This window comes from Archocentrus centrarchus, chromosome 24 (assembly GCF_007364275.1).
Source record: "Archocentrus centrarchus isolate MPI-CPG fArcCen1 chromosome 24, fArcCen1, whole genome shotgun sequence".
NCBI classification, from domain to species: domain Eukaryota; kingdom Metazoa; phylum Chordata; class Actinopteri; order Cichliformes; family Cichlidae; genus Archocentrus; species Archocentrus centrarchus.
In genome coordinates this window covers 25,541,526-25,810,424 of record NC_044369.1, presented here as the reverse complement: position 1 = coordinate 25,810,424, position 268,899 = coordinate 25,541,526, and the positions used below count along the sequence as shown (strand labels likewise).

The following is a 268,899-nucleotide window of genomic DNA, read 5'->3' as shown; positions in this document are numbered from 1 at the left end:
TAAAATCTATGATTCAGGTCATGTATGTTCATTTTGGTCTCGAGTAAGAATGGCAAAAACCATTTTCTTTAAAAAGTGTTTATCTTTATTATTTCTCTCAGGGACACAAATATTACCATAGCTGAACAATCACTCTCGTGGGCTCTTTAAAAGAAAATGTACAAACATAAGCTGCAAATTTACATTAGCTGCCCAGATCATTTTCATATTTAAGTGATTAACCAATTATTAAATGATTAGCAAACATGTTTTGTTGTTGTTGCTGTTATTTTGTCCTTTCATTAGAAAAAAAAGCAGATCCACAGATACTGAAGCTCCTTGTGTAACATCGGGTGCTTGCTGCTTTAAATGAGTAAAACAAACGAGCTGGCAAATGACCAGCGTGCTTTCCAGAAGAGCTCCGTGTTATGTACTGTTTATGGGTGCATGAAAACTCTCAACATCAATTTTAAAAATTCTGCAATTATCAGGTATGACAGGAATTTTAAAACGGTAATCAGCTATTATCATGATGCACGATAAGGCTAATGTGTATTCAGGAAGATATGTGTGGGCGCAGTTAGATAATCTCACATTTGCGCATGTCCTTGTATTTTATAAATTGTATTTTATTTGTTAAAATCGGCGCGGAGATGTATGTGTTTATACTGCATTATACTCTTTGTGGAAACTATCTTTTCCTGCACTATTTGTCCCACTTTTCCACAACAATGCTTTCTGAGAGGATGTTCCATTCTTACTGCAGTGACAGCTGAGGGGGATAATCAGACTGCGCATCTCTCTGGGCAGTTACGGTAGAAGCGGACTCCTCCCCCTGTCACACCGCAGGCTCAGCGCAGCTCTGCCGGCAAAGGATTGGTTGGACAGCGGGTGCCGTTTGGCGCAGTTTTGAGCTACATCCGTTAACAAAGGGCGTCAATTTATTTATTTCTCGTGGTATTTCATCACGTTTTCGTTCAAACGTTCACAATGAGCACAATTAACGTCAAAAAGCTTAAAGTTAACGAGCTCAAGGACGAGCTGAAAAAGCGAAATCTTTCGGACAAGGGGCTGAAGGCCGACCTGATGGACCGCCTGCAGGCCGCGCTGGATGAGGAGGCCCTCGCCTCTCCGCAGGAGCAGACAGCCGAGGCGGGTGACGGTTTCGAGCAGGCCGCCGACCAAGAGGGTATGGCAGAAGAGGAAGAGGGAGACGGTCCCGTAGAAGAAAGCATGGAGGCCAATGAGGAGGAAGAGCCGGAGAGTGGGGGCGACGGCAATGGCGTCGCCGTGGACGAAGAGATGGGTGAGGGAGAAGAGGAAGGAGACGAGGACGATGAGATGGACCCCATGCTCAAGGGAGACGTGGACGACATGGAGAAAATAGACACGGAAGACGGTGAGCCGGGAGACCAGGCTGCCGAGGGTGAGTCGACAGAACTGCTTATGTAAATGCGGCTGGTTGGATGTGTCGGTTTGTGCCCAGACGCTAGCGGTGAGAAAATGGCTAAATTTGAATGCGCTGCCACAGCAGAGCGTCCATGTTATAGATAGCGTGACCTCACTATTAGGCTAGCCAACGTTAGCACCGGTCTCCACCTTGGTTAGCAATCGTGTCGATACCTTAAAATAGTCACAGTCCAGTCCACTAAAGAGAACTTTAGCGTCATATTAAACGCAGTTAGCTAAACTTACTAAAGTGAATGTAGAGAGAAATTGGCTATTGAGTTTAGCTTAGCCTGGCTTTAGGTTTCGGTTTGATTAGCGTGTTAGCTTGCCAGCTAGCATCATTTTCTTTGTGTCTGTGGTGCAGTGCTAACTAGCTGTTCAGGCGGTTAGCTAATTCAGAGGTTCCCGTCGTATATTTGGTCACAAACGGGGTACTCCGGTGGAGAACATTTGCTTTCACGACCCATTTTTAAAATGGACTGACGTGAAAACAAAATGTTTGGAAACGGCCGCTACCAGAAGAGTAGTCTTTCCTCCCTTAGCGCCTCGTTAATCGCAGTGAAATGGTGTATAGGGCCGTGGGTGTTCAAAGGTGGCCGGGAACGTCTGAAATAGCTAATCCGGAGCGGTGCTGAGGAAGGGAAGGGCGAGGAACTGCTTGTTTAGGTAGGAGGTGGATAGTTTTCCCGTGGTTTATATAGAAAGAGTTGGGTGCTCATAGACATTATGAATAGGCAATTCAGTGCAACATTGCGGGGATGGGGGTGGGGAACCCAGGTCTAAGTAGGCTTCCCTGTTTCCCTGCATGATGCATTTGTCCCTGACAGCCGTAGATATGCCCTCCTTTAATTAAATCTATTTTGTATCAGAACCTCACAGAAAGCAGTATCTTTTAATAAGCCCTTTACTGCAGGGTATTGACACTTATTAGAGACTTGTTTATCCAGCCCCATTCACAATGTTCATATGGGCCAGCTTATATTGTAATTACCATCTGGTCTTTTAAAGCTGTTACAGTTTCTGGAATATGATTGTATTGTTTTAAGTGTAATTATGAGGTGTTGCCTCTAAGTAACCTTAATATTGATGATAATGGTCGACACACAATGTAACTAATGAACGGGCTTTGTGGGCCAGAACCCCACTGCCAGTCCGACCTCTCTCTCCAAGAAAAAGGAGCACCTCATTCTATATCTTTGTTCTATTTTCAAAGGGGATGCGGACAAAGACACGAATGCTGATCAGAAGAATAAGAAGGGTGTTAAGAGACGCCGGGAGGAACATGGAAGGGGCTACTTTGAATTTATTGAAGAGAACAAATACAGCTGGTAAGGATGGGACAGAGCGAAAATGGCCTTCAGCATCCCTGAAGCGCCATCTATAGCTTTGTTGAATTGTATTGGCTTTAAGTGCCAATGCACATAAGAGGAAAACCCTCATTTTCAAATATTATACTACTTATAACATTATTTTCACACACATGCTTTGAGGGTCATCCCTGACTACTTAAAAAGCCTTACCATTTACCTTTTTACAGTGCCCACTCACACTGTGTCTTTAATGGACTGCATTCTGTAGCAGAAGTGCATCTATCAAGTCTCTATGAATTCTCACACCTGTTCCTTATGCCACTTATTGTTTTTGGAAAGCCCATTGTGTCCCCAAGGTGAAACAAGGCTGCTCAAAGGGGAACCCAGAGGAAAGTAGCAGATGTGCAATTTTGATTGGAGGGTGGGCGGGGAGGAATTAGCTCGGAGGTGTGGAAGAAGGGGGGTCCACTGCCGCACGGTAGCACACAAGGATGTAGCACAAATTCCAGAGTGTGTTTGGAACGTCCACGAAGGAGCTCGCTATTGACCGTCCATCGTTATGCCTCGCAATGGTCTATTTTTATTTTTTATTTTTCGTTATGTTTTTTTTTTTTTAATTTCACTGGTCGTATGATGTCAAAATGCTATTTCTGTCTCGTGTATCATGTCGTGTGTGTCTGTGTTTTCATGGTGTGGGTGTGTGTGCATTTCCAAGGCTCTTTTTCTACCCCCCCAGTAGGTGACATCATGCATGACGTGCATGGGGGTCAGTGTGTGTGTGTCTGTGTGTGCGCGCGCGTGTGTATACATGTATCTACCTCTTGGTCAGTGTTTTGTTTTCATCGCGATGTCGACACACTCTAAGGATCAACGCGCAGACGATGGAATCACTTTTCTAAAGATTTATTATTATTTTGGGAGAAGTCTGGAACCCTCCTAACAAATGTTTAGGCCAGGGCGGCAGAGTTATTGGAAGACTGAAGTATTGCTGCTCCACCATTTTTCCCTTTTAACAGCCAAGTATTTTTGTGCAAGGATCCATTTATTTCCAAATACATGTCCAGTATTTAACTTGTCTCACTGCTAATTAAGTCGCCCCAAATAAACCTTCAGAGTTTAGGTCTACTCTATATAGAGCGGCAGCCATATGACTACAAGCTCCAGCTCAGGCGGTGTGTTGTCTGTCACGCTGTAAAGCTTCCCACAGCAGCTATTTGTACAGCATTCGGGGCTCTTTGGGGACACACATTGCAGATGTCTTTGGACTTGATGACCTGTTAAGATAAGAAAGGAATGATGAGCCCCACGTTGGTTTCCTTCTCCTAAATGATTACTCAGCTGGAGTTGGATGATTTTTTCAGGTGAAGCGATGCTTAAGCATCGTCTAAATGTTTACTATTAGAGATTCCTGAGCTACAGAGTTGGTAAGTTGCTGTAGTTTTGACTACACTGATTCCTCTTTTAACATGCTTACAACTTACACTGCATAGTAACACAGACCCAAAAGTTAGTGAATACCTTTTCATCCACACACGGGAGGTTAAATATAACCTTATCCACTATAAGTGACCCCCATATCAATCCTGGAGACACAAAACACACAATCTGAAAGCGGAGAAGTCTGTTTTTAGTTTCATTTTTACCTTCATATGCCCTTGCACACTAGGGCGAGTGGACGTGCTTCTCTCTGTGTATCTTTCACATTTTAGATTTCGCTGGATTCTGCAAGGTAAGTCTCTGCTGAGGCCTACAATACAGCCAACTATCCAGAAAGTCTGGAGGCTCGCTCAGTTGTGCTCACTTATTTGTTTCCCCCCCCTCTGTCTGTTTCTCCTCTTCTGTCTCCCCCAAAATATTTTTCAGCAAGTGGTACCCAAGGCATCTATATGTTCCATTCAGTTAAAGTGGCGTGAACCCTCTTATATTGACTTGTTGGTATCTGTTTTCAGTGCCTCATCCAAGTCTCCTGTTCCACCCTTGGAGGAAGATGATGAAGACTTTGATGATACAAAAGTCTGCCTGGATAACTGTACGTTTTCTAATCTTAAGAGTCCAGATTGGGTGTGTTCTTATTCTTAGACTTGTCAGTTAGCTTTTTCATTCCTTCTGTAAACTACTAATCAGAAATTGCCTTCAGAATTGAGCACATTCTAATGGACAAATGTAAATATGTCTTTTCAAAGTATTGCATTTTATTTGATAAGCTTCAATATCCTATTTAAGTGTAGCTGAACTGTGTGTCAATTTCTGTGGCTTTGTGCACAGTCCACTGTGCAAAGATGGCTACACAACAGCTCTAGTTGAGTGGTTACATGCCAGTTAACTGTGGCACGACCTGTATGCAAACATTCATTTCCTAAGGTATTGGAGAACTGCACTGGTTAATGGGGAACCTGTCTAATGGGCCCATTATACTCGCCACGTTGGTCGCATTGCACGTAAACAGTGATGTCGCTGCAGTTCCATACCGTTAATACCAGCGCTGAGGGCGAGAGTACTGGCCTCGGTGTTCTCCTGAATGATGGGTGTCGCCACTCAGACAAAACCTCCACATCAGTGCTGTTACAGGAGGTGACGCCGTCAAAACTGGAAGCAAAGAAATCACTGAATTATTTTTGTTTTTCAGATGTTCAGTTAACAAACGGTTAATTGGCTCTGTACATTAATAACACGAGTATTCAGTTTGCCTGACTAGTATTTCTGGTACCAAGTACCGACGGCAGCAAAGATTAAAGATTATGTGACTAGTCCCATACAGCCTAAGTATGTACAGATAAATTCACTCTGTCCAAGAGTGGTGTCTCAGTTTGTACTAATTTTCCCCCACCCCTCTTTAGACAACTCTGACCTGCACTTTAAGGTGTCCCGTGACCGTTACAGCGCCTCATCTCTCACAATGGAGAGCTTTGCTTATCTGTGGTCCGGAGGAAAGGCCACATATGGTGTGAACAAAGGCAAAGCCTGCTTTGAGATGAAGGTACTCATGTTATTAAATATACACAAATACACATTCCCTGCTTGCACAGTTTTTTTTTGTTTTTTTTTTTTCTTCATATTAAGTCATACAACTCTTAAGTAAGACCAGTGGAAATTAATAACTTTTTGTGTCTTGTGTGTTTGCAGCTTACTGAGAAGATTCCAGTAAAGCACATTTCCAGCAAGAACCTGGAGATTCATGACGTCCAGGTTGGATGGTCCCTGGCAGCGGGCACGCTGCTCCTTGGTCAGTGCAGCACTTGGCACAGCTCTGTAAATACTACACTGACTCAGTATCAGTGGAACAGTGTGTTACAGCCAGCAGTAATTTTCCATTTACTCCGGGCAACATTCATTGCCAGAATTATTTGTAACTGGTCACATGACACATGGTGTACAAAAGTGTTAAATGTTGTGACCTCTGTATGTTTACAAGGACTTGTATTGCCTCTTCCCACCACCTCAGGAGTGCAGCTGTTTTCTGTGACTCATACATGCTGAATACTGCTGGGTTAAAAATTTACTTCATTTCAGTCCATAAGATGGTGAACCTTGTATTAAATCAGAAACAAACCTAACTGTACTGTATGCATTTGCATGAAGGTCAGCTAAATAAGGCTGCAGAGATCCTCTGAAGGACAGTCTATCTCCAGAGGTCCCTCTAGTGGCTTATAAACGTCATGACATGTTTATATAAAATGGCCTCGGCTCTGGCTGCGTCAGAGCAGAGCTGCTTGGCCTAGTGCCAGCGCAAATGATTCACACACCAGTTACAGTCTCTGTGTCTTAATTCAGAAGTGTTATGTCATGTGTTTAGGTGAGGAGGAGCATTCCTACGCCTACTCTGGAAAAGGCAAGAAGACCGCCAACTTTGTGACGGAGGACTTCGGAGAGACTTATGAGGAGAGTGACGTCGTCTGCTGTCTTATTGTAAGATACAAGACTGATTGCTGCTTGTGTTTTTCTTCTTACATGTAGATAGACTGGAAGAATAATTACACTATGTAACACGATGTTTATCTTTGACGAGAGAGCCTTGTTTTCTTTTTTATTGTAAAACAATAGAAAATGTCCAGTTATTCCTGTCAAACTCAAAAATGTATATTTTTAGTTTGTTTACATGTACAGAACTAGAAAAACATGGTTCAAACCCAAAGACAAGACAAAAGTGGAAATTTGTTATCTGGTATCTATAGAAGAGGCAAAAATCACATGATCTCAGTTTCAGACGTGTCGTGGCAAAAGGGGAGTTTTTACATGCAAAGGAATGGCATCAGTATTGCTTTCTTTTTGTAGGACTTTGAAGGGGATGAAGTGGTGCTTTCGTTCTCGAAGAATGGAGGCGAGCCAGCTGTCGCTTTCCAAGTCAGCAAGGATTCCCTGAACGGCCAGGCCCTTTTCCCCCACGTCATCTGCCGCAACTGTGCTGTGGAGTTCAACTTTGGCCAGCTGGAGAAGCCATATTTCCCCCAGCCCCAAGGCTACACCTTCCTGCAGCAGATCCCTGTCAGCGATCGAGTCCGTGCGCTCAAGGGGCCGCAGACCAAGGCTGACTGTGAGGTGAGTGTAGGAATTTTTAAGTTTTCATCATTCACATATGCAAAACTGTTGTGCTGCAGTATTGACGTAAATGTCAGTGTTTCTGGATACAGTGATCTCAATTTTCTCTTGTTCTCTAGATCATTGTCATGATTGGTCTGCCGGGCTCGGGGAAGACAACATGGGTGAATAAGCATGTCCAGGAGAACCCTGGGAAGTACTACATTCTGGGCAGTGACACGATTGTGGAAAAGATGATGGTCAGTACTCAGACCAGGCCTTTAGCATCCTAAGAATATGTTTGTGTGTCTGCATGGGACAAAATGTATTTATTTATTTATTTCTTCATGCAGATCAGCAGCCTGAAACGCCAGTCAAAGGACATTACAAAGCTGACTGCCATTTCCCAGCGTGCACCACTTTTCTTGGGAAAATTCATTGAGATCGCTGCACGCAAGAAGAGAAACTACATCCTGGATCATGTAAGTGGCTCGTGGTGAATCTGATCACAACTAGTAATGAATGAATTTACACTGGATAACTGAGATCTTCCTGCTCTTTGCAGACTAACCTGTCTGCCCCAGGCCAGAAGAGGAAGATGTGTTTGTTCGCAGGCTTCCAACGTAAGGCTGTAGTTATCTGCCCGTCTGATGAAGACTACAAGGACAGAGTCCAGAAGAAAGTTGAGACTGATGGCAAGGAAGTGCCTGAGCATGCTTTACTCAAAATGAAAGGTAAAAAGCGTTAATGTCATCTTTACAGTATTAAGAGTCCATCACAAGCTCGGGCAAATGCTATTCCTGGCTCCTATTTGTTTCCCGTTGAATCCCCTATCATGTTCTGGTTCATTTCCGTTCCATTACAGGCTTCTTCTCTCTGCCTGAGGAGGGTGAGAGCTTCAATGAGGTCATCTATGCTGAGCTGCAGAAGGAGGAGGCTGCCAAGCTCCTGGAACAGTACAAAGAGGAAAGCAAGACGGCCCTGCCTGCTGAGAAGAAGCCAAACCAGGGAACCACAACGCCCAAACGAGGCGGAGGACAGCGCAGTGGTGGGCGTGGAGGCAAGAACCAGTTTGGTCGTAGCAGTGGACCTGGACAGAGAAGCGGTGGACGTGGAGGCTTCCAGAACAGAGGAGGCAACTTCAGAGGAGGTGGGACTGATTCTTGGGAAATGAATGCAGCCACAAAAAGCTTTGAGTGTTGTGAAGCTGTTGGAATACACAGTTGAGGCTCAAAATGATGGAATTCTGTTAAAGAACACTGCAAAGACTTCTTGATGCTAACTTGTGTTTTCCCTGGTCTGTCTGCAGCTCCTGGACCTCGCGGTGGCTTCAACCGTCCTCCTCGTGGCTTTCTGCCTCCCCCAGCCTTCAGAGGAGGATTCCCCAACCGTGGAAACTTTAGCCGGGGTGGTGGCCCCATTCCTAGTCTGGGTGGATCCCCCAGGGGTGGCCACATGAGGGGCAACATGGGACCCAGAGGAGGACACATGAACAGAGGTGGTCCAGTGAACAGAGGGAACATGAACAGAGGAGGAGGCGGAGCCAGCATGGGTCGTGGTGGAAACAGGGGACATCCCCACCAGGTGGGTGTCATAATGACTCCTAGTGATCCGGTAGAGCATTGCCTGTGATCAGTGCTCCACAAAAGCTCAGAATTGAATGTCTGAAAATCTGTTAATCAGCTGAGAGGGCTGGTTCATGGGTTTTTATTTTTTCCTGCCTCTTTCCCTCTACAGTTTCAGCAGAGAGGAGGTGGCCGTGGTAACTTTGGCAACAAGAACAGCAACTATGGTGGCAACAGGAATGGCATGGATAAAGCCCAGGCCTTCAACCAGAGCTGGCAGCAAGGGGTCAGTATTTCTAAATCTGGCCTTTTGTCATTGTTACTCATACATTGTAGAAATAATAAAATATTTTTGTGCTTAACACAAATGTTACTGTAACTGAAAGTGTTATTTAGCTGCTTAGGTTATTAAAGCATAGCTGGATGGATGACGATTTGATGGTGTTAATATGAAGTTGTGTTCTGTGCAGTTCTGGAACCAGAAGCCTTGGAGCCAGCAGTACCAGCCTGGATATTACTAAGACATTTGTTCTAATGGACTGGTGGCTGACAATGAGATCCACCGCTAGCCACGGAACATCCATCCACTCCAACGTTTGATTTCTCTTTCCTTTTGAACCCACTTTTAATCATCTGAAAACTCACCGACTGACAACCGAGACTAAAGCTTAAACGGAGCGACGACATTCCATCAGAGAGGCGGGCAGGCACCACGAGTGTGACTGAAGCTTTATATGTCATCATACAAATGTACAGTGTGGGTTCATCCTCATCCAGTCATCAGTTTTTCTTCTTTTTGTTGTATATTTTATCCTTTTCCTCCACCTTTTTAAATGCTTTTAAAAACAGTGTTTGTAATATCAGGAACCAGAAAAGATGAGTCAGTCGGGCAGTTTTGAAGAGAGGGGGATTTTTCTGTTGTTGTTTTTTGGTTGGTTTGTTTTGTTTTTGTTTTTTTTTTTGGTTTATTCTTTCAGGGTTGTGCATTTTATCTGTGCTGTGATTTTTTTTTTTTTTTTTAATTACAAATTGTAAATATATTTTTTTTTAATGCGTAGTTTGCATAAAAGTTTAAGAAACGGTAATTATTTGAATGGAACCTTGGCTTCATTGCAGGAAGCATGATAGCTGGTTATATTGTTAGACTGTACATGTCTTTAGAGTCCACTGTCAAACAGCTAGACTGACGCAGCAGTGACATTACAGCCAGTTTCTTTTCTTTTTTTTCTTCTTTTTTTGTTTCTTTTGTTCCCACTATATCAATCCTGTAACAAACTCCACAGAGCTACAATAAACCACTCGTTGGCTTTTTTTACATTCTTCTCGGCTTGTGACTTTTGATTTAGTTCAAAGGTGTGTAAATGACCTTTGAATGGGCCGTAGCCTCAGTTTGCTACGTGAAAACAATAAGGATGTCGGCCCCGCTCAGCACCTCATTAGTTAACAAATAACCTCAAGTGTCTTGTCTTTGATATGTCATTTCCAGTCCTTCAGCTATTCAGTACTTTAATTTGAAAATGTGTTTTTGGCCAAGCCATTTTTAAGGACAGAAGAAAGCCATTTTTAGTAATACATTGTCTTTTTAATTTATATAAAAAAATTAGGGCACTGACTACGCTTGATTCTCAGGAGATCGTTTTTCTGGATTGTCTCGATCGGCGGTTCCTTTTAGTGCAGCAGACTTCTGAGAAAGGGCACGCACTGACCAGTCTAGTTGTAAACCGCATCGCAGTAATGGTTTTATTTCCTTGTATTGCTGATTTCTGTAAACCCCGCTTTTTCAGTTTTGACGGCACTAGCTCAGCGCAGTGGGTTTAAAGTTTAAAAAAAACAGGCCGGATTGCTCATTTTCACCAGCAAACCTAGAAAGGGCTACACAGCATCATAACCAACAGCTCATGATGACCTTTCAAACTCCAACTTTTTTGTTTTTCTTCTTCAAACTGAAGGCGTGGTGGCTTGATTTGAAATTGTTCTGGCTCTTGTGTTGGTGACTGTGTGGCCCGGCAATAACGGCAGCTCCCCATATCGGCGTTTCTCCACGTTATTCTGGCACCCAGCTGATGTTTTGACACTAGACTGACATTTTAAAAGTTACACGAGGTCAGATCAATCCAACAATTTGTCCTTTTTTTAAAAATTTTTTTTCCCGTACTTGCCCATGTTGATATTTAATAAACATGTAAATACTAAATGCACCACTAATTCAGCCATGCACGAATGTTCATGAATTAATAAATGTGATAAAGTATTCGTTTGCGGCGTACTGCTGTGTGATGAACTATTTAAATGTCTGGAGAGTTTGTGACTTCCTTTTTTTAATTCTAGTGGAAACATAAAATCTAGCAGAATGCAAGCTTTGGTTTTACAGTATAATCTATAATACGACAGACACTATATTTTTATCGCTTTGTGTTGCAGGTTGTATATCAGGTCTTTTATTAAATCAACAGTGCAAAAGCTTTGAGGCTTTTTCAGATTTGTTGTCTTTTCTATCTGACAGTTTTTAATATTTGTGTTTGAAAAATTGGGATTGTATTTTTTTTTTTTTTGTTAATTTGTCTCTATTAAAGTTAAAGAAGCTGGTATGCAGTGATCTTGTGATTTGTTGCAGTTTCTGTAAAATGATTTTATGCTTTATTGTTCAGTAATATTTAATTATGTGGGTTTTTTCTTTTTTTAATAAATTTGAATGTCAAACTAATTTAGTTTTAAACTATAAGTAATAAACTTTGGCTTCAGGTTTGGGCTCATTCCCCTGCTAGAAATTACATCCTTGGTTGCATGTTTTATGTAAAAGTCTCCACGTCAGTCCTGATACCTGAGCCCTTTCAGAAGAATGTTTTAAGCCATTTAACATTCACCTATGAATTACTGAAACATAAAATGCATCTATCTCAAGGGATGAGCCAGTGTTATACAGGCAACATAGCAAAGAACCTATTTAGGGCCCGAGCACGAACTGTGCGAAGGCCCTATTGTAATTGCTTCGTTTATTAGGGCCCGAGCACGAACTGTGCGAAGGCCCTATTGTAATTGCTTCGTTTATTATTATTATTTTTTTTTTTTATTATTATTATTCAGGCAAATGAATTGGCTTTTTGGGGGCTTTATCATATTCAAAAACTCATGAAACTTTGCACATGCGTCACACCTGGTGAAAATTTAAGTATTTTAATGGGCTCGGGCAAGGGCGCGCCCAAATGGCTCGCTAGCGCCCCCTAAACTGGAGCCCCACCGCTGTGTTTCACGTACATGAATGAAACTTCATACACATGTATATCATGTCCAGGCGCACAAAAAATCCTCTTGGAGCCATGCCCTAAACCCAACAGGAAGTCCGCCATTTTGAATTAATTATGCAAATTTGGCGATTTGCAGCCCTCACACTTTTTCTAATAACTCAGAGGTTTTAGACGTTATCATCTTCATATTTGGTTTGTCTAACCTGCACCCCCAGGGGAATCTAAATCTCGAAAATGGTGAGTTTTTGCCAAGGGGGAGGGGTCCTTATGCCCCTTTGAACTTTGATCATTCGCCATGAAATTTTGATTGCCTCTCATTCATACCTACATGATCCAATGTGCATCAAACTTCTCCAGTAGGATGAGGGTGCCCCCCTGAACACATACATATGACAATATTTAATATCAGTCGCAGCGCCACCTAGTGGGAACAGGAAATGTCATATTTTACACTTGGAGGTCCAGCTCCAAGGTGGTTTAGCAGAACCATCTCAAATTTCACCTGGAAAGCCTTAAGAAGTTGGACTTACTGTGTTTTCAAAACTGTGAGTTTTTGACAAAAGGGCGTGACCCTTATGGGACGGCAAAGTTCGATGATTCGCCATGAACACAAAAATGGCTGTAACTCAAAGCCAACTTGCCCAATCTGGCTCAAACTTCAGTGGTGTGATAAGCATGCTGCCCTGAACACACTCATATGCATAAAGTCCATAAACGTTAGAGCGCCGCCTAGTGGCAGCTCGGAATATCTTAAAATAGCAAGTTTTTTGAGTAGCCCCGGAGCTACGTTTTATCTACATGTATGAAAATGTACATGCTCGTGTACCATACTAAGACGTACAAAAAAGTCTCTTGGACCCATACCCCAAACCCTACAGGAAGTCGGCCATCTTCAATTGAAGGTGTCAATTTTTGCGATTTCCACGCCTGCTATTTGAACGAACTTGTCCTAGGGCATTTCACCCAGTGACACCAAATTGGCTCCAGATCATCTACACAAGTAGCCCATCAAAAGTTATTCAGGGTTTTGTAGAATATTGAACGGTGTTGCCATGGCAACCCTCTGAATTTGGACTTTTTTCAATTTCAAATTCACAGAGATTCTAAACATCAGCCCCTGGGCTGTGCTTTCTCTATGTACCTGAAAATGTGCCTGCTGATGTAAAATGCTAACATCTACAAAAAAGTCTCTTGGACCGATAGCCGAAACACAACAGGAAGTCAGCCACGTTCACTTTAAAGTGTCATTTTTGCAGCATTTTTCGCCTTTTCCAGGCCTTTTTGCCTCAACTCCTCCTAGAGCATTTGACCCAGTGAGACCAAAATGGCTCCAGATCATCCACACAAGTAGCCCATCAAAAGATATTCATGATTTTGTAGAATATTGAACGGTGTTGCCGTAGCAACCCTCTGAATTTGGACTTTTTTTCCATTTCAGGCCCAGATAGGTTCTAAACATCAGCCCCAGGGCAGTGCTTGGTCTGTGTACCTGAAATCGTGCATGCTGAAGTAACATCCTAAGACGTACAAAAAAGTCTCTTGGACCGATAGCCGAAATCCAACAGGAAGCCTGACATGTTCTAATTAAGGTTTCATTTTTGCAGCATTTTTCACATTTTTCAGGCCTGCTATTTGAATCATCTTCTACTACAGCTTTTCATCCAGTCACACCAAAATGGCTCCAGATCATCTACACAAGTAGCCCATCAAAAGATATTCATGGTTTTGTAGAATATTGAACGGTGTTGCCGTAGCAACCCTCTAAATGTGGGATTTTACTCATATACCACAGTGCACCACATTGTTACATCTCTGACATACATTGTCCGATGTGCCTCAAACTTCACAGGCTTAATGGGAGGGTAAGGGAGACCGGACACACCCCTCTATCAGCTTTGTTTCACACTCATAACGCCACCTAGTGGCAACAGGAAATCAGTAGGACACTGATACTCATCATCCTATGGTCATTACAGTTTCATTGATGGCTGCAGGCATTACATAGAGCATTGTGACATATTACTTAGTGGGCACTCACCGACGCCACCTAGTGGAAGCGGGAGACGATCGACGCGAAGTACGGCTAGCCTGCTGAGCTGTCAGCAGCCGGGTGAGCCAGCTACTCTCTCGTCTGCGAGAACCTCCGAGCGCGGTTCGGCTGGAGCGTGCCACGGGTCGACGCGCGGCTTGGCTGGAGCGCGCCAGGGGTCGATGCGCGCCGGGTGCGAGGGCCCGCTCATCGCCGCTTGCGGCTTTAATTATTATTTTTTTTTTTTTTTTTTTTTTTTTTATTATTATTCAGGCAAATGAATTGGCTTTTTGGGGGCTTTATCATATTCAAAAACTCATGAAACTTTGCACATGCGTCACACCTGGTGAAAATTTAAGTATTTTAATGGGCTCGGGCAAGGGCGCGCCCAAATGGCTCGCTAGCGCCCCCTAAACTGGAGCCCCACCGCTGTGTTTCACGTACATGAATGAAACTTCATACACATGTATATCATGTCCAGGCGCACAAAAAATCCTCTTGGAGCCATGCCCTAAACCCAACAGGAAGTCCGCCATTTTGAATTAATTATGCAAATTTGGCGATTTGCAGCCCTCACACTTTTTCTAATAACTCAGAGGTTTTAGACGTTATCATCTTCATATTTGGTTTGTCTAACCTACACCCCCAGGGGAATCTAAATCTCGAAAATGGTGAGTTTTTGCCAAGGGGGAGGGGTCCTTATGCCCCTTTGAACTTTGATCATTCGCCATGAAATTTTGATTGCCTCTCATTCATACCTACATGATCCAATGTGCATCAAACTTCTCCAGTAGGATGAGGGTGCCCCCCTGAACACATACATATGACAATATTTAATATCACTCGCAGCGCCACCTAGTGGGAACAGGAAATGTCATATTTTACACTTGGAGGTCCAGCTCCAAGGTGGTTTAGCAGAACCATCTCAAATTTCACCTGGAAAGCCTTAAGAAGTTGGACTTACTGTGTTTTCAAAACTGTGAGTTTTTGACAAAAGGGCGTGACCCTTATGGGACGGCAAAGTTCGATGATTCGCCATGAACACAAAAATGGCTGTAACTCCAAGCCAACTTGCCCAATCTGGCTCAAACTTCAGTGGTGTGATAAGCATGCTGCCCTGAACACACTCATATGCATAAAGTCCATAAACGTTAGAGCGCCGCCTAGTGGCAGCTCGGAATATCTTAAAATAGCAAGTTTTTTGAGTAGCCCCGGAGCTACGTTTTATCTACATGTATGAAAATGTACATGCTCATGTAACATACTAAGACGTACAAAAAAGTCTCTTGGACCCATACCCTAAACCCTACAGGAAGTCGGCCATCTTCAATTGAAGGTGTCAATTTTTGCGATTTCCACGCCTGCTATTTGAACGAACTTGTCCTAGGGCATTTCACCCAGTGACACCAAATTGGCTCCAGATCATCTACACAAGTAGCCCATCAAAAGTTATTCAGGGTTTTGTAGAATATTGAACGGTGTTGCCATGGCAACCCTCTGAATTTGGACTTTTTTCAATTTCAAATTCACAGAGATTCTAAACATCAGCCCCTGGGCTGTGCTTTCTCTATGTACCTGAAAATGTGCCTGCTGATGTAAGATGCTAACATCTACAAAAAACTCTCTTGGACCGATAGCCCAAACCCAACAGGAAGTCAGCCACGTTTACTTTAAAGTGTCATTTTTGCAGCATTTTTCGCCTTTTTCAGGCCTTTTTGCCTCAACTCCTCCTAGGGCATTTGACCCAGTGAGAACAAAATGGCTCCAGATCATCCACACAAGTAGCCCATCAAAAGATATTCATGGTTTTGTAGAATATTGAACGGTGTTGCCGTAGCAACCCTCTGAATTTGGACTTTTTTTCCATTTCAGGCCCAGATAGGTTCTAAACATCAGCCCCAGGGCAGTGCTTGGTCTGTGTACCTGAAATCGTGCATGCTGAAGTAACATCCTAACACGTACAAAAAAGTCTCTTGGACCGATAGCCGAAATCCAACAGGAAGCCTGACATGTTCTAATTAAGGTGTCATTTTTGCAGCATTTTTCACATTTTTCAGGCCTGCTATTTGAATCATCTTCTACTACAGCTTTTCATCCAGTCACACCAAAATGGCTCCAGATCATCTACACAAGTAGCCCATCAAAAGATATTCATGGTTTTGTAGAATATTGAACGGTGTTGCCGTAGCAACCCTCTAAATGTGGGATTTTACTCATATACCACAGTGCACCAAATTGTTACATCTCTGACATACATTGTCCGATCTGCCTCAAACTTCACAGGCTTAATGGGAGGGTAAGGGAGACCGGACACACCCCTCTATCAGCTTTGTTTCACACTCATAACGCCACCTAGTGGCAACAGGAAATCAGTAGGACACTGATACTCATCATCCTATGGTCATTACAGTTTCATTGATGGCTGCAGGCATTACATAGAGCATTGTGACATATTAATTAGTGGGCACTCACCGACGCCACCTAGTGGAAGCGGGAGACGATCGACGCGAAGTACGGCTAGCCTGCTGAGCCGTCAGCAGCCGGGTGAGCCAGCTACTCTCTCGTCTGCGAGAACCTCCGAGCGCGGTTCGGCTGGAGCGTGCCACGGGTCGACGCGCGGCTTGGCTGGAGCGCGCCACGGGTCGACGCGCGCCGGGTGCGAGGGCCCGCTCATCGCCGCTTGCGGCTTTAATTTAAATTGTATCTTCAGGCACTTTGTTACCACCAGACTGTCACAAAAACACATCATTTGTTCCCATTTCTTTAGTTGAATCTGTGAAAAATGCTGAAGATGATATTTATGCAAAAACAAGGTGATTCCCAAAGAGCTTCTAGCTGAAAACTTGGCATATCTCAGCAGGGTGTGCAGCATGCCCTTGAAAAAAACTGAAGAAACCGGACAAGTGGAGGACAAAGGAAGAAAGTTACAGGCCTCAAAAACTATCTGCAGCAGATGAAGAGCATCTGAAAGTCATGTAAATAAGAAATAGGAAAAAGATGACGGAGGAGCTGAGAGATGCAACTGGATCTTCAGCTGATTCATCTACTGTTCACTGAAGCCTCATCAGAAATGGTCTCAGTCAAAGGGTGACTGTCAAGAAGCCATTCTTAAGGAAAAGAAACAGGAAGAAAAGGCTTTTGGGGGGGGGGGGGGGGGGGGCTGCATTTCAGTCAGTGGTGTCAAAACAGATGAAATTATGAAAAGTACTATCAGATTCTGATCCACCTCTGGAAAACATCTGATTGGCACTTAACGCTTCTAATGCAGTAAAATCATACCTGGATAGAAAAACACAATGGAATGCCATCAGTCATGGATCGGCCTCCCCAGAGCTCAACATTACTGAAGCAGTGTGGGATCATCTTGACAGAGAACAGAACAAAAGGCAGAAACATCCAAAGAGCTTTGAATGTCCTTCAAGAAGCCTGGAGAACTCTTCCTGAGAAAATACTGTACAAGAAAGCCTCAGAGACTGATTTTCAAGCTCGTTAGAATTGTACAAACTCTGTTTTTGCCCTATTTACTGTATTTCTATGTACACTGTATTGCCAAAAGTATTCACTCACCAACCAAATCATTGAATTCCAGTGTTTCAGTCACTTCAATGGCCACAGGTGTATAAACCAAGCACCTAGGCATGCAGACTGCTTCTACAAACATCTGTGAAAGAATGGGTCGCTCTCAGGAGCTCAGTGCACTCCAGCGTGGTACCATGATAGGACGTCACCTGTGCAACAAGTCCAGTAGTGAAATTGCCTCACTACTAAATATTCCACAGTCAGCTGTTAGTGGGATTACAGCAAAGTGGAAGCGATTGGGAATGACAAGGCAGTCACAAAGTGGTCGGCAACAAAAAATGACAGAGCAGGGTCAGTGGATGCTGAGGCCCGTAGTGCACAGAGGTCACCAAGTTTCTGCAGAGTCAATCACTACAGACCTCCAGACTTCATGTGATCTTCACATTAGCTCAAGAACAGTGTGTAGAGAGCTTCATGGAATGGGTTTCCTTGGCTGAGAAGCTGCATTCAATCCTTACATCACCAAGCACAATGCAAAGTGCTGGATGCAGTGATGTAACACACCACCACCACTGGACTCTAGAGCAGTGGAGACGTGTTCTCTGGAGTGAGGAATCACGCTTCTCCATCTGGCAATCTGATGGATGAGTCTGGGTTTGGTGGTTCCATGAGAACGGTACTTGTCTGACTTCATCGTGCCAACCGTAAAGTTTGGTGGAGGGGGGGAGTGGGGGGGGGGGGGGGGTTATGGTGTGGGGTTGTCTTTCAGGAGTTGGACTCGGCCCCTTAGTTCCAGTGAAAGGAACTCTTAATGCTTCAGCATACCAGGACATTTTGGACAATTTCATGCTCCCAACTTTGTGGGAACAGTTTGGAGACGGCCCCTTCCTGTTCCAACTCTGGGCAGAGTTGACACTTCCCATGATGAGTCTTGGCAGAAAGGGCTTATATTTCCACTTCCAAGCCTTCACCTTTGCACCAGCACACCAACCATGAAAACATCTCTTTGTCTCAGCTGGAACAGGGTGGTATCTTCCCTGTTTGCTCCGTTTTAATGAAAAAAGCTCTTTTGTCCAGTAAACTCTTCTCCCCACAGATGCATCAGCACTAAAATCAATAAAAATACAACAAAAATAAAGTTTGGGTAAAGAGCAGAGCTATCAGACTAACAGAAACTATCAATTATAAGTTCATAGGGGTCCATGCCCTGCAGTGTCTATTGGTGTTTTTTTTTCTTGTAAATAGGAAATGGAGAACAGTCCTTATTACATTTTTATATGTAATATAGGAGGACAGTTAAAAAGTGTAACTATGTATCTATGAGGCATGTGTATGTAAATGTAAAAGTGGTAAGGTTAAGCCACCAGTATTTCATACATGAATGAAATGAGTTGAAATTTCTTCATACAGTATAATTAATTAATTTTGTTCCTGTTAAATTGTTACACACACGTGTGCGCAAACACACACACGCACATAGATTCTGCCACTGTATCTACTGGTTAGTGTTTGTACTTAAATATAATTACATCGTAATTTAAAATAAAATACACTGTAATTTCATTTAATTCTAGTGGAATTACACTCTTGGCCATATTATAAAGTACCACCAAATTTGCCTGCAACTGTTTGGGTAATCCCACTGACAAAAAGATCAAGTGAATAACACAAACTTCAGCATTCAGCTGCGTTTTGTGTTAAGCACTCTAACAAACTGCACTAGCTTTGTGATTATGTTAAACACTACTTTGTAATTGTGTGACTGTGGTTGCATGCTGATATTGACCAGATATTGGGTCAAACACTTGCATGCCTAAGCACTGTAAAACCTTAAAATCTACAGGGAGGGCTAAAACATTCGTGTTTCCTTTTCTTCCTGCTGGAGGCGCATGATGGAAATTCACTTCCTTTGCAGACAGCCAGCTGCTTGTCTTTGCAGCATGTTTACCTACATCAGCAGCACATCAGCAAATGACAAGACCTCCCAGTCAGACAGCAAACAGTGCATTAGCTATTGGCTCTGATTAGTAATGTTTGGCCCGATCTAACCCTGATGTAAACACATGAGGAGCCCACTCTAGCTTAATGTGAATTGACTTCATGTTTCTCTGTAAGCACCCATGTAGCTCCTTCCCACTGCAAATAAAGCAGGTTTGACCTACATGACAGTGTGCCCTCACTGTGACAGGTGTTATAAGTCATTAGGCAAATTATTTGCTCTGCATCACAATTTCCTATAAGTGCAAACAACAAGGCAAAAGACCCAGGCAGCTGTATGTAACTGCATTTGAATGTGATCATGAATGTGAATGGAGCCAGAGATACATGCTCGACAGCAGGGAGGAGGAGGAGGAGGAGCGGCCAGGAGCTTCCAGTGAGACAAAATATTTTAATTTTCCAAACATAAACTCATTCATATTATTTACAGGTGGAAAAACACATCAAATAGAATTTGAATGACTTAACACAACTCATACAAATTCAAATATATAATAAAAAAGATATCAAAATGTACAAAATATATCAAAGTGCTTGCAGATTGGAGTTTAATGGCAGCAGGACTGCCCGGTGTGTGTGAAACTCCCAGTAAATGTCCATTTAAATAGAAAGTATTAGGTGTGCTTCTTTTTAAAACCATTAAATATATGAACACCTCAATAAAAACAACACTTCAAATGTACTTATAATACATCCCAGCAGTCTGGATTCTTAGAGCCCTTTCCCAATGACTTCACACTATGGAGATATTGTCCAAAGTGCACGCGCACCTTTCTACGATCATATTTGGAAATTCAGCCACCTCTATCTCAGTGTAGTCCCCTTTCTTCACCAGGTACATGATCGGTAAAGGGGCACTCTCGGACACCGTGCACCGACGCTCTCCGTAGCCAAAGTTGCGTTTGGGCTGCTTGCAGCCACCGGTGCACCTGAAGGCCTGGTATCCGGCCGGCTCGATGATCCAGTACTGTGTCCATGTGAGGGCACGAAAGTTGATGAAGTACTCCTCCCTGCAGCAGGTGTCTTTGTTTCGGCTGTCACAGTCACCACGAGAGCTGAGGAGGAAAAACAAGGGAAGTTAGATGACAGCTGTTAATATCAGTAATGCTATTTTATTTATTAATGTATTCCTATTTGCTTCTTTTGGGTTTTTTTTTTTTTTTTTTTTTTTTGGTGGGGTGGGATCAAGTGCTCCAAAAACTGCCCCGGCCCCAAATCTCTAAGCTACGCTCCTGCTTGTCATACAATGGTCAAGTTTTTTCCCCCTGCTAGTTAAATCTGCATAAATAGACCTTAAAAATGGCCTTTGATCGTGACTCTGAAACATTTATACCATATGGTGTTTGGGCAGGTAGTTCTGAAATGCCAGCCTGTAATTTGCTGCTAATTTTCTCTAAACCATGAGAATTAGTAAACTAACGCCCCTTTGCCACCGTTCTATTAACGAATGCAAATGGTGACAGGTAAAAAACAGGACATGGGTTAATTGTCACACTGATACAATATCCTGTATTTCGCGCCCTTACCCGTACTCTTCGAGGTTGAGTGTGTAGAGGACGAGCTCGGGTTTTCCCAAGGTGTTGTCCGTCTGCTCCTGGGTGGTAAAGCGGACACTCTTGGCCATCTCTGCCGCATAACTGCCAGGTCTCTCGCCCTCGATCCACACCTCCAGGTGCATAGGTGTCTTCTGCTGTGTCTTGGACCAATAATGCACCGCCTGGGTGACATCAAAGCTCTTCCAGCCTGTCTCGTGAATGGGGATCAACCTGTAAACAGGATGGGGGCAATTAATTAAAGTGAAAGAAGAATGCCTTGTAATTACGATAACCAATTGACGGTGGGGGGGGGGGGGGGGGGGGGGGGGGGGGGGGGGGGGCACCTTTTATTGATAATTTAATGGATAGCTTACCGTGAATCTACCAGCGACGTACGGTTGGATCCATTGGGCAGCACCTCCACCCAATACACGCTGACCCTGGCGTTGTTGACGGGCCGGTGGCTCTTCCTCTCCGCCGTGAAGCGTTTGTTGTGGGAAGCCCGCTGGTAGAGCTTCAGCTCCGCCATGGTCACCTCGCTATTTTCAGGGATCCTCGCCTCCATGTCGAACATCATGCGTTGCCGAGTGGTGTCAGAGTACACATACTCTCCGGAAATATCTAAAGCGCAAAGCATTTCAGTCAGTTTCTCCTCTTAAGAAGCTCAAAATAAGCCTTTAATAAATATAAGCTGGCGCGTAAAAGAGTGTTGGCGCACCAGGTGTTAGTACAGTTACGCACGCAAATTACTCCTGAGTTTAGGTTGTTTCAACATTAAAATAATTTCTAAATGAATTTTTTTTATAGTTTGCGTGTTCCACATTTTTCAAATATTTGAAAAGTGCCTACCTGCATTGCCGGGGATTCCTTTCAGGATGCCCGCAAGACTGGGCAAAGATCTGCGTCTCCGGCTGTGGTGCATCTTCAGCATGCTCATGTACTTATTTCTTATAGGCGCCGGAATCACCAGATTCTCCACATCCCTTTTATGGATATTAGGAACTTCACCCAACCCAAGTTTCTGTAGCAGTGCATCCTTCATATCCTGATGGGTAAACGCTTTTGTGAGACCGAAGAGAGCGGCGAAAAGGACACAAGCCCGAAGGAAATCCATGAGGGGAAAAGAAAAACTTGAGTGTGACAGACAGCAGCACGGTAGCGCAAAAGATACAGAGTGTGTCCCTTTGACACTCCTCTGGTCCCTTATATTGTTGCGGGTCCTCCCAGTCTTTCGCACTTTGTCGATGGGGGCAGGGACCCTTATCAGAACAAAGGTGCGACAATACAGCCCCATCCTAAACAGGATATCTAAGTGGCCATACTTCAAACAGCAACAATTAGACTTGAGGGCCATCCGTATCGTGGAGGTGTAATTTCACTTTAGTTCTGTATGTTGTATGGATGTGACTTGCGTTCCATCTGAAACCAGATTGAGGATTAAAAAACAAAACAAAAAAAAAACAGCTGTTTCTGATTGTGTATTTAAGTGACAAGATAATCACGTGACCTTTACTTCATGTATTTTATGTGCTTACATATATTTTTTAGGCCTAACTTTAAATAGGTGCAGTTTCCCTTGAAAGAAGAACGTTATGGAGGAGACACTAACAGGAGTTTTCTTGGCAGGCAGCTTTGTGATATTTGAGGTGTTTCTTTGAGTTAGTTGAATAAATGATCAGTTCTCTTTATCTAGACACCAATTTCTCTAAAATTAGAATACTCTTTTCCCCATGCCGCTACACATGTGCCTCAGACAGACATTACTTGACCCTGTGAACCTGAGGTGCCCTCTCCTCAGTAGCACCCTTGTCTGTACACACACACACACCCTGCACTCTGATGTGTACATTCCACTGGACGATGTCAGCCTGGGTCAGTCTGGCAACAGTTTGTCACACGGTGGTCTCACATGTGTCTGGGTGGCTGCAAAACTTATTTTTGTCCAGCAAAAAGGGTGAAAGATTGAGTTGAAAACCAAGTAGCGTGTTCACGTTGAGTCTAGAAAAAAGGGGATGCAGGGCCTCGAGGGAGGAGGGGGACACACTAGAGGATTAGATGTTTATTGGGAGCCCAGTAACCCATTCTTGGCCCACTCCAGCAGATTAAAATTATTAGCCAAACAGACAGTTAATCCAGGGGCCGGTATGAGGAAGGGGAGGGGCGGTGGATGTGGATTGGGGCAGGCTCTTCACAAGTTGGTGATTATCTGATTCCATTGCAAGGATTTGCCTTGCCTTTTTTGTCACACAAACATTAGAAGAGGGGTGCTCTCACTGGCTGCCCAGAAGGTCCTGGCTCTGGTTGTGTATTGGCCGTGTTTGCTTAGAGATGTCAGACAGACTGAAGGGGCACACAGGAAGAGCAAATGACAGATGACTGCCAGACCTGCTTGCTGCAGCTATAGAGGTTGCATCTGCCCAAGATAAATTATTAATTTGTGCCAGAGTCCTGATGGCACACGAGTCTGTGCATGTGTGGTATAATCTTAGAGTTAAATTTGCTCTGACAAACGCTGGAGAAGGACTCTGTGTGTGTGCAAAGGTAAAGTATGTGTAAGGTCTACACAAAGTTGCAATAAATAGGAAATGACCAGATGTGATTTCATCGTATTCAATGTAATTATATTGAAAATGCATGTGAATATTAGTATTTTTGTATGTAACCATTGCAGCTTCTTGTAAATTTGCACTAAAGCCCGCCTTTGCATATATGGCTTAGCAGAGTTATTATACTTTTTTGTTATTTTAAATGTCATTTATGTTTTCAGTTCAGTTTCTGATTTGCTAGTTTTAGTTTTTATTGTTCAAGTTTAGCTATTTTATTATATTGAGTGTTGCTTTTAGTTATTATATGTGTGGTATGGTTACACTGTAAGAGCTAATAACTTCAGAATGGTACAGTAATATAATACAGCACACACACATGACACACAGTCATGCAGACATGGAAGCAGATGCACCAAAGCCTCCTCCGGTTGGTTGTGTTGACAAATTTAACCAAAGTGAATAATAAAATAAAAATATTCAGAACTGCCTTCATTTTTTTTAAAGTTTTGTAAGCACACTGTATCATTTGATCTAGTTTTTGTTTTTTTCTTTGGGACATTTGATGTCTGTTATGGTCTTACAACCCAATTACTGGAAACAACGTTAGTCCCGAGACACTTTGTTCATTTTATTAATTTAAACAATGAGACAGTGCTCTTAATTAAGCACGAATCAGCAGTCTAAAGGGCCCATGTTCAGCCATCATCCCTAACTAGATGCTGTTAACCCTTTGAGGTCTCAGTGATTGTAACCCAAACTCGATGGTACTTTTGAAAAATGTTCTCCAGCAACATCCTAGCAAACAGGGGGCTAAAAATAAACTCACTGATCTCTTTTGCACACTTTAATTATTTGCACTTATTTATTTCCACTAATGAAATCCTTCTTCTCTCCAAAGCACACGGTCGGCTGAGGGCTGCTACTCATCACAGTGTAAAAATAAAATCAAATGTCCCATAAATGTCCATATTTTTTTACAATACCAACAATTGAAGACAGGATAAACTTGTTTAAAAGTTTATGCTAATGAGAATCATCAGTGCATCCTCCATAACAAAGAGCCATCTCCCTCAAAGCCCACAGGTGAGGTCCAAACCTGTAGACTGTCTGTTGGCAGCAGACATGTAAATTCAAAGCAGATCTTGTCCAGTCCAGCCAGATGCCAGTCTAAATACCTGCTCTCCACAGCCTAAAATGCGCAGCCCTCCGCTCTCCTCCCCGCCTCACATTACAACCCCTAATTTGGGAAATTAAGATGGCCTTTGTGTGATATTTCTCAGTCTTTCTTCTTTCCCATGCCAATCAAAGACGCGCTGCCTAGTTCAAAGCCTCATCTGATACACCCATAGGTGCCATTTCTTTTCAATCAAAGCCCAACGAGCTCCTGCAATCCACAACGCAGGTGTTAATTAACATCCATCCATTTGCATTCAAAAGCAGTCCAATTTATAGCTCAATCCATTCCATTTGCGAAGCATGAGATCCCCCGTTTCTGCTTTGAATGCGTATACAGTGGGGTCTTCGGGAGGAAGAGGAGGCTGCAGTTTGGTTTGCGCATTATGTTGTAGCATGTCAGTATACACGTCTCCCTGGGAACGAGGCGGAGCTGCTGCATGCTCCAGAAAGTCAATATTGAACTTGTGTTGGTGGTCACGGAAAAGTCCTCATTATGCTGCGCTCGGGCATTGTCACCCACTTCCTGACCTGCTTACTGCCCGCCTTATCTTTACATCAAATATTTGGAGAAATGGACCGCACTAGTTTGCACCTTAATGGTCCATAGAAGCCCTCCTCTTTCACTGCGCTGCAGACGCGTCTGGATCTAAATCCATGGAGCTGGCTGCCAATAATCATCGATCGGTCTGTGACAAAGAGAAAGCGCCAGACCCGTGCAAGGACAAGACTATCACTGCCCTCTACATGTAGACAAACTGCAGGACGGTTTAATTGCATTTCACACACATAATGACGGATCAATGAGCGCAGACATCTGATTTAACCTCGACTGCAGACAAATAGGATCAGACGCGATTAATTAGGACTGTCCACAAATATTTTCATTCACTTTTAATCAATCGACAGGCCAGACTTACTGAAGCAACGAATGTATGTGGCTGCAAAAAAAGATAAATGATGAAATAAAAATCTGCAGCCTGACCAAGAGAAGAAGAAGAAATTCAAGGCAGCTGCAGTTTAACTTAGAGAAAGGCTCTTGGCTTTCAGCAGCTGTGCTGATGCGTTTTGTACGCCAGAGGGCGCACTGTGCAAGCAGGTAGAGGCTCTAAAGGGAACTTCCACCCCGAAATCACCATTTGCGCCGTGTCCTGCTCCAAATATCAGACAATATTGATCACATTTTTCTGCTTTTCTGTAAAACAATGAATTTGAAAATTCATGGATAACAATAATAATTATATTTAAGCATTAAAAATATCATTTTGATTTGAGGACTTGCGCATATTGCTGGATTAACATTGCAGAAACATCAAAAATTATTTTGGTATTTACCAATACTGAGCAGCTGTGACAAAAAGCTCACACTGGGCGGTGGTCTTTTAAAGTTGTAAAGCACTGCACATGGCTGTGTTTAGCGCAATCAACACTCTTGTGACGCGTTGTTTTACCTAATGTGAATTCATCATGGCAAAAGGCTGATTAATGTGAGAACATAGCTAAAAGAATCAGAGTGATGGTCACAAAACAGGCTAATGAAGGGGCGACCAGGTCTTTGCTCCAGGAAAGATGCTGTATTTACACTTTGTACCTTTACAAGGCTTGAAAACATTCCAGATAAACTTGGATATTATCAAGTCTTCTGAAGAAGTGAGGCATACACTTAATCTGAACACACACACACACACACACACACACACACACACACACACACACACACACACACACACACACACACACACACACACACATATTTTATATATATATATATATCAACATAATTTACCTGCTGAACACATTTTGGGATATTAATGACAAATGACTGTTTCAGAAAGGACTTCATATCCGAATATTATCATCTGTTTAAGCTAAACATATGGAAGGATTTGTAAACTGAGATCATATAATCCTGCCAAGTTAAGTTGTTATAATAATCTATCTGCTCTAAGTGAACAGCGGCCAAAGGAGCTCTGCTTCACATCCTGCAGAGAGGTCAGAGTGACATGTGACAGGATGACCTCGAAATAAATTCCAGTAGACCCCAGATTATTTCAGCTTCGTTCGTAGCCATCATTTTGATTTTATGTTCTACTCTTGAAAGGTGCTAAAGAAATAAAATTTGACTTACTTTTACTTACTTACAATCGAACTGAATAAACTCTAATGAAATGCCAAAAAGATTTGTTAAATATGTTGCCAAATATGGAATTCATAGATCAGAGATTGTGTAAACGACAGCAGAATTAAAACTATAATCACAAGTTATTCACATTTGAATTTATTATCCACTCAGGCATCTGAAGCTCATTTTCAGCAGCTACCACTTGTGTCGAATGTGAAGGTTATTACATGCTTAATAACCTTCACATTCAAAGCTTAATGTTTCATGCAATGGTGTGTACTACTACCTACACAGAACAATTACAGAACAATTCAATTCAGTTTTATTTATATAGCACCAAATCACAACAATCAGTCGCCTCAAGGAGCTTGATATTGTAAAGACCCTGCAATAATACAGAGAAAACTCAACAGTCAACACAACCCCCTGTGAGCAGCACTTGGCAACAGTGGGAAGGAAAAACTCCCTTTTAACAGGAAGAAACCTCCAGCAGAACTCAGGGAGGGGCAGCCATCTGTTGTGACTGGTTGGTGCTGAGTGGAGGGAGGCAGGACAAAAGACATGCTGTGGAAGAGAGCCAGAGATTAATGATAGCTAATGGCTAAATGCAGAATGGTGTATTAACACATTGTGAAAAGAAGAAGAAACACTCAGTGCATCATGTGAAGCCTCCCAGCAGCCCAGGCCTATTGCAGCATAACTAAGGGAGGGTTCAGGGCCACCTGATCCAGCCCTAACTAAAAACTTCATCAGAAAGGAAAGCTTTCAGCCTAAACAGAGAGGGTGTCTGTCTCCTGAATCCAGACTGGGAGCTGGTTCCACAGAAGAGGGGCCTGAAAGCTGAAGGCTCTGCCTCCCATTCTACTTTTAAATACCCAGAGAACCACGAGTAAGCCAGCAGTCTGATCAGTGCAAACAGTCCAGCCAGAATAGAAAAAGCACATTTTTCTGGTGAACAGACTAACAGACTGATGATAGGCTCTCTGATGAGCCTGGTTAACTACTCAGTCTAACAAGGATGATAAACATCTCCAAACAATCAACAGTTCAAGAGGCGAACAATGAAAACTCAATCACAGCAGTCCCAGCGAGGCGTGGTAAAGAGAGTGAATCAAACACGACAAGTGTGTTGAAATATATCAAAAATACTTGTGTGTTAAATTAAAATGAAATAAAAAATATGCTTAATAGCAAAAGCATTCATACATGTACTAAAACTGCACTGCCAGTATTACACATGAGAGCATGATGTTAAGGTTGGTTTTCCTGTGTCTCATATGATCTGTTGTTGTGCGCCTGCTTCATCGCACTTTTCTTGTGTCTTTCTTCTACAGCAGGGATCTCTGATTATTTATTTTCTGAAGTATGGAAGTTTGACGTAGCTCTTTATTGGTGTTGTAGCAACAAACGTGTTCTCCCCTCTCTCTGTACCCCCCACCCCCACCCCCCCCCCCCCCCCCCCCCCCCCCCCCCCCCCCCCCCGACCGATGATCCAGCTGCCTCACATTATGATTAATAGGTACTGTTGAGCAGTGATAAGCACTTCAAAAGGGTCATTTCCAAACAAGAATGATCAGTTCAGGCTCTGCCTAAATAGAACCCCACACACTGTTTATATGCAGATAGAGAGAGAGAGAGAGAGCATGCCACACACCTTTATGTCATAACATTTAAGGTTCGTTGCAGAAATAATGCAAAGCACATTTATGGAAAGTCTGCATGTCAGAATTGATGCATGATTTTTTTTTTTTTTTTTGGTGATGTGGCTCATGTCACAGCTGTTGCAGGTTGCACGAGCAGGACGGCTGATCTCTAACTTAGAGCGTTTACGGCCAGTTAAAGGGACAGCAGGGCATTGTTATTCCTGAGCGAGGAAAAAGACGTCCTTCCCGCACCACGCCACCAGCAGACGGGCCTCCATTCACAATATTGACAGCGCCCCCCTCCCTCCAACACCACGCACCCCCCCCCCCCCCGCCTCCCCTTCGCACAGCAGATGCTGTGACGGGCGCCATGATGATGATCTGGGATTTTGCCTGCAGCAGCAACTAGAGACGTTACAACAGTGAGAGACGGGCTGCGAGCAGTAAAGGACTCGTGTCGGAACAAGGCAAGGATGGCGGATTAGTAGGCATGCGTGGAAGTTGGAAACTATAGACGCTTTTCTTAAAATCGACGGACTCGAAAAAATGTTTAGAGACATTGTATGAGAGGAAATAACTGGTAAGACAAGAATGTTTTATTGAAAATTATTGGAGATATTAACAACAGCACCGACGGTCGATTATAAACGTTTTAAAATCAGGTTTCGCGGATGATTCTGTACATGCATTCGTGTGTCCCGGTGCTCCTTAAAATAAATCTAATTTTGATAAATACTTCAAAATAACTCCTCAAATAACAGCCCAGAGCCATTACTCCGGATGATTGGCTGATGAGTGAAGAGACTTACTTCTAGAAGGATCTTCAGCGATTAAAAAAGAAGGTACGTGTGTAGTAATACCTTATAATTACGTTTCTAATGGGTACACGCAAAGTCGAGAGCTATTGGTAACCCATTCATAATTTCCAGCCGAGCCACACTTCCCATAATGCAGCGCGGCGTTGCGGAGCACAGGAGTAGAGACTAGTGGGTTATCTTTTCAGTTATAGGCTCTGGCAGCGAGCCGCTGGTAGCCTGACTGGGGAAAGACGGCAAAGAAGCACCGACCGGCGGGGGAGACTGGCAGCGCAAAGGGAAGGACGGGGGGGAATTTAGGCTGTGTCCCATATTTGGAATAAGCGAGACTAGAGAATACAGCTTTCCTCCTGACGGTGAAACGATCTCCTGTGTAACCTTCAAACAGGAGCCGCATTTTCCCCCTTTGACGGCCAAGTTACGGGGCTGTTGGAACTCCTGACTAACCACCGCCTTTGAACTGTGAAGGAACTAAAGAGACGTATGGCTCGTTGACGAAAATGGGATTTAAAGAACAGATCTGCAGTAGTGAGTTGTGAAAACAAGGGGATATTTACAGTTGGATGAGAAATTAAAAAAAAAAAAAGCAAAAAACGCACTGTCAAGACAGACGGGATTTAGTTAAGCTGTGCGCTGTATGTTACATGTCAACTCCGGGAAAAGGGGGGGGAAGTTATGGCACTGAGGATCGGGGAGAAGTAGCGCTAACGTTAGCTCTCCGGCTAGCTGAGCAGCTAGCCTAGCAGGCTGCTAAGCTGCTGTCGCCCTTCCATTCCTGGAGCAGAGGAGGGGCGCTGGGGCTTTGTAGCATTGCAGATCTTTTTTTTTTTTTTTTTTTTTTTTTTTTTTGTGGATTGCTGCAAGAATGGAGAATCCCAAATATTTGTCTGAACTCAGGGAGGTGTTTTTGAACGGCTTCGACTACATTATTTTTCTCTTTTCCCATTTTAACGCAGAGGACAGGAGAAAACTGCCAGCTAACGCTGCGATTCCAACCAAATCAGCCGGCCCGGGGCAGCCAGGGTCCGTACTAGCTTACTACTTTTCTTATGTACCCTGCGGGGGGATAGGTATTAAAGAATGGGGAAGTGCGGCACGTCTCACCCAGCTTCTAGATACTGGCTCTCGAGAGGGAGGTCATGAATAGGTGGGTTTTAACGCTGATTTAGCTGCGGCTTGCCCTCAAAGCGCAAAAGTTTTGATTATTTTCGAGACGAGGTGAGAGAACTTCTCTTCCAGGCCCCCTCTGCGCTCACTTACAGGCCGAGGAGGTGTTTGCTCATCCACCCCGCTCCATCACCATCGCTTCAAAAAGCAACAATAAGGAATAAAACATGTCGGGAGAGGTGCGTTTGAAGAAGCTGGAGAAGCTGATCCTGGACGGGCCAGCTCAGTCTATTGGCCAGTGTCTGAGTGTGGAGACGCTGCTGGATATCCTGGTGTGCCTCTATGATGAGTGCAACAACTCTCCACTCAGAAGGGAGAAAAACATCCTGGAGTTTTTGGACTGGGGTATGTAGTATTTTTCTTATTTACGCTTTTGTGTGTGTGTGTTGTGTGTGTGTGTGTGTGTGTGTGTAAGACGATAAGCTAATAATAATGTTGGTGCAGTGACCCTCCCTTTCTCCATCACATATTCCTTTTATAGAAGCAGCACTTGGCCTCCTCTCCTCTCTCAACACCCTAGCTCTCCCTAAAAAACTTAAGCAAGGCCACTTTACTCTCCTGTAGTTAAATGTTTTATATGCTTTTGGAAAAGCAGCATGCTGGAAGAACAGGCTATAAAACAGAAGACACCCGTTCATTACCAAAAACAGATATGCTGTAAAACACCAAGCTGACAATGACAAACGGAGATCAGCTATAGTGAGGAGGATGGTAAGCAGGCCCCGCTCAGATTTGAAATGCATCCAGGGACGGTCCAATAAAGATGTTCTGTCCTGCAGAGCTGCCATTTATTCCAGTGAGAATGCACTCTTATATGAAATAGATGGCTTTCTATCATCGCAGCTGCTTTGCATGTCAGTTCGCTTGGTTTGGTTTTGTATGCACGTGTAGGGCTTGATTAGTTTCTACAGAGGAGAGGAGTTTTGGTTTTTTTTCTCTTTTTTTTTTTTTTTATGCCGTTTTGTAACATTCACACTCCTCAAGGTTAGGGAAAAGGAGAACAGCAGGAGGACCACACACACACCAATCATTTGTGGAGAAGGGCTGTGTGTGTGACATCGGGTTTGGTTTGTGCATGAAGCAGGAATGTGAACAACTCACCTTTTTTTTACATTTTTTTTTTTTTTTAAATGTAGGGCAGAGGCCCAGCTAGCTGCTGGAGCATGCCTGCCTGCCTGCCTGCCTGGCTGGTTGGCCTGCGTTGTCTTTTAAAGCCCTGAGAGAAGTGCGGCTGGGCTAAAGCAGTGCAGGAGCAAATCGTTGACCTCACAGGCAGAAATGTGGATAGAGACAAATGAATAAAACATACGGCAAAGACACAGAGACATAATGGAAGGATAGCGCTTGTTTGTCATATCTGCTGGCATCTTTTTTGTGTGTGTGTGTGTGTGTGTGTGACTCTGTTTCTAAAATTACAAAAAAACAAAACAAAACACGACAGCATTTTGGCCCGTCAGTGAGCGACAGTGTCAAAGACAGACAGGGTGTCAGTTAAATGAGTGGTAAATCTTTTTTGGCTGTGCCTGCTAAGTTTGTCTACCCCACTAGCCACCATCTGGTTAACCTATCCTGTGCTATAAATGGAGTTGTGCTGGTTTGAAGTGGCTGGATTGGTGATTTTTCAGGCCTGCATGAGTATAAGGGGTACTTTTGTGCCCATTTAAAAGCTCTGCCTAAACATGTGTTTTTGCCTTTTTAGAACAGTCAGTTTTTGCCCCTTTTGCTTGTTCTCAGCTGATGTGCTGCACCAACAATGCCAGTGAGCCCTAGCCTTTAAGGAGAGGCGCTTGGGTGCCAAGTGTGACTTCATCGTGACATTTCCCTGTGTTGACACTAGAAACTGAGCTCGACCAGACGCCAGACACAACACGCAGATGTAGCGCTGCTTGTTGTTCTTTACCACTCCAAAGGGATTAGTGTTAGTTCCTCCAGACTAATATCTCTGAATATTAATGTGTGTAATCAAGTTGAAAAGGCTGCTCAAACAAAATGATCCTTTTTTTTTTTTTTTTTTTTTTTTTTTAACAGATTTCTGAGATGTTTTTATCAGTTAGTGTCCTTTCCAGAATAGTGCTGTGCTCTACTTTTAAGGTAGCAACAAGAAAAAAGCTTCCAACAAAATGCATGTAAAGATAGCTCTTATACACTTCTCCTCATTTTCTGCCGTACATGTACAGTTAGCATGGTACATGCTCATATAAAACATGGTAAAAGTTTCAGATAAGGAGGGCAGCACATGTGAAAGTAATCCCTATGGGCAGAAATCCAGAGACATTATGAGAGAAGCATGGTTGAGTTTTTGTCAGGTCGATGAGTGATTTTTTTTTTTTTTTTTGGTACACTAATCCTGATGCCAACTGAAACTAAAGATCATTTAGATGCTTCAAAGCCACTTAGCAAATAAAGGCCTGGAGGCATTTCAGGATGGCTGCCAAGTTAACAGACCTGCTTCTAGGAGGACTTTGTTAAAGCTCGGCCATTGGACTGCTCGAAATGCTCTTTAAGGCAGTTTTTTTTTTCCTCTAATCTTGGCTCTGTAAGATGTCACTGAGAGAGGATATCCCTTATGTGGTCATCTCACGCAGCTCTGGGTATGAGCACAGAATTTCCCACACTAAGACTTACGTGGTCCGGCCGCACAGGCGGTTAGGCCTTGTTTCTGGTCACTGCATTGGTTGCTGTGTGCTCCAACTATGATTTCCTTATAGCCCATAACCATTCATACTGGCACTTGAGGCGCGCCAGACTAGCTGAACAAAAGGTTGCTGTTGGTGTAGGAATAGAAGTCATCTAAAGATCGTGGAGGGTTTTTAAAGGTTTGTGTGGAACATCTCAACTTTTCCCACCATTGCTGCATCTCCATCGTTGTCATTTGGGAATCTGTATCATTGAAATATATCACGAGTGAGCGGCGCCTTGCTCTTTGTCTCTTCTTAATCTGTAACTATATTTATATATTTTAAAGAATTACTCAGCGAAGACTGAAGCAGACTGTCAGATGGTCTTTTGTTATGGATGGGGTGAACCTGTGAATTAGACTATGGTGGAGTTGCAGTTCAGCATTATCAGTAGTTAAAAACAAAGGTTTAACAATAAGTCACAAAATCTGGAGAACAGTTTTTCCCTTCTTGGATTGAATGTGTGGGCACGGTCATGATAGGTGTCCACAGCAGCAGACTACACCTTTTGTGGCATAGCTGTACACAAAGTATGGCAGAATGGAGGTCAAGTCTCATCTTGTCCTCAAAAGTTTTGCGAGTGACACCACTCCCATGTTTTTTTTTTTTTTTTTTTTTCTTGGCAGAACACCCAGCCACAGGGTCAAAGGAAAAAGCACACCTGCTACACATGCAGTGCAGTTCTCAGGATTTTGACATTTATTAGCTAAATGTTAACCAAAGTGGTAACACAGTACTGTTACAGCACCATATTTATACTTTAGCAAAGGAGCCAAAGTGCACATGGCCAAAAGGAGCCTATAAGAAACAGATTGGACCAGAAAGATGGTGTTAACACATACTCAAAACATGGTTTAATCCTACATGCAGAAAAATGGTTCAAGATGGACCCCCGTGAAACCTAAGACCTCATCAACCTGTGAGTGATCCGCCTTTGTAAGCCACACAGAGGCTGCACCTTCCCAGCTGCCCTTTGTAGCTCAGCTGCGGCGCCTGCGTACCTTTTTGCTAATGCAGCAGAGCCGTGACAAAGGTGCAGCAGTGTTCCCCTTTCTTCCCGAGACTGTTTATGAGGCAGAGAAGAGGAGAAACACGTGTAATGGGTTTGCTTTTCCTCTTGTTTGGTGACCTTATTTCTGCTGAAATGGAGACCCCGACATGACCTGCAGCCACAGGGGAACCGAACACGGGAAAGTACGCTGCGTCTTGGCTCAGACCGCAGCATTTACTGTGTCCAGCAGAAGCTGAAATTCAGTCCGAGCCAGCGAGTCATCCTCCCTGTTTATTCCAGCGCAGTTTAAATTGATTACATAGAAATATTTCTGATTAGCAGTTACAGCAGATTAAGAACAAACTAGATTACACAAAGTACATGTAGAAAACATGAAGGTAGGACATTATTTCTTAAACATTTTTTTTTAATTTTTCCCTCAGGAGCTACACCTACTCCTTTCCATAGAACAAGCAAGTTTCAGTGAGGAGCTGAATAATGGATCAGTTTGAATGTAATTCTTTCAGTTTCACATTGATCCGTGGCTCGTGTGGGCTGGTGTGTAAACCCACCCCTGAATGCTGATCTTTGTGCTCACATCAAACTATGTACAATCTCACCGTGTGCTCGATCCTTTCTTTTTTTTTTTTTTTTTTGTAAAGTTTCTCTCATCATCACCTTCTTTGTGTTTAATCCTGGTCTCACTCCCTGTTTGGGGAAATGAATCAGCTGGCAGCTGAATGAGAACGGGCGGCATTGCCAGGCCACAGTTGGCAAACATGGGGGGGGGCTTCCTGACCTTTTCTCTATCCAGACTCAAAGTTAGCCCACAGTGGCCAGCTGTTCAGCTGCAGCTGATGTGCGCTCCACCCTGGGAGGCTTTCGTTGGCAGCATGCCTCACACACTACTCTCAGCGGAGAGACACACACACACACGCACACACACACACACACACACACACACACACACACACACACACACACACACACACACACACACACACACTCTCTCATTATTGTGGTTTTGCCTAACTAGGCTCATAGTGCACAGACCAGAGTTCTTCCCTGTTATTCCCATTAATAAAGAAGGAACTGCCACTTAAATCATGCTGGTTCCAAAGAAGAATTTTTGGATCACATCATTTTGAATTCTGTTCTGAGGTCAGTTCACCACACCAAAAACAACCAGCCATGTTCACAACACTTTTTAAGCCTCTGGGCTTATATACACACTCCCTATCACCTCTGCAGGCCAGGAATAAATGTGTTTAGACTGTAAGCTGTATATAAAAGATGGATCTTGTCTTATCTTAGCATAATAGCGATCTTATCTTTTTTTTTTTTTTTTTTTCTTCAGTCAGTAGTGACCATATTTAGATGAGAGGAGGGAGTACGGCATTAGTGCTAACATATAAACAAGATTAGGATTTTTCTGCCCTACATTTTAATTGGGGCTTCATTTACTCAAGTGTAATACACATTCTGTTTATTAAAAGGTGAGAAACAAGAAAATCCTTCTTACTGTTATGTTACCCTCTCAAAGACCCATTCTGGGCTGTGTAATCACTACAAACCGGGTCAGTCTCTTGGCACCATTAATGTGAGAATGGTCGACGGGCCTCGGTCGGTGACTCGGATTAGCTGCAGTGGTGCCAAGCAGCAGTTTGTACTCAAAATGGACAAAGCATAGTGATGCAATTAAAACAAATGAGTTATTTAAAAAAAAAAAAATAACAGTAAAGTTGTCATGAAGGAGGAAATTGGCTTTTGAGATAAAATCCAGTTTGTGTACCAGGCTGTAAACATGTTTATTTTGACTTTAAAAATTGGTATTTTAACATGGGAGGCTATGAGGACTTGCTTTTAGGGACAGCCTCAAGTGGCCATTTGAGGGATTGCAGTTTTCAGCACTTTGACAGCTTTGTGAATTTTTAGGCCTGGAGGTTGCTGCTGCGGTTTAGAGCGACGTAAACTGGACTATTGCAAGCTGCTTTTCCAGCTTTGTTGTATTAGTGTACCTTCTGCCAGTACAGGAAATGTACTTAAGCGTTTTTATCTTTGCCAGCCTATATGGTGGATAATAAATACAAAGTGGAGTGCTGACTGTGAAGCAGTATTTTATTGTATGTGGACCAATTGTTATTAAATAATAATATTTGACTGTCACGTTGGTTGAAACTCAAACAGGAGTGATGTGGGGAAAACGCATTTCACATCCCTGCTTATCTGTGTCAAGTCTGCACAAGAATCCGTAATCTGTATGTCAAATGTCAATATTTGTGTCAGACATTAAAATCGTGTTTGGGCTGGACTCTATCAGGACATCCTTGTAACCACTACGGCTGTTCTGCTGTTTCCTGCCCGGCTGTCCGGTGGCTGTGGCGGGCACAGCGAACAGGAAGGAACCACAACGGCTCGGTGAGGTAGCCCGGACCCAACGGGTAGATGATGTCATACGAGGAAGCGGGACATCTGTATCTCATTGTGTCATTGTGTACTCTGTGGCTCACCCAATTCCAGCATTTTGGTGTTGTTTGGACACAGCAAGGTCATACTGTTTATTTCCTTTCTGGTGAATTCCCTTTTCACAGACATCATATGGCTGTTTGCGCACTTGAACTCTTCGGAGCTCTTAGTGTTTCTGCTGCTTTTTCACATGCATGCACACACCTTTCTCACTGTGTGTGACAGTCAGAGAGGACAGAGGGGCCTGTGTATCGTGTCCTCCCCTGGTGTCTGCAACTTTAATGCAAGTTTGGGAGCTGCTTACGCTTTCTTACACCCCTTATCTTTTCTCCCCACATTTAAGTTACTCTTTGTTTGAATTAAACCTGGAGGAATCCAAACAAACCTGCCAGTGGAAAATAATTATTCCTTACCCGAGTGCCTGAAACATGGCAGCTTTTTACACATACTCTAAATTTGCTCTATTGCTAAAAGTTGAATGTTCAGATCAGTGCACCTCTTGGGTAAATCTGAAGCTACCACAGCCAACCAATTAGCTTAACCTCAAACTGGTTTTCAGGGCTTCTGCTGTATCCAGCAGATGTTCTGTCTACCCACTATTGTTGCTGAATTCAGGGATATTAAGAAAAGCTAATAAAATGTTAAATCATCATCATACCATAGTGGTTGATTTAGAGATATCATTTTCTTTAATGCTTATCAATTTCTGGCTGTAGCTCTGTATTTGCTGTAGAGGCATGAGGATGAGTGTGAGGTGTTTTAATTAATGGGGGGATTCACCTTATCTGTGATAGCAAAGCTGGCACTTTTGGAGGCCACTCTGGGGATTAACTGAAGCTTTACTGGAGTAACACATGCAAAGTCATACATGGCGTTTTCAGCATTAGGATATTCACAGTTGGCCTTTTAAAAACCCCCTTGGTGCATCTGTCTGGGAGCTTCGCAGGCAGAGAAAAGCCTGCTCTTAATTGTGATGTGTCATCAGAAAGCGTCAGGGGAAGGGTCGGCTTCCTTTCTCCGTCTCCCAGAGGACGCGCTGAAGCGCAGGTTATTAGCCAGCCTCTCGGGACCCTCGGGATCTGGCTGCAAATGGCCTCTCCTACCCCCCCACCCCCCACTTTTCCCCACCGTCACTTCTCCCCATTTTCACATATCTTCCCTTTCTTGTTTCCCACCTAATTCTCCCCCCACGGTGCCTGTTAGTTGGCTTTGGCTGACCTCCCCGTTCTGCTGTCTGTCCATCACTTCAGCCAGTGTTTGCAGACTAAATGAAAATGAAGCTGCTCAGTTGGCTGTTTTTGGCTCATCATAATGTTTCTTTTCCTACTGCAGTCACAGTGCAGATTCTCCTGCATCAGCGCAAAATATGTCATAATTTCCAGCTTTTTAGGAATCATTATGGCTTTTATATGTTGTGCACAGTACCCCTAGAACCTCATTCAGGTCTTTTACTCAAGTAATTGCTATCAGTATCAAGCTAAGATGCGAGATGAGTTTGATATCTGATTTTTTTTTTTTTTTTTTTTTTCCACGAGGCTTCGGTGTGCCTTAAACTTTTTTGCTGTTCTGTGCACGCAGAAGGAAAAATGTTGGTCTCGCCCTGTAATGACTCCTAAGCTCAGAGGAGCAATTAGCAAGTCTTCCTTTTGCTGGCTAAGTCGACAACAGTCTCACACTCATCAGTGCCACAGAACGACGTTGTTTTCTCATTTATTATTTTTTTTCCTTTAATGTTGTCAAAGGGTGAATTTGGGGAAAACCGCTCGCCCCTTTCAACCCATTCAGCTGAAACGGTCTCACGGCCAGCTGGCGAAGGCGCTTGCTTGCATAGTTTTGTCTTTTCCCATACTCACTGAACTGGAATTGTGTGTCACTGGCCTTACTGACGAAGATGTAAGCAAAAACCGTTTTGCAGTGACATCGGAAAAAATGTCTTAGGGAGGCATTTTGTCAAAGAGATTTCTCCATTCTTAAAACCTCACCGAGGGTTTATATTAAGGGTTAGAAGAGCACATTAAAGGGATAGTCCTCTGAAACCCTCTGAAGTTCTTTCGGGTAACGTCTTATATTATCTGCTAATGTTCAGCATACTTTAAACAACTGTGCTCTGGTAGTGTGTTTTTTTTCCCTTCTTTCTGCACTGTGATAGACTTTTGATGTGGAAAGAAGCTTAGTAAAATGTGGAGCATTCCAAGTCTGGAGAAAACGTCATGTTTAACCGTCGAAAAACTGAGGGATTATGGAATCTAAGACTTTTGGACAGTAGCCACAGACACAGTTTGGCTTTTATACAGTTTCTACTCAGTCCAAGTCAAACTGTGTACACACTCTGTTACATGGCTCTTGTAGTATTGAAGAAGGTATTGGTGATCTTTGTGCAGCAAAGCAGAGGGTCGAGGTCAGTTTTTTCAAAGAGGCGAACAGTTTAACTCTGAGGTAGAAGTACCCTAAACTTTTAATTCTGCCAGCTTGGTGAACTGCCCGACCCTCCGCTGCTTCTGACCTCAGGTCAAAACCTCTTAGTTGCTCTTTTAACCTCAGGATCCTCGTCAGAGCTCACAGGCTTGCAAACATGGGAGAAAATTGCAGCATACGATCTTCCCTGGCCCTTTGGTTTCTCCTCCTCCCCACTTTTTTTTTTTTTTTTTTTCTTTCTTGTACAGGATGTTTCTCTGACATCCAGAGAGACAATTTGGCATAAAATCTCATCTGTCGTGGTACAGGGAAATGTTAAGAAATTCTGTTCACCTCTGCTTGTCCAGGCTTGTACTTGCTGTACTTTTAACATAATATCAGTGCTAGCTGCATCCCAGTATTGCCAGTATTTAGGCAGCATTTATTCCAACCAGACTGGGATCCAAATTCAGGCATTCAGTCAGTGATATGTTTTAGTTATTGGGATGTTATTATCTGCTTACTGCACCAGCTGTGGCAGCAGCAGGAGGAACAATTGGGCAGTCCGTGCCATGGCGGGACTAACGTCATTGCCAAATTGTTGTAAAGTGTTGGTAAGGGATGTGTTACTACGCTGACTAGTTTTCAGTTATCCCTGAACTATTGCTGGTGTACAGCAAATGCAGAAACATCTTGAACTGTTTTTATTTCACTCTGCTGCACTATTCTAACCCAGCAGGCCTCCTGATGCGGCCAACATTCAGTGCCACGAGATGACGTCAGATTGTTTTGGGGAAAATCAAATCTGGAAATCAGATAAAGTGGATGCAGTGCCTGACTTATGATGTAAACACAGTGTAATGAGGTATAGGTATCAGATGAGTTTGGCCTATTTTACAGATCTCTTTATTTATTTTTGCGCTGGCTGAATGCTCAAAGATAATGTGAAGAAAGGCTTTAGGCCAGAATTTCTACTGCTATGTCTACATTTCACTTTGATGCATCATTTGCAGCATTTTCTAATGTCATATAATAGATCTGCACCATTTGTAGCTAAACTTTATTGTGATACAATTATTACACCTCAAAATAACTTATGAAAAGCTTTTTAACAAAAAAGAAAATTAAAACATAGTTAATGGTTCAGGTACAGAAGCTTTATCTGAAGTGATGCTGTAAACATCTCTTAAAAACAGTTCAGTTGTGACAGCTGTCACCAACAAGAGCTTCAGGTTTGCCTCCTCAGTGTGTTGCCTTTCTGTTGTTGTGATTTTTATTTATTTATTTTAACTCTCATAGCCCAAGAACAGCTCCAAACCTCTTGCTGCGGCTCCTGTAGGTTCCTCTGCACGTGCTGTACGGCCAGCGCACCCCCCACCCCACCCCACCCTACCCCCCGTCCTGTGCTTTGAGCACAGGGCTCAGCTCTGTGTGTACAAAGCGCTGACTCAGGCCCCAGCCTCTCATAGCCGGGCTGCCTGTGGAATTTCGAGCTGAGGTGCAACGTTAGGGAGAACAGCAGCTGTTTAGATGAGGCCAGGTCTGGCTCTTTGTCCACCAGCACCACCCGCTCATTCGCTCTGCTTCTCTCTGTCTGTCTGTCAGCTCTTCGTGTATCACTTTCTTTCGCTGCTTAGCTCAGTGTCAGGCTGTTCATTTGTCTATATCACCCAGTCTTTATTGCTTTGATTCACTCCAATGCTACACACCTTTTATAGCATAATCTTCTTTTTGCCTCAGTATCCTCTCCTCTTTTTCTCTCCCCTCTTCTGTTTCTTGCCCTCCTTTTTATTTCCTCTGTTTGCTCTTTCCTTCCCCTCCCCTTCCTGCCTCTCACAGCTCTGCTGCCCCCCCCCCCTCCCTCGCTCCCTCCCAGACTGCTGCATCCCAGCTTTGCCTAGTGACAGAGAGTGCTGGGTTTGCTGTGTCTCTGTGCAGGGCAATAGGATCGCGCATTGCGCATATTTGTTCATACTTCTCTCTTTTTTCAGGGCCTGTTTGCACACTCTGCGTTAGCATGTTCTAAAGCATCACATGTGCAGAAGCTGACAATGTAGTCGGTCCAACCAGCAGCGCCTTGACAGCACAGAGCTGAGCTGCATCCCTAATAAAGCTCTGTTCTGCGTCTACACACCACACACACACACACACACTTACACTTTGATTCTCCACTGAATGCTGTCATATTTGTAAAAGGACTCTTCAGGCCAAATAGCAAGGATAGGCATTTGCCCTCTGAATTGGTTTCAGACTAAATAAGGACTGCACACACCAGGGGCCAAATTAGCAAGAGTGTCAGAACAGTGCTGCAGCAGGTTACACAACCAGGCTCTTTGAAATCCCAGAGTGCCTGAGAAATGTGGGGAAAGATTTGTACCCACTTCTTACCAGTAGTGTTGCATTGATGTGGCTGTTTTTAAAATAATGAGACATTCCTCCTTTTAAGGTTAAGTAATGAGTACTGTTACAGTGGTGGATGCTCATACTAAACAAAATAAATGACGTTGGCGTGTATACATGTAATCACTGCACGCCTAAAACTCAGTTTCAGACAGGTTTTTTTTTTCTACTCTTCGTTCTGTATGATGTCATAGAGAGCAGATATCCCTAATATGGTCATCTCGGGCACCCTGGCTGTGAGTAGAGAAGCCCCACCCACAGTCAGAAGAAAGTTGGACTAAAGGGAGGGGAAAGGGAGCTAAAACAACTTGGATGAACTGAGGGGCTGCACCAAGGCCAGTATAAGAGAAATGAGGGTTATTTTGAAATGTCAGGGGTGTAGAACTACTCTAGTAGAGTCCAGGAATAAAAATATGGAGTTGGAAATAAGAGTGACAAGAAAATGATACTGATTTTTTTTTTTTCTTTTTCTTAAGTATAACAAGAAGGCAACCAAATGGAATTTAATAAGCATTCATTTCCACATATATGCATCATATCACACATCAGCATCTTCCTTGCCTCAGCAAAGCCAGGCAGCTGTTTGGTAACTGGTCAAAAACAGCAAAAGAACTACTTACAGTTTAGTTTGAAAAATAACACAAACACACTGCACTCAGTGAACTAAGAGTAAACAGATTTTTTTCCTCTAATTCACCCTGCTCCTTTCCCTATACATTAATACTCCCACCCACACGTCACCGAACATCTTAGTGTAGCTGCTTCGTGCATGCTGGTATGTGTTAAAGTTCCTCGAGCAGTTTTTCCCTGTTGCTTTAGTATGCCAGGGAGAACAACAGCTCATTTTGGTGTGCCTTCAGCTGCTATTACTGCAAAGGATGGACACAGTCAGTTGTGTGTGCTTAGTCAGACCACTCTGGGACACATTAGCAGTCGATCTTGCAATTTGCGGCATTTCTGCCACAATCTCCTTAACTGGATAATGAGTGGGGGGAATGTGACAAATTAGGCGAAGAGGATGAGAGAGCGAGAGATGAGGACAAATTGAAATAGTTGAAATAGATTAGGGGAGCCCACAGAGTTGGCTTGCAGAAGAAGATATCATTTGAAGTCGTGTCGTTCTCTTTGTGCCTCTGCGCTGCTTGCTGACGCTGATGGAGCGTTGACCTTGGCTTGTGGTGTGGTGGCGAATTCGACAACGACCTGTCTATTTTTAGGCCCGTCTTTATACACCGCGTTTATGTCTTTCGCACTCGCTGTTCTGACCTGCCTTTATAGCAGAGATGCATGACTCGAGTAACGTCTGCAGCTTGTCAGCACAATTCATCCGTATTCCACCTGAGTGGTGGTCATTCAGGCCGGCGGATCTCACGTGCAGGTGATCCGGTCGCTCTTGGTTCTTTGGCTGAGCTTTGAATCCCTGGGTTTTCTGGGTAGAATCCTCGGTGATAAAGAAGTGTCAGTGCAGTGCTTGGCAGTCTGGTTACACATTCTCTCATGAGCCCGTTTCCTCCTCAGACGGTGATTTAGTGGTTTTGCGGTATTTGTTTTGAAAGGAGTGTGAGAGAGCGACTTTGCGACCTGTAATGTGCACAACTGTGAAAGACTGACTGAAGATAGATGCTTTAAAACTCCTACAAACATCACAGTGAAGTCTGTGTGGTTTTGACGAACCGACACCCCACTCCACTGTCCTGCCGCTGTCCCTCTCCTGAGAAGCCTCTGGTGGAAATCCTGTGGTCGTTCTGATTCTCATCTCAATTGTTTTCCACTGAGTCGTTTCTGTTGTTCACCTCTATATATAGAGAGCTGCCTCACACTATTTCCTCCCTCTGCTGAAGGTCACCATTCAGACAAAACAATCTGACGTGCTCCCGATGAGTAGATCTCGGCACCCCCAAATCCATTTTTTTCTGTCCCCTTAGGCAATTAAAACAAGACCAATGAGGTGCTTAATTCATTTTTTTTTTCCTGTTTATTGATTGGTCATATTTTAGAGTAGACACATGGGAGTGGTTTTGATTGTGAGTCCATTTTTTTTTAAGAAAATGTGTCATGTTTACTTTCCCAAAAAAGGAAATGTCATTTATATCAAATATTTACACAAATGCACACACACACACACACACACACACACGCGCACACACACACACACACACACACACACACCACACACACACACACACACACACACACACACACACACACTATAATTATGCTCACATGCTGTTTTCAGTCCAAAATTCTTCATTTGCAGAGATTAAGCAATTATATCTTTCCATATGCCCTAAATACTTTAGCCCTGTAGCTAGGCACTTGGTCTTAATTACTTTGTTGGTTTCATATCTGTTTTCAGAATATCTTATTTGTGTAAATCTGCTGGCTCCAGACTCAGTCCTCCTCTGATTAGAAAATACTATAAATGAGGCTTTTTTTTTTTTTTAATTTATCATTATAAAGATATTCCCAAGGTCAGTAAAAGGCTTAGCTGGGGCTCTTATTAGACTGAGCGCGTGGAGCCTACCAGTAAGCAGTTATTAATGCAATGAGGTTTTTCCCTGCTGATTTTGTTGCACAGTTAAACATTCTCGTTTCCAATTCCATATTTTGATTCCTAGACTTCTTGCATCTTTCTTAGTTCACAATAATTCTTATGTATCTTATACTGGGCTTTGGTTTAGCCCCTCAGATCATCCATTGTCTGAAACAAGCTGGTCTTCTTTCCCTCCCCATTTAACTTCTCCCTTTAAGCCAGCAATCTTCTGCTTGGCTGCCCCTTGATGCTGGTAAATGCAGCATCTCTGTGTGCTGGAAGCAGATGCACTTTTTGCAACTGAACAGTTGCTTTTTTGGTTGAGGTGTTTAGCAGACAGTCAGCTGGCCTTAAGCACAGATCCATGATGGAGGTGCTGCTTTCATTGTTTTTAAATCTCAAATATTGAATAGATTGCAATTCACTCTGATGTGACAAGGCATATTAGTTTTCAATAGAATAGAATCTATTTCTCAGCCAGTATTATATTTTAGCTTAATTGTGTTTTCCTGTCTGCTTTGTCTGTATGTTCGCTGCCAATAAAGTCAAATTATTCATGGTCAGTGACCTTTCTCTTCATTAGAAATGCACACCTTTTGTCTTCACAGTTTTACCTGTGATGAAAATCATGAATCCACCCAGCAGCAAAAGGATCCTCAAGCTGAGCACATTCACTGCGTGTGTGCGGTGGAGGTAGAACAGCAGTGGGTGTCTGATGCTGCTCTACATTATATCCAGCACACTGCATTGGAAGCAGTCAGTCCAGCCTGCGGTTTATCAGCCTGTTGAGAGATTTGGTGTCTGCGATCACCTGGGGTTGTCTCACGTCCTCGTCAAAACAAGAGGCCGTCCCCCTGTATGTAGCCTCCCACGCTGACTCAATCTACTTATCAGTGAGGTCATTAGCCCCGTAACTGTTATCTAAGGGTCTGACGGCTATTGCACGCCCGCTGTTTGTTCTCACAGCTTACAGCGCTGGGCTTGAGCTCATGGAGAAATCCTAAATGGATCAGACCCGAGCTTCCTTGTCTGGTTAACTGTTGGATAGATCCAGTAACTGGTTTTCAGGTTAATTGAATGAATTTACAGTATAGTGATTTTTTTGTGCAATGAAAATTTATGAATGGATACCAGCAGTCTTATTTGTTCTAGAAGTAATTTAAAGGATTATCTGACTTGTCTATTTGTGATAGGAACATGGATCGTCTCTATGATAATGGCTTGGAAAACACCCAGCCCTTTCCTGATCAGATCAGATCCATGCCTCTCAGCTTCATAACCATCCTCACCACTGTACCCTTTTGTAGTGGCCACGTGCCTACCTTCCTTCTGCTCTGAACAGGCAACGCGTCCTAACACGCCCAGCTGTTGCCAGATGAATATTTTCAGCATGCTTTTGGTTACAAGTCCCAGCACCAACACCTTTCTTCTGGAGGTTATAATTAGTAGCCGAGCTAGTATTTTTCGCAATGATCGGGACTGGTTGTGGCCTAGAAAGTGTCTGTTGTGCAGAGCTGCAGTAGAGTGGGAAGTGTATATATAGCGTAGCACTCATGGCCCCTCCATTTATTTTGGGAGCAGAAAGCCGTAATTTAGTGGTTTTCTCCATATTTCAGTTTTTGTTAACTTTACAGCCTTCCCAATATTCGCTTGAACCTAGAGGGGCCTCCACCTGCACTGGAAAACATTGATCCAGTGTTGTGGCATTATTAGGGACTTAGGTTTTTTACTTTTCAGTTTACATAACTTGACAAAGACCCTTTTTCTGTCTCAAACAGTATTTTTGGATTTTGCTTTGCTCTAAACTCGTGTCCATGCTCGTCTAGACAGGCTTTAGTTATGCAATGATTCTTTAGAGCAAATTTACCAATGTTGTCAGTATGTAATGCTTTCTCAGACAGTCCAGTAGGTGCACAGACAAGACAGGGCACATTTGAAACCCAAAGTCTTCTTGGTGGTGTTTAATTTAGAATCAGTTCAAAAATAAGTTTTGAAGTAGACACTATTTTGGCTCTCACTCAAGTTCAGTATGAAATAAAATATTGTCGTCTTTTCTTTGTCTACTGGACTGCAAATAAAACAGAGCTTTGGTTTTGATGAGCTATATCAAGAAGATTAGATACAAAAAAAGATGACAGAAAAGTGCTGGTGTGCTATAGACAATAACCTTTTAATATAAAAATAGAAGTTTGTGTCTATGCTTTAGGCCCCAGTCATACCGGTTAGAGAGTGGTTTGCAACCACCTTGGCACCAACCATCCTTAGGGAAAAATGAGTGTTCCCAAAAAGCTGCAAGGAATTGCTTGAGTTTGCTTGATGTCACTGTGAAATCGATTGCTAAAGCAAAGATTTAGCAATTGATTTCAGGAGCAATCAAGTCACCTGGGCCTAGAGACTGTCAGTAATCACCAGTTGCTTGCTGTTGCTAGGTGGAGTTGGTCGCAAAACCGTATACAGTGCTGCCTGGAAAACCTCCTTGCGATTGCTTTAGTTGCCCATAGTTTGCACGGAAGAGGCTGACCTGTCTGAAAACACTCGCCAACTACTCTCTAGGCCAGGGCTCTTCAACTCCAGGCCTCGAGAGCCCCTGTCCTGCAGCTTTTAGATGTGTCCCTGATCCAACACACCTGAATCAAATGGCTGAATTACCTCCTCAGTCTGCAGTCAAGTTCTCCAGAGTCCTGCAAATGCCTTCTATATTTGACTCAGGTGTGTTGAAGCAGAGACACATGTAAAACCTGCAGGACAGGGGCTCTCGAGGCCTGGAGTTGAAGAGCCCTGCTTCAGGCAGTCATGAAACTGTCAAGATTGTGATGCAGAGTGGAAATGGAGGATGTTTGCCTTCAAAATAAAAGTCGTGCCCTTTGAAACATGCTGGTTGCCGCAATAAGGGACTTACTTTGAAAGCAAACATTCTTCATTTATAAATCTGTGTGTTTCATGCAAACTATGTGCAGCTGTGGCAATCACAGTGGCTAGCGACCAAAACAATTACAATAAGGGTTTTTTTTTTTTTTTTAATTGGTTAAGCACCCTTTTTGCAACTGATTTCACTCGGCCGGCAACCGTCTCTCAGCTGTTCGTGGAATACACATTTTTCCTTGGTAACCAAAGGTTGCCAGGTGGTTGACAACCAGTCTCTAGACCTGTATCTGTTGGACAGGTGCTCTGAGACCTTTCTGAGAGTTGAGCATCACAGCACCTGAGCCAAATGAAGGAAAATAGTTTGCCATGTGGGCTGCAGCCTCTGTTCTTAGCAGGCAGTGAAGAGAGATGTTTTTTTTTTTTTTTTTTTCTCAAGTTGACGGCGATTGTCATTCTGAGTGCAATCACTTTTGTGAGTTGAAACCTAAAGTGGCCTTTACTAAAGAGCTTGTTAAACAAGCTTAAGACATGTTTAAAACAAGTATTTTCACTGCAGCGGTCTTTTTAACTTTTGCTACATTTTACACAACTGCAGCATATTTCTTAGGCTCATGTTGTTATGAGCATTGTTACTCTACATAAAGACTGCTTTCATTTTAGCTTGTCTGTAGCTGCCACATTTCTTCAAATTTGGCAGAATCTCGTAGATTCTTGTGAATATCTATTGTAGCGATGCCTGCAGGCAGTGAATCTGCAGCAGCAGCAGCAGAGGGAGGAGGACAGAGAATGGCTTGTGTAAATTATTTGTTTATTTATTGGAAGTCATTGCCTTTTAGGCAGTGTTTTTGAGAGTTGGCTCTTCTACAGATCAGTGATGAAAATAGAGACTGGTTGGGGGAAAATGTAGAAAAGATCAGTCTAGTGCAGCTTAGCTCGTTTCTGTTCGCTGCTTTGGCAGCTGATTTGTTTAGCGTCGGTGTTAAATTTCAACAAGGTTTGACTGATTTGTACCCTCCGGTTTTTCTAAATACTGATTCAGAGGATGCCTAGAGAGATGTCCCAGAGCATGTAGGGACAGCCTTTCCACCATGACAGCAGGTTTAATTTTTACCTGCTTTTTCTCGATGGCATTGTCACTTATTCTTTTCTTTTCTTTCCTCGGCCGTAGCTTCAGGTTCTTCCTGTCACCTTCAGCTTGAAAACACCTACCTGGGAAGGTTTCCAGTGAATGAAAGGGATCTTAGGTTACCTCTATCATGACATATAGCACCACAGAGCCTGAACACATCTTAATGTTGAGTAGAAAAGGTCTGCGTCATCTGTAGAGTAAATGGCTCTCAGGTTGATGGCAGTGGAAGAAGTGGGGTGGAGTATATGTGCATCTTAGTCTGTGAAGTGTTTCCTTTAGCATGTGTGTATACAGACTGTAGTTTTACTCTCACCAACGTCCCCTCCTTCCACTGTTCACCCCTGTTTATCTTTCTTACTGAGCGTCCCTTTTCTTTTAATGGTCCAGTTCTCTTTACCTGGCACTTGAAACTCCCTCTCAGTCTGTACCAGAGCCATCTAAATGCTGTCATCATCGTCAGCCACTTGGCTTTTAATTTGGAGCTCGTCAGAAATGGACAAATAAGTGGGTGCGTTAATCCATTTGGATGGATCCATTTATAGTATGGGTGGTCCCATTGGGAATCAAAGCCTTAAATGGTGCAGTGTCAGTGCTGGGCTGTACCAGTCGAGCTGCAGATGACTGTAGCACAGAAACAACCCCCCTCATTTTCCACAAGCTGCCGACTTCTCAAGGGGGGAAAAAAAAAAAAAAGCTCGGAGAGAAGATGAGCCCAGAAAAGGCAATAGGAAATGTGTGCTGTAATATCTGTCAGGGTGTTGTGACATGTTGGTGCTGGAACACCACTGGCAATAAATTCTTGCTTTTGTTTAAATGTCTGGTGACTTTAATTTAACTGATGTGGAAATTTATGAAGTGCTGCTGGAAGTTGGATGCCGTACCCAAGTACAGTTGCTTTCTTGTGCTGTGCCGACTGGAATTTTTACGCGCTCGATATTGGTGGGGGTGGGTGGGGGTTGCCCGTGTCGCAGAACATTCCCACAGTCCACGCCCGGTATTCCTATCGCTGGCTCTTGTAACCACCTTGTAGTGTTTTTCCTTTCAGGCTGATGTGGCCTGCGAAGGCACTGTGAGGCTGCCATAAAGTAATTTGTTCCTTGGACTGAGCAGCAATGGCAGTAAAAGCAGAAGATTCATACAACTGTCACTGTCACTGTTTCTCTGGTAACATCCACCTCTTTCCAACATGGAGAAGATGCAGCAAAAACATCACTTATATTTCTTAAGTCAGTCAGACCCGTTTGCCTTGGAAAAAATCTGTTTTTTTTTGTTTTTTTTAATCTTTTTAAAAGGCATTCCTGGGATGGACCTTTTTTTTTAAATATAAAAATTTACAAATTCAGTGTCGTTTTTAACTACCTGTTTTAACCAAAGTCCTGTGAGCGAGTCTCGCTATCCTCCTCTCTCCTCCCTTTTCCCTTTTTTGCTAACGTCTTTTTGGGGCTAACAAGGCCAAGCCCTTTCTCTAAATGAATAAATTAATTTCAGTAGTAACTACTTTAAAAAAAAAATCTGTGTATAAATTCAATTTAATTACATTAACAAACAAAAGCAGGTGCAACAGATTTATATAACAAAACAAATGTCAGGTAATTCCATCATTTTCCAGTATATTTATAAATTCAGTAGATAACAGGACAATGACACTTTATCTTTTTGCCATCTCCATAATTTTCTTCATAACTGATTTGATGCTTCACTCATACCGAGGCTGCTGGCTTGTGGCTGGCTCTGGATCTCTTTAGCTTTAGCCGCTTTCCTTTTTAAGTGTCTGATTAGGTTTGTTGTTATGACTGTTTTTGTGGTGGTCTCTGCGCTATTTGTACTTTGGCGAACCTTGTGTCTTCACTCACAGTGAAAAGCTTCCACGCTAACAGGTTAGTGTGTGTGTATTTGCCTTCGCCACTGCGTGCATGTTGCTCATGGATGAAACGGAGCAGCTCACAATCGGACATATGGGAAGTTGACGAGGCAGTCTGGACCAAGAATGCTGGAAATCAGCCAGTTCCAGTCCCTGACTGGTCAGTCTGCATCTCTATCAATAAAACAGGTGGCCTTGATTTCCAGTCTATTGTCAGTTAAGATTTAGTTATTATATCTTGTAATATGATCAGGATTGTCTGTATGACTTGAATTGCACAGCACTGTGCTTATCATGAAATCCTGCTGCCTTATCAATGTGTACGATCAATGCCAAGCAGAGGAACAATGCAGCACCTGGTGCTTCCACCACCAACAGAGTGGCAGACAGCAAGGAGAGCCAGCCAAGCTGGGTAACATGGCCTGGCAGGCTCCTCTTATATTGGCTCTTTATCTGCAGATGGTATCGGGACGCTGTGTTGACACAGAATTGTGTAAATCGACTTGTTTGCAGTGTGGGTTGAACAGGTCAATGTGCTGGCTTGGAGACTTCTTTGAAGTACTGTGAAAACTTCCTGTGTAGCCAGCAGAAAGTGATGCAGCCCAGCCCCTCCAAGGCAGCTTTTCTCACATCGCCTGGCTTGGGTGTATGCTCACTGCAGCAGTCTCTGAGCTGTAACACACACTAGATCTGATCTATTGTTTTGTCAAGCCCTGCCCTCTCCTTTTCTGTGGTGTTTGAGCTTTTTTTTTTTTTTTTTTAATATTTTGGGAACATCCTGTTTGTGTGTTTAATGCTGTGGGGCACAGATTGTTTAGTTTGAGGCTTTTGACCATTCCTGCCCTCTTATTAGTGTGATGGAGCAGGAAACATGGACTAAAGCAGATGGAAAAGACCAAGAATGAGAAACACAGAGAGAGAGAGAGGGAGAGAAGGGGCTTATATGCTGGAAGAGATGAAGGCATGGAAAGGAAAAGAAAGTGGTAGGGATGGCAGGGAAAGGAAAATGACATTGAGTGGAATTTGAGGTTGGTTGTGGTGGAATGGAGGGAGTGGGGAGGGTTACTGCGCACAGACACCACTGGGAATTTTGGTGTCGCTGGTGTGCAGACTAGTATTAAATACAATTTAATGCTCCAGGGCTCATCTGTGTGCTATGTTAGAGATCCCCAGTTTGCCTTTCACGGATTTCCGGTTCTTCTGATTGATTTAACGGCGTGTTCCCACCTCTCTGGCTGCTGGCATGCATCATACATTGCAAAATATGTGTTCTGGGCTTTTTTTCAGTGCCCCAGGACATCACCTGTAGGTACCCAACAGCTGTGCACGAGTCAAGAGGGAGTGAGACGTGCAAAAAACCTTTTATCGGGGCTGGCTGTGCCTCACAGTGCACATCTGTTGGGGGAGCCTCTGGTTGTGACATGAAGGGGCCTGGTTCTGTTTCCATCTGTAATTTGTGTAATTTACTGGATGTTTTTAAGCTACTTGCTGCTGAATTGCTAAGAGTTTTTTTTTTTTTTTTTTTTCTCTACCTGTTGCTTAGTCACTTTACCTTTTCTTTAAGGAGTAGGTTATTAGAATCACACAGCTTTCATTTTTTCCTTTGATGGCCTTGCTGTACTATTTATTCAGCCCTCACTTAATAGTATTTATTCGGCCTTCATTTAGCTGGGAAGCACTTTTGTAATCAGGCAGCTGTTATTTGTAGGAGACCAAAGCCTTGAATAAAATGGGGCATGATGGGTGTGGAACAGTTTACAATGGTGCCGTTTTTCTAAAAATAGAGGGTGAATATCTCATTCTTCATGCTGTTTTCTGGAAACTTTTAAACCAAGAAGCTGATTACACTTTTGTTTGGGAATGACGGCTTTATGACCTCATTCCTAGGACACAAGGAGTAGAAGCAGGAAAATGATACAGGAGCAAGTTTCTGCTGACGCAGTGGAGCTAAAATGTTGCATATATAAATATCCTCTGTAATAATTTCGCAAGTGACCATTTGAAACCGCAAGCTGATACTTTTATTTATTTATTTTTAACTATATGAAAAATAACCAAGGCCGTATTTTGTGATCCGCGTCCTTGGAGGCAGTCGTCCCTTTCACACAGAGCTTGAGCTGTATTCAGACTAAGATGACCCCCTCATTATGCCATCTTTGCATGTTTTTGCACTCATACAGTGCTGAACCAAACACAGTAATTTAGCCTGAGTACGCACTTTCAGTTAGCATGCAAGCATCCTTTAATCTGAGGTGTGTATTGTGATTATGTGACTGCCACAGCTGTCATCTTAAACACATGACTGTGCATTCCAAATTGCTAAGCTTTAGGAGGCCGGGCAACTTTGATCAAAAATCCCCTCAGTATTTGTAGGCTGTAGTAGGTTATAAACCAGCTAGGAGTGTTGACCGGCACAGAAACACAAGTGTGAATTTTAGGTTAAATTCTGTTTTGACTGCTTTTCTGTCAGGCAGCTCTTTTCTGCACAGCTGTGACATTAATTTCCTCATATCTTTTACAAAAAGTCATTTTATTCTATGAAATATGAGTTTGTCCAGTACTGCTTGGGTTAGAAGCAAAACGTTTGTGTGAGTTAAAAATCAGTGTTGAGCAAGAGAGTCTGGTAGCTTTGAAAAGCTCGATTACCGGAGCTGCACCGATTGCAATTTTCTGGACTGATTCCACTATGACTTTGTTTTGTTTCGTTTTTCTCCCTATGTGTGACCTGCACATACCGATTCTGGTAATTTGATTTTCTGAAAACTATAACCTGACTGTTTGCCTGCACCGCAGTGCACGTGTTGCACATGCATGAAATGGACCAGCTTGTAATCGGACATCAAACAAAAACTTATTATTTATTGTTGGACTGATATGATCTCATTCTGGGCTGCAGGAGAACTTATGAAGCCTGGCAAGAGAGCTGTACTGAAGACGCTCTTTATTTAACGTGATGTCAGAGAGTATATTGATATAAACATTATTTTCTAATCCTGTATCTTTTCTGAAATGTTGATGTGTGTATAAATCCATAATGGAGCAACAGTGACACCTTGAACAAGCTGTATTAAAGAGGCTGATGATCCCAAACCTCTTTTAGTTATTCAGGTCTGTTTTTTAAATATATCACAGAGTCTATCCTCTGCAAAGGTCTCCACAGTCCATGAAGGCTCCTGGCCTGCTAGTGAGGTATGGTCTGTACATCCAATCCAGCAAGCTCACTTTGGTCAGATGGAAGGAAAGGCCATCTGCAGGGCTCTTCCCTTTCTCCATGCCATCCTCCTTCTTCACGTCAGATCCTGGAAAGCCTCTCTTCCCCTCTCTCCATTTGTCTCCCCTGTCTCTCTTGCGAGCAGCATTTTTGTGTCATTACATCACCCATTATGGCTTCCAGATGTCCCTCCGTCCCACTCTGGAGTTGGGGATGGGGTTGGAGCACATCGCGGGTGCAAGTTTGGACACTTACTGTAACTGGCTCAGCCACTGCTTCTGGCTGGGATGTCTTTCTGGCTCTGCCCCCCCCCCCCCCCCCCCCCCCCTCTTTTTTTTTTTTTTTTCCTCCTCAGTCCTGCCAGCCTCACTTACTCCCACAAGCTGCCCCCCCCCCCCCCCCAAAAAAAAAAAAAAAAAACTTCTCTGTTCAGCCTTTATTCATTCTTATCCTCTTATCCTACATTTTGCTTCTGTGCTCTTTAGTTTTTATCCTTCCTGTGAATTTGTCCTTCCAGAATTGAATTTAAAATCCTCCTCCTCACAGACTGTTGAATAATCAGGGCACATCATATCTTAAAGACCTCATGGCACCATATTGACCTCACAGAGCACTTTGCTCTCAGACTGCAGGCTTACTTGTGGTTCCTAGAGTTTCTAAAAGTAGAACGTGAGGCAGAGCCTTCAGCTATCGGGCCCCTCTGCTGTGGAACCAGCTCCCACTTTGGATTTGGGAGACAGATGTTTTTAAGATGCGACTCAAAATGTTCTTTTTTGATAAAGCTTTTAGTTGGGGTCAGATGAGGTGATCCTGAACCATCGCATAGTTATGCTGTTGTAGGCTCAGGCTGCTGTGAGACTACTTGTGATGTCCTGAGCGCTTCTTCTCCACTCATCTCGTTTCACTTCCCACGTTTAGATGCCACTGCAGGGTGTCATTACGGTTTTGTCTTCTCCCTCCCTCAGTCTCTGTTTTGTCCTGTCTTCCTCTGCTCTTTCTTCTTTTCTCTTTAACCTCACCCCCCAATACTTCGCAGTAGATGGCTGCCCCACCCTGAGCGTGGTTCGACTGAGGGCTTCTTCCTCTTAAAAGGGAGTTTTTCCTTCCCGCCGTTGCAAAGTGGTGGTCCTCACAGGGGGTTGCTTGATTATTGGGCTTTTCTCCAGATTACTGTGGGGTCTTTACCTTTACAGTATAAAGTACCTTGAGGCATCTGTTTTTGTTGTGGTGCTATATAACTGATATCTGTGTCTAATCCTTACATGCCTTTACAATAGAAGTCTTGAAAAACTTCCAGACTAAAAGTTTGTGTGGGTTGAAGCATTTGTAGAAAAGCTGTCTGTGTAATGGATGAGCGACAGGCGCCTAAAACTCCCTGTATACTTGGAAAAACTGTGGGTGTGGATTGCCCTTTTGGCTTCTTTGTCTCCATGTTTGTGTCCACCTGGATCATCACTGAGTCACTGGCTGGTGAAATGCAAAGAATAAACCAGAAGTATGTAGACAGTTTGAGATGTATAAACTCTAAAGCACACAGGCCGTTTGTTCTTAACAAAAACCCCAATATTCACACTAATATGTGGGAATGGTTTTAAGTAATGCCCTGTGATTTATTTTGATGAATCTTTTTTTTTTTTTTTTTTTGGAAAGGCATTACAATCAGATACATCAGGTGACACATTTGTTTTTTTTCCCCTCAAATATTGACTGTAGGGGTGGGTGGGCCACTTTAAAGAACACTGAGCATGTAGCACGCTCATAGCACTCCTCTTACTGTCAGCGTTCTGGTCATGCAGTGGAATACGTTTATAAAAAAAAAAAAAAAAAAAATGGTTTCTTCGCTGTTGATAATTGTACAAGATAAGGTAACCAAACTGACTTTAGTGGAAATATTTGCATTATTGTGCTCATTACAAAACTCTAGGTACACCCAGCACTGAGTCCCAGTTACACACAAATTTCTCTTGAACACACCCTCAAGATGTGGCATGGAGGAGACCCATGCTCTGGCCTGTTGTGTCTGCTGAGCACATCATTTTTGTGTGCTAAGTGAACACACTTGCCTTTTAAATACTGAAACTTCTCTTGTGGTTACGGAGCAAGATAGGACTGATAAGCACTCAGTATTTTGGGCTAAACTAGTCTGGCTGCGTGGATTAGATGGCGTCACTCATGTTTTTCCAGTTTCACCGCATCCTAAGGCCTCCTGCTAAAGTGTGTGTCTGTCAGCGTTTGCACTGTACAGGATGCATATATATATATTTATCGTCCAGCGTGTGTAGTCATCGGTTTGTCTGCACCTCAGTGTCTTCCTGACATGTTGTCTTTTTTTCTTCCTGATCTTGGCTCGCTTGCCCTACACATTGCAAAACGGAGAAAACAAAGAGCTGCAGTCATGCTAAGGCTTGGAGGCTTGGATAGTCACCTTTGCAGTGTTGCAGTGGATTCCTACCACGCCTTGTCATAGCAACTGTTGCTATGTTTCAATGTGTGATCAAACTTTATGGTATGTTTTCTCTGTTAAAAGGGGATGTGGCATGTCTTTTATGAATCTGTAGATTTAGAGCTATGGGAAAAAGACACTGTCAGGGTAAATGAGGAACTGAACTGAGATCTGTGGCTAAAATGGCCTTTTTTGTCTCTTATTTAAAAAAAACAAAAAACCTCAAACTTATGAAGAAACAGAACCTATTCATAAATAACAGGCCAGAATAAAAGGTTAATATCTGGCACATTCTTCAATAAACCACCTACTGTTTAAGTGGTGGCCAATGATTTTCTTTCCTTTTTAATTCCTGTCCAGTAAAGCGATTTCTGTAATCTGTTTGGCTGTAAAATTTCTGCCAAGGCCAAAGTAAGACAAAGTCAGCAATTACGTGTCAGATGTAGATGTAAGGAATTAGACCTACCTCTGTGTGTGTGCACATATTTGTGTCTGTGTTTGCATGTGTGCTTTGTTGTGGACGATGCCTGTGGGCTCCTGGCTCGGAGATGAAAGACGTATCTCATGTGGCTGCTTTAGAGGAGCTCCTGAGTCAGCGTGCAGCTACTAATCAGTATTTTCTCCCTCTCAGCTGGCGTGACTTTCTTCCCCCCCTACTCTACGGCCTGCCACCCTGCTAGCTTTTACTTGTAGAGTGCAGCTAGAATTTATTTTAGCCTTTTGCTGTGTTATTCAGAGTCAACAGTCACCAACTCTGACTTGTCTGGTCAACTGTAGGAAGCGTTGTGGGGGACAGACGGGCCGAGAGAGACGGCCTAGTCGTCTTTTTAAAAGCACTGAACTTTGAGTTGGTATAACCACTTTATAATGAGTGTGACAAAGTAATGTAAGGTATAAGTGGTGTCCAAGGTGGTGTCTGTAAAAATTCCATCAGTTTGCATTAGACAACACCCACTGTGTTCATAGGGAGGGGACCCGTAGTTTGTGTCTACAATGCTTTACTAATGGGGCCCTCCTTTTGGGATAAGTGGAATTATTGAGACTTCATTGAAGAATTTCAATATACATATATCATGATTAGTCTTAGAGATTATGGGTTTGGTTTGGTTGGTCTGTCTTTGTTTAGCAGGATTACTCAAGAAGCTGTCAACAGATTTACATGAAAACTTTGATAGAGAAATGGTTTGGTTCAAAATATGATTAAGTTTTGGAGTTGATCTGTATTTGGATATAGAGTTTTTGGAAGGTTGTCAGATTACCACTGGGAAATGGGACGTTTACTATCAGGTCTTCACAAATGCATATCATGTTGATTTAAGGAAAAAGAAGAAAATCCACCTGATATCAAGAATATAGCACAAACCTTTTTGGATCCAGGGACTCATTTCATGCATATTATGGAGGCGATTTTCAGCAGAGTTGTTTTTGGCAGGCATGTCGACATCAGGAAAATATTGAGGTAGATTCAACCATCAAAAACATCTGACATTTATGTAAGAATCTAGTTACCGTTTGTGGATGACAAACTCTGTTGAATGTGGAGTTTCTTTACAGTGTAAAAGCAAATCTGGACAGAATCCTTCCACCGTGTTTATACCAGTGTAAAAAAAAAAAAAAAAAAAAAAAGACCATATCAAATGGATTTAATCTGTCTAATTATTTGTTGCTCAGGCATGATTGTTTACATTTGATACAGGATTTAAAATGAATCCAGTGGGATTTCATTGCAAGATATTATCTTTACCCTGACAAACATGCCACATCAGGCTAGAGATGCTGGATAAAATCATGTTCTGGCAGCTGAAAATCACTGATTTGCTGTAGGACGGCAGATCACCATCAGCTCAGAGCTAAATGGGGGTGACTGTCTGTGTGTGGTAGTAATCCTGAAACATGCCTGCCATTTAAAATAAATAAATAAAATTCACTGATTATTATGTCACAAATTGACACTTGACACCTATAGAGGGTAAGATTTTCAACTTTGAAGTGTCACATATGCCTGGAGATCATATCTTACTAATAAGTTGTGAAATCTGCCTGTCGGCCTCTCTGTTCTTCACCCGTTTCAATCACTGTTCATCTGATCTGCCTCCAGCTTGGTGGTGTGCACTGAAGTCATATGGATGAGCCTTTTTCATATTTTTGCTACAAGTTATTCCCCGTTACCAGTTTTTCCCCGGCCTGCTCCACTGTGTGTGTAGGAGTATCAGCATGTGTAGACATGCAGTGATGATTGCTGATAAAGACAGCAAATCAAAGCTATAGTTTTGTATTTACTAATTTATTTTTCTTTCTATTTCATTTTGAGTTTTTCTATTGAAATCAGTTTAGTGCGGCTGCTTGTTTCAGTTTAGATTGTTTCTAAATGTTATGGTTCAGTTTTTTTTTTTTCTATTAGTTTTAGTCTTTTTAATATCATAATATGAGAGGTATGTACACATGTGAGAGTGTCTTTCTAGCTTTTCTCTTTGCCTTGTCTGAAGGCGTGGGTACATTTGTAGCTACATAAATGTGGATACACTCTGCTGTAGACTTTGTTGATACTTGAATGTGATATGTTGGTTCCAGCATGCCATGTATTGCTTTGAGTTCTTGCTGTTTTATTTGTGTTGGAGCCTGCACTGTCAGGAGGTCAGATAACGCATGAAAAAGAGAAGCAATGAGACACAAGAACGCTTTGTGAGAAAGAACCATTCAGTTGTGTCACAGCCTTGTTTGTCATCGTTTCTGCAGACTTGTCGCGTTTCCCTGGCCACCCTCCGAAAGCTGGATCCCGACCCCAAATATATCACGGTTGATCAACTGCTTCTGTGTTTCTGGTCTGCTTGCTCTGCAGGAAAATTAATGATATGACTAAGCAATCTTTTTCCCTTCTCATGTCATGTATTTCCCAGCCTCCTGCAGTGTCATGGCTGAGTTGCTCATGTGTTTTAGGTCTGTGGAAATGTGTGCCAAGACTTCGGCACACTGCTCTGGCCCTCGCTTTCCCTCTGCCCTGCGGTCACAGCAGGCCAGCTGTCGGTGGAGTCAAGAGGGAGTGTGAAGAAAACTGAGAGCGAGAGATTGTTGAGCTATGAGCGACCTGTTTGTTTTATATCGGCAGGCATTTCCCTGTTTCTCAGTGGGAGAATGCCCCCCCCCCCCCTTCAACACTGGAGCTTCTGTAAAGTTAGAGCAACCAGACAAATGTAGCTTGATGTTTAGCCACTCTCAGATCACTCTTTCTCTGTTCGACACAAGCCCGTTTTACAGTAGATGGAGTTTTTGTCTTTTGTCCACCAAAAGAGCTTCTGTATGTAAGCATCAAACACTGGTGTGTTTGTGTGTGGTTGTTTGTTGTCATGCTAAATGTGGCTTTTAAAACCACTTAAGCATAGTTGAAACATAGGCAGGCAGCTTATTCTGATATCTCTGAACTTTATCAGAGTCACTGTATCATTGTAACTAATATCCTGACCTTGGTGAACTTGCAGCCAATCCAGGTTATCCTTGGCATGCTGGGATCATGTAAACCAGGAAGTGGTTGAATAGCGTTCCACAAATGAGGGAAATGCTGACTTTGTGAGCCTTAGATGAAATCTGTGTAGCTTTGTGAGGGAACGTCGGCGACCCTTACAGATCCCTCCCAGCTCCTTTTTTCCACCAGGAACCGTAGCTGCAGGCCTAACAATAGCCAGCTTTATCATTCAGCCTCTCTGCATCCGGTGTCATTCGCTATAAAGAGGACCAGGTGGTCACAAACACTTTAATAAAGTCCATTTAGAATAGCACGCGGCCTCGTACATGGGAATGCAGTGGTTGTGTTTCTTGTGGGTTGTGAGATAACCAAGACAAATGTGTTTCCACACACGTTGGTCATTTAGGGCAAAGACAGGAATATTTAGACCTTCCAGCTTTATTGAGCATCAAAGATTTCATTTATAAATGGAAAATAAATGAAAGTCACTCCAGGCGATTGTCTCTTTGAGACTGATCATTGACTCCCAGCTTTTTTTTTTTTTTTTTTTTTTAGTTTTTTTAAGAACTTTAACAACTTGGGGAAAATTGTGTTCATCCAGTGTTGATTAGGGAAAGCATGTAACAGTACCTTCCCCTCTCCTTTTTATTCTTTCTTTTGATAAATTTAAATTAACTCGACCTCTGTCTCATTTCTCTCTGCAGCCAAATCCTTCACATCCAAAGTGAAGCAGATGCGCCTGCACAAGGAAGACTTTGAGATACTCAAGGTGATTGGACGAGGAGCCTTCGGCGAGGTAATACACTTTGGGTTTTTTTTCTTTACACTCAACCACACAACAGTCCATTACCACAAACCTGCAGTCATATTTTCTTCTTTTTTTTTTTTTTGTTCGTAAGCAGATGGTGTAATTATTGTGTTTTGACAGAATGTGAAACGTCTTCCCCGAGGTGGAGCTTAAACAATGTGATTAATGGACATGATCTAGCAGCAAATGGCTGCTCTCTCTTGTACCCTTATACCTTAATACCTGTCTTATGAAAGCCAAGTGTGTTGTTGCGTTTCATCCTTGAATTCTTTCTGCTGCATTCCTGCGGCAGTACGTAGCACTGGTCTGCCACATGAGCATGACTCTACTTGCAGCATGAACAGAACTATTAAGGCTTCTTTGACACTGAGCCTGTAAACAGAAAATGAAGTGGAATTCCTGACGAGCCTTCCACTGAGGGTTTATTTTTGTTTATTTTTTATTTGTTTAGTTTTCTCTTTCTCTGCGTGCCTGTAGGGAAGTTGAAATGCATTTGTCACTGGGTTTCAGGTAATGATGTCAAAGCTGAGGAATGTTGGAGGGACAGGTACCGTGTTGCATAATATAACTCGCATATAAATGTAAGCTGACAGTTGATGATGCTTAAACAGATTTTTATTTATTTATTTTTTGAAAGAGAGCCTTGATTCGATCATCTCGAACCCTGATGCACAGCTCCAAACATTTCATATCTGGCATTGTTATCCAGCATCTGTATAAACAAGCTGGTGAATTCCTTTGAAAGCGCTCTGATAGGTGGAGCGAGACGGAGAGAAATCCGAAAAGTCAATCAAGATAAAACGGGGCACACCTGGCAGCATGTAGCAGCACCAACACAAAACACAAACACGCTAGCTCGAGCTGCCGTGGGGAGTGCTGGTATGTGCACATGTGGGTCATGTGACTGTGTGTGTGTGTGTGTCAGGCTTGTGTTCAGTGATGTAGCATGACCCATGAATGGCGCTACCTTGTGCTAACTTTCCAGTGTCCTTTCACTAAAGCATTTGTTTTGCATGGCAGAAAAATTGAATTAGCTCGGGAGACATCGTGATTGTCCCGTGGCTCTACTATTTAATCAGCTCATAAAAATATACCTCATTTCATCAAACTGTGAGCAGGACCTTTGTTTACGCCAACTGGGGAAGGAAACCGAAGCCGACTTGAAATAAAAGGCATAATTCTGTCTCGACAGAGATCAGAAAGGCAGTTTGAAATACAATACAGTATTAGTCTTTAAACAAGCCCAGTGTCTCTCTTACAAGGTAGGAATGTTCTTGGTGACTAATTTCCTAAAAAATCTCACTCAACAAGCAGTCCTGGATTTAAATATTTTGCAGTTGTGTGGAAATTCACGCTCCTTCCCCGCCTCTTTTACGCCTTGACAGCCGATTGTGTTGGCCACTTTCCAGGTCAAAAACATGTCAGTATTGTATTTCGCCCGCTTATCCACTTGATCCATTTAAATTGCCATTTAAATGTAACTGTTATTGTGATTGCCGAATTGTCCAGTGGTGAAGCCTTTCTGATAGGCTGCTGCTGATTGGCTCAAGCAGAAAAACTGTCACATTACGCCCAATTGCACGTCACCTTACAAAGCAATATGGCCAAATCCTTCAATGCAAACCCTCCCCAAGGTTCAGCGTGATCGGCTGATTGCAGGTGGGAATTTTTTCAGTCTTGTCAGTTTTGGTGCACTATGTAGCACGAGCGTGAGCCTCAAACACCCAGGACTGAATGCAAAAAAAACTGAGCAAACTAAATTTATACTGTTTAATCTTCAGTAATAAAATGTTTATTTGAAATGCTGCTATATGCTACCTTATAAAACATTGCAAGTACACAATATGAGATTAATTTGGTAAGTCTAATGTTAACAGTACTAGCAGCAGCTGCCTTCTGTCCTGGCAGATTAATCTCCATAACCCTGTGCAGAATGTGTTACACGTTGCTTCAGAATACTGCAGAATCGTGCCGGTTCTTACTTTCCACCATGTTTGTTTACAGCTTCCCGTCAACAGGGAGAGGGAAAAGAGGGGTGAACTGTCATGGTGCATTGATAAAATATGACTGATTGGTTCAACTGACTAGTATTTCCAGTTAGGGCTGCATTGTTTAAACGTCTAGTTGGCTAACGGTTAACATACCTTATATGAATCAACACATTTCACGTAACTGTTTCAGTTTAAAGGCCCTGGCATTTCAGTGGACAGAAACCCCTTCATTAACAAGGCTTCGCTGCAGGGAAATGCAACAACAGCTGGACATGCCACCAGCCTTTTTCTGAAATATGAAACTGGACGAGTGGGGGGGGGAAAAAGAAGCGGTGCCGTAGTTTACACATTCGCCTAACAACCGAAAGATCCGCAGTTCAATTCTGGGAGGAGGCACAACTCCCTGCCAAATCAAACCTGTGGCACTTACACACTAATTGGTTACGTGTAACCAATTAGTAGTAGTTTATTTCCTCTGTTTCTTTCTTGTTCTTTTGCTAATTTCAAATATGAATTAGACTGACACAGGACTTGCCTTGTTATGTATATGAACATCCTGGAGGGGGCTGTAACAATAGTGCCTCATCATTTTTCTGTCCTTTTATCCAAACATCTGTGAGAGGCTCCGTCTGGCCTCATCAGATAAAAAGAAATTTAAAGGCTGTTGAATTCAGATACCTCAAGCACTGGACCTGTAATTATGTATACACTGCTACCTTTAGACTGCTAAGGAAGGGTCTTATCATTTTGATCAGTTTGATATAACTCTTAATGATGTGTATTGTAGAATTTTTGAACATGTTGTTTTTTTTTTGTTGTTTTTTTTTTAAGAAAGTTGAGCACAGAGTGGAAAGAAGATGATGGTAGCAGACAGACAGAGCATACACAGGAAAGCAGAATAAAAATACCCGAGAGTCAGAGAAGCAGTGAGGAGAACTTGAGTGCAGGATGTTTTGATTTCATCCTCCCATTGTCAGCAGCAGGCAGAGGAATGGTGCAGATGCGTGATGCCGTGGAGTTCGCCTGATGAATGGACCAGTTTGTACTGGCCTGCTGCCTGTGCGTATGCTCCCATTAGGACTCAGTTGCCTCTTCATCAGCACAAAGGGCCAAGTGCTGCTGCTCAGTCTGGTGTAGTTAGTGGTTAGTGCTTGAGATGAAGTTGGAAGAGTTTTTCTAAACATCATGTTTTCCGTGGACTCACTGGCTGCCAGTCAGTGCTATACATGTCTGAACTGTTTGTCCCACTAAGTCACCAGTCAGCAGCCGCATGCTTGTAAATATGACCTCAGTTGTTATGTAGCCAATGTTTCACTCGTAATTACTCGGTCTGTGGAATAATTAAGTTACCTGCTCTGGATAGTTTCATGCCTGTTCCTTACTGATAAACAAATTTTGAAGACACTGTTAACAGCGATAGTGAAGTTATAAACACCAGGCCAGGGAGGAAGGACAGGATGAAGAAAAGAATGAGACAGGAAGGAGGGATGGAGGAAAGGACAGAAACAGCCAGACGTTGCCAGGAACAGTGCACTCCCCCTGTCCTCCCGTCTTCCCTTTTCAGTCCCCTCCTCTCCTCTGGTGAGGGATCACTTGGGGAAATCCAAACACTGCAGGAATGTTATCATTGTATTGCATTAGCAGCATTCCCTTGGTTAATTTAATAGGCTACAGACCCCTCTGTTGCATAAAGTGACTGTTTGTTTCACTGCTTTTCTGCTCTTTGTGTGTATCTTTTGTGCTTTTTATAATTTTTTTTTTCCATTTAGGCATATTTCAGTGTTGAATTGATAATTTAACTTTTCAATTTAGTCAAGGAGGCCAAAGTAAAGGGGATTTTTTTTTTCTTTTCTTTGTGGGTCAGCAAAGTAGAGGAAATGAGAGAAATTTGCAAGGACATAAATTTGCATGAACATGCGCATTGGCAGTCAGCTCGCAGTGCTTTTCACAGCTGCCTGTGCAGCTCCTTTTTTGGCAAAATATAAAGGTTGGGGCAAGTTTGTCAGAGCAGTGTTTAGCAATTATCACTCAAGGGAAAGTTGGCCATTGTTTTGCTGTTAAGATGGTCCAAGGAGTGTGAGAAGCAGTTTGAACTGAAAAGCTGAGCAGTGTGCAGTGGTAAAGGTGAAAAATTGCAACTATAGGGGGGTCTAATAGACACATTGATGGTTTGGTTGAAGTAACTATTGAAGTTAACTCAAACATTAATTGGAGAGTCTAAATATCTGTAGTACTGAAAGTAGCTGTGCATAAAGATATGTCTTTGAGGTGTTATGAGTAATTTTTTCCTCTACCATTAAAAATTTTCTTTGTGATGAAATTCATGAAGTCATTTACTAGTTAAGGTGAAGGAATACTTTGGTCAGCAGAGCTCTGACACTTTTCAGCACTGTAACTAAGCTGACAAAGAAACCTGGGGTTCTTAATTTGTCAATTAGTGATGAATAGTAAGATGTCCCAGCTTTATGGAGGGCTTTTTTTTTTTATAGAGTGGCAAAATTTCTCCGTGGGTCACAGTAACCAAAGTCGTACACAGTGAGGATGTAATGCTATTAATGAGATAAGCGACCTCTGTGGGAGTAGAGTTTATGTAGTTGCTCTGTATTGGGGTGGCACATGGCATTGAAGATAACAGTGGAGGAATTATATCCTTAGCTTACCGCACTTTCTGAAAAGTATCTGCTGTAATGAAATTTATTCCCCACTTCTGTGTAATCCATTATTGTAAATTTAAATTAAGAAATCATAAGACAGGAGAGTTATCAGGGAATACTGCTCAATGTTCAGTTTCTGTGGTATATGTCAGAAAAAGACCCAGAGTGTGAATTAAGTGGTGGGTGGGCTCATTTACATTTTGAGAGAAGCCAATTGAGTGTAGTAATCAATTAAATGCAGTGTTGATGCTCCCATTTTCAGCATCTACATGGATGTTAAAATCACCCACTATAATTGTTTCTCTGAACTGAGCACTAAATCAGATAACAAGTTTGAGAAATCAGATAAACTCTAAGTAAGGGCCAGGTGGATGATAGATAACATCAAATAAAACAGTTTTTTGAGTTTTCCAGTTAGGGTGTACTAGGCTAAGAGTCAGGCTTGAAGTGAATTAAAACAATAACAATACAATAGCAAGGCTAAAACATGACTTGATGTGACCTCTTTTTAACACTGTTTCTGTTGTCCTCTACTTATTTCTCACACACACACACTCTAAAAATCTATTTTGAAGTACTTTGTGACAAATGAGTAACAGAGGAATACAATCCGTTCCCTTTTCAGTGAATGTCTTGTCCCACTCTTGGACATACACTCCAGTCTGACTGCATCTGGTAGTTTTTGGCAGCTTTGGTGAGCAGCTGAGTTACCCTTCAGCTTGTAGGGAATCTGTAAAGTATAACAAGGTGGTGCAGTTGGACTATGACTGCAGTCTTAGACAGTCACTGAAAAAGCAGCAGAATGATTCAGAGGACTGCCACAACAGCAGCCTGACTGGCGAGGGAAACTTGAAATAGCAATGACTTGGGTTTGTTGGCTGGCAGCATTTTCAAAATAAAAGTGAGGCAGATATCCACTAGCAAGCTATTGGGGATTTGGGGATAATGTTTTTCTCTTTGGATGGAAAAAATGCCACGAGTCACCAGATATTCAGCCAAGTAAAATCTGTCTGTAGGAAACACTGTCATCACACTGTCTTGGAATATTTGGCATGCACAAAATTGGAATGACACAACGGCAAAGTGACATCCACCAATGTTGGTAAATGTTGCTTTTTTTTTTTTTTTTTGCCATATTAAAACGGTCCAGGTGCAGCAGGTGACAAGATGATAACACTGAGTGTGCGTGTGTTGGAGATAGTCCAGTGAGACAGTGGCACTGGCAAATACTGTGGAAAAGTGTTGAAACCCTTACAAGAACTCACAATCAATATAAATTGAAAACCTGATTGCTATGACGGTGCCAGCAGATACTCAATATTTAATTTTCAAGTCTGTCACGTCTCAGTCATAGTTGGTTTGTGAGATTATAGTAGAAACGCTGGGCAGTACAGATCCTCTGTATTAACCTGAACTGTTATGTTCATCAGTTTAGTTCAGTCATTAAAATTGTTGTTATGCCTTGTTTGATATTTCAGTATTGGAATATCTCTGATAACCAGTGTGAGCACTTCTTTCTCTTGTTTCGTGCCCATTTACAAATCACTGGGCGCATTATTCAATTTTTGCTAATAGAAAACATGACTGACATTTAAGTGTCCAGCTGTGTAAGTCTGTGGTTGTTATAAACGTGTGTGTGTGTGTGTGTGTGTCTTTAGGTCATGTGTGTCTGCTGCTGGCCTTTTAGGTCAGCACTGAAGCAGCCCAGTAGTGTCTGCGGTCACTTCCTGCCCCTCCTTTTCCCTTCCCCCATACTCAGCTCTCCTCTGCTGTTTCTTCCACCACCTTCCATCCTGTATTTCTCCTTCCTGGTCTCTTCTCATCTCTCTCCATCTTTTTGTTTCCACTAACCTCTTCCTGCTCTATATTACATCTGTTCTTTATTTTTATCATGCTTATTCCTTCCTGTACTTTCCTCTTACCTACATGCCAATGTTTTACTTGATTCTTGATCTCCTCCTTTTTTATTCTTTGAATTCAGTTTCCGTACTCGTGAACTCAAAAGTTAATGATCTACATCATTTAAAGTGATTATTTAGACTACATTTTTTTCCTTTGGTATCTGAAGTGTTTGCTCACATCTGTTTTAACTGTTTGATTGTTTGTGTAACTGTTGAAGTATAATAACTTAAAAATTGTTCTTGTGCAATCCACATCCTGCTCTTTTTCCTATTGCCTCAGTGCTCAGATATTAAATGTTTGGTATTTTCCTGTTGGTCTGTGTTCTTAAATTGCCTTCTTTCTTCACCAGCCTTGCTGTCATACCAATTATTATTAAAAAAAAAAAAAATTCACTCTCATAACAACTTTTTTTTCTTTTTTCTTTTTGCAGGTTGCAGTGGTGAAAGTGAAAAACACTGACAAGGTTTTTGCCATGAAGATTCTCAACAAGTGGGAGATGCTGAAGCGAGCGGAGGTGGGTGTGTTTGGTGTGCAGCGTTACCGGTACTGATCAGCGATTTGGCCTTTGTAGTACTGAGGAACATTTTACAGAAAATATTAATGAGGATTGAGCTTCATTTAAAAAAAAAAAAAAGTGCCCGTCTACACACAGATCAGGCCTTCACTGATGGATTCTTGCAGAACGTGTTGTTGCCTGAGCTGCCGTTGCATGTTTTTCTCATCGACCTCTCCCGACAGTCTAACATTCCTGTTGGTCCCCTGGGTCTTCAATCTTCATGCCTCATACGTCACAAACCAAAACCGGTCCCCGATGTGTGTGTTTGTGCAAACGCCTGGACATAGGAAACGATGTAAAGCAACACATAGATGAGCATGCTGTTGTCGTTGTAACATTTACCTAATGTTGCTTTATTTTGTCGTTTTTGTTTTTTGAAGCAGCCAGTTCAGACAGCCTGAACAGTTTTGCTTTCTTTTTTGAAGTGAGAGAGCATCGAGGGGCCAGGGTGTGTTTAAAACATGAAGCTTTTTTTTTTTCCCCGTTTGTGCAGATGTGCGGAGCTTTTATAAAACATTTCTAGAGCCTTTTTTTTTCTTTTATTTCTTTTTTTTTAACCAAACTTTTTAGGTTTTTATTAGACTTCACAGTTGGCTTACCTCCAGTTTTAATGTCAACTAAAATGAAAATGAATTTATATTCAAATTCAAAATAATTGCCTGGTTAACCATCAAGAGACATGACTTCCCATTAAAAGGACTGTGGGTATACTGTAGGTGGTCAGGATAGATTAGGTTAAAGAAATCAGGTTATTCGCTAAATCTCAAAACTGCCACACGTCATAAACTGGATTCATCATATGTCCAAACAACAATTGCTCAATAGAACCACCTCCGCCCACATTATCCAACATCAGATGGGGGGGTGTCGCCTATTTTCTGTAAACCTACATTCCAGTGCTCATCCCCACTTTGAGTGAAGTGGAGGTGAGAGAGCCTGCGTGTGGCACCTCTCACATGTGCAACACTCAAACTCTTAATTTTGACTTGACGCGACTGCAAACACGTTCGCTTGCATGTCTAAAGAGCTAATTCTGTGAGATCATACAAGCATCCAAAGCTGAATTACCCCTGAGCAAAGAGGCTTTAAGCTTTAAGCGCACACTTGCGTCGAAGATTGTGACCTTTGACCTCACATTGTTTTCAGTATGTGTGACATTGAAGTTCTTTTTATGGTTTGTTGTATCACCCTTCAGACGGCGTGTTTCCGGGAGGAGCGGGATGTGCTGGTAAATGGGGACTGCCAGTGGATCACCACCCTGCACTATGCCTTCCAGGACGACAATAATCTGGTAAGTCGTCTTCTTTGCTCCGTATGTGTCTGTATTTGGTAACTTTGGTGCTTCCCTTAATAACATCTGGAGTCTCATGGCGTTACATTAACATCTCTGCTCTCGCTTTTGACTTATGGTTACTCTAGAACACAGTACCACATCTGCATGGTGGCTGATGCATTCACTTCTTACCACTGAGCACAACATGACTTAGCATTGTAGGAAACTGAGCAGCAGAAGTCAACAGGGTCAAAAAACATTGACATAAAAGACCAAAGGAATGACTTTGGAACTAGCTGATTGGTTGTGGAGCAGGGCTGTTCCACACCCTGATTGGCTGCTCGAGGCAGTCGTTCTCAAATTAACCTGACTGTCTGATTTCGCTCCACGACCCTGAGTTCAAATGCCAGAACTGCTTGTCATTCCATTTCCCACATTCGCACAACAAATGCTTTACGCTGAACACTCCCCAGGTCTTAAAAATATACACAACTGCCCCTCTGACCACTTACTTTTAGATGAAGCTCTAAAAGTTAAATCATTGAGGTGTTTTCTCTGCTTCTGTTGTAATGATACAGTGAGGAAAAAAGAAAGGAGAGCTAGAGGATGGTAGATTAATTTCTTGTGTGACTTTGTTTTCTGTAGTTTCAAAAAGAGCTGCTCTTCATTTGTCTAAAAAGTTCTCCTAATTGGTGTCATACCAATGATTTCTGTTTATCATTAAGTGCACTGCTGCAGTGCTTCTGACACTTTCTGTGGCTTCTGTGTCTCTAGTACCTGGTCATGGACTACTATGTGGGCGGTGACCTGCTGACCCTGCTCAGCAAGTTTGAGGACCGGCTGCCGGAGGAGATGGCCAAGTTCTACCTGGCTGAGATGGTCCTGGCCATCGACTCGGTTCATCAGCTACACTATGTCCACAGGTGAGGGCTGGGGAAGGCTGTTTTGGCACATTAGGAAATCAAAATGTGTGCTCCTGTAATTATATTTGGGCAACACTGAGCAATAAGTCCTGATGATGGATGTTTACTATATTTACATCATTCCTGCTGTGTGGGCAGTTTCCCAGCTGTGAGGATCTACTGTTGCAAAATGAAAATAAGTAACACAGTGAGAGCGTGTGCATGGGTTCCAATCATCAGTACCACTGACTCATTATTGAGTATATTAGTATGTGCTGTTATTTCCTTTTTGAACATTCCTATTTGAGGTTAGGTTTGTGGTTGTGGTGCTTTAGAAAATAACCGTTATAATGTAACTGGTGGTGGCAGATATATAAAGTAGGCCTTTGTTGAGCTTAAAGCTCAAATATCGTTGTTGGGTGGTTATTTGCATTACTGAGGATGACAACCAAAAATGCCGCTCTTTCAAAGATGTGGAAACAACTGTATAATTTTGAGAAGTTTGCTTTGTGAGCATAGAAGCCCCGCCCACCTGCTCTTCAAAACGTTGTTTGGGTGGGGCCGCCAATCAGAAGAACAGAGGCTTGAAAGTATGGTGGTCTTGAAGGTACATGAGCTAAACTGGCTTATTTCAGACGGGATGAGCTGAGGGGCTCCACCATGGCCCAGTGTAAGATAAATATGGCTTATTTGAATCATGCGAAGATACTCTAGTACAGTTAAGTAATTAGTGTCAGTGGGGAGCTAGAATGGAAAACAATTACTGTAGCTTAATGAAAATCATTTCTAAGGGAACCTATTATGCCAGTAGCTAAAGAAGCACACAGCTTACACAATACCCAGACTTAAAGTGTTGCATACAAAGCTACTGTAATGTCAGCACCAGAGGAAAGAGCAAACAATTATTTATGGTATTTACAGATGTTTTAACTGGATTGTAAAGAGCAGCTTGATGAGACAGGTTTTAACCCTGTCTGTGCCACATGTGTGACACAGTATTTTGGTTTAGTGGTGGTGGTAAAGAGGCACATTGACTGAGTGCACACACATCCTTGAAATGGCCTTTGGGAAAGCAGAGTATTCCTTGATCACCGTATACAAAATTCCATACAAGCATTAGTGCTCTCCCCAAATATTCACTTTTAAAGATCAGTTGCTGGATTGTTAGGAATTTTATCAGTTTGGAATTTTTTTTTTTTTTTTATGTCTTGCTAGATTTAAACGCTGTAAAGGCAAAAAAGAAACATTCATTGGAGGAGCAGATGATTCCTCAGGGTGCATTGCCTTAGGACTTGTAACAAAGTTCAATTATCAAATAATTTGAAGTATAAAAATATCTGTAAAAGGGTCCTGCTGATGCTTTGTTTGATATTTGCAGAGTTTTTAGTGAGTTTTATGTCACTGTTTGCTTGTCTAGCCCATGTGTTGATTCACTCTAATCAGTCTTGTAGTGTTTTTGGCCTCAGCGGGCAGATGTTTTAAGTAAAAAAGCTTAAAAAAAAAAAAAAATCTGTAATCTACTTGCTTAACACCAAATGGCAGTGAGACTACTCATCAAAAGCAATAGAGCTTTTAGCTGTAAAAAAAAAGCCAGCTATTTGCCTCAAGAATTGCTCAAAATACAGAGCTTGAAGGACCCATGTTATCTATTAGCAGCTATAGCTACCACATAGAGCAAAATGTATAATGTTTCTCTCTGAACTGTGATGAAGTATGATGTGGGTTACAAGAGGGGCATCAGTCACGCAGTGTTTGCTTTAGCTGTCATATCAACCGATCTTGCTTACGTTACATGTGAGTCTCATCCTGCTTCAAGTTGGAGATGCTTTATTTACTTTCATATCAAAGAATTCAAAATTCACCACCTAAAAGCGCATTGCTGTTCAGAGGGCACAGCACGAGAAAGCGTCCTCTTGTCTGAAGTAGGTGCCAAACGAAATTTTCAGCCAATAGAAGATGCCCTTGGGAGCAGGATATACAGTTCTTCCAGACAGGAAGCAGTCACATTGGCATGTTAACATAATTACAGTGTCGCTTTTGCCACGGGGTTCGTCACAGCACTTTAGTTTAAGGAGCAAGGGAATGATGGATAGACGGAGGGAAAGATGAGAGATGGATGTAGAAGGGAGGGCCATGCTGTTTGGTATTTTGGGTGTGCCTGTAGTTTCTCAGATCTCTAATACACCACAGCAAACACATACACGCTCTGACGGTGCACTTTTAGAGACATGTATATAGAAATGTATAAGAATGAAAGCGAGTGAAGGAGACAAGAATGAGGAGCCACTAATTGCATGGTGTTATCTGGGGGGGGCTGTGGGTGGGGGTTGGTGGTGGTTGGAAAAGGGACCGGGAGGAGGGGACAGCACTGTTTCTCTTCTAGTCCCCTTGTGGACAATAATGATGGGGTATGGGAGGTGTGTGGGTGGGGGTGTGGTTTGCGCTACCAACCCCCCCGGCTCCTCCTCTGCTCTCCCTTCCACACAGTCTCTCGGGAGATTTTGTATGCTTGCTTTGTAGAGGGTGGGGACAGCCAGACAGGTCCCCTGAGGAGGGTGTGTCCTGCTGAGTAGTCCCATCTGATGAGCCTCTGTATGTTTGGGTGCACATGCATCAGGGTGTTTATCTTGGTGACAGTTTGCATGTGCGCGTTTGGTTTGTTTGATTTTCCTATATCTAAGTTTAGGGTAATGTATTAACCATGTAAATTATAGGATTACATGTCTATTTTAAAAATCCACCCACTATTCATGACTCAATTTCAGTTGCCCCTAAACACATAATGAAGCCACTATTTGGAAATACAACCACAGACTGTAGCTGTGCTGCAGGGCAGTCATTTCCTCACTTTTTCCTCAGTGGTGCCAATTTCTGCTGGGAAAATCTGAGGTCCCACTCTAAATCTCAAGTGATCCATTATCAGGTCCGCACCCAGCCCATAGAGGCAGTCATTTAGCACAGTGCATAAAGGCATCCGTTATGTTTATTACTGTTACAATGGTGGATGCTCCTATTCAACAAATTTTAAATACTGAAGTCAGTGTATGTGTCAGTAATCCCTGTGAGCTGAAAGCTCGGGCTTCAGACTGGTTTAAATGCTTGGTTTCTGACAGTTATTATTGGCTTTGTATGGGGGTGGGGGTGGGGGTGGTGGCTGTGAGCAAAGAAGCCCTGCCCACCTGCTGTTCAAACCTTCTGCTTGTGACAGGCAGCCAATCAGAAGAATGTTGGATGTGAGGAATTACAGATGACTCGTTACCTCCCGGTCACTGCGTGGCTTTCACGCAGTGTCACAGCTTATCTTTCAAAGAAAAACTCTCAACAGCTGTGGAAAAATTATAGTATGCGAGTGTTGGGATGACAGAGGTTTCCCAGATGCACCGTTGGTTGATTTATGCCATGCATGACTCTGTTAGATGTGAATATTTGTGGATTGCAAAGTTTATAACTTGAACTAATAACGCTGGAACACATCATTAGTAATCAAAAAAGAAAATTGGCTGGATTATGAGATGTTTGGGTTGTTCTCATTTATGTTGGAGCTGTACGATATTTTTAGGTTGCAGCATTTAAAAATAAAGATGGGAACATACTCCTGTCATAATAAGTAGTCAGAAATATTTCAGTCCTTCATATCAGTCTAAGTTCTCTATCAAGGCACTTCCTGTGTGTGTGTGTGTTTGTGTGTGTGTGTGTTAGAGGCCTTAAAGTGATTAGAGTGTCATCCTGAAGAGGCTATACAAACCATTTTTCTTCACTGCACATTTTGTACCTCTTGCTTTTCTGCGGGGCTGGAACGGCTGTTTAGTTTACTGTTACATTTTATAAAGCGCTCCATACAATCAGCCATATTAAAGAGATGGCCTTCTCAGTAGAAACGGTACGATAGGAGGTAGATACTGTTTGAAAAATAGATTTTATGGCGTTTCAGTCTATCATTTAATTTTCTTCTCTGGTGTTGTTTTGCTGAAGGAGCCACGCTTGTAAAATGAATATTCGCATCCCTGGTGACACTGATGTAGTTAAAAAGAGCCGACATGAAAGTAATGAGGAGCAAAGAGCCTCGAGGTCAGCCTTCTGTCCCCTTCAGCTGAGTCCCACGAGGGACAGCGTGTGGAAGTCAGATGCAAAAGAAGACAATTTATTCAGTGGTCAGTGATCTGTGCCTCCCAGAGGGACTGGACAAATGTTTCAGTAGCCCAGCTCAGCATGGCTTTGTGCTGCCTAGCACCACATCTGTCTGCATTGAACAGTGAGTGTGTGTCACACTGTGAGTGAGGACTGAGATGGGGGCTGGTGTAGAGGGATAGCAGTGTGTGCACATTTGTGTAAGGGTTGTGGAGGTTTGTCCTGAGGAGAGGAGCACATGCAGTTGATGTCATCATACTCCCACAGAAAAGCGTTGGGTGAAGGTGTGCAGCTAACATCTAACAACGCTCAGTGTGTGTGTGTGTGTGTGTGTGTGTGTGTGTGTGTGTGTGTGTGTGTGTGTGTGTGTGTGGTGCCCAATTGATTGCAGCCTTTGTGTTTTCCTATAGACCAGGGCCCTTCACAGCTGAGAGCTAAGAGAACAGAGCTCTCTTATAGAAACACACCTTCTAATAATTACAGTATTAGAAGGTATTAGAAAAGTTAGGACGTGCTCACCCATTCATATGACTCAGTAAGGTTGTCCTTTTGACTGGCACTGTACATGTTTATCAAGTAGCTTCATTCAGATTGTTAAAGATATGGTTGACTTCTTGCGTGGTGTAGGTACTGTTCAGTTTGTTGGAAGAGGCCATCATGAGAATATCTTGAGTACATCTACGACACAGTGGTGGTGTTTGTGTCAGTATCATGTGACAATAGGTATCATGTGACATTAGGTAAATAGGTAAAGCAGGAGCCCTGCGGGTGGCTGTGGCTCAGGAGGTAGAGCAGGTCATCTGCTCATTGGAAGGTTGGTGGTTCAGTTCCTGGCTGATGGCAAAGTATTTTTGGGCAAGATGCTGAACCCCGAGTTGCTCCAAGTGTGATTTCTGTGTGTGAATTGGTGAATGAGACATGCTATATAAAGCGCTTGGAGTGCTCATGTAGATTAGAAAAGCGTTATATGAGAGCCAGTCCATTTGTAGTGTGTGTGTCTTTGACTCTTCTGGCATTACTGACCACAAAAGAAAAGTCACAAAGGCAGCAGTTCTTTGAACCACTGGCTAACAATGCTTGGCTAGAGCCATGTGGACATGTCTTGTCTTTGCAGTCTACAAAGTTGCCACAGGCCACAATGTGTGTGTGTGTGGGGGTGTGTATTACGAGGTGGCGTCCAGATGGCCCTCACAGATGGATTCTGTGGTTTTAGCAGAGATTACCTTCCTCTATTCCCGTCTCTGTGCTTCTCCTTAAGACCTCAGGAGCTCTGTGACACAGTAGCCCAATTAAGTGTGCAAACTTGCCTAGCCTAGCATTAGCCTAGCGTTTCTGCTTCTCATGGTTTGTCCATGAGTGGAAATGTGAGTGAACGCTTTGTTAGGCTGCTTGTGTTTGTATGTGTATTAACTAGGAGTGTTTATGTGGCTCTTCTGACCACCAAAGCACTCAGACTAATTTTCCAGAGGGCAAAAATCCACCTGATTCTAGGTGTCTAACAAAAAAACAGGGGAGAGGGAAATTTTGGCCGATGGTTGCTCACAGGGAAGAGGAAGGAGGTGGGTAGGAAGGGGCTTTTTTTTTATTTATTAGCAGCAGAATCCTCTGTTCCTCACCCCCACCATACCACTTTGTCTGCATTTGTACACAGGCACAGCACGGCAGGGGTCAACTCATGCCGTCTGCTCTTTGGCAGACCAGAAATTGCTGGAGCAGATTAGGGCCTTCCAGCAATTGAAACACCTGCCTACACACACACACACACACACACACACACAGACACACACAGACACACACAGACACACACACACACACACACACACACACCCTCCCTCAGATCCACGTGATAGCAGTCTAGTGCAGGTCTTACAGGTGTCATTCATGATTTGTAAAGTCTATACTTCCCACAGGGTGATTCTAATTGTGTTTGCCTGTGAGTGTAAAAGTGCTCTACTCTAGTGATCACTGGCTGCTCGGTTAAGAGAGCAATTATGAATTTAAGAAGTTTAAAAATGCCTCCAACTGGAAAGAAAACATTACATTTGTTTCGGGTAATTAATGATTATATTTTGGGCCTTAATTCCATGTTTATCTTACAAAAACCAAAAGCTGAGTTAGTTCAGGAGAGTTAGATCCTAGATTTTTAGGGTTGGTGCTGCTGATATTAATGCTTAGAGAATTAAAATTAGTATTAATATACTGATGCAAGAAGTATTATATAAGTATTATCCAAGATGTGATGTTCTCACTCTAATTATAGGTGGTATATTTTACCAGTGATGATTAAGTTTCTTTCCTTTGTTCAAACCTTATGTCATGTTTTCAAGTGGTTACAGTTAAGCTGAAGGTTCATAACAGCAATTTTAAATATTGTCCAAGATAAATCTTCTTTACAGGCATCTTAATCCTCGGTGTAGGATGGTTTTTGTGCTCTCTTTGATAGCCTGGCCTTGAATATGCTTCTTGTCAGTTGCTTGTGGGTGTTTCTGCCTGCCAAGTTCATGTTATTCCAGACCGGTTGCGTGAATGTATGCACTTGGGTACCGATTGTGGTTTTCATCCAGAAATGTACAGGAGCTACTTTGGAAAATGATGTCCAGTCTGGAACTCATCTGTGAGCACTGAAGCTCTTTTAAAAAAGAAGTCTCAGTAACCTGTGGAGCAAACAGTGATTTGGCCGAATTAGGTGTGTGTGTGTGTGTGTTTTGTAGCCCAACTTTTATGTGTCTATATAAGTCACATATGTGCAGATATTCCTTTAATGCACGGCTTTATAGGTTTGTGATTTAGTGGTGTCTCTTAAAAGGAGAGATGACTAACCCTCCTCGTCCTCCTGGTCCATAAGATAGGATTATTAACACTGCTGGAAAATGATTGGGGGGGGGGGGGGGGGGGGGGGGGGTACATATGGCTTTGCAGAGACCTCTGGCTGAAGACAAAAACCTCAAAGCATCAAAGGAGTCTCCAGTCAGTTTCTGCCTTCTAACTCTTAAAAGAAGTCTCATGTCTTTAAGCAGTTAAAGAGAATTTAAAGAAAATTTCTGAGGAGTTTTGAAGTTTTGTAAGTTTTAATTGATTAGTCTCTACAAAACCATCATTTGTTTCCAGACCAAAACTTCAAAGTAGCGTTATCCCACTGGTTACTGTAGCAGATGATCCTGGACTTTATTTGTGATCTAAGTGTAAGCTTTATTGCTTAAGGTTTATTTAAAGCCAAATCTAGAAAACACACACACACACACACACACACACACACACACACACACACACACACACACACCCATTACCAAAAAACCAAAAAAAAAAACCCAAACGGGTGAAAATCTTATTTCCAGTGAGTGATTAAGCTCTTAATGGTGAATCTTCATGTAGGGAGCCTGGAAGGTGTTGAAATGAGACTTTTTAATGTAAGTCGCGCGTTTGTTTTATTTGGACATGCTTCGATCCCTCTTCTCATTCGTGCCGGTATTGCCCGTGTGTGCTTGAGTTTGAGATGGAGGGTGTGGGGGTGTGTGTGTGCTTGTTTTGGACATCAGATTTATTATTTTAAGCAGAGCCATGCTCGCATCACTGCACAGAAATAGCACCAGCTCAGTTCAGTAACCTGTTACATCAAGAGTGTGTGTGTGTGTGTAGCTGACTGCTGAGTTTATCATCATTCTCCTTGTGTGTTGCTGCACGTAAGGTCCCCGTGTGTTCCTTTTGACACTTGTTAAAGAGGTTTTTATGTGGTCTCTACGCTGTGTGTAGTGAAGCGTGTCGGGGTTCAGTGCGTTGATAAGAGGGCCTCAGACACAGGGTCTGCCCTCAGGGGAGATCACTGGAGTGGTCAGACGAGGACAGACTATATTTAGCCATAATGCTGGGGTACAGTGATGTCTGTTTCATGCCAGTCCAGGCCAGTGGTCATTGGGGTTGTTCAGTATGTATTCTGATTATGTTGCTGTGTGCAACAGCTATACACAGAGTTATGCAAGAAGTACCCTCTGTGGACGCAGCTCTACACTAGACTAGGCTGAAAATCCTGGCCAGCAAGCTACAACCTGAGCCACCTGTCAGTGACCGCCCGTTTATCATATCGCCCCTCGTGTCAAATTCCTGAGGGTTCATGGAGCCGGAGACTGTAAATTTATATTTATTGATGTAGGCATGCACTGTAATGGTAAAATTAAAATTTTTGAGCTACAATATGCTTCAATCAGTTGCAACCTCAGAGTATATGAGATTACAGACTTGGCTTACTAAAGATGCTTCTTTGTTATCTTTAGAACTGAAACAGATGCTTGAATAAATTGATTACAATTCTTCTTAGATCTTTCTGAACTTATTCACTATAAAAATGTCAGCTCAGTTCATAATTTGACCAAATGATAAAACGGTTAATTATTCAGCAGAGCCCTGCTGAAGATGGAGTTTCAAAGACTGAAATTTGCTGATGAAACAGTGAAAGCAGCTGATGAATGCGGAGAGGAAGCAGCCATTGTAGCTGGCAGACAGGAAAACTGTCCAAAGCAGCAATTAATTTTTTTTCAGACTGGAATCCAGCGTGTGTGTGTGTCTGTGATGTAAACATGTCATCAGCTGTAGTAATGTAGAACAGATGCAGGGTGAGAAGAAAATCTACAGTGGCCACTGGGAACACACGTGTGTCAGTAACACACACACACACACCCGTTCACACACACATCATAGCTAAAAGGAATAAGGGAGTGTGTGTGCCGAGGACACAAAGCAAGAGGGGAGTATGTTTGTGTGCTGCATATTTCCTCAGTGTGTGTGTTTGTGTGTGTTTTGAAGCTGTGTAGTTCTGGTACAGCTAATTCCCATAAGCCCAACTATTTTCAGTGTTTGTTCTTTCTTTTGGTCAATTTAAAGTTGTCACGCTGCTGATAAATGGGCTGAGGCAAATTATACTTAATTGAATCACAAATGTATCTGAATTATTATACACATTCTTTAAAACCAAGCTGAGACAGTGAAATTTCCCCAAGTTATGTAACTTAATTTGATGATAATTGATGGGGAATATGAGATCAGGCTTGTGTGTGTGTGTGTGTGTGTGTGTGTGTGTGTGTGTGTGTGTGTGTGTGTGTGTGTGTGTGTGTTTTGGATGTTCCTTGTGTAGGTACTCTTTTGTTTGGAAGAATGTCCTGCTTTCTTCCATCCTCTTCAGTCTTCTGAGGAATCGCTTGTTCAGTTTGTCTCTTCCCCTCTTTTTCCTCCCTCTATCCGCCCTCCACACCCCTCCTTGACTCCCCCCCCCCCCCCCCCCCTCCTCTTTTCAGGGACATTAAGCCCGACAACATTCTGCTGGATATGAACGGCCACATCCGCCTGGCTGACTTTGGCTCCTGCCTCAAACTCATGGAGGATGGGACGGTAAGTTTTTACCACACTGCTGCTGATGCCTCATTTGGTCCAAAGCAAACATACCAGAGCTTTACTGACCTCCTTGTCAACCTCCCAGGGGTCTCCCAGGAGGAGAGTGCGGTTCAGCTGCTTGGCTGTGCCTGCAGTTTGTGATTCAGACAATTCTCCTAGCCCCATCCCAAAGAAAAGACGGGATGAAATGGATGATCAAAGAAGCTGTCAAAGGAATGTTAACGATGGTTGAATCACGACTAGTGAAATTAGGAATGTATGTCTCAGGTGTTTAGTCTACATTAAAGCAGCCCTTTGAATAAGAAAGACATACAGAGAGGTGGCAAGTTAGCCAACACTCAGACTGTCCCTTTTAGTTTGTACTGTGTGAAAGGATGACAGCAGCTACTATAAACTATCTGAGGGCAAGGACTTTTTCAAAGTTATCTTTTTTTTTTTTTTTTTTTTTTTTTTTTTTTTTAAAACTGTTGGTTCAGTCTTAAAGCACCTCAAGTCTTGGAAAATTCCTCATTTGTTTTAGTAACGGAGGTAGAGAGCGCTGCTGTGACGTGTCGGCCCTAAATCTCCCAAATGGGGTTCACTTTTTCTTCAGTTTGTCCCGTCTGTATGCAACGATGAGGGAGATCCACACTCCTGATATGCAATTATGGAAGTAAGATCTAAAACGTAATATTTTTACGCAGTGATACTTCCCAGTTATAGTGCTTTGATTATAATTCAGGAGTGCTGAATGGGATTTGAAATGAGTTCTGTAGAACAGTGTAAACAAATGAAGTCCTCCTGAAGTGGGGGTCTGAAGTATTTGTTTGCTGTTCCTGCAGTGGTTCTATTTATCTCGTGTTTTACAGACTTTTCTGCCTCGAACTTATCGGCAGCGCTCTTATTACTGCAGCATATAGACTGAGTTTACACACATAATGCAGAATTTTGTCACGCGTTAATTTATTTATATTTCTCAGACCATTTATTGCCTTTTCTTTAATCCCTCTGCTAGGTCCAGTCATCTGTGGCTGTGGGAACCCCAGACTACATCTCCCCAGAAATTCTCCAGGCTATGGAAGATGGGAAAGGCAAGTATGGACCTGAGTGCGACTGGTGGTCCCTGGGCGTCTGCATGTATGAAATGCTGTACGGCGAGACTCCTTTCTACGCAGAATCCCTGGTGGAAACCTACGGGAAGATAATGAACCACAAGGTGAGCTGGTGGAGTTGAAGGGCTTAACGAACTCACGTGAAATGTCCAGTTTTTACCCTTAAACACAAACTCACGTACCATTCTGTTTTACACAGGAGAGATTCCAGTTCCCCCAGCAGATAACAGACGTGTCTGAGGAAGCAAAAGATCTGATTCGCCGGCTCATTTGCAGTCGAGAGCACCGACTGGGCCAGAACGGCATCGAGGACTTCAAGCAGCACCCCTTTTTTGCAGGTACGGGCTCAGTCTGTCTTTACAAATACAGTTTGCATCATTTTTTTTTAAGGGTGTCTAAACCTCACTGACATAAACCCATTTGCTCTGTAAATTAAATTAAATTTCACGTTCACCACTTGTTGTGTGCTACTTAATAAATGGATCCACTTGTTTTTCGTCTGTGGCCTCCTGGATTTAGGCATCGATTGGGATAACATTCGCATGTGTGAAGCCCCCTACATCCCAGAGGTCAGCAGTCCTACAGATACCTCCAACTTTGATGTGGACGATGACTGTCTAAAGAACTCCGTAAGTGTTATGTTTAGAACGTGAACGCCGTACTATTGCATTGTTGTCTGACTGAGATTGTATTGATATCACATCTTTATCGCATTTCCTTTAATCCTTTTCAGGAGACTATGCCCCCTCCCTCTCATACTGCTTTTTCAGGCCACCACCTGCCGTTTGTAGGTTTCACCTACACAAGTAAATGGTAAGTGTTAAAAAAAAGTAAACAGATATTTAAATGTGGACACACACACACACACCTCATATGGGTTTGTGAGTTGCCTCTCTGCTGCTACCATCTTGCTCAGAGGTCTGACTGTGGCTTCTGACCTCTTTCTGTCTCAATGTCACACTTTTCTGCTGCTTTTTGATGTTCAAGTGAAATTCATGCCAAAACTAAATGCAGCTATATTTCCTGTCAGCCTCTTTGCTGTTGATTGAAGAGGAAAAAATCCCATCTATTTTAATCCTCTGCCTTTTTTTTTGTGGAAAAGTCTTCCTTCAGTCATTATCATGACTGACTGTGATGGTAAAAGGATGGAACCAGTGTAAAATAAGATGATTAGGAAGGAGAGGTGAAGTGGATGAGAAAAGCTGTGAAAAGTGGCACCTTGCTACAAGTTGGCTTCATATGTAATTAGTCTTTTTTAAATAGACTGATTTCCTATGCAAGCTCTCTGACCGCACGGTCTTTTTACCGCTCTGTGTGAAGAAACGTAGGAGTCCTAGATCAGCTTTCCTCCCTAATAAGGTGACGTTCATGACTTGCTGTTCATGACTTGCTCACTCTGAAGTGGTGCTCGTGAGAAAGCAACAGAGCTACCAGCTGCTTCCTTATCTCTTCAAGCCTCAGTTATAATAGCCTTTTCCTTCCTTCCTTCCTTCCTTCCTTCCTTTGTCTCCTTCCTTCCTTCCTTTGTCTCCTTCTTCCTCATTCCACCTCACACTCCTCATCTCCCTCTCCTGTTTTCTTGCATGACTCAACATTTTCTCATCTCTGTCACTACCACCCACGTCTCTTTCTCTGATGTTTCTCCATATTTTTTTCATGGCCCTTTTCTTTTCCCTCTTCTTTGATACTGTTTGATATCATAACGCCTGTCTTTTTTTTCCCCCCGAATATGTTTTCCTCTGATTATCATGTGTCCTCACTTGTACTTCTTTCCTCACTCCCCTCCTCTGTAGTACTCTCTCCGATCGGGGTTGCCTGCGACAGCTGGCAGGGGAGCCGGGTAAGGCCGGGCAAGAAGAGGTGGATATCAATGTGCAGCGTAGCCTGGAGGACAGCCTGGCCACTGAGGCCTATGAAAGGAGGATTCGTCGCCTGGAGCAGGAGAAGCTAGAGCTGAGCCGCAAACTACAAGGTGAGGTTGAAGAAACAGTCCAGCTGGTTAAATGTCTTGAATCATATACATTCACACAACCACCATAAAGCTGAGGGAGTGGAGATGTGTGAATCCAGCACTCAGAATAGTAAAGCATCCACTCTTCACTCCACTCTCGTCAGTGTCTCTTTTAAAATCTATTCGATTTTTATATGTAAACAAAAAGCATATAAATTATTTTGCATTTGACCTGTTACAGAGTCGACTCAGACGGTGCAGGCGCTGCAGCACACAACAGGCGAGGGCCCCCTCAGTGCCAACAAAGAGGTGGAGATCAGGAGCCTGAAAAGCGAGATTGACATCCTCAAGAAGCAGATCGCTGGTCAGGACTTTTTTTTTTCTCTCTTCATCTTAGTAATCAGGACACAGTGCAATGTTTTTTCTCTGGTGTCAGCTTCAGTGGCTGATTTGATAGTAGAAATATACAGCAGCAAATGATTTTGTGTTTTGACAAATGTCTGATCAAGTGTGTGTGTGTGTGTGTGTGTGTGTCTGTGTGTGTGTTTCAGACTCAGGCCAACTGGAGAAGCAGCTGGAGGATGTGACGCTGGCTCGGCGAGACTTGGAGGACTCATCTAAACACGTCAAGACTCTTGAGAAACAGATGAAGAGCGTTACACAGGAGAGGGATGACCTGCAGAAGGTAGAACTAGTGTTTAAGTTAACTCCTCATTCTATTCTGGATATTTAAAGGAATGGGAAGGAGTACAGTTTTATTTATCAATTTTAAATAGGTTATTGGACTTCTTTGTAGGAGGAAAATGATAACTATATGCCAGGGATCAGAAATACTAAACTCCACTGTCTCTGTTCTGGTCAGGACCTCATGGATGCCAATGAGAAATTGAAGTCTCAGTCTAAAGAGCTGAAGGAAGCTCACAGTCAGAGAAAACTGGCCATGCATGAGTTTTCAGAGCTCAACGAGAAACTGTCAGAGCTCAGGTAGATCCCTTTCCTGCACTTTTCTCCAGTCAGATCTCAATCGGTTGACTTATTAATGTGCTGATATGGAACACTGATTCTGTACTGTTTGTTTAATAATGTTTTTAAACACAGAAATTGTATGAATATGCAATGCTACAATGTTTTCCTGTTCTGGCTGAATTGTACGCAGGTCAGCAAAGCAACGCCTGGTTCGCCAGTTGCGCGACAAAGAGGAGGAGATGGAAAACCAGAATCAAAAGGTGGAGGCTCTCCGCCTTGAGGTGCGAAAGGCCGAGAGGGCCAAGAAGGAGGTAGAGTAGACTCCCCCGTGGTTGCTAGCACACCCTGTTCTGTCTTCATCCACTGGTTGGTGCACAGTAAATCCTGCTGTTGCTCTCTTTGTGCTCTCTCTGTGTGACCTGCTCACAGTTCATTAGAAACAATGTTGCTGTGACTTTATGCACTGCTGAAAATATAATGGGTGTAACTGCAGTAGATGTCCACACAGGTTCACATACACAAATATCAGTGGTATAAAGTCACAAAATGTATCCATTTGATTTGAGACATTGTTTCTCTTGTATTAGAGGATGTTTAAAATGTGCGTGTATTTTTAGACAGCCATACATGATTCAGTTACAAGAAATAGTTTGTGAATTGTTTCTCTATAAATATGCTATAGTGCATAATCTTATTTTCACTCAAGTCTTAGAGGTAGCTGAAGAGAACCAGTGATGCAAATAAAATGAAATTATTAGGATTATTTATTGAAGAAAATAAACCAATATTGCGGCTCTGTGAGAGAACCATTGCTTTCAGTCTCTGCTGTGACTCCTTTGGGAAGGATTCACATCAGCTTTCAGAACAGCTTCAGTTCTGGGATGCAGGCGTGTTTCCTTTCATAAACTGCTCACTTCAGGTTCTTTAACAACATTTCTGTTGGATTCATTTCAGGATTCAGACTCCAAAACACGATCTTTGTTCTTTGACCGTTGTCTCGTAGAAAGACTTTCGACCACTTTCTTTTGAGACTCAGTGCACAGACCGATGTCCTGACATTTTAGAATGTGCTGGTATAATTCAAAATTCAATACCCCATCAATGATAATAAGCTGTCCCAAATGGGCTTAAACCATGACGTCACCACCGTGTTTCACAGATGGGGTAAAGTTTTCCTTTCTCCAAGCAGAAGGGTTAGCTCTGTTGGTGATAGATATACAGACCAACATCAGCCAATGTTAGAGGACTTTTAACTGCCTCCAAGTCACCCTGCATTCACCTGTGACCCCCCCAGTCTCTTACACAGCTTGCTCTCGGAGTGATCTTTGTTGGCTGACTATTCCCAAGGATATGTGGGAATTGGTGGAGTCCAAACCACAGAACTTGGATGTAAATTGAATTTAGTTTCCCATCATATTCATACAGAAATCTAGAAAAACCTTCCAAAGGGTTCACAAACTACTTCTTGCAGCCTTAGCATGTTTGAAAAGGTGCTTTCATCCAGTCACCGTAGATCATTTGTGTCTGCTGTCAGATGGAGGCTCAAGCAGAGGAGCAGGCAGCAGAGAAGCAGAAAGAGAAGAAACTAAGAGAGCGTAATGAGCAATATAGCCGACAGCTGGAGGAGGAGTTGGAGGGGCTTAAGGTAAGTACACACTCACAGGTGAAGGTGAACCTGTCCTCCTACAGGGTGCACACCTGTGTTTTAAATGTGTTTTAGTTACTTTTTAACCATATTTTACCATATTTGAGTGTAAAGAAATAGAAATACATTCACTTTAATGAACCATCCACAAAATAGATGGGCGACGACTAATGCTTGGACACCCCTGATTTAAACAGTTTGTTTTTTTTTCCTGCACGATTACAAAACATATCGGTACCTCTTTTTTTTCTCTCTAAATAAATCCACTTTTCTCCTCATTCCCACCATCCAGGTGAAGCAGGCCGGCTCCTCCGCTGCCCCGGCCTCAGCAGACCAGACCCAGGAGGCTGGACGCCTGCGTGCAGAGATGGAGAAGAAAACGCTGTTCTATGAGGAAGAGTTGGCACGCAGGGAGGCGCAGCACAGCACTGAGCTGAAGGCCCTGCGCAAAGAGCTGAGAGACGCCGAGAGCCAACAGCTCAACCTGCAGAAAGAGATCATGATGCTCAAAGATAAGCTAGAAAAGACTCGCCGCGAGAGGTATTCCATTCATCCCTCTTTCCTGGGGATTGTTCTGTTAACGTTATTTCACATCAGCAGTCTTTGTGTAGTTCTGTCTTTTATACTTTAAATCTGAGTTCTTATATTGTTTTTCTTTATTATTTTTCAGTGATGATTTCATGAGGTAATTAGTTACTGTTAAGGGTAGTTAATCCACTGTGTAGTATAAATATAGCCATTAGAGTAGTACTCTAGCTGTCCCTCTGTACTTGAGAGTTGTGTATGTAGAGGTCCTTCAGAAGTAGTAAAAAAATAACAGTACTCTCTATCTTAGGCTGTTATTGTAATAAGTATGCCCTCTCCACAGGCCTGTTTAAACTGCACTGCAGTACCCTACACAGTATTTAATGATAAATGAGAGCAGCAGAGGTTGAATTGGTAAAACAAAAAAAAAAAAGAAACATCTGTCAAAATGTGTCAACATGGAGATTTTATACCAATAAATCAAAAGAACTTGTCTTTGTTCTGCAGCCCTCCTGGCGCTCAAGGTCACCTGATTCAACACTGGGAACCACCAGTTTAATAAAATTTTAATAAAATCTTATTTTTGTGGCGAAAGCTTGAGCGCTTTGTTTTTGTTCTGTCGCCCAGCCATCCAGCCTGGTGTTAGTGCCATATTACTCCCACTGCTTTCTAATTCAGCTTTAAACACAGCGCTGTATCAGATTCTAACTGCATTAATGCGTTTGGATTTAATAATGCATCTCAGGCTTTGATCTGGGTTTTGGAGAGATGTGGGAGTTACAGGGGACATAGAAGAACAGAGCTGAAGCACTGAGAAAGAAAAACTGCAAATCTCTTAACAGGCTTTTATTTTTGAAGGATTCAGCTGGTTTTAATGTTAAAATGACAAAGACAGGAATCTGGATTGAGTTTTGCATTTCTAAATTGTTGGGTATAAATCTAGGTTTATACAAAGTCACAAGTTTTACAGTAAGTGTGTGTGTGTGTGTGTGTGTGTGTGTGTTTTCCCTCAGCCAAAGTGAGCGGGAAGAGTTTGAGACGGAGTACAACCAGAAGTATGAGAGGGAACGAGTCCTGCTCATTGAAGAAAACAAGAAGCTGTCCAGTGAACTAGATAAGGTACACTATCTCTTCATCTGTCTGTGCACACAAGGTAACAAAAATCAGTGTCGGCACACATCTATACAAACCTGGTTTATCTTTCTTAATCTGTGCCTTCTTGGCATTTTAGTGATCTCTCTAACACACACTCAGAAACACACAGTTCTTTGACCCCAGGTAACTCCTCTTGGGCCGCTCAAACTCTTTCATCACATTCCTCCCTCCACCCCCGCTCTGCCAGCAATGCCAAAGAAATCACTGTTCAATATCCTGCATAAAAAACGCTCTGCAGCCTCCTCCACAGTCAGATGGAATGACTCTCTGGATTGAGTTTTGTTGATTTTGGAAGTGGCTCTTGGAAGTTCAGAAAGGCCCTCGTTTTTAAACAATGTCTCATAAGTGGGAGACATTTTGACATGTGGACTAAAGTGTTGGTTTTAAAGTCTGTGGCTGATTAAAAATGCACCGTCTCTCCATGAAATGGACAGAATATAGATGAGGCTGGGATTATATCACTGTAGTTATTTCATGTGGTGTTTTGTTATTTCACACACTGAGTAATATTTTTCAAAGTCATCAGGATGGATTCGATCTGTCTGCGTGCTAGTTTTAACAGTTTTTCAGCACATTTGGAAGTGTTTGAAGATCTTATTGTTTGACTAGTCTCACCGACTGGACCATGTTATGTTCTGCACTTCCATTGTTGAGGCTGCAGCTGCAAGGTGGCTGGTGCCTGTTGTGGTAATCCCTGGTCAGGTCCTTTGATCAGCCAAGTCATCGGCGATACGCTGCATCTTAACCAGCTGTTTGTGACTAGTAAGGGCAGGTAACCGGCGCTTCAGCGGTGATCACCTGACGTTCAAGGGTTAAACAACTCCTTGGTGGCAGGGCCCCTGGGGTGGAAGAGATTGGCCCTGAGTTCCTGAAGGCTCTGGACACCTCTGCAGTGTCGTGTGGAGATCGGGGGCAATGCCACTGGATTGGCAGACTGAGGTGGTGGTCCCCATCTTTAAGAAGGGTGACCGGACGGTGTGCTCCAACTATGGGGAATCACACTCCTCAGCTTCCCTGGGAAGGTCTATGCCAGGGTGCTGGAAAGGAGGGTCCATCTGTTAGTCAGATTCAAGAGGAGCAGTGCAGTTTTTGTCCTGGTCGTGGAACTCTGGACCAGCTCTTTATCTTCTCAAGGATATTCGAGTGTGTGTGTAGGAGTTTGCACTACCAGTCTACATGTGTTTTGTGACTTGGAGAAGGCATTCGACTGCATCCCTCAGGTCATCCTGTGGGAGGTGCTGCAGGAGTATGGGGTGTTTGGCCCATTGTTACGGGCCATTCAGTCCCTGTACAACCGCAGTGAGTGCTCGGTCCGCATTGACGGAAATAAGTTGGTCTCGTTTCAGGTGGGTGCTGGACTCCACCAAGGCTGCTCTTTATCACTGATTCTGTTCATAATTTTTATGGACAGAATTTCTAGGCGTAGCCAAGTGGTGGGAAGTGGCCTCAGAATCTCATCTCTGCTTTTTGTGAATGATGTGGTCCTGTTGGCTTCATCAGGTGGTGGCCTCCAGCTCATACTGGAGTGATTGACAGCTGTGAAGCGGTGGTTATGAGAATTTGCCCCTCCAAGCGTGGGGTCATGGACCTCAGCTGGAAAAGGATGGAGCGCTCACTCCAGGTCAGGCATAAGTTGCTGCCCTCGGTGGAGGAGTTTAAGTATCTCGGGGGAACTGTTCATGAGTGTGTGGATACAAGTGGTGGATATAAGCTTCCTCCAAATGGTGGCTGTACTGTCCCTTAGAGGTGGGCTGCTTAGGCTGCTGCCCCCATGACTCAGCCCCAGATAAATGGAAGAAGAAGATGGATGGATCGCGTCATGTGTCCCCAAATTGCTCCACGGGTTCCTTGTTCTGCCTCAGCATTGTGAATTTCACATTCTAGAACTTGCAGTTAAAAATAAGCACATAAAAACTTAACATACATCGTCAGTCAGCCTGTAAAGGACCACAATAAATATTACTGCAGTAAGCAATGATAGGTTCAGATCATTTTAATAACTCAGAGAACAAACACACAACTCTTTTGAACTTGTGCAAGGAGGAGAGATCCATTCCTTGAACTCAGCTCGCGGCTGAGCGGAAGTTATCTGTCCTAAGGGACTGCTTCCTGCGCAGCGCTTTTATTCGGACTTTCACAATAAGATCACGTGGGTTACACCAAACGCAGTTTACAGCATGCAATAAACAACATTCTTGGCTTTTTCCTTACCATATATGGTAGTAAGTATCCTGTAGAATGTGCATGTAACATGGCGTATATGAGACACATATCCTATATGTGTTCTCTGCAGGCTTGAAACAGCCTGCAGGTAACTACAACTTCCTTTGTAGAAAATTGTTACCACGTGTTTCCATTTTAACCATAAAAACAACAGTATCATATGTACATAAAACAACTTATAGAAAATATACAAACAGAAGATGTGATAAGTTATAACAAACAGAATGGAATTTATACCATAACTCCAACAGCAATTTCATATTTAGTGAGATTAACAATAAACAAAGACATTTCACTGAAGTATGTCTGAAGTATATATTTTAAAAAGTCAGAAGCAGTCGAGTCAGCCTGATCATCACTTTGATAAAATATGTATTATTACAATATTGGAGTTTCAAATAATGAGGTTCATGTCTCTGGTTTGACTGGTTTTATTTATTTTTTTCTGCTCTTGGCTCTGTGTGACCTCAAAGAGAGCAGATATCTTTACATGGTCATCACAGGCACACAGCTCTAGCTGTGAGCACATAAGCCCTATCCACCTGCTGCTGCTGTTTAGGAGGGGTGCCCAATCTGAATAAAGTTGCCTTAAAGGGAGAGCAGTTAAAACAGCTCGTTTAAGACTGATTATGAGCTGAGGAGTTGCACCAACAACCAGTATAAGATAAAGGTTTGTTTTCAATTGGGAATCATTCAAAGCTTCTCTAGTAGAATAAAAATGTGATGCTGGAAAGAAGTGTAATAGACCCATTTTAAACTTGTTTCAACAAAATGCTGAAGTAATACCGAATGTGACATTCATCATACTGCTACATGGGGAAAAAAATATCAGTTTTATCTTCTACAGCATGTGGAATAGTATTTTGTAGAACTTGCTTCCTTAATGGCTACATCCATGATTTCCTGGCATTTCCAAACACACTCTAGTTCTAGCTGTTTTCACTGTAGCTGCTACTCGTATCTGAGCATGTGGTTAATGATCTGTTGAGGAGCATGTCCCATATTTGCACCCAAAGCCGACAGTGTTGAAGTGTCCTTCTGTAAAGGTCGCTAATGGGAACGCACATCATTTGTTGGATTTGTCTCCAAAGGTTTACAGTGCGTGCCAAAGAACACTTTGTTCACTGTGTTTATTTCAGTGGCTTAAAGCCTCTTTACAACGCAGACATCATTTCAGGGCTGTGACCGTCCGCAGAGATGCTTCAAGCATTTGTCGAAAACCAGCTTGGAGAGCAGTTGGAAAGCGATGCTAACTTGCTACCCGAGCTTGCTCATTATATCGCAGTCCCACAAAGTGCAAACAGCAGGGGCAGCTTGAGCCCTGCAGTGATTTCACTACACCGGCCCCTCACACTGAAGGGTTCGGGAGATAAATCGCTCTCGTGCGTGAACAATGCACACACCTCCTCAACAGCGGTGTGGTCCTTGTGTGATGGAGCATCTGGGAACTGAATCATGAAAATCTGTCTTCAACAATACACTGATTAATTTAACATGTGCTTATATATTGAAACATTCATTATGTTCAAGGCCGAGCACCGTCACAATCTCACAGCCCGTGAACCTGTTAGACTCATTACACTCTCCAGTTTGCCATTCACGGTGTCGGTGTATATATTAATCCATTTACCAGGTGTCAGACTTCCAGTGACAGCTTTATGATTTGACACTTTTTAATATTGTGTTTAATATAATGTGTTTTTTTTTTTTTTTTACCCCTGTTTGTTTTTCATGCCCTCAGCTAACCATCATGTTTGAGAAGGTGAGCAGCTCCTACAGGCAGCTGGAGGAGGAGATGAGGGAGCTGGCTGATAAAAAGGAGAGTGTAGCTCACTGGGAGGCCCAGATCACAGAAATCATCCAATGGTAAGATACACATTCATATATGCACACTGCTGCCTTCTCAAATGTCCCAAATACTTGCTGAGGTATACATTTACACACTGATACTAAAGCACAAATTGAAAGACGGTTATATTCAGTCTGACGAAGTGCAAACAGACAGCACGCACCCTGTCGCAGTGGATTGGGTTCCTTCTTACGGTATAACTGCAGCATTTCTCGCATACCTCTGAAGATCACAGAGCTACTCGACCCTGCCTTCCACTCAGATCACTTCCCAGCGCAGCTGACACCTCGCCAGCTGCTCAGCCTCTCACTGTTGGACAAGCCTAAAGTCTTTACATAGCACACATACCACACACACACACACACAAGCACACACACAAGCACATACACATTCCAGACATGTAAGTACAAATGTTGAGTCTGGTATGCCAGTTTAGGGGAATTTAGTGATCACCGTTGCCCCCTGGTGGTGGTGCTGAATTACTACTACAAGGGATAAATTAGGAAGTAATGTCACTTGGTAGGTAAAAACACAATAAATCTAATCCTCTTTTCATGCCTTTACATTAGTTCTGATGTCTGAATATGAATCATGTGCAGTGTCAGTTCACGTGAATGTCAGAAAATGTTTGCGTTAGCGCCGGCTTAAGTTCATGTTCTGAACACTGGCAACGTTTATTCTGCCTGAGTGTTAAGGATTAGTGAGCAGGTCGGGGAATCCTGCAGCCTGAACATGTGTCCATATCTGTTTGTGTTAGTGTGTGTGGTGACTGATGTGTAAGCAATGGTAAGTGTGATTCGGGTCACAGCATCTGAAGAGCATACAGTTAAAAGGCAGTGTTTACATACTGTGTGTGTGTGTGTGTTTGTTTTTCCATTTCTGCTGCTGAAGGATGTTTTGTAGGACGGTTGAAATAACTTGTCAACACTCTCATTGACAGAGTTGTGTGTGTGTGTGTGTGTGTGTGTGTGTGTGTGTGTGTATGTAAAAAAAAAAAAAAAAAAAAGTAATAAATAATATACTGTCAAAGTATTTATTGGGTTTAGATTTAGACCCTTGAATGTGTAGTAATCCAGATCTGTGTGTGTGTGTGTGTTTGCTTCAGGGTGAGTGATGAGAAGGATGCTCGGGGCTACCTGCAGGCTCTGGCCACTAAGATGACAGAAGAGCTGGAGGGACTGAGAAACACGAGCCTGGGAGCGAGAGCCACGGTAAATAAACAGAAAAACCTTGTTTATCTGCTGCAAAATTAAAGAAAAAAGCAAACATTGTTACTGTTGGTAGAAAAATATTCAGTGATTTTAAAAATGTTAAAATAATGAAACTGCAGTGTAACTAGACTGAACATCAAATAAGACTGCGTTAGTGTGACCTCCTTTCAGTATTTTACACAGTAAGTCTGGACTGTTGGACTTTCTAGTCATGCTTTTGCCACTAAGGATGGTCATTCACTCAGTCTGATCTTCTTTCTCTGTTGCAGGACATGCCGTGGAAAATGCGGCGTTTCGCCAAGTTGGACATGTCGGCACGTCTGGAGCTGCAGTCGGCCCTGGATGCTGAGATCAGGGCCAAGCAGAGCATCCAGGACGAGCTGAACAAAGTAAAGGCCAACAACATTTCCACTGAATGGTATGAATGCTAAACTTTTTTCTTCCTTTTTTTAAAAAAAATATATTTAATTTTGAGAACTACTGCTGAACAGTATCTGATGTATCGCCATCTCTGATCCTTCAGTAAACTTCAGGAAGTGGAGATTAAAAACCAGGAACTCCTGGCTGAGATTGACCGGCTGAAAAAGGAGACGGAGGAGCTGCGGCTACGAAGGGGTGAATGAATACAGCAATAACTAATTATTTTTTTACATTTTACTGTCCCTTTCACATAAACGAGGCACTGATGTGATGATGGACTGATTTGAGGGAACACTTTCTCTGTGTGCTGTGGGTGAACGGGCTCTGTATACTGAAACCTTTGGAGATTATGGCACTAAAAGAGGGTTATGCAACAATCAGAAGCTTGGAAAATCATAATTAGAGATAAAAATCATGTGCTATGTACATAAAAATGTATTGTTTCTTAGGGCTTATGAAAGTGCCCCCAGAGGCAGTCCTGTGACTTGTTTTGTTTAAGTCACCCTTTGATGGTTTAATACTGTGTTCTTAACAATGCTCGTCTTATTTGTTCTGTGACTGTAGGTGTCAAGCACCAGGATTCCCAGAATTCCTTCTTGGCTTTTCTCAATGCCCCCACCTCAGTTCTTGACCAGTTTGATGTGAGTATTCAAGTGAAGTGAAGTTGATGTGCACAAAAAAATATCTGCCTTTAATTAAAGGTTCAAATTCCTGACTCTGAAAGCGTCTGCTGTCCATTAAGACCTGTTTTTTTTCTTCTTCATGCTTTCATGAGTCTTTATTTTTATCTTTTGTTTTCCTCACATCACGCTCTGCTACATCAGGATTCTTATTCCTCATCCTCATCTTCTTTAATTGAGTTTTGGGAAGATGTAAGTTCATCTTGGTTAGGTGGGGCTCCCTGTGTGTGTGAGAGTGAGCGAGTGGATGCACATGCAACAGTAACTGTATGCTGTAGGACAGTGTATGTGCGTATTAGATGAGAAGACAGTGTGTGTGCATACTATAGATCAGTGTGTCTACATGTCTGTGTATGTTACTGCAAGGAAACATGGATCCACTGAGAAAATGAGTCCTGTCATTACAGCAAGGGAAAAAAAAACCTCTCGTTAAGTGTCCATATTGTACCCATCATAACGAGGTGATGTAGCTTTTTAAAAGTGGCTCATATGTCGCCGGATTGTGTTTCAAGTTTGAGCTCAGCTCAGTATCTGAGCCCCGTGTTCCTGCGAGGAAGAGCTCAGCGAGCGACAGAGGACAACAATTCAGACTTAATCTGTCTTAAAGTTTGCACAGTTTGAGTGTAGCCCCGGCCTGCAGGGATGCAGTCAAAACTAATGCTAATCTTTACAACATTAGCTGCACAACTTGCTAACAGTGAGGATTTTCCATCAACAGTGCTCTTCTAGCAAGGAACTAACATTATTGGATTGTGGCTGGGGCGGGGGGGGGGGGGCTCTTCTAATATTTTTGGGTCTCTAAACACGCCGTGGACAATTAATTATGTCCAGAAATGGGGAAAAAGTAGAACTTGTAGAAACAACAGACGAGAGAGATCATGTCACTGTTTCTAGTGTCCTGCTTTTTGCTTTAAGAAAATAATCTGGTTAAATGATTTGATCTAATATTCCAGATAAACAGATAAAGGTGGACATTTCTTGCAGTGTGTTGTCCTTGTATTTAGTTGCCTGTTAGGCCTCATAGGGTAGTGAACTGTTGGAATGGCTGGACGCTGGCTTTCTAGCGCTAGAACCTGAAAAGAACGACATCATTTAGAACCTTTTATCTAGATATTATCATGGGTTTTTTTTTTCTTTTTGAATTGTCACTGTTCTCCATACTGAATTTCCTAAGCAGCTCCTTCCTTATTACCATGTGTATTTTCTCCTTTAGCACCTATCCTCCATGTCTTCAGCTCAGCCCTCATGAACATACAGTAATCTAATGCAGTGCTTCCCAACCAGGCTTACCTGTGCCCCAGTGTGATGTCATACAGGAAGGCACAGCCAGTTCATTGAACGTACTCAAGGAGCTCAAATTAAGCAGTCAGTGAATTAAATAAGTATACACACATATATTTGTATAAGAAGAAAATAAACAGCGATACAAATTGGTGTGACCAGTAAATTCACAGTGATGACGCAGGGAGTCGTGATCTAAAAGTAAAAAAAATATAAATAAATGGTTCTCTAAATAATAAATAATGGCTCTAGTTTCTTTGTGCTGTAGAGGAAACGTTACATCAGACAGATGCGGTTGGGAGCCACTGGCCTAATGTAATAAATCCTTTTGCTCCTATTTTTCTTGTTTCTCCCTGACTCTGTTTAAAGATGTGTTTGCAGCTGTTAGGCAGCCTTTCTGATATTCACTCATCTGTGTCTCTGCCTCTCTTCCTGCCACTGAAGCGCTCGCCGTCCGTCGGCCCAGCTAGCAAAGGCAGACGTGTAAGCACCATCGCAGCGCTGTGCGATCCTGTCGAGCCTTTTTTAAATGTGCCGTCTTGTCACGCTGGTTGATTTGTGTGGCTGTCTGTTTGCATGGCAGGGTATTTGTATTGTCAAACCCTTCATGTTTGGATTTTTCTGGTTTTTATGTATCTGTGGTATTGCTACATGTGCTACCTGTTTGCTTTGGTGCTTTTTTTTTTTTTTTTTTTTTTGGTTTTTGTTTTTTTTTGTTTGCATGGTTTATGGTGGATGCTTGCAGCGTTTGAAGCCGGCACGGTTATTGGGCTGTGATGTGTTATATGTGGCGGTGTGATATTGTTGTGCTTTGGAAGCTCGGTGAATATGTTTTCCTGCTGTGTATTGTGGTGGCTGCCCTTCTGCTGTTTTAACTAACAATCTGTTACTCCTCCCCTCTGCCTTCATCACTTCCTCCTTCATTTTTGCCCCACCTCCAACTTTGTCTTGTCATCCTCATCAAATTCTCTGATCCTCTCCTTCTTTTTGTCATCCTTTTCTTACTCTCTGTTCTCTCCTACAATTTTCCCCTCTCTCCACAGGTGGACTCTGTGGATAACTTCACCCCCTCCAACACTCCATCCCGGGAAGATGACCCTAAGTCACACCTCAAGTCCCGCTCTCGTTCACCCTCCATGGCTAGTGATATGGAGCCCATAGAGGTTAGACATTCCCTAAATCTGGGCAAGAAACTTACAACCCCAGAAACTCAGCCACTTTCCTTAATCCACTGCCTCTGGGTGACCTGCTTAAGGTGGTAGTAATCACTGCATCTATATGAAGATAAAGATAGGCAGCTAGCTTAACATTGGAAGCCTACCTGAAAACTTTAAATGGCTCCTTTACACGATGAAGGATGGAAGCAGATGTTTAAATTGGCAGTTATCAATGACACGTTTAGCTGAAACTCACAAAGCAGAGACTGTCAAATGGCTCATCCATTGTGCTTTGATGGGAATTCAATAATTGAGTAATGTGAGGAGCTAGCAGCACATTAGCCTCCAGTGTAAACTGAATATGGTGCGCTTTCAGACTGTTTTTATGAGGCAAGTAAATCCTGCAGAAACACTGCTGAGCTAAAGTGATGCATGTTTTTTGTGCTGTCTGTCGTGCAGTTGATAGACCATCCGCCTCGCTCAGTTCAGACACCCACCATGCGTTCAGGAGGTTATGGCAGTATTGGGCGCTCCTCACCTAAGGTTAGTCATTTATTACTCACCGTTGTGCAGCCACGGCTCAGATTTCTATGTTTGATGACCGCTGAGTACATCTCTCTCTCACTCATTAACGCTCTCCGCAGCCCAAAGCACATCAGTTTGTGGTGAAGACGTTCAACACACCCACTAAGTGTAACCAGTGCACCTCTCTTATGGTGGGGCTTATCCGCCAAGGCTGTACGTGCGAAGGTAAGAGAGAGGAAAAATGGACGGAAGGATGTTTGAGCTTTGTAGAGAGAATTGGAAACAGTTTAAAAATTCAGTACTTTTAGAGTCACACCCCTGACTTGTCCCCCTCTGTCCTCCTTTTCCAGTATGTAACTTTTCCTGCCATGTAACGTGTGCGGACAAAGCTCCAGCTGTGTGCCCTGTGCCACAGGACCAGACCAAGGGCCCACTGGGCATTGACCCTCAGAGGGGAATCGGTACTGCATATGAAGGGCACGTCAGGGTGAGTGAGCTCGATGAAAGCCTTAGACAGAGACCCGAGTGCTCAGTTCTGTAAATGTAAAAAGTCTGTCTCTGTTTCTGTTTGTAGGTGCCCAAACCAACGGGGGTGAAAAAGGGTTGGCAGAGGGCGATGGCCGTGGTCTGTGACTTCAAATTGTTCCTCTATGAACTGGGAGAAGGAAAAGCAACACAGCCGAGTGTAGTAGTCAGTCAAGTCATAGATATGAGGTCAGAACTACCACCAGCTCCTCCTTCATACTGAAAATAACAGCTCAAACGATGAGTCAGGAAATTATCTAAGCATTAACAACTACCTGTTTTTTTTCCAGTTTCTGACAGTAAACTCACAGAGTGACTTTGGCTTTTGAAATGTTTGGATGCGTGTTTGAAAGACGTCATCGCTCTGCTCGGGCAAAATAATATTTTTCCTGTTTTTTTTTTTTTTTGACATTTTGAAACCACAAGATTAATCTAAAAATAGGCAAAATGAATCAGTCATGGAAATAATGCTCAGAAATCGAGCATCCCAGCTCGCCCCCACCTGTCCTGCCGTATCAGACCTCAGCAACAGAGTATCTGTTTCTGATTCCAGGAGGCAGGGGCGCGTCCTCTTCCAGGGCCGTCTCAGGACAGAACCCGTGAACAGAGCACCTTTTAACTATAGCGGCCCCGACTGGAATATTCATAACATAATTATTTACATTTCTTCAAAATGTTTTGGATTTGCAGCCGAACTTTTAGTCAAGAGTGGTTCATTGTTTGAAAGCAAGATGTTAACATGCTGGAAAAGTTAGCGCCTGCATTTGTAAACTTTGATCTCGATCTTTCATCCAGGGATGAAGAGTTTTCCGTCAGTTCAGTCCTGGCCTCTGATGTCATCCACGCCAGCCGCAAGGACATTCCCTGTATATTCAGAGTGAGTTCCTTTTCATGATCTCTGCGCAACTAGTTTCAGGAAACCTGGTCAAACTTTCCTTTAAGTGAACAGCAGTGATTTATGGAGAACACAACACTTTGTCAGAGCTGAGTGTTCATAATATTTGTAATGCATTCCTAATGAATTTACTGCTTTGGTTATTGTTCCCAACTAGAAATTTGTTTTAGATGCACTCACAACAAACAGCAAAAGAATCTCTTTCAAACATATAACGTGACCTTTCACCTTCCCTCTTCTTTCGTCAGGTGACCGCATCCCAGCTCTCCCCCTCCAGCAGCCACAAGCCCTCCATCCTGATCCTGGCCGACAGCGACCAGGAGAGGAACAAGTGGGTGGGCCTCCTCAACGAGCTCCACCGCATCCTAAAGAGGAACAAGCTCAAGGAGCGCTTTGTCTACGTCCCCAAGGAGGCTTACGACAGCACACTGCCCCTCATCAAGACGACGCAGTCTGCTGCGATCATAGGTGGGCACTCAAGGCTCATGTTTCACTTCAGAAGGAAATAGGATAGCTTAACAAAGAGTCCCAGAACTCAGTCTGCAACAAACGTTAAAGACTGTTATGTCTCTGCAAATCACCCAGACCCAGAAAGACTGAGCGCATAATCATCATCATAGAAGAAGCTATTTTTTCTGTTTTTAACCATTAAAATCAGACAAAGACCCTCGTCCCCGCAGTTTGATTATTGTTAGTTTTGACAGCAGAGGAAGTAGGTCAGAGAATTTTTAGTACAGAGTTTTCTGCCTCCTTACTGCCGCCGTCTCACTTCATTTGTTTTGCCCTCAGATCACGAGCGTGTCGCCCTGGGCAATGAGGAAGGCCTTTTTGTCGTCCATGTCACCAAAGATGGTAAGAACCACTCAGAAGCTGTTTCTTCTGATCTGTGTTCACGTAAATGTCTCTGGTTTCGTCTTGTTGCTGTTGTGGACTGTGTGTGCAGTGTTCTTGGGAAATAGGAACCTTTGAAGGGAATCACTGCAGGGACCAACTTAAGTTTCAGAGAACTATTGTGTGTTTGTTTTTAAACCCCCAAAAGGGCCTGCAAAGGAGGTAAAACTTTGACAGTTCATCAGGTTATGAGTAGGCTTCGAAACAGTAGCTCTGCAGTGGCTCATGTACTTCAACAAGGTGAACTTGCCTCCCCATTGCTCATTAAGAGGGAGAGTGATCAGCAATGGTCAAGTCAGTTAGAAGGGAATGAAGAGACTGATGAAAACAACACAGTGAATCACACAAATGTGCCATAAATTTTGGACACATTAAGTTCTAAAACACAAACATTCCCACATCTTGGCCAACTCTGCAGGAAGTGCCTTTATACCACAGAGGAAACCACAGAACTGAAGTGCTCGAGAAAAGTTTGCGGGAGTAAAACTTCCAAGTTGTGTCACCTCTCCTTACCTCCCTATCTTCCTTCCCACCTGTCCTTTCCCTCTGTCCTCAGAAATAATCCGAGTGGGGGACAACAAAAAGGTGCACCACATCGACCTGATACTCCACGAGCAGCTGCTGGCGGTCATCTCTGGCAGGAACCGCCACGTCCGCCTCTTTCCCACGCAGGCCCTGGACGGCCGCGAGACCGAGTTCTACAAGCTGGCTGAGACCAAAGGCTGCCAGACCATCGTGTCGGGTCCGGTCCGCAACGGCTCCCTCACCTGCCTCTGCGTGGCCATGAAGAATAAAATCATATGCTATGAGGTCAGAAAACAAACTTGCTAACCCCCTCAGCTTCTGCCGTGCTCACTGTTTGTTACTTTTTAAACTTTGTGATGTGCGAAAACTCCTGCAGGTGAATAAGAGTAAAATGCGTCACCGTCGGCTGCGGGAGCTGCAGGCCCCGGGGCCAGTTCAGTGGATGGGTCTGCTCAGTGAGCGTCTTTACGTGGGCTATCAGTCTGGCTTCATGCGCTACAGGTACTTCATATGCTTCTCACTGAGTCTAATTACATACAGATACATTCCTCTGATCCCCATAAGATGCTTTCTTAACTGACTTTGTGCTTCTGAAACCCTCCACAGTGTCCATGGGGACATGTCCCCCGTCAGCCTGCTCCACCCTGAGGACCACACGCTGGCCTTCATCCCTCAGCAGAGCCTGGACGCACTCTGTGCTGTAGAGATTTCCAGCAAAGAGCTGCTGCTGTGCTTCAGTGCCATCGGGGTGTATGTGGACTCTCAGGGCCGCAGGTCGCGCCAGCAGGAGCTGATGTGGCCAGCTGTGCCCAACGCTGCCTGTGAGTGCAGATGTGCTTCATTTATATGCAGTTATAGTTTTAGCTGCAGATACAAAGATGCAGCATGTGGTGTGATGGACAGGCCATCCACCCTGTATTCTATAAAATACACAAATGGGGAGTAAATGGAAATATGCCGTTTCCTGTTCTTCAGGCTACAACGCCCCCTACCTGTCTGTGTACAGCGAGAACGCTGTGGATGTGTTTGATGTCAACACGATGGAGTGGATTCAGACCATCCCGCTCAAGAAGGTCGGCGTCTGCTGCTAATGCTCGTTTCCACACACTCTGTCTGGATGTTTGATTGCTACAGTTCAAACTTTGACGCATGTTGTTTGTATAACGTGAATCCCTCCACTAAACTAAATGCTCACTGCTCAGAAATTGATTTGTTGATTTCTCTGCTTGTCCTCCAGGTGCGTCCTCTGAACGTGGACGGCTCTCTGAACCTGCTGGGGCTGGAAACAGTGCGCCTCATCTATTTTAGAAACAAGATGGCCGGTAAGAGCGCTCTTTGTGCTGTATGAAGCTTTGCGTGGTTATATTTAAGCATCAGAAGAAAAAGTCCTCAAAGTCTCCCGTTGGCTTCACTTTATTAAATTGCTTTATTATTAGTGGAGAAATAACTTTAAGTTAATTTTGTGGCAGGTGAGGATCCTGCTGATTTCAACTGCTTAATAATCGTTTCCATGTAAAGTTTTAATCTGTTTCAGACTGCAGGGGTTAAATGTACAGTATTTCTATTTGAGAAAGGTTGTAGTGAAATTATGAGGCAGCAGACAATAAAAGGAGAATATGGCAAACTTAAAGATGAGGTGTGCCGCACATCAGCCAGATGTCAACATTGCTCAGCATCGTGGAGTTAATGAGCGAGCAGTGGCGCTGTGTTTGTCACTGCTGCCTCACAGCAAGAAGCTTCAGTTAATATTAGAAAATGGAAATGAAGGCACAGTGTGCAGTGTCAGCAGGCAAATGATTAGTTTTGTCATTTGTCGCGATCTTTCAGAGGGTGACGAGCTGGTTGTCCCGGAGACGTCAGACAACAGCAGGAAGCAGATGGTGCGCAGCATGAACAACAAGAGACGCTACTCTTTCAGGGTGCCTGAAGAAGAGCGGCTTCAGCAGAGGAGGTAGTTTACCTGAAGCTTCGTACTCCCTGTGCATCATCGGGGGAATTCTCTGTTATTTTTCTCCAAACCTTTTTTTTTTTTTCCATGTGCTGTTCTGTTAATGCGGCGCCGAGCTGCTTTCTGATGCTAACGGATGCTGGCCCATGCCACGGTTTCTGATAGTTGCATTTTTGCTACCACCAGTTAGTGGCTGTATTAGCATCACTGCTGCGGGCTCGTCATGCAAAATTTAGGGAGGAAAAACAGAGAGAAAATATGCTGCGGTAGTCACACTGAAAAGGTAAAAAGACATTTTGTGTCGACAGTAGTTGGTTTAAAAAAAACAAAAAAAAAACCCCGACCAGCTGCAGCCAACTCGATACGTTACAGTCCATGTTTAACAGAGGAGAGCATTTCAGTCTCACTTAGTGTGATTTTGAGCCTCTGAATTTATGTCTGTTTGTGATCCCAGAGAAATGCTGCGAGATCCAGAGATGAGGAACAAGCTGATCTCCAATCCCACCAACTTCAACCACGTGGCTCACATGGGACCAGGAGATGGGATCCAGATCCTAAAAGATCTGCCCATGGTACATCTTCAAACACACACATACACACACACACACACAGATATACACACTTGCTTATGTAGATGCACACACAGCATCCTGAGACAGCACATGCACGCAGACACAAACACACACAATACACTTTTTATCCTGTGACATTAAGCATGCAATCACTGACGTGTGAGTGGAGAAAATCACCCTCACACACTCTGGTCCTGAGTTGTCTATAGAGACCATGCGTGCGTGTTTTTCTGCCCAAACCTCAGTATTTGAATCACATGTGGATCATCTATGTGTGTGCGTATGAGCATGTCTCTGTATGTTCATAGCTGTGCACCCTCCTCACTCCTCTCCCCCCCGCACTGCACTCTCTGGTGTGTGTGTGTGTATGTGTGTGTGTGTTTGTTTTGTTTTCTGTGTGTTTAAACCAGAACGTTCGTGTTCAGGATACCCGAGCAGGATTCAGCGGCTCCGTCAGCATTCCCTCCATCACCAAGAACCGGGCCGAGCCGGGCCGCTCCATGAGTGCCAGCAGTGGACTGGGCATACGTGAGTACCAGCAGCCTGTTGAACCTGCTGAGCCTGAGCTCATACCTGTCAGTGCTGTAGCTTCATGTTTGCTGCCTCCTCTCCTCTGTGCAGGCTCATCCTCGCAGAACGGCAGCGCACTCCGCAGGGAGCTGTCGGGAGGAAGCTACGGGTCCAAGCGCCAGACCATGACCTCTCCCTCCGAAAGCTCCTTGTCCTCTGGTGGGGGGGTGGACTGCGGTGATGCACCGCTCTCACAGTTTGACAGAGAGGTCAGTAAAAACTGAACATAGAGCTTCATGTGCAGTTGACTCTGAAGATTAAAAAAAATGTGTTTTTAAATGCTTTGGCTAATCAAACTAACCTGTGAATAACTTCAGTTTTTACTGGCTGCTGGTTTGAATCTGAGTGCAGAGTTAAGCTCAACAGCTTCGTCTGAAGTCCAGATAGAGATGATGATTGTTTTCTTGTCTTGAAAATGTAGAAGCTAGCATGAAGTATCTTGAACTAGACTGCGTTGTTCTCCTTTGAACAAAACTCCTCCCTCCTCCATCAGTCACAAACATCCCAGCATCTGCGTGCAGGCCGCTCACCTCATCCCACCGCTCCAGCAGGTGGTTCGCTCCCTGTGATGTCAGCGCTTTGTAGTGAACGGCGTCAGCTCGCCCAGTAGAGAAAGTCATTGCCCTGCTGTGATTCTTGCTTCAGGATGAGTCCCTTTCAGAGTTTATGCAGTTAAGACCTGGGGCTGCAGTATCGCTCATTAAAGTTTTCAGTTCTAAGTTGTGTTCATTCATATAAAGCGACTCAGATTGATAGTATAGTAAAAAGCTTCTGCAGTTATGGGAGACGTCCGCACTGACGAACCCTCCTCTCAGTCCGCCTGCCATTCTCCCTGCGGCTCCCCATTCCCATTGGCTCATAGGCCTGGACGCTGTCAGCTCCATCCTGCCCCATCTCGCCTCCCTCCATCCTAACCCAGCTGTACCCTGCTTCGTGCCTGCACCCCCCTCCCTCCTGCCCCTCTCTCCTCCCTTCCCACCCCAGCACGTTGTCTGTGGGCTGGGCGCTGAGTCTGAACTCTCCTCTGCAGTGGCAGGCAGTCTCACCGTCGGAGAAGACCCCCGATCTGAAAAGGGCTTTAAGGACCCTGCTTAGTAAGATGAAGGTAACGTCAACAGCTGCAAACACACAACTGAGAGCACCGTGTCACTGTGTATCAGCTCAGTATGTCCAGGCAGACGCTTTGTAAAATACACACACACACACACACATCACTGAGAGTCTGTCACCCCCGTCGCTGCACCACTTCAGCCCCGTCACATCAGCAGCCTCTGATGGTTTAGTTGCAGCTCTCACTCAGCCGCACCATCTGGCCTTCATGTTGTTGTCTTTGGTTGCTGATGGAATGGTGCAACGCTGCTTCACCATCGCTAATCACAGAGCATGTCTGCTTCCATACTGCTCCCTGATGGCCCGCCCATGTTTCCTCACCAGGAGCTGGCTAGACCACAGGGATGTGTAATAAGCAGGAACATTTTCAGGATTATTTAACTGTTTTTTGTTGTTGTTTTGTTTTGTTTTTTTTTTGGGGGGGGGGGGGGGGGGGTGCTCTGGGAGGACAATAACATTTTAGGGAGATCTGTGCTGGTGCCACCCCAGAATCACTGCCCTTCAGCTACGGCCCTGGTTATAAGACTCTGTTGGCACTTCTTTGGGTTCCTCAGAAACTTCACACATGATCTAAGTTATGAGTTGATGGAGAACAAAAATCTGCATGTTTGAGTGACTCCTGATGCACACGTGACTCTAAGATGACAGTTCAGCTGTTAGTGGCTGCAGGCGGGGAGCTGTGTGCTTTAACCACAGTGTAGCCGGGCAGCGCTGGCAGATACACCGTCTGTACTTTTAGAGCAAAAAGCCTTCGCTGCCCGTCTGCACCGACTCGTGAAATGCGTCTGCGGTTTTTCTCTGGGCATCCACAAAATAATGTGTGTGTTTGTGTGTGTTTAGAGCTTGGCTGTGTGTTTTGTGTAGCTGTAGTTGATATACCACGCAGTAGGGTGACTGTGCTCTTTAGTATTTAGTAGGTCGCACGTGTTTAGATCGCATATAAATAGATGATCTCTGCACGTCTGAGGAAACCAGAATGAGTGAACTGTAAGAAATGTACATTACACAGCATATGAAACATAAACCCCTGACCCCAGGACACCACTGAGCTGGAAGCAGCCTCACGCTGCACATTGCTATAATGTTGAAGCAAGTCACAACACACACACACACACACACACACACACACACACACACACACACACCAACCTCCCCCCCGCCCACCTCATCCGGCCTGCCTGCATGTTTGTTTTCCTTCAGCTGATCATTTCTGGTCAATCGAGCCGTTCATCTGCTGCTGATGTGGAAGATGAGGTGGGGGCAGAGCAGCGTCACTCAGTCTGACTTCCCATCTGCCTGCAAACAGCAGATTAATGAGCAGAGAGCTAAAGAGCAGTGCATGTGCAGCAAGCATCCAGCAGTGGGCTTTCACCTCCTCATCAGTAGCTGTTAGGACGAGCCACTTTATCCACAGCTTCATCAGTCTCAGTCTTACATGTGTGGCAGTTTACTTTATGAAACCGATCCTCTAATTTGTCTTTTCCCCCATTTTCTCCAACCCCCTCTTTCCTCCAGGACTCGGACTCCCCGCGTCACTCCACGGCCTCCAACAGCTCCACCTTCAGCAGCCCTCCCAGCCCGGCCTCCCCACACAAGACCAAGTCCCTGTCCCTGGAGAGCACAGAACGGATGGGTTGGGACACATGAGCCCCCATCGGCCTCTCGCCCATCCAACCCCACCCACCAACTGACCGACCGACAGCACAGGACTCCAAATTCTCCTCCTCCAACTCTTCCTTTTCCGAATATTCCTCGCCTCACTGCCCAGAGAACTGCACCTCCTGTCCGCCACTCCCTCCCGATGAACATTTGTCCCACTCTAACCCCCCCAGCCCCCTCACCGTGCTTCCATGGTGGGGCAGAAACAGCAAGAAAGAGAGGGAGAAGTCATTAAATATGAGCAGAGGTGTACATGTGGGTGCTGATGTTTTGCGCGTGTGTGTGTGTGTATGAGAGAAGCTGTGTGTGATGTAGGGGAGATGATATAGGAATGAGAACCTCCTGTTTTTTGGCCCACTTGATTCACCGAGACTCTAAAACGTCACGATACAACCCAAAAAGAAGAGGATTAAATATTATCGAGAGCAAAAGATTTGTACTTGTACATAGGACCCGCCGGGTTTCAGGGGACGATATTTTAATTTATTTATCAATCTTAGACAAGGAAAGGGAGGTCTGCTTCTCCGTGGCCTGAAGCAGACGGGTGCAGTGTAAACCCCTCCTCACTTGCTTTCTCTCTGGGTGCTGCAAAAAAAAAAGAGAAAAAGGTTAAAAAAAAAAAAACTTTTATTTTTTGCTCCTGATACTAAGTGCAGTGACTTTATAATATTTTTAATTTCCACCATCAGCAAAAAGCTACAAGCAGTGGCTCCTGCGACATCACACGACAAACTCTTCCTCATTGGTTCAGTGCGAACGGCATCATCCGGCAGCCAGGGGTGTGTGTGTCCTCCATTGCAGACGTTCCACTTGTCCGGCCACACTCCCGTCACAGTAATGTACATAGGTTCAAAGTAGAGAGTAATATATGATAAGGAAAATACTATAGAGAACTACACGGGATGGAAAAACTCCACTTTTATTTTCCTGCTTTTCTTTGGAGTGATTTAAAGTTGTAGCTGCACTCAGAAGCCATTTTAAAACCACTTCCCCCAATTTTTTTTTTTTTTTTTTTACTGATTTAATCATTTTACATTTGTTTTTATATTGTTTCTATGACACGTGGTGTGTGTGTGCTTAATATTTTACCCCACTTGTTTTGAGTGAAAAAGCTCACGTGTGTATTGACACTACTCCCCGTACTGTAGAGTGAGCACGTCCATCTATCTCACACACACACACACACACACACACACACACACACACACACACACACACTCTGAGGCAGGGTTTTAATGCAGCAGATGCCTTCTTGTGCTCCTTATCTGTCGGGGGTGAAGCGGCTGCAGCCGTTCAGTCGGACGTTAACGTGTGTCTACGTTCGCTGTGATGAGCTCGATTTCACCAAATACGGACAAAAGAGGGCGACTCTGTCATGAGGGCACTTTGTCTTTCTCACAGCCTTTATTTATTCCCACCAATGTTTTGTGAACAGCTGGTGTGTAAGAGGGGAAAAAAAAACACTAAATTGAGAATGTAAACACTTTGAGGAAGTCAGCACCTGGGTTTCTGTTTGTCTCTATAAGCAGTGGAATAAATGACCTCAGCGCTGCCTGTTGTGGTGTGTGTGTCTGTGTGTGTGTGAACTGAACAGGGCCAGAGCTCTAAGCCACCTCTCCAGGCTCTACTTTTTCTTTTTTCTTTCTCAGAGTAGAAGCCTTTAATGAAAGAAAGAAAAAAAAAAAAAAAAAAAGAGGATTTTTAATGTGTGGTAGCTTGTGGTTGCAGAGCGGGGCATTCACAGCCAAAAACCTGTTACCTCTGATCATCTCCTGCGATTTCCAAACAGGCTGAAAGGCATTTTACCCGAGGAACAATACAGCGTGGCATTATCTGTAAGAATGCACAGAGAGGGTTTGAAGCCTCTTTATGACCAGCTTACAGTCCCAGGCCTGACTGCTCCGTGTGATTCCACTCGATTTGTCAGAAAGGGAAACACAAACTCTTCAGTGGTCATTACTTCTGTAGAAACACAAAGAAAACTTCCAGACAGCTCATTCCAGGTGTTATTATTTTTAATATTTTTATTTGTATTTGAAGAGTGAGGTTCAGCGCTCCCAGCTGGTTTTATTCCAAGCAAATTCTAATATTATTTTAAGCTAGAGACTCTCCTTAGTTCCTGCTGGACTTTATCTGCAGAATGTAATGAGTTGGTGTGAGAGGTGTTTGCCAGGTGGTGTTTTTATTTTATTTTTTTTGGCCAATACTGTTAAAAAAAAAAAAAAAAAAAGATCTGATCCTAGATGTCCCAGTTTGAGGAGAGAGGAAGAAGGGAAACTCAGGAATAGTCAGAACCGATGAATTCGTTTCATTTAGACGAGCGCATTCGAGGTTCGGTGGGTGGGTGGCAGCAGTGAGTGGGTGAGGGACGGTGACCCGGGTGGAGACAGCCGTGAGAACACAGCGGCGACGGGTGGCTTCACGGCTGAGGTGCCGCATCAGTAACGTTAAAATGGAAGAAAATTTAAACAAAAGAGAAATCGAAACGCCTTTACATTTCAGTGAGGTCTTATCTCCAGTACCTTCTATATTATTTTTGCTCTTTCATATCATATTCCACTTTGTTTTCTAGGATTGCTTTGTAATAATTTGTACAGTTTTGCATGTTATAGATGTAATCATTTTTGTTTTTCGGTTTGTTTTATTTTTCTGAGCGGTTCGGGTGTTTTACTGAGGATAACCCACTACAGGTGATGTAGATTCTTTTTTTTGCACAAAAAATATTTAAGGTGTAAGGTCAAAACAAAAAATAATGTATGGAACTGGCTGCCACACTTACGTGGAGAACTCATTATATTAACCTGACTCCGATGTATTTCAATAAAGCGGAGGGCTGTTACAGATACACCCCACGTGTTGCTGTGTGCTCATTTCTTCTCACAAAGCATCATCTCAGCCTCTTTATTTTAAACTTTATTACAAATGAACAACAGAAATTCACTTCTTACATCATGAACATGTTCTGCCTCTAGAGGAAATGTTGCTCTAACATTTACAGTAAGCACACATCTGGAAAGCGGACAAAGATGCTTATTTGAGCTGCTGTTAAAAACTGGACGGAACGAGAAGGTAAACTTTTGTTTCTGATGCTGCGTCGGTGTTCAGGCCTCGGTGCACCTCACACAGGTTCGCGAAGCCCGCTGGTGTTCAGCTTGAGGTACAGGAAACGTTTTTGCATGTTTTTAAATTTGTGCTGCTGAGTTTGATCTCTTTGCATTGTGTCTGAACACAGTCATAAGGCAGGAGTTTGAATTCAGCATTTATATTCTGGATTTCAGCCCTTGCATTCAAAACCGCAAAGCACAGATTGAGATAATGTCCGGCTATCATTCTGTGCAACTGAAGACCAGCTTTTAAAATGAGATGAGGCTTCTGTAAAGTTCAGCAGACTTTTGTACCAATGAATGTTTTGTTTTTTTAAAAAAATCCCCTTCAAGTACAGAAGAGAGCAGCTTCAGCTTCAGCAGAGATCTGAAAAAAGAAGCAGCTGAAGAGGTGAAAAATAGTTGAAATTTAACCCTATTCTGCTCATTTTCAGCTCTGTGTTTTTATTCTTGGACTGTATTAGTTATTTCTCTCGTGCTGGGCCTTGTTGCAGCCCTGCAGTTCATCCTCTCTGAAACGAGCTCTCAATTTAAGCCAGTTTTCTTCTGATTGGCTGCCCCTCATAAACAGAAGAAAACAAGGAAAACCTTAATGGGTCCGTTTTGAAATCTAAAAAAAATTCATGAATGCTAAAAAGACTACAGGACGGAGCTCCTAATGTCTCGTGTCCATACTGAAGTTCTTTATACAAAGTACAGTCCTAGTAATCTGGTGCAGTCTGTCAGCATTGGTCGCATTTTGTCTGGCTCAGCTGTTTAGGTCCAACAGCGAAAGCATCTTTTCCTACATTAACTCTGCATCAGGACACAAAACTCAGTGGAGTTTTAAAACTGGGCTGAGATCAGTTTTAGCTTGCAGACTCTCATCCACTCAGAAGGTATTCCAGGTAAAGCCGTGAGGACGTTTTAAGGCAAAGATTTCTATTAAGTGCCCTCAGACTGAGTGTCGCGCTCCTTTAATCCAACTCCATCGCTAAGCTGTAGCAACAGCTGTGCTTCAGCTCTGGGCTCTTAAGTGTATCACAGTGGCTGCTGTTCGATGTGCTGTCAGGCTGCTTCTCATCCTTCAGTGTTTCCTCCTCAGACTTGTTCAGGCCGTTGCTCCATCCTCCTCCAGGACTCTGTGAATCCCATTTCCAGGGACTCCAAGCACCGCTGTGGCACCGCTGCTCAGGTCCCTGATGCTACTGTGGCGCGACTGGCTCTCGAGCCGCTGGGTGGAACCGTGCCGCGACAGGCAGTCTAGGCGGTTGGTGCTGCAGTGTCTGGACTGTGACTGATCGTTTAAGCGAGGCATGCTCCCGTAAGGCAGCCGGTCGTCTGCGGCTCTGAAACTGGAGGCGGTGTATCTGGATAGGGGAGGAGCAGAAATGAGCCTCGGGAGTGGGCGGGGCTAATGACAGAATGTGACGTGGAAACTCACCTGCCGTCTCGTGAGCGGTGCAGGCTGCCGTGGTAGCTGCTCATCTTGGAGCGGGCGCTGCGTACGGAGCCCGCCCGGCTGGTGCTGGCGCTCGGCGGCTCGTCCAGTATGGCCAGATGGGTGGAGGAGGCGTGGGTGGAGGTCCCCTGTGTGGATGTGCCTCGCGACTTCCTCACGATGGGGGTGTTGGGATCCCTGAGAAGCAGCTGGGTGAAGTCCGGCTCCTGGAGCACCTGCCGGCTCTCGTTGACCATCCCGCTGCAGCAGGAGGAGGAGGGGGGAAGGTGGGCAGGGAGAGACGCAGGGGAGGAGGGAGGGAGAAGGGGAAGGTGGAGGGGTGGTGGGTGTGGTAGAAGAGGATTGAGGAATGTGCGGAGCAGGCGATGGGAGAGGGGGTTAATGCTCTGAGTTTGGAGGGGGGGGGGAGTGAGTGCAGAGAAGGGCCTGTGTTCACAGAGAGAAGCTCCTCACTATACATCACACTTCACATGAGCCACTGCAGGGACCTGTCACCACTTAGAGCAAGAAATATGCACACAGCCATGTCATTGGATTTGTAAAGCTGTACACACACACACGCCTTTTCAAGCAGAGTGAAACTGTGCATGTGTATGTCACGGCCATATTTAGCCAAGAATACATGACATTCTCTTATTTGACACCAAAAAGTTATTAAACACGGCAGCGAAAAGAACCACGAGTAGGTGCAGCTTCACTGAATGTGTAACTAAGACTCACCATAGAGGTGGAGAAAAATAAATGTTTCATTTCACGCTCTCAAGTTCAGATCAAAGACCCTGTGAGGGGTTAAATTCTATTTCTATAAAAAAATATGAATGTGTGAGATTTGCACAAACATGTTTTAATCCGCGCAGACTCCGGACAGCGTCTGAGCAGCTCAAGAGCTTCAGTAAGTCCCCTGAAAGAGACCCGAGCTCCCATTAAATCACGTCACGTAGCAGCATTTCTACCTCTGCTGTATGTGCTTCAGATAAAATGAAATGAAAGCCACGTCTCCTTGAAATAATATTTTTATCAGTGTAATGTGGAAACATTTCTGTATGCCAAGCTGTAAAATGTTTGAACTCTAAATGTCAAGTGCTTTCTCTCAGAGAAGCCAAGTGCTGGTTTAGTGCCTTTGTTTCAATATTTAGTGTCTCGTTTAAATACAGGAAAGATTGGGAAGACTCAGGAAGTCCACCTTTACAGCATTTAATCCAAACTCCAATCTTTCTGTCAACCTGAGCAAACGTCTGCTTTCTGTCTGCAGCCGCCACAACGGCACGTGGGATCTGTTGTTTCTCCAATATTAGTGTCTATTCATTGACTCGCTGTTAAATCCAGAATTGAATTCTTCTCGCATACAAAGTCCTGAATAATCAGGATTCGTCATATCTCATAGTACCACATTATCCTAACATTATCCCAGTACCACATTATCCTAACATTATCCCAGTACCACATTATCCTAACATTATCCCAGTACCACATTATCCTAACATTATCCCAGTACCACATTATCCTAACATTATCCCAGTACCACATTATCCTAACACTATCCCAGTACCACATTATCCTAACATTATCCCAGTACCACATTATCCTAACACTATCCCAGTACCACATTATCCTAACACTATCCCAGTACCACATTATCCTAACACTATCCCAGTACCACATTATCCTAACATTATCCCAGTACCACATTATCCTAACATTATCCCAGTACCACATTATCCTAACATTATCCCAGTACCACATTATCCTAACATTATCCTGATGGAGCACTTCGCTCTCAGACAGCAGGCTTACTTGTGGCTCCCAGGATACTTAAGAGTAGACTGGGAGGCTTTCAGGCCCCTCTCCTGTGGAACCAGCTCTTAGACTAGACTCAGACACACCTGCTCTACCTTTGTGATAAAGCTTATAGTTGGGGCTGGACTATTTGATATGTTATGGTGCCACTGGGCTTCCCATGATGAACTCCCTGTGTTTACTACTGCTGGATGGCATTAATTTTTGTCTTTTCTCTCCTGTAGTTGTTTTCTCGTCACTGTCCCATCACACCCTGACCACTCCGCTGCAGATGGCTGCCCCTCCCTGAGTCTGGATCTGTTGGAGGTTTCTTCCTGTTAAAAGGGAGTTCTTCCTCCCCACCGTCACCCCCACTGCTTGCTCACAAAGGACCAGGAAAACTGCTGCTGTTGGTTTTTCCACCGTGGAAAAGTACAATGCATAGATAAATTACATTACCCATGTGTGTCTATACATTGTACTTAACGTTTTTAGTGCTCATGCTGTGCACTAGTCTTGCTTTCTTGCTCTAAGCTAGCTGTGGATGAAATGCCATCCACAGCATAAGCAGGACGCTTGAATAAGTTCTGAGAATAAAAAACTTTTTTCCATCTAATTATCACTACAGAGAGATGAAGTGCTTTGAGCTGTAAATACTGGGACAAATCTTATGTAAGCTTATGTTTTCTGCTAAAATATTTAGCAGCATATATTTTAAGTCTGATCCTATAAAGCTCCTCAGCACACAGACACCATCAGAGTGTAAGATACATACTCTTTACGTCTCTTGCCGTGGAAGAAACTGGCCCACTCGAAGCAGGTCTTCTTACTTGCGACCCAGAACACTGAGGGGATTCCTACAATCAGCATCATCAGGTACTTTATGAGGAATAACACCAGGTCGGGATGACTAGTCTGCTCCACCTGGAACAAACACACAGAGAGGATGGTGGTTAATGCTGTGAAGCTGCACTGAGTGGGGAGAGAACGAGCCAGCAGTCATAGACAGAGTTTGCAGCTAAGACATGCGCCTAACGTGTGATGTGAACCAGGATTTATCTCTTCATGACCTGAAGTTTGATAAGCAGTTAAGAAAATGCATTGATGGTTTCCATAGAACAAATGGGGAAACTAAAAAATGTATCAGCATCAGCCAGATTTTATTTTTTGAACATCAGTTTCACAATCAGTGATCAGCACAAAACAGCAGACCGTGTGGAAGCTGCATTACAGTCCATCAGTCAGTCGTGTACTTCAGTCAGTGTATGTAAATATCAGCATGTATGAGCTCATTAAGAGGCCTGCTGACTGAGTGCATTCATCACGTCCGTCTGTGCGTGTGTTTCTACATCATCACTAACAGTGGAGCAGCTTTGCTGGAGGCGTAAACACGCTGCCATCCATCTCTGACTGAACAGCTGACAACCTACAACCCTTCCTCTCTCCTATTTCTACACTTGCAGAGACACCATATGTTCTGCTGCTGTTTGTTGAAAGGTGGAGGTTTCAGTCTAATGGCTGATCATCAGTGACTTTTAAGTTGTTGGGTAAAAATATCTTTTTAAGATGTAGTGAAAGAGAACACTTTATTTTTTATTTCTTAGATGTATAAAGTGACAGTTCAGTTGTATCCATGCAGGTACAGAATTCAACTTTCCCTGAAAATAAGTAACCTTAAAGTGAGGGATTTCTGCAGGTTTCCTCACACAGTTCAAAGAAATACATTGTAGCTTAACTGGAGATTGTAAATTGGTTGTAGGTGCACATGTGTATAAAGCCCAATGTTACATTAGGGCACAAAACCATGAATAAGTGCCCCCAGCCAAGGTCACCATGGCAGGATCTTAGTGTGTTTTCCTGTTTCTCAGCATATAAACAAGTTCAGAGGTTTTTTTTTCAGTCACAGTTAAAAACGAGGTCATTTATTTCCAACTGAAGGTTAGAAACGAGCCAAGAGCAGGACGAGTGTGTGTGTCTCGTCACCAAAGCGCTGCTTCCTGCCGTCTCTCCTCCTGCTTCGCTCCCACACAGATGTCGTCATGATGGCCTCGTTATGAGCGGACCGGGCGGAGAGCCTCGTGGCTCACCGATCCACAGAAGAACTCATCACAGCGCAGAGATAAGAGACTCAATGGATGACTGCAGGCAACTCCCTCATTATAGACTGTATGACCACACAGTTGTCGTCCCTTTGTCCAGTCATGTATGGTTTGACTCACTGAGCAGCTCTCAGGAGCCCCACACAGCGCTCCAAGCCTCAGGAAGGGCCTTTTAGATAAATATAGTACAGTACTTTGAGTCAAAGCTTTCTGCTGATGCGCGCTGTGGACCGCATGTGTGTGAATACATACAGTATGTGAACGCCTACCGAGCACCAAGAGGCTGGGATAAAAGATTTTACATCAGCAGCGTCTCTACGGTGCACTGTGGTGAATCAGAGCACCGCTTGATGTGCTGTAGTGATGATGTGGAGCAGCTTGACCCCACTGACCCCATCCTTTCTCAGCTGAACCCCCCCCCAATGTACACAGTGGATTGCTGCACCACGCAATGCAGTGTTTACGGGACAGATTAAGAGCACCACTTTGCATCACAATGCATCTCATCTAAGTCCTGCACATGTATCTCTGCCCATGGCTGAAGCTTAGATATATCGTAGCTATTTCCAATATTGGGCCACCAGCAAATATTTGCTGTTTCCCTGACACAATACAGGGGGACAAATAACACTGACTATTAGCCAGGTTCTTCTTTTAAATGCTGGTTCTGCTGCAAAATTTCACAGTAGGCGTTTACCTGCCATATTCAATTATTTTAATGATTCACATTGACCTATTAATTAAAGGTAAAAAGAGACAAGCATCCAAAATTGTGAGGTAATTCTAATATTAGCACTAGTACTGAAGCCCTGATGTGTCAGACTAAAAACACATAAGATAAAGAGTCTGCAGCAGCGTCTGTCACTGCAACACTTGTGCGCTCTTGCTTTAACACTTTGAACAGTGAAAGCGGATATGCGGAGGCAGGCGTTCACATGGGAGACGAGACCCGGCTGAAAGGAACAGAGAACAATACAGAGAGAGAGAAATGTCTGAATTATTAACAGCTCTATCCGATGAGCTCCGGTGTGCGTACTGATGCTGGAGGCTAGTGCAACCCTGTGAAGCATCTCAGCTGCTGAAGACACACATCATGAAATTACCTCGTATACGACTGCAAGACTGCACTCGCACGCACACACACACACACAGTCTGGTTTATCCCAGCTCTTCTGGTCATTTACTACACATAATGGGCAAGTGTTAGCACCTCTGATTAAAACGCTTTCTAATATTAATCACGGTCCTTTGGGTTTTTCCTGTATTACAGGATATTATTAATGCACAATGTGACACCAACAATTTATAATGCAACTCAAAATAAAATGTGTAATAAGTAATGTTGCAATATAATGGATTAACTGTTACAGAAACATAAAAACTGATTTAGGTAATTAGCTATACTGTTAATTTATGTTACCTGATAGGGGCACGGGATGTGGTAGTCTCTGCATTTTTCCTGGACCCAGGTCGTCTCCCAGACGGGCCTGTAGCTGCTCTCATAAAAGTAGCAGGCCAGAACGGTCAGCAGTGGAACCAGGTAGAGCACGGAGAACACGCCGATACGAATCATGAACTTGACCAGTTTCTCCTGGTTTTCCTTCTCCAGCGGGATCTCCATACGGACTCTGTTAAGCGCGGCGATACCTGCGAGCAGCAGCACCACGCCCACCTGGCACAATACGAGAGGACGGGATTACAGGACGCACTGAGCGTTTGATACGGACAGAGAGGACTGACACAGATAAAATCAATGACTGCAATAAAGAACTCAATAAATAAGTTAATAACAATAAAAACAGCATGAAGTTAATTTAATATGACATAAATTGATATTTATGTTATATTGTGTATATATTACCTTTGTATTCCTCTATTCATTTTCTTTTTAATTTTCCATTTTATTAACCAATTTACAATTTTTAATAAATATATTTATGTATTATTTGGACTTTTCCAGATATTCCTGTTGTCTCCTGCTCATTGTGTGAATGAGGGCTGTGCTGGTTACACAGTGCAGCTACATGTGGCTACAAATTTCAGTGAGACATCAGTTGCTATAATTTTAAATTCTCACAAAAACCCAACACACTCCACTTTACTGTACTCTGAGGCATTCACTTCACAACAGCATTTCTCTAAAGCTGCTGCCTGTTTGTGTGTGCTGCTTATTGAAACACGCTGCCAATCAGAGCGTCCACACAAAAAACCCCTAAATAATCCTGACTGACAGCATTATTTTCAGCTCTATTAGCCTAGCACCTCACTTCCCTCGGACTCTCAGACTGGAGGCGGACATTTCTGCTGTGATCCAACAGGCGCACATGACACACTTTGAAAATCATACACAAATAAAACGAGGTTGAAAAAGTACAAAGAAATAAATAGAGTGAAATTAGATCACAACAGGTACCCCCCCACCCCCCTCCCGAGAAAAGATGCTAACGTGGTCAATCTTAAAAACTAGAAAATGCCTCTGTACACATACAGAAAGCTCTACAGCTCATAAGCTAAAGAGAAAGAGAAAGGATGGTTACAGGATTTAGACGCTTCTCACCACTACGTCCAGTCCCAGTGGGGCCAGCAGGAACCAACGCAGGGCTGTTAAGTTGTAGAGCCCAACGAAGCAAACACCACTGATGCCGTCTCCCTCGATCTTGTTCATGGCGAGCAGAGTCACGGTGAGGACACCAGGGATGCCCCAGGCGCAGGCGTGGAAGAGGAGGGCCTTCTTCTCTATAGCCTCACTGCCCCACTTAGGAACAGCAGCCAGGAACCAGGTAATGGTCAAAATGACCCACCACACACTGCCAGCCATTGTAAAGAAGTACAGCACCATGAAGAGAAGAGTGCAGGCCTGTGAAAGATAAAGCCCACACAAAATCTATCAATCAATATAGAGGCACCAGAAAACCAGGAGAGAACTCAAGGTCAAGGACAGACCTTATTATGGGAGCCTTGAGTCACAGTCGAAGCCCTGAACCTCCCAGGACTCGCTGCGTTACAGGAAACTTTGTCCTCCAACAGGAACCCCAGGAAGAACACCAGGGACACCATCATGTAGCACACGGCATAAAATATGATCGGACGCTCTGGGTAGCGGAATCGTGACACATCGATGAGGAAAGTCAGGAAGGTGAAGAGCGTGGCAGACAGGCAGACGATGGACACAACTCCAATGAAGTAGCGGGCGAACGTCAGCTCTTCACGTGTGAAGTACATGTTGGGACAAGGGGGAGAGCAGTCTCGCACCCCCATGAACGAGTAGCCGAGCTCTGGGTTGATTTTGAGCTCGCGGGGACACCAGAAGCCGTAGTCTCTCTGGACGGAGATGGGAGACTCAGTCGTGTCTGAGCTGGACAGGAGGTCTACGGGGCGGGGGTAGGGCTCGTCACAGTCTGGGAACCTGAGAGGAGATAGGAGGTGGTGACCTCAGGCTCTTTTCAGCTGTTAAGCCTTTAACAACAGGCTACACATGCTGCCAACATTACAGTACATGCAATTTAAAAGCCTTTCACTGCTTTTTAGCATTCATAAAAACATTTTATACCTTCCAGGCACCTGGAAATTACAGATCATACAAGTACAGAATAAAGAGAAGAAGTTCAGCTTACAGAGACTCGAAACTTATTTGAGACGGTGTCAGATCCAAGCCTTTTTTTTTTTCTAAATTACTTTAGAAAAAAAGTATGACAAGCTAAATACAGATAGATATACACAAAGAAGAATGCTGACAGGCGATGAGGACAAAGAAAAAGCGTGGGTTTTCTAATGGAAAAAAACAGGTTAAATGACCTCGTTTACCCCCACTCCTGTATGGCTCCAGTCAGGAGAACCTCGGCTAAATTTTAGAAATTTCTCAACTTTTACTGCGGTCCATGGAGTCCAACATCCCCTAAGAATCCAGTGTATAGCCCCTTTGAGACATGCACTCCTTTCCAATAACATGGCTTACACTGAACATGTCAGTTTCATGTCTCCCACACTTTCTCATAAAAAGTCAGACCCTAGTAACACTTTCAGCACAGCGTCACATTAAAGGACAGGTGTGGACGTCTCGCTGCAGCGTCTCAGGTTTCAAAGACTTAATTCTTTTGTAGAACTGCAAACATGAGACAAAAACACTTGAAACATGCGCCTTCAGTGTCTCAATACCAGCTGCCAGTGATACACATCCAAATCCAAACCTTCACCTCCATACAGGCTTCACAATCTATCCAACTCCCCGCTGTCCTTCTTATCAATCATCAATATTTTTTTTTAACTTTTAATAAAAACAACTTTTCTAATCATCCACAGTTCATATTTACTGGCCTCAAGGTTTCTTATGAATGCAGTGGTTCTGCTTATTCTGTGCTTCTGCATTATGACACCGACGTGTTTGTTTGAAAATAGTTTTCACGAGTTAAAACAAATATTATGAATAGTATTGAAGTATAAATGCAACTCCAAGAAGTAAAGCACTGTACTTGAGCTATTAACAAGTTGCACCGCAGTCACATGACTTTAACATCGACACCCCTGAGCGTCTGTGTTGGTGACGGTGAAGGTCCTTTTTCAGCTTTTGTTAGCAAACACCTTCTCTGGGACATGTAAAAGCCTCAAATATGAGTGGGGTACTTACTGTTTGTGTTGTTTAAGGTTTGTCTAAAGTTTGTTTCACCTACCGAAGGATCATTGGATTATTATTGTAGGGTCTTTAACTTACAATACAAAGCGCCTTGAGGCGACTGTTGATGTGATTTGGTGTTATATAAATAACTACACTGAAAATTGAATTGAACTGATGTAACAAGAAACTCACTGAAAAAGCCCACTGCAAAATACTAACATCAGGTCAGTAAAGACACTTTATTCAAATATTAACTTATAAATGTTAACTTCATAATTAAAATAAATAATTTTCAAGATGTTTGCTGGCCTTGCTCCCTCCAGCAGGGCTGGTACAAATGAAATGAATCCAGGGAAGCAGACTGACTGCTGTTGTACCAACCTGTTGCAGTCCATCTCCTCTGGCCAGCTCACACCAAACATGTCCATTAGCTTGTAGCAGTCGCTCTTGGCCTGCAGACAGAGGCGGCGACAGGGCAGAGTAATCCTGCCGTATTCGGTGCACACGGGGGCGTAGAGCGCGCACAGGAACATCCTGAGCTCCGCAGAGCACTGCAGGTTCACCATGGGATGGAAAGGCTGCATGTGGACAAGGAAAGAAAGACTTTTAAGTGTACGACAGACCAGAACTCAACAAGTGAACTTGGAACAGTGTCAGAAATAAAGCTACAGTTTCATGATGCTTTGGTATTACTCCAGCTCCAGAATGAGAACCAAGAGGGGCACAAAGAGATCAGTGGAGTACGTCAACTGACATTTTCAGGATACGAGTCCATAAAAACAACTCTGGCCCCTTTCTTAATAATCCCCTCCACCCCAGTCATTTTCTGCTCCCCCTTCATCCATCCCTACAATCTCCAGACAAGAGGAACACGAACACACACACACATACACACACACACACACACACGGCTGCTGCCGCTGACAGGGCCTTTGTGTTGCAGGGAGGACCACGCTGTGACTGACTGACACACTGTGGCAACATGCTCGCACAAACACAAGAAAAAGTACCAACGGAAGTATATTATCTTCACGTTCACACACCCACAGACCGCCACAATAATGGCCTCACACATGTGAACTGTGCCAAGAGACAGTGTGAGTGCAGGAAGCATCTGTGGGCCCTGCTGCTAATATGCAAATACTCAGGGGAGACAGTCTACATGCATGTGTATGTGTACACATTCAAAGGTCATGTATGGAAACATGCTTTTGTTTGCATTTTATTTTTGCGCGGATGTCTGCGTTTGTATGTGTGTTACAGAAAGGGCCACACCCAAGTCAATCAGACACACACACACACCCTGCCACCCTCCCCCAAAATTTAAAGACAGGTCTGTATGACAGACAGGGACAGAGAGGGGGAAGGGAAGGAAGGAGAGGGAAGATGAGGAGGGGTGTTGATGGATATTAATGAGGCGATGTCACCATAGTTTAAACCATTCACTTCAGTTTCTTCAATATAAAATCAATTGCAAAAAAAACACCATTTCCTGTGCTTGTTGAATAGTGTGTGTGTGTGTGTGTGTGTGTGTGTGAACTGCAGTCAGTCTACAAATCAGTGTTTTTTTGCCCCACAAGCAGGCCTTCCTAAATATACCAGATTTCAGTCACATGCAGTGATCTCAAGAGTTCTTATTTTTTATTTTACAAATAAAATGTGAGTGAGAATGAAAGGCTGTGTGCATAAAACTGGTCATTTCAGCTCAACAGCTGTGGGTCAGTACAGTTCGTTCGGCCCTTCATTAATTACACAACACGCAGCAATAAAAATGAAAAATCTCCACATGCAGCGGCAAATGGCTTTAGAGAAGCAACGATGAAGCAGGATTTTCTCCTCAATCCTTTGTCACCTAAACTGCAATCAGATTTGAACAGACTATTGCCAGTTGTTCCCACCATATGTCTACAACGTCGCTCCTTCTCCTGACAGCATGTTCGCCTGCCACCCACATGTGACGTGTTTCTGTAAAAAGGATTAGAATGGGTGTTAGGCTTGGCCCTTAAAGCACAAAGCACCCACATTCACGCAGCTTTTGTCAGAGCCTCGTTCATATCACTTTTTTCTGGCGTTGATGGGTTTGTACTGCGAGGGATCGGTGATAGATGGCATGATGACACAGATTTATGATCGGAGTCTTCGCTCAGCACAGCATTCATATGCTCTCTAAAAGAATCAATTTTGGGTGCCTTACACGCCTGTCATAACTGAGCTCAACCATCCAGTGGATGGTGTAATTTCTGTACAAATGGAGTCATCACGTTTCATTGAGCACCGCTGTATAATGACACAAGCACTCATGGCACGCTATGAGCCAGAATCATCTGCGAAGCATAAACACAAGGGCTTCAAATGTGATCCACTTTAAAACAGATCCATTACTGCAGATCGCCGTCACGCTGTTATGTCTCACACAGCCAAAACATTCATGATCAAACCATGAGTGATCCTCAGCTTTTTCACAGAGGCTCAACTTATTGATATGTAGAAACCATTTGCACATGTGGCCTTGTAACAAAGCTTTTTCATGTGTAGCTGATTACCAAGTACTTACAGTTGATTACTTTTAGTATCAGTTCCAGTGATGATTATTTTCACCTTCTCACAGCATCTAGAACTTGAAATATCAGTCCAGTCACCTTTTTTTCAAGCTCTTAAGGCTACCATGACCTGGATGACTGAGAACCTACACAGACATACACAACCTGACAGAGCTACTCCATTTGTAAGTCACCCTCCTGTGACTCCCTTTGCGTGCTGTTGCCAGCGTGCAGTCCTGTGACATCTATTACTTCATCAGTGATGCCCTGGCTAAACCACTCAAACATGATCTAATGCAGTTCAAGTGAGTTTGCATCTTCGGCCTTTCTCTCCGTTTTGATTCCCGCAGGCGACCGCTATGCTCCACAGAACACGATGTACCACACTGTAGTGTACTACAAAGCGAGATGCCAAGGGCAACGGCTGAATAAATATATAGGCTACGGGATGATCTACTAGAGAAAAATAATCATTTTTTGGTCCCCTCATATTCATCCCTCTTCCTTCATCAAGCTTCTCATTTTTCTATTTTTGTACCCTCTCCTGCCCTTTTAACCCACCCCACGTCTCCTCAGTGTGTCCATTCAGCCTTTTTGTTATCGCTGACCCATCATGTGAGCCACTCTGAGCAGGACTGAACTAGCGGATGGTAAATATGGCTTTGCCCACACAATCAGCAGCCTATACAACTCCAAACAACAACAACACCATGAGGCCCTGTGGAGCCCTTACACTCTCCATGAGGAATCACTGTTAATGGCCACACTAGAAACAGCTGGTGAACCACTGGCCAGATGAACAGCCAGAGGTCCGTCATGCCGATATCCTCCCCAGATGCAGCTATGTAAGGAGAATCAAGCGTGTAATACACAACTCTGTGGATGGTGAAAGCCTGGAGGGGCGGTGGTATGCTAATGTAATTTCAGCTTCAATCCTGCTGCTGCAGTCATTACGTATTCATGGGAGTTTGTTATGGGATTTTTGATCTCTGAAAATGTGGAATAATATGCCCTTCTGGAAACAGACACACAGACAGAAAGACAGTCCCAGAAAAGCAGGGGATTCTGGGAGTCCAAAAGACACCCAATGAGGGGGATAAATGTAGACACAATAGGCTGATTTGTTGCACAGTTTAGAACTCATGCAAAACATTATTATACAACATGAGTTAGCATCAAATATGTTTATTTAAAAAACAACCTCTTATGAGTAATTCTAACAGTGCTGCAGCTCTGCTTTAGTAATCCTGACAGCTTATTTTATATTAAAAAAAAACAAACAGATTTTTGACCATCCATCCATTTTCTTTCACTCATCTTTTTCAGGGTCACTGGGGGTGGTGGTGGGGGGGGTTGGAGCCTAGTTTACATAAAATACTCTACAGGCAAAAAAAAAAAAAAAAAAGGAAACAGTGAAGACACAAAGAAGAGGAAAAAAAAACAAGCAATACCTTCAGTGTTTTTCTTCTGCTGAAGCTTTTTATGCCTGAATGGAATAACTACAGTATAACTGATGCAAGTCAGGACTGGACTTTACGCTAACTGCTTGAATATCATTTGACACATTTAAGAAATGTAAGGTCTTAGGATATTCCTAATGTTAACATAAAATAAAAGTTCAGATGTTTTCTGCTCTGAAATTTTAAGAAAATGTTGCTGACCAGTTTGTACAGCAGCAGGTATTTTGAAATCTCATGACAAACAGGGATCCAGTGTTTAATGTTTAAAATAATCATTTGACCGATGCTGAAATGTTGTCAGTCTTTTTATTTTGTTATTTACAAGCTCAGTATTTTTGTGGAAAAAAAACATAAAAATTTTTTTTATAAAAAATAACTGATTAGTTTTAAAGTCTTTCTTACTCTCCAACATTTTTTTTAACATTTAAAAATCTTGTCAGTCAACAGGACCAATACTGCGTGACACCAATATGCAGTTCATCCCTGTGCATCCCTAATAACAAAGAAAGTGCAGCTAATGAAGGTTTTCCTCTGTTCAACAGCCAGAAAGTACAAATGGAATTAAGCCATCAGTCAATTTATTATTTACACCCGAGCTTTTCATAAAAAACATGCTCACAGAATATGTTAAAAACATATTCTGTGAGCATCACTGAACGATGGTACCCAGGAGATATGCATCTATGCTAAAACAGACCTCACTGCTGTACTCTGACTACATCTCCCCGTAGTACAATCCTCATACTGTGGTTTTGTTATTGAAGGAATATACTGATGGTATGTTTCCACGTACGATATGTACATTAATTTGCCTGAGGAACTCTGTCTTAGACTAGAAAATAAACATAACTGAACAATGACACAGAAGCACATAATGTTTTAGGACAGAATGTTTCTGCTATGTCGCCATTTTATCAATAACAGAAGCAAGGACTCTTGAGCGGAGTGGTCAACGAGACTAAACAGATGATAAATACTTCGAGGGAGAAGCAGCTGTGGAATCCTTTTCTCTCTGTCCTGCACATTTCTTGTTTTGTATATGATGTAACCAAAATTGATAAGCTGTCACTAAATGAAACTGTAAGTTGAACTAGAAGTGGTCGGAACTTCACGCCATCCCACACGGGGATGAGATGCAGTCCTGACCCAGAGTAATCTGTAAACTGTGACAAATGGCTAATTAAATTTAATAATTGGACTCCTTATTCCGTTGTGTTGTCTCATTCCTGTTCGATAAACGAACACGCAGAAACCTAAAAGGCTCAAGCAGCAGCACATATTTTTTTAATTTCTTCATTATTCACGCCCTCTGAAGAGAAAAAGTAATTGAGGCACACTTCCAAAACATCCAGCACGAGCTTCCGTTCTGCATCTTCATCAATAGCAGTCCACCTGGTTGTTTGTCCAGGCATTTTACATAACACAACAAATACAAAACCAGCAGAAGAGCAGACTGTGAACCACTGCTTCTTTCAGTCAGTAACCAAATCTTTTACAGACTGAGAAGAGGAAAAACAAGAATAACATCTTTAATAACTGTACTTTATGGGCCAGTGTGGTGAAGTGCATTTATCATGTGGTTTTGCATATTTCTGCATATTTTTGTGCAAAGCCTCTAATCTTAAATATGGCAGCCTTTGAAGAACCAAGAAAAACAACCGTGACCTCGGTTTCACCTCTATGCAAGTGGGAGACTATCTAGCATGCTTTGAATCAGATTAAGATCTAAGATATTTAAGATTAATATATTAATTATGAATGCCGCCTAGTCAAATGAAGTGCATCCAACTATGGCTGTATGTGCCTTACTAATGATAAAGCAACTGGTTTTTATTGAAGGCTGAGTCAGCTGATGGTGTGACTGATGAATCACTGACAATGAAGCCCAACGTGGACAACTGGTTTGTGTTGATTCGCCCTTTTATAAAACATGTCCTAGTCACCCCCCACCCCACTCCCTCATGCATTTACCCCCCCTCTTTATCCCCCTTTCTCCTCTCCTGCCATTCCAATTCTCCAAATTTCCAAGCTCAGCGCCATGGCGACGAGTGATGCATCACCGGAGAGGAGGAGGAGGAAGTGGAGGGAGGCGAGCAGGGTTCGAGGAGGTCAGGGTGCAGGGCGGAGGGGACCACCTCCCGTGAGGCAAGAAAGCCTCTGCTCCTTTTGTTAACAGCACAATTGGGACAGTTTCCCGGGCAACGGGTAAGCCTTGTGTGGGGGGAGGGGGGTGGACAAAAGAGGTGGGGGAGGAGGGTGAGAGAGCAGGGGAGAGAGAGGGAGAGGAGGGATGGGTAGCCCGAGTCGGCCGTGTCATTCACTACTAAGAAAGTGTTTGAGAATCTTGTGCTTTGACAGTGTGTAATGTCCACACACACACACACACACACACACACACACACACACACACACACACACCGTGAGAGGTTGTTGTGCACCAGCGACTTGCTCTCTGGATGTGCTTCTTATTCACTCCACTGCCAATAAACACGGTGTTGGACATTAAATAAAACAAGAGGCTCTTTTATAGGCCAGGTCACGCTGGGTAGGGTTTATCAGACCATGTTGTGTCTGCGTGTGTGTATGTGTGTGTGTGTGTGAGATCAGCTGGGATACATCTTTACTAACATAATAAGCCTGTTAAAACATGCCGGACTGCACAAAAAAAAAAGCACTCTGTTTAACAGAGTTGCAGCCATCACAGTAATACAAACACACACACACCTTAGCTCTCCTTTACAAATCCATTCACTCAGAATGGGGTGGAGTATCTGGGTTATTCTACAGAGCGGCTGTAACATGACACAGTTTATCTGGACATGTTGTAAACCTGAGACAAGAGGCTGATTTAACGACCTGAAAGGAGGAGGAAATGAGTGGGTCTGAACAGATTAAAAGCGGGGCATTGGTTATTCTTTGTGTTGCTGTGGACCCTTCATACAGCATGCAATACAAAACCATGATTACAATAACACAGAAAAAGCCTATGAATCTTGTCATTATCTGTAATTTCTGCCGTAGTGACTAAATTTCCCCCAAGGCCATGATCCTTATCTTGATGCCACTGAAAATGATTTGCTGGCTTGGCTTTGGATTCATGTAAACAAACCCAGTTATCAATCTAACGTGATTAACATCTTCAGTTGGCCCTAACCCTTGCTTGGCCCATCTGGCCTTGCTATGACAGTCACGTGACTCCAGCCGTTCTGAAAGCCACTTCCATGGCCTCATCTTATATCCTCCTGAAACCAGAACCTGCAGCAGGCTTAGAGCTGCAGAGCAGAACGAGGACTACTGTCACCAGCTGCAGTAGTAGATGGTGGAATTTGGGGTAATTTTTGCCATTAAGTGGGTGGCATTTTAAATATTTGCAGAGGAGAAACTTATAAAGTATTTTTTTAGTGATACGTACATGCAGAAGTGTGGGATTTATTAACTGCCTTAATTAAAGAAAAGCCAAAATATCACATCAACCTGTATCATCATCACTGAGTTGTGAAGCTCATGCCATCTGCTCTGGAGGCCAAGGACAGTTCATAGCAGCTTAATTGATTTCCTGTGATGGGCCCACACTGTTTTACATTCATCTGGTAGCTACAGTGTGCAGCTATCTCTAAATAAGGGGATTTTGCCCCATTACTTTCTCTCTTTTTGTGGTGCCAGTCAAATCCGCCACGCTCTCGGTTATGTTATGTGAGTGTGGCACAGTATCATTGTGACACAAAAATAGCCGATTCCCAAGCCCCGAGGCCGCTGTCCCACTTCAGCTGCGAGGTCATACGGCGGTCAGCGGTGACTGAGTGAGTGAGGATGAACACCGGAACATTTAAAATTTATTTTAATAAATTATCTGGTTTGTATTGTTTCCTGTTCACAGCTGTACAAAAAAAAAAAAAAGTGTTTGTGCAATATGAAAATTCTGTCTGTTAAACTTGTATTTCATGCTGTGTGTAAGGTGTGCAGTACATTTGATACATCAAATCCTTACACACCAAAGAAACTGAAGTACTTTAACTGTATTTTTACAATTTTTCTCTATAGGTTTACAGCTTATGAGATTATGACAAATTGTCCTACTTTGCTAAAGCTCTAAAAACTTGAAGAAAGCCTTAAAAAGCAAGGCATGAAAAAGGAAATCCACAAAGACACTTCAGGGGGTTTATACAGAAACTGCAAGAACGGCAGGCGTTGGTTCCCGTCCAACTCCCAGTTTCTCCACGGTGCGAGGCATTCATCATCGTTATCATGGCTATTCAGCGGACCTAATTCCCTTTAAAATCAACTGTCAATTCTCATTTGGCTGCCCCCGACGTCTTACAGGCTTTGAATTCTCCCATGAGCTGGATCTGGGGCGAGTTATCTGGGAAACAAGAGCCAAACAGAAGACTGGGCTCCGTGATTTTTGGAACCTGTTGGGTTTCCATGTGTTTTTCCAAACCCAACAAGCATTTCGGAGCACTAAAAGAGACTTAATTGTGAATCCATGTCCAATCAAAGTGAACACCGTCTAAACCAGAAGCGCCCCTCTCTCTGTTCACTGCAACAGTCACCCACTGATTAGGCGTAAAAAGCTAACCTGGCCTCAAACGACACACCACTGGGTTGGTAACATTTAAGTGATGAAAAAAACATCAAAAATCTCCCTCTAAATATGTTAGAAAACAGCGCTGCAAGTGAATGAACCCAGGAGATTTGAGTTAATATTCTGGCAGGGACGAGAAAGGACACGGTGTTGGTATGAGAGCACGGTCATGGGATCGGTTACATCTTCTCCAAACATGAAGCCGAATGTGAGCGCAGCTGTGATGAGATGTGATGTTATGTGCTCCCACAGCCGGGCAGGGCCTGTTAAAAGTTACATAACCCTGGATTGTCGTGGCACACGGCTCCTCCCGCCCTCCATCTCTCCGTTGCTCTCTCTCGCAGTGTGCCTACACTGAGTATGGTGAACTGCAGCGGATGCAGATGGTCGGCAGGGTGCAGCTCGCCCGCTACGCCAGACGGGGTGGGGCCGGGTGAGGTTGAAGGGTAAAAGTGATACAGGGAGCGGTGTAAAAGGGCCCGTGACAAACTAAATATAGATGTTTGGACTGACAGACAGACAGAGAGCTGAGCCAAGAGAGCATCCACTCTCATGTTCTGGTGCAGTTTGGCCCGTAATTGCTCGATAGACTGAACTTTACAAGGGATCAGTCTATATAAAGGATGGGATTAACTTAATGAGGTGATGCATCTGCTCGCTGATGGCGTTTAAATGCCCTGCTCGATCTTTTAGCAGCCATAACGGTGAGATGCTGTGGCTGCTCAATCCATGGATTATCTACGAGGCTCAAATGAACCAAACCCTGAAACTCTGTATCCTTGACTTGGTTGACTAACTGCTCGAAAGCCTGTTATATAAAATAGCTGTGGTGAACAACAGCTGATGTGCCAAGTCCCTACATGTTGTGGTAAATCGCTCTCATCTGTCAACATGCCAGATGTGCGGTCAGAAACCATTTCAGGACACCACGCCCTGTTAAATCGCTGGTGTTTTAATAATGCACTGTTCTCATGGCCCACAGGGGCAAATATTAAACCTTCATTTTCTACTTAATGTTGTGGTAATACACTCCCAGCCCCTGGAGCTAGATGGGCCAAAACTAAGTAGGCTAGCACTTAGATGTTACCAAATCTCAGCAAATACCCAGTTGGCCATGCTGATCCCTATCTAGGCTGCTGAGGTCCACGGGGGCAGAAAGTGCAGCGCACACACTGAATCCCTCAGTTAACATACGAGGGAGACTGATTAGATTACAAGCTCCTCTCCTGTCCTGTGTAATATATATGAGCAGATAGAAATCTGTGCTGTGTTTGGAAATGTGTCATTCTCAAAAAGTTGTGTCAAAACAAAGAGAAAGGAGCGGGGGGAAAGGTCACACGGTAGGAGAGATTAGGAAAAAAAGGAAGCAAAGGTCAGTGAAGGATGGCTACACACTGAAGACCAGCTCATATACAAACCCAACAGGCTGTGAAGCCCAATGATATGAAAACTGATACAAACTGAAAACTGAACATGAGTCACAAATATCGCACTGCTCTGATCCAAGACTGTCTAATATCCCCCATCCAATCCATCCAATTAACACAGTTTGATCAAATTACGACATAGCAGGCTAAAATCAATATAAAATAAATATGTGGCCAGAGTCTTTCAGTCACGTTCAATTCACTGTGTGTGAGACATTCATCTATTATCAAAACAGTTGCCAATTTTGGCTACTCAACTGACTGTCTCATGTATAAATGAAAGGGAATTTTAGGAAGAAAGCAGGAATGCTGGCAGAACACATACATGGGAACACTTAAGAACACAAATGTCCAGATCCGTCAGTTCTTTACCCAGCCAGCTAAAACCCATGTGACGCAGGACTGCGCAGGTAATAGCACAGGTAATCATACAGTGAATTTACAGCAAGCGAGCGAGTGGACGTCACTCGCAATTACATTATTTCACCCAGTAAAACCAGTGATCACTATTTTTGTTGGAAGGAGATTAGAGAAGCTGCAACTGGCTGGAACATTTGATTCAAAATAAATAAATAAATAAAATAAAATATATTACAGGTCATGTGTGAAAACACCTGCACTGGGTGCAGTATAAATCTAAATATTGCTTTTTTCCCCCCAAATTTTGGAAGGAATTTAAGTCATTGCAAGTGGAAGCTTTACTCACAACTGTTACACTGTGAATTAAAAAAAAGGTTTTAAATATAAAATTACACGTAAAAAGATTTTTAAAATGTTCCTAAAAAATGCATTTTTAATTTTAAATTCCCCCCAAATTACTTTTGTTAGTCTGAAGCTTTGTAAACAGCATTTGTATCTCCAATCCAAAGTTTTAAGGAAAATTCATAATAACACAAATAAGACTGTAACTCAATATTTCTTTTTATTTTATTTAAAATATTAGAATCTCTTTTTTGCTCCTCTGATACGAAGTAAATCTCTCAATGTAGCTCAATAGCGTTTACTAAAAATCTAGAAATAAATTGTAATATTTTTAAAAGAACAATTAACTGTGTTTACATTTTTTTTTACAGTTTTTAAACATTTTATATTAAATTATGTGTTTTTTATATAGGTAACATTTTATTTTAATTTAAATTCTAAAAGCTTTTGGGGTTTTTTTTCTGTGTGTGTGTGTGTGTGTGGCGCACATTTTTTTCAATCCAATTTTGCAAATATAAAATAGATACAGCGAATTTGGTACAATTTCATCCTCATTGTTTTATCAAACACATGAATTTTGCTGCTGTCAGCAGTTTTCACCATAACACCAAGGAGAAAACTGATTCATTTTAGGTGTGTGTAGATAGATAGATAGATAGTCAGTGGTGTACTGTACCTCCATGGCGAGAGCAGCGGTTTGCTGGTCGTAGTGGTTCAGGCTGTTGGGCATGAAGGTGGCATTGTAGGGCAGTCCCTGACACATGCGCAGGGTGATGGGCTCACAGGTGAACAGACTGTGGCTTCCTGCCACTGTGTCCATGGGGATGGCAACGCAAGCAGTCAGCATGGACACTGAAAGCACCCACAGGAGATCCATGACTGGTCCGTACAGGAAAAGAGAAGTAACACCCAGGAGATGGCCGGTTATGGTGAGGGGCTGAGCCCTGTTAGCATTGCGGTCTTTTAACCAGGAAGGGGAAAAATTGTGAGACTTAAGGACTGCCCGTTTGCCCTTTCCTCCTCATCAGATCACAGAGAGACAGTATGGACTGCGCAGCATAATCCAACAAAGCCAAGTTGGCTGCATCCATCACCATGACTACACTGAGTCACAGGGCCTTCATCACCTAAGTGACGCTGTGGTCCTTTAAGATGCTGCAAATGGAAAACACTCCTCCCTCTCCTGCCTCCACGGACAGCGATGATGCTGGAGGAAATATTGGTGGCAACCTCTGGGTAAATGATGCTCAGTCTGCAATCAGGAGAGCAAAGTACAAAACCTTTCAAAGTAAAGTAACAAGAGTGGATTATTCAATACAACATTTTGAAGGTGTAAAGCAGCCTTTTGACTGAAAATTAGACTGCTAGTGGTACAACATATAAAAAAAGCTGTTTCAAGAGGTTTGGTAATTGCTTATGAGGTCACCAACTATGGTGGGTGGGTTGCGTAGATGAATGACAACATCAACTGCATTATTTAACAGCAATGAATCATTAAAAACGCAACAAAATACAGCAAATCAGCAAGCATTTAAAAGCCAAATATAACCGTCTTAACGGTATTACGAGATCTGCGTTTGCATTCGCAGTTTTTCTGTAGCAGTTCTGCAGCAGTAGTAGTAGTAGTAGTAGCAGTAGACGCCACCCACCATTATTTGTGCATTTTTTCCTTATATTTGTCTTTCAATCACAGCTCAGAAGTTGTTGAAGTTATTTATTATTCGTTATTTTAATACGTTTTTCCTATTGCATTTTCCCATAGTGGGAAACTGCCACATTTACGTGACAGCACACACCCCTAACAGCCCCGCACCTTTCCATTCTCCAACACGTAAAACACGATTTCTACTTTCTCGTACACCTGCTCTACCTGACCCAAGCGTAAAGGAGCCCGGCTGCACCTAAAGTTGCCTTATTAATGCGACACAAGTGCGCCCATTAGCCTACCTGCGCGTCAGTGTTAATGGGCTCCTCCTATAGCGCCTCACCGGGAATTCAGATATTAATTGCTCCTCGTAAACGGGAGCGCAGTCGCCGTACGTGTCACGGGGGCTCGTCGCAGTTGTTTGTTTGTGTTTTCCCACCGTGACTGACCCACAGCGAAGAATGAATGACTTAAACAGACAGAAGCGTGAAGCAACGCGGCGCAGACAAAAGATGACGGTTAGTTCATCCTGACTCACACGCAGCCCCGCCGCTCCGCGCCGGTGCGATCATTCACCGCAGCGAGCCGGGCGGCAGCGGAGGCGGCCGTTCAAGAGTAACACCTCCGTTATGAAGCGGACACGTTTGACGCAACTTTACCTGAACGCTGTCCGGAAAATTCGCGTAGTAAGCGCGGTCTCCGCCGCTCCTCGAGTTGGTAACAATGACTGAATGTCCCTCCACCCGCACCCTCCTCTCCTCCGCCTCCTCCTGTCCTCTCCTCCGTCCTCCTCCCCGTGCCCCCCTCACCCCACCTAACCGCCTCCTCTCCACCGACAGACAAGCGCGCGAGACTTCTCTAATGGCTTCCGCTACTGACTGACAAATTAAAAGCCCCTGATCGCAACAAGCCTGATGGTTTGCGTAGCCACGCTTATATATAAATATATAAATAAAAGAATAACTTCTTGACAGCCGCCCTTCCACTGAGATCATTTCTGATGAGGCTTCAGATGACCAACTGAAGGTCCTGTGTCAGGATTTTTTCCCCCCATTTCTCAAGGACATGACTTTCAGATACTGTTCATCTGTTGGAGATAGTTTCTTTTCTCTTTTTTTTTAACGAGATATGCAAGTTTTGAGCTAATACATAATCATAATAGGAATGTGAAAGTTAAAGTAAACAGAGTAATATTACCAGAAATCAGTACAGTTGTGCTCATAAGTTTATATTACACTAATAATGGTCAGTTTTTGGTTCTGTTTGAAGGTTTTCAGCTAACAGCTTATTGGGAATAACCTTGTTGGTGTAAAAATACTATTTTATGTCTATCAAACTCTGTTATCATCTACATTTATTTATTTATTTTTGTAGATTCAATAAAAGAAATGAGAACAAATGATGTGTTTTTGCAACAGGGTGCTGGTAACAAAGTGCTTCAATACAATTTAAAATTGGTTCTTTGGTGAGTTATTATATTTGTCTGTTATTTGCAGACACAGCCCTGATTCATCCCTCGAGTTAGGTCCTTATTTATGCTTGAATGATTCATAGGTCAGTGTTAAGGGGAAATGGTCTGAAAATGGTCAGAAAGACTTTGAAAGATGTCTTGATGCATGCACAATCATCCAGGTAAGTCCCGGAAAGCTGATTCAGTTCATCTGTAATCTGTATTTTCGGAGGGAAAACGTTTCAACATCATCCAAGCGACTTCTTCGGGCTGGCAAAACTTGAACTGTGACTCTGAAGGCGAAAAGCCCCCGTTTCCGGTTAAACTCTCGCGTGTCCAGCTTGACGCAGCTCTCCGTCTTTCTTCGCAGCAGGTTTTCTGTCCTCGTTGCGCGCGACCGCCCATCCGAGGACGAGCATGCTCTCTGCCTTTGAGACAGAAACTTGTGTGACTGGTGGGGATGAATGCTGTGAGCTGGACGTCTGCAAGACGCACCAAAAACGCTGTCAGGAAACAGGCTGTTGGTTTAATGTTGTAATTACAGCAGACGCACGATGGCATCACAGGTGTATTTGTACTAGACTTTTTACTGTGCTGTACTAATACTACTGCTACTGCAAAAATAATAAGAAACTCAGGTGATCTGTTAAAATAACTTTTGATAAACCTTACAGTGCGTAAAAAAAGAGCTACATTTCTAATATTAAAATTAAATGTAAACGTCACTACAAGCGTCCACGCGGTTTTTATTTTCCTTTTCTTTTCGCAGCGTCAGTACACGCGAAGCAGATGGTCTTCATATTAATTGCAGTGTCAGGATTTTTGCACCACATTTGTCATCATTAGAAGCAGTGACGCCTGCACACTGTGCACCAACTCCTCTGTGGTTTGCTCTACAGCACCCCCCCCCCCCCCCCCCCCCCCCCCCCCCTCCACCCATGCGTGTCACAGGCTGTGACGGCCAGTCCAGTTACTATGGAAACAAGTAAACTGTGCGTGTGGAAATGGGAGGAAGAAGAGAAGGAGTTGGGTGTATGGACAGAAAGGCCGGGCCGAGTTTACACCTGGAGCGTGTTTAGGAATTTTATTTCTTTCTGCTGAGGAGAACTGAGGGTGAGTTAAATCCCACGGGAGTGTGTGACTTTCTTAAGTCAGGTTTTCACATAATACAAAAGTAAGGTAAAAAAAAAAAATAGATAAGACAAAATAAACAGATGATTACATTCAGAAAACACCATATCTGACATCCTAACAGATCTAGCAGTATTCATAGTAAATAATCCATTTCAGATGGGTTATACAATGTAATATTTTAAGAAGCTTGGAAACCATTAGGCTGTACTGTTTCATGTGCACTTAAAGATAAAATAAAAAGCAATAAACATGTGAGTAATGGTTAGATTTTTGTATTCTAGTACATCATCTTTACTGAACTGCTTCATGATGCCACGTGCACAGAGTCCTCCTGCGAGCTGTGCCAAGATGCAGACCAAACTGAGCACCTGGACTCCTCTGAACAATCCACGGGCCAACAGCAAGGTGAGATCAGCTCAAACTGAAACAGCGCTCTCAGACACAGGATAGCTGTTAGTTACAATATGGTTTTTATAAGATGTACAGCTATATTTTAGGAAGTAAATGCTATCTACATCTGTTAATTAGCAGAGTGGTAAAAATGTATATTTCTGAAAGCTGGTGAGGTAGAAATACCTCAAAACTGTAGAAAGGAACTCTCTTTGTACTGAGTAAATAAAAGTCCAGCACTGGAGTCAAAGTGAGGTCTCAAATGTTTGTTTTTTAATGTTCATTTAGCTGTGGTAAAGTACAGAGCTGAGTCCAAGCTTTGTCCTGTGCTTGCAACACACCAGGTGTAAACCTGACACACTCTTGAAGGCACGGATAAATAAATTAGTCAGTGTGGATTTGTTTAGTGAATACCAGAAAGCAGGGCCCGTGTCTGTGTCCTCTGTGGAGGACATAAACAAAGAAAAAGCAGTAATGATGTTTAAATTAATACGTCAAAAATACTGAAGCAAACATAGACAAATTTATAAAATTAAGTTCAATTTAATTTATTTAGCGCCAAATCACACCAAACAGTCGCCTCAAGGCGCTTTATATTGTAAAGTTAAAACCATACAATACATACAGAGGGGAGGGAAACAGGACAAAAGGCAAACTGTGGAAGAGAGCCAGAGATTAATAATAACTCATGATTAAATAAAAATACATAAAATGTGACATTAATTTTTGTATTTACTTACTTTCATTTTGTGGGTTTTTATTTCATTATGTAAATAAGGGGCTGTCATTCAAAGCGTGTCATGAGGTGAGCTTTGTGTTATGTTTGGATCAACAGCAGAAACGGCTGCCCTCATTGTTGAAAACAGGCTGTGAGTCAGGGCTGGTTTTTTTTCCAAGTGTGGATGCATAAGCTTAAGGTTAAAAAATATTGGGTCATTTGTTTGTTTTTTAGTTGTGACAGTGCTGGCCTTCCATAAATGCCAAGTTTCAGGAATGAATTAAAGAATGCAATATTTTTTTTAGCCATGTTTGTGTAGTACTATTAACCTTTGTGACTGTCGTCTCATTTTAGGTGTTTGAAGAGAGACGAGGCCTTCTAGCAAAGTGGGTAGGTCTAAGCAGATGAATGGAGTTGTACTTAATGCACTCATGGCCTGTTCCCTTACAGTGAGCCCAGCGTGAGCTGAATCAAACACAAATGAAGTTAGTTGTTAGAAACCTCGTGTCTTCACTGTGAACGTCTTTTTCCATCTGACTTTTCAGCTGGACCAGACTGTTCTGCTGTATTCTTTCACATCTTTACTAGTTCGACAGGTGGTCTGACAGTCAAAGGAAGGCGGTGCTGCAGGACTTGGTGTTGAACTGTTCGATGGAGCAGCTCAGGTTCCTGAACATCAGCGTGAGCAGACAGCTCCCCCTGCAGGCCGCAGACTTCACCTGCCTGCTCCCCAGAGCCCTCTCGCTCTATCTCTTCTCCTTTCTGGACCCACGCAGCCTCTGTCGATGCGCCCAGGTACACGTGGAGTTATAAATGTGGAATGACATGATTTGTTTTACCTCTTGTGGATAAGCCTTGTAGATGAATGATTTGATCCTCCGTGTGCAGGTGAGCTGGCACTGGAAGAGCATTGTGGAGCTGGACCAGCTGTGGATGCCCAAGTGTCTAAGGCTGGGCTGGAGCCTCAACTTCTCCCCAAAACCATTTGAGCAGGGCATCTGGAAAAGACGCTACATCCAGATGGTCCAGGAGCTGAGGCTGAACCTGCTGCAGGTTGGGAGATCCAGAATAGGCTCAAACCAAACTTTGTTTGACAATTTGATGTCTTGTAGTTACAAGATAAAACAATTAAAATCTAGTTCAAAAATAGCCTGCTGTTTCTCCCCAGAGTGCTGCATCACAGCAGCAGTGTGTGGTTCCAGATGCTGTTGCAGCAACAAGTCGTAGTCACAAAGAACCAACAGAAACAGAGAAGCGTCCAGCATCCACCAAGCAGGAACCTGGAAGCAGCTTCAGCACACGATTAAAAAAAGATTTGCAGCCAGGTGCACCCCCACCATGGAGAGACTCTGACAGACATCCCAAAGATACACTACGCTTCAACTACCTGGACAATCTGGACCCCATCGAACAGGCACCGAGAGCGTAAGGCTTCAGGGAACAAATGCTGAGTCATGTGTAGCATTAGTACACCAGCAGCATCGTTTTATGAGTCAATGCTTATGAGACCTAGCAGGCTTTACTGACAGGCTCAAGTGGGTTTCTTTAAGTGTTAAATTTATTTTAATACAAAATTATACAGTGTCAGTTTTTGTGTATCTCTTTTGAATTCACAGTGTAAGAGAACCCCAAGGTTCTTTATAGTAAAGGCCCTTAAAGATTATTATAAATCCCAAACAATCCCCTATTAGCAAGCACTTGGTGACTGTAGGGAGAAAAAACTATCTTTTAACAGGAAGAGGCCTATGGTAGAACCAAGCCATCTGCCCTCAGATTGTGAATAAAAGATGGACATAGACATAGTTTTAAAACCAGACATGACAGGTGAAAGCAACTTGTCAGTCATACAGGCCTGCCCTAAAGTAAACTCTGCTTTATCCTCATGTATAACTCAAATAGGGACTGTAATTTACAAAACAAATATTATGTTATATTTAATAAGACTTTAAACTGGCAGCTGAGACCATGAACTCATTAAGAAACTATTTATTATTGTTCGGATAGACTGCAAAACACCCAATATCAGTGTTTGACCTGAATGGGAATATAGTGAGTATCTGATACATTTTGTTAACATGCTATATTTTAGCATGTCCCCAAAGATATATTTTTTTTTAAGTAACTTAATTGTTACACTTCTCTGCAACCCCTGCTCTCCTTGCAGTGGCAATGGAAGCGTCTTCAGGTGTTGGCTGGGCTTAATTGCTGATTGACTACATCCGATGAGGTGTGGATAAAGGCATGGCTGTGGTTAGCTTTAGAGAGCCACCAGTTTTTGCCTTTATGTTCTTTGGGTTGCCACTGTTTTAGCTGAGCTTATTAAGCAATTTAAAATAAAGCCCATGTTTCCTAAAACTCTGGTGTCAGTCATTATTTTATGTTGCGGTTTTTGAGCTGGGTTGAAACGTAAATGCGGACTCATCTGGGATATTTTGGACTCTCTTGTGGAGACTAAACATTACAGTTTTGTTTTTTTGATGGGGTGAGTGATGGTTTACTTAAGGTGTTCCCTGTGACTGACCAAACTCTCTTTGGTAAGTGTGTTTCACCTGGGGTTAATTGCTGATTGGATCATTTTAATTCCATATTTTTACTTATGGACTCCACTAGAGTAATTTTGCATGATTCTCAGGTTAATCATAATCCTTATTTGCCTTACACTGGGCCTTGGTGCATTTTAGCTCCTGTTCTTTTAAGCCAATTTTCTTCTGATTGGCTGCCCCTCACCATAAGAAGGTTTCAACAGCTGCTGGGTGGGGCTTCTGTGTTCATACCCAGCGCTGTGTGGCTGACCACGCAACCGTATGCTATCAAAACGATCTGAAACAGTATTTAGAGCAGTCTGAGGGTCGAGCTTTTGGCTTGCAGTGTTTACTTGTACATAAACTTATGAAAATCTGAAAATCTGGCCACGCATATTCTGTTAAAAAGGCACTGCAGAGTATGATTGATACATAAGAATTATGTACTCTTACTGAGTCTGCTGTTTCTCTCCAGGCAGATGCGAAACAACAGAGCTTCCACCTGCTGTAGTAACACATCAAAGCCGGGTGATGGGAAAAGGAAAACTCTGTCTGAAGCAAATTATAAACTACGCAAAGCCAAATCGCTGGTAAGCCACTCTCTGTTCATTATCACCACAATAACTCCACTATGGCTGTGACCTTGTCTTAATCATAGGGAAATGATAAATGCAGACAAATCTCTGGAGACTCTGTATCCAGCAAGCATCATGCATTATAGAACAGCATTTACACAGAGGGAGGGAAATTATGCTGATCATGGTGTTTGAGAGAAGGGTGGAGGAAAGGGTGAAAGAGAGGACACTGTTGCAGCTAACATTCAGGCCTTGGTGGAATTGCTGTATATTTATTTAAGGTCTGGGTATACACTATACTACATGATACACTTAGTCATGTTGAAGTTAGTACATATATGGTAACTTCTCTTCTTTCAGATTGTCCCCACACCCCACCATTCTGCTCCTCCTGCTGGCCTTCATCCTCCTCCTCATCAGACAGAGACTCACCCTCCATGGACATCGCACAGACAAGACTACCCCGTCACTGCCGAGGCTGCCAAGAGCCTGCTCCGCCTGGCCCATTGGAATGCTGGGATCTGTCCGAGGCCGGTGAGGACACCGGTGCCTCGACTGAGTGTGGAAGCGCTCAGGGCGTTCCGGCGCTCACACAGGAGCATTCCCAGTAAGTGATCACAGCTCCTGCTGTTCCTCTGGGCTGAATATGATGTAACCACACAGCAACAAGAAGCACCTTCAGGGCAAACTTTAGGTTCAAAATGACTATCTCTGCAAGAAAGAGACTGCATGCAGTTTGCAACCCTTTTTGAAAAGTTAGAAATGTGTTAGGTCTTATCCCCAATTGGTGAGTGGAGATTAATTATTTATTTGGTCCAGCAAAATATTAATGTACTCCCTGTACTCTTGTATAGAAAGTTATGGAGCTATTTATACTCAAATATAAATACTTAGCTTGGGGATGTGTGGAGCCTTCCAAAAAAAAAAAAAAAAAAATGGATGGATAGACAGATGAACACCTATTTTACTCTTTTTGACTCAGTCCGTGTTGCATCCCCATGGTGATTGATGCTTGCTGTAAATATCAAACTTCTTTTGACTGGAGTGGGCTTTATTTAACATGAGAGACCTGCCTCATACCAGGCAGGTGGAGATGGTCGGTGCTTACATTAAGCCTTAGCCTAAAAATCCATTTTGATTATTCTGTTTATGGCAAAATTAAGGGAGGGGTGGCTACAATCGTAAAAAATCTTATATTCTGTGTGGCTCTGACCTTTGCTGTACTGGTGCAACACAAGATCATGATGTAATTAGATCAATATATGCCAGTTCAGAGTGTACAGTCAGCATGGGTGAGCTGAAATATGATACCAAAAAATACCTGGAAACAATCTGAGAAGCAGAGGAGGAAGAGTGTGTGAGAAATGGTGGAGGATGAAGAGGAGAGTAGTTGTTTTTAACAAAATTTGACAGGCTCTGACCTAAAGGTGTAAGACTTTCTCATTCCCTCCCATATTAAATGCTTTACATTTATTTAAGTAGTACATATTTGCAGGTTATGTTTCATGAGCTGATTTATAGTAGCAGACTTCAGGAAATGCTTCTTGTCATTCTAAAAAAAACCTCCATTCCTCATTGTAGGTACCCCCCTGTTTGAAGTTCAACCCCAGACTGTGTCGGCATCTCACACAAGCAAAGAAGTGATTTATATCACCCCCAGCTGGAGGAAAACAGAAGTACAGTATGCAACCTGAAGAACCAGAGCTTCAGTTTTTCTGCATATGCAATATGTATTGTAAACTCACTTCAATTTCAATTCAATTTTATTTGTATAGTGCCAAATCATAACAGCCACCTCAATGTGCTTTATATTTTAAAGACCCTACAATAATAAAGAGAAAACCCAACAGTCAAAACGATCCCCTATGAACAGCACTTGGCGACAGTGGGATGGAAAAACTCCGTTTTAACAGGAAAAAACCTCCAGCAGAACCAGGCTATGTAACAGCTGTGTAAACATGACTAGATATAGAAAGATGGATGATTAGGAAGAATGGTTAATATTATATAGGAGAAATGACAACGATAAAAAGTAGTCTTTCAGGAATATTTCAGTACTATTGTTTTGGAATTGTGTTGTCAGCCTCACTGTGAGGCTTCATGGGCCACACTAATAAACTTATAAACAAATAAAATTAATATTGAGTAGAACTGAAATAAGCATATTGGTGCAATCCTCCACAGCAGTCCCAGTTTCTCATGTGGCCCCTCGGGGAAACGATTTTCCCACCTGTCTGACTTGTGTATGTAATACCAGCCCTGGTTAACAGGACTGCAGCTCAAATATTTGAGCTGTTCTGTTGAAAAATGACAGCATAGTCCAAAGTTTCAAAGAAAAACGGTGCTCTTGTTAATCAGACTCTTTATTTAAAAAAAATAAGGATGAAGTGAAGCAAATGTGGAATTGCCTTAAAGCTGCACTCTTTGTAAGAGCCAGCGGGGGGGGACTCCTCTTCTGGGAAAAAAACAACCCTTTAAGAGTCTACAACAAAGTTTTTTCTGGAGAAGTGTGTTATTACTCTTTTTTTTTTTTTGTAACTTTATACTTTTTAAATATTTAACTTTTCATACATTTTATTTTTGCCATTTGAAATAAATAGCAACTGCATCAAATTATCTTCCTGCCTACTTTGAGATATAATTACTTCAGCATACTTTGAGCTAGAGCAAAAACGGATCCCAAGACATTGAGCTGTTCAGGTATTAGTCTTTTATGAACTTTTCAGACGGTTTTTGAAATTTGTATTGAAAGCTTTGAGTGGTGACATCATCACTCACTGAAGAATTTCAGCTCTTTTAGTTTTCAGATTGGTTTCTCTTTCAGCTCTTTTTACTCCCACAAATGTTGTTGTACCCGCACAATTTATACTTCAAATTGTAGCTATGGTTGTGCTCTTTAAGAAAATGTCCTTTGATGACCATTTTCCTCAAATGTTTTGGCATACAAACACAGCGACACACACACAGAAATGCATTTACCATATTTTACCGTAAAACATGAATTCTTATATGAACATATACACATTAACACAGATACTTTCAGTTTTTTAAAATTTTAATTTGATTTCAGTCTCCTAGAAATTATATTTCCATACAATATATATATTATATTTTTATATGTGCATATGAGACTCAGCAAATATGTTTTAAATAATCAAGTATTTAAAACATATTTGCTGAGTCTCATATTTAATGGCAGTGAACCTATCCTTGGTTGGTTTAAAGAGCCCCCCAACAATCAGAAGATCCCCTGTGAGCAAGCCCTTGGCGACAGTGGCGAGGAAAAACTCCCTTTAAAAGGAAGAAACCTCGGGCAGAACCAGGCTCAGGAAGGGGCGGCCATCTGCTGTGACCGGTTGGGGGGCGTGATGGAAAAGAGGAATGGTGTTTTAACCTACCACTGATAGGTTCAATGGCATATTTAGTTGTATGATAAATGTGATGTTTAGGACGCGCTGTTAGTGAATGTTGTGGCCAATTAGATGAAGCAGCCAGTGGCGCTGCTTCTTTTTTTAGTCTCCTTAGCGTGTGTTCTGAAAGGTGAAGAGATGGGAGAGGGGAAAATGAAGGAGATGGAGAAAAGGTGGAGGAAGAGCAGCCTATTTTTCTCCAGGTTGAGGTGGAGAAGCAGCAGAACCTCTGTTGGAAAACCAGAAAGACTTTCTCATCTGTTTCTGGCGGTATTCCTCTAAATCTTTGTTTTTGAGGATGAGTCTGTGGACCTCACTGACGATATGTGCATTCTCTTCTTTAAGTTTGGTGCATCTTTCCTGGAGTTCTTCCAACCTTCTTTCCTTTTCTGAATGCTTTTCCTTCAGTTCTTCGTATTTCTCATCCTGCACTTTCTTTGCCTGCCTAATCTCTTCTACCTGTTGCTCCTTCTCTGTTTGCAATTCTGCATTTCTCTGCAGTGCTTCATCAAGCGTTACCTGCAAACCTTTAGTTTTTTTCTCACTTTTTTGAAGCTTCTTTTGCATCTCTTCATATCTTTGTTCAACATAGTTAAGCTTCTGTTGTGTCGCTTCATATTTTTGTTCCGCATATTTAAGCTTCTGTTGTGTCGCTTTATGCTTTACTTTGATGTCTCGAAGCTCGCACACCGTCTCCATGTGCTTGGCTTCCTGTTGTTGCTTCTCTTTCAGCATTTCTTTATTTAATTGCAGTGCTTGATCAAGCTTACTCAGCAAACTTTCAATTTTTTTGTCACTTTTTTTAAGCAAGTCTGCCATCTCATCAGCTAAAGCATCCATTTCTTCTTTCTCTTTAGCTATGCTCTTTAAGTCTTGGAGTTTCTGTTCCGTATTTTTCTTTTTGACCAAGAGTGTTGTTATTTGCTGCTTTGAACTGTTAAACATCGTTTGCCAAGCCTCGTTTAAGATCTGTAAGTGATGCAAGTACTGCGGATCGTCACCTGTTTGGTCCTGTTGGGAAATTTCTCCGAGGTCTTTAATTTGGGCCTCCATGTCTCTGTTCTTCTCCTCCAAGCTGTTTTGTGTCTCTTTGTGTATTTTTTCCAAGTTTTGGTCCTTGTGTTTTGTCTCATGTATTTCTTTCAAGTCTGGAAGCTTCTTTTGCATCTCTTTGTGTTCTGCTTTCAAGTCTTGAAGCTCACGCTCCATCTCTCTGTACTTGGCCTCCTGTTGTTGCTTGTCTTTTAGCAGTTCTCTATTTATTTGCAGTGCTTCGTCAAGCTTTTTCTGCAAACTTTCATATTTTTTCCCACTTTTTTCAAACATGTCTGCCAGCTGATCAGTCCATGCTTCCACTTGTTGTAATTCTCCGATTTGCTGCTGCGATCTCTTGAGCACAATTTTCCAACCTTCGTTTAAGTTCTTGAAGTCAGGCTTGTACTGCAGATCTTTACCTGGCTGGTCCTGTGGGGAGATTTCTCGGAGGTTTTTAATTTGGGCCTCCATCTCTCTGTTCTTCTCCTTCAGCTGACTGTAATCCTCCGCCATTTGTTGAATGATATCTTGCATATCTTGATTTTCCGTCTTCATGGAATCAAATGCCCTTCTGAAGGATTCAGGGTCGGCATAATCACTCTGTCTTGGGTGCAGAGACATGTTGTTATCTTGAGACATTGACTCTGTAAATGTTTCCAAATGTTTTGTTGTTGATCCTGAACGTTTGAATGCTGCGAACAAAGAAGCTGCGAGCAAACTGTGTTAACTGTGTTAATGCTTCTCCTGCGTCTAACTTATAGGTGTGAGGTTGTAACAAATGGCCTCTGATCCTTTGGTCCTTTAATGCAAATAGAATGACTTCAAAGACATGAGAATGTGACGTTGAGTTGTGCCGCGAAGGGGGCGTGTCCAAATGACGCCTGTGTGGAAGCACGTATTGTTTTTCAGAATATCACGTGACAAAAGCCAACGGCGGCCCCGTGTTGTTTTCTGCAATCACGTGACTGACTCATTGCGTGATTTGGAGTTGCTGAAAAAGACGGGGGAAATAGAGGAAGTGTTGTGGGTGATCTGAGGTGAGTCTGATCCATTGTTATGGCGGCAGAATCAGAAGCACCTGGAGCCTCACCTGTACACATTAGCACTTGAGTTTGAGTGCAGCCATCACGAGCGGAGCGCCGACACCAGGATTCACCATGGCAACGGGTAAATAAAGAGCAGCGCCGCTATTTGAATCCGATGGACGGAGGATCGCACGTGTCAGGTGCCGTTTACACGAGACCGTTTTCATTTTGAAACGGTGTCGTTTTGATGCGTTTCGGCCTTGCGTTTACACGACAACGGTGTCGTTTTGATGCGTTTCGCCCTTCTGTTTACACGACAACAGAGTGAAAACGATGTGTTTTGGAAACGGGGTCCAGAGTGGAGCGTTTCAGAAACGCACCGGCTTGCGTTCTCGTGTAAACACTTGAAACCGGGGTGATTTGAAAACGCTCGACTCGCACATGCGCACTCTGGTTGCGACGGCCAAAGTTTTTCGCGCACGCGCAAATTGGTAAACAATACTCGCTATGGCGGATTCACGAGTGCTTCTTGTGCTGCTCAGTCTTTTAAACTTAGCAGCCCTTCTTCAACAAAATGTACATTTGCTACACCATCATGTGGATCAACGGAGACGCATTTCTATCATGCGTCAGGTTATGAGCGGGCGTGTTCGGCGACGAAGGGTGAAACGTGTGAGAAGAATTGTCACAAAGTACCTCGATCCATGATTCTGTTTCTGTCATGTACAGTTTCACACTGCATGTAATTTGGAGCTGCCGTCCTGTGATTACTTGTGTAATCAATGTAAATGGAAAACTGCTTATGTAGGTACTGATAGTTTTAGACAGCAGTTTAGACAGTTACTAACCGGCACTCATAAACGAGACCATATATCCCCCATACTTGCATCCTTACACTGGTTACCAGTCAGTTTTAGAATTGATTTTAAGGTTTTATTATTTGTTTTTAAGGCGTTGCATGGATTAGCACCTACCTACCTCTCTGATCTTATAAGCCTGCACACTCCCATCAGATCACTGAGGTCTGCTGAGCAAATGCTCTTAACTGTACCGAGGTCAAGATTAAAACATAGAGGTGATCGGGCTTTTGCAGTCGTTGCTCCGAAATTATGGAACAAGCTGCCCCTTCACATCAGGACCTCCCCTACAGTTGACAGCTTTAAATCTCGTTTGAAAACCCATTTTTATTCTTTGGCTTTTAAATCAAAATGAGTACTGGACACATTACTGATGTTGTTTTCTTTTATTTTTATTTTTGTTTTTATAATTTTATGCTTCCTGTTTTAACTATGTCTTTTACATTGTGTTTTAAGTTATTTTATTTATCTTAAATGTACAGCACTTTGGTCAACTGCTGTTGTTTTTAAACGTGCTTTATAAATAAACTTGACTTGACTTGACAGTATGTTGATGTTGCTTTGGGGAAAAAAAAAAAGTTGTGTGTAATTTTTGAGTGATGTTTGTAAACAAATAACCGTTTGAAAGTGCCATTTTCATGCTTTTATTGAGGAAAATAAAATGTCAATACCAAAATCACTAATAGTGCTATACATGCATAAATAGTAAAAAGGTTAAAAGAGCAAGTACAAAGTGGCTTTACAAAAGATGGTGTGCTTTTTACACACCATCTGCATGTCCCATTTATGTACATGAAGTAAACTCCAAAGTTTGTCACAAGTCCAGAAAGTCCCCGTGCTGAGAGTTGTGCTGAGAGTTGTGCTGTGTTGGGGCCCTATGTGCCTGTGCACTGGCAGGGCCGCTGAAAAAATGCTGTTGGGTGTGTGCAAATGGCCCTTGTGCATATCGTCCCATGTGCCCCTGTGCAAAACTGTATGGCTGTTGCTGCTGGGTCATTAGTTGCCCAAGAAGTGTAAAGCCATCTCTAATCGTTGAGGTGATATTGCAAATATTTTCTGAAATTTTATCCAGTCTCTCTGAGTTGCGTCTCTCTGACTCCTCTAGTAGGTCGATCATCCTCCTCTTTAGCTGGAGCTCTTCCAGAACTGCTGGGTCAGAGTGCATTTTCCGCTTCAGTCTGTCTTTCCTATGGTTGGACAGCTTTGCCTTAAAAAATAAAGCAGATGTTATATTATTTGTAAATACGGCACAGATGTACACATCTAAGCATTTTTTAAAACAAACAGCAATTACACCGTTTAGCACTGTTTACTAATACGTACTTCAAGCTCAGCCCGACGGGCTTGTGACACTTCCAGCTGAACTGGGGAGGCACCTGGGTCATCCATGGGAGCGTAGCTCATGGCTGGCAAGGGCGTAGAGCTCCGTGAACTCGAAGCTGTGCTGTCCGCCCCACTGTCTTCTAAATCGGCGGTTTCGAGACCTACTTCCAGGGTGCTAGTGGCTGGCGATCCGCCCCATATTTGCTCACAGAGTTCAAAAAACAGGAGCACAACACGTCCATGACCACTACGACGCCCCGAATCCACTGCCTGCCTGTACTTCATCCTTACCGCTTTCAGCTTGCCGGTTACCTGGGCCTTCGTTATTGCGCTGCGGTCGTGCGGAAAGTCTTTGCCATCTGCCGTCCCATTAGCAGGATAATGCTCAAGGTATTCAGCGTGGATGTCAGCGTACCTTGAGTAGCACGATTCCCAGTCTACATTTTCTTGTGATTTTGAGGTTTTGTAATTTAGGGTTGTGTGGAGCAGCAACTCCACTTCATCATCTGTCCACACGAAACCTCTCACACCGGCCATTTTGTAAATAATGAACAATTTGCCGCGCTTCGTACTGAATCCCTCCACGCATGCGCGTCATGCGTAAAAAAACTTTGCAAAAAGAAAACCAACGCCAACTTGTGGCCTGGCATGGGAACTACATCGTTTTCATCGTTTCACGTGTCCTCGTGTAAACGCGGATCGTTTCTGAAACGCTATCGTGTAAACGCAAGGCCGAAACGCATCAAAACGACACCGTTTCCAGTGGAAACGGTCTCGTGTAAACGGCACCTCAGTGTGGAGCATGATGAGTCACTTTAATGATCTTGACCCAGTCTGTGATCATCATAGACAGAATAAAAGTTTGTTATAAAAATTTCTGACTGCTGTCGTCATTTACACAACTTGAATTTCCATCAGATGAAGCTCCCATTCACGAGTGATGGGAGAAGATAGCGGGAGATCGACAGACGGATCGGGGCTGCTTCTGCAGTGATGCGGACGCTGCACCGGTCTGTCGTGGTGAAGAGGGAGCTTAGTGTAAAAGCGACGCTCTCCATTTACCGGTCGATCTACATTCCTACCCTCACCTATGGTCACGAGCTTTTGGTAGTGGCCGAAAGAATAAGCTTGCGAATACAAGCGGCAGAAATGAGTTTCCTTCGAAGGGTGGCTGGCCTCTCCCTTAGAGATAAGGTGAGGAGTGCGGCCATCCGGGAGGGGCTCAGAGTAGAGCCGCTGCTCTTCCACATCGAAAGGAGCCAGTTGAGGTGGCTCGGGCATCTGATTAAGATGCCTCCTGGCCGAGGTGTTCCGGGCATGTCCCACCGGGAGGAGGCTCCGTGGTAGACCCAGGACACGCTGGAGGGATTATATCTCTCGGCTGGCCTGGGAACGCCTTGGGGTCCCTCCGGATGAGCTGGAGGAGGTGGCTGGGGAGAGGGAAGCCTGGGCTTCTTTGCTTAGGCTCCTGCCCCCGCGACCCGGCCCCGGATAAGCGGGAGAGAATGGATGGATGGATGGATGGATGGATGGATGGATGAAGTTGAATCCTGATTTTACATTTGAATCATAACATCTAATTATTGAGCTGCAGCCTGACGGACAAACTGCAGGAGACAGAAAGTGAAAATAAAAATGTGTAGTTTGTGCAGTTTATGACAGTTCAGTTTATGACCATTTAATTGTTTAAATAATTATACAGTGCAAATTGAATCTATTGCTGGAATAGCAGCCTCACTTTATTAATTTTTTAATGAAGCATTTCATTATTTCTGCCAAAACTGGATAAAAGTGAGATTTACAGAAAAAACTACTTTAATGTTTCCAGTTGAACTGTTTCTAATCTGATCTAAGATCAGTTTCACTGATAGATAACAGCTCGCTGACAGCCACAGCAGAGATATTTCACTGACTTACTGTTAAGGGTTTTAAATGTTTCAGTACAGCTTTGGAAGGATGAGACATTTTAAATAAATAATGTAGATTGTGTCGGGAAAATGAAGCCATTATGAACCATTATGATCCAGATTGGATGAGCTGGGAAATGACTGGAGCCTGAACTGGATCTGGGCCTGATCATAGGATCTGTTATAGATCCTATGACCGATTTAGGTGATTTTGAGTGGAAAATATGTCGAGATTCATACTCTGAATTTCAGACACCATCACTGTCACGCTGACAACATTTCAGTGACTTTAAATCCATTCAGTTCAGTTCAAGTCTTCAAATCATTTCAGCCTCATCTTCACTCAAACATTCACATCATCTCCAGGATCCAGACATTTTTCCATCAGTGACCTTTTACAGCACCACCAATGATCGATCATTGACCACAGTATCATTTAAATCACTGAAAATCAACACAAAAGCAGGAGAAAGTTGCTTCCTGGAGATTAAATATCGCACCATGCTGGTACTGCAAGTTACTGCAATGTCCTGCTTCAGTAACATGTTGTGCTCATACTAGTGTAAAAAGGTTCTTGTGTGGTAACCTGTTGTTTATGGGTAGGTCAGCAGGATTTTCTTGTGTGTCTCACTTTGAAGACAGCTTGAAGCTGCTTGTTTTTAATTGGTGGATTCAAATTCAGACACATGAGGCAGCCAGTTAGTGCTAATGTTCATTTTTTTTCCTGCAATTTAGGTACGCCATTGAGAATTTGAGCCAAATTTGAGGCTTCATAATAGCAGTCCAAATTTTATGTCTAGTCTGTGGTTTTAATAAGTGTACCAGGAACATTTCAGTATGTTTTATAATCTGTGCACCGGCCTCATTTCAAATGCTGCGACACAAGAACGCCAACAGAAACAGCGTGTAAGAAATGTACCACCTTTATTATCCAATCCACACATCCCCATTCAGTATGCAAGAACAAAGCAAAAGCCATTTATATAAGCAGTGAGTCTGAACTCCAGAAATATTCAACAGTAAAATGTCAGTTTAAGACAGAGAAACTGATTTTGATCAGTATCCACAACTTCTTGCATTCAGCGCACACAGTAGCATATTTTGGGCAAAGAGGGAAGCCTTGTGTACATCAACTGTGACAATTTTTTTAATAAAAAAAAAAAAATAATCCACTTCAGTTGGATGTGAAATGTCGCTATCATACGTACAACCTGGCTTCAAGGACTCTTAGTTTTCACTCGTTGCAATATAAATGTCATATCCAAAGTATGGCTCACAAATATATGTATATATATTAATATGAGAGAATCCAAAGAAACATACATGAAAGACATGTTAATTCAATGTTAACCAACCAAAGGATGAACATTACAGACCAGGGAGTGTGCTGTATTTATGGCTTTGGGATTCAAACTAAACTGAAAGGAACTGCACGTTTCACAGGCTACGTCTTAATATTCAGGTGGATGATACAGTTATTTTAATTCTGTCATCACAACAGGGGGTTTACAGCAGTTTAGCAAAAAGAAATGAAAGTAAGAACTGCTTTGCAGAAGGATTTGTTGCTTTGTATAAACACATGCTATCCTGACGCACTGGTGATCAGATTAGATTATAAAAGAACCACAACAAAACTTAAAGCATACAGTCACAGATTGTCCAACCCACTGTGAGCAGGCTCTGCTTGTGGATACACTGAAAAACAATCGGGATTATCCAGAGCGTGATATCAGAAGACTGACCCACAGTTTTAGTAACAGACAATATAACGAGGCAGCTCATCTCACTGTGAGTGTGTCACTCTGGCATCGACACCAACAGGGTCTGCAGGGACTGTGATGAAGTCAGACATCAAAAAAATTAATCTGGACACATTTTCCCTCCAGTGGAAATATTAAATTCATTCCTCAAAGAGATTCAAATACAAGACTTAGAAAATAAAAGTGGAAATCTTTCTAAGAAAAAGATCATTTATACAGAATTAAAGACATTTTGGGGCTTTTTTTTTTTTTAAAGAACCCTCTATAACGAAGCCTCACAGATTAAAAGTCACTGAAAAGGTGGCAAAACACACAATTATTGTCACGCAAGTCAAACACAGATGAATAAAACATTTGGTGGGTTGCACTGACTTATCAATCACACCTCAACTTTGACACACTGGATCTGACTTGACGCATGAAGCAGGGTTTTATGTTCACAGTGGATTCATTTCAAAGGGTGCACAAGGCTAGAGCCTGAACACAAGGAGAGAATATGGCCAAACATCAACCCCTGCTTTAGGATTTAGCCCTTCACTGCAACAGAAATGTCCATCACGGGAATGATTGTGTGCTCCGGCTTTCCAGCTCACTGTTCGCACGTCAAGAGAAGACGCAAGATGATGTAACAGTCAGGATTTGGGATGTCCACAGTTCCAAATGAAAAAAGTTAATTTTCATAAAAATGGTGCACACACTGTCACATGTGGAAAAGACTGAAACAGTTCATTAAAGGACATTTTTCTGCTGCCTGGTTTCTTTATTTCTGAGTGCTGCTTGCAAAGCTCAGTGTACTAAAGGCTTGGTTACTCTTAGGGGGAAAGGCTGCGGGCATCCGGTCAAGGATGAGGCGTTACTTGTCTTTTGTCGTTTATTTTAGTTCTGCTCACATTACAGTTCCTTTGTGCATGGTTTCTATAAAGTACACATCAAGAAAATACACTAATCAGGATTCAAATTATAAACCTGCACAATATGCTCAGTAATCTTCTTCCATCACTTATATACAGTTCAAACAGATAATAAGTAGCAAGCTACATCCTAAATGCCAAAGTAACTTCAGTAGGTCAGATAAAGAAGATAATTAACGGCTACATACATGACTATGGCGTCTGCAGGCGCCTACCGTTAGCTTATTTCCACATTCGCTAGGTAAACATGCAATGTCTTACACAAAATTAGCTAATTACCACTGAACTCAGTTATTACCAATTCAACGCTACCAAATAATATCAACTCTTAAATGTCATCTACTTACAGTTAGCTGCACGCACACACAAAGCTCTCTTGAGTGGCCTAAACAACTTAAAACTACTGGGAAGTCCGGTTTTGCTCGCTCACAGTCCTCCTGCACTCCATCGCCGTCCTGTGCTGCTGCTCTGCTAAGTCCCGGAATCCTGAAGCGCTGATTGGTCGATGCTGATTATGATTGGCAGGCGAGCCGGCCAATGATGATCCAGATCAGCCTTTGATGCACTGGCAGACAAGTTTCCAGTCTTTTCCACAGCCGCCCCCAAATTGTCTATGATAATTTGCAACTTGGGAAACTGTTCACGGTCAAGACGGACCATTTAATCTGGGACTTCTGGCAGTTTCACTAGACGGACTACTGGGCGAATATAGCTGCGTTCCTTCACTTGGACTTCAGCAGTGCGAATCCTTCCATCTGTTCCAGGAAAAACTGTTTTGATTGTGCCAATCGGCCAAAGAGCCCGTGGCAACTGTGGGTCTACTATCATTACAACGGTCCCAATCTGTAGGTCTTCAGCGTTCTCTTGCCACTTGTTGCGGGCCTGAAGGCCTGGAAGGTAGAATTTTAGGAAATGTTTCCAAAAGTGGTCGGCTAACACTTGACTATGTCTCCATCTCCTCCGACCAGTGAGCTCCACCTCTGGGTACTTGACTTGGGGAAGAGATGGGTCCAGCCGCCCCATCAATAAGATGTTAGGGGTGATGGGATCTGGGTCAGCTACATCTGTTGAAACATAGCCAAGTGGTTTCGAATTGAGTATTCCTTCAACTTCCACCAAGAGTGTCCGTAGAACCTCCTCCGTCACGCTCTGAACTCCCAAAGTAGTAGTGAGTGCCAATTTCAGTGATTTAATCTCCCTTTCCCAACATCCACCAAAATGTGGTGATCCTGGAGGGTTGAATCTGAAGTCAATTTGTTGACTTGCCAACTGCTCCTGGATCTGTGGCTGAAGGGTTTGGAATGCCTCTTTAAGTTCACGTTCTCCAGCTTTAAAATTTGTGCCTCGGTCACAGAGAACTTCAAAGGGCTTCCCTCGGCGTGATATCAGACGTCTGAGGGCCAACAAGAATGAGTCAGCATCAAGACTTGACATCACATCTGTATGTACGGCCCTGGTGGTCATACATTTGAAAATGACGCCCCACCTCTTTTCATGTCGTCTACCAACCTTGATGACGTAGGGTCCGAAGCAATCCACTCCGGGGGAGTAGAACGGTGGTTTAAATGTTCTGAGTCTGGATGGTGGTAAATCAGCCATTTGAGGAGTGACTGGTTTTCCCCTCCATCGTTTGCAGCCAACACAATGTCGCTGATAGCGTCGAACCGCCTCCCTGCCCCGGAGGATCCAGAATCTTCTCCTTATTTCAGCGAATACTCTCTCTGGTCCTGGGTGGTGAAGTTGTTCATCCACATCTTTAATAATTAACCCTGTCACGGGATGACGGGAATCAAGGACTATGGGGTGTATAGAATCCTCTTCCAGCCCAGTGGCACGTCGCAGCCGGCCTCCCACACGAATGAGCTCTATAGATTGGTCAAACTGTGGATCTAAGAGGTATAAGCGACTGCTAGGTCCAACCCTCTGATTTGACTTGAGTTTGGGAAACTCAGTAGGAAAGCTCTCTTCTTGAGTTTGACGCAATATTTCCATTTCAGCCTTCCGATAATCATCTGCTGTGGAGGTGCCAGGAATGTAAGCCGCCCCATGAACGCGTCTCACCGTGGCCTCGACAAGATCCTTGAAAGTTGGATACTGTGTGACATCAGGGATGGTGGATCTTGGAATGTCTGACATGGTTCCACAAAACGCCGAACGTTTTAACTCATCTTCGCCATCTAGTGTTGGAAGTGAGGGCCTGAGCGGCCATTTGTCAACAGGATCTTGAAGAAAGGGTGGTCCTTGTGACCATCTGGAGATGAACGATAATTCCGTTAGAGTTTTTCCCCTGGTGATGTCATCTGCCGGATTCTCCCTCGACGGCACAAAATGCCAGTCGTGAGGTGATGTCAGCTCTTGGATTTCTGCCACTCGGGTCCCAACAAACACTTTAAAGTGGCATGACTCAGACTGCAACCAAGTTAGAACAGTGGTGGAGTCTGACCACAGAAAAACTCTCTGGATAGGTACGTTGAGTTCAGTCTTTAGCACATGAGCTAACTGGGCACCAGTAAGAGCTGCACACAATTCCAGCCTTGGAATGGACAGCTGCTTTCGTGGAGCAACTCGTGACCTTGCTGCTAGAAAGGCGACTTCCTTGAGCCCGTCTGGAGCTTCTGTGACTAGATAGGCAACTGAGCCATATGCCTGCTCAGATGCGTCACAGAACACATGAATGTCCCTTTTGCTGTCCGGCATATCTAATGCTGCTGTGGTGTAGCATCGGGGTAAAGAAATCTTCTCCAAATCAGGCAACTCTGCTTGCCAGATTTCCCATGTCTGCAGCAGGTCTTCAGGGAGTCTTGGGTCGTCCCACTCTCTTTTCTTGTCCCAAAGACGCTGAATGACAACCTTAGCTCGGGTGGTGAAAGGGATAATGTAACCCAAGGGGTCATACAAGCTAGCCAAAGTTCTGTAAATACTTCGCATTGTCACTGAGTGGTCCCTAGTTGGAAGATGCTTGTAGTGCAGCAGATCTGTAGGACAATGCCAGTGGAGACCAAGTGTGGATTCGAATGAGTCAAGCTGATTTTGATTTATCCACAAATTGCTGCTGGTGGACCTGGCATCTTCTGGGAGGTGACTGATCACTGAAGGTACGTTGCTGGCCCATTGTCTTAAATCAAATCCTCCATCAGCAAGGATAGCTTGTAGCTTGTCGACTAACATCTTGGCTTCCACTTCGGTGCTGAAACTGTGCAAACAATTATCCACATAGAAGCTCTTTTCAACTGCCTCACGGATGTCCTCTCCAGGCTGGCTGCGATCTCGAATGTGCTTTTGCAGGGCATAGGTGGCACAACACGGACTGCAGGTCGTCCCAAAAGGGAGCACCTGCCACTCGTAGACACTTGGAGGTTCCTCTCTCTTCAAGTCTCTCCAAAGGAACCGCAGCAATGATTTGTCTTCAGGGAGGAGTCTCACCTGATGAAACATCGCCTTAATGTCACTGGAGATGGCCACTGTATGTTCGCGGAAGCGAAGAAGTACAGCCAACAAGGATGGGCCTAAAGTAGGACCAGGTAGAAGCAGTTTGTTCAAGTTTTTCCCTTGATGCTGGAATGAACAGTTGAATACCACTCTCTTCTTATTGTTATGCTGAACCATGTGATGTGGAATGTACCAAGCTTCCTCAGACTTCTCCACATCTCCAGGTTGCAGTTTAAGTATGTATCCAGCATCCTCCAGTTTCTTAATCTCAGACTTATATGCTTCCCCTTGATCAGGAGTTTTCACCAGTCTCCTTTCGATATTTCTGAGAAGGGGGAGAGTTGCTTCGGGAGTTGTATGCAGCGGTTCTGCGCCCTTAATGCGAAGCATTGGAATGGCATATCTGTGTATCCCGCTAACCTCGACTCTGACGGTTTTCTCTTCCAGGATACGCAAAGCCTCACTATCTTGGCGGGACCTTGTTACTACCTTGGAGCTTCGATATGGAAGAACATCCAGTTGCCAGAGTCTTTCAATCTGTTGATGCAACTCAGTGTCGGGAGACTGAAATGAAATGAAGTGACATTGTTGTTCATCTGATCCTGGTTTTATTCCTTCCGCAGGACCTTGTAATGTCCAACCTAGACGAGTCCTGACTGCTGCTGGTCCACTTGTATTTCCCAAGCGGACAGGTTCGGTAGGAGTGATTAAATGTGGGAAGTCAGATCCAATCAGGAGGAGTGGTTGCACCGTGTTTATTGGTTGAGTGGAAGATCCTGCAGATGTTTGTATTTTCTCTGAAGAGCCTCAGTGGGTTGACTATGTTCAGCAAGGTGCAAAGATTTAGCTGTGAAGGCTCGATTGATCCCAAATGTCTTCGCTGGTTGAGTTATGGGGGAGACCGAGAATGAGACTGCGCTGCCATGAATGACCCGTGAGTCCCTTTTCACTGTGTGGAGTACAAGGGCTTCAGGCTCACCTTCCAAACCAAGCTCACGTGCAGCGCTGTGAAGCAGAATGGATCGTTCTGAACCATCATCCAGAACGGCAAAGGCGTCCATGCTTTTGCTTCCATTACTCAGTCGGACCTTGGCTATCTTGAGTAACACTTTGCGCTTCGTTAGGGACCGTCCAACATAAAAACTATCATCCAGAGTGCTTGTCAGACAGGCACCCACAATGGTTCCTTGTTCTGGAGGTTTCCCCTTTTCCGGTGTGTCCCCCTTCCCCTGCCACTTCTCATTAACATCATGTAATATCAGCAGGTGTCTACGACCACAGGTTTTACAGGTTACTCTGAGAGTACATTTGGCAGACTGATGTCCTCTACCACAGCGCCAGCAGCGGTTATTTGTTCTTATCCACAGCACTTTCTGTTCCTTTGTGAGCTGCTGAAAGTCCTGACAGCCATTCAAGAAATGAGTAGAGTGGTCACAGTAGGAACAGTACATTTTACTCTTAATTTTCTCAGAAGTATTGGCGGTCTGTGGCAGCTCAGAAACTTTGATGTCTCCTGATTTCCCAGCACTAAGAAGTAATGCTGTAGTTCTTGAAGCCAGTTTCTTATCCTTATCCATGCCTCTTTTCCTTTGGTTGTCTCTGGTAGGAGTCAAGAACCTGGTGTTGTCTTCATACACTTGCATCTCAAAATCCAGCCACTCTCCAAGATCATACAGCGTTGGGATGGGGACCTCAGTGGGATGAACTCTCCTTCTGAAACTGCTTCTGAGTTCCTGTGGAAGCTTACTTAGCAACCTAGAAACATGAGATCCACACTGGAGTTCAATGTTGCCTTCTCTTCCTAGCTGCTCTAACATGCTTAACAGGGAACGCACTCGTAAAGCAAACATGCGGAACGCTTCTCCATCCCCACTGCGGATGTCTGGTCCATCCATCAGTTCAGCTATGCGGGCCAAGGCAAGCTGGTGCGGCTGGCCAAACTGCCTGAACAGGGCATCCATTGTGTCTGTAAATGGATGTGGAGAGTTGCAAAAGGAATCTGCTATCAGCTGAGCTTCCTCTAATTTAAGATGGTCTGTGAGAACCTGATACTTAAAATGTTCAGAGGCACCCCCAGGTAGGATGTTGTCAAGAGCAATCCTAAGCCTGGAGAACTCCCGTGGGTCGGGATGCATAAAATAGGGAATAGTTGGAGCGGGACCACTATATGTGCCCTCATGCTTAGGTTTAGGTGCAGACGGCGAGCTAGGAATCATTCTGGAGGCACAAGGATCCTCTCTTCCCAAATGCACATCAGTGTCTGTGCAGTTGAACCTGGATGATCCGGGAGGGACTAACCTTCTAGGAGCTGGCACTGGATGTGTGGAGATCTTTGCCTCCACTGAACGTCGTGGTGCAGGACTTAGAGACCCTGGTAGACTCGCTGATGCACTTTCCTGGTATGTTCTGTTCCCATATGTATAGCCTTGGTCTGCATGTTGCACACGCTCAACGTTGTGAGGGACTGCCGACTCATCTCTTATCCTTGCTGAAAGTGAATGATGCTCTACGTCTTCCCTCCTAGCTTTCTGTAGTGTGCGAATCCTGGGCTTTGGGACAGGAAATTCAGCTGAGTGTACTCGGTGTGCTGATGGAGCAGAAAACTTATCCTCGGCCTCACTAGCCATAAGTTTCTCCATTTTGTGTTCCATCACCTTTAACGACTCCAGTACTGTAGGCAACTGTGATGCCGTTCTCCGCAGCTCCTGCAACTCTCTCCTCATCTCACTGTTGTAGTGATATAATTCATCTCTATCTCTTGTGAGCTCCAATATAGCTTGCCGTTGGTTCTGATTTTCATAGCGTAAACGCTCCTTTTCTCTCTCATCATCAGAATGCTCCCACTGATCCATCACTCTCCAATCGGGAGGACTAAGTAGCTGGCTGACGGGTGCACTATAACGATCTTCAGCATCTGAATCACTGAAATCAGAAGGAGGTATCTGTGCTCTAGAAGCAGACTGACGCCCGGGCTGTCTAACATCCATCTGATAATCTGACAGATAGCTTGGTTGGCATATAACTCGTCTGGGCCTCACTACAGGCCGATCTTCATCTCCACTTTGCGCACTGGTTGCCATTTCCTGCAGTCTTTCCCTTAATCCGGCTCGAAGGACCAAATTGTACTAAAGGCTTGGTTACTCTTAGGGGGAAAGGCTGCGGGCATCCGGTCAAGGATGAGGCGTTACTTGTCTTTTGTCGTTATTTTAGTTCTGCTCACATTACAGTTCCTTTGTGCATGGTTTCTATAAAGTACACATCAAGAAAATACACTAATCAGGATTCAAATTATAAACCTGCACAATATGCTCAGTAATCTTCTTCCATCACTTATATACAGTTCAAACAGATAATAAGTAGCAAGCTACATCCTAAATGCCAAAGTAACTTCAGTAGGTCAGATAAGAAGATAATTAACGGCTACATACATGACTATGGCGTCTGCAGGCGCCTACCGTTAGCTTATTTCCACATTCGCTAGGTAAACATGCAATGTCTTACACAAAATTAGCTAATTACCACTGAACTCAGTTATTACCAATTCAACGCTACCAAATAATATCAACTCTTAAATGTCATCTACTTACAGTTAGCTGCACGCACACACAAAGCTCTCTTGAGTGGCCTAAACAACTTAAAACTACTGGGAAGTCCGGTTTTGCTCGCTCACAGTCCTCCTGCACTCCATCGCCGTCCTGGGCTGCTGCTCTGCTAAGTCCCGGAATCCTGAAGCGCTGATTGGTCGATGCTGATTATGATTGGCAGGCGAGCCGGCCAATGATGATCCAGATCAGCCTTTGATGCACTGGCAGACAAGTTTCCAGTCTTTTCCACACTCAGTTACATATAAGGCTGATGGGCATCCATCATCTGTGCTTTGACAGCTCTCATCAGTTGAGGCAATTCATGTGAGACTTTTTTTATTTTTGCACAGTGGAAAGTATGTATTCTGCAGGCTTCAATAACTTGGAGGGAATGACTATGCAAATACACACAAGTATTAACATCGAGTCTTTAAATAATGTAAACATATACATCTTATCTGAGGTCAGAGCCGTGATCCTCTTCATATCTATTTATATATATATTTATATAAGAAGGAACAAATATTACTGGAGCATCGCTCGGATGTTCTTGGAGTATTCTCGTCATTCAGGTGTTTTGTGGTGAATCTGAGGAGAAAAAAAGAAGATCAAAGTGGACATTAGTGCAACAACAAAACGCAGTCTGAAGAAAGTCCACCAACATCAGGTCCAAATTTCACACCCCATCAGGTCTTCATTTTATTGTTAAATAGGCCTGACTTTTAAACTGAGAAGAATAAATTAGCACAGCCTGCCTAACAGAGTAACAGCAGTTTCCAATCAACCCAGTCTGATATCATCATAAGGAGGCTGGGAGGTTAAAGACCAGCCAGTGTCCAACTGGACGTTTGCCTCCAAAACCAGTGTGAAAATGGTTACAGTTTGTCCTTACCTCGGCAGAAGCACATCAAGATATACAACCTCAAAATGGATACATAGCATGAGTCATGGATAAGACTGCTCCCAGTCTGTTGTTTAGAACCAGAATCTAATAGTAGCAAACCCACACAAGAACCTTCATTCAGGATCCAAAGCAGAGTTCTTTAACTTACTTGAGTGCATTCAGGAGGCCTTCTACATTGTCTGCTGGCTGGTCCTTCAGCACTTTTATGCAGCCTTTCATCTGAAAAACAAAACAATAGTGTCAGCAAATCAGAAGCTGCAAATCCTACTGTACTACTGTGTGTGTGTGTGTGTGTGTGTGTGTGTGTGTGTGTGTGTGTGTGTGTGTGTGTGTGTGTGTGTGTGTGTGTGTGTGTGTGTGTGTGTGTGTGTGTTAACAGGACTGCAGCTCAATATTGAGCTGTTCTGTTGAAAAATGACAGCATAGTCCAAAGTTTCAAAGAAAAACGGTGCTCCTTGTTAATCAGACTCTTTATTTAAAAAAAAATAAGGATGAAGTGAAGCAAATGTGGAATTGCCTTAAAGCTGCACTCTTTGTAAGAGCCAGCAAGGGGGGGGGGGACTCCTCTTCTGGGAAAAAAACAACCCTTTAAGAGTCTACAACAAAGTTTTTTTCTGGAGAAGTGTGTTATTACTCTTTTTTTTTTTTGTAACTTTATACTTTTTAAATATTTAACTTTTCATACATTTTATTTTTGCCATTTGAAATAAATAGCAACTGCATCAAATTATCTTCCTGCCTACTTTGAGATATAATTACTTCAGCATCCGTGTTGCATCCCCATGGTGATTGATGCTTGCTTGTAAATATCAAACTTCTTTTGACTGGAGTGGGCTTTATTTAACATGAGAGACCTGCCTCATACCAGGCAGGTGGAGATGGTCGGTTGCTTACATTAAGCCTTAGCCTAAAAATCCATTTGATTATTCTGTTTATGGCAAAATTAAGGGAGGGGTGGCTACAATCGTAAAAAATCTTATATTCTGTGTGGCTCTGACCTTGCTGTACTGGTGCAACACAAGATCATGATGTAATTAGATCAATATATGCCAGTTTCAGAGTGTACAGTCAGCATGGTGAGCTGAAATATGATACCAAAAAATACCTGGAAACAATCTGAGAAGCAGAGAGGAGAAGAGTGTGTGAGAAATGGTGGAGGATGAAGAGGAGAGTAGTTGTTTTTAACAAAATTTGACAGGCTCTGACCTAAAGGTGTAAGACTTTCTCATTCCCTCCCATATTAAATGCTTTACATTTATTTAAGTAGTACATATTTGCAGGTTATGTTTTCATGAGCTGATTTATAGTAGCAGACTTCAGGAAATGCTTCTTGTCATTCTAAAAAAAACCTCCATTCCTCATTGTAGGTACCCCCCCTGTTTGAAGTTCAACCCCAGACTGTGTCGGCATCTCACACAAGCAAAGAAGTGATTTATATCACCCCCAGCTGGAGGAAAACAGAAGTACAGTATGCAACCTGAAGAACCAGAGCTTCAGTTTTTCTGCATATGCAATATGTATTGTAAACTCACTTCAATTTCAATTCAATTTTATTTGTATAGTGCCAAATCATAACAGCCCCCTCAATGTGCTTATATTTTAAAGACCCTACAATAATAAAGAGAAAACCCCAACAGTCAAAACGATCCCCTATGAACAGCACTTGGCGACAGTGGGATGGAAAAACTCCGTTTTAACAGGAAAAACCTCCAGCAGAACCAGGCTATGTAACAGCTGTGTAAACATGACTAGATATAGAAAGATGGATGATTAGGAAGAATGGTTAATATTATATAGGAGAAATGACAACGATAAAAAGTAGTCTTTCAGGAATATTTCAGTACTATTGTTTTGGAATTGTGTTGTCAGCCTCACTGTGAGGCTTCATGGGCCACACTAATAAACTTATAAACAAATAAAATTAATATTGAGTAGAACTGAATTAAGCGTATTGGTGCAATCCTCCACAGCAGTCCCAGTTTCTCATGTGGCCCCTCGGGGAAACGATTTTCCCACCTGTCTGACTTGTGTATGTAATACCAGCCCTGGTTAACAGGACTGCAGCTCAAATATTTGAGCTGTTCTGTTGAAAAATGACAGCATAATCCAAAGTTTCAAAGAAAAACGGTTGCTCTTGTTATCAGACTCTTTATTTAAAAAAAATAAGGATGAAGTGAAGCAAATGTGGAATTGCCTTAAAGCTGCAATTTTGTAAGAGCCAGCCGCGGGGGGGGGGGGGGGGGGGGGGCTCCTCTTCTGGGAAAAAACAACCCTTTAAGAGTCTACAACAAAGTTTTTTCTGGAGAAGTGTGTATTACTCTTTTTTTTTTTTTTTGTAACTTATACTTTTTAAATATTAACTTTTCATACATTTTATTTTTGCCATTTGAAATAAATAGCAACTGCATCAAATTATCTTCCTGCCTACTTTGAGATATAATTACTCAGCATACTTTGAGCTAGAGCAAAAACGGATCCCAAGACATTGAGCTGTTCAGGTATTAGTCTTTTATGAACTTTTCAGACGGTTTTTGAATTTTGTATTGAAAGCTTTTAGAGTGGTGACATCATCACTCACTGAAGAATTTCAGCTCTTTTAGTTTTCAGATTGGTTTTCTCTTTCAGCTCTTTTTACTCCCACAAATGTTGTTTGTACCCGCACAATTTATACTTCAAATTGTAGCTATGGTTGTGCTCTTTAAGAAAATGTCCTTTGATGACCATTTTCCTCAAATGTTTTGGCATACAAACACAGCGACACACACACAGAAATGCATTTACCATATTTTTACCGTAAAACATGAAATTCTTATATGAACATATACACATTAACACAGATACTTTCAGTTTTTTTAAAATTTTAATTTGATTTCAGTCTCCTAGAAATTATATTTCCATACAATATATATATTATATTTTTATATGTGCATATGAGACTCAGCAAATATGTTTTAAATAATCATGTATTTAAAACATATTTGCTGAGTCTCATATTTAATGGCAGTGAACCTATCCTTGGTTGGTTAAAGAGCCCCCCAACAATCAGAAGATCCCCTTGTGAGCAAGCCCTTGGCGACGTGGCGAGGAAAAACTCCTTTAAAAGAAGAAACCTCGGGCCGAACCAGGCTCAGGAAGGGGCGGCCATCTGCTGTGACCGGTTGGGGGGCGTGATGGAAAAGAGGAATGGTGTTTTTAACCTACCGCTGATGGTTCAATGGCATATTTAGTTGTATGATAAATGTGATGTTTAGGACGCGCTGTAGTGAATGTTGTGGCCAATTAGATGAAGCAGCCAGTGGCGCTGCTTCTTTTTTAGTCTCCTTAGCGTGTGTTCTGAAAGGTGAAGAGATGGGAGAGGGGAGGAAAATGAGGAGATGGAGAAAAGGTGGAGGAAGAGCAGCCTATTTTTCTCCAGGTTGAGGTGGGAGAAGCAGCAGAACCTCTGTTGGAAAACCAGAAAGACTTTCTCATCTGTTTCTGGCGGTATTCCTCTAAATCTTTGTTTTTGAGGATGAGTCTGTGGACTCACTGACGATATGTGATTCTCTTCTTTAAGTTTGGTGCATCTTTCTGGAGTTCTTCCAACCTTCTTTCCTTTTCTGAATGCTTTTTCCTTCAGTCTTCGTATTTCTCATCCTGCACTTTCTTTGCCTGCCTAATCTCTTCTACTGTTGCTCCTTCTCTGTTTGCAATTCTGCATTTCTCTGCAGTGCTTCATCAAGCGTTACTGCAAACTTTAGTTTTTTCTCCTTTTTTGAAGCTTCTTTTGCATCTCTTCATATCTTGTTCAACATATGTTAAGCTTCTGTGGTGTCGCTTCATATTTGTTGTTCCGCATATTAAGCTTCTGTGTGTCGCTTTATGCTTTACTTTGATGTCTCGAAGCTCGCACACCGTCTCCAGTGCTTGCTTCCTGTTGTTGCTTCTCTTTCAGCATTTCTTTATTTAATTGCAGTGCTGATCAAGCTTACTCAGCAAACTTTCATTTTTTTGTCACTTTTTTTAAGCAAGTCTGCCATCTCATCAGCTAAGCATCCATTTCTTCTTTCTCTTTAGCTATTGCCCTCTTTAAGTCTTGGAGTTTCTGTTCCGTATTTTTCTTTTTGACCAAGAGTGTTGTTATTTGCTGCTTTGAACTGTTAAACATCGTTTGCCAAGCTTCGTTTTAAGATCTGTAAGTGATGCAAGTACTGCGGATCGTCACCTGTTTGGTTCCTGTTGGGAAATTTCTCCGAGGTCTTTAATTTGGGCCTCCATGTCTCTGTTCTTCTCCTCCAAGCTGTTTTGTGTCTCTTTGTGTATTTTTTCCAAGTTTTGGTCCTTGTGTTTTGTCTCATGTATTTCTTTCAAGTCTGGAAGCTTCTTTTGCATCTCTTTGTGTTCTGCTTTCAAGTCTTGAAGCTCACGCTCCATCTCTCTGTACTTGGCCTCCTGTTGTTGCTTGTCTTTTAGCAGTTCTCTATTTATTTGCAGTGCTTCGTCAAGCTTTTTCTGCAAACTTTCATATTTTTTCCCACTTTTTTCAAACATGTCTGCCAGCTGATCAGTCCATGCTTCCACTTGTTGTAATTCTCCGATTTGCTGCTGCGATCTCTTGAGCACAATTTTCCAACCTTCGTTTAAGTTCTTGAAGTCAGGCTTGTACTGCAGATCTTTACCTGGCTGGTCCTGTGGGGAGATTTCTCGGAGGTTTTTAATTTGGGCCTCCATCTCTCTGTTCTTCTCCTTCAGCTGACTGTAATCCTCCGCCATTTGTTGAATGATATCTTGCATATCTTGATTTTCCGTCTTCATGGAATCAAATGCCCTTCTGAAGGATTCAGGGTCGGCATAATCACTCTGTCTTGGGTGCAGAGACATGTTGTTATCTTGAGACATTGACTCTGTAAATGTTTCCAAATGTTTTGTTGTTGATCCTGAACGTTTGAATGCTGCGAACAAAGAAGCTGCGAGCAAACTGTGTTAACTGTGTTAATGCTTCTCCTGCGTCTAACTTATAGGTGTGAGGTTGTAACAAATGGCCTCTGATCCTTTGGTTCTTTAATGCAAATAGAATGACTTCAAAGACATGAGAATGTGACGTTGAGTTGTGCCGCGAAGGGGGCGTGTCCAAATGACGCCTGTGTGGAAGCACGTATTGTTTTTCAGAATATCACGTGACAAAAGCCAAGGCGGCCCCGTGTTGTTTTCTGCAATCACGTGACTGACTCATTGCGTGATTTGGAGTTGCTGAAAAAGACGGGGGAAATAGAGGAAGTGTTGTGGGTGATCTGAGGTGAGTCTGATCCATTGTTATGGCGGCAGAATCAGAAGCACCTGGAGCCTCACCTGTACACATTAGCACTTGAGTTTGTGTGCAGCCATCACGAGCGGAGCGCCGACACCAGGATTCACCATGGCAACGGGTAAATAAAGAGCAGCGCCGCTATTTGAATCCGATGGACGGAGGATCGCACGTGTCAGTGTGGAGCATGATGAGTCACTTTAATGATCTTGACCCAGTCTGTGATCATCATAGACAGAATAAAAGTTTGTTATAAAAATTTCTGACTGCTGTCGTCATTTACACAACTTGAATTTCCATCAGATGAAGCTCCCATTCACGAGTGATGGGAGAAGAAGCGGGAGATCGACAGACGGATCGGGGCTGCTCTGCAGTGATGCGGACGCTGCACCGGTCTGTCGTGGTGAAGAGGGAGCTTAGTGTAAAAGCGACGCTCTCCATTTACCGGTCGATCTACATTCCTACCCTCACCTATGGTCACGAGCTTTTGGTAGTGACCGAAAGAATAAGCTTGCGAATACAAGCGGCAGAAATGAGTTTCCTTCGAAGGGTGGCTGGCCTCTCCCTTAGAGATAAGGTGAGGAGTGCGGCCATCCGGGAGGGGCTCAGAGTAGAGCCGCTGCTCTTCCACATCGAAAGGAGCCAGTTGAGGTGGCTCGGGCATCTGATTAGGATGCCTCCTGGGCCGAGGTGTTCCGGGCATGTCCCACCGGGAGGAGGCTCCGTGGTAGACCCAGGACACGCTGGAGGGATTATATCTCTCGGCTGGCCTGGGAACGCCTTGGGGTCCCTCCGGATGAGCTGGAGGAGGTGGCTGGGGAGAGGGAAGCCTGGGCTTCTTTGCTTAGGCTCCTGCCCCCGCGACCCGGCCCCGGATAAGCGGAGAGATGAGAGAATGGATGGATGGATGGATGGATGGATGATGGATGAAGTTGAATCCTGATTTTACATTTGAATCATAACATCTAATTATTGAGCTGCAGCCTGACGGACAAACTGCAGGAGACAGAAAGTGAAGATAAAAATGTGTAGTTTGTGCAGTTTATGACAGTTCAGTTTATGACCATTTAATTGTTTAAATAATTATACAGTGCAAATTGAATCTATTGCTGGAATAGCAGCCTCACTTTATTAATTTTTTAATGAAGCATTTCATTATTTCTGCCAAAACTGGATAAAAGTGAGATTTACAGAAAAAACTACTTTAATGTTTCCAGTTGAACTGTTTCTAATCTGATCTAAGATCAGCTTCACTGATAGATAACAGCTCGCTGACAGCCACAGCAGAGATATTTCACTGACTTACTGTTAAGGGTTTTAAATGTTTCAGTACAGCTTTGGAAGGATGAGACATTTTAAATAAATAATGTAGATTGTGTCGGGAAAATGAAGCCATTATGAACCATTATGATCCAGACTGGATGAGCTGGGAAATGACTGGAGCCTGAACTGGATCTGGGCCTGATCCCAGGCCTGATCATAGGATCTGTTATAGATCCTATGATCACCGATTTAGGTGATTTTAAATGGAAAATATGTCGAGATTCATACTCTGAATTTCAGACACCATCACTGTCGCTGACAACATTTCAGTGACTTTAAATCCATTCAGTTCAGTTCAAGTCTTCAAATCATTTCAGCCTCATCTTCACTCAAACATTCACATCATCTCCAGGATCCAGACATTTTTCCATCAGTGACCTTTTACAGCACCACCAATGATCGATCATTGACCACAGTATCATTTAAATCACTGAAAATCAACACAAAAGCAGAGAAAGTTGCTTCCTGGAGATTAAATATCGCACCATGCTGGTACTGCAAGTTACTGCAATGTCCTGCTTCAGTAACATGTTGTGCTCATACTAGTGTAAAAAGGTTCTTGTGTGGTAACCTGTTGTTTATGGGTAGGTCAGCAGGATTTTCTTGTGTGTCTCACTTTGAAGACAGCTTGAAGCTGCTTGTTTTTAATTGGTGGATTCAAATTCAGACACATGAGGCAGCCAGTTAGTGCTAATGTTCATTTTTTTTCCTGCAATTTAGGTACGCCATTGAGAATTTGAGCCAAATTTGAGGCTTCATAATAGCAGTCCAAATTTTATGTCTAGTCTGTGGTTTTAATAAGTGTACCAGGAACATTTCAGTATGTTTTATAATCTGTGCACCGGCCTCATTTCAAATTCTGCGACACAAGAACGCCAAAATAAACAGCGTGTAAGAAATGTACCACCTTTATTATCCAATCCACACATCCCCATTCAGTATGCAAGAACAAAGCAAAAGCCATTTATATAAGCAGTGAGTCTGAACTCCAGAAATATTCAACAGTAAAATGTCAGTTTAAGACAGAGAAACTGATTTTGATCAGTATCCACAACTTCTTGCATTCAGCGCACACAGTAGCATATTTTGGGCAAAGAGGGAAGCCTTGTGTACATCAACTGTGACAATTTTTTTAATAAAAAAAAAAAAAATCCACTTCAGTTGGATGTGAAATGTCGCTATCATACGTACAACCTGGCTTCAAGGACTCTTAGTTTTCACTCGTTGCAATATAAATGTCATATCCAAAGTATGGCTCACAAATATATGTATATATATTAATATGAGAGAATCCAAAGAAACATACATGAAAGACATGTTAATTCAATGTTAACCAACCAAAGGATGAACATTACAGACCAGGGAGTGTGCTGTATTTATGGCTTTGGGATTCAAACTAAACTGAAAGGAACTGCACGTTTCACAGGCTACGTCTTAATATTCAGGTGGATGATACAGTTATTTTAATTCTGTCATCACAACAGGGGGTTTACAGCAGTTTAGCAAAAAGAAATGAAAGTAAGAACTGCTTTGCAGAAGGATTTGTTGCTTTGTATAAACACATGCTATCCTGACGCACTGGTGATCAGATTAGATTATAAAAGAACCACAACAAAACTTAAAGCATACAGTCACAGATTGTCCAACCCACTGTGAGCAGGCTCTGCTTGTGGATACACTGAAAAACAATCGGGATTATCCAGAGCGTGATATCAGAAGACTGACCCACAGTTTTAGTAACAGACAATATAACGAGGCAGCTCATCTCACTGTGAGTGTGTCACTCTGGCATCGACACCAACAGGGTCTGCAGGGACCGTGATGAAGTCAGACATCAAAAAAATTAATCTGGACACATTTTCCCTCCAGTGGAAATATTAAATTCATTCCTCAAAGAGATTCAAATACAAGACTTAAAATAAAAGTGGAAATCTTTCTAAGAAAAAGATCATTTATACAGAATTAAAGACATTTTGGGGCTTTTTTTTTTTTAAAGAACGCTCTATAACGAAGCCTCACAGATTAAAAGTCACTGAAAAGGTGGCAAAACACACAATTATTGTCACGCAAGTCAAACACAGATGAATAAAACATTTGGTGGGTTGCACTGACTTATCAATCACACCTCAACTTTGACACACTGGATCTGACTTGACGCATGAAGCAGGGTTTTATGTTCACAGTGGATTCATTTCAAAGGGTGCACAAGGCTAGAGCCTGAACACAAGGAGAGAATATGGCCAAACATCAACCCCTGCTTTAGGATTTAGCCCTTCACTGCAACAGAAATGTCCATCACGGGAATGATTGTGTGCTCCGGCTTTCCAGCTCACTGTTCGCACGTCAAGAGAAGACGCAAGTGATGTAACAGTCAGGATTTGGGATGTCCACAGTTCCAAATGAAAAAAGTTAATTTTCATAAAAGGTGCACACACTGTCCATGTAGTGTTGTAGTACTCGAGATCGGTCTTGGTCTCGAGACCGGTCTCGAGACCGCTTTTTGATGGTCTCGGTCTTGTCATGGACTCGACCGCATTTGGTCTCGGTCTTGTCATGGACTCGGACCTTGCGGACTCGGGATTTTATTTCAAGACCAGTCAAGACCACAGCTGTGGAAATATCACTAAATTGCCAGAATACTGTCCAATTTATTTGTTAACATCTTTGCTTTTATTGGATGCAAAACGTACTGATTCAAATCCCACAAATATTGCGCTCCTCTGCCTCTCAAAGGAGCGCACCTCACAGACTCTGCCCCGGCTAGGTCGCTGCTATTATCGCTGCTTACGCCTGTATCATTTCACCACAGTTTGCAATCTACCACAGAGCACGGACAGTTTCATTCACAATGTGTATGTTTGATCTCACTATGGTCACGCGTGTGCTGCATAAATCGAAATAACTGCATGAACACGAAGAGAAGTAAGAGGGAAAATGAAGATCAAAGGAAAATTTCAGGCTTCCGATTCAACAAAAAAATCCCAGCATGAAAGGTAAATACCAACCTTCATGTATTTTGATACACAAACTAAAAATTTAATGCAAGCTTTAGGGCTGCAACGATTCTTGGAATAACGCAATTCGATTATTAAAAATCCTCGACACAAATTTGTTGCTTTGATGTTTGGTTTCAGCTCTGCAGCTCAGGTGTCTCTGTGTAACGGAGCATTTCCCAAAAAACAAAAACGAGCCTTTAACACGAGTGGATCGCTGAGATGTTTTTTCACGCCCCTACTTCTCTGTGCTGTGAGTGCGCATGTTTGAATGTGCGCACGTGTTGTGCAGAGGATGTCAGCTGTTATTTTTTTCTTTACGTCAGCTGTAGCCACCAGAACAGATCTATAACCACAGTGTACTGGGGAAAGGGGGGCTGCCATTAGCACTAGCAATCGTTCGGTGCCCCCTCCACCACCATCAGTACAGAGGGGCTCCTTCAAAATGTTTTTATCAACCACCTGATCAGCAACATGAAGAACAGAGAACTTTGTAGCTGCTCCATCCACCCTGTTTGTTTCACACAGAGAAACATCTGCAGTACGGAAGTTAAAATATGCTGATGAGTTGTTAAAATGAAAAATTATTTCTTATCCAATTACTTGATTAATTGACGGAGTAATCAATTAAATACTTGATTACTAAAATAATTGATAGTTGCAGCCCTACTTGTATTCAGAAAGCCATAGTCAAACATTAATTTTCAGCACCAGTAGAGCTATGAGAGGCCTTCAAGAATAAAATACTACAGTTCCCAGCAAGATGATGTCACTTCCTATTGTTGCATTAAAAACATGATAGTTTATGCTCACAATATGGTGGCTGATATTCAAATGTAGGAAATGCTTTTAGCAGCCGAGGAATCTGGATTATGTTTTTGTTGTGTATTTTTTATGTGATTTCTGCAAACACAGTGGAAGGAAACGGCACTCTGGGACACATTAAATGCGTGATGTATAAATGTAACTTTTCTGGATTATATGTAAAAATGATCATTCTATCAATCTAATAAGGCCTGATTTAGAGTTCTGCATTGATCCTTTGTGTATAACTGAAAATCCTCTCTGAAGCAAACCTGACATGCACCTCGAGAAATGTAACTTCACTCCAAAAAAACTGATTACTGCTTTCTGGTTATGTCTTAGGCCCCATCACTCAATTAACAAGTGGGAGCGGCATTTAGTGGTTAGTATTAGCTTAATTAGCATTAGCATTAGTGCTGGGGTGAGAAATATTTCTTGCTAGAACCCGGAAGTTACCATGGCCACCACCAATGGTAACAGCAGAGAAGTAAGTAAGTTGTTTCTCCGCCATCAGTACATTGAGCTAGTGGTGGGCAGATTGATCCTGATATCGATAATATGGATGCCAAGGTTGGTATTGGTATTGATCAATATCAGTGTGATGAGATCGATACTTTGGCTTCAGTTTCTCTCCTGTATGCAGTGCTGCGGTTTCATCAAAGATGCGAGCTGACTGTCTAAGTGTCGCTCCTGTCACAGCACAGAGCACTTTGCTCCTCCCCTCCCCACAGTGTTTTGTTATACTGTCATGTGATGCATAACATATTTTATTTGGGAAAAAAAAGGATTTTGCTATGAAACATTTAAATCAAATTTAAATGTAAATTTGTAGAAAATTAGTGAATGAAGGAACATTTTTTATAAAATTTTTTTATTATACTTTCTGAAAAATCTACCTGGAAAAAAGTTTGCATTTGTTCTTGAGTGATGATTTTGTACACTTAATTTATGAAAAAAAATTCCAGACATCAATGTATGGGGAAAATTGTTTTGTTCTATTGTTTCAGAACAATAACTTTTATTTTGATAAAGTATTTTCTACTTACATATAAACTTTGCCCAATTCTATCCTGGGTTTTAACTAATTAATGATCCAAAGGAAAAAAATCTCAAACCAGTTAAACTTCATGGAAATTCTTCATAATTATTAAAAGTATTGGTATCAGTATCGGTGATAATGGCCCTGTGGCATAGGATCGATACCAAATTATGAAGTGTTGCACACAACTACATTGAGCAGCATACACCAGGAGTGATTGACAGTGCTAAGACCCTCCTCCTGGCTCTGACTGGTTGTTTTTGACTGGGAGCGGTTCAGGGAGGAGGTGGAGGAGCTCCATTTTTTTCGCAGATTATCGGTCTCATACTGTCTGACATGGTGACAGTTTTAACAAATATGTAAAAACCAGATTTTTTATAAAAGTTACATCCTGCAGCTTTAATCTGTATAAGATTAAAGGCTTTAGTTCTTACTGTCGATGAGTGTTTGCCATTTTTTCAGTTTTACACATTTAGCTATGTGGTTTTGAAAAAGCACCCATTTTTACAAAGGTTGTTGGTTTAAAAACAACACAACTTTATGCATAGTTTATGAAAGGCAGAGAATAGTTAAGACTATTGTGATGAACTATGAATAATTGTTTTACATTCTGTGATAAATGATCTTTATTTAATGCCCAGGAGTATTAAATAAAGATGGTTATATTTATTTGAGCTGTGAGTTTTTAATATCAGGGTAATTTTATGGGAATGCGGATCTTTCAGATGAATTTGAGAAGTGATTTTGATCATTTTTCACATTTTATTGTGTCATGTAGTGTCAGGCACTGGTCTTGGTCTTGTCTCGGTCTCGCCCCCCTCGGTCTTGGTCTCGACTGGTCTCGGACCCTAAAGTCTTGGTCTTGTCTCGGTCTCGATACCTCTGGTCTTGGTCTTGTCTCGGTCTCGGGTTAGGTGGTCTTGACTACAACACTAGTCACATGTGGAAAAGACTGAAACAGTTCATTAAAGGACATTTTTCTGCTGCCTGGTTTCTTTATTTCTGAGTGCTGCTTGCAAAGCTCAGTTACATATAAGGCTGATGGGCATCCATCATCTGTGCTTTGACAGCTCTCATCAGTTGAGGCAATTCATGTGAGACTTTTTTTATTTTTGCACAGTGGAAAGTATGTATTCTGCAGGCTTCAATAACTTGGAGGGAATGACTATGCAAATACACACAAGTATTAACATCGAGTCTTTAAATATGTAAACATATACATCTTATCTGAGGTCAGAGCCGTGATCCTCTTCATATCTATTTATATATATATTTATATAAGAAGGAACAAATATTACTGGAGCATCGCTCGGATGTTCTTGGGAGTATTCTCGTCATTCAGGTGTTTTGTGGTGAATCTGAGGAGAAAAAAAGAAGATCAAAGTGGACATTAGTGCAACAACAAAAACGCAGTCTGAAGAAAGTCCACCAACATCAGGTCCAAATTTCACACCCCATCAGGTCTTCATTTTATTGTTAAATAGGCCTGACTTTTAAACTGAGAAGAATAAATTAGCACAGCCTGCTAACAGAGTAACAGCAGTTTCCAATCAACCCAGTCTGATATCATCATAAGGAGGCTGGGAGGTTAAAGACCAGCCAGTGTCCAACTGGACGTTTGCCTCCAAAACCAGTGTGAAAATGGTTACAGTTTGTCCTTACCTCGGCAGAAGCACATCAAGATATACAACCTCCAAAATGGATACATAGCATGAGTCATGGATAAGACTGCTCCCAGTCTGTTGTTTAGAACCAGAATCTAATAGTAGCAAACCCACACAAGAACCTTCATTCAGGATCCAAAGCAGAGTTCTTTAACTTACTTGAGTGCATTCAGGAGGCCTTCTACATTGTCTGCTGGCTGGTCCTTCAGCACTTTTATGCAGCCTTTCATCTGAAAACAAAACAATAGTGTCAGCAAATCAGAAGCTGCAAATCCTACTGTACTACTGTGTGTGTGTGTGTGTGTGTTAACAGGACTGCAGCTCAAATATTTGAGCTGTTCTGTTGAAAAATGACAGCATAGTCCAAAGTTTCAAAGAAAAACGGTGCTCTTGTTAATCAGACTCTTTATTTAAAAAAAATAAGGATGAAGTGAAGCAAATGTGGAATTGCCTTAAAGCTGCACTCTTTGTAAGAGCCAGCAAGGGGGGGGGGACTCCTCTTCTGGGAAAAAAACAACCCTTTAAGAGTCTACAACAAAGTTTTTTCTGGAGAAGTGTGTTATTACTCTTTTTTTTTTTGTAACTTTATACTTTTTAAATATTTAACTTTTCATACATTTTATTTTTGCCATTTGAAATAAATAGCAACTGCATCAAATTATCTTCCTGCCTACTTTGAGATATAATTACTTCAGCATCCGTGTTGCATCCCCATGGTGATTGATGCTTGCTGTAAATATCAAACTTCTTTTGACTGGAGTGGGCTTTATTTAACATGAGAGACCTGCCTCATACCAGGCAGGTGGAGATGGTCGGTGCTTACATTAAGCCTTAGCCTAAAAATCCATTTTGATTATTCTGTTTATGGCAAAATTAAGGGAGGGGTGGCTACAATCGTAAAAAATCTTAGATTCTGTGTGGCTCTGACCTTTGCTGTACTGGTGCAACACAAGATCATGATGTAATTAGATCAATATATGCCAGTTCAGAGTGTACAGTCAGCATGGGTGAGCTGAAATATGATACCAAAAAATACCTGGAAACAATCTGAGAAGCAGAGGAGGAAGAGTGTGTGAGAAATGGTGGAGGATGAAGAGGAGAGTAGTTGTTTTTAACAAAATTTGACAGGCTCTGACCTAAAGGTGTAAGACTTTCTCATTCCCTCCCATATTAAATGCTTTACATTTATTTAAGTAGTACATATTTGCAGGTTATGTTTCATGAGCTGATTTATAGTAGCAGACTTCAGGAAATGCTTCTTGTCATTCTAAAAAAAAATCCATTCCTCATTGTAGGTACCCCCCTGTTTGAAGTTCAACCCCAGACTGTGTCGGCATCTCACACAAGCAAAAAGTGATTTATATCACCCCAGCTGGAGGAAAACAGAAGTACAGTATGCAACCTGAAGAACCAGAGCTTCAGTTTTTCTGCATATGCAATATGTATTGTAAACTCACTTCAATTTCAATTCAATTTTATTTGTATAGTGCCAAATCATAACAGCCACCTCAATGTGCTTTATATTTTAAAGACCCTACAATAATAAAGAGAAAACCCAACAGTCAAAACGATCCCCTATGAACAGCACTTGGCGACAGTGGGAAGGAAAAACTCCGTTTTAACAGGAAAAAACCTCCAGCAGAACCAGGCTATGTAACAGCTGTGTAAACATGACTAGATATAGAAAGATGGATGATTAGGAAGAATGGTTAATATTATATAGGAGAAATGACAACGATAAAAAGTAGTCTTTCAGGAATATTTCAGTACTATTGTTTTGGAATTGTGTTGTCAGCCTCACTGTGAGGCTTCATGGGCCACACTAATAACTTATAAACAAATAAAATTAATATTGAGTAGAACTGAAATAAGCGTATTGGTGCAATCCTCCACAGCAGTCCCAGTTTCTCATGTGGCCCCTCGGGGAAACGATTTTCCCACCTGTCTGACTTGTGTATGTAATACCAGCCCTGGTTAACAGGACTGCAGCTCAAATATTTGAGCTGTTCTGTTGAAAAATGACAGCATAATCCAAAGTTTCAAAGAAAAACGGTGCTCTTGTTAATCAGACTCTTTATTTAAAAAAAATAAGGATGAAGTGAAGCAAATGTGGAATTGCCTTAAAGCTGCAATTTTTGTAAGAGCCAGCGGGGGGGGGGGGGGGGGGGGGGGGGGGGGCTCCTCTTCTGGGAAAAAAACAACCCTTTAAGAGTCTACAACAAAGTTTTTTCTGGAGAAGTGTGTTATTACTCTTTTTTTTTTTTTTGTAACTTTATACTTTTTAAATATTTAACTTTCATACATTTTATTTTTGCCATTTGAAATAAATAGCAACTGCATCAAATTATCTTCCTGCCTACTTTGAGATATAATTACTTCAGCATACTTTGAGCTAGAGCAAAAACGGATCCAAGACATTGAGCTGTTCAGGTATTAGTCTTTTATGAACTTTTCAGACGGTTTTTGAAATTTTGTATTGAAAGCTTTTAGAGTGGTGACATCATCACTCACTGAAGAATTTCAGCTCTTTTAGTTTTCAGATTGGTTTCTCTTTCAGCTCTTTTTACTCCCACAAATGTGTTGTACCCGCACAATTTATACTTCAAATTGTAGCTATGGTTGTGCTCTTTAAGAAAATGTCCTTTGATGACCATTTTCCTCAAATGTTTTGGCATACAAACACAGCGACACACACAGAAATGCATTTACCATATTTTACCGTAAAACATGAATTCTTATATGAACATATACACATTAACACAGATACTTTCAGTTTTTTAAAATTTTAATTTGATTTCAGTCTCCTAGAATTATATTTCCATACAATATATATTTATTTTTTATTGCATATGAGACTCAGCAAATATGTTTTAAATAATCATGTATTTAAAACATATTTGCTGAGTCTCATATTTAATGGCAGTGAACCTATCCTTGGTTGGTTTAAAGAGCCCCCCAACAATCAGAAGATCCCCTGTGAGCAAGCCCTTGGCGACAGTGGCGAGGAAAAACTCCCTTTAAAAGGAAGAAACCTCGGGCAGAACCAGGCTCAGGAAGGGGCGGCCATCTGCTGTGACCGGTTGGGGGCGTGATGGAAAAGAGGAATGGTGTTTTAACCTACCACTGATGGGTTCAATGGCATATTTAGTTGTATGATAAATGTGATGTTTAGGACGCGCTGTTAGTGAATGTTGTGGCCAATTAGATGAAGCAGCCAGTGGCGCTGCTTCTTTTTTTAGTCTCCTTAGCGTGTGTTCTGAAAGGTGAAGAGATGGGAGAGGGGAAAATGAAGGAGATGGAGAAAAGGTGGAGGAAGAGCAGCCTATTTTTCTCCAGGTTGAGGTGGAGAAGCAGCAGAACCTCTGTTGGAAAACCAGAAAGACTTTCTCATCTGTTTCTGGCGGTATTCCTCTAAATCTTTGTTTTTGAGGATGAGTCTGTGGACCTCACTGACGATATGTGCATTCTCTTCTTTAAGTTTGGTGCATCTTTCCTGGAGTTCTTCCAACCTTCTTTCCTTTTCTGAATGCTTTTCCTTCAGTTCTTCGTATTTCTCATCCTGCACTTTCTTTGCCTGCCTAATCTCTTCTACCTGTTGCTCCTTCTCTGTTTGCAATTCTGCATTTCTCTGCAGTGCTTCATCAAGCGTTACCTGCAAACCTTTAGTTTTTTTCTCACTTTTTTGAAGCTTCTTTTGCATCTCTTCATATCTTTGTTCAACATAGTTAAGCTTCTGTTGTGTCGCTTCATATTTTTGTTCCGCATATTTAAGCTTCTGTTGTGTCGCTTTATGCTTTACTTTGATGTCTCGAAGCTCGCACACCGTCTCCATGTGCTTGGCTTCCTGTTGTTGCTTCTCTTTCAGCATTTCTTTATTTAATTGCAGTGCTTGATCAAGCTTACTCAGCAAACTTTCAATTTTTTTGTCACTTTTTTAAGCAAGTCTGCCATCTCATCAGCTAAAGCATCCATTTCTTCTTTCTCTTTAGCTATGCTCTTTAAGTCTTGGAGTTTCTGTTCCGTATTTTTCTTTTTGACCAAGAGTGTTGTTATTTGCTGCTTTGAACTGTTAAACATCGTTTGCCAAGCCTCGTTTAAGATCTGTAAGTGATGCAAGTACTGCGGATCGTCACCTGTTTGGTCCTGTTGGGAAATTTCTCCGAGGTCTTTAATTTGGGCCTCCATGTCTCTGTTCTTCTCCTCCAAGCTGTTTTGTGTCTCTTTGTGTATTTTTTCCAAGTTTTGGTCCTTGTGTTTTGTCTCATGTATTTCTTTCAAGTCTGGAAGCTTCTTTTGCATCTCTTTGTGTTCTGCTTTCAAGTCTTGAAGCTCACGCTCCATCTCTCTGTACTTGGCCTCCTGTTGTTGCTTGTCTTTTAGCAGTTCTCTATTTATTTGCAGTGCTTCGTCAAGCTTTTTCTGCAAACTTTCATATTTTTTCCCACTTTTTTCAAACATGTCTGCCAGCTGATCAGTCCATGCTTCCACTTGTTGTAATTCTCCGATTTGCTGCTGCGATCTCTTGAGCACAATTTTCCAACCTTCGTTTAAGTTCTTGAAGTCAGGCTTGTACTGCAGATCTTTACCTGGCTGGTCCTGTGGGGAGATTTCTCGGAGGTTTTTAATTTGGGCCTCCATCTCTCTGTTCTTCTCCTTCAGCTGACTGTAATCCTCCGCCATTTGTTGAATGATATCTTGCATATCTTGATTTTCCGTCTTCATGGAATCAAATGCCCTTCTGAAGGATTCAGGGTCGGCATAATCACTCTGTCTTGGGTGCAGAGACATGTTGTTATCTTGAGACATTGACTCTGTAAATGTTTCCAAATGTTTTGTTGTTGATCCTGAACGTTTGAATGCTGCGAACAAAGAAGCTGCGAGCAAACTGTGTTAACTGTGTTAATGCTTCTCCTGCGTCTAACTTATAGGTGTGAGGTTGTAACAAATGGCCTCTGATCCTTTGGTCTTTAATGCAAATAGAATGACTTCAAAGACATGAGAATGTGACGTTGAGTTGTGCCGCGAAGGGGGCGTGTCCAAATGACGCCTGTGTGGAAGCACGTATTGTTTTTCAGAATATCACGTGACAAAAGCCAAAGGCGGCCCCGTGTTGTTTTCTGCAATCACGTGACTGACTCATTGCGTGATTTGGAGTTGCTGAAAAAGACGGGGGAAATAGAGGAAGTGTTGTGGGTGATCTGAGGTGAGTCTGATCCATTGTTATGGCGGCAGAATCAGAAGCACCTGGAGCCTCACCTGTACACATTAGCACTTGAGTTTGAGTGCAGCCATCACGAGCGGAGCGCCGACACCAGGATTCACCATGGCAACGGGTAAATAAAGAGCAGCGCCGCTATTTGAATCCGATGGACGGAGGATCGCACGTGTCAGTGTGGAGCATGATGAGTCACTTTAATGATCTTGACCCAGTCTGTGATCATCATAGACAGAATAAAAGTTTGTTATAAAAATTTCTGACTGCTGTCGTCATTTACACAACTTGAATTTCCATCAGATGAAGCTCCCATTCACGAGTGATGGGAGAAGATAGCGGGAGATCGACAGACGGATCGGGGCTGCTTCTGCAGTGATGCGGACGCTGCACCGGTCTGTCGTGGTGAAGAGGGAGCTTAGTGTAAAAGCGACGCTCTCCATTTACCGGTCGATCTACATTCCTACCCTCACCTATGGTCACGAGCTTTTGGTAGTGACCGAAAGAATAAGCTCGCGAATACAAGCGGCAGAAATGAGTTTCCTTCGAAGGGTGGCTGGCCTCTCCCTTAGAGATAAGGTGAGGAGTGCGGCCATCCGGGAGGGGCTCAGAGTAGAGCCGCTGCTCTTCCACATCGAAAGGAGCCAGTTGAGGTGGCTCGGGCATCTGATTAGGATGCCTCCTGGCCGCCTCTTGGGTGAGGTGTTCCGGGCATGTCCCACCGGGAGGAGGCTCCGTGGTAGACCCAGGACACGCTGGAGGGATTATATCTCTCGGCTGGCCTGGGAACGCCTTGGGGTCCCTCCGGATGAGCTGGAGGAGGTGGCTGGGGAGAGGGAAGCCTGGGCTTCTTTGCTTAGGCTCCTGCCCCCGCGACCCGGCCCCGGATAAGCGGGAGAGAATGGATGGATGGATGGATGGATGGATGGATGGATGAAGTTGAATCCTGATTTTACATTTGAATCATAACATCTAATTGAGCTGCAGCCTGACGGACAAACTGCAGGAGACAGAAAGTGAAGATAAAAATGTGTAGTTTGTGCAGTTTATGACAGTTCAGTTTATGACCATTTAATTGTTTAAATAATTATACAGTGCAAATTGAATCTATTGCTGGAATAGCAGCCTCACTTTATTAATTTTTTAATGAAGCATTTCATTATTTCTGCCAAAACTGGATAAAAGTGAGATTTACAGAAAAAACTACTTTAATGTTTCCAGTTGAACTGTTTCTAATCTGATCTAAGATCAGCTTCACTGATAGATAACAGCTCGCTGACAGCCACAGCAGAGATATTTCACTGACTTACTGTTAAGGGTTTTAAATGTTTCAGTACAGCTTTGGAAGGATGAGACATTTTAAATAAATAATGTAGATTGTGTCGGGAAAATGAAGCCATTATGAACCATTATGATCCAGACTGGATGAGCTGGGAAATGACTGGAGCCTGAACTGGATCTGGGCCTGATCCCAGGCCTGATCATAGGATCTGTTATAGATCCTATGATCACCGATTTAGGTGATTTTAAATGGAAAATATGTCGAGATTCATACTCTGAATTTCAGACACCATCACTGTCATGCTGACAACATTTCAGTGACTTTAAATCCATTCAGTTCAGTTCAAGTCTTCAAATCATTTCAGCCTCATCTTCACTCAAACATTCACATCATCTCCAGGATCCAGACATTTTTCCATCAGTGACCTTTTACAGCACCACCAATGATCGATCATTGACCACAGTATCATTTAAATCACTGAAAATCAACACAAAAGCAGGAGAAAGTTGCTTCCTGGAGATTAAATATCGCACCATGCTGGTACTGCAAGTTACTGCAATGTCCTGCTTCAGTAACATGTTGTGCTCATACTAGTGTAAAAAGGTTCTTGTGTGGTAACCTGTTGTTTATGGGTAGGTCAGCAGGATTTTCTTGTGTGTCTCACTTTGAAGACAGCTTGAAGCTGCTTGTTTTTAATTGGTGGATTCAAATTCAGACACATGAGGCAGCCAGTTAGTGCTAATGTTCATTTTTTTTCCTGCAATTTAGGTACGCCATTGAGAATTTGAGCCAAATTTGAGGCTTCAAAATAGCAGTCCAAATTTTATGTCTAGTCTGTGGTTTTAATAAGTGTACCAGGAACATTTCAGTATGTTTTATAATCTGTGCACCGGCCTCATTTCAAATGCTGCGACACAAGAACGCCAAAATAAACAGCGTGTAAGAAATGTACCACCTTTATTATCCAATCCACACATCCCCATTCAGTATGCAAGAACAAAGCAAAAGCCATTTATATAAGCAGTGAGTCTGAACTCCAGAAATATTCAACAGTAAAATGTCAGTTTAAGACAGAGAAACTGATTTTGATCAGTATCCACAACTTCTTGCATTCAGCGCACACAGTAGCATATTTTGGGCAAAGAGGGAAGCCTTGTGTACATCAACTGTGACAATTTTTTTAATAAAAAAAAAAAAAATCCACTTCAGTTGGATGTGAAATGTCGCTATCATACGTACAACCTGGCTTCAAGGACTCTTAGTTTTCACTCGTTGCAATATAAATGTCATATCCAAAGTATGGCTCACAAATATATGTATATATATTAATATGAGAGAATCCAAAGAAACATACATGAAAGACATGTTAATTCAATGTTAACCAACCAAAGGATGAACATTACAGACCAGGGAGTGTGCTGTATTTATGGCTTTGGGATTCAAACTAAACTGAAAGGAACTGCACGTTTCACAGGCTACGTCTTAATATTCAGGTGGATGATACAGTTATTTTAATTCTGTCATCACAACAGGGGGTTTACAGCAGTTTAGCAAAAAGAAATGAAAGTAAGAACTGCTTTGCAGAAGGATTTGTTGCTTTGTATAAACACATGCTATCCTGACGCACTGGTGATCAGATTAGATTATAAAAGAACCACAACAAAACTTAAAGCATACAGTCACAGATTGTCCAACCCACTGTGAGCAGGCTCTGCTTGTGGATACACTGAAAAACAATCGGGATTATCCAGAGCGTGATATCAGAAGACTGACCCACAGTTTTAGTAACAGACAATATAACGAGGCAGCTCATCTCACTGTGAGTGTGTCACTCTGGCATCGACACCAACAGGGTCTGCAGGGACCGTGATGAAGTCAGACATCAAAAAAATTAATCTGGACACATTTTCCCTCCAGTGGAAATATTAAATTCATTCCTCAAAGAGATTCAAATACAAGACTTAGAAAATAAAAGTGGAAATCTTTCTAAGAAAAAGATCATTTATACAGAATTAAAGACATTTTGGGGCTTTTTTTTTTTTTTAAAGAACGCTCTATAACGAAGCCTCACAGATTAAAAGTCACTGAAAAGGTGGCAAAACACACAATTATTGTCACGCAAGTCAAACACAGATGAATAAAACATTTGGTGGGTTGCACTGACTTATCAATCACACCTCAACTTTGACACACTGGATCTGACTTGACGCATGAAGCAGGGTTTTATGTTCACAGTGGATTCATTTCAAAGGGTGCACAAGGCTAGAGCCTGAACACAAGGAGAGAATACGGCCAAACATCAACCCCTGCTTTAGGATTTAGCCCTTCACTGCAACAGAAATGTCCATCACGGGAATGATTGTGTGCTCCGGCTTTCCAGCTCACTGTTCGCACGTCAAGAGAAGACGCAAGATGATGTAACAGTCAGGATTTGGGATGTCCACAGTTCCAAATGAAAAAAGTTAATTTTCATAAAAATGGTGCACACACTGTCACATGTGGAAAAGACTGAAACAGTTCATTAAAGGACATTTTTCTGCTGCCTGGTTTCTTTATTTCTGAGTGCTGCTTGCAAAGCTCAGTTACATATAAGGCTGATGGGCATCCATCATCTGTGCTTTGACAGCTCTCATCAGTTGAGGCAATTCATGTGAGACTTTTTTTATTTTTGCACAGTGGAAAGTATGTATTCTGCAGGCTTCAATAACTTGGAGGGAATGACTATGCAAATACACACAAGTATTAACATCGAGTCTTTAAATAATGTAAACATATACATCTTATCTGAGGTCAGAGCCGTGATCCTCTTCATATCTATTTATATATATTTATATAAGAAGGAACAAATATTACTGGAGCATCGCTCGGATGTTCTTGGGAGTATTCTCGTCATTCAGGTGTTTTGTGGTGAATCTGAGGAGAAAAAAAGAAGATCAAAGTGGACATTAGTGCAACAACAAAAACGCAGTCTGAAGAAAGTCCACCAACATCAGGTCCAAATTTCACACCCCATCAGGTCTTCATTTTATTGTTAAATAGGCCTGACTTTTAAACTGAGAAGAATAAATTAGCACAGCTGCTAACAGAGTAACAGCAGTTTCCAATCAACCCAGTCTGATATCATCATAAGGAGGCTGGGAGGTTAAAGACCAGCCAGTGTCCAACTGGACGTTTGCCTCCAAAACCAGTGTGAAAATGGTTACAGTTTGTCCTTACCTCGGCAGAAGCACATCAAGATATACAACCTCCAAAATGGATACATAGCATGAGTCATGATAAGACTGCTCCCAGTCTGTTGTTTAGAACCAGAATCTAATAGTAGCAAACCCACACAAGAACCTTCATTCAGGATCCAAAGCAGAGTTCTTTAACTTACTTGAGCGCATTCAGGAGGCCTTCTACATTGTCTGCTGGCTGGTCCTTCAGCACTTTTATGCAGCCTTTCATCTGAAAACAAAACAATAGTGTCAGCAAATCAAAAGCTGCAAATCCTACTGTACTACTGTGTGTGTGTGTGTGTGTCTTACATCTATCTTGGAGGACTTGTTGAAGGCGCCGTTGGGGTGGACGTGGTCATACAGAATGATGACTCCAACCATGACCCTCATGCAAAATAATAGAGTGTCCTCACTGCTGAAACGGCTTGAATACTCTCTGGATACACAGAGAGAGAATAACGAGATTAGAGGAGAATCACAAAATTAGACAGATGCACGTCTTACACAGTGGAGATGTGTGTCTAAGCTGGTGTGCAGTTTTATGAATGCATGTGCTCATACTGTGTGTGAAGACTGAACCAGTGTCCTTGTGGTCTTTATACATCATCAACCAGACTTTAAGATGTTCTCTTTAAATGAAAATGATTCAAAGTTGCAGTTTTGGGAAACACATGGTGTCAGTTTGTTTCTTATCAAGGTGAAAAAACTGGATGGAAAGTGTTGCTGTGGGGACAGAGATTAAAGTCGCAGTCGCACTTTTGAAAAACCTTCAAGGCTCATGACCATGTTCCAGACTGTGTGTGTGTGTGTGTGTAAGACAGAATCCTAACTCACGGTGTCTCTAGCATGACTTTACAGACGCTGGCCATGGTGCTGAGGCAGTCTGTTGTGTTCTCCAGTGGAAGAGTCTTGTTCTGAACAAAGAACAAATCACACATTATCACAAGGCTTGTTACTGATGTCATCGTTAATGAGCCAGCAGTGGTCGTTACAAATATCTTCAGACCTGAAATAAAAACAGAGGCTGCGGAAACAGGTGTATGAACCCTGCTGCAGGAATAAGAGAGCAACTTTAGGCATTAATCTCTAGCCATGATTCTGTTGTGCAGCAGATAACATTGTATGAACATGGAGAAGTCGACTATACAAGTCTGAAAAGTCAGTATTTTTTTGCAAACAGGGATGTGCGGTGTCACAGTAAGTAAGTAATACTGTTTGTTTCAGTCACATGTCATGGATGGACCCCTTACACTCCTCACTGCTTACCCAGTTCTCACCTATGGCCTTCAAAAATTGTGGTGCCTCAATATTTAGAGCAGGTTGTCAACTATTTAGAAGGTCTGTGGGTTGATCTCCAGCTCCTGCAACTATATATTGAAATATCCTTGTGCATGAAACAGACTGTTAATTACGCCTGTTAAATTACAGTCCATTTATAATGGACTAAACCAGGAGAGGGTAGCTCACACAGAACACCTACAAACCTTACAAGTTGCTAGTCATTAGCTTTGGCTATCTTCTGTTTGGTGATGAGAAGGCCATGAATGCAGAGTTTTGCCTCTGAATACAGCTGCCTGCTGCTCAAAACAACCAATCAGAGAAATAGTTGTTTTAACAGGCTGTAAAACCAAAATAAAAAGCTCCTCAGAGCTCGGCTTTATCTGTATTAGTAACGCCTTTCAGATACAAGTTCAATATTTTTGCATTATTTCAGTAAAATGCATCATTAAAGCTACAACAACAAACAAGCTCTCTGAGTCACACTGCTCACAGTCCTGTGCTGTCAGCACTCTTACCTCTGTCACAAAGTTTGTGGTTGCATTGCTGAGTGTTTTCAGCATGGGCGTGGCCTCCGCGTAGAACAGAGACATCCTGTTAGCCATCTCATTGTTGACTTCACTCTCAATGTCCAGCTGTGGGTGCAGAAACAAACAGGAGGCTCCAGTTTTATTCCACACTGATGAGCGTCATGTAGCCTTCAATAAAGCTACTGAGCAGAACCATCCAGACTGCAAACATCAGGCCAGTTACCGGGTTCAGTTTGAAAACCTAAATCTGATCAGTTTGTTCTTTTTCCTGACTCTGGTTTAACATTAAAAAAAAGTGTCCCCACTCTCTTCATATGTGTCCTGTTAGATATGCACTCAACACACAAATAAATCTAAAACATGAAAGCTCACAACTCACGTTCATGTTGTTTATCCGGTTTCTACTGATGGTCCTTCTGTAGTAGCTGAAGTCATTCTGGATGGCAGGATTTCTCATCTAAGAGAAAACAAGTGGGCAAGTTATCCTTTAGCCATCACACATGCATACACAAGTATTTTATATACAGTATGAGTCGTGACTTATCGGGACAAGACTGAGTGTGCGTGTGAGTTTAACTCGAGTGTTTCCACAGACCTTGAGCTCATCAAAGCGTAGAGTGAAGTGGAGGATCTCAGCGAACTGTTTGGCCAGTGCCTGCTCCCTCTCCAGGTGCTGAGTGGGTGTAAGGGGCGGACATGTGAGGGACTCCAGCAAGCTCTGCAGAGCCTCCTCTGTGTACACACACACACACACACACACACGAGAAATCAACTAATTTTAAAAGCGAATTCAATCTTTATTCATCATCTAAAAAGTGACTCATTAAGATGAAACCTATGGCATAACCTGTTCAGTAACTAAAGGAAGTAATAATCCTGTCCCAACACATCTGTTCAGCAGTGTGACTGCACCTAGTTTGAGAGAGAAGCTGTAAAACGTCTTGAGTTTGATGACCAACGGGCAGACAGAGTTCCACGCTCGCTCCTGCAGGCTGTGATCACTGGGGTTTTGAATCGCCTGGAAACAAAGAAACAACAAAACAATCAAACACATCCATCGACCATCTCTCTCTCACACACACACACACACACACACACCACACCCACACACACACACACACACACACACACACACACACCCCTCTCAACGAGGACTTAACGGCATAGAGAAATGGCACTCACACAAACCTAAAATGGTAAAAAAAAGGTAGCTGATGATATGCAAACTGAGGCATTCACAACAGTTTCAGCTGTGTGGTGGCAGGTGTCTCAGTAAATGTGTAAGTGCAGATTTTGTTTTTTTTTTTGTTACCTTTTTCTTGTCTTATTGTATCCATAGCATTTGTTCTTTGAGCTGAGCTACAGATGTCGATCATATCACCAAAATCCATTATTATATTATGGAATTTTCTATGCCTGCAGTTCTTCTGTTCTATTGACCACTGAACTGAAAGTTAAGGCTTTCTTCGCATTCATATAGATCAGGGCTTTAAAATAACCTCTCCAAATAACTGCACAGAAGCATTAGCAAAGAGGCTACTTCAAGGAAGACTTGATTGCATTCAGAATCTGCAGTTCGGACTTGATTTGCAGCTCTTTCTGTGATGCTGTAAAGCTGATTGTTAATTCAAGCTTTAACTGGATGTTGAACGATAACTGGCAGAAAAACTGAGATCAGAAATTCTGGAGTGTTTTTTTTTTTTTTGTGACATGCAACCGTCAAAGTCCCTTGAGAATCAAGTATTGCCACTTGGCAGCCATCTTGGTAACTCCTCTGAGCAGTTATTGTAGGTGAACTACATCAAGCCACTATCTAACTAAAGGAAAGAGCCGTAACTTTTTAGTTCAATGGTCACCAGGATATAAAAACTACACGTATAGAATCACCACTCAAATATGATGGCATGCTAATTTATGTTGAGAGCATAGTAAGCAAAGAAAGTGATAACTAGATATGCCCCCACCACCAGCTGAACCTGAACCTCCACTGTATGTTGCATGAGTGCAATATCATAACTTGCTCATATGTTTCTTGGCTTGGGAGTTATGCAAAAAAATGGATTATTCGAGGGATTTGTATTCAGGATGGTTGAGTGTCACGTCTCCTGTTAAAGGATGTGTGTTCCTCCTTACATCTCTGATCTCCTGTCCAGCCCCTTTATATGACTGAAGGCCACCCAGGATGTTCTCAGACTCCTGGAGGACTGAATTCACCTGGTTCCACACCTCGCGCTCTCCCTCTGTCGGCTGCGCATCTGAGCACACACACATCCACATAAAAACATGACTCATATGCGTCTTTTCTCGATCTGTGACTGACTTGTAATTACAGAAAAAAAAACTTCAGTGGATGAGGCTGAGCTTTCATTTTCTTTCCGTATTGATGTGAGGATGGCTTTAATTAATAACCCACTGGGAGAAAGCGGGCATGTTCGCTGAATGTTTTTGCTCCTAAAAAGTAACCCATCATTCTTTTGAAATGTGAAACCCAACGTTGGGGAACAAAAAGAGAACGAACAAAAACATTCAGCCGTGTGACCTCCACAGTCCTTTTAGAGTCAAATACCAAAACTTGCTGCCTTTAACAGTTTTAAACCAAACCAAACACATTCCACCACCTGCACTGGAAAGCCTAGAATTGGCTCCATAATGTTTCTACACCTCTCTGACTGAATACACCGAGATGAGGTGTATTTACAGCAAGGTTCAAAAGATGCCACATTTACTAACAATAACACACAAAAAAATCTCTGAATCTGGGTGCATTAAGGCAGCTGCTACTTTATATTTGACGGTAAAAGATGTGAAATGTACAGTGTGTGTGTGTGAGAAAGTGTCAGTCTGCACTTTTAGTGGTTCTGCGTAGCGTCATCCAAAGCTGTTGGACACACATGGAGCTACAGAGGAAGCTGGAATAGCTGCTAACTGAATCAAACCAAAGTTCCTGTGGTCTCAGCCATGCCTGCAGCCTACCTGCGACTTCACCGACTGTTTCCTGGTGCTTGCATATTTACACCATGCTCTGACTTCTGCATAACTCACATCTCTCAATATCAGCTCAGTTATAAAAAATAATAAATAAAGTGTGAGCTAACAAAATCTTTAACCCTGCACATAACTGTAAGGGGTCTGCATGAGGCTCTGAATAGGAGAGTTTGCTATCATGACCACACAGAGTCTAAATGTAGAGCATCGCTGACATTAAAACTCTGTGTCTGGGGTCTGTTTTGCATTTCAAAAACCTTCCACTCCTATCATTTCCTCTCTGCTGAATAAACAAAGCCTGGGGTTGGCTGCATTGTGAGAGCAGCTGAAATGCCACTGTGGAGGCGTATTGTGTGTGTGTGTGTGTGTGTGTGTGTGTTTGTGTGTTTTTTCTGTAGGAGGTTTGAGAAAAAAGCAGATTCATTTGCTTTGTTAAAAAACAAAAATAATCTCATTTGTGTGTTTTATGAGGACACTGGGAAGCAGAGCACTAATGCAGTGATGGAATGTGAAAAAATCTTAACATTTATTAATGACAACTACATTACAAATGAAGCCAAATGGCAAAACATTAACACAATAATCAAAGCGTTATGCATTCAGTGTGGCAAAAGTGCACAAAGAGGTGCATGCAGACAAGTTAGTTAAAGCAGGCAGCAAAGGTCAAGGGTCAGATTCATTCTTCTTCTGCTTGGCATACAAAGAACAGAGTTCCTATTTTAAAGTGGTACTAAAAAAATCAATCATGAATTTTAATAACAGCCTTCAGAGGCAACATTAGAAATTCAAAGTTGACCATCCAGTAGCTGAATGGTCTGACCCCTGACCAGTCAGAGCAGCTACAGAGAGGCTGAAGGGAAGACTGATTTAGGGAAAAGGAGAGGGCGTGGGGGGGGGGGCGTGGGGGGGGGGGGGGGGGGGGGTCGTCTGGTAGCAAGAAGACAGGCAGAAGCTGTGCTCACTTTCAAAATCAAGGAAAAGTTTGGCCCCTGTTCAAGCTCTGTGCAAGTGAGCACTTTTAACAGATTCCCCATTTGGTTTCTGCAAGAGAGAGACAGAGAAAGAAAGGAGGAAGAGCATGTGTGATGTTAAAGTTATCAGAGAGATGGGAGATCAGAGCCGATACAGCAGGAGGTCATGACCGAGCAAAGAGGGGGAGGAAAAAAGAAGAAAAAAAAAGGCAGAGAAATAAGAGGACGCCTGCACGGTTTTGTCACTGACAGCAGAGACTCGCGGAGAGAGAAGAAACAGCAGAGCAGGTTACACCTCTTTCTCCATCCATCTTTTGTCCCCTGCCACACTTACTCTCAAAGTCCAGGAAAAAATGTGGATAGTTCTCTATTTCCCTTGTTAGGACTTTTAGCAGGTTACCCATCCCAGCAAACCTGATGGTCAAAATACAGCGGTTAACATGACAGACATGATATACACAACACATTTTCACAAAACAAACAAAAGCTTTCAATGTGTGAATGACTTAAGAGAAAAAAATATGTTAACTTACAAACTGAAAATATGGTCATTACTCAAGTGTTATTTATATTTACTAGGATTCCCATTCAAACTGATTTCAGACCAGTTTAATGTGGTCATACTGATGACCTATACTGATGTATAGGAGACAGTTCCATTTTTCAGACACATTTGGGGGAAATTTCAGGTAGATATCAGCAACAGATACTTTCATTCATACAGGATACAAACAGTGAGGCTGACCTACTGCTGCAACCCTGTAAACACTGAAGCATGTGTGAGGGACTTTTCACACATCACTCATTACAATTCATGTCCATTTAGACCTTAATTAAATCCTTAGTTAATTAATTAACTACCTGCAGTATAAACTCTCTAAACAGACACAACTATCCATCACAGATTAACAAATCAAATATTTTCTTCTGTTTAAAGTTAAAGGCATTCAGTTTACTATCAAGAACACCTTCTGAAAGTCTTTTAAGGTCTTTTCTCCTTTTCTTCTGATTGGCTGCCTCGTGCAAACAAAGGTTTCATACACAGGACGGGTGGTGCTTCTGTGCTCACAGGTACAGTTCAATGACCATATAAAGGATATCCTGTCCTCTATGACGTCATAACCGAGCTAAGATTAGATTTAAAAAAAGTGTGAAACTGAGCATTTAGAGCAGATTAAAGTCTGAGCTCTTGGCTCACAGGGAATACTTGTACATATGTGGACCCCCATTATTTAAAAGTCTGGCCATTTTTAATCTCCTGTTTTAATAGTATACAGATGACAACATTATGAAAAGCATTACAGACCTCTTTAACTGTTTATTTAAACAACTGTTTCACATCTCTTTCACGGAAATGAAGCTTTCCTAGCTTCTCTGAAAACACAAGAGGATTACACAGGTGCCATTCACTGCTGCCTCTTCACATTGTGCAGCTGTGAGTACATGTGTGTGTTTCTTGGTCAGCAAAGAAGCTGTGAAAGCAACCTTGCTGTGCAAAAGTCCAGAGTGTCTTTAACCAGTTTCTTTTGGACCCAGGCCTCTCTGAAAGCAGCCAAACACAGAGTCCCAAATTACAGTTACACTCCATAAAGCTTTTATTGGAGGCAAAAGGCAGTAGGTAGGTAGCAATTTCCTGGGAAAAATCTACCTCCCCCATGCATGAGGGTGGTCACAAACTCTGTAATCACAGCGGGCCTAAACCTACATGAGGCCGTGATTACGGTAAAACGGACCTCATGGAGAGTCAAATAAGAATAGCGTAACCCTGCTATATTGTAAAAAACAAACAAACAGCTGTTACATTCATGTTAAATCAGAAAAATACATTTATTTAAAAAGAAGATGATTTTAAAGTCTGTAAAAATCCTGTTTGGGTATTTTAGACACTTAGTTGCATATTTACCCAGTAAAAAAAAAAAAAAAACCCTCCAGTATCACAAAGTCTTTTCCTCTCACACAGACAGAGCCAGCTTCCCTTGACTTAAGCCAGAGAGTAAAGTGACAACAATAGAGACACTGTGCTGCAGTGTGCACATGATACTCACACTGCATTTCTCTGCACAGCCTCCAGCGAGCTGTCGACTATTTTTCAATCACAGTATTCGCTACACATCCTGTGCGCGTCATTAAAATTCATATATAAAACTGACTGTGTGCATAATAACAGGCTGCGTACTGTTGCTACAGCAACGCCTTTGATTCTGAGAAAATGATATACCTTGAAATGTGTGGGATCATCATTTTCATGCAGCTCCAATGGAATCACAGTTAGATCTACAGTTGTACCAGAAGGGGGCAGTGTTGACACACTTTTACATTTCACTTACAGCACACCTTTAATCCTTGTAACGGTGTCATGCTGGTACATGTGCTGCTGTATCAGCCTTATTTTTTTTCAGGGGAAACTCTAACCTGCGGCTACATGTTCCTCAGCAGTCTTACTTCCTGTATTCTCCAGTAAGACTCCATGTTCACGATCCTCAGGTACCAGTTAAATATTAAGACAGTTTGAGATTACAAACCAAACACTTCAACATTTTTCCTCTGAGAGTTTACAGACCATATGACAATAAAAGGTCCATTACACTTTTGGTTTAATTTTCCTTTTCCTTCATTTAGCTGCACACTGGGAATAAAAGACAATCATCAAGCATTTAAGAAAAGCCTACTGGAAAATCAGGTGGGCTGAAGTCCCATCTACACATACAACAATGAGGTGTGAGGTAGGGTTTAAAGTTGAAACCTACCTCACACTGTTCAGTGATTTCACTTGTTGCTCAATTTCCCTGACATTCTGCAGTATCTGGTTACCAAGACTCGTGCTGGGTGTACGCCCCATCACTCTGTTACACACCCACTTTAGTCTGTAATTCCTATACTGCACAAGCATCACTTTTAACGGCCTGCATGTGTACCTACTCACACAGCTAGCCAGTCAAACACTTCTGAACATATCTATAGCAGACTAAGTACGGTTTTGGCCTCCCCTCTATAGCATGTCTATAATTGAGGTGATCTCATTTAAATTCTACATTGTACTCTGTTGCAATTAAAGTGCTGTTCAATACAACATCAGGACAGTTTTTTTAAACAGTAAAAACAGAAATGAATCCAAAATTAAGCCTCCAATAATTGTGACTAAATATAAGACTGGAAAAACAAAGCACACAAGGTGGAAGCGAAACAATGCATGCCTCCACTCCACACACTCAAGACATGACATCACTGTACTTCTTACTGTACAGTCCTCTGAGGGGCTGTTACATATTCAGAGTGAATATCACCCAGTCAGCATCTTTGAATGTGACAGTTTCACTGTTTATGGTTATAATTATAGCCGTACTTTCCTTGAAGCGACACGTTATAATGTAAGCAATGAAGAACATGTCTCAGTAACGTTTTCTCCCATTAGGTCCACCTGTCTGTTACCAACAGAGGCTGTGGCTCTTATTTGATTCTCAGGCTTCTTGGTAAAATGTGGTATACAAATATTATTGGTCTCTCTTAAATATTTCTGATACTGGTCTGTCTGAATGTCTTGTTTCAATTCACTTGACACAGAAATGGGAAGGGAGAAAGACCCGAGAGGCAACAGGGCAAAAGGGAGCCAATCCTCAGTCTCATTAAAGAGCATGTTTACAGTGGCGTAGAGACTAAGTACGGTTTTGGCCTCCCCTCTGCTTCCTCATGTCACTGAACCGCCCTCTGCAGCACGTCTTCACTGCTTCAGTGTTTGTTTAATTTGTTTTATCTAGTGTTTAATTAGTTATGTAGCACTAACTAGAAGCTACACGTGCCTCTGCAATACATCCATATAGTCTATGGATGTAGCTTGCTAGCATTAGCTTACAGCTTAGCACTCCCTCCCATTGACCACAGATAGTATAAAACATGGACGCAGCTTCCGGGTCAGGAAATGAAGCCAGTGTGGAAGTGCCTTAAATCCTTCTACCTGAGGGTGACTGAAAGGTGACACCTGTGGCTGTAAAAAGACTACAGAAGGTTTTTTTTGCAACCAACATGGCAACACTGGAAATGCTCGAGGCTTCAAAACAGGACTTCAGAAAACAATGGATGACATCACAGGAGCTGCACACACCTTTTGTAATGCCTACGCTCTTGGCCAAACACCGTCACTTCTACATCCAAGAAAACAACACAGGAGCAGCCAACGTGCTAACAGGCTTCAAAATGCACAATCTAAAACCAAAGGGTAACGGCACGGTGGCTCCATCCTTCTTTAAAGTCAGTCTATGAGCGAGACCTAAACTCATCCTGTATAATTTAAAGGCTTAGCAGTGGTCTGAGCTGAACTACAGATGCTCAAGTTTTCAGGTATCCAAAGAACATCATGTGATGAGAAATGGAGGTTGACTGCACATTACTGTACATCAGCCCACTCCATATCACAGTTTGCAGTTCACATAACACTATATTAATTTTGTGCTTCAAGGGAATTTCTTGTTTCTTGTTACTTCGTTCCTCTTTCACAAGCACTTCTGTAGTGCACAGGCCGGACTGGAAGTGCAGAAAGTTTGACTTTTCCCACTGTATTTGGTATCAGCTGACACTGGTTAAATCAATGGGAAATGCAACCATATAGAATAACCATGTGGAGGGACATTTCAGCCAAGAATATGCTCAGAGTGGAACTGCAAACCACAGCGTAAACCTGCGTCTGAGATTGAAACCATTTCCCTGTGAGCTGCTGTTCACAGCAAGCAACGACAAAAAGAAAAGAAAAATAAAAGTGTTAGTTTCTTTGTCAAAGACAATAAAACCAAGATAGCTGTTGCAATTCCCTCGAAACGTTCAAGCCAAGTCTACATTTTTTTTTTTTTTTTGGCGAGGGAATTTTGTACCATACCGTCAGTCATCATGTTAACATTAACGTGTTGTTCTCAGTGACAAAAACTCTGCACAGCCCACTCTCCTCCTTTAACCTCAATTTAAGGATTCCTGCTGCAGTCTGTGCTGCCTCTCGGGGCTATTTAAGCTTTATAATTAAAGCAAATTCTATGCACTTAAAGCACCAAAATGAGTTCCCCGGTTAAATTACCTCCTCTGCCGTCTGGGAGTCATAACCAAAATGTGCTCAGAAAGAAATCTTGATCCGAGAAAACTGACAAACCAGATTATTTGTGGAGTTGTATTATTTTAATGTGGACACTGTAATAAAAACCTTTGAGAAGAATAATTATCAGATATCAACACTACTTTAACATCACTCACCAGAGTGTTTGTGCAAAATACAAAAACACTCAACTGACCAAAGCCTGAAAAACAAAACTCATCTGAATCAGTGAGATCCTTTTCTCAGTGTCCACCATAACGTATCCCCACTGGCCCCTGAGCCCACTAAAATGCTAATTTTATTTCTTTATATGCTACTAATTTAATCTAGAATAATATAGCTTAATTCATTAGCATTTATTTGTATTACAGTCTAAATCTGCAACAATAATTAGCATCTAAAGCTTTAAAATAAATGTAATGGAGTAAATGCTGTGGCCTCCTTTTGAACACCACATGCTGCAGGTACTACTACTAAGAGAAAGATGGAGGGTTCCTCTCAGCATATATACAATATACATCAAACTAAAACAATCTGTCTGCACACAGACAGCTTTGATTTTATCCCTCTTAATTCAGTTATGCTTTCATAACCGCAGCAGGTGAACTTTTCTTCACATTTATAAACTATCTCAACAGACTTCATTGGAATTTTAACGTGAAAATCCTGTGTGTGCTTCACAGGTGAATCAAAAGGTGGAAACACCATCACTGGCTCAATATGCTTTTTACACGGCCCTGCAGGTTATGTGAACCTTGTTTTTCTGATTCAGAATAACACGGTTCAGCACAATTTTCCCAAGTGAATGGGACACCATTTGTTTAAAAACGGGCAAATCACATGCAAACAACATGATTCACGCCATGCTGTTATTTTTCCATGTTGTTCCGCCTATCAACCACCTATTATTAAAGAATAAAATCTACCCTCCCACTGACACCTTTATGTCCTGAAGAACAGCTGAGATTTTTGCAGAAGCATGTTTAATCTTCTATAAAGTAGGAAAATAGATAAAAAAAAAATAAAATGAAAAAAGAGGGATGCAATGACCATTTCAAATTTAGCTCTCTCATTGCACAAGTCTTTCCAGAAGGCATTCATTCATTCATTGCAAAGTTGTAATAAAACATCAACAGTGTGGCACAGAAAACTGAGTGTTTGGTAATCCTGCGCAGATCCTATAAACACCAAATGAAAGTACAGTGTTTGCCTTTAAAGCCCAGAGGACGAAGAGCTTTCAAGTGCAAATGTCTGGGGCTTAACACAGCAACTGCAGGCTAATCCCAGCTAGCTATGATCAGCTAAATCACAGCATTGTTGTAGGGCTGATGTGTCTTAGCGGCAGCTTAGAATGCGGTCTCTCTCGAACATGACTGCACCAACATGAAAAATATTCTCGTAATGTTTGAGTGGCGTACCTTCTCTGGTGGAGGACCTCAGGCTGCTATCTATATCATCCGCTTTCTTTGTGTCTCTGTAACAAAAAAAAGGGGAAAAAGCAGACTGTTAGAAAAATGATAACCCATGCCAGCAAGAAAAACAATCATACAGTTCCTCATAAAAAATACATCTGTGGGTGTGGACGTCGCACACCTGCAGACTGGGCAGGTAGAGTATCAGCTTTCCAAATTAACCAACTAACCTTTTTTCTGCTGATGCACACCAGCCTTCAACAAACAAATACAACTGTCAAGCATCACAAAACACACCACTGAATAATTCAGCACTGATATCTACACCACTGTCTGTCATATCCAAAAAAAAAAAAAAAATAATAATGCTGATTAGCCTGTCTGCTGCAGGTTTACTGGAGTATTAAATATCCTGTGACAGCCTGTGCCTGCTAATGGTCAGTGAGATGCACAATGCTATAATTCCCTTTAGGGCGAGAGCAGAAAATAAATAAATAGATGGCAATGTCATATTTGGTCTAAAACTAGGGCAGTGTCCAACCCAAAAAAACCCAAAAACAAAACACCAGGATCAACTGAAGCTCATCATTCATCTGAGAGAATATATTCCACTGACATTTGAACCTAATATTTGTAATGACTGCTTTCTAAATTTGTTTGTGGGCCAGATTTTGGGCATTCATTGGCCTATAAAACCTGCTCATGTAGAGCTAAAATAAGTCAAATTATGAGAGGTATCCTTCTGCTGAACAGAGAGGATCATTTGCATGGCTGACTATTTCCTGATGCTACAGTCTCGACATATTCTTTTTGCTACTGTGCATAGTAATACACTGGCCTACTACAAAGTAGTTTTAAATTACGAAGAGGCCTGACTGGAGAGAATTATGTAGCAGTAAAGTTTTTATACTGCGTTGTGGTTGGTTACAACATCTTGCTGCATTTCCTGTTGTGGCTTAAAATGTTTGGTTTATGGCCCCACATGGCTCATTTTGGTCTGGCCAGCTACAGTGGACTACAAATCCAGGCAGCAGCAAATATCCATAAATATATATAAATAATATTCCTATATTTGTCTGCAAAGAACTATAACTTTATTTCTACCTTAATTTAATAATCAGTGTTGTTTAAACAGGATCTATTAGGTCCAATCAGATTTTTATTCTTGGACTCTGGTAGAGTAGCTGTTTTAGTCACAGTGTAATATAATCCCTTGTGCACCACGGCAAAAACAGACCATCTCAAACAAACTGTTTTAGCTTCTCCGCTTCCAAACCAACTTTGTCCTGATCTCGTGTCTGCTTTGTGCTGATGATGTGGGTTTGTTGGTGTCATCAAGTTATGACCTCCAGCCCCACTGCACTGCCAGCACTGGGGCAGTTTGCAGCCGAGTGTGAAGTGACTATGATGAGAATTAGCACCTCTGAGTCCAAGGCCATTGGTCTCAGTCAGAAAAGGGTGCAGAATGTCCACTCCAGGTGATTTACTGCCCCAAGTGGAAGAGTCTGATATCATAAAGAGCCAATCATTGAAAAAAAAAAGTTGTCTGACATTGAGTGTTTAGAGCAGACATAAATCTGAATTTTTGGGTCATAGCTATTATTTGTACAAGTACAAATAAGCATTTCAATGCTGGACCACAATTAATATGAGACATCGCCATTTTAAGTGTCCATCCATCCATTCGCTTCCGCTCATCCTGTTCAGGGTCGGGGGGGGGGGGGGGGGGGGGGGGGGGCATATTCCAGCTGTCATAGGGCGAGAGGCAGGGTACACCCTGAACAGGTCGCCAGCCTGTCGCAGAGCCAACACAGAGAGACAGACAACCTTTCACACTCACATTCACACCTATGGGCAATTTAGAGTAGCCAATTAACCTAACCCCAGTAAGTGCATGTCTTTGGGATGTGGGAGGAAACCGGAGTACCCAGAGGAAACCCACGCAAGCACGTGGAGAACATGCAAACTCCACACAGAGAGGCCTGGGCCAAGGTGGAATCGAACCCAGACCTTCCAGATGTTATTCTAACTGTGAGGCAGCAGTGCTAACCACTGCGCCACCATGCTACCCATTTTAAGTGTATATACATGATAAAAGATATGAAAAGTCATAATGGGTCCACTTTATTAAACAGGGTGTTTAACAGATACCCAATTCATTTGCCTGAACAGAAAAATACTGGTATGTACTGCACAAATGAGCTTTCCTTACATATTCTCTTGCAGCTGTATTCAGCCTGACATAATCTAATACAACCCCGGCTCATTTTTTCAGTCTAGCTCCACTGAGCAGTCCATTAACCAGGGCTGTCACTTTTTCATCTGAATATGAATTTTCATTTAAACACAATGAAGCATCCAAACAGTAATGACCTGCTTAAATTAAATGCTTACAGTCTGTCAGCAGAGCAGAGTACTTAAAGTAGTCTGCCTTGTGCAGCACAGCACAGCACAGCACAGCACAGGGGGTCCCTAATATTCACTCATTATCAGCCTGAACTACAGTGTGCCTTGTGGAAATGGACAACAGCAGCACGCAGAGGCATGCTCACTGGTTAATTACACATATTAGTCACTTTGTAATGCAAATGACAGTACGAGTCATCTTGAATTTAATAAGTTACAGCCTTGGCGTGCACGCACACATGTCTGGCGCGCACACACAAACACACACACACACAATTTAACACGACCACATAATGCAAATACTTGCACACACAAACAAATGTTGGCTTTGCTCGACATCATATATTTTTGCAGTTGCGTGTCTGAGATTCTGATACAGCTGACTGGAACTTTGGCTTCCATATAAACAGTAGTATTTACATGATTGTACTTCCACAAATATATCACAGCTTATGTTACACAGAAAAGACAATTTTTCTATTTGAGAGGTTTCATTATAGAAAAGACGACTAAATTTGAGATTTAATTTTCTGATGATCAGCTAATTAATTAACACACATACAGTGCATCTTCACTACCATCTGTCACTGAAAATTGTCCGTATTCATCTGCCTTGACCCACCTCTGTGGAACCTGCACAGCAACAGAGCGGGAGAAAAAGAAACGGATGCTGCGGATGAATGGATGGATGGATGCCCCCAGAGACACTAGACACTCTCCTTGTAAGGGCAGAAAGTGTGGCTAATCCCTCTGGTCACCTCAGCATCACGCCAGGTCTACACACACACACACACACACACACACACACACACACACACACACACACACGCACGCACGCTCCCATCTGGACCTCTCAGACATAGACTTGCCAAAAGACCATGTGGACAGCACAGACTGAGCACTGATGAGAACAGACACTTCAAAAATCACACCCACTTCACTCTTTATACATTAAACTTCTCTTTCTCTGCATTTCAGCTTCTTTAAGCTCTTTCTACGCTTCCTCTTTTCCCTGTGTGTCCCTGTCATACCTTTACCCTCCTCTGCTTCTAGTTTCAGTCAAACAGAGGAGGATTTCCTCATTTGTCTCTAACTCACCTACACAATGAAACAGGCTGTGATTACTGTAATTAACCAGGAAGTACCTTTACAAAAAACAGTATGTACTGCACTAGAATTTAAAACAAACCAAAAAAAAACCCCAGCTATTAACAGGCCGGACCATCCAAACCTCCACACTTAAGCCAGCTATGCCAGTTTGTTATTTCAGTAAAGTAACACATTCATCCAGACACTCAGAGTCAGGTTGTTAGTAAGTCAGTAAATCTGTCAATCATCTCAGCAGGTGGTGCAGTCAAACAGTGTGGAGGGAGATGCATGCAGACTTCCAAAAAAAAAATAAACATGTTTTTCAGGAAACATCAATCAAGAGTTCGACTGGAATTTTCCAGTGACCTCAGAGGAATAACATGCACAATAATACATACCTATTATGTCCCATGGTAAGTTATTAAAAAAAAATCTGACTGCAGTAACTTTGGTTTTATCCAAAAGATCTACTGTTCAGAGCCCTGAGGTATCAGTGAGGAATGAGATAAGTGAGATAAACTGAAGAAGAAGAGAAGAAAAGCCAAGAAGGACACTGGTTAGCTTAGCACTGATGCCAAGCTAACCATCTTATTCTTAGGACAAGTAAATAATATTGACTATCTTGCTATGGTTCATCTTTACAGATATATACACATGGATGATGCATCCAGGCTTGTGAGAATATTTCTCTACTGCATCATGTACTGGGTGTGGACTCTGGCCTATTCCTATATAAAATGCCTTATGAATGTGTTTAATTATATATCACAATGAGCAATCCTTCTTTTAAGCTGATTTAATGTTCGGTGACTACCCTGACACTAAATCTAACCCAATGCAGGATTATGGCAGATACAGTGAAAGTATATAAAAAAAATTAAAGTTGAACGAAGGTATCAGAAAGTTGCTGAAAATTATGGGCTATTTGGTGCCATTTGCTTTAATGTCTGAGGTTGTTCTAAATGATCTAATTAGCTTATCCGACTCAGTTTCATGACATCAACAACACGACACATAGTAACAGGTAACTTACGCAAATGTAGCTACAAAAGCATGCGGAGCTTGTCGCCTATCCAAACATTGAAAGAGCGAATGCCCTAACATCCAGTTCAAAAGCCAAAAGTGGCGTCATCTAATCAGCGATTTCTCAGGTTTCCCACTGGGACCTACCTCTTCCGTTTTGTTAATGTTATTGTGTTTTTGTAGTTTGTAATTGTGCTTAGTTAATGTTGTTGTGTTTTTGTAAGATGTCATAGTGTTTTGGGTATGTTGTTGTGTTTTTAAATTTGTAGTTGTGACTAGTGATTTGTTGATGTGGTTTGCACTTCAGGGCCACCGTAGTTAGCTTTAGTTAGCTAGTCTAAGTCTTTAGCTATGTGATGATGTAGGAATAATTCAGTAAAACAGATTCTAGCTGTCTGGTGAAAGCAAATTCATCCTTCTGCTCAGACTCTTATGTTAGCTTCATGTATAGACAAGCGCTACCACCCACCCCTGCAGAGATGCAAAACAAACCTGCGTGAAAACATTAACAGTCTTTGTGTGAACAACCTCACATTTGCCTGCGAGGCTTTGGTCTAAAAAACTATCCGTTGCCATGGTGACAGCAGATAAGTCCGTTAAAACAGGGAAGACACACAAACATGAAAGACTGGAAGCCTGGAGGACACACACACACACACACACACACACACACACTGTTCTATAAAGGTTTATGGTTTAGAAAAAGGGAAGGTGTGTGATGAAAGCAGCTGTCACTTCTGCTTAGAGTGGGAGAGTGATGGTCTGCAGGCATACGAGGAAGATGAGGGGAAAATTTCACGCGAAAGGGAATTGTGCATCTAAACAAAGTCTAAAAACGTGAAGGAAAAAAAAAAAAAAAAAAAAAAAAGAGCATCATTACTGTGACGGCGCCTCGCCCTTAAATTTCATGTGCTGTGACTGATCGGTCTGTGTAAACATCAAAAAGCAAGTATTTTTAATGAAACACACAGAGGCATATATCTGTTAGGTGTTTTCATGCATGCAACAAAGAAAGTCTTGGAATGCCTGAATGTGCCTGAAGATCTACTCCAGCAGTCCGCAGCCAAAGTTTACACAAGAAAACAACAGACTGCATATCCCAGAGTTCACTGGAGTAACCTGACCATAGCAGCAGACATTCAAAAGTGTTTTCACAGTGTGCCCAACATTAGATAACCACTGACCACTCAATAAACCAGTTAACACATAATCTAAAGCAAATTTGTCTAACAGCACTTTCAAGTATAGTTCCAAACAAGATGAAAAAAGAAAAAAAAAAAAAAAAGCCTATGTAAACACACCATATCTTGGGCATTAAGTTTAGTGTGTACTTTGTTAAGGTGTAGATGTCACATTGAAAATGTACTCGTGCTCGACAGTCAGCACGTGACGGTCGAGCAGCTGTTTAACATATTTGAGGCTGTCGTTCAACTGGAAATGATCTGTTTAACTTTCCTCACACCTGTGATTTACAGTAGCCACCAGAACCTGTTTATTGAGTCATAAGTACAACACAATATCAAAAGTGGAAGTCTCACAAACCCAAGCACAGGAAACTGCATTGAGGGGGCTGTTACTGTGTGAAAACTGACAAAGCTGGTAAGAGAGCGTTTGTCAAGACCTGACAAGACAACTGCCCGAACAACTAGTCAGAAAAAAGATTTTTTTTTAAAAAAATACACAAAATTGTCAGACAGGAGTACAAATAAAACATTTCCTTGTGAAACTAAGCAATGATTCTTGACTTGTGTAGTGTAGAGAGGCATACTATTAAACTGTAGTCTCTCCTTTGTGCTCAGTCAAATCATGTTCTTGCTCCAAGGGAGAACAGGCCGTGACCCACTTTTGATCAAAACGTATTATCTTCTTGCTGCTACATTTAAGCTTCAACAATCAACGCATTTACACGTAGCAATGTCATCATTCAGTGGAGGCATAATACTATGGTCAACATCAGCTGCATTTTTCCTTTTTTAAGTCACATGTCAGACTTAGATGTTGGATGTGTGTACACCGGATGGCCAGTAGCAGTGTTTCCCTCGATTAAGGGTGTACAGTGAAGGAGGCAAACACAATCTTTATAGATAATTCTGTTTGCCAAATACTTAGTGACAAATTAATAACTGTGCAAAATGATCAGCTGCTTTTCCAGAGAGTCTCTCATCCTGCAGATTAACCTCAGTTTCACTGTCTGCTTCTGGTATGCAGCCTAGTGACTCCAGCACAACAGCAGCACCTAAATCTGTTCTCCACCTGCTGTAGGTTCTGGTTAGAGTAGGCCTCCAGCTCACAGCAGATCTCCAGAGCAGAAGCACCATCATTGACAGTTGGAGTCTGATAAGGTGATGCTAGAGTACACCTGACTACAGTATGATCCCCCTCTGGGGAAGCAAAATCATATTGAGGATAACCACCACAGCAAAACGGCTGGGGTAAACATAATAATGGAAATACCAGCGCTAGCTTGTTAGCAACTGAACCTTCGTAACAAGAGCAAAGACAATTGTCCAAGAGCTAGTCCATTCCTTGTGATGCTTTGCCAGCACAAAACTGGAGACGCAGGCACAAAACCCAAATGGCGTGATGTTGATATTCACAGGACTAAACCAGTACATCAATTATTTACACGACTGAGCATCATATCCACCACTGGAAGAGCACATTTCCAACATGACTCCAGGTCACGCAACAAGAGTTGGTGTGTATATTTCAGAGTAGGCACAAATCCCAGGTGAGACCACGTTTGACTCACATTTTCCAACCAGGTGATAAATTATGTGTACATACACATGTAAGTGAAAGTATATGAAAATGAAGTGTGACCCCACTGCAATATGAAAAGGAGAGGGAGGGACTGAGGATGGTGGGACACATCTGGCTCGGGAAGAGCTGCCTTGTTGTGACACTCTAAGGGTTCAAACAAGGGTTAACCCTCAATGAAGGTTCAATGGGCTGGAAGACCACAGCCCTCCCATGAGTAAATGAGTGTGTGTGTCTGTCTGGAGCATCTTGCTTCCTTTCTGCATGGCAACAGCCTATGACTGGATCATGGATTCATAACAGCTCGGTGAGCTCTGGCGCAGTGGATTTTGTTTTTTTTTTAGGGGGGGGGAGAAGGAGAAACGGGGCATTGATATTTCATTTTTCATTTGACAGCACAGTGTACCCACATTCACTTTGCATTCATTCCATAACGTCAAAATAACCCAAAAAGAACAAAAAAAAAAAAAAACCCACAGGAGACCGTTTGAATTCACACTAATGCAAGTAAAGCTTTTCATTCATCAAATGCTAACTCTGTTACACAGGAAATAGGTCAGTCTGCTCTCCGCATATGACAAAAACTTCAAGTGACTGAGCAAGTGCTGAAGCATGTGAGAACTGTGTGAAGTTCCTTTGTTCTCGTGCAGGTAGCACACAACTTCATGTCTGTACAGCACAATAAATCATTGCTTCTTCTGGTAAACAGCAGAGTTCCTCTTCAACATACCGGCAAAATCTCATGAAATGATGTCGTTCTGTTCCCTCAAATCACTTCATAACTGAATAATCATTCACCCGCAGCATCTACCAGCACAAATCAGCAAGATTCATTTAGGATGTAATAGTAAGAAAAATGATGGTGGTTATTAAATTCAAGTGATATTTAAGCACAAAAAAAAAAAAAAAAAGCTCTAGGAGGAAATGCTGTACTGACGCTGAAAACCCCGAGCTCGCTAAACCTGATCTGCAGTTTGAGGAATGTGGTTCCCGTTTGATTCGTCACAGTCCAGTAAGTATCCGAGCTCACCCAACAACATTGTAAAACAGAGACACATCTTCCTGTTCTGTAGCTTTCATCTGCACATTTTAAACAGACAAGCTGGTAAAACACTGAAAGTGGGAGATGATTATGCAGAAAAAGCCCTGATCAGGAACAGCAAATTCACAGGATGGTGCAAAGGAGATCTTTATGTTGAGAAACAAGAAAGTACAGATGAAGGAAAATGACCACCAGCCAAAAGCTTGTACATTGTGGCTATGTCTGGGAGATTATCTGCAAGCCACTCTAGCAAGGAATCAGCTATGGAGCCCTTGTAATGACAATGCAATTCAATATCTGGTGAAAGAAACAGATATGGTGCATGGTATCCAAAAATAAGTCTCCCTGAATATTAGGTGAAAGCCTCAATTTGAGAAAAAAGCACAAGGCAGCATGATCCAGATTTTAAGAAAATTTGGCCAAAGAGGACCAACACAGTTTAATGTGAAGGACCGAGACATCTGTCAGTAAACCGTGCCCCCAAAGGTCCTGTGTATTCAATCAGCATTTCATCCTTTTCTGTTCTCTTCAGTAGCCGTATTAGAGTACAGGTTTTTGTCAAGAACTATTTAACACAAGGTATGAATTATTAAACCATATAATTAAAGATTTATAGCCTAACAAAATCTCATTAGAAGCTACATCAAAGCACATGACAGGGCTGTGTACTGTTAAAATCGTAGTACTGGCCATCGTGAGTCCAAAAATGGGCTTTTCCTGAGCTGCATTTGTAGAGAATCTCTGTCAGTCACTCCAGTTCAACACAACAAAAAAGGAGGAGGCGCTTTTGGTGCTATTCAGCAATTCTGCTTTACAGAATTCAATTCTGAAAGGGGCAGGCAATTAAATTAGCAACATGAGATCACCCCCCCCCCCCCCCCCAAAAAAAACCCCCCAAAAAACAAACCCCACGATGGCTAGTTGCAATTATATTTGTTGAATTGCCCAACAGAACACACAAAACAATAACTACTTGTTATAAAGAGTCAGATGTACACAAAGTGTGCCGTTCACAATTAACATTTTCACAAGTGCACAAAGTGCCCACTTTTTTCGTACCTGTGTACGACTCCCTAGCTTTGGTCCTGTGACGCACACGCGGTGGAAATACCAAGACCAGTCTCACAAACAGCTCTACATACTGTAACCCCAACCACATTATTTTCTTACCCTAACCTTTGGTGCATAAACCTAACCGGTTAGCTTATGAAAGGACACGTCTCAACATTAGTTACAAATTTATTATTTATAACTTCAGTGTTTCTTGACAATAAAGAACTTTTAACTTCAGTTTAATTAACTATGAATTAGTGTAAGCTTGTTTTGCTTTTGTCTTTGCATCAAGGACCATGGCACCTGAACCGCACTTCTGTGTGTGTGTGTGTGTGTGTGTGTGTGTGTGTGTGTGTGTGTGTGTGTGTGTGTGTGTGTGTGTGCGCGCATTCTACGGCAGAATGCACATGCACATGCACACGCACACACACACACACACACACACACACACACACACACACACACACACACACACAGCATTCTGCCAGTTAAGGCACTCCAACACTCCAATTTTTCTTATCCTGCGTGTGCCGATCTCGCATCCTCAACTTGTGTGTTCGTGTGTGACCAGCTGGCTCTGCAGCAACGAAACAAATGTTTTAAGTTTAAAATGTCTGTGTGCCAAAACCCAGCCGTTCGTATGTCTGAAGTAAACCATTTCCTCTCAATGGGACTCTGTATAAACCAAAGGAAACCAAAATCAACACCAATGCCTCAAAATAACTTCTGTTTAGGAATCTCTAGAAAAATGACTGGCAAGCATCAACCAATTGTTTAACTGCTGTCTGTCAGTACCCGCGTGATTCCGAGTGGCTTTACAGTACCATAATGGCACACTTTTTGTGGAGACGGCTTCTGTTTTCCTTTGCGTCCCGTTCTTATTGAGGAGCACTCACAATAAAGCTGGCGCTGAGGGTCGGCACAGCTTTTCTTGGACAACATAAGTGCAGAGAAACAAAGAAACTAGGGCTGTAACACTGAAAACAGCTCATGGTTCGATTTGAACCTCAGTTTTAGTTAGAACAGCAAAGAAAAAAAATAAAATCCTAACTCTTTAAAAGTTTTATTGAGAAAATAATTTTATTTAGAAAAATGTTTACAACAGTGCCAAATTAGCCATAATTTTTACTGTATATTTTAAGGCTCATTAGGAAAACAGTCTCAGTTCTCTGTCAAAAAAACAAACCATTAAGCAGAACACTAATAGCAGAACTGCTACACAACAATGATTAAACATTCCACTATCTTAAGTACACTAAAACAGGGCATGTACAGTATGAACGTGTAATAAGTATTAGGCCCTTTAGGGTTAAAAAAAAAAAAAAGAAAAAGTCACCTAGTGGCATATGGTCAACTGCTCAAGTTAAGCCCATTAACTGTAGCTCCTCCAAAATAAAAACACATTCAAACACCAGCTTGCCTCTAACAAAAAACAGCACATTTGGCCTTGGCTTTCTGCATCCATTTTTAAAATCCCTCTGCTGTTTTGACTGGCGAGGAAAACGGGCCTTCAAACTGGGTTAGGGGAGCTGCGTCTCCCTCCGGCTCCCTTTGCTGGAGCAAATGTGACAGCAGGGCATGTTGGGGGGGTTGAGCTCAGCTCGAGGGGAGGTTGGCTGAGTTTTGACCTAATATGGACATGGGCTTGGGGGTGGGGGGGGTTGTTGCTGTTGGGAGGCAGGGAAGACTGGGTGGAGAAGGGGAAACCTGCCTAGCACCACCACAATGGCAGCCTTGCTCTTTATCCTCCCCTCTCACAGCCTGCGTCACATACCAGCACAGGATTCAACTGTTTTGGTCTAAGTGCTGTCTGAAGGCTCTTTACACACTGAAGAACTCTTCACCAGTCAGGAGGCATCACGCACAGTTCACTTTTAAGTGCTCGTGCTGCTCTTTGAAAGGCGCTCACTTAGAAACAGCACATCTCATATCTGACAAACCGCTACATGCTCTAACTCAGTGTCTCAGTGACTCCTCCTAAGCAGCAGTACTCGGCTCTATGTGCCCTCTGGTTCAGCCAGCTGGGCCCGCTCCCTCATTTTACACTTGCTCGATACAAACTCACCACTATCCCGCCTCCACATCTGCAGGCAGATGAAGAGGGACGGAGATAATAACCAAACAAAAAAGTCACAGTGACCGTTTTTCTGTTCGGAGAGTAGGAAGGGTGGGGGTGGTGGGGTATCAGCGGACATAGTAAACATCTCAGAGAGGCTTCTGTCAATGCTGACAAAGAGAAAGTGGGATAGATGGAGGGAAAGAGAGAGAGACTGCCAAGGCATTTAAGAGTGCATGAGGAGAACAATAAATGGAGGAAAAGAAATGAAGAAAACTAGCAAGTGGGAAAGTAGAAGCAGGACGTTGGTATTTGGAAAGCAGGGGGGAGGCAGAGTGGCTGGCTACTAGCAGCTATTGCTGTGTAGAGTACGACTCCAGGCGTAAAAATTCCTCCTACATCTCTGTTCAATGCCACTTCTGTTCTGCTGAACCCTGCTTGTCAACAGCAATGCAGATACAAAGGGAACCATGTCTGTGTGTGAGTGACTGTTATGTGAAACTAGTGTTAGCAAACATGTATGTGAATGCATTAAGTTAACTTTCTCAATATCAGCTCTTTCTCTGAGAGGTGCAGACAGCTAAGATACACTAAGTGAAGCAGCAAGATAATCTTCACATACTTAGATGTGCTACTGCCATGGATTACCTTGAAGGGGTGACATCAGTGGGTTGTGACTTGGTGATTGCAGATACTTCAGACAAGGAGTTATGCGAAAATGCATTATTCAAGAGGAGAGAGGGTCAGGGAAGAACTTTCTGACAGCTCAATGAGGAGACTGGAAACTGTATCTGTCAGTTAAATATGAAAACAAGACAGCTAAATAAGCTAGATTAGCACAAAAATACAATATGCACACTGACCTATGAGCACTTACCAAGATATGAGAAATATGTCTGTTTATTTATTCGACAGATTAAATAAACCTGCATTCTTTCGAATGCCTCTGGTTGCAAAAAGAGATCTGGCTGTATAAACATCTATGTGAAATAACCACCCAGCTACCTTGAACCATGACCTCAGTTTCAAGTCTTACTGCTTACAACATTATGTGTAAACAAGACCCATCACTGATGGGGATATCCTCTCACAATGAATGAAAATATAAGATAAATATAGAAGTCAAGATAACATTACAGCCCCATTTCATAATAGTAAACCCTTCAGCAGACATCATATTACCTTCTACAAAACAATTTTGCCCTAATTTGTGGCCTTGCCATAAAATTTTAGTCACCCCTGGGTTAGTATAGATATAATACATATTCCAGCAAAAATATGTTTTCAATATTAGCAATAGTATTAAATCAAAACAATTTTAAGCATGCTGTAAGATTGCTTTTCTGTGGTCATCTTTAGAATTTCTACAAATGCTTTTTACTGATCACATCCTAGAACAGACATAAAATTCCATGGTAAACAAATCAGAGAAAATACATACTGCAATCTTGTACAAGGGTGTATACTACATATTGTTTTTCTATTTATATAATCTATAATAATAAGCCAGACATAATGCATACAAGGTATCCACATCAGATTACACTTATTGCTACAGGAATATTACTACATAACGCACCATACTACATAATTTGCTGATATCAATGCATTATGTATAACATCAGTATAATCATAAGGCAATCATGTATAAAATATAATGCAACCATGTTATTTACATTTGAGCAATATTGCTGAGCAGTAGGTATAGCGTTAAAATTGCTTGATGATGAAATATGGCCTTGAGTCATCGTTGACAATCTGATTAGATAACTTCTGATAGACAACGCTCAGCCAATCAGAAGTTATGTAATCAATAAACCTAGAACTGATGTTACTATAAACAGACTGGCTCTTTACCTAAAAATTTGGGGTTCCCCAGTTTCTCACCATCACCTACTGCCAGTTGTTCAGTGACCTAAGTCAGGTGCTACATATGAGCAATCCCCACTTTCTCCATATTCAGTCAATAATGGTCAAATAGGTATAGCCAATCACACAGCACAATATGATCACATGATTAGGCTAAGCCAATCAGGCATGAGAACAAGGCTGCATATCATTAGCATATATTATCATAGCATAGAAATCTTCCATGTTTTTTACTCTCCAGTTCATACAAATACAGTCAAAGTGTACAAAGGGCACTAAACATCCAGGAATTATGAATATCATGTTGCACATCTTTGAAGAGTAAAGAACACAATATGCTAAATTTCATGGCTCAACTCCCTGTGGTTTTGGAGTCTATAGGCCGAAAAGGTAAAACCTCACAGACAGACGGACGAACTTCAACAACTTCAAATGATAAAGAGGGCTACGCTTTAGGCTACACTTTAGGCCACGTTTTAGGCCACGCTTTAGGCCAGGGCTCTTCAACTCCAGGCCTCGAGGTCCGGTGTCCTGCAGGTTTTAGATGTGTCCCTGATCCAACACACATGAATCAAATGGCTGAATTACCTCCTCAGTATGCAGTCAAGTTCTCCAGAGTCCTGCTAATGACTTCTATATTTGACTCAGGTGTGTTGAAGCAGAGACACATCTAAAACCTGCAGGACACCGGACCTCGAGGCCTGGAGTTGAAGAGCCCTGCTTTAGGCTATGCTTTAGGACAGGCCTGCCTTGTGACTGATAAATCCCTGTATGAGTATGCAGCGTCTCTCGGTTTCTCAAGTGCTTTACACCCCTAACCAAAGTGTGAGGTCATGATTGAGGCATCCATCTACTACATGCCCATACGTATAAAAAGTTGCAATCAATTCAAAATAAACTTTAGAATTAAACAGAAATATACAAACTGTGGGTAATAAGCATATGATTGCTACACAAAACTTTACACTTTGCCACAAAGCTTGGCTATCATACCTACAGCTTTGGCTTGACTTTCACTTTCTCTTCAGCTGCAGGTCTCAGAACCACACACAATCTCTACAGCTGGTCATAAACAGCCTTTTGCCATTTTCTGTCTCCTGCTACTTCCTGTCTGGTTGCTACCTCTGAGCAACCAATGCTTCTTCTCCCCCTCATTTATTTTCCTTCTTTACTCTGCTTTCCAATAATATTTTTTCTTATTATTAATTCTTTTTTGCATTTTCAGCACACCCTGAGATGGTGAGATTACTGTTCACAGCTTAGAGAAATGGTCTCTGAGTAATTTCTGTATAAACAAGCTATACCAACAGAGCGAGTAGGGCACCACTGTGTTTTTTATGAAAATAAACCTATTTATGGCTTTCCATAAACACTGGCTCTACTGTGGGGGACCAGTATAATCACTTCAAAATGTTCTGAGATGACACTTGCAGTGAAAGCTCTGATATCTCTGCTGGCTTGACCAAGGCCGAAGTCTATCTGAAGGCAAGGCTCGCCACTGGGCAGCAATTTTTGCCTGTATATCTGTAAAATCAGTGTTTCCCACACATTAGGATTATACCCTACAGATTGAAATCTCTTAAGGATTATTATTCAGAGTCAAATAGACTGCAGACCTTTTCTCTTTTTGTTTGCAACACAATATTTTGTAATCACAATTTCTGTTACAGAAAATCAAAAGTGGTCAAAATCAAAATCAGCAAGTTAGATTTAATAAAATGCTTAAATACTGCACTCAGTGCATCTCTGTTGTTAATGGTGGAGACAAGAAAAGCAGCTTTTTTCAGTAGTTGGCCACCATTCGTGCTTTATCATAGACAGGCTGCACAGTAAATTAAATAATGATATAAAGCTGTACAGTACATTGTAGTTTGATAGGACTGAAGTATGTAACAGAAAAAAAATGTTTTTTTTCTGCAGCACCCGCTGGAATTCAAATTAATTACAAAATCAAATTATCAAGATTAATAATTAAATCACCAAAATCCCAATATACAGTAATCTGGGTCAGAGTTTAAGCCACTACTCTGTGGCCCTCCCCACACACACACCCGCCCAAAGAGTACCACAGACCATGTCCTGCACAAGCTGCTGTTGGTCTGATCTCTCCCACGAGTTTTCTGGACTGATACAACCTTCACTGTAAAGTATAACTACCCTCTGCAACATCAGAGCATTTCTGCTCTCACAGACTGTTAGCTTGTCATCAATAATAAACTATGAGTTTCTCGGTTCCTCCACCTGCTGAGATCAGTGAGTCGATGCTCTTTCTGCATGTTGTGGAAATCAAGAAAAACAAGTGGTGTGGCACAGCTCGCTGATTTTGATCAAGGGAACATATCATAATATAACAAATAATGTCTTTGGCATCACAAATACCCTAAGCAGTGAGTCCAGTTTGATTTCCAGCTGGCCGGACCATTTTCAGCATGTCACCCCCTGACCTTTTTTTCCCATATTTCCTGTTTTTGTCCCCACTCTCTCTTTCAAACTGCACTGTAGAGCTGCACTACATAAACTAGAAAGCATAAAACCCTCTAGCAGAAGTATGACAGAGTTGAGTGTTTTACATGGGAGCATTTTGCTAAAGGTGACCAAACCTACATAGTTGAAGCTATATGCAATATCTAGAAAATTGAACAGAGCTCCACTTCAGACTGAGTCCTCCAACAATACTTTACAGAAGAATAATGGACTTTCCTCAGCAGCTAAACAGAAATGGAAATTTAGACTAATCAACCACTCTAACAGTAAGTAACTAATGTTAGCAGGGCTAGCACCAGCAGTGACCTCTCCTTGATAAAACTAAATGCTTGTCTCCAATGCAGTAATTCCAGTGGTTACGTGTCAGAGTTTTCTGACACAGCCAAATAATGCCGATTATACGAGATATCCCACTTAATCTTTGCTCCTTTTCAACAACTATTACAAGCATTAGTGTGGAGACAAGGGAGCTTTCAATCTGCAGTCTCCAACATCGGGTAGTGACAGGTGGCTGCAATAAACCCACCAGTAAACCAGTGCTGTACAACAACGACAATAATTAACGAGGGTGGCAAAGTTTAATCGTTCAGTTGGCTAATCCCTCACATCCCTCGCTACAAGGACTTCTATCACCAGCAGCTCGGTCTGACTAACTCTTTTCTTGCAGTTTCAGAACTTTCAGCTGAGCTTCGAGTTCCTTTTCCAAAGCGTTCCAATTTTCCAGTGGCCCAGAAAATATGATGCTTTTGGGCATTTGGGACGAAGTAAACTGCCAAAGCAATTTGTGCAAACTGTTGTAAGTAGTTTGCACAAATTCAACAGGGCATATGGTGTGCATTTTAAATAACCCCTTGTACAACAACTTGGGCTTCGGAAACAACATGTTAATACGAGACATTATGCAGCTCTTATAAGAATAAATAAGGTTAAAAGTATCTAAGAAACAACAAGCTGAATACAAGGTGCTAAAACCCTGAACAATAATCAAAGCAACAAACTAATTTTAATAAATCTGGATTTGTGTATAGGACATGGGAGATAGTTTGATAAAGAAAAAGTTTCCCGCTCAAAATAAAACTAGAAGGATGCCAGTGGACATCACAAAACATCACAACGAAGCAAAGAAAACCTACTATCATTAATAAATGAGCAGCTGAGACACAATAAACATAATAAAACTGACCATTACAAACACGACTGCTGAACAACAGCCAGCAAAAGAGAGAGAGAGAGCAGTGAAACTGCACAGCAAACACACTCTCAGAGAGCTGCTGTCACGCTGACAGGATGCAAGCATAAAAAGTGAAACGTGAGTGGGAAGTGTGCAGGGTCATGAGGCAGAACAGTTGTACACACACTTACTCTCACACACAGACAGACAAAGAGACACGCAGACGGGTAGTTCAGGGTAAAACAGGAACTTGGAGCTGGTATTTTACTGTGACACAGCCACGTTCTACTACACACAAATAACTTGAGTAACAAAGACAGGAGGCTGAAGAACAATATTCCTGGTGAACACTATAAACGCTGGTGGCTTAGACTTTAAAAACATTTTAAGCTTTTAAGAGAATAAGCTGAGATTTACTCATCTTGCTAAAGCCAAACTGAGAGCCTGAAAAGGCTCATTGTTTCAGTAAGCACTCAATTAAAGCTGAAATGATCACCTTAATTAAGAGCAGACATTTCTCAGTTGTCACTGCAGTAAAAGCATGAGTGTTACGAATGAACACTGAGAATGGCTCTGGTTCACTAAGGTGTTGCAGTAACTCAAGGCAGTGTGACAGAAAGCAAGCATGCACAGAACCAGGACCCTAAAACGGAAGCAGCTAATTATAATTGAGCCACCACCTTTGCTTTCCATACAAAGGTAATTCCATTCTTGGACTCTAGAGCAGCTTTGCAAGGTTCAAAGTCCTCATTCAGCTGCTGCTGGGTCTTGGTGCCGACCCTCAGTTTAGCCTCCAGCTGAAACAAGGTGTTTTACCTCACTACCCCTTCCTTCTGATTAGCTGCCCCTCGAAAACCGAAGATATAAACAGCAAGTGGGTGGGCTTTCTGTGATCACAGCCAGGTTTTGTTTAAAGTAAAATACATAAAAGTAGAAGAAAAACCTCTATTCTTAGCAAGGGAACAATGCCTCTGGCATGGGAGGGTCTCCTTCCAAAAGTATGGGGGTTTATCTGTATAGAAGAAACCAAGACACCCATCAAAGAGGTCGCAAAACAAAAATCTCCAGGACTGTGGTTATTTTACTCCAGTAGAAAGTACACTGTTGCTTATAAAATGCCCAGAAATAGGAGAGAAATACACAGAACTCATCTAAACATAGCTATATATGCAGCAATTATGCTCACATGTATAACCCCCCCCCCCCCCACCCCACCGAAGACCAGTTTAGATCCCAGAAAAACCCTGAATACAAATATGAATGAGCTCACTGGGAGGCTTTCCTCTCTGACTTATAGCACACCACAGTAGATGCTAATCTTTCAGACATGTTCTCACTACTGGATATACTCAGTTTGCTTTATGCAGGGGTGCTTCCTGAGTAGAGTGTGCATTCAGCAGGACAGAGCATGGCCACTGACTAACCCCTGGACTATTAGTCCTCTCACACACGCAGATCTGGACATCAGCATCACTTTGTACTGGGAAGCTGGCACATTAAAGATTCCATTCAAAGCAGTGAGCTGACCTGCTCACAATCAGCTGATTTGTCTGTACAGTTAAATTAAGATATTTAATAAAGTCATGCAAAAATGTTTTGTTGATACTATGAAATTTGCCCAAGGTACAAGCCCTCAAATAACATGAGGGTGGGGCGAAATCTGGTGCTTTGGGGCATTGTTTGAGCTCTCATAACTTCTGAAGCACAAGAGAAACTACATTCAATTTTCAGGGCTGAAAAACACTTTTTTCCTGTAACAATTTCACACTCATTCCAAAAGTGTCCCAATCTTTTCCAGTATGTTTTTTTTTCTGTGACCAACCTTGAGCATCAATATCAGGTTTACATCATAGTTTCAACAGCAAAACCCCACAGGTTTAACGTCTATGACGTGAAGGAACAGAAACAATCATTGGCACTCTTGATATTCTGATAATACACTGATAAAAACTTCAAATAGTACAACTATAAAAGCTCATATCACCATGTGGGTCAGATGGCTGATAAAAACAAGGTTTAATTATCTGCAAGGTCTCCTTTTTAACCGACATTTTGATTCCTTCTTTGTCAAAATAACACATTAAAATAGACATTTTTAACACGCTCAGATTTGTAGCCTTCTGTACTTGCTTTAGTATCCCTCCCAGTTCTACTCTTACAATATTATGTTCTGATTCTGTCAGTTTGGACTCTCGTCCAGTTTCCATTGTCAGACTGTGATCAGCGGTGAAGAGGTGCGCCTTGGATCCAACACGTCTTCTGTACAAGAGCTGAGGGAAAATCCAGCAACTTAAAATGCACCAAATCTGGACCCACCACTGTGTTCCTTGAGGGCCTGACAACTTTCATAGTGTCAAAATAAAATTTGGCATGGCTTCCTCAAATATGATACTCCACACAAACCCCCCAGCTGAATCTGAGGGGAGTGGGTGGTAACTTGATTTTTTTTATAAGGAATGATCAAATTTTAATTCCATCTGCATCAAACACTTTCACATGCGCCTTTGTTGGGCAAGGTCTAAAAAAAAAAAAAAAAAAGTTCAGAGCTGCAGCTCGTATGCGAAAACAGCTACACAAGCACACAAAATCTGTTAGCTGAGCATCTGAGGCTCTGGAGCCAGGGAGAAATCTGCTGTGTTTTCTCTTCCAGCCCAGATGGCAGCATTGGCTGAGTCAGCAATGGCTGATGGTCCACAGTAAACTGGATGATTAGTTGTTGATAACAGTAGGAGAGGGCAGCACTAAAGGACAGTAGCTAGAACTGAACTGAGGTGTTAGCCAGTTTGTTCAGTCTGAATGAAATCATGACTTTAACAACTCTAATACGAATCCTCTGCTTATCATAAAAGGAAGTACAAATTTAACTCAGAACTGCTAAAAACCTTACTTAATGTATGCAAATTTGCTATTTCTTTCTCCATGCATATCAGTTACTCTCTTATTACGCTGCTAAATGAACACAGAATGAGGTACCATAATTCTGCCCAAAATGTGGCACACATAAATAAAATGTGTGATCAAATGTGCCAGACAGTCTGCAGAAGCTGCAGGCTGGCCTTGGCTGGAAGCAACAGTGAAATAATGACACGACAAGACTTCCCACTGCTTGCACAGCTTAAGCCTCAAGATATTGGACTTGGCACTGGTGCAGCGCTAGCAGGAAATCCTTTGGGATTTCTCACGTCGTATCACAAAGCAACTTGTGATTCATAGCTGGACTCGAGCAAACAAAAATTGCTGCTGTGAGCAGTTTCATTTGAAGTCTGAGAGCAGAAAAAAAAACTGCAAATATCACATTACCTTTAAAAGAGACTGAGACAGTCTAAAGTGGTACACTTCAACAGCTGCTGCTGCTGCTTCATGCTATGACCAGGATGGCAGTTTGGCATATTTCTCAGATCTCAGGGCAACATCGATGCCTCTCCTGTGCATTTGTTTAATCACAAAGGCTCACACTCCACATAAAGGTGGCTGTAGCTCAGGAGGTAGAGCAGGTCGTCTACTAATTGGAAGGTCGATGGTTCGATCCCTGGTTGCTTCAGTCTGCATGCTAAAGTATCCTTGGGTTGCTCCCTGGTGCGTGTGAATTTTAAATTGGGGGGGAGTGCTTGTGCACTTTGAGTGCTCCAGTACAGTAGAAAAGTGCTATCAAAGAACCAGTCCATTTCTAAAGATAATGTTCTATTAAAACTGACGTGTAATTTTGGTCTAGCTTTGACATTGACACCTTTTTTATTGTTATTGTTAATCTGCTACTCGTGTACATCTGTACTCCTTTTCAAGTAGTGAAGTGTCTTTATTGTCATTTTGTAAAGCGTCTCTCAGAGCCCCATAGTGGAATTAATAAAATACAGTTGCTCTTCAAAAGCTGCGACAGCGCTTTTGTTCCATATTTCATATTTTTATATATAAAAACACCGTAATGTTGTACAGAGGCTTCCCCGTGTGCTTGCCTCAGGCAATCTGTAATGCAACAACAGGCTGAAAAACCACAAAGCACAAATATGCCACTGTTCATAAGGGTGTGAAATACCATATCCTGTTTTTCTGTTGCAAAGAAAACCTTGAGCGGCGAGAGAGCAAAACTGAGACTTTAAACTGCTATCTAGCAGTTCTGCCAGGACGATGGGTGAAAAGAGTTCCACCCACCCACCCACCCACCCACCCAACCCCCCCCACACACACACACTTCACATTGTGCCAAGTCTAATTTTTAAAGTCTGACACATCTTCTACTCTTTTCCATGTTCTCATATTAGCTGCAAGGGAATGTCAGAATCTGTTAAATGGTTTACAACAACCACAGAAAACCAAATACTTATCAACATATCCGTTATTTTAGCCACATGCTTGAAACAAAGCCTGTTAGATGTATAGTTTAACTGTTGTCACACCCAGTGTGCAGAACACAGCATGCATCACTCTGATGCTCCAGAGATTGGTCACTAGAGCAATATGCACTCATATACATACTTAACAACAGTCTTTCTACTACAACTTTGTGTAGTGTAGAGGAAGCCAGAGTGTAATAGCTCCAGAGTCAAACAGAACCAGCTGAAGTACTGCAGCATATATGATTCTGATTATGCTGAATTACTTTTGGGGACACACAAAGCCCGGCGTGCCCCAGCTTGTCCCCACAGTTTCAGCATGAATACTACAGCTCTGCCAGCCCATGCAACGAACATGCAAAGCATTTCAACTTCCTTCAAGTGAGATCAGGTTCAGTCACACCAGCTTTGTCCAGCACGCTGAAGTCCGAGAAGTCAACCAGCATTCCATAAATGCTGCAATTACTCCCTGGCATGCTGACTGAAACAGGACACACACATCTACTCACACATGTGCCCCCACCCCCACCCCCCAAACACACACACACACACACTGCCTTGGGAAGTGCAGCTGTTGCTGTATGTCCTCTTGAACAAAAGAGCGCCATTTCAGTACACAGAGGGTTGTGATAAGCACATTCCTCTTACAACCTACAAAAATTTGCATATCAAGCTGGTTTTCATATTTAGAGATGGCAGCGAGCGATTTGAGTCCAAACAGGTTTTTCAGTCCTTCTCTGCTGCAGACTGTGAACAGATCTGCACCCAGTTCTTGGACTATGTTTAGTTAATTCCTCAGAGAAGGTAGAGTGAATTTAGGTACCGCCACCTACACCTCAAAACTGCAATGGATGAAGGTACTGGTTTAATCAACTAGGGGCATTGTTGTTGTTATAGGAAGCAATAAAGTATAGACTGGAACAACACCCAGAGGATCAAAGCAGAGCTCCACGTTATAAGTCATGTCAAGAGACAGAAACAGCTGTTTTTATCAGCTGCAGACTGAGGACACAAACATATTATAACTGGCTTTTTTCTCCTGACAGTTAAAGCGGTAGCAATAATCAGAAATTACAGCAGCAGAGAGGAAAAAATTTAATCCAACCACCTGCCTGAAGATGATCCGGACACTCTGCGGTGGTCTCCACGTAGGAGTGAACAGGCAGTGATTTCACATGAACACGGTTGTTAAAACTGTTTTCCAAACCGGGGTCTAACATTTATCTGCTATCAAAATAAAGCACAAACAATATCTTTCGATAAACCACCAACGGGAAAACAAGAGAAGTGTGGCTCCGTCTTCACTATTACTCCAAGCTAAGTTTGGGGGCTAACTTGTTAGCTAGCACCACTGACAAGTAAACCTCGGAAAAGGGATCATAGTAAACATATGGGAATATAAACAGGACAAGAGCGATGGCAAGACAAGACTTATTACAGTAATTACGGTACAACATAACTAATTCCAGCAGCTAAAATTAGCTAACAAGTTAGCGCTTCCTCCCGTTGCTCCATGTGAATTCATTTGACAGTCCCTGATATGACGGGGATACACATTTTGGCACGACACCAAGTAATGTTAGCGCATAAATCCCGACATCTTTGTGCTCACCAAACAAGAATAAAAGTTGAGCAAACCTCTGAACTCACCGGTATGTCTCTCGGAGTCGTATTGTGCTTGAGTTCAGCACCGAAGTCTTGGTGTGTGCGGTACTTTCACCGACCTTGGCAGCTCTGCGTGTTCCCGGCAGCTACAGAAAACAACGCTCTCATCACACACACACCCTCCCTCTGCCGCCACAAAACCCAAGAAGAAAAGTCCAGTCTCAAGCCCCGCCCACTGGCATTTCGATTGGTCAATATTAGGGACAGTACAGGATGAGCCAATTAAATCCACTTTTTCCTCTTTTCTTGTCCAATCATTATGCGGCAAATTATTTCGCCTCTGCAGTGCCTGGCAGAGCTTTTCTGTCTCCAACTGAAAGTTCATGATGAAAACATGATGAGTAAACAAACAAAGCTTCATAGTTTATCCATTGTTCAAGTTTAAAACACACACATCAGGCTACTGTATTATGATATGTGGCTGCATCACAGTTTCTTCTTAGTCATTTTGGTTTGAAATCTGTTGAAATGTGCACAGACAGAGTAAACCTACTTTTTTGATGACTAGTAAGGATTTCTTGTTTTACTGAACACATATGACGGTAAACTAGAAAGAACTTTTTTTTTTTTTTTTTTTTTAGCCAAATAAACCACACAGTAATAGATAATGAAAACAATTAGAAGTTAAATTCTAAAATAAGGCAAGAGTAAGCTGTTTCAAATTTGCGGGACTTTTCTAAATGCTTGTTCTAGTCAACAAATTAGAGCTCACATGGTATTGGTCTGCATTAAAGTTAAAGGCACATTTGAACATTGACGGGCTTTTAGAGCAGAGACCACTTAGTTGGGCAAATCAACACACACACACACACACACACACACACCTACAGAGCCAAATGTCAAGGCTCCACAGTAAAAGCACAGTCTTTTCAGTGCAAGGATCTTGCGTGTGCTGCCACGACGCATGCTGGGGACTTGATTTTTGAGAAAGTTTATTGTTCTCAGCACTAATTATGTGCAGGGTAAACAGGACTGCAAGGAGCAGTTAGCTTTTATGATTCCTCTAAATGCTTGCTGTCAAGAGGTTATAGCTCCTTTGGTAACTTTACACAAACCTACGCAAATAAAGGGACAATCAGCACATGTTATACTGTCCAGAAATCACGCTATCATGTGAGTTATACAATAAGAGGACACAAAATAATGCAGGAAGCAGGTCAGTGGAAGTGAAAACTGAAAGTATTGCTACCTTAGGTCGACAAGGAAAGAAACACTACTGACATGACACCTCAAGTATAGTGAAAAACAGGAGCTACTGCAGTTGACTGACACTATTAATTTAACATATTTTGCTAATAAATGCTACATTTAATACAAGAAGTCAGAGTGAGAGTGATTGCAAAGGGGGGGAAGTTACGACATGACATCTCCGTGGCATTTGTTAAGACGCTTTCTCTGAGACCGCTGTCCTGACTTCATAAAATGTGTCACTTGCAAGTAAAGAAGGCATCCTGGTTGGTTTTGCTGAGTTTTATATCATTAAACCACTTTAAATTCATCTCAAAGGCAAACTCGATAAAAGGCAAAGAGAGTACTGACACACTTTTGAGTATTGTTTGAAAATATGATGATGATGTATAGACATATTACACCAACGAGCTCCTACATTAGAACACAGTTGTTATAATAAATCCTTTTAAACACAATTCAGTGAATTTTCATTTTCTAACAGAGAAGTCTGTCAGCACAAACTGTACATGGGGCCATGGGGCTCAGGGGCAGTTATAGCATTGTGTATAATCACTGAAAACTGTGAAATGACCCTGCTCCTTCTCTAAAGGCACAGAGAGATGCCCACTGATCATGTAAGGAGTAAAATTCATCACTCTGGTGTGTTTCTGATTGGAGAAACTGAGGGTGGTTAAACTAAAATGTTCTGTGGCTGCCTTTTCGGATCAGCTAACTTTAACTTGATGCTTCAACCCATCCCAAACTCAGTGTATGTATTTAACCAGAGGTGTCAGTCCAGCAACAGAGGCTGCATGCGCCCAAACAGGATAAAAGCTGAGATTTCCTTAAGAAACACAAGAAATGCTTGTGGCTCAAGTGCCAACCTCTGATTATAGCAAGACAAATTATCTAAAATAAATTTGTCAAACTATATGAATAAAGAGCCATACTGAGTCTTCAAATAATAATTAAAAAAAGTCTGTAAGCGCCACCTGGTGGCGGTTTCATGCAGCGCTGCTATAACAATGGCAGTACCAGCAGTGCATTAGATCAGTCCTGGGGGTGCACTGAGTGGGCCGTCTGCTGCACTGGAATCTCTATTAAAAAAGATAAAAAAAGAATCAGTGCTGAACACTTGGAGCTGTAATAGAGTGATAATAAAATGAACACTGTAAACCCAAATGCTCAGAGCAATTAACGAGATCAAGTTGTACAAACTTACGTTTCATTTTCCTTAAAATTTCGTTCACAGTTTTTGATACTCAAAAAAAAAAAAAAAAAAGACGTGATTAACCTGAACTCCGCTGCAGCCCCACACAAAGATGTAATTTCAGAGCTAATTATGGCTTCTAGTCTAGCCCGCACTTGTCCGTTAATATTTTGGCGTCTAGAGTGGGCATGTCCAGAAGCTTCTGTTAGCTCAAATAATATGCATGTTCCATCATATATGATAGATGTTCTGTCATTATTCAAAGTCAGTTGGTGTTTTATTTGTTTCACACTAGAATATCAAAGCTGTCACAAAGTGGGAAACCACTCATGGTGAGATTAATGAGCGACAAGAACGAATGACGATTGATTGCATTGATAACTGAATAATTTAAACACAAAAAAATGAAGCAAACACAATGGAAACTAAGTTATAATAACTGCTCTAAGATATGAACTTTTCAGATGTAAAGAATTTGTACATATAGCACTTAAATAAAATCACCAAATTAAGTGCATATAGTTTTTTTCTAGCACGCACTGCACACGAGCTCACGACGTCACCTCTAAAAGACTTTCTGTCGCTCTGATATTTGTGAAATAAAAAAGTTCAAGGTTCAGCAACATCACAAATACCTGATATCCTGAATTGGTTTGTAGCAACACAGCAGATCACTCGGTCTAAGACTGTAGGGCTCAGATACAGTGGGTCAGTCATAAGGTCAGTGGTAACTGTTATACTATGAATAATAGTTTACTACCTGCAGGAGAAAACCTCTAAACATAATAATCACCTTGACCTCTGGGGGGCAGTAGCTCCCTACAGTGATGACTCAGCCGTCTCTGCATATGTTACAAACTGAGCTGGACAGAAAGGAAAAAAATCTTGACTGTTTATCAGTGATGTATGACAGGTAATTAATATTTATTAGGATATATTGGATATGCTAGGATATGGATTTTTTTTTTACTTCCAAGTATCACGTTTTATGGCTGATGACTCATGAGTATTTGCGAGCAGTATCCTGCAGTTTTCCACTCTTACATTTGCTTTATTATAAGAGCTTCAAGAATCGAGAATTTATACATATTTAACAGGAGCCGCACGCAGACACTGTCTGTCATTCAACTGTGACGCTACAGAAATATATGTGAAATATAATCCAGTGCTCTGTGATCTCGATTTAGTGGCGATACGACCAAGATGAAACGCAATCCCATAATACTCTGAGCAGGAGTCTGTGCACGGCGATGCGTCGTGTGCTTCAGCACTGTGTCAGCCATACTGACGTCTGGCTACATGTGGGGAACACGTTTTTTTTTTTTCTATGCTATTTGAAGCATGATGCAGCAACATACAAAATATTTTACAATAGTTTGTCTGTGAGCACAAAACATGCGCATCAGGAGGGAAACAGTTGAAGAGGAAGGACGCTGGAGCCAAATAGTGGCCCTGAGCGAGGACACCCAAGCCTTGTTTATGGTTTGCACTAATCTAGTCCCGAGATGGGGGTTGAGAAGGCGCTTAATATGGTGACATAATGCAATTGGCTTCAGATGTTTTTTTTTTTTTTTTTTTTGAGAGCATGTAAACCACGTATTCTAGCATTAACATTCACACCCTGGGGGTGGAAACAAACACAAAAACAAATGCTGTGTTAGTGCTCCCTTCTCCCTTTGGCCTTGGCGTCTCACAGAGCACAGCGACTCTCCTCTTTTTCATCTCCTGGCGTCTGTACTAGAGTGGATTTCTCTGGCTGTTGAGCAACACTCTTACGTCAAAAAAAAAAGCAAAAAAAAAGCACGTGAACATGTATTTATTCTGCTCTCATTAAGCACATTCTCAGCTTAATTAATTGCTTTGAGTCCTGGTTGGTTTCTTCCAAAAACTCTGATTTTGAAACAGTAAAATGTTAAGTGGTATGCCGGTATTTCCATTTTTGAGGGTGTGAGCATGCAGATGAGAGCGTGCAGCAGCTGTAAACGTCACCACGGCTGACCAATGAAAAGCCCTTTGGTTGCCCAGCAGACACTGAAGTGTGCTGCGACTGTCTCGCAACCTTCAAACCCTGCGAAATGAAATGAAACTTACAAAATAAAACAAAATGACAAAAAACAAAAAACAAAAATGCAGTTCCTCTAGTGGCCACTGGAGGCTCCCCCCAAAACTCAGTCAATACTCAGACTTTTATGTTAAAAAGCCCAAATTCAGTGATAAAATAAGCATGTTTACAACATATTACAAATACTGTTTTTCCTTTCTATAGTTAATTTCTACCTTCATAACTCTATGGTGGATCTTTTCTTTTTTTTTAAAAAAAAAAAAACATCCATGTGGCCAGTGGTAAAGTAGTTACAGGCATGGCCAGTTTGACAGGTGGCTTCATGCAGGCAGCTGTAGCCACTGATCTGGACCTCTTGAATGTGTTTGTGCCTTTTGGATCATTTTAAATTAAGTGATCTAACAAATAGTATGAGTGAAATATTAGTGTAGGCTGTTAATTAGCACTAATTAGAAAGTACCTGTTTGTGGGTTGCACCTGAGCAGTTTATGGATGTAGCTCATTAACTACCACAGAGATGGAGGCATCAGCTCAAACAGTGACTGGCAGCCCAGAGGAAGATCCTGGCCTTGCTGAAGGCCCCTTTGCTGAGTCCAGGCTGCTCCAAGATACCTACTTTCCTACTTTGATTTCCTCTAGTGTGACCTAGTCTGTGCGCTGTCTGTCTTAATGTTTAGAAAACACACACACACACACACACACACACACACACACACACACACACACACACACACACACACACACACACACACACACACACACACACACACACACACACACACACAAAACCCCAAACAGAACAAAAGCAAAACCACCACAAACACAAGCTTCACCCTCTTGTCAAGCTCACAGCTATTTGAAATGAAATGCTGTGCTTAAGTCCTCCACTTCTTTGCAACACCCGTGTGCCTCATAGTGCCGTCACACTAATTGGCCTCTGTTCTCTGAGTGCGCTGTGTATTCACACACACACACATCTTAACAATAAACAGCCTCTCTCAGATCTGCCAGGCTCTCCAGACTTTGGAGCACTTGTTGGATCTTTCTGGGCATTTGATCTAATTAACTTGGTCATAAGTCTCCTCCTTTTCTGCCTGTTTCTTTTAAACTCGTTATCAAAACTCCTGCCTCCAGAGCTTCACTGCACTCAGAGTCAGCTGATGGTGCTTCCTGTTTATTGTTTATGTCCATGGTCCACAAACTTTTTCTGAATCCATTATGCATTAGATGAAAACGGAGTACACCTAAAACCCATGGGACTGTCAAGCCATGGTGCACCTACACCTCAGGCTACTGTCAGACATTAACGGGGGCAGTGAGGACTCGGGCAGTGTGGGTAGATGAGCATTTGTTGTTTTCTCAGGGAATGATAAGACATCCATCCCAGCGCTCGTCTCTGAATATTCAAGTCTTGCCTGACTTTTTTTTTTCCTCCCCCTGAATCTTGCTTTTGTACCTGAAACAAAGCCAGGCGTGCTTTTGCTGCCTCAAACAGATAAAATGCAAATAATTTTGTGATAATAAAATTTACATAGTGATTGTGATACTGAGCTACAGAAACCAGGGCAAAAAAAGAAAAAAAAAGGTAGAATTTCAGCCTGAGCCAAACTGAATCCTTTAGACTTGGTCAAATCCCATAAGGCTTAAGTATAAACTCTAATTCAAAAATGCTGATGGTTGTTTTTACCAGAAGGCTGTTGTGGCCTATTTTTATCCTCCATCGCTTCCCATTTCTCACTCTGTACTGGCTGCATCGAGTCAGCATCAGTGCACGAAGAAATAATGGAAGACAAAAGAGGAGTAGAGAGCCCACAAATAAGGTCTACAATTACATAAAGTAACTTGCAGTACCAAAACATGCATAAACCTATTCAACAATAAGCTTACCTTAGAGGGTTACATTCAAATCTACTACAGCAGTGGTTCCCAAAGTGTGGGCCGCGACTCCAATCTGGCCCAGTGGATGTCTTTGGAAAATTGGAAGGGCATAAATTTTGGACTTCTAATTGTACTTTTAGAAGTTTTACAGCTTTTTCCTACTGATAGAGGCCTCCTCTGGGACCATTCCTACTACACCAAAGTAATTACATAACAGATAAACAATTAAATGACAGAAAAGTTTTTGTTTTTTTCACTAAATACTATACAAATTTATGTTATTTTAAAAAGTGGATCCACATTGAAAAAATAGAACATTTTCTGTGAATTAACAAAAGCTTTCTGTTGTTTAATTACAGGACAATCTGGGGAATGACCTTTGTGATTTTTCACATTGCTTTCTTACAGTTTAAGCCATCATGTAAGTCATGCTGACAAATTTCATTAATTTACTACAGCAGTAGATCTTTATTATATGATACCTGAGATGTACTGTTGGAACTGCACTTATCTGAGGGCTTAAATATGTAGTTAAATTCTTTACATCAACAGAAAGGTGAATTTCAATGGTCTGGGTAACTTAAGAGCAAAGTGGGTGGTATGTGGCCCATGATATAAAATAAGTTTGACATTTGTCCTATACATCCTCTACATCCTCTATGTGTTTCATGCAGTCTCAGTTATATAAGAATGTATTTTAAACAGTCATTCTTTGTTAGGATCAATTTGTTTCCCATTGAAGACGACCGATTTCTACATGAATTTGTTGCATGCTGCACTGACGGGGCTGCATGGACAAAAGCAAGGGATTTAATACCCGGGTGCTCACTTTCCCACTGCTTACTATACCATATTCACTGAGACTAACAAGTACAAGCAGCAGTACTGAGCTGGAAAATGTAAAAAGAGGAAATTTCCAGTGCTCATGAAAAGAGTTGGCTGGCACCTGGCATGCACCCTTACCTGCTCAACTCACATCCCAGGACTGATGTCTAGCAGGATTTAGGCTGACAGTCACTAGCATCCCACCTGACGTCCCATTCATGGTCAGAGGTATGAAAGTTGCCCTTAATTTTCTTCTTATTTTTAAGCGGTCTGAGGAGATGCAGAAAAATTCATTTATACTGTTTGGTAAGGATGTGCGTGTGTGGGCTATCCTGGGTTTTAAAAGAAAAATATTATCTTGTTGTTCAGTTAAATGATTAACTGTTTTTCAAATACACATTTAGCAAAGGTGCTGTGTTCGTCTTGTATACACTTGCTAACAAAGGTGAGGAAACCAATATGAATTCATATAGTATCTACACTAAAATACACAATCACTCATGTGTGAACAGAGTTGTTGTACATGCATTCATTCATAAAATGAGAAAAATAAAAGCCAAAGAGAAACGTAAAAAGAAAACTAACAAACCAATCAATCGCTAAGCAAGCATACAAGAAAACAAATAAACAAGTGCTATTATTAATAACAATTTGGAATGAATAACTTTGCTCTTTTGGTGTGCAGGGCAGGCTTATAATAGTTTAGGATTTTGCATTATAGTTTAGTTTTAGTTTGTTTTTACTCTAATTCAGTTAATTTTGGTTAGTCTTCAGAGTGGTTTTGCTCATTTTTAAGGTTTAAGTTCTCCTGTTTTTGCTTCGCTACAATTTCTATGTAGGAAGCTTTGGTGGTTTCAAGCTCTTCTTTGAGGTTCTTTACCCTGCAACAATATTTGTTTACTAAGGGCCTCACTGGTGCAGAGCTTGGCTTTGAGCTCTGTAATCTCACAGTGGGCTCTGTCTTCTACTGCTTTACGTTTTGCAGTTTCTTCTTCCAGCTGTTTCCAAGCTTTGAGGAGCTGGTCGATCTGCTCCTGCTGTTTCATGCGCTGGGTCTCTAAGTCAGCTTCTCTGGTTGCTCTGAGTTCTGCAGAGTCTGTGTGTGAAGCCTCTGTGGATTGTGTTGAAGCTTCCACACACAGCTCTGCAGCAGGGTGGCTGCTCAGTTCCTCCAGTGCATGAAAGGTCTCGTCCGGGTAGGCAGTTTTGGGATTATATTCTGCAACATCCGGTGTGAAGGTCTCCTGTGCGCTCCTGTGACCCTCTCCCAGCCGCTCCAGGAGATCTTGAATAGTTTTCTCTGCATTTTGTCTGCAGCAGTTTAACTGCAGGTGAAGCCAATCCATCTGGGTCTTGTACTTGGCAGCTTTGTGGTTTGCAGCGACCATTTTGTACAGATTTGTTTTCTGCATGTGCTGAGACTCCTGCAGCTGGCGTCTCGGGACAGCAATCTCCTCACTCATGTTAGATGGAGGGCTGCCTTCATTGGGTCTAAAGTTGGCATTGGCCTGATGATGCAGAGTCCCTTCACTGGGTCCCGTCCCCTGAGGTTTGGGTTTGCATTCTGCCAGCGCATATTTCTCATCTTAGCCCTGACCGCTCCCGATGAAGTCCCTTCGACTGGTTTGGGGTTTCTTCCTCTGGGGTTTGGTTTTGTTGCATATTCTGCACGTGTAGACTTAGGTCTGACGGCTCCAGATGAAGTCTTATAAAAAGCCTTATAACTTAGAAACTATGATTCTTACAAGTGTGGTGTGTGTTGTCAACATATAGAAAGTACTGATTTAAAATATCATGTCACATTTGACCTCTGACATCTCCTTCAAGGTCAATAGATTGATCTGAAGTCAAGGTGATGATAATGCTATATACAGATATATAGGTCTATTTAGGTCTTCAAGGTCAGTGATGTTCTGGTCCAGATCTGGGAGGAGATGTGGCTTCTCATTCATTATCCAGTCCATATAATTATATATCCAGCATCACGTTTCCCATTGAGATCTTGTGTGTTTTCAAAGTGTTTGAGGGAGAGCGTCTGGTGGGCAGGTGCAGACCAGAGAGGCGACATGGGCCCACCCTCCTGTAGGCCCACCACCCACAGGAGGCATCCTAGGGGTCGGGCACAATGTGTGTTGGACAGAGGTGGCAAAAGTACAGACATTCTGTACTTAAGTAGAAGTACAAGTACTTGTGTTAAAAAATACTTTGGTAAAAGTTAAAGTACTGGTTCAACCTCTTTACTTAGTAAAAGTAAAAAAGTACAGGCTCTGAAATGTACTCAAAGTAAGAAAGTAAAAGTAGTAGGTTGTATAAATGTTGAATTCAGTGAACAAATCTAAGCATCAGCAGCTTTGATTCAAGCTCATCTCTGCTACACTTCATGTAACCTGTAACTCTGACCATGAACCCCAGTGATGGAGGACACACCAGTAGGATTGTTCCTCCATTTAGGTTCAGATCGTTTGATGTTTGACTGCGCACTGACCGGAAATGTAAACTTCTCTCTGATGTGTTAAAAAACCTAAAGTAACGAGTCTGTTTTGAAAATGTAAGAAGTAGAAAGTACAGATGTTTGTGTAAAAATGTGGGGAGTAAAAGTAAAAAGTAGTCATTTTAAATCTTGTTACCAGCATGGTGTGAAAGTCCTTCCTTTGGCTCTGTTTTGGCTCTTTAGATGCTAAATGCTCCAGTTTATTAAACTTGTTTGCTAAAGTTGTTTGTCTGCTGTTTTGTGTGGGGAAGGAAGTATGCAATGAATGTCTTTTTTTTTTTTTTTCTTGGCCTAAAACAGATTTCTGTTGTAAGACACCCTCTGTCATTTCTAAGGTTTACATATTAGGACATAATAAACAACGACCTGGTCTGGTATGCCCTGGTGGAACCACCTTTAGCAGCAATAACTTAAAGCACTTGTTCTCTGTATGTTTTTATCAGTCTCTCACATTGATGTGGAGGAATTTTACTCCACTCTTCTTTATAACATTGCTTCGGGGTGGTTGACGCCATCATCTACCTCCTGCACCGAGCTCTGACCCACCTGGAGAAGCCTGGAAGCACTGTGAGGATCATGTTCTTTGATTTCTCCAGTGCTTTTAACACCATCCAGCCAGGACTTCTGAGAGACAAGCTGGAACTGTCAGGAGTGGACCACCACATCTCCGAGTGGATACTGGACTACCTCACTGACCGCCCACAGTACGTGAGGACACAGGGCTGTGTCTCTGACAGGCTGGTCTGCAGTACGGGGGCCCCACAGGGAACTGTGCTGGCACCGTTCCTCTTCACCCTCTACACTGCAGACTTCTCCATCAACTCCCCACGCTGCCATCTGCAGAAGTTCTCTGACGACTCTGCCATAGTTGGCCTCATCACAGGTGAGGATGACTCAGAGTACAGACAGTGGACTCAGGACTTTGTGGGCTGGTGCCAGCGGAACCACCTCCTGATCAACGCCGCTAAAACCAAGGAGCTGGTGGTGGATTTCCGCAGGCGCAGACCCACCACACGGACACCGGTGAACATCCAGGGAGTGGACATTGAGATAGTGGACTCTTATAAGTACCTGGGTGTTCACCTAAACAATAAACTGGACTGGACTCACAACACTGATGCGCTCTACAGGAAGGGTCAGAGCAGGCTCTACCTGCTGAGAAGGCTGAGGTCTTTTGGAGTGCAGGGGACACTCCTGAAGACCTTCTATGACTCTGTGGTGGCATCAGCCATCTTCTATGCAGCAGTATGTTGGAGCAGCAGCTTGTCTACAGCTGAGAGGAAAAGGATAGACAAGCTCATCAGGAAAGCCAGCTCTGTCCTAGGATGTCCTCTCGACTCAGTGCAGGTGGTGGGAGACAGAAGGACTCTGACCAAAATAACATCACTGATGGACAAGGTCTCCCATCCCATGCATGAAACTGTTGCTGAGCTGGAGAGCTCCTTCAGTGACAGACTGCTGCATCCTAAATGCACAAAGGAGCGTTACCGCAGATCCTTCCTCCCAGCAGCTGTAAGACTTTATAACCATCACTGCTCCCAACAAAAACCACAATAGCCTACACAATGTAGGATAATATATAATATACTGTAAATAGTCCGGCCTGTTAAGGTTCAACACACAGGCACATCATGTACATTGTATATAGTGTTATTATTATTAGTAGTATTAAGGTTAATATTGTTTGTTGATTTTATATATATTCTTTTCTTAATAGTGTGAATTATTATATCTTTATTTATATTTATAATAACTGCGGCTGCTGTTACACCCAAATTTCCCCTCTGTGGGACAATAAAGGCTGTTTCTTCTTCTTCTTCTTCTTCTTCTTTGGTTCACTGCGGTTTGCAGGCTTTCATTTATGCACAGCTCTCTTAAGGTTTCAGTCGGGTTGAGCTCTGGACTTTGACCGGGCCATTGCAACACCCTGATTTCTTCTTCAAGCATCCTGTTGATTTGCTGCTCTGCTTGGGATCAGTGGTCTTGCATTTGACTCTAGAATACTTTATTCATGGTTGTATCCACAAAGATATGATCTGCAATGACTGCAACGTGCCCAGGTCCAGCAAACGTGGCGCTGTGCATCATAGCTAAAGATCTCAACTTTGGTCTTGTCGATACAAAGTACATTGTTCCAGAAGTCTCAAGTTTGCTCAGATGCAGCTTTGTGAACCAGCTTTCTGCTGATGTTCTTTTTGGAGAAAAGAGGCTTTCTCCTGACAGCCCTTCCAAGCAACACATACTTGTTCAGTTTTTAGTGTAACTGTGCTGTTGTGAACTTCAACCTACAGAGATGTCAATGGCGTGTTGTCAGTTTGCTGTCCTCAAGTGTCCCTCAACACTGTGGTGTTTGGGGGCAGTGGTGTTGGTGTTTCCCTGCCCCGCTCTCCTGGCGCAGAGTGAGTGGCCATTTGACACTGTGTTCTTATGCAATCAGCTGAGGCATCAGAGCGTAACTAGCAAGGAGGCGTGAGGGACTGCTCGGTGCCAAAAAAGAGCCACCAAAGTGCCTCCTCTAAATGTTACGAGGGAGTGAGATGAAGAAAAGGAGAGAAGAAGAGAGGGAAATACTTGAGAGGGCCGGTAGATTCGGTACACAGACTCATGGAGATTTCTGTCATTGCAATGTTAGAGGAAGATGAAGACATGAGTGGGGGGGTGAGGGACTGATATAGAAATGAAGGAGGCAGAAACTGAGGATATAAGACAAAAAGAGAGATAATGAGGACGGGAATCAAAGTAAGTGAAAGAAAGTGGAGTTTGGAAACAGGAGGATGAGTGTAGGATGAGAAGTGAGTGGCGTCGCTCTCTCTGCAGCTCAGCGGTGGCTGAGAGAGAGCGAGGACCACAGCACTGCAGCACTTACTCCCACCTTCATCATCACTGTTCAGCAACACACTGCATTCTGATTTATGACCTCATTAAAAGGCTGCAGTGAAGGTTAAAAAAAGGGAATCCATCTCCTTACCACAAAGACCCAAGTACAAAGGGTGTGGACCTGTGAGCTCAGCTCTCAGGCTGCAAACAGGATGACACTCCATTAGGTTATTATTATTTTTAGTTCCCACCTGTCAAAATGAAATTATCCTCACAGAACTCTCTAAGAAATACGAAGGCGGGGGGGAACTGTAGTTATAAAACAGACAGATGCACTATAGAATTACCTGACACCTTTACTTTTGCAGTCCTCAGGCTCTCACAAAATGCTCCCATCAATGATATCATGTGTCCCCGTAGAGAGCTGCTTCTGCCAATTAGCAATATTTGAAGTCTTGCACAGGCTGTTTGATAGACTGGGGCCGAATGCAACCTCAGCGGATGCTGTTCCTTCTCAGACACAGCTTCTTGCAATATGAGCAATATTTATTCAAAATAGCACAGCCCATTGCGTGAAGCCACAGGGAGTGACTGTGACTTTTTGCCCATCTTAGTATCTGTTGCTTCATCATAGAGCTGCTGCGTAGCACGGCAGTTTTCACGGTCAGGATTAAACCTTGTCGCGGTCCAAAATTTGCGTTCATCCTCCAGATTTAAAGGAATAATCCAGTCACTGTGAATGTCACGCAGACACACGTCATGCTAGGATTTGTTCAACTGATTTTGAAATATTTTACTGGTCACGTATCATATATTTTATCTAGCCACATACCATTGTACTTATTTAAGCTACTGATTATATGATGTTCAACTTATTTTAAGCAAAGTATATCATATTTTATGCTATAGTCACATTAGGGAAAACAGTGGTTGGAGACTAAACTATTGTGACTGTGTGCAGTGAACTGGCTGTCTCGCTGCCTTTAAAATGGTTGCTTCAAAGATGAGGACCAGGTCTGTGATCACTCGTTGTCAGTTGCCATCTTCAAAGCTTCAAGACAAAATGGCAATAAGATGGAATCAGTGAAAATCCCAAATCGTTGTTGTCTTACACACACCCAGAAATTCATGTATACCAGGGAGAAATTCAGAGAGGCAACATAACTGCAAAATGGTACTCTGTTTTTATATAGGAAAATAACCAGAATACAACCAGCTGGCAACCAGTTGAGTCGAGTTGCCTACTGCAAAGAAACAGAGGCTGACTCACACAGATTGCAATCTGTTGACAATCTGTCTGCGTTTATAAGTTAGACAGCAACCATTTGCAAATCTCTGTCAAACTAGCCGAGAATGATTTCAGTCCGTCTAAGACAGACCACAACTGTATGGAGACAGGTTGCTTCCCATTAGGCAACCTATGACCTACAGTGGTTGCTCAGAGGTTGAGGATTTTGCATGCTTGACGGCTGGACGACCAGTTGATTGCCAGCAGTGAAAAAAATTCGACGAGAAGCAGGCTGTTGGTAGTACAGCTGTGTAGTGGTTACCACTGTTACCCCACAGCAGAAAGCCCTGGGTTCAAATCCGGGCTGGGGCTTTTTCCATGCGGAGCTTGCATGTTCTCCCCATGCCTGTGTGGGTTCTCTGGCTTCTGCCCACAGTCTAAAAACATGTTTGGGGCTGCCCCTTAACGCCATTCCTTAAAGCCACCTTTCTGTTAATTGGCTGCCCCACGCACGAGAAGGTTTCAGTGGACTGAGATCCACATTAGGGATTTCCACTCTCTATGTCACCACACAAAGCCAAGAGTTTTTTTAAAAATTAACTTATCCATCCATTCATTCACTTCCGCTTATCCTGTTCAGGGCCGCGGGGGTGCTGGAGCCTATCCCAGCTGACATAGGGCGAGAGGCAGGGTACACCCTGTACAGGCCGCCAGCCTGTCGCAGGGCCAACACGCAGGGCCAAGTTTAAATAAAAAAAAAGGACTGATTTAGAGCATGTTTCATGTGAGCATCACACACAGTAAGAATATAAGTGATAAAAAATTATAAAACATTTCAAAGTGACCCCTAAGGTTTGAGCAGGAGTGTACATTTTCTTCTAATAATGTACTTAAGTTGAATTCTCCTCGCCTTTAGGAATATCATTATTGAACGTTAGGGAAGTCAATGGTGATGAATCACCATGAAAAAAACAACAACAACAAAAAAATTGTCCAAGGCTCGAGGCAGTGCGGTTAGAACTCATCGGTTGAATAAAATATCCAATCAGTCTTTCATACATGGTAATAAAATTAATTGATCAGCTGCTCTTAAAGCTTTTTGTTTTTCCCCCACTGCTAGCAACCAGAGTAGCCACACGACTCAGTTGCTCTTGAGCAAGGAACGTATGGGGGTTAAATTCTAATTTTAGAAAGCCTTCCTAATAAATAAAAAAAACACACAAAGAGTGTGAAAAACTGCAGCATGTTTTAACACAACCTTTTTAACACAGCAGCAGTAAACCTCAGTTTAGCAATTAAGGGTAGTTTTCGTGAATTTGTCAGGAGTAACACATGCTGTAGTCCGATCCAGCTGCTCCAAGCTAAAATTTCCCATATGAGACTAACAGCCCTCTTCTTTACGCCTCCGATCACAGACAGCAGCACAGTGTGCTGCCCCCCCTTCCTTCATACTCTGTTTTCTAAGTGACGCAGCAGCTGTGCGGTTTGCCGGCTGCAGATGCTGGAAATGATGCGGCGTCTCTACTACAGTGTGCTTTTAAAGTATATGGGAGGATGGACGGAGAAAGACAGATGACAGGAGGAGGAGAAACAAGCCATTTCCAGTTATCAGAGACAGAGAGAGAGGAATAGAGGTGAGGCAAATGAAGTAAGAAACTTAAACAGGGAGGCAGATGGAGCAGGAGAGAGAGTCAGACGGGGAGGCTGAAAATGTGAGAAAGAAGAGAAAGCGTGAGAGCTTAACTCCTCCTGGTTCTCTCCAACAAGAGCAATCGTATCCCGAAATATAACAATTAAATATATCTATGAAACTCTTGTGAAATGACCGCAAACTCGAAAACAATTAACAGTTCGTTTTTTAATACATTTCACTCACATTTAATGTATAAGCTGACACGACTAACAATTTAGCAAAGAGATTCCTGCTCAGGCAGTTGAAAGAGTTAAACATTGGTATCCACACACAGTAGACACACATGAGAGAGCTTTTAATTAACTGCATCAGAATCCTACATAAGGAGTACAACTATACACTATATTGCCAAAAGTATTTGCTCGTCTGCCTCCACACACATGAACTTGTGTGGCATCTCATTCTTAATCCATAGGGTTTAATATGATGTCGGCCCACCCTTTGCAGCTATGACAGCTTCAACTCTTATGGGAAAACTTTCCACAAGGTTTAGGAGTGTTTATGGGAATTTTTGACCATTCTTCCAGAAGCGCATTCGTGAGATCAGACACTGATGATGGATGAGAAAGCCTGGCTCAAAGTCTCTGCTCCAATTCATCCCAAAGGTGTTCTGTTGGGTTGAGGTCAGGACTCTGTGCAGGCCAGTCAGGTTCTTCCACACCAAACTCGCTCATCCATGTCTTTATGGAGCTGCTTTGTGCACTGGTGTGCAGTCATGCTGGAACAGGAAGGGGCCATCCCCAAACTGTTCCCACAAAGTTGGGAGCCCAACTCCTGAAAAATAGTCCCACACCAACATGTGGATGTTGGCATCTGTGAGGTGACTGTTTCTTTATGATCACATGATCGCAAACACAAAAAAGGCACAACAGCCCCACTAAACTGCTTTTAGGAACACTAATTTTTTCCGGTCCATATGTATCAGCTATAGAGCTGTTTTTAACAGGCTGAATCAACATCTGCACATTTATTCTCTATAAGAGCGGCACAATTAATGCCCCCACACAGAGGCCGGCTCTCCAAAACCTCAGAACAAAACCTGTCCAGCTATTTTTTTTCCTTCAAATTGCTCATTGCAAATGCTGTTATAATTTCATGCAGCTCTGTATGGAGCAATATAAAACAGCTGCAGGATGAAAGCGATTTGATTAAAATCTACATTCACAGAAACAAACGATTGTCTTCAGTAACCATCTCGTGCTCCAGTTCATGTGTAAATGTAAGCATCTCTTCAGAGGAGACAGAGAAGTGAGAGAGAATCGGGACACTAACAGCACAAAAGCAGCTACAACAGGTAAATCAGAACTACGCAGAAATTTAGAGAGAATAAAAGCATCACAAACACCATATTTATTTATGCCTTTGACTTAGAGCTTGCTACATGTCTGTGGGTCAAAGAGGGGTGATATCCCTAATATGGTCACCTCAGGATCACAGCTCTGGTTGTTAATGTGGTACAAAAGATGGACAGAGCTTCCACCAAGAGGCGATAGCTATGGCTGCAAAAAGACCTCCAGTCCTATACAAGTCTGTGGGAAAACAGCCTCTGTAAACACTTTGCTTGATCATTCAAGGTGTCAGAAATAAGCCGGTGTGCGGTTTCACAGTCAGCTCCGTCCCTTGTCTTCGCCACTGGTTTGTAAATGCTCATCTTGAGGTTTCAAAACAGGACTTTACCAACCAGTGGATGATATCAGGGTAGCTACACCCATCTTTAGTGCTTTCTATGTTTGTGAGCACAGAAGCCCCAAATGTTTTGTTTGTGAGGGGCAGCCAATTAGAAGAAAACTGACCTAAAGGGAGAGGGAGCTAAAATGGCTTCTTTCAGACAGACAATGAACTGAGGGGCTGCACCAAGGCTATAAGATTAATAGACTGTGAATTGTGCAAAGCTACTGCAGTTATGGAAAACTAAAGATATAGAGCTGAAAAGGAGTATAATAGGAGTACTTCAGAGAATAGGACAGCTATAAGTATCTGCATTCGGGAACGTTTTTCTTGGATGGTAAAATAACATACCACTGACCTCTCTCTCTCTCGCTCTCGTTTTTTTTTTTAATAATCTGTAATCTGACTTCAGCCTTGAAATTGGTAAGCATGTTCACAAAGGCATGTGGCAGTCTCCAGTTTTTCATGGAGCTGATTTAATTCAGCGGTGTCGGTCCCTCGGGAACCCGGCCGCTCCTTCTTTACTGCGAGTTTGAACTCATGCGTGAAGCTACAAACAGAGAAGCAACGGTAAAAATGGATTTCTCTTGTAAGTGCATGAGGATGCTGCTGCTTTGTAGCAGTGACCTCGCCGTTTTGTGAGGGCTTTTTCTTTTTTTTGGTTTCTCCTGCACTTGTCTGCACTGTTGATTAGATGCTTGCAGATGAAAACAGGGAACGATCTTCTGAGAGGAGCTCTGACAACAGCTGGTGTTGTTTTCACATACAGTAATGTTCAGAGAGCATCGCTACTGTAATACCGCGGGGAAAAACTCCACCGAGAAGATGTTCTCCTCAATAACGCCAACAAAACAGGATGAGGGAAAGAGGAGGAGTTGAAAGCCAACTTCTCTTTAGTAAATAATGTATACTCTCTGAAATATTCATAAAAGTCTGCGTTCTGCATTTGAATTATGTAAGGCAGGGGCTCTATGAATCAAACATCTTCCAGTCCCAGTCAGAGTCGGACTTGACTTGAAGTCAAAGACCTTCAGGCATCATCTTTATTTCCACTTAAAACAAAGAACGCTCCCCCTGCTCTAAACAGTGACAGCTGTCACCACATTATATAAAAACTGATAATTGCAATCCTCTCTCTCTGCTCTCTCTGCTGTTGTTTTTCTTTTTGCACACCCCCACGCGCACTCATGCGCACGCAAAATGAGACAGACGCCACTGATTGCCTTGAATTTTGCATGACAGGGACTGACATGCAATCAAGAGCTGGATTTTCTTTGCTTCCCTGTGGCAGTTTGCTGTGTGGGCCTCATCACTTTGCTACAAGAAAAAACACTTAATTAAGCTTATGCTGTTTTTTGGTGCTCCTGTATAGTTTGCCTGATCCCTTTTTTTCTCCCAAGCAGCTCAAAGGCAGCATTGAATGGTGCAAAATCACCAGTAAAAGGAGACAATTCGCCCTCTGACTCTAAGTAAAAAATGTCCATTTCTACAGCTAAATGACAGGATGCTCGTCTCATTTTCTCCTTCACAGTGTTATCCACCATCACAGAGGATCCCCACAGATGCATGATTGGTTATTTCTGCACCACACCCAGTGTCAATACCAAAGAGAAGGGGAAAGAGCCAGAAATGACACTTCACTCACACTCCTGCTCCTTCTTCCACTGCATTCAATGGGAAGCGCCGCACATGTGGCCCCACAATGCATTCAAACAGTTTTCAGGGACTTCTTTCTGTGAGTGGCAAGAGAGCGAGAGAGACCGCGGCAGCACTGCAGAAACCATCTTATTCAGTGATGGCATTATCTCAGTCCTGCACCAGTTTCAGTGAGGTACCAGAGCTAATCTCTCCTCTTGTCCACTTGTTCAGTTTTCTCCAGTTTTTAAGTACACACTGTATACTGTGCTGAGATATGCCAAAATTTCAGCTAGTAGCTCTTTGGGAATCACATTGTTGGCACAAAAATGCTAATTTATGCCTCTTAACTGTGTTATCTTTGTCATTTTTCACAGATTCATCTAAAGAATTGGGAACAAACTAGTTTTGTGACCGGCTGCTAGTGACAAAGTGTCTAAAGATACAATTTCAAATTGGTTCTTTGCTAAATTGTTATTTGTATTTATTTAAAAATGGTCAGGTACAAGGACTGGACTGAAAATGAGTGAAAAAGCAGCCAATGTCCAAAGAAAAACTTCAGAAAGTTCTTCAGAAATCCTGGAGAACTTTTGCACAAGACCACTTTAAAAATTAAAAAATTACAAGAATGTTTGGCTCAAAGTACAAAGAACTGGAGGGTGACTCAAGACTTCAGGTACTGTAGGTGACCGCACACATGTCTGAATATGCCAGGATGTTTCAAACGAATTAGGAAGGAACATGACAAAGATGGCTGTATGTCGCTTGATACAGAAGCAAGACCCTTAGAAGGAAAGAGGCACAAAGTGACAACAAATATATCTGTTTGTGGCTGGTTTGCACAACTTTGTTTTCATTTTGCATTTCCTTCATTGTTTTATAATCTTAAAAAAAGAATAAAAAAAAAAAATCTAACGAGGAAAGAGACGATCAAAACTCAGGGAAAACTGGGAGAAAACAATCTGGAGGACAGCTGACGAAGGTCAACCAGGGCAACTGAAAACAGATGAAAACAGTTAGGGCTGAGCAGACAAGCACGGGCTCAGGAAAACAGAGGAGGCAAAAACAACAAGATAACTTTTTAACTTTCAAAGACACACAAGATTAACTTTTAAAAGCAAGAAATGTTAATCATCACTTCCAGCAGCAGGTACCTGGCGAGCCCATTCAGTAATCCTTCCATGGTTTCAGACGGTCTCCCCTCAAGGGCTTTCATGGTGCTTTAGAGAGCAGAATCTGCCCTTCCTTCTCACCCTTTGCATATTTTAACAGATCCTATGTGATTATTTGGTCACACAGACTCCGAGCACAGATTCAGGCTTTTCCACTACAGCAACATTTGCCTGACTAACCATTTCATCTTAACTTTGGGGCTGCCGGGGCATGGGACAGTCTGAACATATTTTTGGCACAAATAGCTCAATGGACGCCTGTTTTGTCTGTCCACAGGGGTGAAAGAGCAGTAAAGACAGAAGATGGATTCAACAAAGGGCACAAGCACACCACACACAAAGACAAATTCTCTCTCCCCCTTTCACTAAATTATTTTTATGTCCATTTGGGGGGAGAACCACAGGGTGGAAGTGAACTACAGTGTGCCAGGAGACTATGGTTTGTGTCCTTTTTGGGAGTTTTGAATCATTTATACTTTGACTTTTGCTTTCACATTAACCTTGCATATTGCAAAATTATGCCTACCTAGTATGTTTTAATGTGACCTGTACAGCCTGGGAGTAACTGACCCATCTCACTTTTGTTTTAATCTAGTCTGTCAGGCGCAGATGCCAAAGAATACCATTCATAATTCCATCCGTCCTCTTCTCCAATTCAGGGTCAGAGGAGCCTGTCCCAGCTGTCACAGGGTATACCCTGGATAGGTCAACAGTCTGTTGCAGGGCTAACTCAGATAACCATTCATACTCAAGGGCAATTCATAACTGCCAAGTAACCTAACGTGCATGTCTTTGGGATGAAGCCAGAGCACCCAGAGAGAACCCACACAAGTAAGGGGAAAATGTGCAAACTCAACACAGAAGAGCCCCAGCTGGCTGCTGGAGCTGAACCCAAGACCTTCTTGCTGTGAGGTAACAGCGCCAATCACTGCACCACCACCACTACCCCCTAGCTCCTGATTCTTTTTCCCCCCAGATGTCTTTCAGCAGCCTGGAGAGAATAGGTGCTAATGAGCTGAAATGAGCTGTGGATTAAACATGTAATTTAAAACAGCAGGAGTGAGCTTTACTGGTAGGAATACAGTGACATTTGCACTATTTCCTTTACTGGTGAATTTCTTAGATTTCTTTGGCCAAGTCGTATTTAGCAATGTTTATGTTATTTGAGTCAGAAATTTAAATGATGCCAGTTATTTTAAAGCGTATCTGCCCTCTGTTAACAAGGGGTGTTTTTTTTTTTTTTACCCTTGCTTGTCCTTCCTCTGATGGTCACTGTTACACTGTGGAGCGTCAGGTTGGTACCCACCAGTCCAATAAAGTCCTTTCAGGTCTGTCTCAGAATGGTCACTGCTTAACTTCCCAGTTTGCATCCTAAAGAAGGCTCTCGCTCTCACCTGGTAACTGGGGGAACAATGCATTTTCCCATCATACTGGATGATAAACTGAGCACCGTCCACAAAAATACGTCAGGTTTCCATAACAAAACCCCCAAAACTAAAGAGCTACTGCCTCTTGATACCATACCCCATCAGAAGCACTCTCTTTCTTCGCTCCTTTCAAACCTGTCACAGCTCCGGGTAGCACAGTACGACACTCTCCTTTTCATGCTTCTTTATGACACATTTCAGTGCCTGGTATGAATTTTCTCTGGGAAAGATCTCCACATGGAAATGTATTTGCACTTGTTCGCAAGGTTAAATCTAAAAGGCTGGCTGTGCTGGGCATGGCAGCACCGAGGCATGAATAATGATGAATCTCAAGTCAAATGTGAATCGTGTTATTCTGTGGTAGAAATACAGCACATTTGGACATTTTTCATAACCTTTCAAATAAAAGGGAAATGGATTTAATCCTCTATCATCCCTACACAATAGTCGACAATAACAAAATGTGTTAAAAATAAGAGAGACGTCTGTTTGTTAACAAAACTGCACTAAATCTACTGGATTCATACTGAATTCCCACGAAAAATGGCCAGTGACCCTTAGATCACCTGATTACATTTTTGCCAAATTTGGTTCAAGGTAAAAAGAAGTCCAGAATAACCGTGGGAAAAAAAATCCCTATCTTTGGCCCTCTGGAGTCACCAGACGTGCCGGCGCATCCAAGTGACATTGTTGATTTAAGATGAAGTAGCAGGAGGACACATCCTCAGTGAGTCTCTGTTTCAACTTGTGGTGAAAGTGCGGACTTTAAACTACACATTAGTTTTAAAATTGTGTTGACAGACCAAGTAAAACCAGAGTTATGATTAAAAATGCTTTTTCCTGCATATGGTCCTCACCTATGATACACATTTGGTGCAGGAAGAAAGGGTAATAACTGGATCGTCAAACAAACAAACAAAAAAATCACATCTCCTTTCCTATTGGTGGAAAAAAAAAATCAAAAATGTATATGGTAATATGTGGCACAAGTAACAGGTGGGCGTAATTGGGGTGAAAGAATATTGATGGCGAGTTTTGATTTGAGCATGCTTAGCATGTAGAGTTAGTGTGTAGTGTGTTTAGTGTGTTGTGTAGTCATATACAAGGCAAATTTAAAAAAAAAAAAATCTGATATTTGAGTCATCAGATTCATCGGATATTTGTTGTGCCCAGCACCATTTCTTGTTCATCCGTTGTTCCTCCTATCTTTACCAGTCTCCCATTCCCTGTCCTGGTCCAAGAGTAGTCCAGGAAAACCTGTGGGCTCCAGTGGGCTTTCTTTTTTTTTTAACGTGGGGAATGGCTTCTGTCTGGCCCCTCCATCTTAAACAAAATGAAGACCTTATTGGTGGAGTGCAGTTTTGAGGGCTTTCTCCTGGCAAGCCTTCAAAACAAGTCATACTTGTTCAGTCTTTTTCTAATTTTGCTGTCATGAACTTTAACACTTGAAATGCTAAGTGAGGCCTGCAGAATCGGAGATGTAGTTCTTGGGCTTTTTGCATTTTCTCCAAGCATTGCATGTCTGACCGTGAATTTGCTGGGACTTCCACTCCTGGAAAGAACGTGGCATTGTGTTAACACACACCTCAATGCTGTGGACCAACAAACTGTCTAAACCTCTGCTTGTATAGAGGTGCTCACGCTTGCTGATGATCAGTTTATGAAGTGCATTTGATTAGCAGAACCTGGCTGCTGCTTAGCCCCTTAATTCCTGTGGAAACAGTAAGGGTGTGCTTAGAAGGTGTGCTGCATACAGTCCTGTGAAAACTCTCTTTTTCACAGGACTGTATGTTACAAGTGGGACTAGATGCCAAGAAAAGACGGTCAGGCAACAGCTGCTTGATGCTGACAAACTCAAATAACAGCTCCTTTTTTTTTTGTCTTGGATAAGTGGCCGTGGTCTAAATGCCTTAACACACTGAAACTTGTGCCAACAGGAGAAAATAATGAACACAGTGGTGTGGGAACACTTTGACCTTCATTTTTGTACAGAGCAAAAGGCAACTAAGGCTTGTAAAGAAAAGTTTCATGAACTCTAAAGCTGTTAATTCAAAAAAAAAAAAAAAAAAAAATCACTTGTTGTAACCCTTCATCCTGTGAGGTTAAAGATTTTGACAGCAGTGGGCAAAACAGTCCTTCAGCTGAGCATGATGGACGGGTATCCAGCTTCCCTGGTTTTTGTATAAACAGACTAAGAAATAGTATCTGCTGCAGTGCAGACTGCAGTTTACCCTTGACTGATTATTGTTCTAGGCTTTCCAAGCATGAATAACTGCTGGCTATCAAACGTCAACATCCATCTCCTTCTGCTCATAAACTCTTGTTTTGGTTTAAGTTACCTTTTCATTCCCCTGCACTGCACCTCTCCAGAAAGAACCCCCTGCTTAAAGTACACTGTTCTCAAATGGCCAAACAAAGTGAATTAAGCAAATTATTATTCCAGCCCTGAATATGATTTGTGTCCTGAGTCCCAGTTCCAGGCCCTCTGCATTAGACACACTCCCTGAGCACGTCTTCCATTTTTAGAAGCAGTCAATAGTTATCAAGACAAAATGCCTGCTGTGCCACCTGACTGCCAGGCGTCTGCAGCTACCTGAAACCCCCCTCCTCTCTGCCTGCCTCCCCATCCTCCCTCAGGAGGGAAAGCCTGGGAAGGAGAATCCCTTTGTATGAACTGCAGAGCTGTAAGCCGCTCGGCTGGGCGGGATGACAAGCTGACTGCAGAGGTGAAAATGAGGAGAGATGGAGAGGAGGAGGAGGAGGAGGAGAGTGGTGCTTCTTCTCTTTCATCTCCTGCTCTTTGTCTCCCCGTGTTATGCCTCTCTCTTTCTCACTCGGCGCCTCTCTCTCTTCTTCTTTGATTGGTATGCAGAGCCAGGCCCGCTCTGTTCTGCAGTGTGAGTTTGTGAGTGCTGCTGCATGTCAGGGAGAGAGGGGAATCGCACTGCAGTGAGGAGTGGGGTGAGGACACACACACACACACACACACACACACACACACACACACACACACACACACACACACACACACACACACACACACACACACACACACGCATATACATGCATACATACATCCTGTGCTGCACCAGGAAAACCCTTTTTTGAGTCGTGTCATACCTCTTGTGTCATTTAAATAAAAATCTGCATTTGCCTCTTTTTACAGAAATACGAGGCTTGTGGATATTGATTTCTATAGTTTTGTGGTAAATGCAGCCTTTTTTCCAATACAAAATATACAATGTCATGGAAAAAAGATCTCCTTTTACACTACTGTTATGCATCTGCACACATTGGAGAAGAGGCTACTGTTAGAGATGCTACTGCTAGTGCAGGGGAGACACTAAAATAGACAAAAATCAAACCAGTATGCTCATTTTTAATGAGCATTGGTGGGGAATGGGGATCCTATGTGGGTGGGCTGGGTGTCAGTACTGTAGGTGGTGTAGTCCCAAGAGACTTGCCATGTGTGCAGGAATCAAGAACATGCCACTCAACTGAAAGATTAAAAAAAAGAATAAATTTAGCTTTTGTGGTGGAGGTGCAGGATTGATCTACTTTACTTCTTTACCCTTCACCCGATGGAAGAAAATGTCATCTTGGCAGTGGACTGCAGCTGTGCAGTCAGTGTGCGCATTCACATTTACAGGCATATAAACCATTCTGTCTGGAGTGGACCCTGCTTTTCATTCTGTATCAGCAAACCTCCTTTTTGCAACCCTGTTGGGTAAACGGTTAAGAAAATGGATGGATCAACTGCAGGCTGAGAATTTGACAGGTAATACAGTGAGATTTCTTTTTCTTTTTTTGTACTTTGTCTAACTTGGATTTGCTCTGCAAGATTTGACAGTTTGATTGTTCCTTTATTTTGAATTTATTTTTCATTTTAATTTCTCTCAGTCTTGCATATTTGTGTCTTTGCAGAGACAAAATTGCAAGACTGTGAATGTGTTTAAATAACACATTAACCACAGAATTGGGTCTATTTTGTTTTCTGATCCTGTACTAACCCTATACTAACTGAACTGCCACGTTAACCTATGCAGAGATCGAAATGAGGTCTGCAGCTGGAGCCTATTCACCCTGACTGTGTTTGGGCTGAATGTGGTTGGCGGTCACGCCTCCTGGTAGATGAAGGATTCTGCAGGGATCTCACATCCTCGTTCACTAAAGAAACGATGAAATAAAAATGAATGCTGTTGTCTAACCTCTGCACAGTAAATGTGAAGGTGTTGCGTGGGCTTGCTAATCGGACCAAGCAGGAATTACTTATGACCTTATCAGTTAAATAACTGAACTCCATAGATTTGTGCATTTCAATCAGCAGTTAGACTGAATCTGATTTTTAAGAAAGGAAAGACACAATGCTGTGAAAGTGGAATATGTAGCATAGACCAACTGCTAAATGGAAAGCTTTGACTTAACACTTGGCCGTCTCTTTTCCACAACAGTCAGGCACAGCTGCTGCTTTACAGCTATCCAGATGCTATAATATCACACAGCAATAACAAATAATATTAAGAGCACAATTCAAGGTTTTGATCAGCACCATGGACAACAACCGCAGTCAGAGGTCTGGGGAACAGAGACACCGTCATTAACTAGGGCTGCCACAAGCTAACAGATTCAGCCTAGATAGAGTGACATAAAGACAGCTGTAAAGTCTATAAGCATGGAACAAAAGAGAGAAGCTCGTTAAGCACAGACCAAACAAGCACCCTCATTTAAAGAGTTCCTCATTCAACGATCATTTCCTGTGGACCAGTGTGTCTCACACACACACACACACACACACACACATACATATTACAGCATGAATGCATATTTTCAGCACATAAGTGGCAACAGTGTTTCAATCTGTTACAAAAACACAAACCGAGAAAGCTTCATCTTTCGGGCCTTGTGCTCAACAACAACAGTGCTCAAATCCAAAGTCCTGGTGGCGTACTCATCCCGCTGTCTTCTCTCCTTCCTTTTTTTGAGCACCACTTGCTTTGGCTTGCTAAACATAATTCATAATCACAAACTACTCTATTCTGGCACTTGCCAAAAAAACAAATCATTCAACAGGTTCGAGCACATTTTCCATAAATGACAGAGAGCAAGGTCAGAAAGGATAGGTGATATATTTCCCAGCATGCCCCATGCCGTCAAAACCTTTCACCTATTTTAATCAATGGAGTGAAAAACAATTGAATTCATAAGGAAAATTATACTGCTTAAATAAAGTTAGGCTCGAGTTCACAAAATAGAACCATGGCTTAATCATAGCAGGACTTTAATCCTTTAACACCAAGTGTATCATATTTGATTGCAATTATTTTATGGTTCAGCCTTTGCAGGGTTAATTAAACACAACCGGTGTATGCATGGTGTGTAATGCAGAGGGTTGATAGTTACATTGACTGAGTCCCTTTGCCCTCTCAGCCCTGGGGTACTGCCCCAGCTGCCCCTTTAAGGCACTACAGCATTGGTGTTACTTTTCAGACCTGAGCGCTTCATTCATCTTATATGTAAGAGGAATAGTCCTGATTTAGGCAGCAGAATCACGTCATCTGCAAAAAGCAGACATGATTCTGAGCCTTCTTAAGCTGAACATCTGGCTTGAGATCTTGTTCAAGAATATCAGAAAAAGAATATTATTACTGTAACTCTTTTTGAGGTTTATGGCATTCTATGTCCAGCATAAAAAACCGTGCTGGATCTCGTGGACGCGTCTCTAGGTGAAATTGTGTAAAAAGTTACTATTAGACACATTGTTTTTTAATCAGGTTTACAAGCTAGGTGCCGCTGCAGCTTGACTACCTCAGCCTGCTCATCTACACATAAACAATAAAACACCTGAAACAATAAGCTTCAGCTAAGGAGACTTTATTACAGCCCATAATGGCAGAACGGGCTGAGTAGAGTCCAGCTATCATCAGAAATAGATCAGCTCAAAGTCACTTGAGAAAGATTTTGAACTGAGCTGTTAAGTACCTAAAATTATGAGGATTTCTTATTAGTGCCCCCCCCCCACCGTTAGAACGCTATTTAGATGTGTTCATTTCAGGATGGATGATCGAGCTGCTTCCTCTGTGCGCTAATGTCTCGCTCTGCAGCAGCAGCAGCAGGGAGGTGGGAGTGACGGCGGATCAACAATCTGCTCTCTGCTGCACTGGAGAGAAGACTTCAATGGATTTTCTCTCCTGGCGCTGGTTGAACCCAATTACACTTGAAGCAATAAATCCTTAGCAATGCAATTTCCCCTCTAGAGAAGATCTGCCGGGCTTCCCTCCCTCACGCTCTCTACTTCCGTCTCTTTCCTCTGCAACACACAAACGCTCACTCTCCACGTCTGTCTGCGTACTTCTAGCACTCTATCATTCGCACTTTTTCTTCTCTCTACTCTTAGTTTGTGCCACTCTCACTTCCTCCCCACCCCCCTGTCTGTCACTCATTCTACCCATTTTATTTTTCTATTTTCTCCCTCCTGTTTCTCTCACTCTTTATCCATTCTTAGCTGCCTCTAATGCTTGTTCCACGCTTTTGTTACATCACCCTCCCTGTGACCTTCATCCCTCCCTCCTCCTTTTTGCCCTGCAGATTTTTTTCCTCCCTGCCTATCGACGTGTCACCCCAAACCTCTCCTATAATCTCCTCATCGTAGCACACCTGTTTTTCTTCTCAATTGTCTTTGTCTTTCCATCTGAAGTACATGCCTCTTCCTGCACTCTCCTCACATTTCTCACCTCCCATCCAGGATATTTCATTCCCCCTGGCAGAATGTTACAGAGAAAATGTAGGACATTTTTACCTGTTGTGATGATGAAGTATGTGGATGACAGAGTCCATCAGACATCAAGGGCATGTGATTGATGTGATTGATGCAAGAGGAGGCTCATTCAAAAACAATTTGTCCAGCTACCAATGAATGCTTGTGCGCATAAGGGCAAAATGCAAAATGAACTGTATGTTAATGAACTTATAACGTCCAAGGTTTCAAACTTTTTAATGCCCAAAGTTGGACATTATGGGGATTGGCTCACTTTTGGATGCAGCCTCATGCGATTTCATTTTTCAGCCCCAGAGATCTGCTGCTTAGCGTTAGTATATGAAGTAAGTTTAGATACTGTGTTCAAAGAGGAACCAGAGGCTCATTTTCAAAAACTGGTCAGTGTGTGTTAGGATATATGACTCTTAATTGTGCATACAGTTTTGAACCATCAGAGCCTGAACACTGGACTTCTAAAGATTTTTGGCACTGGGACATTGGCAGGACATCATTTGGACCTTGTTACCTTCCATAGCTCCAGCTTGTTTTGGTGTATCTCGCTGATGCTGGACTGCTGGAGAGGAAGCTGTCTTTGTGATGGGGTACCCAGCCACTCTCATTGGGGATGGATTGGTCTGCCAATAGTATCAAAGTAACATCCACATGAATAATATTTTAAAGCTGTGGCCCGTCAGTGTGTGTGTAGGTTGATAAAAGCAGAGGTTTGTACCTTGCTATGTAATTCTAACAGTGTTCTTATTGATATGTCATTGAAGCCCTAGGTGTTTCTACTTCAAACAGCATTTGTAAGTTTCCTTTGTACTGAGCCTGCTTGTGCCCTGAGGCGAGAGCCTTGTTTTATCTTGCTGATTATGCTCTTCAGAGGCACAACAGAAACCAGGATTTGTTTTCCGAGTAACAGCACAGAGAGAGCAGCGCCCTCATGAAATAAAGCCATTGTAATTTGATTGATTTTGCTCAAAAGAATAAAGCCATTATGAATTTGATTGATTGTGCTTAGGTTAATGGTTAATCGATAAAAGGCCAATCAATGAAACTCTCTGGGTGTTCTGTATTTTGCACTTCTAATTTCCACCTAAATTGGGATCTTTCTTGTACGTGTTTAAAATGTTATTGGACTCTTAGGATGCTTTTACATGTCCATCTTGCAGGTGTGTACTGAACACCACATTTTTAGTTTATCAGATAGTGTCAGTGCTGAGGAATACTGCTGTTGTTTACTTCAGTATGGGTTTAATATTTCCCATGATTTATTTCAAAAGGTTCTCCATCTTTAAAGGCAATTCAGATTGTATGGATATCAACCCGAGATCACAGCAGCTGTGCAGCCACCACCAACACTTTTTTCTGCCTTTTTTTTCCTTAGGGTCAGAGCTGCCAGCTCTAAGCTAGGTGCCATTGTAAAATTTCTAAAGGAACCAGCAGGGAGCAGACATGGATATGATTGATCTGATGAGAGAGGCAGATGTTAGTCATTTTGTTCATACTATCATGCAAATGGCATAGATTGGTTTATCAATAAATCTCATTTGGTAAGCTTCTTAGTGACTTGATTGTAGGTTTATCCATCCATCCATCCTCTTCCACTTATCCAGTTCAGGGTATTGTAGGTTTAAAGATTCAAAAAATATCACATCTTTAAATGATGCATAAAATATGCTTTATTCACAGTTCTTTCCATTGGGAACTATCCATGGCGTCTGAGCAGTGCTACTGTACATATGAGAACACACACACTTAAGCAGACTTAAGCTGTAGCTACATAATCAGGTCAGGACCTGAGCACTCCAGCAGTGTGAACAGACCTTCCTTTAGTGTCTGTGTTTGAGTAAAGAAGAGGGTCTGTTTACTCTAAGCATGCATGGAGCTGAATAGCCATTATTTTTCAAGCTCAGCATAGTTGTTAGCACTGTACATGCAGTGACCACAGGGAGAATATGCAAACACAAAAAGTTTGTCTTATTCCTCTTCTGTTAAAATGCTGAATTTCTAATTCAGCTTTAGTTTTTAGTTTTTTTGTTTGTTTGTTTGTTTTGTTTTGTTTTTTATAGCAGTCAAACTATGCCAACATTTGGATCTAAAGCTGACAGCAGATTACTTCATACTGCCTGACTGCTGTCAATCAAATCTCATCAAACCCCACCCACACAGTCTGGGTGAAGCTGGTTAGCTAAGTGCAAAGCTGCAATAAAATACATCCAAATCATTGAATTCAGGTGTTCCACTCACTTCCACGGCCACAGGAGTATAAACCAAACACATAGGCATGCAGACTGCTTCTATTTGTGAAAGAGTGGGTCGCTCTCTGGAGCTCAGTGAATTCCAGTGTGGTGCTGTGATAGGATGATACCTGTGCAACTAAAATTTCCTCACTACTAAATATTCCAGTCAACTGTTGGTGGTATCATAACAAAATTGAACCAACTAGGAATGACAAACTCAGCCATGAAGTGGTCGGCCACTTAAGATCACAAAGCGGGGTCGCCAACCTTCTGCAGAGTCAATCGCGACAGACCGCCAAACTTTATGTAGCCTTCAGATTAGCTCGAGAACAGTGTGTAGAGAATTTCATGGAATGGGTTTCCATGGCTGAGCAGCTGCATCCAAGCCTTACATCACCAAGCACAATGAAAAGTGTTGGATGCAGTGGTGTAAAGCACGCCGCCACTGGACCCTAGAGCGGTGGAGACGTGTTCTCTGGAATGGTGAATCACGCTTCTCCATCTGGCAATCTGATGGAGTTTGGGTTTGATGGTTGCCAGGAGAACAGTACCTGTCTGACTGCATTGTGCCAAGTGTAAAGTTTGGTGGAGGGGGGATTATGGTGTTTTTTTAGGAGTCATGGATGAGTGAGTTTGGTGTGAAAGAACTTGACTGGCCTGCACAGAGTCCTGACTTCTACCCGATAGAACACATTTGGGATGAATTAGAGCGGAAAATGTGAGCCAGGCCTTCTCTCCAACATCAGTGTCTGATCTCACAGATACGCTTCTGGAAGAATGGTCAAAAATTCCCATAAACACTCTTAAACCTTGTGGAAAGTCTTTCCAGAAGAGTTGAAGCTGTTATAGCTGCAAAGAGTGAGTCAACATCATATTAAACCCCATGGATTAAGAATGGTGACATGGTTGTTGCAGGGCAGAAATTTGACTGAAATGACATGACATAGGTGACCTTGCCTTTATACAGGAATAAACCAAATTACAACCAGCCGAGTCGAGTCATTGGCACAGACTGAATCAGATTGGCTTTAGTGACATGAAATCTGACCCCTCTGTTGTAGCCTTTACAAACAGTACAGATTGAGGCAGAGAGCAGGGCTGAGTGTACTTCTAACTTTACTCAGGTTTTTGCCCCCATCGACACAAGGGTTACCTTTCCTGAACTTCAGTCAAAGCGGCTCAAACTTTCACTTATTTAGGCAGTAAACAAATTTACGATACCCCATCTGTCTGGTTCTTAGGTGGAGTGCTGTGAAGCAGTCCACGATCGTTCTGCTTAAAACCTGGAGATATGTGATTGAGTAAGACTCATTCCTGTGGCAGTGAACTCCGACAGGGCTGCCCTTTGTTAGAAATTTTATGGACAGAATTTATATTTTTATATTAAATCTCCGTATCAACGGCAGCTAACCCAGGAGAGCTGGAGTAGGCAGCTGTGGAGACGGAGATTTGGGCATTTCTGCTTGGACAGCTGCAGGTGAAGTGGTAGAAAGTGGATTGATGGATAGTTATGAAGTGTACACCTAGTTAGACAGGTAAGCTTGTTCTGTAATAGCAGTTGTGAAGACTTGGTAGATTTACCATAATGACATCTAACGAGAGGCTGCGTTGGATGTTAACAGTTTGGCCTTCTGCTAACTGTAGATGAAGGGTCTTAGCTCTGGCTATTTACCATCCATTCACTTCCACTTATCCTGTTCAGGGTCACGGGGGGGGCTGGACCCTATTCCAGCTGACGTAGGGCGAGAGGCAGGGTACACTCTGTACAGGTCGCCAGCCTAACACAGAGAGACAGACAACATCCACACCTATGGGCAATTTAGGGTGGCCAATTAACCTAACCCCAGTAAGGAGGGGTGTGGGAGGAAACCAGAGTACCCGGAGAAAACCCACGCAGACACAGAGAGAACATGTAAACTCCACGCAGAGAAAGAGAGAGAGAGAGAAAGTGGAACCGAACCCAGACCTTCCAGATGGTATTCTAACTAACCACCGCGCCACTGTGCTGCCCTCAGTTGCCCTCTGGCTATTTACGTTGCACATAAATTGCCTGCAGATCCCTGCATGTGTTTGATTGGTAGGTGTTAGGGACAGAAAAAGAAGATCCTTCTTGTTGCAAAAACAATGGTCATCAACAAAGACACTGAGGAGAAACAAAACAAATACATAAGAAACAGAAGTCCACAAAATCTGACTGCTGTTATTACCGCCATCCTCACAACCTCCATCTCAACTACAAGTGATGGTAATAAATCAGGGGAAGTAGCAGTGAGGAAAGAACCGGATGGTGTCTGAATGGGAGGGTTATCCCAGTTGGACAATATTTTTTATTACTTTTCATTATCTTTGGAGATTATCACAGTGAATATATCTCCTGTGTGACACATTTTTTTTTTATTATTCTTGTTTCTAGTGTGTAGATATTTTCAGCGTTTACACATGTGCTTAACAAGCAAAAGATCTCTGGTTCGATCCCAGGAGGAGACACACATCCCCTTGGGATTGTGTCAGGAAGGGCATCTGGTATAAAAATCTGCCAAATCAAGGATAAGGAGCTAACTGCTGTGGCGAGCTCTTGTGAATAAAGGAGCAGCTGAAAGTAGTGGGTGGATATTCTCATTTATGCAGTCTCCTTTAGAGTCACATACAGACCTCTCTAGTAGGAGGTTTGATTCCTTTCTAATCTGCTCCCAGACTCTGAGGAGAGGGCCCATTTATTAGGGGCTCTGGTGAGTGGTTGAAATGTGACAACCCAGCTTTGCTCACACCCTCATTTTTCATCATGACAATGCTCCCAAACACGCTGCCAATACAGTAAAACCACACCTGGATAGAAAACACAAAATGGAACCCTTTTTGCTCTGTATAATTTATTTGAGTGCATGTTTGCACATGTATCAATAAATTGCTACAACTGTATCCCATTTACAAAATACAACACCTTTGCACAGTACTGTATCAATTATTGCATGACATATACAAAAAAATAATAAAGACTTAACACACTTCGCAGTGCAGTGTACTTTATTTTGAATCAACGATGGATTTCTCAGCAAACAATAAATCTTTTCTAACTTATATTTATGTAGATGCACAGAGTGCATTGGTGTAATCAACAAGTTTGACATCAAAGCAGAATACATAATCATAAATGTTTTTTTTTTTTGTTTTTTTTTCATTTACATTTTTGTTCCGGTCAGTGGAACATGAATGTAACAGTTTCCCATTTAAGACAGAAACATTAAAGACATTTGTGATGTAAATCTCATTCCTCCCGAGGGGACTTTCTCATGCAAACCTCGCAGCTCTGAAACAGCGGAGCGACGCACGGAAACGACTCTGCGCTATCAGCCCCGAGTTCCTTAAGATACGGCTGTGAATATTTAATGGGGCCTCTTTTGAAAGCCTATTTTTATCAGCTTGGCTCAATAATTCAAAGCACACTCCTCCTGTTCTTATCTGCAACACTGCGTGGGTGTGCCGCTGTACTGTACGTGCGTGTTTTGTCTTGTGTGCTCTATTGTGGCGCTGGGGTATTTTCTGAACCGTGTGACAGAGAAAGCGGATAGAGAGAAAGGAAACACTTTGTTTTGGTCTACGTCAGTCACTGGGTAATTCATCTGCCCCCACACAGGGCTATCAAAGACGCCCAGCCGAGGAAGCAGTTTCAAGATTTGCGTGCCTCTGACCAGTCTGTCATCCTATCAGACTCTGCGGGGAGGTTTTGGGATCTGTAATCGTCAGAATATTTCCAACAACAACTGAGATGAGAGCGAAAGCATAACGAGAAACTGCCAAATTTTCCCCCCAGCTTGGAAGTCCAATTTCCTGTAATGCCAGTTCCCCCTTGAGTCTTAAATCTTGTCATGAAAAAGGTCTGTGTTTGAATAATAAAACCTTAATCAAGCTCAGACGCAGCCAAACACCCAGCACTTGACCTACAATCAACCAGCCAAGTGGGTAATCAAAGAGCTCGCTATTTTTTTATTTTTATTTATATCACTGCATCTAATCAGGACAGGTTTGAATAGGAAGCGCATTCTGGCTATGCCGACCTTCCAGTGTTGCCACAGAGCAGATTTCAACTGATTTAATTAGATGCAATTATGACAGCCTTGAGTCCAGTGAAGAGAAACGATGCAAGGACGTTAGACATCCTAACAAGGCCTGAGGGCTTTGTCTTTTGGCAGGGTAATAATTTGTGTGACGAGAGAATAGAAGTATAACTGCTTTTCCTCCACGTGCGCACACACACACACACACACACACACACACACACACACACACACACACACACACACACACACACACACACACACACACACACACACACACACACACACACACACACAGTGCTTAATGCAACAAAGATTCTGTGAAATGACCTTAAGAGAGTTGTTTTCACCAGACATGCCTGACCGTGAAAAAATTCTTCCTGGATGCTGAGCAGGTCTGATCTGCAGCTCCTGGAAATGTTTGTGAGATTGTGGCCGCCAAAAGAGGTTCATCCATTTGTTAAATCCAAGGATTTACTTCATGTTTTCTTCTTTTTTTTTGGTAGGTGAGTTTAATAAAGACATGGTGTTAAAAGCTTAAGAACGGTGGGCCTCATTCGCAGTATGTAATCAGCAATCTCTTCTTAAACCGCGAGTATGAACGCTTCACATGCAAATCCAGGATTCACCAATATTTTCCCACCTGATTTAGTTTGAACTGCCTCAGATGATGCAAACACACCAACAATGAAGGCCAGGCTGTCGATTGAAACCACGCACGGTAAATAAGGTCGATGCAGCTGCCAGGTCTGAAAAATGAAGCCAATGTGGAAGTGCCACAAACCTGCGTTATTTTTAATGTCCACCAGGGGGGCGATACCTGTGGTTGCAAATAGACTTCTGGTCTTTCAGAAGTCTGCGGTCTGATGAGTTAATGAGAGGGGGAATATCCAAGACTTGTGATTGACCAGCCGTAAGTTTCACGGACAGTCAACAAAAATGGTTATTCTCTATTACAGCACGGTGGCGTAGTGGTTAGCACTGTTGCCTCACAGCTAGAAGGCCTGGGTTCCAATCCACCTGGGTCTGGGCCTTTCTCTGTGGAGTTTTCATGTTCTCCCCATGTTTGCGTGGGTTTTCTCTCACAGTACAAAGACATGCAGTTAGTGGGGTTAGGTTAATTGGTGATTCTGTTGCCCATAGGTGTGAATGTGAGTGTGAATGGTTATCTGTCTCTTTCTCTGTGTTAGTCATGCGACAGGCTGGGGACCTGTACAGGGTGTACCCTGCCTTTTGCCCTATGACAGCTGGGATAGGCTCCAGCCCCCATGCGACCCTGAAAAGGATAAGATTGCTCCAGTGCATGCCTCTTTTCGTTTCTAAGATAGTCTATTCAGGGGTAGCACTAAGATGCATCCATGTGTCCCTGAATGCATGGAAGTCGTCACTGGATGCATTTTGTAACTAGACGTTCACTCCAGAAAACGTCCAATAAATTGTATGTGGACATGTGGTTGACGCATGTCTTTCAACCTTCTGAAACCACAAAAAGTCCGGTCCATTCTAGACACATCCAGGAACACACAGGAAAACATCCACCTCCGAAAACAATTCCTCCATCAGCTGACAGCAACAGTTGTATAAAGTGTAGTGTATTGCCCAGTGCATTTAGACAACACCCTGTAATGTCCAATCAGCTTCTTCCCACTGGAAAAACCCAAACCTCAAGTCCAGAAAGTAGTTTGTGTATGTAGTATGTAACCATAGAATCAGGATACCTGGCCTGGAAGTGAGGTTATTTTCGTATTGGGTTTGACTGTGGTAGAAAAAATTGGCGACCAAACAAGACGGCCGGAGTCTTTTTGTCTTCAGATTTCAGCCGAAACGGCCACGAAATCAAGGTTTGTACGTCATTCATGGGTCCTTCCTTAGTCTATGGCTCAACATCAAAGAATTATTCAGTTATTATTCCATCCATCCATCCGTCCGTCCATCCGTCCGTTCCCGATTATCCTTTTCAGGGTTGTGGGGGGGCTGGAGCCTATGCCAGCAACCCCACCACTCCCAGCCCAAGCCTCCCCCATTTTAAAATGCATCAGGAGAAGTTGCCACTTTCAATCGGCAGCACCTCAGCTCAACAGAAAGTGCTGGCCTCTCCTGATAAACAATTAAACACTGTTACAACAACTTTCTGGGGACCGAAGTTTTTCTGTTATAACCAACACAAAACAGTACAGTTGCATGCATGTTGACTGGTGCTTCAAAATGATGTTATGATATATAAGCAGAATTGTTATTTTTAATCAGTGTCAAGTGTTGTTCTTAATAATATAAAATAATTCCTTATACAACTGTATTTCTTTCATTGCTTTCTTTCACATTATGTTTGTTTTCCAGGCATCTTCTTCAGCTTACATGGACACAGCCAGAAAATCTCCAATATGCACAGCACAGCTTTGCGTGAGTACGGTGATTCTCTGGTTATGTTTTTGGCATCAGTTTGCTTTGAAAAATTTGGACTCGTGTAATTTTGGTTTGGATTCATGAAAATAGGCTTCAGAAGTCCACTGAGAAAAAAATGGACTCATTCTTAGCGCTACCACTGCTGTTCCCTGTCTGTGACTCCATATCATAGACAGTCTGAGGACTGACACGCCAAAAAATTATGTTCTTTGAAAACAGAAACTGTCTTATGGCAGACGGGCTTTTCTTGGTCAAGAGGTAAACTATTAGGTCTCCCACCTCTGCCTTCAGCATCAGCTTTCCTTGTGTTTGTGTTGGCTAGCTTGTTACTGTTACAGGTGCAGTGGAGACTGTCCATTTAGTTTGGTGTGTGCACAACCGAGTGGGCCACAGTTCATTAAGAACCAAGAGTGATGGGCAGGCCAGGCTAAAATTTCCAACGGGCCACATTTGGCCTGATCTTGATTTTTACATGTGATAAATAATTAGGCAGACTCTGGACCAAGGTATAATTTACCTTTAATCCGCTGACAGCTGGGATAGGCTGCAGCCCCCCTGTGACCCCAAAATTACACAATCCATTAAGAAAATGGGTGGATGGACGTACACCATGCTGCCATTTACAGCACTGTTTATAAAATCAGGCACTACTTGTTCACATAAGTAAAAAGACCAAACAACAGAAGTTCAGTGTGCTTTCACTCTGTTACAGGCATTTGGGTCCTTTCTGGCTGCATATCATAACAATCTCAGTCTTAAATGCTTAGAAATTAAAATTGCTTTCCTTAAAACTGCACTCTCATTTGTTAACATATTCTACTTATGGAAAATTAGCTCGGGTTTATCATCTTGGACTGAGAGAGCAAGTGGTTTTTGTCCTCCACCTGATTTCCCTTTCCCCCCTCTGGTCTGTTCTTGCTTCTTTGATTCACTAACATGCACACACTGGTAAGAATAAAACTAACATGCACACACTGGTAAGAATAAAACTAACATGCACACACTGGTAAGAATAAAACTAACATGCACACACTGGTAAGAATAAAAATAATAACTGGTAAGAATAATTTTTCATGTATAAACAGTTTTGTGCTCATGTTAATGACTAAGGCCCACTGCTGAGAGCTGTTCCACACTTGTGGCTGTCATTTGAATGTAAATGTAGATCAGGTTCAGAAAACCAGGTTAATTGAAATATATTTATGTTCTGATGGAATCATGCCAACACAGCATGCTGCAGCGCCTCCTTCCATCTCTCGTTATGTAATATTGCTTTTTTGTTATTTTAGTTGTTCATTTGGGTTTCTGAGGGGGGGATGGGGATGAAGGGAGGATAATTATAAGTCACTGAGTCTGTGAGAGCTGCGTGCCATGCAACACATTTTCATCCACGTCTGGCCTTTTGGTAGCTGTACACATGCAGTAAAAGGTCTATGTGCAGCCATATCCTCCATGCATGAATTTGCATACATATAACCTTCTGTAATTGCTTTAAACTGAAAATGTGTCTAATGAGCGCGTGTTTGTGTGCGCATGCAAGCGTTCTTTCAAACATGCTCTTGCAGAGACAGATGGCTCAGGTGCCCTCCACGCCCATGTTTGAGCACCGCTCCTGCCGGTGCATTGCGTCGCTCTCTGCGTGTGTGTTCTGTTGTGGGTGTGTTCCTCCCTGCGTGCGTGTGCTGCAGCAGCGTGTTAGTCTCCGCAGCAACCGGGATTGGTGCTGCGGCCCCTGATGGTATCGGAGAGAGGAGAGCCAGCAGACAGAGAGCCTGCACTCACTTGGGAACATCCCCCCAGACAACACACAGGAGAATAGAAGGCACTTTGTGTTTTATGGCTTTTTTTTAATGCAAGGCTGCCACTAAAGTGAAATGATTCATCCTCTGACTCATTGCTTCCTTTACTGCCTAATCAAAAATACTTTCATCTTACTGAAGGTGCACTGTATTATATTTTGTGGGTGTATATAATGGAAGTACAACTGTAATCAATAATTGGGCTCAATTGTAAAACGTATTGCAAACTAAATGCCTCCTGATTCCAGCATATGAATGCATAATATGCATACATCTGTTATATGACTGCATAACAGACATGTGATCGATATTGAAGCTCTTCTCTCACAAAAAAAAAAAAAATATGTATGTATGATCATGTACATGTAACCTGTAAAAGGTTGGGCTATTCAGCTGAGCTTACAGGCTGTATTAAAAGGAAAAGAAAAACTTAAAGTTCAGTAGATGACTGAACTGAACTATATTATAATTTCAATAGCAAAACCTCTCCTTCTTTTAGCTGCTCCCTTTAGGGTTCACCACAGCAGATCATCTGCCTCCATCACCCTATCCCTAGCATCCTCCTCTGTCACACCAACCCTCTGCATGTCCTCCTTCACTACATGAACCTCCTCTTAGGTCTTCCTCTTTTCCTCCTGCTTGGTGGCTCCACCTTCCAATATATCCACCGTCCCTGCTCTGCTCATGTCAAACCAAGCCAGCCTTGCCTCTCTGACTTTGTCTCCAAACCGTTCAACCTGCGCTGTCCCTCTGATGTACTCATTTCTAATCTTGTCCTTTCTGGTCACTCCTAACAAAAATATTAGCATCTTCAGCTCTGCCACCTCCACCTCCAGCACCACCTCCTGTTGTTTGTCAGTGTCATCATGTCCAAACCATACATTATGTAAACTTCCCTTTCACTCTGCTGCTATAGTATCCTTCTGTAACAAATCACCTCTGACACTCACTTCCACACACTCCACCCTTCATGCACTCTCTTCTTTACCTCTCTTGTGCTCTGTCCTTTGCTTTGGATGGATCCTGATTCCTCTTCTCTTCAGAGCATACCTCCATCTCCCCAGACTCTCCTCCACTTGCTCCCTACACTCACAATGTCATCTGTAAACATAGTCCATGGAGTCCCCTTCCTGACCTCATCTATCAGCCTGTCCATCACAGGGCTGATAGCCGATCCCTGACGTAATCCGAAACCCCATTTTGAACCCATTTGTCACTCATCACTGTCCTCATATTTTGTACATGTCCTGCACCACCCTCACATACAGCACTTCTCTCCTGACTTCCTCGTGCAGTGCCACAGTTCCCCTCTTTCCATCCTATCATTTTCTCTAGATCCACAAAGACACACTGCAACTCCTGACCTTCTGTGCACTTCTCCGTCAACACTCTCACAGCAAACATTGCATCTGTAGTCCTCTTTCTGGGCATGGAGCCATACCAGCTCACTGATCATCACCTCTCTTCTTAACCATATCTTCCTGATGTGGCTCATCATCTTCATCCCTCTGTAGTTACTACAGCTCTGCACATAACTCTTGTTTTTGAAAAATCGGTACCAGCGCACTTCTCCAAGACTGTGTTAAACAGTTTGGCCAAAAGTCCACTGCCCTCTCTCTTAGACATCTCCATACCTTCACAGGTATGTCATGTGAACCAACCGCCTTTCCAATCTTCATCCTCTTCATAGCTGCCCTCATTTCCTCCTTATTAATCCCCTGCACTTCCTGATTTACTAGCTCTCCTCCATCCAGCTTCCTCTCTCTCTCATTGTCTTCATGCATCAGCTCCTCAAAGTACTTTCTCCATCCTTTCAACCACTCTCTTCACTCATTAATATATTTCCATCTCTATCGTTAATCACCCTAACTTGCCTCACATCCTTTCCAGCTGGATCTCTCTGCTTAGTCAGTCGATCGATACAAGTCCTTTTCTCCTTCCTTAGTGTCCAGGCTCATATACAACTCACTACAAGCCTTTGTGTTTCCCACCTCTCTCTTTGCCATATCCCTACCCTCCCAATACTCCTGTCTACATTCTTCAGCTCCCCAACTAGCCCACTTTTTCTTTGCTAACCTCTTACTTTGAATATTTTCCTGTATTTACTCATTCCATCAGCAAGTATTTCTGTCTTCTTTTCTTTGTCCAGAGGGTACACCAGATACTTTTTTGGCAATTTCCCTCACCACTTCAGTACTTTTCCAGCCATCTGGTAACACTTCCCTACCACCCAGAGCCTGTCTGAACTGCTCCCTGAACTCTGCTCAACATTCTTCCTTCTTCAACTTTCACCATTTAATCCTTGCCTCTGGCTTCTCTTGCTTCCTCCTCCAGTTGTCCCACAACCTGCCATCTGATGCTGCCTAGCTACACTCTTCCCTGACACCACTCTCTACCACTTCATCCAACAGATTTCCTCTTTCTCTTCTAGCTTGCATCCAAACCTGTGCTGCATACACACTGACAACATTCGTTTATCTTGGGTTGGGACCGGCTTGTGGTTTCCCCATGGCTGGCTTAGTTTCAATAGCAAAACAGCAAAAGTTTAATGACAGAGTAACTGGTGCCCTGGACGTTTTATTGGTTTTGGATAAACTCTAAAGGGTCATATAGGTGGCTGGCATATTGCAAGGCACCATGCATGCTGTAGATGGTGGGCGCTTCCTAACCAGTGTTAACACTGCTGATTTTGGACTTTAGGGTCCACAAGTGTTGCTTAAAAAAAAACATGTCTGTCAAATAACAAATGCATCTGTTATATTTACACCCATGTTGTCTTTACCATCACATTAGATTAGTGAAGTTGACACAGGGTGTATAGAGCTGGTTTGATGCCCGTGTTAGCACGGGTGAGTGTAAGTGAAGTGACGCTCTGCATGTCGTTACTATAAATCAATTGTACCGAGATCCTTGAGCTGCTAAATGAATGAGTCATCACTCAAACAGAGGGACTTAGAATAAAAGCCTGCTTCAGACCTGTTCCAAACAGAAGTCTGTTACCTTTGGCTGTTCGTGTAAATTAAAGTCCCAGTCAGTATTTGGAGGATATAACAGCACCCATCATCAGAAACTAAAAAGTATTAAATTCAATGGGAAAAAGCAATAAATCATATTTGAATTATTACAGATCATTGTATTTTTATTAGTTTCTCTAATTTAACCCCACCCACCCAGTTCCCCTGTTTAGCTGTGCATGCCAACACTCAAACTGCTGTTTTTATTCCAAGCATGTTTAACACAACACCCACCTCAGTGCAGAGCCACTGCTCTTTCTGCCCTGCACAAATGGAATTTAACATGACTACGCGTCATGTCTATTTTACAGCTGCTGTGATTCTTTTGTAACACTGTAGCAAATGTGTGTGGGATGCCCAATGGCACAGCAGACCTCCTGCATGCCGATTGCTCGCAAAGGCTGCCTCACCTGAAAATTCCAGCTTCACTGAGCATTTTAAATGCAGGCAGTGTGTTCAAGCCAGAACACCTCCTTTTTGTTCTCTGGGAGGAAAAAAAAAAATGGTAGAATATATTGGGGGGTTTCTGAAACTCCTAAAACCCACTAAAGGAAAGAAAAGAAACACCTGTAAAACCCTGGTTACTCTGCTGTCAAAGCGGCTTTCACCCAATCAGTCGTTTTTTCATTGCCCGTCTCCCCGAGCCATTCTACACGCTGATGATAAATGTGACACCACAGCTGGGCACTGAAGCCTTTTTAAATGATTTACAACAATTTCAAATGAAACTCTTTTCAGAAAGGCAGGATCTCTCACCATTCAGTGGCAGCAGAAATATGAATGCGCTTTCTCCTGAGGCTTTGGCCTGAATGAAAGAGCGGAAAGCTCCGTGGCACAGTCTTATGTAACTGCACCGATGCTGCAGCTACTTTAGTGCTGTATTATTATTCTCTGCTGTGCAGCCACTTCTGCTGTCTGCCTAAGAAACATCAAAAAGTAGCCCCTCTCTCCCTCCTCCTCCTCTCCTTCTCGTGTTTTAAAACTTTCAGTCTGTGTCTCTTCCACTCATTTTATTGGACTCTTCGTCTCCCTAACCACCTTAACTGGATTCGCTGTATCCTATCCACCAATCTCTTTTTCTAATTAACTTTTTGTCTACCAGTTGTACTTTCTCACCTTTTGTTTTCTTCACTGTCATTCATTTACTCCTCTTTTTACATGAAGCACCGATCAATTTCGCTTGCCTGTGGAGAAAATACATGTTGTGATTTCACCTCTTCTGTTTCAAATGCAAACTCCTACAAAGCTGGGTGCTGTTACACCTGGATGATGCAGCTTGAAGGGTCCACTGTAAACTCTGTAGGCAGTCACTGGCAGCAGGCTCATTCTTTGCAGGTCAGCATTAGAATTAAGCCTGCACGGCTTGTTGGTGGTCCATGATTCACTTGCTGCTTCGCTCACTTGGCTACTCGTTCGCTTTCCCACTCACTCACCCACTCACTTCCTTTCCCAAATGTTTAGCTGCCTCGCTCGCTCACTTGTTAAGTCATTCACTTGCTAACTCATTCACTTGCCTAACCAATTATTTCATATATCTCTGCCTCTAATTGCATCATTCGCTTCAGTAAATTCTTAAATGTGCACTTCAAAAGTAGATGGGTCAGTTTTGATGTTGTTGCATCGACTGTTTTCCTGTTGCCTGACAAATTCAGGATAAGTTACATCATGGAGTCACGTCATACTTAAATAAAAACATTTGTTCTTTTTTTATAATCATTTTTGTAGTCAGTACTGTTCAAAAGTCTTCACACACTCCTCATTTCATTACATTTGGCTTCCAAGGAGCCGGGCTTTCTTGCATGTTTTTATAAAGTGATCTTGAGAAATAGTTCTCCAGGCTTTCTGAAGGTCTTTCAAACCCATTTCTGATTTGAATCCACACACAAAAAAAGAAAAAAAGTCAAAGTTTGAGGCAGAAAATAGTATTTTTGCACCAACAAGGTGATTCCCAAAGAGCTATTAGCCAAAGATGTGACACATCTCAGCAGGGTGTCATGGTTTGGGGCTGCATTTCAGCCAGTGATGTTGGAGATCTTATCAAAATTAATGTAATTATGAACACAGAAAGTACCATCAGATTTTGATCCATCATGCAATAGCGTCTGAAAAGCGTCTGATTGGAAAAATCTTCATTTTTCAGCATGGCAATGATCCCAAACACACTGCCAATGCAGTAAAATCATACCTGGATAGAAAAACACACCATGGAGCACAGTCAGTCATGGATCGGCCTCTCCAGAGCCCAGACCTCAACATTATTGAAGCAGTGTGGGATCATCTTGACAGAGAACAGAACAAAAGAACAAAACATCCAAAGAAGAGCTTTGAATGTCCTTCAGGAAGCCTGGAGAACTATTCCTGAAGACTACTTAAAGAATTACAGAAAGCTGCCTCAGAGAGTTCAGACTGTGCTGAAGAACAAAGGTGGTCACACCAAATACTGACTTTCAAGCTTGTTGGAATTGCGCACACTCTGTTTTTGCCTAACACGCTGTATTTCTATGTATGTTTGCATGTTTCAGTAAATCTCTTTCACCTATTTCCCATTTTCCTGGCAAAATATAAAGAAATGAGGGCTGACTAAATGAAAACAACAGCAGTTGTTTTGGTTGCCATGAAATGAGTCCTTTATTTCTACAGATGGAGTGGATCACAGGGGCATATCCAGAGGTGAATACTTCCTGCCTCCTCACACACACACACACACACACACACACACACACACACACACACACACACACACACACACACACACACACACACACACACACACACACACACACACACACACACTTTCCACACGCCTGTTTATGGTCTGGCTTTTGTTCACCTTTATCTTTTTTAAATTTTTTTTAATTATATCCTATTTGCTTAAATTACAAATTTTAATGTGCATAACTGCTTCCTTTCTGTTTCACAGGTACACGGTTTCACTATCTTCTGCCCGGTTGCACTCACTCACTTTACACTCCCTCTATTATAAACTTGCCTACACACTACTTTCATCACTCATGCACCAATAACATTACTCACTCTCTCACTCATATAATGACTCCAACCCCCCCCAATCAAACACGTGTTTCCCCCACTCATTGATTCACTCACTTTATCCAGAACTACATCACTTGTTCGTTTGGTAGAGGTGCACAGCTCATTGCATTGTATGATCACTCACAGCATCAATCACTCACCCCCTAATTATCTGACTAACTACACTAACTTTACAACTAAATGGCTGAGTTTCTTTTTGCGTAACTCAGCCGCTCCTCTCTGCCATCGTACTTGAGCCATGATGCATCAGTAAAGCTGCTGCACTCTTCAGAGTTCACTTCAAGGCTTCCACAGTTCCAACAAGCTGAGATCAAAGACATTCTGTGTTGTTATTGATTGCAGAATCATAAGATAAAGTTTTCTCACCACAGCTATTAATGTATATTTTTTTTTCTGCACTAAAACCTCAAAAAGAACTCATTAAGAAGCGAAGCCTCTTCATTTCACTTCTCCAAGCCCGATACCGAACACAGCAGGAACGTACGAGCAGTTAGAAGATGGTGGGGAATAGGGTTTAATCCCGGTACCCGGGATTCCCGGGAAATGCGATGAGGACCATTTCCCGTTTCCCGGGAAACGTTAGACGGGAAACCGGGAAAAAAGTCGCGCGCGTCGATTTGACTTTCAGAAAGAAAAGAAAGCTTCAGAAAGTTAAATTTAAGGAAATATTGAGAGAAGGGTTCGTTTAATGCGAAAAGCATTACTCTTCATTTCAGGCACGTTCAGCCTCCGTTTAAGGCTTCAGCCTTCATCTCAAGCGTTTTAATAGAGGTATTACACAGTTTTCCTTTTTCCTCTTTAATTTGTTGAAATCGTAGGCAATGTGTTTAGCTTAAGGTATTTTGTATTATATAATTTTATATTATTATATATTGTTATATTGCATCATATAGCCTATAAAATATGCCTGCCCTGAACATTAAAGAAATATCTGTTTAACTTCGAGTGTTTCTTTTCCTCGTTTGCAGCCGCTTACTAACAATCATGAATTAGGATACGGGCCTAATGTGTGAAGAAAGTATCATGAAATAGATTGCTTTAACATATTTCGCTTTTAAAATGGAGTTGAGTAAAATGTATATTTTTTAGGCTATAAGGATTGGCCAGTTTTTCAAAAGACGATTCACAACGAACCTACTTTAACCCTCAGACACGGTGTTATAAATTTGCTGTTGCCAGAATGGCAATGACCAAGTCGTAGTGCATTACTCAAGGCCCTGTGTTATGCCATATTATAGTGTAGTACAGTAGTTAACTTTTCAATGACTATTACAGCGTTCCACCGGTGGAGATATAGCGCAACAGATGTCGCCACGACAGCGTGGCTGAGCCTTTATCAATGCTGTGGAGATGAACCGTATTGTTCTGCACCAGCAGTTGTAAAATAGCTTGGTATAATTCCATGTACAATGGAGGAATATTCGAATTATATTTGTTAAGGGAGTGTTGAGGAACGATACAACACCGCATAGCTCGAGCACTCAAATGTCGAGATGTAGGTTTTATTGCGTTAATCAAGCCGACGTTACCTCCTACTGGGCATAACAGGACATAGCTGGAAAGCTACCTCTACAATATCACAATAGGTTAAGGCCAACACAGGCTACAGAAGGCCTAATTAAAATAAAAAAATAAATAAACTTTTTCCCGGGATTCCCGGGAAATGGCTCGTCATTTCCCGGGATTTGATTCATGTCATTTTCGGGAAAAATATTAAACCCTAGTGGGGAATGACTTACACCACCAGAAATCAAAACGCTAAAGAAATCAAAAGTTAATGTCTTCTTGAATGAAACTTTTACACACACACACACACACACACACACACACTTCCTCCTTCATGTGTGCACACACACACACATTTGATATTTGTTTGTCTGGACTGCACTAACACAATCAAAATATTGCTAAGCAAACAAACATATTAGCAGGGGTAAACAGGATGTGTCATATGATCCAACAGCCAAATCAATACTGCATCCTCCTTTGTACCGACCCAACTCTCTTGTCAATCTGCGGTCTGTAGCAGCAGCCTGAACAGCGAGTTTAAACCTGCTGTGCTCAGACTGAGCATGTGGGTCCATGCGGGTGTTGACCTGTTTGCCTGTTTTTTGTTACCAGGCGGACTCGTCAGCAAAGAACTGACAGTTGTGGGTGGAGCAGCAGAGTTGAGTATGTGGCGTGCACCCATGAAAAAAATAGCCAAATCTTCTCTGTCAAAATCTTATTCTGCTGTTGACTCTTGTTTGGTGTCATTTATTGGATTGGATGACTGAAGTCTGAAGAAATAAGACACATTAACACTTTATTAATTTCTCTTGACAATACTTTAAAGATATAAGAAAAGACATATATACTTTGGGGTAAACTTGAAAGCCAGGCAGATTTTGTCACTTTTCGACCAATAAATCCTTAAGTTGACCTTGAAGGCAAATTTTAATGGCTTGTTAACATGACCCCACTCTACACCCCTACAAAGTTTTATCAGAATTCATTCTAAACATTTCGAGCTATCGTGTTTACAGACAGAATGGCACTCTCTCTCACACACACACACACACACACACACACACACACACACACACACACACACACACACACACACACACACACACACACACACACACACACCCACACACACACACATTTAATGCCACTAGCTCCTGAACTTCTGGAGTTATGAGGGGTCAAAAATGCTGGAAAAAGGAAACTTTTGAATCACCCAAATATGGCTTTGAATGCTGAATGTGTTATCCATGTTTTTTTTTTTTTTTAAACATACAACAGCTGCTGTACAACAAGAGCAGCTGATTCTGAGATGTGGGACAGATTTTGTATGGAAGGACACTCGTTTGTATTTACTGTCCTGAGAAATGGAGGATGAGCTTGTTTAGTTTGACCAATGAAATAAATGTCAGAACTAAAAGAAAAAAGCGTGTTTTTAATGTTTGTGAAGTGTTTATCTGAATGTAATCCTGTCCAGAATTCCTGAACTTTGTTGCTGTCATTTCCCACCCTGCTGGTTTTTTTTGGGTGTCTTTTGACGCATTTATTATTTTTGTGTATGCGTAAATATTAATGTACATATTTGCACTTGTGTTTGATCTATGTCGGGGGCTGGAGCAGGCATATGTACGTGCTCTTTTCTCTTTTCTGTGGCCCAGTTGGTGTCACCCATCCCTGGGGTTAGTGTGGCCGGGCTCTCAGCCAGCACCACTGAAATATATAAAGCTACAAATTCACCGGAACAGACGGTTCTGGAGGATTAAGCTATATGTGTGTGTGTGTGTGTGTGTGTGTGTGTGTGTGTGTGTGGGTGTGTGGGTGCCTTTTGTGTCAGAGTGTGTAAATGGGCAATGCCGCTTTGTTATGCATAATACACATACATAGCGATTTATTTCAAGGGCCTCCTTTGTAGCAAAGTTTCTAAGTGTTAAATGTTTCCCATTTTTCATGGAACAATTTTCTACAACAGGCCTTACTTTTAGTTCAGAGCCTTCACTGGTGCCTGCTATGAGAGATGAGGACAATAACACTTAGGACTTAATTTAATTTGCATAATGAAATTTTGATTTATCAGTTGAGGGAATACAAAACAAAATAGATAATTGCAAATTAGCCACAAAGTCTCCTATAGTCATCTGAAAGGAAAAATGGCTACTGTGGCCCAGAGCAGACAATTAGCTTTGCAGCTAGAAATTTTACACAAGATAAAGCATGAGATCCTTTCCGCAACAGCAGATGTGATCATCACACTCTAAATACAAAGCAACGTGGAAAATAACTGAGGCTTCTACTGCAGGGGAAACATTTATGAATTCAGCATCGAAGAGCTCTGTTGTTTTTTTTCTCCATTTCTGCTGTTGGGGTCTTCGCATCGCTTCTGCTTTCCCACGTTGTCAAATTCTCCTCATTCTTAGTTACGCTGGCATCCTTTAATGCAATAATATTCAGTCTCTTCTGAGCCACTACCACTATTCTGCCTTTTAGACTGTCATTTGCCCTGCCTGCCTTCTTGCTCCTCTCTCCCTGCCCTGGATGCTCAGAGAGTTACATCCAAGGTTTCCACCATCTGCTCCACCGCTACCACCGGTGAGCTCACCACTAAAATTCTCAAACTCTAAAAATGATGTGGTTTGGACATCTTCTGTTTAATTTTATTCACATTTCTGTGAGATTCAGTTTGACTCACACCACAGAACCAAAGAAGTTTAAGATATTACAAGTGAAAAAGGTCAATTTGATTTGACTGCTTATGTTAAATAGATTTTTATACTGAAAGTGTTTTAAAATGTTATCTTTGAACATACAAACATGGTATTATCGCTATAATTATGCCAACTTGCATAATTTCCTAAAATCTGAGCATCAGATAATATCAGGTTCACAGTTATTTTTTCATTTTGTTGACAAATTGTAGTTAAAGGTTTTTATGGATGATATCCATGATATTTTTTTAAAATCACTCCATAAATTTTAAAGTATGTTCAACAGCCATCCAGTAAAATTTCCTCTATAACTAAAGTACTCAATATGTCAGACTCTGAACATTATATATATTTTTTTAAACAACAAAAACAGCTCCTGCAAAAACATTATGTCAGAACACAGCAGCAATCAAACTACAAACTTTGGTAAGTGAGAGGAGGTGCCCGGGAATATGATGAAAAAGTAATAATTAATAGTAATAAAAGTAATAAATTTAGTAATAGTATTTATAAAAGTAATAAATAATAATTTACCATTAAACTTACTGTAAAATGTTACTTCATACATTTTGTGGGAAAATTTATTTAATAGTGAAAAACAAGTTAACATGCAGTTTAAAAAAAAAACTTTTTTTTGAACTTCTTCAAAAAAAAAAAATGCACTAAATTGCATAAAACGCTAACAAAGCATAACAAAACTCATGAAGCGTCATCTTCTTTCAGACTAATGAAACGAAATCTGCAACATAACCGAATATCTCAAAACTGATGAAAAAAAAATGGTGTGAAAAGCCCTTCTTCCCCAAGCCAGCCATGTTTTTGGTTATTTTTTGTACGTCAGTCCATATATTGTGTTTATTATTAAAGGTTTAAACGCTTAAGCTGTGGCTCAGAAGTGATTTATTGTTATCTAATAATATTAAGCATAAAAAAGTGGTCCGCTACAGATAAGGTCAAATTATACTTTAATGAGTCAAAACCCTTTGGGAAAGGATGTGGTGAATACTCCCAGTTTAATGACACTTATCACCAAGAACCATTACTTAATTATTGCTATAATGCAGTTGGTTCTCATAATGACTGTACATATTTATTACAGCTTAATTTAATGTGTGATGATTGCATTTAGATACTCTGTTGACCTGAATCCATGCAGAAATAGGTTCCTAATACTAATTAATGCTGTATTAGTTTTATGCTGACCTAGCAGTGAAGCAGAGGACATGTGAGAAGCAGTAATTTCACGAATAAATGTATAATATGCTATTTAATTAATAATTTTTAAAATTGCTTAAAAGGGTTAAAATAGCTTATTAAAAGTATGCATTGTTGAAATGTTTAACAGTATGGATAAACATACTATGGATAAATAACTGTTAAATATATATAAATATATCTAAATATATCAGTTAAAATAACTAGTAAACAAAATAAAATGTTGGAAAATTGCTAGGAAAAGTAGGGTATGGCTAGCACTTGAAATGTTAGCTACATGTATGGATAAATGAGGGAAATTTCCAGCCAAACAGACTGAACAAACAGCTACCTAAAATTAAGAATAAAACACTGCAAAGATATTAGCGAAAAGTCGCAAGTGTTAGCTAAAATTATTAGCTCCTCGCTCCAACATTAGCTCCTAGATTGAAAAAGAGCAGACAAATAGTTTAAATAATGAACCGGTAGTTATGGATAATTGAGTCTAGTTAACACAGTTTTCTAACCATACCTGACAGAAGGTGAGGAGAACGTATTCCTTGTAAGATCAGTTTAAATGAATACATTTGAACATGAGCGGCTGTAATGATGAAGGGGTTCCTGAGTGCATTTCACAGGACTTTGTCACTTTAATGTGTTGGATAATATATAGTCTATTACCTCTGGGCCAAACTCAGACTTTGAGTTGGGAATAAATATGTGTCACCTATATGGTCTAAAGACTTTATCTGCAGATGGAAGCTTTGTTTCATTTTTCATCTTGTGGCTAAAGGTATTACTACAAAAAAATTATTTTTATTATTTTGTGGATTACTGAGCTTTGTCTGGGGAGAAAGTGCTACTATAGCAGGAGAGATGGGTAATAACAGGCATGATTGGAGGAAGGGAAAAACCCAGTCAGGAGATTAAATGATTCATCTATCTTGTTCTGCTTATCCAATTCAGGATTTAAGGGGGGGCACTATCTCAGCTGCCACAGGGTGAGAGGAAGGGTGCACCCTGGACAGGTTGACAGTCTATTGGAGGTCTAACACACAGAGACAGAGATCCATTCACACCAGTTAATCTAACTCCACTACCTGCATGTCTTTGGTCTGTGGGGGGGAAAGTTGGAGTACTGGAGAAAACCCACGCAGAACCAGGGAGAACATGCAAACCCCTCACAGAAAGGCCCCGGTCTTTGGATGCCAACATTTTATTTCAGAAACACTTACATGGTTGCCGTACTCGTTTTAGCCTTCTTTGTGCAGCTCTGCTTTAAGCCTAATGTGTGCTAAAACGCATACTGATGTTTAGCAGGTGTGTTTTCCATGCTTACCATCATTATTTCAATTTTGTTTGCCATCAGGATAACATCTGCTTATATAGTATGAATATTCTGGATCTCTCCCAAGTCGTTCAGTAGCTGTGAAGGTGAAACAGTAGAGTATAATCTTAGAGATTTCTGATCATAAATCAGCCTAAAATTGTGAAAACTGAAGAGATTCTATCAGTTAAGCACATATCTGTCAATCACTGACAGGACGTTTAGATTTGATTGATATTTTCACAGAAAAACAGCAGTTCAGGGGAACTTCAGCTTGGTGCACGAAAATGAAAATGAGAGGCTGTGAGAAACTGCACTCTTTCAACTGAAAATTAACTCCAAGTGAGCAGCGTTGGCATTTTAAGTCCTCTCATAAAACAGCCCTTAATGTAGATCCACTTCACTCCATTTGGCTCAAAGTGTTTGGACTGTGTCTCTTACATAAATGCTGCTGTTGCAGGGGGAGGGATGAAAGGAGTGATGGATGAGGAATGGATTGATGCTGGATGGATGACAGAAGAGGGAGGATGGAGATGGAGAAGGAATTGTTCAGTGAACCATTGCATCTGCATCCATCCTAATCAGCGATAGAAATATGCGCGTGTGTGCACTTTTGCACGCTCCCTGCTCACAGAAATGCCCACACAAGTAAATACACTGACAGATAATAACTCTGTAGTTACATCATTAAAAGAAGAAGAAATGTGGTTTAGTTGGAACAGTGTAATGCACATACGTGACTTGCATTGTTTGGAGCCTGCTTTAAGTCTACAGTCTATTTTCCACATGCTGTCCTGTGTTATTTTTATTTATAACAGAAGACTACTTCCTGCTGCATTAGCATTTAGATAATTTCAGCATATTCCTCTCTGTTTTCTGTGTTCACTGACCTGTTGCATTTGTCAGAAGGTTCCTAAAGGTTCCCTAAACTCACGCACTGTCTGCCTACAGCTTCTTACAGTTTCTTCTGCAGGATTGCATAAATAAATTTGCAAGATGCACTAGATTCACAGAGGCCTCACCAAAACTTGCTGCCAGCTACCCAGTTGGGGTAGGTGCTGCCAGTCACCACAGGACATCCCAGAAGTCCGATACCCATGCTCTGAAAAGTGAAAGCTGTTTTAGGCAGATAGCTTTAATGTTGTGGGTGACTGGTGTAACGTGCCGTTTTTATTTCACAAAGACCAATAAAAAGATGTTTAATGAGACTGCACTGCGCTACAGGAGGTAGTGAAACAGAGGGTAGCAGGCATGTTTTGCCACCTCATAAGACAAGTCCCTTACATGTATTATACGACTTGATGCTGTAGAAGTAAAAGGGTAACTACGTAAGCCCACTAAACCCTGTACCTAATAAACTGCTGTTGTATCACATCCACGCCCAGATCGTCAAGTTACAGACCCCTGGGCACAGATAGTTGGTGGGTCCTAGGCAGCTTGTTTTGATGATCAGACAGTACATGCACACAGATTAGTGATATTAAAACAATACAATGTTTGCACACACACATACATGCGCTTTGTGAGGACAGCCTGGCTCCTTTGTTTCGATGCAGACAAAGTTTCAGGTCATGAATCCACTGACTGTGACTGTGAGCTGCTGCTGTGGCTAAACTCTGGATTAGCTTGCATGTCAGCTTTAAAAAACAAAACAAAACAAAACTTAATTCACTTCTTTAAAACTTAAAGTTAACTGCAATATTTTCATTCTGAATTGCATAAAAAAAAGGCAATTTTCATGAAAGTTGGGCATATTTTTTCTGTTTTCCTCTGTTGCACCTGTTTTATTCATTTCAGAATTCCTGCAGCTACCTTGACTTTGTCAGAGACCATTTGCCTCAGCAGCGTAGGGAAGAAAGGGACAAGTAAAATACAGCCTACTGTATTCTACCATCCATCCATCCACTTTCTTATGCTTATCCTCTTCAGGGTCACACAGGGGGCCCTGGAGCCTATCCCAGCTGTCATAGGGTGAGAGGCACGGTACACCCTTATATAATTTTGTTACAATAAAAATGAAATAAATCTATATTTTGTCCCAGTAGCCACTCTCGATAGCCAGGGAATGGACCACCAGGGCCTCTGTCTGACACACACTGCACCTGACCCCTACGACGCCTCCTGCGGATGGTGGGCCTACAGGAGGGCGGGCCCATGTCGTATCTTCGGGCTGTGCCCGGCCAGGCACCTCGGGCAGACGCTCTCCCTCGAGCTCCCTCCCCAGGCCTGGCTCCAGGCCCCAGTAACCCTATCCTGGGCAGGGTAAACAGTTCCCTTGTTGACATTTCCATAGGGGTCTTCTGAATCACTCTGTCTGGCATGAGAATCAGCACCTCTAAGTCTGAAGCCATGGTTCTCAGTCGGAAAAGGGTGGAGTGCCCTCTCTGGCTCAGGGAGGAGTTTCTGCCCCAGGTGGAGGCGCTTAAGTCTCTCAGGGTCTTGTTCACAAGCGACGGGAGAAGGGAACGGGGCTGCGTATGCAGTGATGTGGGTGCTGCACCAGTCTGTTGTGGTGAAGAGGGAGCTGAGCGTAAAAGCAAAGCTGTTGATTTACCGGTCGATCTCAGTTCCTACCCTCACCTGTGGTCACGAGCTTTGGATAGTGACCGAAAGAATAAGAATACAAGCTGCAGAAATGAGCTTCCTCCAAAGGGTGGCTGGCCTCTCCCTTACAGATAGGGTGAGGAGTGCGGACATTCGGGAGGGGCTTAGAATGCATCGAGAGGAGCCAGTTGAGGTGGCTCGGCATCTGACCAGGATGCCTCCTGGGCCCCTCTCCGGGCAGGTCCTACCAGGAGGAGGCCCCGGGGTAGACTCAGGACACACTGTTGAGATTGTATCTCTTGGCTGGCCTGGGAACGCCTCGGGGTCCCTCTGGATGAGCTGGCAGAGGTGGCTAGAGAGAGGGAAGTCTGGGCTTCTCTGCTTAGGCTGCTACCCCGCGACCCAGCCCTGGATAAGCGGAAGAAAATGGATGGATAAATGTATATTCTGATAATATATGGTTTTAACATCTGAAGTTTAAAAAAATACAGTTCTGGTAATTTTTTCCTCATGGATGTGTCCTCAATTGTACATTGGCCCCTGGGCACGTTCCCCAGATGCCCATTGGATAATTTTGTCCAATATGACAGACAACTCTTGAGCAATGTGCTCTTGACATCATGTGACAAATTCTTTGTGTGCCACCTAACTTGCTAACTTTCAGGTAGCCAAGCTTGCTA

The 268,899-nt window shown here is 42.5% G+C and overlaps 7 protein-coding genes across 16 annotated transcripts; 3 read left to right on the top strand and 4 right to left on the bottom strand.

The window, feature by feature from the left end:
* The first annotated feature begins 969 nt into the window (after nt 1–969).
* On the top strand, nt 970–11,411 carry hnrnpub (heterogeneous nuclear ribonucleoprotein Ub). 2 transcript variants are annotated; one of them, XM_030720993.1, is made up of 14 exons: nt 970–1,405; nt 2,642–2,756; nt 4,688–4,767; nt 5,576–5,715; nt 5,862–5,961; nt 6,532–6,644; nt 7,011–7,274; nt 7,394–7,513; nt 7,607–7,735; nt 7,819–7,987; nt 8,119–8,403; nt 8,563–8,837; nt 8,991–9,104; nt 9,289–11,411. In XM_030720993.1, exons 1-14 carry the CDS (start codon nt 970–972, stop codon nt 9,337–9,339), a joined length of 2,391 nt encoding a protein of 796 aa, XP_030576853.1. In that variant the 3' UTR covers nt 9,340–11,411. The 2 variants fall into 2 exon arrangements, with proteins under 2 accessions (XP_030576853.1, XP_030576854.1); XM_030720994.1 differs by lacking the exons at nt 970–1,405; nt 2,642–2,756 and adding an exon at nt 3,248–3,336 and having other exon boundaries at nt 4,562–4,767.
* Nucleotides 11,412–20,342: 8,931 nt separating this feature from the next.
* Nucleotides 20,343–22,438, bottom strand: lft1 (lefty1). Its single transcript, XM_030722389.1, has 4 exons — nt 21,994–22,438; nt 21,519–21,765; nt 21,136–21,375; nt 20,343–20,664 (listed from the first exon to the last, which is right to left on the bottom strand). The coding sequence occupies exons 1-4, from the start codon at nt 22,436–22,438 to the stop codon at nt 20,343–20,345; spliced, it is 1,254 nt and encodes a 417-aa protein (XP_030578249.1).
* A 7,884-nt stretch (nt 22,439–30,322) lies between these two features.
* cdc42bpab (CDC42 binding protein kinase alpha (DMPK-like) b) lies at nt 30,323–105,066 on the top strand. Of its 6 annotated transcripts, XM_030721449.1 has the most exons (45): nt 30,323–30,955; nt 59,746–59,837; nt 66,827–66,910; nt 68,148–68,243; nt 69,000–69,148; nt 78,541–78,634; nt 79,632–79,832; nt 79,928–80,066; nt 80,248–80,357; nt 80,462–80,541; nt 81,522–81,700; nt 81,921–82,043; nt 82,231–82,364; nt 82,542–82,663; nt 82,836–82,956; nt 84,180–84,290; nt 84,583–84,830; nt 84,961–84,975; nt 85,829–85,934; nt 89,935–90,059; nt 91,148–91,253; nt 91,523–91,671; nt 91,777–91,868; nt 92,238–92,314; nt 92,498–92,545; nt 94,079–94,117; nt 94,678–94,797; nt 95,251–95,334; nt 95,436–95,541; nt 95,667–95,803; nt 95,891–96,030; nt 96,637–96,718; nt 96,985–97,204; nt 97,526–97,588; nt 98,184–98,437; nt 98,529–98,653; nt 98,759–98,973; nt 99,128–99,225; nt 99,390–99,474; nt 99,980–100,103; nt 100,555–100,672; nt 101,098–101,200; nt 101,294–101,451; nt 102,273–102,347; nt 103,868–105,066. In XM_030721449.1, exons 1-45 carry the CDS (start codon nt 30,778–30,780, stop codon nt 103,997–103,999), a joined length of 5,457 nt encoding a protein of 1,818 aa, XP_030577309.1. In that variant the 5' UTR covers nt 30,323–30,777; the 3' UTR covers nt 104,000–105,066. The 6 variants fall into 6 exon arrangements, with proteins under 6 accessions (XP_030577309.1, XP_030577314.1, XP_030577308.1 ...); XM_030721448.1 differs by lacking the exon at nt 84,961–84,975 and having other exon boundaries at nt 30,778–30,955; nt 101,083–101,200; XM_030721451.1 differs by lacking the exon at nt 92,498–92,545 and having other exon boundaries at nt 30,778–30,955; nt 101,083–101,200.
* A 1,845-nt stretch (nt 105,067–106,911) lies between these two features.
* fzd3a (frizzled class receptor 3a) lies at nt 106,912–130,196 on the bottom strand. Of its 2 annotated transcripts, XM_030721456.1 has the most exons (10): nt 130,059–130,196; nt 128,431–129,006; nt 117,425–117,621; nt 115,649–115,837; nt 115,375–115,573; nt 114,989–115,288; nt 113,852–114,103; nt 111,108–111,256; nt 108,539–108,796; nt 106,912–108,464 (listed from the first exon to the last, which is right to left on the bottom strand). In XM_030721456.1, exons 2-10 carry the CDS (start codon nt 128,629–128,631, stop codon nt 108,206–108,208), a joined length of 2,004 nt encoding a protein of 667 aa, XP_030577316.1. In that variant the 5' UTR covers nt 128,632–129,006; nt 130,059–130,196; the 3' UTR covers nt 106,912–108,205. The 2 variants fall into 2 exon arrangements, with proteins under 2 accessions (XP_030577316.1, XP_030577315.1); XM_030721455.1 differs by having other exon boundaries at nt 115,375–115,837.
* Nucleotides 130,197–131,824: 1,628 nt separating this feature from the next.
* Nucleotides 131,825–138,005, top strand: fbxo16 (F-box protein 16). Its single transcript, XM_030721457.1, has 9 exons — nt 131,825–131,962; nt 132,265–132,388; nt 133,446–133,481; nt 133,680–133,886; nt 133,980–134,144; nt 134,260–134,516; nt 136,089–136,203; nt 136,549–136,795; nt 137,770–138,005. The coding sequence occupies exons 2-9, from the start codon at nt 132,290–132,292 to the stop codon at nt 137,880–137,882; spliced, it is 1,239 nt and encodes a 412-aa protein (XP_030577317.1). The 5' UTR covers nt 131,825–131,962; nt 132,265–132,289; the 3' UTR covers nt 137,883–138,005.
* Nucleotides 138,006–139,368: 1,363 nt separating this feature from the next.
* On the bottom strand, nt 139,369–141,471 carry LOC115774521 (interaptin-like). Its single transcript, XM_030721859.1, has one exon. The coding sequence runs from the start codon at nt 141,270–141,272 to the stop codon at nt 139,788–139,790; it is 1,485 nt and encodes a 494-aa protein (XP_030577719.1). The 5' UTR covers nt 141,273–141,471; the 3' UTR covers nt 139,369–139,787.
* A 27,250-nt stretch (nt 141,472–168,721) lies between these two features.
* On the bottom strand, nt 168,722–214,470 carry fam49a (family with sequence similarity 49 member A). Of its 3 annotated transcripts, none has more exons than XM_030720977.1 (12): nt 214,337–214,470; nt 191,409–191,464; nt 185,251–185,330; nt 183,094–183,215; nt 181,873–181,978; nt 181,556–181,692; nt 181,340–181,417; nt 180,949–181,065; nt 179,987–180,066; nt 179,462–179,588; nt 169,600–169,670; nt 168,722–169,134 (listed from the first exon to the last, which is right to left on the bottom strand). In XM_030720977.1, the coding sequence occupies exons 3-12, from the start codon at nt 185,318–185,320 to the stop codon at nt 169,071–169,073; spliced, it is 972 nt and encodes a 323-aa protein (XP_030576837.1). In that variant the 5' UTR covers nt 185,321–185,330; nt 191,409–191,464; nt 214,337–214,470; the 3' UTR covers nt 168,722–169,070. The 3 variants fall into 3 exon arrangements, with proteins under 3 accessions (XP_030576837.1, XP_030576835.1, XP_030576838.1); XM_030720975.1 differs by lacking the exons at nt 168,722–169,134; nt 169,600–169,670 and adding exons at nt 177,979–178,847; nt 179,311–179,381; XM_030720978.1 differs by lacking the exons at nt 168,722–169,134; nt 169,600–169,670; nt 214,337–214,470 and adding exons at nt 177,979–178,847; nt 179,311–179,381; nt 213,795–214,112.
* Nucleotides 214,471–268,899: the final 54,429 nt, after the last annotated feature.

What these genes read in the sequence shown, in the direction of transcription:
- hnrnpub (XM_030720993.1), top strand. Translation starts at nt 970, where the DNA reads ATGAGCACAATTAACGTCAAAAAGCTTAAAGTTAACGAGCTCAAGGAC. An exon ending in AGACCAAGGCTGACTGTGAG is followed by an intron (nt 7,275 to 7,393) that starts GTGAGTGTAGGA and finishes CTTGTTCTCTAG; the next exon opens with ATCATTGTCATGATTGGTCT. An exon ending in CGATTGTGGAAAAGATGATG is followed by an intron (nt 7,514 to 7,606) that starts GTCAGTACTCAG and finishes TTCTTCATGCAG; the next exon opens with ATCAGCAGCCTGAAACGCCA.
- lft1 (XM_030722389.1), bottom strand. Translation starts at nt 22,438, where the DNA reads ATGGGGCTGTATTGTCGCACCTTTGTTCTGATAAGGGTCCCTGCCCCC. An exon ending in ACGTCGCTGGTAGATTCACG is followed by an intron (nt 21,376 to 21,518) that starts GTAAGCTATCCA and finishes TCCTGTTTACAG; the next exon opens with GTTGATCCCCATTCACGAGA. An exon ending in CTCAACCTCGAAGAGTACGG is followed by an intron (nt 20,665 to 21,135) that starts GTAAGGGCGCGA and finishes TTTCCTCCTCAG; the next exon opens with CTCTCGTGGTGACTGTGACA.
- cdc42bpab (XM_030721449.1), top strand. Translation starts at nt 30,778, where the DNA reads ATGTCGGGAGAGGTGCGTTTGAAGAAGCTGGAGAAGCTGATCCTGGAC. An exon ending in TGTCCAGTGAACTAGATAAG is followed by an intron (nt 85,935 to 89,934) that starts GTACACTATCTC and finishes TCATGCCCTCAG; the next exon opens with CTAACCATCATGTTTGAGAA. An exon ending in ATAAAATCATATGCTATGAG is followed by an intron (nt 98,438 to 98,528) that starts GTCAGAAAACAA and finishes AAACTCCTGCAG; the next exon opens with GTGAATAAGAGTAAAATGCG.
- fzd3a (XM_030721455.1), bottom strand. Translation starts at nt 128,631, where the DNA reads ATGGATCTCCTGTGGGTGCTTTCAGTGTCCATGCTGACTGCTTGCGTT. An exon ending in CCGCTGCTCTCGCCATGGAG is followed by an intron (nt 117,622 to 128,430) that starts GTACAGTACACC and finishes GTCCACATGCAG; the next exon opens with CCTTTCCATCCCATGGTGAA. An exon ending in GAGGAGATGGACTGCAACAG is followed by an intron (nt 115,838 to 117,424) that starts GTTGGTACAACA and finishes ATCTCCTCTCAG; the next exon opens with GTTCCCAGACTGTGACGAGC.
- fbxo16 (XM_030721457.1), top strand. Translation starts at nt 132,290, where the DNA reads ATGATGCCACGTGCACAGAGTCCTCCTGCGAGCTGTGCCAAGATGCAG. An exon ending in GCCTCTGTCGATGCGCCCAG is followed by an intron (nt 133,887 to 133,979) that starts GTACACGTGGAG and finishes CTCCGTGTGCAG; the next exon opens with GTGAGCTGGCACTGGAAGAG. An exon ending in TGAGGCTGAACCTGCTGCAG is followed by an intron (nt 134,145 to 134,259) that starts GTTGGGAGATCC and finishes GTTTCTCCCCAG; the next exon opens with AGTGCTGCATCACAGCAGCA.
- LOC115774521 (XM_030721859.1), bottom strand. Translation starts at nt 141,272, where the DNA reads ATGTCTCAAGATAACAACATGTCTCTGCACCCAAGACAGAGTGATTAT.
- fam49a (XM_030720977.1), bottom strand. Translation starts at nt 185,320, where the DNA reads ATGGGTAACCTGCTAAAAGTCCTAACAAGGGAAATAGAGAACTATCCA. An exon ending in AAAGTCATGCTAGAGACACC is followed by an intron (nt 179,589 to 179,986) that starts GTGAGTTAGGAT and finishes CTGTGTATCCAG; the next exon opens with AGAGTATTCAAGCCGTTTCA. An exon ending in ACAAGTCCTCCAAGATAGAT is followed by an intron (nt 169,671 to 179,461) that starts GTAAGACACACA and finishes TTTTGTTTTCAG; the next exon opens with ATGAAAGGCTGCATAAAAGT.